At 38.1% G+C, this 288,358-nt stretch overlaps 2 protein-coding genes across 8 annotated transcripts; both read right to left on the reverse strand.

Moving 5' to 3' along the window:
- Nucleotides 1–19,362: 19,362 nt before the first annotated feature.
- Nucleotides 19,363–55,564, reverse strand: LOC308668558 (solute carrier family 2, facilitated glucose transporter member 5-like; the record flags this gene model as incomplete). The annotated part of the gene is made up of 13 exons (XM_081328563.1): nucleotides 19,363–19,611; nucleotides 20,562–20,689; nucleotides 22,497–22,572; nucleotides 23,126–23,227; nucleotides 28,204–28,314; nucleotides 29,831–30,018; nucleotides 31,799–31,931; nucleotides 32,571–32,716; nucleotides 33,970–34,094; nucleotides 34,972–35,132; nucleotides 35,521–35,619; nucleotides 41,261–41,320; nucleotides 55,340–55,564. The coding sequence occupies 13 exons, from the start codon at nucleotides 55,562–55,564 to the stop codon at nucleotides 19,363–19,365; spliced, it is 1,803 nt and encodes a 600-aa protein (XP_081184689.1).
- Nucleotides 48,612–218,399, reverse strand: BTRC (beta-transducin repeat containing E3 ubiquitin protein ligase). 7 transcript variants are annotated; one of them, XM_081328164.1, is made up of 16 exons: nucleotides 218,197–218,399; nucleotides 199,808–199,876; nucleotides 180,666–180,773; nucleotides 143,012–143,089; nucleotides 131,571–131,657; nucleotides 91,278–91,509; nucleotides 86,823–87,009; nucleotides 79,341–79,437; nucleotides 76,785–76,922; nucleotides 76,139–76,257; nucleotides 73,289–73,538; nucleotides 72,640–72,758; nucleotides 69,375–69,485; nucleotides 65,190–65,268; nucleotides 60,170–60,363; nucleotides 48,612–52,556 (listed from the first exon to the last, which is right to left on the reverse strand). In XM_081328164.1, the coding sequence occupies exons 1-15, from the start codon at nucleotides 218,242–218,244 to the stop codon at nucleotides 60,202–60,204; spliced, it is 1,884 nt and encodes a 627-aa protein (XP_081184290.1). In that variant the 5' UTR covers nucleotides 218,245–218,399; the 3' UTR covers nucleotides 48,612–52,556; nucleotides 60,170–60,201. The 7 variants fall into 7 exon arrangements, with proteins under 7 accessions (XP_081184290.1, XP_081184293.1, XP_081184292.1 ...); XM_081328167.1 differs by lacking the exon at nucleotides 180,666–180,773; XM_081328166.1 differs by lacking the exon at nucleotides 143,012–143,089.
- Nucleotides 218,400–288,358: the final 69,959 nt, after the last annotated feature.

Below are 288,358 nucleotides of genomic sequence, written 5' to 3' on the forward strand. Positions count from 1 at the left end.
GTGGATCTCAAGGGCAGCCCCATGTAGAGAGCGTTACAGTAGTCTAGGCGAGATGTCACAAGGGCATGGGTGACTGTACGTAAGGAATCCAGGTCCAGATAAGGCCGTAGTTGGCGAACTAGCCGAACCCGGGAGAAGGCCCCCTTGGTCACAGCTCCAATGTGGTCTTCCAGGGAGAGCTGCGAGTCTAGGAGGACACCCAGGTTGCGGGCCCTATCAACAGGGGGAAGTAACTTGTCCCCAATGTTAAGCAGTGGGACGTTCTGAATCTCCTGGCTTGCCGGTACGTACAGCCATTCAGTCTTGTCCGGGTTCAGTTGAAGCCTGTTTCTCCCCATCCATTCCCGGACCGCTTTCAGGCAGCGGGACATCACGTCTAGGGCATCACTGATATTGTTAGGAGTTGAGATAAAAAGCTGGGTGTCATCAGCATACTGATGGTACCCTACTCCAAAACTGCGAATGATCTCACCCAGCGGTTTCATGTAGATGTTGAACAGGAGAGGCGAGAGGACCGACCCCTGAGGGACTCCGCAAGCGAGAGGCCTCGGGGTCGACCTCTGTCCCCCTGTCAGCACCGACTGCGAGCGACCCTGGAGAAAGGAGGAGAACCAACGCAGAACCGTGCCTCCCACTCCCAGTCCCCTGAGGCGTCGCAGCAAGATACCATGGTCGATGGTATCGAAAGCCGCTGAGAGGTCTAATAAGACTAGGACAGAGGAATGGCCCCTGTCCCGGGCTCTCCAGAGATCATTCATCAGAGCGACCAATGCCGTCTCCGTGCTGTAGCCCGGCCTGAAACCCGATTGGTACGGGTCTAGATAAACCGCTTCATCCAGGATCTGAGGAAGTTGGTGCGCCACCACGCTCTCAACAACCTTCGCAAGGAAGCGAAGATTGGAGACTGGACGAAAGTTATTCAAAGAGGATGGGTCCAAGGTGGGCTTCTTGAGGAGAGGTCTCCCCACCGCCTCCTTCAAGGCGGTGGGGAAGTGACCCTCACTCAGAGAAGCAGAGATGACCGCTAGGAACCAGCCTCGTGTCGCCTCTCGAGCTGCATAGGCCAGCCAGGAAGGGCACGGGTCCAGTAAGCATGTGGAGGAGCTCAACCTTCTCATAATCCTGTCCACTTCCTTAGGAGTTACAGGATCAAATTCTTCCCAGATGACGTCGACAAGACTGTCCAAGTCTTGTTCTTCCATCTCAGCCCAGTTGGAGTCCAGACCAGTTCGGATCCGAGCGATTTTATCCAGCAGATATTGACCAAATTCCTCGGCTCGACCCTGCAAGGGTTCCTCCCTCACCTCTTGGTTTAATAGGGAGCGAGTCACCCTGAACAAGGCAGCCGGGCGATTATCTGCGGACGCGATGAGGGTGGAAAAGTAGTTGGATTTTGCCACCCTTATCGCAGCGAGATAAGACCTGGTGAGGGTTCTTAGTCGCAATCGGTCGGATTCGGATCGACTGGACCTCCAACGGCTCTCTAGGCCCCGTCTCCGACGCTTCATCTCCCGGAGCTCCTCGGTGAACCATGGGGCTCGCTGGGATCTGCGTCGGGTCAGAGGCCGCAAGGGTACAACTCGGTCCAGAGCCTCCGTGGCTGCCTTTTCCCAGGCTTCCACTAAGGCTTCCACCAAGTTGTGAGCAGGGGGTGCATGCGAGTCCCTAAGCGCTGCCTGGAACTTATCAGGGTCCATTAGGCGCCTAGGGCGGTACCATCTGACTGGCACCGTGCACCCACGGTGGGGAGTGGCAAGGGGGAAGTCTAGCCGCAGGAGGTGGTGATCGGTCCATGACAGGGGCGTAATAGTTGTGGCACCCCCACCGACATCATCGCGCCACCGTCCAGACAAGAACACCAAGTCTGGGTTGTGGCCTCTCTCATGAGTCGGCCCAGAAATTATTTGCAACAGGTCCATGGCCGTCATGGAAGCCATGAACTCCCGAGCCAGTTCGGACGATCCTCCCAGGGACGGTAGATTAAAGTCGCCCAAGACCATGAGTCTTGGGAATTCAACCACCAACCCTGAGAGGACATCGAGTAGCTCGGGTAGGGCCGCCGCTGCACGATTAGGTGGTAGGTACGCCAGCAGCAGACCCAACTGCGCCCCTGGGCCGAATCTCAGTAGGAGAGACTCACACCCGACCATCTGAGGGACGGTGGTCTCTCGCGGGCCCTAGAATCTTAAATGGCAAATAAAAGCTGACTGATTCTAATCTGATCAATCTGAGCTATTTTCCATATCACAAAGCTGGATCTGATCTAAGGTGGTTAATGAATAATTTACTTTGTATCTGACACAATGAAAATACAACACTTATTCCAAGTTCATATTTCAGTAAATTAGACATTTCTAGTATGATCTATCAAATTACCACACAATCATTATATATAGACATGACATGGATATCACCACGTCATTTGCAAATACCTAGCAAATATATTTTATTTGCTGGCTTGCCTGATGAAGCTAGTTAGTAGAAAATAATGCAGGTAGTCCTCAACGTACGACCACCATTAAGCCAAAATTTCTGTTGCTAAACAAAACAAAACATTTGTTAAGTGAGTTTTGCCTCATTTTACAAACTTTCTTGCCACAGTTAAGTGAATCACTGAAGTTGTTAAGCTAGTAACAGGATTGTTAAGTGAATCTGGCTTCCCCACTGACTTTGCTGGTCAGAAGGTCGCAAAAGGTGATCACATGACCCTGGGACACTGCAACCATCATAAATATGAGTCAGTTGCCAAATTGTCTGAATTTTGATTATGTGACCATGGGGATGCTGCAATAGTCGTAAGTGTGAAAAATGGTCATAAGTCACTTTTTTCAGTGCTGTTGTAACTTTAAATTTACAATTTACAATTTAGAATTTTTAATTTATTTTTAATTTTTAATTTTAATGTATTGCACAGATGATTTTAATTTTATTTTTATCTTAATTTCTGTACTTATTATATATTTTGTTGTTAGCCACCCTGAGTCCTTCGGGAGATAGGGCGGGATATAAATCCCATAAATAAATAAATAAATAAATAAATGGTCACTAAATAAACTGTTGTAAGTTGAGGACTACCTGTATTGTGTTTAAAAATAAGAAGTATTGTGTATTTTTGAGTGACATGCCATAGTCAGCCCAACATTTCTGCTTACCTCTGCTGGAATGATTATCTCACCAATTCTTTCTTCCAGTGTTCAAAGGAATGAACTTAGAGCCTGACCCATCTGTCCTAAAATAACCAATCAACCTCTTCACATTGGCTGTTTGTTCTTTTTTCATTAGACAGTTAAGAGTTAATATGCGATTTCATGAACCGAAAGCTAATTGTGCTTCTTATCAAAAGAGCTGTTTGTAATCTAAGCAGAATGAAAGAGGTAAGAGTAGAGGGGGGTGGGGGCAGAAGGAATCACCATTGTCCCTGCACTGCCTTGTATGGTGTGCTAACAAGCTGTTCCCCCCCCCCCCGCCGCCGCCATCAAATCCATGGAGATGGTAAGTGGGGTGGATCCCCAGACGGGGAGTGTAAATGCTTGCTCTTTGTAAATGAAGAACATAATTAACATTAAATTAAGATAATACAAATGAAGACAACCCAGAGCCTGACAGGATGAGTGTTTGGGGAGGCAGTACAGTGAAGTGATTCATATTTTTAATTTACTGTGCAAATAGACTAGCAGGGTTTTGTGTGTTTCTCTGTGTGTATGTGTGTGAAGGGCCATATAAGTGGAGTGGGGATTTTCCCCCTCACTGTTGTTTTGCTGTGCTTTAAACACACAATGACTATTAAAGGCAACTGCCCATATAATGGGGCATCTCCTACATGACGGCATTCTGAGAGGCAGCTTGGTGTAGCAATAAATTATTTTATTGTTGTCTGCCTGGCACTTAACCTTGGGACAGGAGAAAGAGAATCCTGGGTGACCTTCTTGTGCCCTAAGACATGCCTACTACAGAAGTTGCCTTCAGCCTCTATCCATTGCCTAGGATGGAGAAAAGACTCTCCATTGCAATAGGTCCAGACCTGAGGTAACTCACCAGTTGTAGTTAAGAAACAGAACTGAGAGGTCCTTAAAATGGTCTTTTCTCTAGTTTCTGGTTTATGTTGCCTGTCTAATGACAGCCAAAGAAAAATCATACTCACATGCAGAAAAATAGCAAGCAGTGTGACCTAGAAATGCTTATTTAGAAGAAACTGCGTTTGAGGCACATGTTACTGTTTAATTTTCCTTATGAAGACCTGGCTGTATTACTGATTTCATCAGAACAACAATATCCCATTCTAAGATTCCTAAAAATGTGACAGCCTTTGAAAGAGAGAGAGAGAGAGAGAGAGAGAGAGAGAGAGAGAGAGAGAGAGAGAGAGAGAGAGAGAGAGAGAGAGAGAGAGAGAGAGAGAGAGAGAGAGAGAGAGAGAGAGATCACTCTGAGTCTTAGGATCCAGTCCTTAAATGAAATCATCCATTCATTATCATTTCAATCATTTCATCATTGGGATGCTAAAAAGGAAACATTTTATTAGACAAAAAGATAATGTATTTACATGTCACAGTATAGTCTCATCAAATACCATCCCACCAGTACCAGCCCTACCTCCACTACTGCTATGAGACATAATAATGATCTTTGTTTAAATCCAGTGGTACTTGGGTTGTGTTTTTTTTAAATATGTGGTGTTTAAATGCTCTCACTTGGTGGTATAGATAGGAGTCAAATCATACACACTTGTCTCATCCAGCATTTTGCTCCCATAGTGGCCAGGAAGATGTTTATGGGAAACTAATAAGCAGGGCAGAAGTACAACCACACCTACCTGCTGGTGTTTCCTAGCAACTGGCATTGAGATGTATTATGCCTTGGATGTTAGAGTTAATAAGTAGCCATCATGAGCACCAGCCACTTCTATCATTTTGATCATGTCATCCCTGATGTTTGCAGCAGTAATATGTTGTTTACTATCTGCATTGGGTAACCAGAGAAAGAATTCTGCGTGGGTGCTAAGCTGCATGGAATTCCTCCCTACTTGATTAGGTCAGTGCCTCTTTGTGCGACGTAGTTAATACAGGTAGTCCTTGCGTAGCGACCACAATTGGGACTGGCCACTTGTCATTAAGTGGAGCAGCCACTAAGTGCAAACGTGACTGTGTTAATGATCTTGCTTCAGCTTACTTTTGCTTTACAGTTATGCAAAGGTTGTACGTTACTTTTTCATCCCTCTTATAATTGTGAATGGTTCTGAATGAGGACTTCCTGTATGCCTATAGAGTTAGACTCTATTTTGAGTGGATACTGGAAAAAGACATTCCACTTGCTGAAATCAAAGGTGGTAGGGATGGCCATCACTGTCTGAACCTCTCAGTGGGTTTTGATTATGAATATACTGTAGTCAGGGTCTTTTTTCTCATAGAACGCTCAGAACGGAGTTCCGGCACCTTTTTTGGATGGAACCTTGTAGGGTAGGCAAGGCGGGTTGTATGACATGTGTGAGTTCCGGCACCTTTTTCTTTTACAAAAAAAGCACTGACTGTAGTTATGTCAGGAGTCTTAGATGAACTATTGGAAAATGTATAGAAGTGACCCTGATCCAATCAATGTCCTCTTCCTGAAAAAACTCTGTGAATCTAATTCCTTAAGCACATGGGGAACCTCATACTGCACAAATTAATTAGTGTCCCATAAGAACCCCTTTCTCCTCTCCATAGATGAGGATTATTTGTTTAATACTTATTTTGTCAAATATTCATAAGGTCCCAGCACACAGCCTAAAAGGATTGTGTGTAACAAGTTTGCTAAAAGAGCTAGCCTCCCAGGGTCACTTTGCAGAATGAGATGGGTGGCATTTAAATTTAATATATAAATAGTTGCTGAATGAATGAGTTTTCAAAGGTTTTATGGCTATTCCAGCTATTTTATGGGTATGGCTATTCCAGCAAAAAGCTAAGATACTAGCAAACAGGCAAACATCTGAGTACCACCAATCGCCTAGCAAGGTGTCCAAAACTTGATGACCAAAAAAAAAAAGAAAAGAAAAGAAAAAAGTGATGAAATACAGGTAGTCCTCGACTTACAACAGTTCGCTTAGTGACTGTTTGAAGTTACAATGGCACTGGAAAAAGTGCCCCCTAAGCCACAGCCAAGCAAGACACCTGTCTGCCCGCCCGGCAGTGCTCTTCCTCCTGTCTGAGGTTTTCATTGTTGTGAGCATTTCTGTTGAGGATTGGCAGCAGGGGTGGGGTGGGGTTTGTTTGTTTTTTATCCCCCCCGCCCGTCTGCTGGGTGGTTGCAGCAGGTTTTGGTCACTTCACATGATCCTGGGACACTGTTACCGTCATAAATATGAATCAGTTGCCAAGCATCTGAATGTAAATCACAAGACCCTGGAGATGCTGCAACATTCTAGCTGATCGGAGCTTCTTCTGGGCTCAGAAGCGTCAGGATCAGCGCCGAGCTCTAGCTGGAGCCTGGTGCTGATCCTGGCGCTTCCGCTGAGCCCTGACAGCCCTGCAGCTCCAGCCATCTCTCGCTCAGGCTTGTGTGGTGCTGCCACCGGTTCAGCTCATTCCCCTCCCCCGCTACCACTTTTCTAGGATGGTCGTGTACCACCTGCCAGGTGCCAATGTACCACAGGTGATACCCGTACCACTGGTTGAAAAGCCCTGCCATAAGATTTTTCCATTTGTTTGTCTGTTAAACCCAAAAGAAAGACCTCTGATTTCACTTTTAAAATCCTCTGCATCAGAATACGTACTTGATCCCAATATTTACATGTCCATCATAGATGAAAAAATGTTTCCTTGGTTTGGTAACTTTTCCAACAAATATTTGAAATTCTCCTATACATTTTTGGCAATTTATTCAGTGTCAAGTAGTAATGATATATTATTTTATAAAAAATTCTCTTTAAGACCCAGAGCAGCATTTTTGAGTTGGGATTGATACATAAATGAAAACTTACATTGTATTAAATGCTTATTCACGTAACAAATTATGCTAGTCTACTTTTCTTCATAAACAGCTGACGTGAAACAAAAATCAGCTTAAGTTTCTCATATAAAAGTTCTTCCCATGCTCCAATTTACAGTTATTTGTTTATATCATATTGATTAAACAGTCAGATGTGTATTGAGGAACTAAAACAATAACTTTAAGCTAACTATTTTAATTCAAAGGCCTAAGTTATTTTTTACTACCTTTTGAAATGATGCATAAAATATTATGTTAAGTTAAAGGTAAAGGTAAAGGTTCCCCCGCACGTGCGTGCTAGTCGTTTCCGACTCTAGGGGCCGGTGCTCATCTCCGTTTCAAAGCCAAAGAGCCAGCGCTTGTCCGAGGACGTCTCCGTGGTCATGTGGCCGGCATGACTAGACGTCAAAGGCGCACGGAACGCTGTTACCTTCCCACCGTAGTGGTCCCTATTTTTCTACTTGCATTTTTTACGTGCTTTCGAACTGCTAGGTTGGCAGAAGCTGGGACGAGTAACAGGCGCTCACTCTGCTATGCGGCACTTGGGATTCGACCCGCCAAACTGCCGACCTTCTGATCGACAAGCTCAGCGTCCTAACCCACTGAGCCACCGCGTCCCTCTATGTTAAGTTACTATATTATTATATTATAATCTCAAACTTATTAACATTAACCATCCATCTCCCTCACAGAGGGGCTCAGGGTGGTGTACAATTCAATGAATACAATAATACGTATATAATTATCAGTATATATGACACTGATAATTAAAATTCTCACTTTATAGACCAATATCTAGAAGTCTTCATATTGCAGACTTCAAAAGCATTATTGAATGTTTTCAAATCATGAATGCACCATGTTTTGATTTTAAAAAGCCCTGGATCTCTCTATGAACACAAAAACCAAGCACAGTCATAGTTCTAATAAACATTCCTCAAGATAGGAATTTGACATCAGAAAGCTCTGATGGAACCTGTATTTTCTTCCTACTATCTTTCATCATTACCTTTCGGGAGAAAATTCCTCCCAATTCTCACAGGGCTTTTGATGTTACTAAATGGCCAAGCAGACAATACTAAGCTCACTCTGGTAAAAATCAGTAAATGAATAAATACAGTCAGCAAAGAGACCTAAAATGATTCTCGTTTGTTGGGAATGAGAGACACCAAGTGTAATTTAGGGTTTGATATTATGAAAGCTGTGCTGCTCTAAAGCAGCGGGATTCTCAGCGGCTCATTAATAAAGGATAAACTTGGAGTCTATTTACAAGGCACTTTTTGGGATTATTTATACTTCATTATACATACATAATGTTCTACATATTTACCGATTAGCTTAGTAGTGAAGAAAGGAATTTGGAAGGAGGGGTTGCTCCTCTGTTTTCCTATCTTTCTCTTTAGAGCAAAGGTATTCCAGGGAAGGACTCAACAAGAGGGTTTGGGTATATTTTCCCAAAGCAATGGAAGATTGAAAGTAGGCACATTGGCTTGATCCTTGAAGAACTTGTGACATTTTTAGAGTATCTGATTCTGAACCACAGAATAAGAAAGCAGTTCTATTACAGGAACACACTTTCTCCGTCTTCTCTTTCCTTTGTAGGAACCTCATCCACAGCCAAGTCATGGCAACATTTTCAAATATGCAGTCTTTATCCAAATTGCAGGGAAGAGGACTTTTTTTGGGCGGGGAGGGGGGTTGAGAGTTGCATGGGAATTTTGCTAGCGTGTCTGGTGCCACATGTTTGTGGAGTAAATATAAAACTTCCAAGTGGAAGTATCTACTGATATTTTGTGTATTATTCCCACCCACCAACTTCATTAAATTTAATTTTATCTCAGCAGCAGAGGAAACAGTTGAGGACCACACACACACACACATGCCTCAGGATGCAGGTTGCATGGGCCTTGAGCCAATTATTATTATTATTACTATTACTATTACCAGTGCTTTTTTTGTAAAAGAAAAAGGTGCCGGAACTCACACATGTCATACAACCCGTCTTGCCTACCCTACAAGGTTCCATCCAAAAAAGGTGCCGGAACTCCGTTCTGAGCATTCTATGAGAAAAAAAGCCCTGACTATTATTATTATTATTATTATTATTATTATTATTATTATTATTATTATTATTATTATTATTATTATTATTATTATTATTATTATTCTACTACTACTACTACTACTACTACTACTACTACTACTACTTTATTGTCACTTTGAATGTTTATTGTCACTTTTAATGTACCCAATTGGCATACATCAAAATGAAATTTCATTGCATACAGCTCTCAAAGGGTCACCACCTCCAATATACACTCCTTGTTCATGGCCAGCTCAAGTTTCAGATGGTCCATTTTAGTCTCTAGGGAACGAACGATGGCAAACAGGACAGATGGAAATGGAGATCCATGTGGATTAGCCCTCAAATTAGCTGGTATTCCTGCATAATTCCTGCATAATAATTTATCCTTAATGTAAGTGGAGCCAATGAAAACTTTTCTGAAATTATAGACTAATTCTTCCAAGAAGCACTTATGGAAGGATGGTTTTTTTTTATCACCTTTTAGATGTGTGAGACTTCCACTGGTCTCTGACCATTGGAACTGAAATCCATCTGAAATCTATCTTAGCTTGGGTCAATTCAGTCATACTTCGGAGCAACAGGGAGAGTCTAATAAAGATACACATGTGAACCTTATAATTTTACTTTACTAGAATTTATCTGGCTACACAGCCAATCATTCCAGGGCACAAGAATGTCTCAGATGTCACAGGTATTGTTTCATGCACTTTAAAGAGAAGGCAAAGCTCATCTAGAAGCAGACAAGATTCCCATTTAGATGGACCTTTTTAACTCAAGCATATTTTTGGAAAGGAAATATTTGAGGGAAGAAAGGAGCATGCAATCAGTCCAATTCCTGATGCCCCTTTTGAAAAGCACCAGAATCTGACAATCCTGGACAAATAGATATTCTGGCATTACTAAACCAAATCCTGCATCTTAATCTGCCCTTTACTCTACCTCTATGAACAGAACAGCATTAAATCCTGGCTCTGGGGATTCCAAGAAAATGTCCAATCCAAATCAGTAGCACACATTTTAATGGCTTAATCCTATTTTCGTCAGAAATTTGAAAGTCTAATGAGCTTAACTACATTTGTATTCTGCTGTAATGCCCCTCAGAGTATTCCTCCTTGAATTCCCAAAGGTGTTCTTGATCCTTCAGCAGCACATCAGATTTGCCAAGTTAGGATATGTGAAAGAGGAAGCTTTCCCTAATCACAAATCACCACCCAACTCAAAGAGTCTGTCCCCACAGCCAATTAAAACTGCCACCCCTGATTCTTGTATCATCAGAAAAAAATAATGGTATGAAATAAGCTGTCCTCGTTATAAATTCCTGTTCTGTTTTATTTTATCTTTTCCCTGCAGTTGCTAGTCGTCTGCCTTCCAAAGTAATAGGGAACAAAGCCTGCCATATTTCACATACTTTAAAGCTGGCTTCGGAATGTATCAAGAATGAAGAGGAATAGCCTGGCCTTTGGTGTAACCAAGAATGCCTTCAGACTCTCTCATTCTTGGGCAGGGGAGGAGGTGATGGCAGATGTGGTGGTGGTGGGAAGGTCTTTCCATCTAAGGAATGGCCCTAAAGATCATAAGACTGGAAATCTGTAGAAAGAGATGCAGATATCCAATCTGGAGGAGATGGGCAGAGATCAGTTCTTCCCCAGTTACGTGACAGTACCCTGGTGGCAGGAAGCATGCTGAGAAAGGATACCAGAAAAGAAAAATATTCATTTTGACCAGCTTTGGTAGAAGTAAGGTTAGAGTTAGGGTTAACAACAGTTATGACCATAGCATTTCATGCTGCCAAAGGTTGAAGCTCACCAGTTTTCAGTGGTGGATGCTAGATGGTTGGCAAGAAGGCAGATGGAGTGTTAGCTGTTTTGAACCTTAGCATAATGTCAAGTTGGAAAGGCCTTGATTATGACACTCATATCAACCTATCAGTTTCCCAAGGAATACATCAAACTCTTTCCTCGCTTTCCTACAATAAAAAAGAACAATACCATCTTCTAACCTTCTTACTGTGGCAAAATGGGGGGCAGTGATTGGGGCAAAAGAACTTGTGCCAGGCTGTTCTTCTGCCAGCTCAGAAAGTGGTGGATAGTGCTTTAACTCAGCCACCTGGAAGGGCTGTTAGAAATGTTACAGCAGAGGCAAGTTGTCAATTGGTAATGGGGCTGTCATTCTATGCTGGCATTATTTTGTAGTGTCTCAGGAATGGGTGGATACTACTTTAACTCAGCAGTTGGGAAGGCTAGGTTGTAAATTGTAGGATACACTGAAGCACAAATTAGATGAGCCCATTTTACTCCAGCACAAGGGGTCTTCAAACTTGGCCCTTTTATGACTTGTGGACTTCAACTCCCAGAATATCTCAGCCAGTGTGCCTGGCTGAGGAATTCTGGGAGTTGAAGTCCACAAGTCATAAAAGGGCCAGGTTTGAAGACCCCTGCTCTAGAAAGTTCTATGAAACTCAGCCTGTGTTGTTAATTTTAATTTTATGGTTAAATATAGTAAATTATGGTTTAGTTATCCATGGATAAACATGGCATGCCAACATAGCCCAAGAGCTGAATCTAAAACACTCACCATTCTAGGCAACAGGTTGTGGAAACCACACATTACTTCTTCAGTATTGCAAAGATCTCTTGTTGTTGTTGTTGTTAGTTGCGAAGTCGTGTCCGACCCATCGCGACCCTATGGACAATGTTCCTCCAGGCTTTCTTGTCCTCTACCATCTTCTGGAGTCCATTTAAGCTCACGCCTACTGCTTCAGTGACTCCATCCAGCCACCTCATTCTCTGTCGTCCCCTTCTTCTACTGCCCTCAATCTTTCCCAGCATTAGGCTCTTCTCCAGTGAGTCCTTCCTTCTCATTAGGTGGCCAACGTATTTGAGTTTTAGCTTCAGGATCTGGCCTTCTAAAAAGGAGTCAGAGTTGATCTCCTCTAGGACTGACCAGTTTGAACGCCTTGTAGTCCAAGGGACTCGCAGGAGTCTTCTCAAGCACCATAGTTCTCTTACTGCTCTGCAAAGCTCTCAAGCTGACAGCTTGAATAAAAGTGATGTGCAGTTCTGCTTGAATCAAGAGACTAGGTAAATGTAGTAAGGATCTCAGATTTATGCAACCCGGTTTTATTGTTAAGTGTCCAGTTGAGGTAACTGACCAATAGGGACATCTAGTGGTCACTCATTGCAAAATCTTCCAGTCAGCAAGAACAAGACAAGTTAGAACCACATTACACATTATTTTTTTCTGTGTGAAATGTGATATACAGTATTTTTATTTTATTACTTCAGTATCTATGAAGTCTAGATCTGGCTGAAACCAAACATAAAGCCTCAATTCATCATTTCTTTATTTAAAAGATTCTCATGTTACTTTTCAGAGTGAAATCCTTCCAATTCAGGTTATGTCAAAACCATAATAGTCATATAAAGGCAATTCCAAAACAACAGTTGCACATTTCTGTGTCATTCTTCAAGTCAACCTTGACAAGCCCATGCAGGTTTCTTGGCAACATTTTTCAGAAATGGTTTGCCATTGCCTTTTTCCTAGGGCTGAGAGAAAGTGAATGACCAAGACCACCCAGCTCAAGGCAGCATTAGAACCACGGGCTCCTGATTTCTAGCCCAGTGTCTTTAACCACTACTTCAAACCTGTTCTTTAAAACAAATCAACATAGGATGTTAAGTATTAAAATATGTTTAAAATTTAAAAACGATCAGGGTCTGAACAACAGGCAATAAAGTAGATAGGGCTAGTATACATTTTTAGAAGCGGTCCCCAGAACTGAACCGCAGCTGAGAAGGCAAGCATTTAGTATATGGCCTTAAAAGCAGGGCATCCACAACAGATTGTAAGAGTTGGGCAGGTTCTTATAGTTGCAGGTGGTCTTTCATATACCTGTTGGTGTTTTGAAGATCACTAGGATCACGTTCCAAATACAGCATTAAATTGGGGACTTTACTGTCACTCGGTGTGGCGATAGCAATAAATGTAGAACTTTTAAAATAGGATTGAACAAATTCCAGAGGGATTGTGCTAACAATGACTATAATCTTCATAACTGTTTGCTATTTTTGGCATGCTCTGAGTATTAACTGCTAGGAAATAACAATGGAAAAGGCTTCCATCATCCTACCTAAACTTTAAATACATCTAATTGGCCCCCAGACTGAGAGACCAAAATTTTGGGCTAGATGGATGCATTGGAACTCTTATATTCTCATTAGCATTATTATAAATTTGGCCTAAAACTAAATAAGCAACCAATATAACTGAATAACCTTGTCTGAATTGGATTAATGATGGCTGCTATCACTTTTTTCTCTGGGTAGTTTCCCCACTGTGATGAGAGGTTTTGTATTTCTATTTAAATAGCAATAATTTCTAAATAAGTTTCAATATATAATAACGCAGACTCCCATGTTTCTTTTTGCTCTCTTTTATTAAGACATCTTACATTTTGGATTTAAAGAAACAAAGTTATAGTCAGAAGCTAGCATGCCAAATATGTATTGCTTTCTCTGAGAATGTAGCTACATTAATGGATAAAGGAAATGCTGTGGGTATCGTATATTGAAATGTTAGAAAAGCATTTGATAAAGTAGACCATGTCCTCCTCCTTGATAAACTGCAAGGATATTGGAAGGAGAATCCCACTACTAATGGATTTGCAATTGGCTGAATAAATATAGCCAAAACATGGTCCTTAATGGATCTATGTAGAAAGTTACATCAAGGGGGTACATCAAGGCCCACTACTTCCCAACATCTTCAGAACATGAAGACATAGATAAGTAGAAATGATGCTCATAAAATTTATGAAACAAAGCTGGGGGATGGAAGGGATTGCTAATACTTCAGAAGATAAGGTTAAGGTTTAAAATGATCTTGACAGACTTGAATATTGAGCCATATCCAACAAAATGCTGTTTAATGATGAGAAATGTAAGATTCTGCACTTATATAGAAAAAAGCAGATACACTGGTACAAGATAGGAAATGCCAAGCTTGGACTACAGGTTAAACATGAGGTAGCAGTATGCTGTAGTTGCCAAAAAAAGCCAATGCAATCTTGGGCTGCATCAACACAGGTATAGTGACAAACTCTATTTTGCATTGGTTAGTCAGCACCTGGAAGGCAGTCTCCAGTTCTAATTGCCACAGGACAGGAAAAGATGCTGAGGAATTGGAAAGGGAGCAGTTGTAGGTGCTCCATCACTGGAAGTTTTCAAGAAAAGATTGGTAACCATTTGTCCATGTTGGCATAAGGATTCCTTCTGTAGGCATCGGATTAGACAAGAAAATCTCCAAGGTGTCCTCCAACCCTATGATCCTAAACAACCCTCCATGTAGTCCTCAAGTTCTGGTGGCAATTGGGACAGGGATCGCTGTTGCTTAGTGATATGGTTATACAGTGCGACATCATGTAGCACATCACTTAGCAACAGCAACCACAGAATGCATGGATGATTAAGCAGGTAGGGGTGGGTATTCCAGGTAAGAAGAGTGGGAGTGTTGCAAGGTGTGGGAAAGGGCTTAGAAAGGCCATGCCTTGGCAGGGCATAATAATTGCAGGAAGGCTGGGAGTCTACAGTTTGGCATGATATGAACATAGGAAGGTCAGAGGTGTATGGCACGGTAAAGCATGAGCGCAGAAAGGTTGGGGGGACTTACCAGAGTGAGTTGGGATCTTTCTTCCAGCTTCCCCATTGACTTTGCTTGTAGAAACCGGCAGGGCAGTTTGCTTGTGGTGATCACATGACTATGGGGGCACTGCGAGGACCAGTCACAAGTACCATTTGTTTAATGCCATCACAACTTCAGATAACCATTGAATTTGTTGATAAGCAATAACCACTGGTTAGTAAGCAGAAGCTACTTATAAATATAAAGTTAGTGGGTCCTGGAGAACTTTCCTCTGCCACAGCAAATGGGTTTGTTGAAAGAAAAATGTTCATCAGGGTCTTCATCCAAGCTGGGAATAAACAAAATGGAGACTGCTTTAGAAAGAAGATAGGAGTTTATTGACGAGCAGAGCCAGACAGAAGCGTGGCTCTGGGAAAGCTGACCACATGTTGCTGGTAGTGGTGGGTTTGTATACCTTCTTGGGCTTTTGAGGTTATTTTCTGTTCCTGTTTGAGGCTTTGTATTTCCTGTGTCATGTACTTTGACCTAAGTCTGAGTGTGCCCTTTTGGAATTGGTGGGTTAATCCTATGATGTCCCCAAAGGTCATGTCTTTTAGAGTTTGGATGGGTTATATAGATTTTAGAGGTCTTTGTCTTCCTAATCTCATAGCTTCTAGCTTCCTGGCCCCAACCTTCCTGAATGGATTATTGAATTTGCATTTCCCGAAGCTTCCCTCTGCCTAGTTTCTGCTTGGGGCTATTAAGAAAATTGGGCTTGCTTTTCTGCCTTTAAGATCTTCTCCATTATTCCTTTGGATAAATATATTCTGCCTTTTTAATATTTCCCAAAATATTTCTTTCTCTGGATTCTTCCCACAGGCTATTATAATTATCTTCAGGTTCCTAGTTCTGCAGGCATAGTGCAATTTATTACTAAAGCACCAACAAATACTAATACCTGTGTTTCCCCAAAATTAAGACGTGGTCTTATATATTTTTTTTGCCTTCAAAAGATGCACTAGGTCTTAATTTTAGAGAATATCTTACCTTAGGACCACCACAGTCAGGCCTCCCACACCCCAACACCTGTCACGCCACTGCTTGACTTCTTCTGCTGCTTGCTGCCACTTGCGGCTGGACGCCATGTAGCACATTGCCGCTCCTCCCGGCAGGATACCACATGGTGCTTGCGCCATTTCTGCTGCTCACAGCAGGACACTGCATGGCTCTTTGGGCTGTTTCCGCAGCACCATGTGGCCTCCTGCTGCAAGCAACAGAAGCGACCTGAAACGGGCGAGCAACAGAAGCAGCCTGAAGCGCTGCGCAAGTAGCGGAAGTGGCCCAAAGCATCATGCGGCATCCTGTCGGGAGGAGCGGCAATGGCGCAATGCGCCACATGGCAACCAGCCACAAGTGGCAGCAAGCAGCCACAGAAGAAGTCAAGTAGCAGTGCGACAGATGTCAGGGTGTGGGAGGCCTGGCTGTGGTGGTCCTACCAGTAAGGTAAGCGGGTGTGGGGCATGTGGGGCAGTTTCACCCCCCACCCCCACTCTAGCTTGATTTTTACAGGTGTGCCTTACCCCCAAACTAGGGTTTAATTTTGGAGCAGGGCTTATATTAGCGCCACTCCCAAAAATCAAGCTAGGCTTACTATTGGACTGGGTCTAACTTTCAGGGAAACAGGGTATGATTTTTTTGGCTTTGACATAGTATTTTGTGTGATTTTAGCCTCAATAGTTTTGAATTATTTCTTGTGGTTTAGTATGACATACTCAGCCACTGTATTGCATAGTCTTAACTTGAAATGCAAAATGTTATTCATCGAGGGATTACCTTGCAATCTAAATAACAAACTTTGCTGCAGATTTTATTAATGGGTGCTGCCTCCTGAAAAGTAAAATCAAGAAAAACATTCATCTTCAAATATGATAAAAAGATACTAAGAACTGAACCTTACAGCCTTTTTTCTACACTGCCATAATACTATAGACGTAATGAAGAAATAATAGAATGGAAATGTTGGTTGCAAATGCGCATATCTGCATGCATGCTTCAGTTGTTTAACTCAAACATATATAATCCATATAAAGACTGCATTATGCACACAATTCTGTTACTAGTATATATTTATTTATTTAAGGGCAATTACAGTATAAGTCATTCGTAGGGAGTCACAGCATCATAACGCAAGCTGCCCCAAATATATTTGTGTGCAACATCATGATGGAAATAGAAACTGGTGGGATTTACTTGTTTCATGATATCATGACATGTGTTTTGTCATTTTGATGTCCTCATGGTTAGAAATGATATCTAGCTTGCTGTGTCTGAAAGTTTTGGTCTCTATAAATTTCATATTTTCTTTAACCATCCAAATGGTTGGTAGTTTTCATTGCACCTTATGGAATCAAATTGCATGATTTTAGCTTGTGTGGCACGAAAGAGTACTGCCTGAATTTTCTTCCCAAAACCAGAACCCCAAATTCTAATGTTACAAGCAAATACTATATTTCCCTGAGAATGGATTTTTCCCAAATTATTTAATTTTAAAAGAGAAGTATAATCTTAGGTTTGTTGAGAATATGAGCATTCGTTCTCCATGTGATATTTTTTAAAATTATCTTAAATTCAATGTCATATTACTTTTGAAAATAGAATAATCTATATTTCTTCATTCTATGGATTATTTTATGCTAAGGTCAATTGCCTCTAGTCATTCGCCAAAATACAATAGTAAGGAAAATCATATCTCCCAAGATCTTAGCAGATTTTAAATGCCATGCAGCAAAATGGTCACTTACTTAATTATGGCACCTTCTACACAGCTGCTAATATCTCCTCTGAAACCATAATCAACATCTGAGTGTCCTCACTCGTCCCACTGAATATCAGGTCTGACCAATTGTGAAGCACTAAAAAGTGACTGCCATCTGATATCTCACCTCTTCTTTTTATGGGAGGGAAAGAGGGAGGAAGGAAGGGAGAAAAGAAGGAAAGGAGGAAGGCCCATCAGTCCTCTGGTCACTGCATGGGGAGAACAAAGTTGCCCCTTGTAGCAACTAGAGAGCAATCCTTATTTTAATTTTTTTTAATTTTTATTTTGTCTTTAACAACTTGTTTTGCTTATTTGTGTGTTGGCTACATACAGTATGTATAACTGTTCTCTTTTTAAAAAGTTGTTGTTATTGTTAGTTGCGAAGTCGTGTCCAACCCTTCGCGACCCCATGGACAACGTTCCTCCAGGCCTTCCTGTCCTCTACCATCTTCTGGAGTCCATTTAAACTCACGCCTACTGCTTCAGTGACTCCACCCAGCCACTTCATTCTCTGTCGTCCCTTTCTTCTCTTGCCCTCAATCTTTCCCAGCATTAGCCTCTTCTCCAGTGAGTCCTTCCATCTCATTAGGTGGTCAAAGAATTTGAGTTTCAACTTCAGGATCTGGCCTTCTAAAGAGCAGTCAGGGATGATTTCCTCTAGGACTGACCGGTTTGATCACCTTGAAGTCCAAGGGACTCGCAGGAGTCTTCTCCAGCACCATAGTTCAAAGGCCTCGATTCTTTGGTGCTCAGCCTTTCTTATGGTCCAACTTTCACAGCCATGCATTGCAACTGGGAAGACTATACCCTTGTCTATATGCACTTTTGTTGTCAGGGTGATGTCTCTGCTTTTTAGTGTGCTGTCTAGATTTGTCGTGGCTTTCCTCCCCAATTTCTTGGCTGCAGTCCCCATCTGCAGTGATCTTGGAGCCCAGGAAAATAAAATCTATCACTACATTGCCATAACGCTACCAGAGTAGTCATGATGTTGCTATTTACAATGGTACTACATGGACACCTTGCTGTAACTGATCTCTAAGTGGAGTCTCAGCTCCATTCCAAGTGCTGGTATGGGGTGCTGGTAAATAACAACTGCAAATAGTTTGGTATACCCCCCTACTTGGTAAAATGGGGTGGACAATAGGTTGTTGGGCACAGAAAGCCATCCAATCATGTTGCAATGGAATGATTATATGTTTTCCCCTATTTCTGGAGGGGAATTAAAGATGGGAATGGAATCAGGATACCTCTGAGATGCAGGTCCTGCATTGTTATCTTAAATTAATCCAAGACATCATGTTGGGATCTTAGGGGAAATTAAGTGTGTTTAAAGTTAGAAAGATTAGTATCTTTCTTGCTATCATTCTCATCTTTAGTTTTCCTCAAAATGGCAACTTGGGGCATTTTTGTACTTTGTGGAGGTTTAGATGGGAATAAGAGGTGCTTTCTACTTTCCAGTGTTCAAACAAAAGAAATCTGAAAAGTGTAACTATGCATTCTTAGGGGGCTGGACTGTCTGCCTGTCTGCCTGTTATGGGTTCCCCATCTCTGCTGTAACTTTTACAGAAAATAGGCATTCTGTCCATTGCATTTGAAACATTTTCACTGAGCAGTTCCCTGAGATTATTATGAATTCTTTTGTAAAGAAGTGTAAGTAAAAGAAATTAGAAAGTAGAATGTGCTAAAAATGAGAGACAGGTGGTAAGAGGCAACTTCTCTAGGTTGGAATGAGATGTTGTTCCATTTTTCTCCCAAAGGATCTTTTTGTATTGACTGGGGAGGGAAAACAAAGAGACAAATCATCTGTCCTTGGCCAGTGACAGAAGACAGCTCATCAAGATGGCTTCCCCCATGCAGAGAGATAGAGAAGAATTGAAGAGCTTCATGGGAGATTCGATCCTGATCCAGAGAATTCCAAGGAGCTGTTCTCCAGGGCTCCATAGCCATTTAACCTGGCCATCTTGAAAGAATTGGGCAAGTTAGAGAAGAAGGTAGGGTGAGAGGCAGTGAAGAGGTGGTTGATTTCCATAAATGTCTTGTTTTTAGTCTCAGGGATGATGAAATACACATACAGTGCAACTAGAAAGCAGATACCGCAGAAGACCAGGTAGCAGAAATCACCAGCTGACATCTGAGAAAGAAAGAAAGTTGGGTCAGATGAGACTAAAAGAAAATGGCAGTGGCATTCCCCATTGCCCATCACTTAATCCAGCCTTCCCCATTTGGTGGCCTCCAATTATGTTTAAATTACAGTTCTCACTATTCCCAATTAGTACGGCAATAACAACATCGGTTAAGAGAGGGTGAATTGGACCAATACAGAAGAAACACCATCAGTATGTTGAATTTTTTAAGTTATTTCCCTCTAACTGATCCTTTTGTGCAGGATGGGGAATTCTGGAAGTTGACGTCCACAGGTCTTAAAGTTGCCAAGGTTGGGGACCCCTGCTTTAGTGTGTTACCAATACAGTTGAGGAATCTAGGAAATTCTCTTAAATCAAGTCAAATAATTAGTCCATCTCGCTTGGTGTCAATTATAGAGATAATTACAGCTCTCTGGGAATCACGTGGACACAAGTTTTTTTCCTCAACCCTGCTTACTGGATACCCAGGAATGATGTGCCATGACCAGCTCAACTTTGTGAAAAATTCTCTTCTCTGTAGCTGAGGATGACTAACTTGTCTTGTGATTCCCAAGAGGCTCAGTGAAATTTGCAATGCCAGATTTGTAAAGATGGAGTCTTTGCTTCAGGACTAACTTGACTGGTGCTCTACTACCATTTTCAGCTTGGTTAGAATGCAGACAATCGGTCTAGATAATATATCCTGTCCTATATCAGCCCCATCCAGAATTGTCTATGATGAAGTACAGTATGCTTGATATTGCAATTTTCCAACTGGGGGTTCTATTTACTACTGGTAGTGGGGTTGGGGCATGATTCCACACCTCAATACTCTGCTCCACCTGTTGACCTACTAACAGTCCACAACTGCAGTTGTGCATGCCAATATACTGAGTGGACATAGTGTGTGAAGCATTATTGTCAGGGGAGGAAATCACAGCTCCCAGACCTATGTTACCTGCAAGAAGGGAAACACAAAGCCGACAGTGAAGTTCGAGAGCCAGTTGAGGGACCCACCCACAATATAAGCTGATGGCCGATGCGACTGCTTGAAGAGTTCAGCTGTCATCAGAAATGGGACTCCAGCTGTCAGAGAAAGACTGCAGTCAGTACTAAGTAAATTAGCCAGGTCCTACCTTACCTGGCTCTTGGGAGGAAAAGTGCTTGAATCAGGCTGAAAACCACCTGCTGACAAAACTGGGAATGAAGACAGAATTTTGGAGGGAGAGTAATATAATTGCATTGCTGCACCGCAAGTAGGATGTCAGCCTAGTTGCTAAGGCAACAGTGATATGGTTATTTTCCTCTTTGTCCCTCCTCCACAGCACTTTCACATGTTTGAGTCATCCCTTCAGTAGCTGAAATTACAAGCCTTTTCAAGGGGCATGAAGTGTCCCAAATTGTAAGTATCCCTACGATTCAGCTTAGCTCCACATTCAAACATATAATATAACGCTGATACCTCTAAGAAAAGTGTTGCCCTGGATTTTCACACCATCCTTTGACCTGGTACAAAAGAACTGCCCTCTTTTATCCAGTAGCAATTTAAACAGTACACCTGCTTTTTAGATGCACAGAGTACTGTTTCCTAAAATGGTTGCAGGTTTTTTCCCCCAAGCTTTAATAAAAAAATTCTACCCATGAAGTAGTCAGAAAAACCACTGAATGAGCATTGCTTACAGATCACCCAGAGTGGGAAGAGAGATATTTTTATTTTAAAAGTCAGATTCATCATTGTTTGTGAACAATGAGCCATTAAAATCCTAATTAAAGATGTAATTACAGTGAATAAATTCTTGGCCGACAATGAGTTATGGATTTGTTAGAGGCTCCACTAATACATCAATTGGGTAAACCAGCATCCACCTCGTCCATCATATTTAGAGTGCTCTGCATTTGCCTCTTGGTTAACAGCATGCGGAGGAATTGTCTCTGCAGCATAAAATAAAGCCGTAGCAAAACTCAGAGAGGCAACTGGTATCTTGACACTTCAAAGGCAAGATGTTATTGTCTTGAGTTCCTGAACAAAGGTGTGATAAAAATCAAATAAATAAAATGAACAAAAGAATGACGAATGAACAAATGAATGAATGGCAAGATATGTTTGCCTTGTTCTCCTGAATGAAAGTGATCTAGAGATATAATAAATAAATAAAATGAATGAATGAATGATAATGCTTATATAAATTTCTACATTTCCTGCTATGCCTGATCTGGTAGTCCAAAACTACACAATTAAGGTTGTATTATCCCAATGTTAACCAATTCTAAATGCATTTAACAAAATCCTATTTAGGACAACGAACATAAAAGAAAACTTGCCACTATTCATTCCATCTCTTCAACATACCAATTTACTGAACATTTTATTAATTCCTTTCTTATTTTTAAGTTTGGTGCTAACTGCAATTCTTCTGATCCATGGTAATATAGAATAAAAGTTTTAATAATAATAATAAGTTGGAAGGGACCTTGGAGGTCATCTAGTCCAACCCCCTGCTAAGGCAGGAAACCCTATACCATTTCAGACAAATGGCTGTCCAGTCTCTTCTTAAAAACTTCCAGTGTTGGAGCATTCACCACTTCTGGAGGCAGGTTGTTCCACTGGTTAGTTGTTCTAACTGTCAGGAAGTTTCTCCTTAGTTCTAGGTTGCTTCTCTCTTTGGTTAGTTTCCATCCATTTCTTCTTGTCCTGCTTTCAGGTGCTTTGGAGAATAGCTTGACTCCCTCTTCTTTGTGGCAGCCCCTGAGATATTGGAACACTGCTATCATGTCACCCCTCGTCCTTCTCTTCGTTAAACTACACATACTCAATTCCAGCAACCGTTCCCTATATGTTTTAGCCTCCAGTCTTTTTATTCCTCAGATACTTTTCCCTACTCCACAAACTTACCTGGCCCCATGCAGAATCCTGCAATGATTCCAATCACAAAAGCCACACTGATGTAATGCATCCAGGGCACACTTGCCTGCAAAAATGACACCTAATTGTTGGGATTTGTTAATATAAAATGGAAATAATTACTTTTCTCTTAATCACAAATCCCTAAATCTCCTACAATTCCAGTTCTGCATTCTATAAGTCCTATCTGTAGATTCCTAATTACACTAATTTTATTGCGTTTTTTTGGGGTTTTTGTTTTGGTTTGGAGTGATAGTCAATAATCTGGTGTGCTGGATCTAACTATCCTGTCCTCCTGTTCTATCTTCCTGTTTTGTAACTCAGCTTTTCATATTAATATGAAATATTAATATTAAATTAATATTTCAGAAATGGTAGGATTCTTTTGCATCTCCTCAATTGTGATCACTTTGACTTCACAATATTGTGCATTCATCCACCAGGCTAGGACTAAAGCTACTTTATTTTTCTGTTTCGGTTTTAAGATAGAAAAAAGCAGCTCTGGAAATTTTCACATGCACAAAAAGTCACTATTGTCACCTCTAAAACCACAGCCTGAAGTGACAATCAGATTTAAATTAGATGACTAGGTATAACTCTGTGCACAAAGACGTATTTACCTGAAGCACCAGGGACAGGGTGATGCCAGCACAACAGATGCCCATAAAGCAGAAGCCAACTATGAGGAGTGAACGACGTCCTACCTTTTCAATGGTGAAGCACTACAGGAGAAAAGTGGGCGAGAGAAGGATACCTGTGGTTAGGTTTTGTGTTTCTAATGTGAGTAAATACACTACAAAAGTCTAATGGCTTGCACTTTTAAATTAATTGACGTAATTTGCCCATTTTGAACTCCAGCACAGACTGAAAGAATTTTTTTTCACAGTCTGCTCTTTTCTGAATTTTGCAACAGAGCTCTCAAATTTAAATATATATATATATAGAAATACATACCGTAGATTTGGGAAATATATATCCAAAAGGAAGTTGCATGCACAGATTTATCTATTAGAGAATACTGCGTAAAAAAAAGGAAGTTTTCTTGGAAATTAAATTAAATTGCAGAATTTATTTTGGCATTTTTACATTTAATATTGAAAGGACATGATTACTGATTGCTTTGACCATAATTACATAGATACAGTACACACCAGACCAGCATACTGGGAAGACATAACAATGCTGTGCAGAGTTATTGCTAAACAGAGTACATTGAAGAACAACTATTTTGTGCCATGCAAAAGAGCTAGAATGACAGCCTCTAAAATTCTACTCCCCCCCCCTACAGTTAGGTGGATACCAAGATCTTTTAAAAGAACAATGGGACCACTGAATCTCCTGAATGAAATAGTCTAGGATCTAATATGCTTACTCCCTTAAGTCTAATGCAGTAGAATCAGGTGGGAAGGGAAGATTTAATTGCAGAAGTAGAAGTGAAAAGAACATTAAGGGAAAGTGACTATTTAATGCTAGAGTTCTTTATTTTAAGGGAAACTGAGCATAGTCCTGTGAGTATGTTGGATTCCAAAAAAAAGTATATTTTAATAAACGCAAAGCAATTATAAGTCCGATCCCATGACAGGAGAACTAATGGAAAAAGGATCTCTGGAGGGCAGAAGTTCTAAAGCAAGAGAGACTACAAACAATTCCAAAAGGAGAAATAATGGATAGCAGAAGCAGCAAATGTGACTAGTGAAAATAGTCAGGAAACAGAAAGAGGAACAGATCACAAAGGAACAGATAGCTAATCCAGAACTGCAGGTTATTGTTAACTAAGCAAAATCTCAGATTGAAATAAGGCTAGGAGAGGATTCTAACAAAAAAGGTTTCTTTAGATACATTATAAATAAATGGAAAAGGAAAGAATGAGCTACTTAATGAAAATGGCAAAATGCTAACAGGTAACAAAGAAAAGACAAAATTATCCAGTTGCTACAGAAAATAAGTTTTCCATCAGGAAATTGTTCAAAGCAGGATAAGAGAAAGGACTGAACGCTTGATTGATCAAACATCTGATTCCAAGCAATGGAGAGTTTCCTTGTGTAAGTAAGGTGTCTGACCTCCCTTGAAGAAAGCAATAGTGTAGCCCCTCCTTAAGAAGTCATCACTTGGAAAATTTCCCTAACCTTCTCATATGCTAGTCATCTCTTGCTTGGATAATGCAATGTGTTCCACATGGAGCTACCCTTGGAGTCTACTTAGATGCTACTGCTGGTCCAGAATGCAGCAACTTGAGTAGTTATGACTGCGTCTCAGTTTGTCCATGGGAAACCATTACTTTGCAAGTTGTCATGGTTACCAATTGGCTTCTAGATAGAATTCAAAGTGCTAGTTGTCATCATAAAGTTCTTCATGTATCATATCATGGATATCTATAGGACCACTCATCTCCAACTGATTTTGCTCATCTTATAGAGCTGGTAAACTGACCATGTTCCATGTTCCAACAATAAAACAGATTTGATGGGACCTCATAGATAGACCATTCCCCTCTAATCCACATGGCTCTGACCTTGATGATTTTTAGAATGCCTCAAAGACTTGGTTGTCAGGCAGGCTCTTAATTATCCTATGGATATTTTAATTTGGGAGATGTTTTCTTATATGTGGTGTTTAATGTTCTTACTTGTTTTGCTTTTAAAATGTGTTGATTAATTTACTGTATATTACCAAGGCTGTTTTGATGATGAAGGCCTTTATTATCTAGAATCTTATTTGGCATCGTGCAGAGTCCACTTGGATTTACTGTATATGGGAAATAAATTGCATAAATAAAAGGTAAACATTATGAGTGAGTTTAACCTTCCCAGTACCACATAAATTACATCCAGGATACTGAAGGAACTAGATGGTATTCTGGCCAAGTATTTATGTATTATTTGGGAGGAATGGTGAAATGCTATGTGAAAGTGGGAGAGCAAATCCTTATCTTTAAAAGATCCAGCAAACTATGCATCAGGCAGTCTGAGTTCAATATCTGGGAAGTTCATAGGTCATAAACTGATTAATCCTAAGCACCTTGAAAACAATGCATTAATTACCAGAAGTTAGTATGGATGATTAAGCGTATCTCATTATTTTGATCAGATAGTTTTCTTAATAGAATGTGGAAATCTATATTATTATAATATAATTTTATTTCAGCAAAGCATATAACAAAATACTCTCTATATGCTGATTAGCTAGTTAATGAAATATGGGCTGGATGGCATGACACATAAGTGCATACATAATTTAATTGTTTGAAACTATGACTGAACCATGCTCACCAATAGTTCATCATATTTGAGAAATGTATTGAGAGGGAGTGCCTGCAAGAATAAGTCATGGATATTTTACTCTTAAAAATGTTTTGTTGGTACAGGAAGTCCTTGATATACAACCATTCATTTAGTGAACGTTCAAAGTTACAAGATGACTTGTGACCATTTTTCACACTTATGACCATTGCAGCATCCCTATGGTAACATGATCAAAATTCGTATGCTTGGTAACTGACTCATATTTATGACGCAGAGTCCTGGGGTCATGTAATCCCCTTTTTGTGACCCTCTGACAAGCAAACTCAATGGGAAAGCCAGATTGACTTAAAAACCATGTTACTAACTTAATAACTGCAGTGATTCACTTAAAAATTGCAGCAAGAAAGGTCATAAAATAGGCAAAACTCACCTAACAACTGTCTCACTTAGCGACAGAAATTTTGGCTCAATTGTTGTTGTAAGTCGAGGACTACCTGTATTAAAATTTTAATTGAAGTGGTGCAGGGAATATTTACAAAATCTACAGATAAAGAGATACAGAAGAATATAGGAGTAAAAATCAAAACAGATTAATGTTAGAGACCTGACTTGAAAACAACAAGATAAAATTGATCAGAATCAATTATAAAGTTCTTCACATGAAAACCATCTTGGTATATATCTTGACTATTTCTAGGCACTACACCAGACATGTCAAACTCGCAACGTCACGTGACGTCGTGCGACGTATTGGAACTTTTTCCCCATTGCTGGCAATGGGGTGGGCGCGGTTTCATCATGACGCGTCCGACCCACGGGCTGGCAGTTTGACACCCATGCACTACACTATACATATAGTATAGATTGTTAATATAGAGGCATACTGGAACAAGTTCAGAGAAAGGCAATGAAGATGACCCTAGGAAGGCACCAAGTGCTTCTGACTAACTAAAGAAGCTTCTTGGATGAGAAGCGAAACATCTTCAATGAAAAACGAAGTACAGTTGCCATTTGAAAAAGCACCTTTGGGTCTCTATTATAAGTGTTGTTTTAGTATGACCATAAAGATTTAATTCCTAACTGTAGTTGTCCAAGCCTTCTGCCTAGTCTGTGCTGCCTTAGGGGAGTCTGACAGCTAAAGAGAAGTATGAAAACATTCTTTAAATACCTGTAAGATGTCATATGGAGGGTCAAGAGTTGCTCTCAACCATTCTGGAGTGCAAGACTTGGAATGACAGGTTTAGGTTACAGGGCGGTAGATTCCAAGTGAATATTAATTAGAAAATGTTCCAACAGTAAGAACAACGAAGTGAGTTGTCCTAAGTTGTGGTGGCAAAAAGTCAGAAAGAGTCTGATGGCATTTTTTTTCCCAGCAAACACATTTAAAAAAAAAAGATATAATCCTGATTTCCTTTTACTGCCTCAAGCAGAGGTGTGACAATCTTTTACCTGGGTTGCTTTAGTTTGGAATCCTGCAGTGAAATTGGAGGTGGTGGTGTGGTGTGGAGGTATTAGACTTGGTGGACTAAATAGTTCTTCCAAGTATGATCTATGAAGCTAAAAGCAGCCGGGGGTGGGGGGGGGGAAGGAGAGAGTCCTATTGGATTAGAATTGATGGAAAGGGACTGAGAGGTAGGGATCTGTAGATATATACCTGGAAGAAAAGAAAGTCTAGACAATAAGAAATGGCCTCTGGCATTATCCCACCATTGGGAAGGGATGGGGAGGGGGAGCTGATAAAGGAGATATCCTGGGATGCTGAGTCTATATTGCCATGTTGGGGGAAAAGAAGCTGCCAGAAGGAAGCCAAAGCAGAGGGGCTGCTGACAGCAGAAAAAATGCCTGTAATTTTATAACCAACCACAGTGCCTCCATTGGGGGCCATTTTTGCTGGCACTCAGGAGCAATCAGCCTGATGGAGTGATGAGCCTGCCAGAAGCAGGCATTGCTGATGGGCAGCAAAGACAGTCAGTGTATGGAAGAGCTAAGGGTTTGCGTAAGAGGGAGAGAGGTGTGGGTCAAACACAGGCAGCCCTCCTGGCGCAGCTGAAAAGTTGCCTCAGCTCGGCTGAAATCTGGAATCAAAGGACTGGCAGCTGTTAAATTAGACTCCCTTATTATAATAATATTGGGTTTTCGGTAATTTATACCTCTGCTCTAGCAAAGTAAACAAACCAAATTCCCACAACCGGCATGCTTTTATATTGGGATTCTCCTCCAAGTTTCTCAAATATTCCAACTCATATATTTCTAGAATCCCATAGCTTAATATTATTTTGTTCATCCAAGTTTGTTTCCCTAGTTCTCCAGCTTTCCCAAGCTGGCTGAGAGCCCTGGGAATTGTAATCCAAACAAATATAGAAGAGATCAGGTGTAAAGGCAGGATTAATTCAAAGATCACCTAAGCAGCATTATTTTTAGGGAGAGACATCCTACCCCTCCCTCCCCACACTTACGCCTATTAAGCCAGCAACAACCTCAATAGCACCAGTGGCCACGGTAGTGTAAGGGATATCAGGATCGGGAATGCCAGCATTCTCAAATATAGCATTTGTGTAAAACCAGATCTGTCAATGAAAAAGCAAAGACATAAGTATGTGTTGGCCTGATTAGTTTTCATAATTCTTGGGAAGTTCATTCTAGGAACAGCTCATCAGAAATAGGAAACTAATATATAAGTCCAGCCAGTTTTAACAATGCAGCTATTCAGTTTTGTTAACAGGGACTTGCACCTGCGTTTCAGGGTTTCAGGCAGGAATCATACAAATTTGTACAGCCTGGGAAATGAACATGAGACTTTTGCAAGCAAATCATATGTTGTGTTACTGTGCAATGGTTTTCTTCCCTGATATAATACTAATAACTGATTATAATCCCTAATATAATACTGATAATAAGTGGCAAAGGAGCTGAAATGGTGTAATAATTAAAAGACTGGAATATTTCCCTTTCAAAGAAATATTGCTGCAATATTGGGATCTGTTAACTGAGAGCCAAGATGGGCTAGGGAGTGCATAAAGATGTAAGCACATTGTGAAAATATGAACATGGAAAAGTGCACATATCTTCTTTCACAAATACAATGTTAGAATTCAGAGTTTTATTGAAATTACGTGGGAAAGCTTCACAAGAAAAGTATTTCTGCACTGAATATAACACGAAACTACTTAACATATCTGAGTTACAAAATTCCAGATGATCACTTATATAAGCAGCCCAGACTTGGTAGCCTTGCTATTGTGAGAAATGGAGCTGAACAACATGATCTCTTAGTCTGATACTGTTGGCCTCTTATGTTCTTATATACCATAAATAACATTTTCAATCTTTGAATACAAATCAGTGGAGCTTAATTAAAACAGTTTGTGGCTTTGGCCAACCTTACCTAGGCTTGGAAGCTAATTAGGATTGGGAGGCTGGGAAACATTCTCAAAATATCCCAACTCATTTCTACAAGGTTGCTTAAAAAGCTACATGGGTATCAAATCGCCAGGATCTGACTTTCAGAAGAAAGTCTGAAAGTCTATACTATATCTATACTTACTAAAAGCTTGGGCAGGAACATCACTCTAGCTTTGCTTTGTATTGAAGTTTTGGAAATAGAAAAATTGTTCTAGCACACAAAGTTATTGTGAGAATGACTACTAATTATTTGAAATATACAATGTAAAACGGATTAATAACTTTGAGCTGAACAAACTCTTCTCAGCGATCTCTCTGATCTCTTAATGGAGAGTGGTCTATGCTTTCCTTTCAGCGTAGAAAAGTTGGAAAATTTAGAAGGGGAGCTGAGAAAAAAGTTTAAAGAAGGAAAGAGGAGAGACAGGTCACAATCCACTTGATCCTGAAGTTACAGAAGGTAAAAGAGGATTAGCAACACCCAGGGCTTTTTTTCTCATAGAACGCTCAGAACGGAGTTCCGGCACCTTTTTTGGATGGAACCTTGTAGAGTAAGCAAGGCGGGTTGTATGACATGTGTGAGTTCCGGCACCTTTTTCTTTTACAAAAAAAGCACTGGCAACACCACATTATTGTGACTGCACTCTATTCCCAAAGATTATGACCTAGCACACTAGTTCTTACCGCATCAATTCCAGAGAGCTGCATACCCATGTTGATCACTGCTACAGACAGTACTTGCCATCGCACAGAATGATCTAAGAGTAGTTGCCGTATTGATATAGATTTCACTGAGGCAAGCGAACGCTTTTCTTCCTCTATCTCCTCAATGGTATCCTGCACATTATGTTTACCGAGGAACCAGATTAATGCTGTAGGATGAGAACAACATGTTAGTCTACCTTCCAGAGCACTGAAGGATGGGACAAGGGACAACCCATGGACAGAATGCAACCTCCAAGGTTTTCTGGACCTAAGTGACAACATCAAAATCATTTTCAAAGGGAAGAGGCGAAGATTGCAATCATCAAGGTTATATCTCTGGTTTGAATGTAATATATAATAATATGCACATTAATATAGAAGCATGCAGATTCATTTTAATATATTTAAGAAAAATATGTTGCTCATAAACTGTGAAATTCTTACAGCTTGTCAAATTGGTGACCTTCAGATACGGATTTCAATTCTTACAATTCCCAGCCAGCGAAGGAGCTGAAATCATAGGAATCCATTACATACGGGAGGCATCAGTTGGGAGGCGGGGGCCTGACAGAATTTATATCAATGAGCCCATCATTTGTGGCCTTCTCTGGAAAAAAACACAGGTGTTCTTGAACTATAGAATTGAACAGGTCAACTTGGATGACCATGGGCCAGTCACCTTCTCTCAACCCAGGAAGGAAGCAATGGCAAACTACTTCTGAAAATCCAAGAAAACTGCAGGGACCTGTCAGGTCTGTTGCATTTTCAAGTGCTGGGTGACGTATTAAAAAGATGCAAAGGGAACCTTAATTACCTGAAAGCCAAAATGGGAAAATGGAGCCAAATTATACTACATATTATTGGCTGGAATCCCTAATATGTCAGTTAAATTTAGGACCAGGAGTAGAGATTCAGTACTACAGTAGACTCAGACACAGAAGTCAGTTAGATTACTCTGAGCCACCTTTGGGCTGAGAGAATTTCACTGGATGGCTGTTGTAATAGAGAGGAAGAAATATGGGAATTTCTTGAGGAAGAAATATGGGGATTTTTTTTATCTATTTAAAAGGCTTCTATGTCACTTCGGTCATTACATCCCAAAGTGGCTCATGGAAATAATATCAATATTAGTCAGAGAAAAACAACAAAAACTTTTCTGACAAACTGAAAACCTATATGGACTTTTGCTGAAAGAAAAAAATGATATGATGATTTATGGTTGTTAAGATTAAAAGGTATGTGGATTAAATGAGAGGCTGAAGGAACTTGTAGTAATACTGAAGAGGAAGGTGGCATTGTAATTATCAAAAAGAAAGTTGGAAGTAATTATATTTCATTTTCTTTCTTTCTTTCTTTCTTTCTTTCTTTCTTTCTTTCTTTCTTTCTTTCTTTCTTTTTTTCTTTCTCTTTAGATTTATTTTTTCCTCCATATAAAATTCTTAATAAATATAAAAATAATACTAATGCAGTAACAGCAATATAAGAAAACCATAACATACCCATAATAATTACATCCACATAGAAAAATCAGTCATAATTATCCTTAACCATTGTCAATACCCCAGTGCCATAGATCATCAGAATCTAATATTTCATCTTAGGCACTTTCTATCACTCCTGTCTAAGTCACCAAATGCTCTTAGAAGAACCTGATTTTCCCAGCCTTCCTAAGTATTAGGAGTATGGGGCAGATCTTTTATCTGGTAGGAGAGAATTCCCAAGGTGGGGAAGATCCACAAAGAAGGTTCACTCATTGAAGAGAGAGTTAATGGCAGAGAAGGCAACAAAAGTAATATTCTGTTCCTGGGCCTCTCTGGAAGATGACCCTAGATACTTGTCAAGTTCTCACCTGGGTCTGGTCATGGTAAGAACAGATGAGGCCCAGTGCAATCTCTGTCCCTATTTGGCATTGCTTTGGGAAGAGGTAGCAGCATGAGTTCAGCTTACCTTCAGCAGCTCCACGGACATTATTTTTCTCAATAAGCAAGTAACGAGGGCTTTCAGGAAAACAATTCAGTAGCAAGAGCTGCAGAAAAGCAGGAATCACCACTACAGAGAGGAAAAGAGGCCAGTAGGCATCCTAGAAAGAAAGGCCCAACAGAAGTGAAGAGTAATCCACATGTTCACTTGTTTATTTATTAGCACTGGCCCCGAGCAAAGAGAGCATGTGCTGTAGATAGGTGTTCAACATTTTTGCATCTGATTAACTTTCTTTCTATAGCTTCTGCCCTTTCATCTCTCTTCATGTTTCTCATGAAGTGGATAGTATGATTAGATTACTGGAAAAGTGGGTGCATAGGTAGAAAGTAGAGAGGGCAGAACAGTATGTATTATTTCTGGCATGTGGAAAACAATGGTCTCAAGCAACTGCTCAAGGCCAGAATGAAAGACTGTATTTAACTCACAGGCACATATGCATCAGTATCACACAAGAAATAAACAGCTTGATGAGCAGAAACATTGGGAAGCAAAGGGCTTTGTGAACTACTTGCAGAAGCTCTGTATGCTTGGAGAAGCAGGCAGCATGGAGAAACAGATTGGGTTTCAAGGAAGCCGAATCCATTTACCTTATTTAAACCAGCGGGAGAACAACTGTGGGATAGAAAATGGTGCTCTTGCCATTTTTTCAGCTTAACTTTCCGAACAGCAGAGGAACTGCATTCCACTGGGTGCCCTGCCCTCACTCATTTCATCCAGAAAATGAAAGTATGGCATTTACCTCCCCCAGAAGCTCTGGAAGGCCTAGGACTTGGGCAGAGAAGACCCCCAGACAAATGAAGGTGCTTGGAACAAGGCCCAGGAATCCCCGGAGGCTCTTCGGGGCAATTTCTCCCAGGTACATGGGCACCACACTGAGACAGATGCCTGATAGAAGAGTAGAAAAAGAAGAAAGATGATGAATTTCCAACATTTTTATATTTAGCTGATAACTTACAGTATTTGATAATTGAATCCTATTCTCAAAGCCAGCTAGAGTTTCTTGTGATTGAGGTGGCATTCAAGCTGACAAATGAATAAACAAAATAAATAATTAAAAAGTCAGCTTTACAGTAAAAAGATAAAAATGTGACACCATTATAATTAGTTCATTATGGTATGACATTTCTTGGGGAAACAGCCTAATTCAGACTATTTATGAAATGAATCTGCAGTCAATTATTAGGAATAGAGTAGGGGTTTTTTGTGGCAAGAATTCAATTCCTGAATTAAGAAGGTGACATTTTTCTTTTCATTTCAAGACAAGCTCAACAGGGAACTTTATTTGCAAATGAAATAGCTAGCTTGGCCTTCTTCAATTTGCTGTCCTTCAAATTGGGCTATAGCACCCATAATTTCTAGCCTGTACCTCATATCACCTGGGAATTTTGGAACCTATACTCCAATATATCTGGAGGGCACTAAGATGGAAAAGGCTATGTAAATGCTATTTTGTAGTGGTTGCCTACTTTCTGGTTTCCAGAAGGTACACAGCCCCCAAAACAGTATGTGGGGTAAGTGAGGGAAAAGGGACTATTTTCCATCTAATTCTGAGACCTGCACATTTGTTGCATTTATGCCCATTGATTTGCCAATCATTTATTATTATGCCTATAACAATCGTCTTTATACTATTTAGGACTGCTTTCGCTGAGAATGATAATTTTGTTTACTTTCTTAACTAACTTTGCATTTGCGTAATGACATTCCTATATATTGTAACTGCTGAGAAATCTGATGCAATGCAAGTGGGCGCGGGGCAGAGATAGGCTGCATCTCTCTCTCTAAATTCTGCAGTAGTTTGTAGCTTCAATAAAAACATTCCAAACCGCAATGGGATTAAAAGATCAATGCTTCTATAATAACATTGCAAAAACCAATTCATGTACTTGACTTGCTTTAGGGAAACATGAGGGAGAAAGCATATCAATGCATATCAATGGTCTCTGAGCTTGTTTTTTTCTTGCAAACATCTCATTACCCAAACTAGGTAACATCTTCAGGATTAGCACTGATGATGTTGCCTAATTTGGGTAATGAAACATCTGCAAGAAAGCAACTAAGCTCAAAGACAACCAAGGTCCCCTCATTTCAATCCTGAGCGACAAATATTTTCCTTTATTAATGCAGCAAGATCCTACCAGAATGAATGCCTATAATGAAGCGCCCCAAAATGACCATTTCAGGGGATCCAAAGTAGCGGCTGAATCCCATTAACATGCCAGCCAGCAGAACAAGAAAGTTGCTACGGATCAAAGTGCCATTCCTGGTAACGAAAAGACAAAAAAATTTTTTTCTCTCATATTTTTCTCTTTTCCTTCTGTCTCCCCAAAATTGTCTTACCATAACCCCTTTTTCTTCTTTATCCTAAAAGAGATTGGCATTCCCCCTTCTTAATTTCCATGAGGACTATTTGATTTATCAGACGGAATGAGAAATAAACTGGCCAGCGAAACAATTCACTGTACATTCCTGAAGCTAGTTTAATGAGTCGGATACCAAAAACTTAGAGTAAAAAAAGAAGAGCTTGCTAGAGCATAAATACAGACATTTTTCTTATGACAGCATAAATGATTCAGAGAAACTTTAAATTAAATGCAGGGCATGACTGAAAGACGGGCAAAAAGGAATGTGTCAGGCTTTTCTCTGGAGGTCAAGCTGATTAACTCAATTATCTATTTAATTATTTTCATTATTTAAAATCCACCTTTAACAAAATGAAGTTCTAAGACAACCCAAGGACAATACAAATGCTCATTTATCTTGGAAGTTAATTAAACAGAAAATATATTTAAATACTTTAATGTTATATAAGTAAGTTTTCTTATCCTGGTAACTTTCTTATGTGTTATTCTACACTCTACAGCAAACATCATCCATAGGCAGGCTAATGGGGATATAATCCATGCAGAATGAAAATTGTAATCTAACACACTTGAGTGGGACCATCAGATTAGAAAAAAATTATCCTAGGTGTGGCAGTGAGCTTGCTATTATGTGTAGATTTCAGGGTACATCAAGCACTGTTGCTAGCTTGCATGTTCTATGTATAATTGAGAATCACTACCTTGTTTTTTATTTATTATTAAATTTATTGGTCACCCATCTTACCACAAGGTAACTCTTGTTGGCACAGCTCTTACCTCCCATACTGGGTGACCAGTATTCCCACAGGAAATGACCCCACCAAGCCTCCCAGGGCAAAAATGGAGACAGTCAGGGAGTACATGAGAGTGAGAGGTCCTTGAGCCAGGCCTTGCCCATAGCGTTTGTACCATGTTGCATTATAGAAGGCTTTGATGTGCTGCAAAAGGACGGAAAGGGAGATTGATAAAGAGAAGATTGTCACAATCCACATTTACCATGGTCAATTTTCACGATGCCTGGGTCAGCTGAAGGCCAGTAATGCCTGGAGGGGATGATATCAATCAAAACACTGAAGTACTGAAAAAAAAGAAGAGAGATAGCTCTCTTGTTAAGGTCAGGAAATGGAAAAGGCCTTCTGCCAGATCAGCGATGGGAAATCTAGATTGTTTCTGAACTGTAGCTTTGTCAACCCACTCAACAAAGTCAATGGTGAGAAACATTGGGAATTATAACTCAAGAACAATGTCAATCCATTGCACCCCTGCACTGTTCTGCTTGTTTAGGAGAAAAATAATTTCACTTTCCACTTTCTATTTCTGTCTTACCTCTGCTGGAGAGTTTACCACAGCCAGATTGAAGCCATACAGCATGGAGGACCCAAATGATGACAGGAGTGTAACAGCAAGAAGTGGAAAGGTGAGATGCTAGGAGAGACAAATAAGTAAAGTCAGATCAGAAAAGGAAATATATGATTTCTCAAAAGTCTAGTGACATCATTAAGAGCCATTCTAAATATGTTTCCTCAAGTCTGAGGCCTTTTACATCAGATGGCTTTAGATTTCCCAGAATTTAAATGAGTTGGATCATATTGTGCTGGTGCTGGAGATAGGAAAGACAGAAGATATTATTTGAGGAAGATCTATTCAAGCCATTAAGATGCATTAATCTGAAATGGCACCAAGCATGTATTTCCTAGGTTGGTTATTATAGAATCTTCAACCTCAATAATTAAAAAAAATGAGAATGTCCTGCCTAAATGAATGTCCTGCCTAAATTTTTATTCTTATTTCAAATGATACCGGTTCTTAAGAAAGATTCTAATTTGGAAGAATGGCAACGGGGTATCAATAAATTTGTTTGGGCAGGGAAAAGGCCACGAGTTAAACTTAAGATTATGCAGGATACTCGTGAAAGAGGTGGTCTTAAAATGCCCAATCTTAAATTATATTATGAAGCTGCTGCGTTAGCAGGGATAAGTGATTGGATTAATTTGACACAAGAGAGATTATTAAATCTTGAGGGCCATGACTTGTTATTTGGCTGGCATGCATATTTGTTGTATGATAAGAAGGTAGATAATGTGTTTAAAGTGCATATTTTAAGACAGGCATTGTTGAGAGTTTGGAAGAAGTATAGATACAAGTTAGACTGTAAGATACCATTGTGGGCAATTCCAAAACACGCAATAGAAAACATAAATGTTGGTTTCAAACATGATGTGACCACGTATAAGGAGATTTTAAGCTTGGAAAGAAGTGTATGGTGTTTAAAATCGTATAATTTCTTGCAAGATGAGAAGATTGTTCAAACCTGGTTTCAATATACTCAACTACGGGCCAGGTGGAAAGAAGATCAGAAAACTGGTTTTGCAATGACTGATGAAAATTTGATAAAGCAAATTAGAAATCAGGGTCCAGCACATATCAAACGGATATATCTTGCATTGATAGAAATTGATTCAGAAACAGAACTGGTTAAAGACTGTATGATAAAATGGGCCTAGAACATCCAAGAAGTTATTACAATGGATACGTGGGAAAAGATCTGGGTGAGGAACGTAAAATTTACACAAGCTCAAAACTTAAGAGAGAACTTTTATAAAATGTTTTATAGATGGCATTTAGATCCTAAAAAGCTTGCAAGTATGTATCCGAACTATCAGCCAAAATGCTGGAGGTGTGGTGGTGAAGATGCAACATATTTTCACATATGGTGGACTTGTAAAAAGGTCAAGGCTTTTTGGATAAAAATTTGGTGGAATATGCAGAAGATCTTCAAGCAAAAGATAAAGTTTTGTCCGCAATTCTTTTTGTTGGGTATAATTACAGATGCTACTGTTGTGGACACTAAGTTGATGTTAAATTTAGTTACAGCACCAAGACTTTTAATAGGTCAGTATTGGAAGAAGGAGGAACTGCCGACTATAGAAGAATGGACTTTAAAGGTTTCTGACCTGGCAGAAATGGCAAAGATTTCGGCTTATTTGAAAGATCATTCGCAAGAACGTTATATTATGGAGTGGAAAAAATGGATTGAATATATCCAGAAGAAATACGGGACTAAAAAGTTTCATTTAGCATTTGAATAAGTCTTCCTTTCTATTTTCTTTTTTTTTCTTCTCTCTCTATATGAAATATTAGTATTGTTTGTAGTTATCTTATATGAGCTAGAGAGTGATAGATTTAAGAATTTATTGTTGGTAGCATATGGATGTTTATGATTGTTCTTTGTTTTTATACCCTGTACTTAGCTCTGGGAAGTGGGGGGGGAGGGGGGAAAGGGGGGGGAGGGGTAGGGAGGGATAGGTAGGGGAGGGGGAGGGGGGATTGTTAAAGATAAAATGTATTTTAAAACTTTTCAATAAAAAAAATGAGAATCAACAGGGAAGGAGGGAACTGATTTCCCAATATACTTTGATTCTATACTTTGACTATGGAAAACATGGACAATAACTTACAAAATATGCCATTTTCCCTTTAACACTAGCACTGACTAGAACAGGAATAGGGAATCCGTGGCCCTCTGGAAGCTGCCCTATCTTGCTGCATTGAGTACACTAGCTGGGCTTGTTGGCAGTTATAATTCAACAATATCTGGAAAGTCACTGGATCCCTCTTTGTAGTGGCAAAACCCATGGAAGTCAACTAGAAGAAACTGTTGTTGATATGTAGGTCTTCTACTTTACACAAGGCAAAGTAAATCTGCAGGAGGGATGGATACCTCTGTAGGTTCCTTTCTCAGAAACTAGACTGAGGAAACCTTTAGACCATTCAAAGTAATTGAAGATGATGGCATAGCAATTAGATAGTACAAAATATCTCAGAGGGAACAATCCAAGGTTATTCATAGATGGAGATTGATCCACAATGGGAATTAGGGATGCCTTTAGCCAGTCTGTAAATAGAACTTTTCCATTGTAGCTAATGCTGAACATTGAATTTTGGACCTAGAGAAAATGGACACATGCTGACTAAATATTAAATATCACAGCAATAGATTGTATTGTATATTTAGAATGTGATATTGGTAAAGTATTGTTGTGATTCAGGGTCAGCCTGTGGGTTCGGCAGTTGGGTCGGACGACTCAGAGGAGGAGGGGGGTGTTCAAGAGCTTGCTGATGAGAGCCCTCAGCCAGGCCCCTCCCACCTGGTCACGACGGAGACCCAGCTGTGTGAGCCTGACAGCGTGGATGAAGATGACCCACAGCTGGCCCTGTTCAAGGACGCCCGACGCAGGAGGCAGTCAATCAGGAGTAAACAAAGGAAGGCAATGGGGCACCTCGGAAGGAGGCAGAGAGAAGCCACGCCCTGAACTGTATAAAAGGGGAATGCGTGGGAGGGCTGGTTTGCTGAAGGCAACCGCTTGAATAGTTCCTGTTTCATAGCTCCTGTTTCATGGTTGGTGTCTTGTTTTGCTCTGTTTTATGTTAATAAATTTGGCAGGCTTAATTCCAGCCTCTTGCCGTTTGTAAATGGGTTGTCCCTGCCTTTTCTGCAGGGCCGGTAGCAGGCTGGTACAGAACAAGTATCTTAGGTAGAATAAACAATTACTTTACAACTGATTTAAACTTTAAATATCTCTTTTGTTATTTTAACCAAATGGATTTTCCACCTCTGCTATCTTAATTCTGATTTTCAATCACAAATCATATTGAAAAAAAAATCCAATCATAAACATACACTATGAAGACAAAACAATATAAAAAAGGATCAATGCTTCAAATCTCAGCATACAAGAGAAAAAAGAACTATGGGATATCAACTGCATAATTGTACAATAGACAACAAGCGATTCATGTGCCACATTTTTCTGTCCTGGAACCAAATTCTTTTGGAATGGCCATTTCTTCATAAAGTAAAGTATCTCTCTTTCATGGCTGTCCCATTCGCATATGTAACAACAGTCCTTGACATATACAGCTGCATTCCAAGGAGCAGAGCCACTACTTTTAGATCTCCTCAGATATTCCAGTTATACCTGGTATACTGGATCTGCTTCAACAAAACTTTCATTTTTTCCTTTGTTTCTTTCAGGTGTGAGGCATAGCCAACAGATACATTGTACATTGCCATTGTGTAGAAACAGAAGATTTCTATAAAATGGTATGTGATAGGTTATATTACAGTTATTTTTGTGATTAGCATCCAAAAATCCTTAAGATAGATCCAAACGTGTTCAGGAAGCAAATTCTTTGCTGTCCAGTGAAATTAGTAGTATAAGCAAACCCATCATGAAACACAGTCTTGTGATGTGAGACACTGTGAATGGCTGTAAATGTGGGCTGGTTGCTGAGTGCCCAAAATTGGTCCACGTGACCAGGGGCATCGGAATTTTGGAATCAGGGAGTTCCAATGTAAGTATCTCCAGGGAGGCCTATCGTAACTTCAAACAGTTGTTAGGTGACCAGCCGTAAGTCAAGGACCACCTGTACCATGCCATGAGCAACAGTGGCATTATCTGCCTTCTCCAGTGCACTCAGAAGCCATAAAAACCTAAGCTGGTAGAAGGAACGCCTGACTAGAGAATCATCCAAGAGTAGCTCTAAATTGTTAGCCAGGCTCTGAAAAGCAAAATGCAACTCTCTATTTAAAATAGACTGTATGTTGCCCCAGGTCAACTGGTGATATTTCAATAGTGTATATTACTTAACCTTTTGGAAAGAAGGAAACGATTTATAATGAGAAGAAATGGAAGAGAATATCACAAAAGGAAGAAATCTTTAAACACATTTAACTAACACAGAACACTGGACAGAAAAAGAAGGGCCAGCTAGCTAGTATTTGTCAGGAAATATAGAGAGACAGTATGTTTTGTTACATGTGTTTTATATCACCCAACTTAACACCACTCAAATTGCTGAGAAAGGTATGCAGAAACTTTATCTAAAGCAACCTCTAGCACCTAAGATAGACTTCTTCAGTGAAAGCTGTTTTGGAAAGGAAATCTATTTTTTTTTTCTGGATGGATCCCCCACCCATATACTGGAAGGGTGAGGATATTGTAAAGTGGGGGGGGTATTAAGAAAGAGTTGATTATGCTTTTAGGTATAGGAACATGCAATTCAGTCGAAGAGAGAGAATTAGTAAAGATGCAAGAAGACAAAGGAGTAAGATGATAGAAAGGAAAATGATTTCTTGGCTTCCTTAGCCTCCTGAAGCTTTGACTTAATTTTTTTCATGCTTGCACAATATGTCAAACCACCAAATCATTACTATGTGCATCCACATCTACTCCACCACTCCAGAATTATATCAGTTTCCATTACAGGCAGCAAGTTTGTGAGCTGCACAACAGAGCAATGTGGTAACCATTGAACTTGGCCAAGAATGAATGCACAGTGACAGATAATTGGAGCTACAGCTAATCAACGTTCCAGGCTAAATGGTACCTATTAGGCTACATGACTCCCGGATTTACTTTCTTCACGGTTGCCTATTTTATCCCTCAGTATTTGTTCAGAACTCTCGGACATTCTTGAGCTATTAAAGTGTGATAGTTCTGCTAAATTTGGGTAAGAAAAGGTCTCACCATCACCCATTGGCTTATGGGAATTATTAATCAGCAATGTATACAAATTAAAAACAGAATTTCCTCCCAATGAGTGAAAGAAAATAAATAGGGGATGAATTTAAAACAAGGATGAATAACTTTCACTGAAACTCTTTTCAATCAACCATTCAGCCAACTGTATGCAATGTGATTTGAAAAATCCCAAGGTTAGGGCATTATTTCCCAAAGGCCTACTTAACAGCAATACAAATACAAATTGTTATTTCAGAAACTGACAACTGCAATTGGAGAGATCTTAAATGCTCAAATCTACCATACATTTTGGTTTAAAGTTTTTCAAGCTATATCTAGGAGAATGGAAACTTATTCCACACAATCCAGAAAACAGAGTAGCTGGGAATATAGTGATGGCATGGATTCTTAGATAGGGTGTAATTAAAATTCTACTTCACTACTTGAAAAATACCAGATCTTAAGACCGCTCCTCCTTGAAAGAAAGAAAAAAAAACTTTGGGCTTGTGGCAAATAAAAAAAGTTTTAAAAAAATCACTTACCCTTGTAATTTTTCTTGGGAATGCAGAAGGGGGGCTGTTGTCCATTTGTGAAAGATAGTTCTGATTTTATGACTTGATAATATGATATAAGCTTGGTGAAAAGAAGGGGAATTGCCTGATTGTGAGCTGCACAGTCATTTCAGTAAGTCATGAATAGAACTTCTCACGAGAAAAGGAAAGATGAAGACAGAAAAAAAATAATAGAATCTGTAAAGAAACTCCTAGCTCAAGACTGGGGCTCCCTGGCTCTGCCAAATGAGAATCAGGAAGGGAAAGTTATTTACACTGGGGCCAAATTAGTAAAGGATCCGTATAAGAAGAAAGATGTAAGAGGTGGAGGAAAAGTTCTCTTTTAGATAACTTAATAAAAAGAGAACCCAATCACATGATGGACTAAGCGAATCTTATTAGGTATTTGGAACTGCCCAGCCCAGAGCACAATTAACTATCTCTGTGCTTGAATGATAGCTGGTGCAAAGAGAAGAATGTATTGCACCAGTTTTTTTTCCAAAGACATTGCATAAACAAATATCAGACTCACATTCAAATCAACCAAGCTTGATTAAAAGCCTCAGGAATCCATGTTTAGTCTGATCTAAATAATGTTGCCAGGTTCTTTGTTACCATTTCTTGGAGTCTGAGCATGTTTCTTGACCTGTTTCATTTTTGTATGATATAGACAAACACAGTATATGTTTGTATAAATGGACACAGAAAACTACAGACCAATCAGTTGAACATCAATACCTGGGAAGATCTTAGAAAAGATAATAAAAAAACAGATCTGCGAACAACAACAACAACAACAACAACAACAACAACAACAACAACAACAACAACAACAATAATAATAATAATAATAATAATAATAATAATAATAATAATAATAATAATAATTTGGAAGGGACCTTGGAGGTCATCTAGTCCAACCCCCTGCTAAGGCAGGAAACCCTATACCATTTCAGACAAATGGCTGTCCAGTCTCTTCTTAAAAACTTCCAGTGTTGGAGCATTCACCACTTCTGGAGGCAGGTTGTTCCACTGGTTAGTTGTTCTAACTGTGAGGAAGTTTCTCCTTAGTTCTAGGTTGCTTCTCTCTTTGGTTAGTTTCCATCCATTGCTTCTTGTCCTGCTTTCAGGTGCTTTGGAGAATAGCTTGGCTATAATAAAGTTATAACTAGTAGCCAGCACGGGTTTGTTAAAAACAGATCATGCCAAACCAATCTTATTTCATTCTTTGACAAAGTGAATAAACTAATAGATCAGCGAAATACTGTGGACGTAGTAATCTTAGATTTCTGTAAGGCATTTGATAAAAGAAGACCACAACCTACTCCTTGGTAAGCTAAAAAAGGTGGAATAGACAACATCGCCACCAGATGGATCTGTAGCTGGCTGGCAAACCATACTCAACAAGTAGTCCTCAATGGCACTACATCCACATGAAGAGAAGTAAGTAGTGGGGTACCACAAGGTTCCATCTTAGGCCCAGTATTCTTCAATATCTTCATAAATGACTTAGATGAGGGAATTGAAGGGGAACTCATCAAATTTGCAGATGACATCAAACTGACAGGAGTAGCCAACACCCCAGAAGACAAACTCGGGATCCAAAAAGATCTTGACAAACTTGAACAATGGGCCCTATCCAACAAAATGAGTTTCAATGTGGAGAAAAGCAAAGTTTTACTTTTAGGCAGGAAAAATCAAAGGTACAAGTACAGATTAGGCGAAACCTGGCTCAAAAACAGTAACTATGAAAGGGACCTTGGAGTCCTAGTGGTTGATCACTTGACTATGAGCTAGCAGTGTGCAGCAGCAGCCAAAAAAACTAATATAGTCCTGGGTTATATAAACAGAGGCACAGAATCAAGATCACATGAAATATTAGTACCACTTCATAAAACCTTAGTAAGACCACACCTGGAATACTGCAGCCAATTTTGGTCACCATACTACAAAAAAGATGTTGAGACCTTGGAAAAAGTTCAGAGAAGAGCAACTAAAATGATCAAAGGCCTGGAGACTAAAACATACAAAGAACGGCTGCAGGATTTGGGTTTGGCTAGTCTAAAGAAAAGAAGAAACAAGACAACATGATAGCAGTATTTCAGTATTTGAGGAGCTGCCACAAAGACGAGCGGGTCACGTTATTCTCCAAAGCACCAGAGGGCAGGACAAGAAACGATGGTTGGAAACTGAAGAAAGAGAGAAGCAACTTAGAATTAAGGAGAAACTTCCTGACAGTGAGGACAATTAACCAGTGGAACAGCTTGCCTTCAAAAATCATAGGCGCTCCATCACTGGAGATTTTCAAGAAGAGGCTAGACAGTCACTTGTCTCAGATGGTATAGGTTCTCCTGCTTGAGCAGGGGGCTGGACTAGAAGACCTCCAAGGTCCCTTCCAGCTCTATTCTATTCTAAACAGTGGTATAGTATGTACCCAGTGGTATATACACAGAGAGCAGTATGTACAAACACGACAACATCACAACCAAATGTGAATGATGAAAATGGGGATGAAATAAATCACTTAGTTATCCCTTAATTGGGGAACTTGGATTATTCCATTTTGGACTACACCATCCCATAGCTTTCCAAAGCATCTGTAATCCCAAAGTCACTCAGAATTTTCAAATTCCTTCCTGGAGTTTTTCATCAACTGCAGTTACTGAAGATTTTCCTTAATTTGAAGCAGGAATTTTTTTCTAAAAAAACTTCCTCATAAACACTAACATAAAACTTAATAGTCTTCCCAAACCCAGGAACGAAGTCTCACTTCCAGCTATATATGATGCAGGCTTGCCACTTTGCATCCCTGACTGACTGCTTGTCTTGGCTGGAGATATCATTTGTAAGTTTAAAAAAATGTAGATACCCAGTACAGGTACCAAAAATTAGTCCACTTCTGCTTTAGATTTTTAAACATGTATTATTCAATAATATATTTTGTCAAGAAAACTGGAAGATACTGAAGAAGACTGATACAACCTTAGACCAATAAAGGCTAGGAATCATATCTTGAAATTTGTTCCCTTCCACTGTATTTATCTGAATTATACCTTGCTATCTTAAATCCTCTGACAGAGATTATCTACTTTAATACTGGGGCGGGAGTGGTGGTGGTACTAATCTCTAATGACTTAAATTGAGGCAGTTTTTCCCAACTTGGGCTGTCCAGATATGTTAGAATTTTTCACTTCCAAGAAATTATAGGCAGCAGATCTGATGCAGCTGGGAACACAGGACTAGAAATAAGGCTGCAATAAGGTATTTTGACTCCACATGTTAAAGAATCTCTTCCCTCTGGCCCTTCCTCAGAGTTGATAGGGCCCCATAGTAGCTGGCATGTGTTTGTGTTGCTCCCTCTCTCATAAATTATTCCTGGCACTTTCAAAGTTTTCAAAGCTCTTGATATACTTTCCTCCCATCCTATATTGCTTGGGAAATGCTGCCCCATAGTGTTCCTCTTGATGGCAGCGGGGCCATGGCTGCTGCTCTTGGAGGGGTGAGGAGTCCTGAAGCCCCATGACTGGATGGAAAGAGACAGTCTACAGGGGTGACCTCAGGCGCCTCCTCCTCCATGTTTATAGAAGGTTTGCATAGAATTGCTCCATTTCCCAATGGGAACACTAATGTTTTGCAAGATAATCTTGGCTGGCACTAAGAGGCTCTGCTGTGAGGTAGAGATCCATGCATTGAGGCAAGGGAGGTTTGTAGATCAGCCCTAAACATTTAACAAATACAGAATGTTTTTGCCATTCATACTCAAAGCATTTGCTAACCACATGTCTGAGGGCCTCAGATTCTGCTTCCCTTGCACATGAACCTTGCTGTTTTGCATTGGCACATTATACAACACAACTCTTGTCCTCCAATTTTATGGCATTTAAAACAGTATTTCCTCCAGGGTGTGTCATTCTGGGTTTAAGCAGCAATATCAATGGCCAGTTTCAAAGAAAATTAATTGCTGCTTTTATATGGAATAAAATCATTTAGTTTCTTCAATGCTACAGTACTTGAAAATATCCAAGCAGAAACTAATTTAGGAATCATGTGACTGTAACCAATGATTCCAGAATTAGCATTTCCATTTTGGAAGAACTGTCAAAAGTATAGAAGTAAATAGCTTTGCCTAGTTGAGAAAGATTTGGGTTGAAAATAAATAATAAAAATAAAAAATGGCATAATAGGACCCCTAAGCACCATTCATTTTGAAGTTCAAGGCAGAAGTTTCTGGATATGGAAAATTTTGGTTGGGTCAGTCACTTAGCTTCATGTAGCAGGAAGACTGACGTTTCAGCATTGAAATAATGCAGTTTCCTCCTTTCCCAGCACAGAGATTCTTCATTCTGCTCATAAAAGAATCACTTCATATGGTATTTTATAGGGAGTGGAGGGTGCGTTTGCAGAAAGTGGAAATTCTGCAAAGATAATGTATTACTTGTTGGCAATTGGCAACCCCTCCAGCTATTATAGCTGTCCAGTGTATCAAATAAAGGCAAGGAATCAGAATCTGTCCCAGAATTGCATGCAAACATTTACACACTCCTGGCTGTGTTTAACTTTGTACCACCATATCAAGATTGGTCACCTTCTGTTCCTTAAGGATTTATTGGGGTGCCCAATTTCACAGGTGATATCTAAACTTTCAAAAGTACTTCAGCATTAATGCTGAGGAATGGACTTTATAAAACAGCCTTCCCTAACTTTGGGTGGTAATCTCCAGTTTGCCAGACTTCAACTTCCTCCTATCGTTAGCCTGGCATACAATTGATAGAGTTGGAAAACTTCAGCTTGAGCAAGCCTATTGTAAATTTAAAAATAATGGCAATGGTTGGGAGAGGGAAGAAACTCATTTACCTAGTTTTGGCATTGCACAAATTTGATTTTCTTCTTTATGGCTTAATGTGAATTTAGCTACTGTAACTTGTGTCCAATTGTACCTCATTAATTGATTGATAAACCAAATTATGGTTTATTATGTGAGAATCTCTTCAGTGATTTCTGAAGACAACCATCAAGGATAATATTGCATTAGTAAAATGTTTATCGGCCCCAGTCCCTCACACGTATTCCTTTCTGATCTCAGAATGTGACAAAGAGATTGCCTCCAATTTGTAGATACCAGTTTGAAGAGATTCCTGCCTGATAATCTGCATAGCTGTGAAATATTATGTATGAGTGATCATACGACAGATTTTCTTTTATTTTGGAAGTTATTATTCCATTTTTAATCATTATACTTTTTCTACTTTCCAAACAACCACCTGACTCTGCACCACCGTTTCCTAGTGAATTAAATTATAAACTTTCGCAGTTTTTAAGGATTGTTTCTCAGCATAAATATGGCAAGAACAATCAACTTTCTGCTACTGTGAAGCTTTGTCTCCAGGACCTTTAAATAGCAATAGCAATAGCACTTACACTTATATACTGCTTCACAGTGCTTTATAGCACTCTGTAAGCGGTTTATAGAGTCAGCCCATTGCCCCCAACAATCTGGGTCGTTTTTCTGACCTCAGAAGGATGAATGGCTAATAAACCTTGAGCCTGTTAGGATCAAACTCCTGGCTGTGTTCAGTCATTGCTGGTTGCACCCACTCCCTCACATCCATCCAGTCGCATTGACCCAGCTGTGTTCACCCGGTTGTGCCCACCCATCCATACTGACCTGGCCACTTTGGGTCATTCTAGATCCTCAGGAAAATCCTAAAGAAAAATGAAATAAATGAGGTGTGACATAAAATAGAAGAAAAGGAGGGGAGACTGACAAAGACCCACAAATATGTGTGATTCAGAAGAATGATCTTACTTTCTTTTTTTGTGTGACTTTGAATCAGTCTCGACTCCTGGCGACTGGTAATATTTTTAAAAGGGTCTAAGAGAACTCACAGCAGCCAGGTCAATGTGGCTGGGTGGACGTGCGCAACCAGGTGAATGCAGATGGGTTGACAAGGCTGGGTGGGCATGGGGACTGGGTGCAGCTAACTCCATGGCGCTCACTCAGTGCGGCCAGGGACGAGTGGGTGTGGCTGAGTAGGGTGGGTGTAGCTGGGTCGCACCAGCTTTTTAAGCACAAATCATCATGCATGTTGTGATTCAGGGTCAGCCTGTGGGTTTGGCAGTTGGGTCGGACGACTCAGAGGAGGAGGAGGGGGGTGTTGAAGAGCTTGCTGAGAATAATATTGAGGCTCCACAGAGCCCTCAGCCAGGCCCCTCCCACCTGGTCACGACGCAGACCCAGCTGTGTGAGCCTGACAGCGTGGATGAAGATGACCCACAGCTGGCCTTGTTCAAGGACGCCTGACGCAGGAGGCAGTCAATCAGGAGTAAACAGAGGAAGGCAATGGGGCACCTCGGAAGGAGGCAGAGAGAAGCCACGCCCTGAACTGTATAAAAGGGGAATGCGTGGGAGGGCTGGTTTGCTGAAGGCAACCGCTTGAATAGCTCCTGTTTCATGGTTCGTGTCTTGTTCTGTTTGCTTTTGTATCCATAAATTTGGCAGGCTTAGTTCCAGCCTCTTGCCTTCTTGTAAAAGGGGTTGTCCCTGCCTTTTCTGCAGTGCCGGTAGCAGGCTGGTACAGAACAATGCATGTGTACACATACCCACATAAAAAAATTGTTTTACAAATGGGTTCCTATTAACCATTTATTTCCTCTCCCCATTAATGTCTGTAAATATCTTGCAATAGGCATTAGGATATGATTAGCTCTAAACCTCTAGCCACTGACATGTGCTGCATAACATGAGTATGTTACCTAATGTCTTTCCTTAACTTACATGGCTAAATGTTAAAAATAAAATCTGCAACTTTGGACTTAACTGTTCCTTTCCCTTATTTTAGTAGTAGGTGTTCCCCATAATACTGAATATGAGTGCTTTAACCTGCGAGAGTTCTATCATTGGGAAAAATCATTCTTGAAAATTAATCTGAATGCACATATATATGAAAATTTGAATATGTATGCAAATAGATGATGTATAAAAAGAGCAGTTAGGCCAAAGTTGAAATTCTGAAGTGGATATGACTCAGTGAAGATGGTAAGAAAGTATAATCTAAATAATTCTGGATCGTACATGTTTGTATCAATAGCATTGTTTAAATAGCTGTTTCTAGGGTATCCTCTAAACTAATAATATGATATTTCAGTGAAATATCTTGTAGGATTCATTTAGTAAATATTTTCCGTTTTGAAGAACACACTATCTCTGCTTATTCTGGACAGTGTAATAGGTTACTATAATATTAATAACACATTCAAGGGGGAAACTGTCGCAAGTCAGTGCTACAGCATTTGGATAACAGATTTTTCATTTAGGATTCCAGAAATAAAAACACTTAGAGAGTTCACAGCTTAATCTTGTCTTTATATTTTTTCTGAGTTAATTTTTTTTTAAAAACACACTTATCATGACCCCTAGCTCAAGTGAACATTAGTATATAAGCTACACATCACCAAAACATATTCACAAAAATTCCAAAGCACTCACCAGATCTAGAAACTAAAGAACAAAGAGCAGTGTTACAAATAAGACCATATATTTGCTTGCTAATCACCTGTGTATAATTCTTTGCATTTCCTGCAGTTGCAATAAACATATATTTGTCTTTGAGATGTTTATTTTCAAACAGGAACAAGTTATTAGAGACATTGCCATGATTCATTTTTACCAGATTTTGAAGTAGCATCCTATTCCTTTGTGCTATGAAAAATAAAATATGATTGACAATTACACTTTTAGAGTGAAGATATTGAAAAGGTTTACTATTATATTATGTTGTGTGGGTTAGCAGCAATTTCTTTTTCCCTTAGTCAAATTAGCCAAACCAATAGACAGGAATTGTCAGGGCTATACTTTTAAAAATATCTCAGGAGCATAAATTACCTGTTTCCTATTTATACAAATGAGATGTTTCTAGCCCTCTTTGTAGTGAATGTATACTTTAAAGCATGCAAAATAAATGTGAATGTTTTGATCAAAAAGCTTTAGTTTCTACAATCCACCTTCATGGTTTTCCAGTTTTATTTTTCTAATGCAGCTCCTCATAGCCGTAATAGTTTCACTATGCCTTGCTCAACATTTAATGTTGGACTAAATCCTGAATATATATGCAAATAAAGATTAGTCATTTGAATTTTTGATTTTTTTTTACTGTGAGCATTAAATGTTGTGCTTTTTATCCATATAAATCAATCTATGAGCCAAATCTTCAAGAAAAGATCTCTAATATTCTGTGCAGATATTTCTGCATCTAGAAATGGGACCGTAACAGACAATTTGCAGGTGTTCCAGAAAAAAGCATCAGAAAATATTACATAGCATGGAGAATTATAAGGTTTATCAAAGGACCCATTTCTGAAAGGCCACCAAATAATTGCAGTTACTTGAATGAGCACGGTCACTAAAAATAGAAGAGCTACAGTCCAATTACATTTTGTAAAACTTTGATATGTAACTTTACTGAAAAACAAAACTGCTACAAAATCTTAAAAAGGCTATGACTTTGAAGCAGTCAGAAACACCAACAGAAATTTCCCTATGGTGCTCTATAAAAGGATGAGTTGCATCTATGCTTTATTCCAGTAGGCATGATATAAATCAGGAGGAAGCCAAAATTATTTTATCAGAGATGCCGCTTCCTGAATGTGCATTCTAGGCATCCGAACCCAGTTGGAGTCAGCATGAGGGAGACAATTGTGTTTTCATTACTATCCTTGGTTCACTTTCAGCTGGATATATGGGGTCAATGTCAGAAAAATGAAGGTTAAGGATTATCTAGATATAGTGTGAAGAATAACTCTTTGGAAGGTTTTCTGTTTCAGGAAAATAATAATTTAATTATTTAGGAAGGGAAAGAAAAAATAATGTATAGCTCGCAATGTTGAAATGTATCAGACAGGCTGTTTAAGATTAAAAAAATTAATAGTCTTTAAAGATTTTCCCAAACCAAGAGGGCAGCAGGAAATTACACACAGACCACCATTTCTCTTGATGATGCTGTTACTAGATGCATTAGAATTTCACTCAGAAAGAGTAAAATCCCCAAACGTTTAATTTTGGGTAGTGTGAAATCCCACTGCTCACACAGGCCCAAAAAGATTCTTATCTTTGAGACCAGAAAAGAGGAATACACATGAAGCTTTTTCCTTAGTCTCTTATTTAATCAAAATAGATTTTGTTAACTGCATAGTGGGGTGCTTATCCCATTCTAATGTAATAAACATACATAAATTCTTAATATAATCTTTAAAATGCTCAGCTTCCCTGATGATGGAACAGTGAAAATGGCTCACTATTATTGCAAGGGATTCCTTTATTCAGCTGTGTCCCTAATTGAACATTTTTGTTTTAAATAATCAACTGCAAGTATTAGAAATACAAATTTTTAAAGTAAGAATTTTCCTTATGACTAAAATTTAGTTGTGCTCCAATTTGCTTCCACTGTGAATATACAATTCACATTTCCAAGTTAGTATTCATTCCAAAGCAAATTTCATTTTAGATATGTGAGAATTACATATTCAATCAATCCTTTAATGTTTTGAAGAGAAAGAGAAAACACAAGGTGGAATATTTAGTGCCAATGGACAACAAAACCTGGGGATTCAACAGAAAGTTTTTTTCAATTCATGCGGGGTAAAGTTGAAAGGAAAAAAGTCTTCCTTTTGCGGCCACTTTCATGGCAATGAATGATTTATCTTCATTCTATCCGAATAGTTCAATTTCAGCTTTTTCTTTAGAATGGAAACTTTGTCTATGAAAACATACTTTATACATCCAAGATTATCTGGCCAGTATTTGGTTTGTTCGGAAACAAACAGCACTAAAATATTTGGGGAAAACAGCAGGAAGGAACATACAAGCAAAGTTGCACTAGCCACATCTTACCCTACTTAAAACTCCGCCCAGGGGGCAGAGGGAAACAATCACACATGCACAAACACGGAGGGCATTCAGGAGAGAAAACATTGTTTTGAAAACCAATGTCTCAGGCTGTACTTCCTTGATGATAGGGAATCTGGATAATAGATTATATGTAGGATGAAAAAACATAGACAGAAACCAGCTGCCCAAATATTCTGTCTTCCCATCAACCTATGATCCACTGAGACTGCTACTAGGGATTGTACTGGGCCAATTACTACTCTAGCAACATAAACATTTAGTTTTCTGGAATTTCACACTTAAAAAAACTTTGCCAACTGAATTAAGCTCTTATTTTCCAATACCCCCAGTTAGTGATGGTGGCTGCCTAGTGACCCTATCATGGGATTACTTAGAAATACAGAACAAGTTTATTTTTCTCTCTAAATCGGCACAAAACCCCTTCAATTTTCTTTTCCACTATTTTCTCTTCCTACATAAACTGGGCTTCCAACTTAAAAGCTGAAATGTGGAGTCATAACATCCATTATTTTATTAGTACCTTTCCAGTTAGGTGGGAGAATACATAAATGTTGGTTCATTCACAAATGATTCAACTAGGTTTGTAGGAAGAATAAGATTTTTTTTGCAAGCATTTATTTAATATAGATATAGGAAAAATGTAGGGAGATATAGGCAACCCTGTAGTTTCTGTAGCTTTTTGTACTGTACCTTCCTTAAATATGGCATCCATTGAAAGAAGAAAACTGATGATCAATAAACCTCTCCACTTAAGCAATATTAGACTTACAAAATAAAACTTACATTTTCATTTACTAGCATCTCCCAGACTAACATTTAATACAGATAAATAAATGAAAAGCTCTTAATTGAAATGGTTTTAAACTCCCATTATGACCACCTAGTACTTTCTGGCCACCTGGGCCTTCATTTGGCATTCACCTGGCAGTTCTTTGCAGTCCAAGGCCATCTTACAGTGAAAGAGAGGGACCATTTATACAAGTCTCAAAATTTAAGAGGCCTCAGCCCGCTGTTCCTCTTTTACTTGCACATCAAAAGGGATCTCCCAGTTGAATGAATGATGGTAATGATTTTTCTGCTTAAGAGCAAAGCAAGAAATTCTGACATGTTAAATATATTTATAGGAAGTCTGCACAGGGGATTGAGGGGACTCAGTGTGAAGAGGGAAAGTGTGCACATCAGTCATTCAATAAAGATAAAAGAAATCATTGATATAGCAGCACTCAAGCAGTCAGCGGTGTTGAGAAGAACTTGTTTGAGATCAACTGCATTAGAACTTTGTTCCAAAAGCGTCTGAGAGCCTCTGTCTCTTCAGCAATATCTGTTTTGAGGATAAATCTTTTGCCCTGGGATTGGCAGATCTTTTAAGTATTGCAGCTCAGTCTGAGGAAAAGAAAGACAAGGAAATAATTGTTTGTAATTTATAATTTTGTAACTAGAACTTAATTTACATGCTTTACAAATTAAAGAGAACTACATTAAGTTTATTTGAATGAACATTTATAATTTTTTGTACATTTGTCATATTAATCATGGAACATGCAATGAATAGCTCTACAGAACTGGGAAAAAATACATTTTGGGGGGAGTGGTACTGAGTAGTTCTTTCTGCATTTATATGTAATGCCTAAAATATACTGAAACCTTTACATAACCTAAAATAAAAATCATGCATACAGCTGAACTTGCATGAAGTGAATGTACATACAGCTCTGTGAGTGTGATATAATTATGAAGTGTATACCTGAAACACAACACTTGGATTCTAATTGTCAGTGGTTTTTGAGAAGAAAAAGACTGATAAACCCACAACATAAATGAATAATTAAGAAAAGAAGTAAAACGAGACCACCAACTTGTGCTGCACTTATCCATCCTCTGTGCTGCAGTCAGAATGACAGGCTGACGCCTACACATTATTATCCTCTTCAAATAAAGGCTATATTGCAATACATAGAATTAATAGAGATTGTCAGTGAGTTGTGGTGGCACAGTGGCTAGAATGCAGTATTGTAGGCTACTTCTGCTGACTGCTGGCTGCCAACAGTTCAGAAGATCCAACTCTCACAGGCTCAAGGTTGACTCAGCCTTCCATTCTTCCAAGATCAGTAAAATGAGGGCCCAGATTGTTGGAGGCAATATGCTGACTCTGTAAACTGCTTAGAGCAGGGGTGTCAAACTGCCGGCCCGTGGGCCGGAGCATCACGGAGAAACCGCGCCCATCCCATTGCCGGCAATGGGAAAAAGTTCCGATACGTCGCGCGACGTCACATGACGTCGCGAGTTTGACATGTCTGGCTTAGAGGGCTCTAAAGCACTGTAAAGTTCTGTTGCTATTGTTATTGCTTTATATAACTGATATATTAGACTCCATTTTTCCATCTATGAAGATTTGAAAGTCATAACACTATATAAGCTATTCTTCATCACGATCTCTGTGATTCACACAGATGGGTAACAACTTTTTATCTAAAAAGCCACACTTGATTGTGAACACATTGGAGATAGCTTTCCTTTCCTGAACAAGCATTCTTGTTCAAACCAAACCATTCTCATATGTTTGCCCAGAAGGAGACCACTCTAAGGTGTATGGTTAAAGCAGCTGGTCTTGTGGTAAAAAAATATCTTATCAATGAACTAACAAAAGAAACTAATGGCTTCAATTCATCTAATTTGAGAAAGCCTTGTTGATACCAAGAAACCCTGACAAATTTGGTCCACATAGTATGGGTTAGACAAAAGAAAAAAGATCCTAAAGCATATCCAAATGACTTAGTTCCTTTTCAACTAATTGCTCTGTTCAGGGCAGAGGGAGGGAAGTACTAGACCAGGGGTAGGCAACCTCAGCTCTTTTATGACTCATGGACTTCAACTCCCAGAATTCCTGAGCCAGCATGGCTGGCTCAGGAATTCTGGGAGTTAAAGTCCATGAGTAATAAAAGAGCCGAGGTTGCCTACCCCTGTACTAGACTGACATATCAAAAAGTTTGAGAAGTAAGGAAACACCTAGCTGTAAAATGCAACAATGTATCAGAGGCAGCTCATCACAACCCACAAGACAAAGTTTAATGGTTTTGCATGTGAAAGGGATGCCAATTAGAAATCCTGTCTTAACAATAAACATAAAAGGCACAAAGCCACTGGCGTGAAGGCCTTTCCATTACACCCATCAAAATCGGAGAAAAGTTCCATACTAGAATGAAACTGGAGGGAATGAAAAATTTGAACAACCTTTAAAGAAATATCTAACAGTGGAATATGTGGAAAGTGACAGTCTTTGAAATGGGCCTCTAGAAGAAGCTACAAGGCTAGCGCTGGGAGAAGAGTGGAGGAGATAGGAAGAAATCTAGAAGGAAACAAGCAGGTTTATGCCTTAATAGCCCCAAAGTTTGAGAATCATTAACATTATAGTTCTTTGAATTTCTATGGTTTTCAAGTTTCTATACTAAATTCATAATCTAGTGCAGGGGTCTTCAAACTTGGCCCTTTTATGACTTGTGGACTTCAACTCCCAGAATTCCTCAGCCAGCATGCCTGGCTGAGGAATTCTGGGAGTTGAAGTCCACAAGTCATAAAAGGGCCAAGTTTGAAGACCCCTGATCTAGTGGTATTTGAGAACTCTGCCTCTGTGATGCTCCCAAGTGGATACTGAAGGTTCAGATGTTAAGATAGGTTACTGTGTTACCCTTTCTGCACGTGAATTAGGGTATGGTGTGCATGGTGACAATGGAATTCTACTTAGGTCCCAAGGAGGGAAAAAAGCAAACCAAGAATGAAGGAATGATATAAAGGTACAATCCATAAAGCATCTTCATCAAGACAAAGGAAAGAAAACAGTAGAATGGGATAAAACAAAGACATCTGACCCACAGAACTGAAAGTGATGAACTAGAACTGATGCTGGCCCTAGTGGAATTCTCAGTATTCTATCTGTTCTGGGCTGCAAACATTTCTATGTTTGCCTGTTCCCACAGTGAAGCAAGATGACAATCACAGTTGGTTGCAGATGCTAGTCAGGAGAGAGGAGGTGACTGACTCAATGAATCTGTTAAAATATCCTGCCCAGAAGATGAGCTGTGATGAGATACATTTTGATTCTATTGTAGTTCTAAATGAGAACCAACAACTGTGTGAGGGATTTTCTAATGTCCTATTTATTCAGGTACCATGTAACCGAATGTAACTTGTTTAATGTAATTTGCACTGTCTGGTGTCTGTGGAAAGGCTCCAAAGTCTTGCACACTGCCAGGAGCTATAGAAAGGTGATATAAGAGTTTCTGCCTTTGGGGTATCTGCATTTCCTGGATCTGAATAAAGCAATAGTGAGCTATCAAACCATTGCAGGCATTGGTAGTTAGTATATTCATTAGTGGTAAAAAAGACATGTCCATTGCTAAGTTGTCTATCTACCCTCCTATGGAGCCATGAATATTGGTTGGCATGGTAAGTATTTACAAGAAAAAAGGACATTGTTAAACTCTTCCAAGAAAAAGCAACATGGGTTGCTCAGCAGGAGAAAAACACTGCCAGTTTCATTGGTAATTGTGCATCTAAAACTATGGATGACACTATCACCCTTCATCAGCATGCCTGGCTCTACTCCACAGGTCTCATGCAGAAAGCAAGGGCATGCATTAAAGACCTGCTGTTTGACAGAGAAGGACCCTTAGTAGTAAAACTGACAATATCCTCAATTAGATTCAAAAACTGGTTTACTGTTTAGTGCACGAGCCTGGTTCTCAGGGTGTGTGTGTGTGTGTTCATTAAAGGAAGATATGCACGCTACTTCCTAAAGGCGCATTGAGAGGTTTCCACACTTTAAACTGAAATATGAATTTTACGATATATTACTATACTGAAGAGAAAAATGGTGTATCGGTTTTGATCTTTGGAGTGTGAATTATTTCCTATCAGTCCAAAAATTCCATAAGGTTTCTCATTCTTCCCCTCCTTGTAAAGGGACACTATTTTTCACCAATGGATTTAAAAAAATGCCTATTTGATTTTTTCATTGTTTTCTGAGTTTTAAAGTGAGGACACAAGCTTACTGGCTTTCCTTTGGATTAGGTATTACCCTTCACATGGTTCTCTAAATCTACAGCTGTCATAATAGCTCATTTGAGATTCTCTGGAATAAAATATTATCTTTACATTTTGTTTTGCTGTTTTTGACGCATAGTGGCACCATTGTTTACGGGTGTATGTGTTGTTCTTGACCTATTATCTGATGTTAACTTCTTGTCAACATAGAAAATTATTATTCTCTGTTGTTAAATGCTTCAGATCATCTGGCACCTTGCATATTGCATTTATTCCATACCATTGCTCAAACATATGACTCTGATTATATCATATGATATCTGTGGATAGTCTCAAAAGGAGGAGCTTTTATATATAAAATATATAGATTTATATTTATATATAAAATATCTAGCTATAAAAGCTATAGAAGGTAGACATACCAATTACTGATCTTTGGTTGTCCATACACCAAAGATCAGAAGGTAGATACAATCTTGGATAACTATAGAGTTGAAAGCCAAATATAATAGAGGTACTAATCAAAATACTCCTGAATCATGAAGATCCTTTAAGTATATGGGGTCTGGACTATAATGGCCTGAGGTCAAGCCTGACATCTTGGAACCAAGAAAGGACGTTACAACATGCCTTTACATTGCAGAATGGTTACAGAGGCATGACTGAAAGTTAAGACAGGTGGAAGTTTCCCACTTTATCTCCCTTTCTGGGACATTCTATCACAGACCTTGTGTTCTTACTATCACACATACCTTGGATGCCAGTTTATATCCAAGGTTATAGGATAAATCACTATGAACGACGCATCTTGTCTTCCTATTTTGAACCTCAGAGCTATTAAAAAGTTACTTTTTATAAATGATACTGAGGAAATTCTCTTGATATTAACTCCTGAGGGTCTCTACGGGTTACCAAGCGACTTCTCTTGGTATTAATTGAAGAACTGTATGGGCTGTTCAATGAGGCTATATAAACTGACATTAATCAACAAGATAACTGACAGCCTAGATCTATGGGTTGTTTGAATGATATGTACAGCATAGTTTCTGCTGAATCAACTGCAGTATGAGTTAAGTCTCACAGAAATGCCTTTAAGTGGAAAGAGATTTTTTCTTTTTTTAAAAAAACAAGTTTTATTAAATTTTCCAGTTTTACATCCAAATATTTAAGAAGCAGTATGGTGATTGGGTAATCAATAGTCCCAATAACAAAATCTTTTGTACATGTCTCAGGTTACATCATCAAAAATTCCCCATTTCCCTTAATTACTATATCACATTCAAGTTAGTACATTTCTAATTATAACACGATCAGTTAAAATATTCATCAATATATTTTTACTTATACATATCCATGTCCTGTTTTTAAATTTTACCTAATTTCAATTATGGTGTTCCAATTTGGCCTTTAAGGTCCATAATAATTAGATTTCGGGTAACTCAAATTTCCCTTATTTTATTACATAATAGCTGTCATATTTATAATACACAAATTGCTTACTTAAATACATTATTTTATTTCACAGATATATTCTATTTCTCATCCTAGTACCTCATCACTTACTAATAAAGTATCATTTAATGTCTCAATCCATAATTCAAAACTATATTCTAATAGCTAATTTTCATTTCCCTTGTAAATCTAAGTCCTAAATATTAAATCAATTAATATCTTTTAAAGTCTCCCTTAAGCCCATTAAGTGAAGTTTTAGGCTCTTCCATTATGAATAAAAAAAAATCCCATTTTTCAAGTCTAACTCTGGCTTTCTTTTTGTGCCAAGCAGGCTTCCATACCAGTGCCTCAAGTGGATCTCCCTTCATTCCTAAACATGTTATTTGAATCAAGGGAGATCATCCAGTTGTGAATTTTTCAAAGGAACTGGCCACTTTGTAATCATTGAATTGTTGCCCTAATAGTTCAAATCTCCATGTTTGGTTTAATATATTTGTCGTCAGTTCAATCTGGTCTTCTTCTTCTTCTGGCTTGGGTAAGAAGTCATGTCCAATGTTGTGGTTGTTGTTTGGTTGTCTAGATTCTCAATATGCTGTATTTGTTGATCTTTAGCACCCTTCATCTTAGTGATGCTTTCTTCAGTTTCTGTTGCTTTTTGAATTGTATAGTTTTTAGTTGAAATCAAGGTTTGGATATCAAAGTTCTCAGTGGATTGTACTTGTTCTTTAAAGTCCTCTGTTTTGATATTAATTTCTTCCTCTTCTGTTGCTTTTGGGATTGTAAGTTCATCAGTTGAAATCAGGGCTTCATTTTGTAAATTTAGGCTGGCACCTTTGTCTTTCAGTGTGGAATTCATTAGCTCAGTAGCTTCAAGGATTTTTTCAAGTATAAGCTCATAGTTAAGTTGTGGTAGTATTCTTCCATTTCTAAGGTATTTACAGATAGTCCTGTAGGGGAGGCTATTTTTGATAGAAGTCAGTGAATGTCCACCTCCACTATTCCTAGAAATTGTTTTCACTGCCCAGCTGTTTCAGGTTCTTATCTTTTTCAGATAGTACCAAGGAGAAATCTAGGCTGTAAGCAGGTCTCATAGTCAAAAAAGGTTCACTTGCTATACCAGGCATCGCCACAGGATGTCCCCAATAGCATGTAGTCTTTTTTCCAAACTCATGTTAGGCTTTTATCCAGTTTTTTTTAAAAAAATTCCCAGCTTAACAAATAGATAAGGTAATAGGTCTCCGTAGAAATAGGAACTTTTTGGTACTCTAAATATCCAAAAGGTGCAAGTCCAATTATTTAGTTGTTTAGTTTACTTATTCTTTTCTTTTCTTTTTGAAGCTTTAATTCCCTAGGTAGGCAAACACCACCATTCCGGGGTGGGGGGGGAAAAGAAAATTTAAAAACGCTCCCACAGGAAAGTAGTTGGGGATAAAAGAAAGGTAAGGTAAGGTCTCACCCAATTCCTCCGCATTGCTTACGTCGTGCTTGGTAGTGATTTTGCCTTTCGGCTGGTGATGGCTTAGTGATCAGCCATATTGACGGCCGATCTTTTCTTCACTGGTCCAAAGGAGCTGCTCCAGATCAAACGGAGGGGCTGCTGCCCCTCCGCGATCAATTGGAGGTCCTCCTCACGGTCGTCGCCCCTCCAGGGTGACTGTTGACCCTTTTCAGGGTCTCCCAACGGAGGAAAACCAGGCGGCGGAGAGAACACTCTCCCTGCATGTCCGCTGGCGCCGTGATCGCAAAACCGGAAGCCTGGAAAAAGATGTTTCTGCAGGCCTGCCATGAAAGTGATGGCAGAATTTCACAACATGCCTTTGCTGAAACAGATTAGGCAAACAAAGTGCTTCCCTATGGCTGATAATCTAAATTTGCAAAATACTGCACAAATGGCCATTCATATAAGATTAAAGTACATTTAAGTTGAAGTAGGCAGTTCCTTGGTTTAGAACCCCTTTTTTGTTATTGCTATAGTGGTTGAAAGAGAACGGATGGCCATAGAGGTAGATATATTAAAGATGGTCAGAAGTCCTTCCAAAATCCTGAAAATCACAGAGATCACAGTGAAGAATCACACATATGCTATATAGAGATTTTGGTGTATGGAACACAGATTACAATTCTAATAATCTGTACAACTACCTTTGTGTTACCTTAATACTCTTAGGTTCTTGATCTGAGGCATATCCCCTCCCCCTATTCCTTTATACATTCCAATTGAGAACTGTTGCTATGGAAAAAAATATTATGGCAAACAAGGGTAGTACATTATCCATTTATTAACCACCTGGTTAGATTTTTGTTAGACAGAAATTTCACTGAGAAATAGGATGGCTGATTGGAAAAAGTGATTAATAAGATGACCATAGCCATCTTTAGAGTTCAGGAATACTCTCATTTCAGGAATTAAATCCTTAAGATGCTATAAGCTACATGACTATTTATATTCCTGGCCTCCCCATTACATGGTGCCTGATGCCACTTATGAGTTCTTTTGTCTTTACCTTTGCAACTGTAATCTAGAGTATAGGGCCATTTATCTGGATATGTAAGTATATGTTCTGGATGGGGAGCGGTTCAATTCTGCTTGCGTAGCTGGATCATTCAGGAAGTCCCAGAGAAGGATAGTATCATCATGTGAGCTGCTGACAATTTGAAATTCATCAAACTGGAGTCGAAAAACTCTTCCAGAATGTTCCTAGAGAGAGGAAAGACAACCCAAAGTCAAACTTTTCTAGTTATTGGATAAGAATAAAACATATTTTGTATTTATTCTATATTTCTAAAGGAAACACATATTTGAAAAGTAGTTTCATTACTGCTAATAGATGGCCCAAAACATGGTTCATAACTTCACTACCCCTGAAGCTGTAACACTCCTCCCACCTTGCCGCTCTCTCAAGCCTGGAAGCTGAGCTACTGCTGGTTTTTGTAAAGAATCTTATGGGGAATCCTGTTATCAGGTGAGGAGGCCTGTAAAAGTAAAAGGAATGCTAGATACTAGATATAACAGCATATTGCAAACACTAAAAGTAATACCAAATGTGTACTTTGTCCCTTTGTGAGGGTGTGCTTTTCACACACATCTTACACAGCAAATATTATCAACTGTAAATGCATAAAATACAAATTAGCATGATGTGACCTTAGGCACGTGTACATTCAGTGCATACTCTTTTTTCTTGAGATTCAGGATGCATTTATACAAGCAGTTAGTTTTCATTTTCAAAAACATTCTAAACACTTTGCAGACAGCAGGACAAAAGAGCATACACAGAATGCACATCCTTTTTTAAATTCATCAAGCTATTAATCTGCTCGTCTTTCCCCTCCCAAAGTGTTAACGCTCAGCTATCTGAATATTAATATTCATTGCTTTGTTTGCGGCTTTTAGCTTGTGGAAACGTCAGAATACATTTTAAAATAGTACCGCTGGATGCCGGATGGCCTGCTAAGCACACCGTGCGGGCTCTTCTGCAGTGCTGATGCAGTCTATGGTGGATTGTGCTGCAAAAGCATGTTTGCACTTAGTGGTTTGACCTGTTTGCTGCAATTCTTGTGTGTCTTTAGCACTTTTGTTTGCCAAGCAAGGTAGTGTGCATGACTGCTCTTTTTGTTCTGTTACAATGTAAATGGGGCCCTGGTACTTCCCAGGGCGTGGCCTCTCTCCTGGGCAGCAACTCCACCAGGCAAAAAGTAGAATACCTTTTTATTTGTTTCTGGCAGCCAGCTGATAGCAGGCTGTCAAAACAGGTACATCTGCCAGACGAACTATTGGGGTAGAAATTCATATTTGTCATTTCATGCAAGGTTAGGTTTAGATGACAATTTAGATTAAGATGAAGTTTATCTTAAAACATTTTTGAAAATTACCCCATTTGTGTCAATGGGTTGACTGGAATTCGGTTTTTTTTTCATCATGTCCTATTGCCCAGAAGGATATAACTGATTTGAAAAGGTCTCTATAATCTTTTTCTTTTTAATATTAAGCAAAAACACTGATCTAGCCTAGTAAACTTTCCTTACTTTTCTTTCAATTATTATATACCAAGGACAAAAAATGAAATACGTACATTTGAACCTGAGTTCAAGGAAGGCACAAGGCAACATATGGAAAAAAATAATCAAATTGCTTTCATAACGGGAAATTTCAGAAATATTTAATATTTCCCCTTTGCCAATCTTTTTCCAAGTTAGTTTGCTGGTAGCACCAAGCATGAATTGCTACATCTTCTCTGTTCAGTGATTCTAGATGAAATTAAGAGAGCCAAGAGGCTTGTTTCTATGACTGAAATGCTCAAAATGTATCAATGTGTTTTTTTTAACGAAACACAGAACACTGAACTGGTTCGGGTTTTGTTCTTTTGAACCACAGCCACAGAAAACAATCTTACAAAATGTAAAACATATTTCCATTTTTCATATATCCATATTTAGTATGTTGAGAGAATATTGTTATTCTATTTCTGCATTTTATTATTCCTGCATGATTTCATTAGCGTTTCTGTTTTTCCAACATATACTATTGAAATCAAGTTACCATCTTTTCTTGGCTAGCAATTCATTTTCTGCTAAACATGTCAAAATATTGAAAGTATTAAGAAAGAATTTGAACCACACTATAATAACTGTGTTAACTCCTGCTGTTGCTAAAATCTTGGCCCTTTCATTGGTCTCATTCAAGAAAGCATTTGTTATATTCTTGTGCAATGTACATTTTTATATGGACTATCCACACTGCCTAAAAATTGAACAAGAAAACAAAAACAAATACTTAGTTCTTTGGACAACACAAGTTTAATTCCAGATACTGAAGATAATAGAACAATGGCTAAGATATTTTCCCAAATTCTGTAAACATCTAAAACTTAAAATGTTTCTGCCTATCCTTCCTTGGATAAAAGTAGGAGACAACTTTAATGAAGCAATGAAATCTTAGGGTTTGTTTACCTTAGCAGCTTAGCCATGAGCAGCAGGATTCACAATTCAGTCTCAGCTGAAGTGTGAACATAATCACTCAAGGGTAATGGATACTGACTCCCCTAGCACCTCATTTATGCTTAATGAATTCTACTCTGCTTCCCACACATTTAAACCTCTCCATTAGAAGACAAAACAAAGTGGTTGTTTTTTCCACTTGCCTTCATCACTTGTAGATGATGAAAATATATTTAGGCATATTGGGCAAAAGCTACTGATTTGGCCTACTCTATGAAATCTGACTTCTGATAAAGTGGTTTACTTCTATACAACAATGGATATACATTATTCTCAACAGAGGAAGAAACTTCAGAAGAAGATGGGTCAGTTGATCTCACCACGTCGTCTGTAACAAATGAGCCAAACCTAAGCACAAGACCCAGGCTAGAATAATTGAATGAATGAACCTTTATTGTCAAAGTACAACCATGTTTACACTGAGATTGGCTGAGCCTCCCTTCGTGCCCCCACCCCCAACTCACAGTGAAAAAAACCTCCATCTTATTACATCATGTGAGCTAATTGCACAACACACTGGCCTCACAAGTCAATCATGCATAAAGCTTATAAAACTATTTCCCGTTCAAAAGCCTAACAGCCCATGGATAAAAGCTGTTCTTCAGCCTGTTGGTACGGCTGGCTATACTCCTGTATCTCCTATCCGATGGTAGGAGAGTAAAGAGGTACCATCCAGGGTGTGAGTCATCCCTGAGAATTTTCCTCACTCTTCCAAGGCAGTGAGCCCTGGTGATGTCATCCAGTGGTGTCAGGGGACAGCCCACAATGTCTTGTGCTGTGCTCCCCACCCTCTGTAATGCTTTCCTATCCGCGGCTGTCAGACCAGCATACCAAACCACAATACAGTACGAGAGGACGCTCTCTATAGTAGACCGGTAAAAGAGGGTCATTAGCTGTTGTTCTACCCTGTTCTTCTGCAAGACCCTGAGAAAGTGAAGTCTCTGTTGGGCCTTTCTGGCCACCTGGGTTGTATTAACTTTCCAGGTAAGATCTTCACAGAGGTAGACTCCCAGAAATTTAAAGGAGGAAACTCTCTCCACACAGTCCCCCGATATAAAGTGGGGCAGGTTCCTCCTTTTTCCTCCAGAAGTCTAGCACCATCTCTTTCGTCTTGCCGATGTTCAGGTGCAAGTTGTTGTTGCAACACCATAGTTTTTGTACCTCCCCCCTTACAACCATCTGCCCAGGACCTGATCTAGATTATACAGACACTCATTCTAGTTGTGTGGCACTGAACTAAATTATCAAAAAGCTGAAAATAACTATTATGTTCTAAAATAGGGTATTTTATACTAGCTCAATGTAAGTGGATGGTCTTTCGAGCCAAATCAGGTTTGATAAGCACCAACTAAGTAAAAAAAAAAAGTTACAGTCTTCAGTCTAGATCTTTCTATGTGGGAGTCCCATAATACTGGAAGCAACTATTGCTTATATGATTGGCCACTCTTGCAACTTGATTGTGGAAATTCTTTCATTTACAGGCATTTCATTCTGGATTCCAAATTTCACTCTTTCAAATTTCCTCTTTTGCTTCTGGGATTTGAAAAGTAATGTTCTTTTTGCATGCCAGGTTGTGGGCAATCTCTTCTATAATTAGGCCTTAAGTTATACAACAGTGCTTTTCCTCTGCTTAATTCCTAACCTCATTCCAGAATTGGACATGTGAGAACTACAAATATATATTTTATCTTTACTGTATGGAAGTCCCAAATTATGTCATGATGCCACTCTTCCACCTTGGTATTCTGCATCTTTTCCTCTTTATGCAGTGACGAATTCTAACATTAGAGCCACTGTTATTTTATAGCTATATCAGTCTCCCTTTAATTCTTTGTCAACAATCCAAATTTATTTTATACATATATATATATATATATATATACATATATACATATATAAGGGACGTGGTGGCTCAGTGGGTTAGGACACTGAGCTTGTCGACCAGATGGTCGACAGTTTGGCAGGTCGAATCCCGAGTGCCGCGTAGCAGAGTGAGCGCCTGTTACTCGTCCCAGCTTCTGCCAACCTAGCAATTCGAAAGCACGTAAAAATGCAAGTAGAAAAATAGGGACCACTACGGTGGGAAGGTAACAGTGTTCTGTGCGCCTTTGGTGTCTAGTCATGCCGGCCACATGATCACGGAGACGTCCTCGGACAAGCGCTGACTCTTCGGCTTTGAAACGGAGATGAGCACCGGCCCCTAGAGTCGGAAACGACTAGGACGCATGTGCGGGGGAACCTTTACCTTCACACACACACACACACACACACACACACACACACACACATCTTATCTGTTAAAAATTCAAGCAAAACAGAAGCTGTCTTTTTTGTGGACAAGGCAAATTTCAATCCAAATTTTTTTGAACCCCTGTCTTTGGTCAGTCTAAGACACTAAAGGAGCTGCAGTTTAATAAACAATGGAGGCTTACATTGCCTATTAACTCCTCCTTCCTGTTATTCACCAAACCAGGTGAAATTTCATTATAGATTAATAATAGAACACAGTCAGTTGAATGTTCTTACCACAAGAGTGCGCAGGCAGAGGGTTCCAGCAGGGGCACGGGGATCAAGCGCAGCTAAGAGATCCCAGACCTTAATTTTTCTAATAAAGAAAAAAAAAACACCATACAATTTTCTTAAAAATCAAGTATAAGGAAAAATTAACTGCCCTCAACCCAACCCACTAAAGTGAAATTAATAATTAATTATCTTCCAGAGGGGGGGATATGTACCTCAGTTAAAATAATCTCCTCAAATCTATAAGACAGAAGTACATGAAGTATACATTTCTTCAGAAATTTGCCTTTCTACTCTAACTCTCCGTTCTGCCTACATGACTTAACATGTTTCCCCGAAAATAAGACCCAGTCTTTTTTTTTTTTGGCCAGGTCTTATTTTGGGGGTAGGTCTTACTTTTGGGGAAACACAGTACTATGCTATCAGAAAAAAATATTAAAGGGTGCTGAAACTTAGCCTAATGATTGAAGAATAAACAATCTGTGTAGCTGCTCCACGTAATTCCCATGTGACATTAAAAAGCCCAACTGGAAGCACCTTCAGCAACAATCAAGTCAAACATAAAAAGTTAGTGGAGGGAAACATGTTAGACTAGGACCCGCACTCAAGCTCCCTCTCAGTCCTAACGTTTTATTGTGTTGCTTCAGGCCAGTCCAACCTATCTCGCGTGATGTTTTGTGGGGAAAACTGGAGGAGAAAGTACTATGCTTGCTACCTTGAGCTCCTGGAAAAGGGCAGGGGATATAAATTTAACAAATATATAAAAAGGTGTCAGATCAAAAACTTCCCAACAGAACTGCTTCAAAAGTTCTTGGGTGCATCTAGCGGTGTGTGGGTGAGCATTATCGTGAACCAACACCATACAGGAAGTCAGCATGCCCCGATGCTTGTTATGCATGGCTCGTCTTGTGTTTTCGTAACGTTTCACAGTAGACTTCTGAATTGATGATCAAACCACGCTCCTTTGGCATCTTCACATTTGGCAGGATTTTTTATGGCACCACTTCCGGTGTGGTGTTGGTTCACCATAATGCTCACCCACACACCGCTAGATGCACCCAAGAACTTTTGAAGCAGTTCTGTTGGGATGTTTTTGATCACTCTCCCTATAGCCCAGATTTGGCATCGATCAACTACTACTAAGGAATTTCAAACCTTGTAAGATGTTATGACAAGTGCCTCAATTTGAATGGCGATTATGTCAAAAATTAATGTAATGTTGTAGTTTTCTAATGTGTATAATTAAAGTTCTGTATCTGTGAGTGTCTGTCATTGATAACCAAATGGAGGTTTATTTCCGAATTGCCCTCATATGTTATTGCATACATCTGGTATGTCAGCATTCTGGTTAGTACTGATAAAGAGTTTTACAGATTTTAAAAGTACATGTTTTCTGTGGCACTAATTGTACAATTCAAGGCAAAGAACAACATATCCAATATACGTTCTTCCTCCTCCTATTTTCCCCATAACAACCACCCTGTGAGGTCAGTTGGGTTGAGAGTGACTGGTCCAAGACCACCCAGCTGGCTTTCATGGCTTAAAATGGGAGTAAAACTTACAATCTCCTGCTTTCTAGCCTGGTGACTTAACCACTAGACCAGGGATAGGCAACCTTATGACTTTTAGACTTCAACTCCCAGAAGTCCTAGGCCAGCCAGGAATTCTGGGAGTTGAAGTCCACGAGTCATAAAAGAGCCAAGGTTGCCTACCCCTGCACTAGACCTACGTTGGCTTTCTATAGTAGTTTTCTGATTTGTTTGAATAATCATTTTGACATATAAAATTGCATGCAGTCTCTTTGACATTTTTGCCCAGGTTCTTTCAAATAACCTGTATATTATTTTGTTGTGCATGTAGCTCTGACTCTTTAACAGAGACTTCTCTTTCTCTGTTCCAATAGTAAATATGATGTTCTAGAAAGAAAAATATTTTCATCTTTCCAAACTCATCAAAAAGTATAGATGGAAACTCCAGAGGTTTTTCCTTTTGGTTTGATGGATAACCAGGAAAAACATAAGACTTTGTTTTTATACATGGTAACATCAGTGAGACTTTTGTATGTAAAGAGATGGAAAGGCCTACAGATTCCCACAATAGAAAAATGGATGGTGAAATTAATGAAATTGGCTGAGATGGCAAAATTAACTACTTTGATTAAAAAAAAGACTTTGTCTAGTTTTGATTCTACTTGGAAACAACATTTGGATTTTTTTGTTTGAAATTTAAAGTAATGCTATATTAATTTTTTAAAAGGGACGCGGTGGCTCAGTGGGTTAGGACGCTGAGCTTGTTGATCTGAAGGTCAGCAGTTTGGCGGGTCGAATCCCGAGTGCTGCGTAACAGAGTGAGCGCCTGTTACTCGTCCCAGCTTCTGCCAACCTAGCAGTTCGAAAGCACGTAAAAATGCAAGTAGAAAAGTAGGGACCACTACGGTGGGAAGGTAACAGCGTTCTGTGCGACTTTGGCGTCTAGTCATGCCGGCCACATGACCACAGAGACGTCCTCGGACAAGCGCTGGCTCTTCGGCTTTGAAACGGAGATGAGCATCGGCCCCTAGAGTCGGAAACGACTAGCACGCACGTGCGGGGGAACCTTTACCTTTATATTAATTTTGGGATTTGACAAGTAGAATGGTTTATTATTATAGAAATAGCGTATATTATTGAATTTTAGATTAAAAGGTTAATGTTTTATATTGTAAGTGTATCAAAGAAAGTTGAAAGTTATCTTTTCTTATTTTTTCCATGTTTCCTTATTCTTTGCATCTTTCCCTTCCCTATTTTTTCACTTTTAATTTTTTTCCAGTTTTCATATTTTATTTTTTATAAAATTTCACTAAAATATATAAAGGTATATGAAAACTTCATATGAATTAGGCTGCTCCACACCGATCTAAGCATAACAGCTGATCTCAGAAAAAGGAAATTGTGTAATATAAATGTAAAGCACTAGAATAGCAACAGCAATAGTGCTTTACAGCACTCTCTTAGAGGTTTGCAGTGTCAGCATATTGTCCCAACAATCAGGCTCCTCATTTTACCTCGGAAGGATGGAAGGCTGAGTCAACCTTGAGCTGATCAGGACTGAACTCCTAGCAGCAGCATAATGGGACAACTTGCCACAGACAACTTGCTGAGGCCACCTTGCCATGGCCAACTCGCTGTGGGACAATTCGCTATTGGCCAACTCACTGCAGGACAATCAACCACAAGACAATTTAACAATTAAATTTAATTATTTAAAATAAATTAAAACATATTTTAATTGTTGTCACATTTTTGTCACATTCACATTTCATTTGTCCCTCCTTTTGCAGCCATTCTTTAATTATTCTATTCCACCATTTCTTTGACATTAGTATAACTCTTGTCCTGCAGCGAGTTCTCCTGTAGCGAGTTGTCCCGGGTGAGTTGGCCGTGGCAAGTTGTCCCATGGCAAGTTATCCCATGGTGAGTTGGCCATGATGAGTTGGCCATGGTGAATTGGTCTGCACTGAGCTGTCCCATGGCAAGTTGTCCTGTGGGGAGTTGGCCCATGGTGAGTTGTCATAGACCCCCTGCCAGTGGGCAGAGTCAACATGCAATACTGCATTCTAACTATTGTGCCATTACAGCACAGTTAAGCTAAAAAACTATTATTTTGGAGGATAGCTTATAGCAGAATGACAAGTTAATCAGTCTGCCACAATGAAAAGCTGATTCGGAGTTGAGAATCTACAATGAAGTTGAATCCGGATTTCATAAACAGTTTTGAAAGCAATTGTTTAATGGGCACAAAAGATCAGTAGGAAAATAAGAAATAATAGATGCAATACAGATAAAAATGATATGAATGCAAATTAGATATTTTGAATATTCCAATAATTGTATATAAACATCACCCCATTCTTTTGTTGGTGTCACTAATATGTCAATGAGAATACTAAAAAAGTTGATAAATTACAAAGTTGTATTATTATAGCTAATGATTCTGCCAAATTTGTAACATGCTTTCTTCCCATTTTTTAATCTACTATTAAAATGAATCCAATTGTTTTCTTTTTTGCAGTATACATTGCAGGAAGATTATTTTTTGATGAACTGGTTTTTCTGAAGGTATTTTTAAATTTTTACTTTTCAGGTTTTAAGTCAGTTTAGGATAAGCAAATAAGGTATTGATTAGTTATGTATCTCATCGTTACATGCTCACCCATCATAGGCTCCACTGACTATCCTCTTGCTATCAAAACGAATGCATCTCACCAGTTCCTCATGGCCTTCCAAGACCCGCAAACAGGCCCCACACTCAATGTCCCATAACCTGTTGAAACACAAGAGAATTAATCATTATATTTTTAAAATTCTATAATTGAATTACAAATTGCAAATTGAATCTGCTTAATAAACACTTAACAGAGAACTTGAATATATCTAAATTCCTATTTTGTATCCAGAAAATATCAATGTTTAATGCAAAAGCCAACTTTTTTCATGTCCAGCAATTTCAGAAATAGCTGAGACGATTTTACAATTTGAGTTGCTATTAGGACTAAATGACTGACAATACATAACTGAATCCAGATAAATTGGCCAATAGTGGCCCATATAAACTTGAGATAACATTTTCATATTAGACAATAGTATATATTTGATGGAAACTGTGTTTGCTAGTGGAAAGAGACTGAAATGGGAGCTTCCTCTACAATTACATCTAAAATGACTATTCTTTCTTGAAACATGCTATTGTCAACTTGGGTAAACTCTTCGGCTACTATCAAATTGCATTGCATGTCATGATCATGTTTGGAGCTTCTTCACAAGTGTCTAAAACTGCATCTGTTATTTTATTAGTGAAATTGAAAGAAAGGAACATATTACCTCAATTGCAATGGCAGATACCTAATAAAATGATAATTCTTTAGATATAAACGTTCTTATGAATCTGAGTATAGTGCACTTAGAACACTTATAGTTCAGTATCCACTATAATTGTATTGTTTAATTCGCCCTGTAAACCGCCCTGAGTCCTTCGGGAATAGGGCGCTATATAAAATCAATTAAATAAATAAATAAAATAAATAAATAATACAACTAAAAGTTGACTTGTTACTTATATGAATCTGGCATAGCAAAATCTATAATTAGGTAGTGCATACCAGTTATTTAAAAGGGAATACTAAAATTAGGGGTCTGTAATTCAAGTCTATAGGACTGTTGCCCTAGGGGAGCAGGTGCTATTATACATTTTATGACCTATGAATAAAAAGACAGTTGTTATACATTTTATGAACCCGTGAGTAAATGGCTATATAACTGACTGAACTAAAAGTATCTCTTTGTGAAAAATAATTCACGTTTACTTCATTTCTACTCTCTGAAAGTCCCCTGAAATGCAACTTTGTGGGAATGTGTAAAAGCAAAAAGAGTAACTGGAAGAAACTTAGTTATGTAGAGAGATATTCAGGAGATTTTTAAGCAGATGGAGTTCAGTTTTATCAGTTGAGCCTATGGCAGAGCTATCTTTTTGCTTTAATAGTGTCTCTCCCTATAAAATAGGTTTTAATGTTGATGAAAAATGACCGAGATAATTTTTCTGACACTAGGGCCATTCTTGCCAAACATGCATATAGGGAAACAGTTATCATATCCACTTCAACTATTCTAAAGTAAATATGTAAAGATAGTTTGTGATGCTAGCCAAATTTAGTGTAGTGACATAAATTCTGGAAGACTGATTATGATTTTATTAATAGCTCATGTTTGGCCCATTACCTTGCTCTTTCTAGCTAACTCTGAACAGGAACAGTAGCATTAAGTAACAGTGTCTAGCCATTCATTCCTCACATTAGGCTCTGGTCACTGAATTCTAGAGAATTACATTTCATTCTGCTTTTGAGATTTCAGTGTCGATTCTGTTAAAAAAAACTATAGTACCTATTAAAGAAGAGTGAGGAAGTAATACAGAATACTGAAATTATACTCAAAACATTTACAACCCACTTTCAAAAGACAAGAGGGATGGGAGAAACACTCTGCAAACAAATGTTTGAATATTAAGTCTAAGAAGCATATAGGTCAACTATGTACTCAACCTGAATTCTGCTGAGATACAACTGCCAACTGCAGCAAAATTCCAGCACAAGATTTTTATTCCATGTAAGCAGAAAAATAATTGTATTCCTTTTTAAATTTATTACCATATTGACATTTATATTAGTTTATTTTACTGTATGTGGTACCTCTAGTTGCTTTTCCAAGGTCCACAATATTTAACTGTTTCTTGGTTGGGTTACTACAATTGTTTGTGTTTTCCAAATTTTAAACTTTTAGGTTCATCCTGTTTGATTCTTTTTCCTAAATCAAAATGATTGGCAAAATCTACTATTACATTTCCAAGATAATAGCATCAAACAAACCTATTTCGCAATCTCTGAGATATTAATTCCAGAGGATTACACAAATAGAAAAAGGATGAGCCTAATAATAAGAATTACCTTAACAATGCTTATAACTCAGTGAAATAGTCAGCTTTAGACTGCTAGTAGTAACTTTTTAAAATTGACCTTAAGCATCAGTTCAAAGCAAGCTTGAAATCATGTTATTCGTGGCTAACATAGAAGCTCTATGCCAACACTGGAAAGCACGTTTGTCTATGAAACATGACAAGGATTGGGACATTTCATTGATGGAAAGAAGAATACCTAAAGAGAAGAATGTTTTCCAATAATAATGGAATCATGATTTACATCACAAGAAAGACTGGGTTGGGGAAAAGCTTGCACCTGTAGAGAGGCAGCGCATTTAAAATATTAAGATGGCTTTTAAATTAGTAAATTGGATTGAATAGGAAGACACTGCAAAATTCACTTATTCACTTCCTTATTCACAATCACTTCCAAGCAGTAGATTTTGCCTTCCTATCAAAACCCATCCAATTATCATTTGATCCAACATCTCAAAACTGCAATCTTTGTAGTATGGAATAGACTGATGCTTGGATTATTTTCAGTGAAGGCAGAGCAAGTGGATTTCCTGAATCCAGGCCACCTGTTTCAAAAGGGGCTCAAGGCCAAGTGCTATGAGGGGAAAAAACCTGGTAGCTATTAACTGGATTTAAGAACTGTATTAAAACCTTTTAATGCAAATCCAACTTTTTGCATGCATAACACTAAATAATTAAATGCAATCTCATATTAATGAGTGTAGCAAATGTGCCAGAAAGTGAGAGAACACGAGTGTTCCAAACAACTTTTCATACAAATAATGTAACCTAATGCTTCAATTCTAAAATAAGGTAGGATAAATACAGAAAGAATCCATTGTGCACACACATAGAAGCTTTATGTCAAAGTAGCTTTTAGTTGGGCAAAATTGGTATTTAGATATATCACTGTTATATGCAGGCCTGTTTGCCTTGACCCATCCACCACCACCCCTTGCAAAAAAAAAGTCAGTGCTAATCCTATGCTTCATACCTAATTGTATTATCAGATGAACCACTGACAACTAATCTATCTCTATATTGTAGACATGCAATGCCTCGCTTGTGGCCATTTAAGGTACGAACGAACTCACAGGTACTTGTGTTCCATACCTATAAAAGAAGCACAAAGAAGAAAAATGATTATTTGGAAATATTATATATACAATTGGTATTTGTATGAGAAAGACTTATACTGATAATAGAACCAGAGTGATGGAGTAGTTAGTGTTGGATTGGGATTGAGTGTAGCAAGTGATGGTGCACTGGTTAGAATGCAGTACTGCAGGCTAACTCACTGCTGACTCCAGGAGTTCAATTATGAGTGCTCAAGGTCAACTCAGCCTTCCATCCTTCCAAGGTCAATAAAATTAGGACCCAGATTGATGGGGGCAATATGTTAACTCTGTAAACCGCTTACAGAGGGCTGTTAAGCACAGTGAAGTGGTATATAAGTCTGTGCTATTGCTATTAAGGAGAGTACAACAAATTATGACTTAGTTTATGGAGTGAGTTTAGGACAGTGACATATTCTTTCAAATCTTACCTATTCACTGTGTTCCTTAGTTAAAGGTAGAATATTAATGAAAGAAATACAATAAATAAATACATATTCAAAATCATACTGATTTCAAAGTTTGCACCTTTATAGTTCTATCCCCTGATGCTGACACAATGTATTTGTCATCAAAGTCTACCACATTGACGGCTGCTCTGTGTCCAACCAGAACCCTTCGTAAAGTGATGTCTGTTGGGGAGGCCATATCCCAAACAGCAATGGAACGATCTTTAGAACATGTCACCATCATCCCATTATTAAAGCGCAGGTGCAGTACCGCTTCACAATGATGGATCAGCGTGTTGAGCATCTCACCAGTATTCACATCCCACACTCTGGAGTTCATGACAAAACAGAAGGTGGAAAAAAGAAGACCATCAGTTTCTCATAGTAATTATAAGCTTCCTATCACTACGTGATGTATTACAAATGTCCTGAAAAAATGTGTTACATCTCAGCCTTTAAACTTACTTTGAGAGAAATGGTTTAAGTAGCATGTGTGAAATAAAAGAAATACAATAAAAATACATTCTTTATCTGAATAATATTGTGAAATAGGACATTCTTCTATCCATTTTAAAAACATAATCATAAGTAACAAAGGACACAGTTTGGTCAATACTATATCATGAACCTTTGACTAAGCTCACGTTTGAATCAAATTTATTTTTTTCTATTAACCATTTGGGATAGCTACAGAAGCCACCAAATTTAAAATAACCCTAAAAGGTAAAGGTAAAGGTTCCCCCGCACATGTGTGCTAGTCGTTTCCGACTCTAGGGGCCGGTGCTCATCTCCGTTTCAAAGCCAACTTTCGAACTGCTTTCGAACTGCTAGGTTGGCAGAAGCTGGGACGAGTAACAGGTGCTCACGCTCTGCTACGCGGCACTCGGGATTCGACCCGCCAAACTGCCGACCTTCTGATCGACAAGCTCAGCGTCCTAACCCACTGAGCCACCGCGTCCCTTAAAATAACCCTTCAGTACTGTTAATACCATACTGATTGAACAGGGCAAATGAAAACACTTTTTAACTAAGTGGTTTGATATATATAGTGTTTCAAAAACTCCTATCTTCAGAACAAATGGTGAGTTTCTGTGCTTGTGGGAATTATGCAGCATCTGAATACTTCTCTAGAAGTTGTTATTCTACAGCTTTTATCTTAATTTTAAAAATTATTGCAGAAAAGAATATGGGCAACATTAATAGATGAAAAGGATCTTCTGTACTTAGTGATTCCTTCCTTCCTTCCTTCCTTCCTTCCTTCCTTCCTTCCTTCCTTCCTTCCTTCCTTCCTTCCTTCCTTCCCATCAAGTTTCCAAAGTGGATAGTTTAACAATATACAGAAATTTATACAGGAGGAAGGGCAGACAATTTTCTAAATTATTGGCTATAGAAAAATTCTAAATACTTTAAGTGGACGATTAAAATTACATGTAAAAATGTATAGGTACCTAAAAATATAGCATATTTTTATAGCTTGCTAACTACTGTATATAAGCAAAAATTTATAGATTCAGTTAATATGCTGATTATATTTTCTCAAGGATAGTTATATTTATGTACACATATGGTGCATATGCATTGTTAAGACTGAAATCCAGGATTTAAGCTTCTCATTTCCCAGCTTATTTTAATAAAAGCATGTGATACCTTTTCCACCTTTATAAATACCTCCTGTCTTTTTTGTTTCAGGATGAAGTTTGACTTGAGGAACCAATACAATCATTTCAGCATAGAAACTGTACCGTACTCAGAATCGTAAGCCAAATAATCTCACAATTCAAAATTTACTTTAGACATGAACTCACTAGAAAGTTGCAAAGAACTCTTCTCTCAGCCATATCCCTCTCCCTCATCCTCTCATCATCTACAATATGGGGCTAACAGTATTGTGAAATTAAATACACATGATTCTATTTTTACAAACACATGAAGCTTCTTACGATCCACTCTCTTGCTTTGACTGAATTCAAGTATAGGTAGTTCTTGACTGGCAATGGTGACTGGGACTAGAATTGTGATCACTTGATCACAGAATACTGCAATGAGTTATAAGTACGAGTCAGTTGCCAAACACCGGTTCATGATCACATGACCATGGTACTGTGGGATGGCTGGAGCTCCAAGGACCAATTGTAACCACAATTCATTCAGCATTTTGTAACTATGATCAACTGCTGAATGAATGGTCGCAGGTCAAGGACTACCTCTAAGATTACCACAATGCATTATAAATATAAAATATAAAAGAATGACTATATATAATGCTTGGAAAGGTTAACACAACTCATTTAAGTACAACACACAGGTAAGATATTATACAAGTACCTCAAGTGTAGCACTGGAAACCAGTAAAAATGCTTGTCTTAAAGCTACAGGTGGCTCAAGATTTAGGTATCTTATAGACCACTTGCTCTTTTGCTTTTTTTGGAAATCAAAAACTATGGGGGGACAACATTTTCTTAGTGTTAGTTCTTAGAGGACACAGATGTCTTCAACCAAGCTTTATTCATGATGCACCTACTATGATCATTTTTAAGCATAAATTACAATCTTTTATGGCATACCAAAGTTTTTAGTGAACACTTAGCTGGTGGAACCAATATAATAAGTAGCTAAATGTTTGGGCTGAACTAGGGAGACTCAGGTTCAAGACCTCTGGATGACTTTGAACTACTTATTCTCTCAGCCCAATGTACCTCAGGGAATTGCTATTGTGGGGATAATTAGTACAGGTGTGATAGAAATGCAAATACCAATACTAATAATTCCTTTAATTTCTTTTATCTGATTTGTTTGTTGGCAGCAGACTATATTAATAAGTTGCTTTAAAAATGTTCACTCTAATTAATCACAACGATGTAGGCTGCCATGGTGTTTATATTAGTTAGAAAGACAGAATAAATACATTTTTAAATAAATAGCTAGCTACCTGACAGTGGAATCTGATGATCCAGTGATGATTACTCGCTCATCATACTGGAGACAAAGGACTGACCCAGTGTGTCCAGTCAGAATCCTCTTGCATTCTAGGGTATTTTTGTCCCAGATCTAGGAAAACAACAGAACACTAAGATTTTATCACAAAGTAACAGACTGTGCTGCTATATTGTCTCTTCTATTTCCTACAACACAGCATTTTCTTTACTAAGGCAAACAGAACTTCTTTAAGTAGCACACAACACACTTTGTATTCCACAGGCACTTTGGAGCAATATAAACTATCCTTAATATCTCTGTTTTTAATATGAACATCGTATTTACTCTTCTCATTAGGGAACAGAAAGACTTTAATTACTGAAGGACCAATAATATGGTTAGCCATGAATATAACACAAGAAAATGAAGCTGATATTATAGATGTATCCTCCTTATTTGAAACTGATAAAAGAAAATCAATATATTTTTAAATCAAACTCTGCTGAGATAGAGTATGGAAAAGCAGCTAGTTTTTCCTCATGCATTTCCTCTTCCAAATTAAGTTACACTTTGAGGAATAGGTCAATTCCATTATTATGCTGGCATTCTCTTGCAGAATAGATTTTGCATTCCATAATTGCACACTGGGGAACTCTCACCTTGATAGTATTGTCTCGTAGACCACTCACTATTTTCTGATCATCATACTGTAAACAATAAACACCTTTGCTAGTTTCACTCCTGCAGTGGATTCTTTGTAAGCTGTGCCTTCCACAACGCCAGTTTGATTCTATCGTCTGGGGAAGAGAGAAAAACAATTTTAAAGTGTGGAACAAATATCATAGAAATTTTACACTGCTACACTCATGGGACAGAGAAGAGGCTCTAATGCTGAGCCTATTTATCATTAGATACTCTCAAATGTTTCCCCTCCCAATCTTTAGCTTTCACAATGTATTAAATCCTTCTAAAATTTCACTGTCATTTCTAAAAATCAAAAGCACCAGCTATCAAAAATATAGTATTGTTAAAGTAGGGTATGCATGGTAAACTGACTTTTAAATACCTTTAAGATCAATGTCCTTTCTCAATACCTGTAGTCTTAAAAATGTAGAATATGAATGAAATAATAAATAGGGAATTTGACAATTCTCATATTTTCCATTTTTTATTTACAATAAGCATGGAAGAATTATTGAAGTATATATCATTTATGTAATTTTATTCACCTGGTGCACCAGTTGTGGCCCTACCTGGACCAAGACGCCCTACGTACAGTCACTCATGTGCTCGTGACCTCCCGGATAGACTACTGCAATGCTCTCTACATGGGGCTGCCCTTGGAAGACCACTTGGAGGCTTCAACTGGTGCAGAATGCGGCCGCGCGAGTTGTAATGGGGGTTTCCCGATACTCCCATGTAACACCTCTTCTCCGCGAGCTGCATTGGCTTCCGGTTGCCCTCTTGGTGAGATTCAAGGTGTTGGTGATGACCTATAGAGCCCTTAATGGCATGGGTCCGGATTATCTTCGGGAGTACCTGCTGCCAGCATCAACTTCCCATCATCCTGTGCGCTCCCACAGGGAGGGCCTCCTCAGGGTGTCGCCGGTCAGGGAGTGCCGGCTGGTGGCCCCCAGGGGGAGGGCATTCTCGGTGGGCGCGCCTGCCCTTTGGAATCAGCTGCCTGTGGAACTCCGGATGGCCTCCGACCTTCGCTCGTTTCGCCGGGACCTAAAAACCTGGCTATTCGAGCTTGCCAGCCTGGACTGAGGGTTTGGGTTTTTAGTTTTTAATTTTCGGGGCTATTTAATTTAATTCTATTTTAACTTTGTATATTGTATTGTTTTAATTGCCCTGTAAACCGCCCTGAGTCCTTCGGGAAATGGGCGGTATATAAATCCAAATAATAAATAAATAAATAAATTATAAGGTTGTTCGGGTTATATATTTCTAATTTTCACTCCAATTCTAAATTAATTTCTTAATATTAAAGTAGGAGTCTGGAACAAAGGCTCTTCTTGATCTTTGAGTTGCATGCTGGGGACCGCAGCACAAAAAACGGACAGAGCCTGGGCAAACTATTATGATTATTTTCCATTTTTAGTAATTTGACATACTGACATAACAAAAACAAAATTTGAAACATTTAAAGAGGCTTTGAGAGTTGCATCTATTCACTTAACGTTTACCCAGTTTAACTCCAAGAACGCCTGAAGAGAAGAATGGTCCAAGTTATCTTCTTGTGACCTGGCCATTTGGAATGAGACAACCCAGTGTAGCCATCTCGCTGCAGCCATCTTGCTATGGCCAACCTGCCACAGGACAATTCCATGTTGGATAACTCAGTGCAATATTATCCACCACTATTTCTTCTACATTATTTCAATTGACAAAAATGGAAATAATGCAGAAGAAACAATGGCGGATAACATTTATCACATTGATTTATCCTGTGTGGATTGTCCCGTGTTGAGTTGGCTACAGTGAGTTGTTCTAGACCTTGGCCATTAATTAATCCCACTACTAAACCACCTAGTTTTAACCTGCCTCACTCTGTCTGGACAAAACTGAACAGAATTAGATGTGACACAGGAAGAAATGTCTCTGGCCTCTATCAATGGGGATGGAAATATTCCTCTTGGTGTGACTGTGGTGCTGATATGCAAACTATTAAATACATTGTGCAAAACTCCCCATGACGTGCATTCTCTGATTCTTTAGAAGATCTGCACAAAGTAATGACAAAGACGATTGCCTGGATAGCTGAGTTGGCTATCCAGTTATGAGGCTGCTGCCATAGCCCCATACAAATTTTGTATATAATTACAAGGATTTTGTGCACATGTTTACTTCTCTCTGTCAAGTTTTTGTCATAAAATAAAAAGTTGCACCTAAAAATTTGAGAGGCCAGATTGTGTATGTCTGGACCAAAGTATCTGAACACCATGCAATGAATAGAGATACTAATTATAAATTGATCCAGCCTACAAGATATATAAATGATTCAAAAGCAAACTAATGCATGTTTATGTGAAGTAACATATGATTTTTAGGAAAATGTATAGACTACATATTCCTTTTTATCTCTATGCAAACACATATTGCATTTGGCTGGATGTAGGAAAGTCATAGAAGCATTCCAAATGAGCCTAAATTAAGGGTTAATAAACCATGCTAACCAGCTACTTCCTTCATGTGTTTCCTCTGATTCTTACCTCTATATCTTGTATAATTTTGGGATAAAGTGCTCTGTAGAATGAATTTGGTGGTATTATCCCATCAGGTGGTTTGTTTCTAAAAATATATTGTCCCCTTAAAGAAAGATATGAAATATTATTAATTTCAGTTGTATAATTTAATTTTGTACAAGTTTAATATTTCAAAGATTCCAGCTGCTTGGTAAAGAGAAAGTTTATTATAAAAAAAAGTAGAAAAGATGATTTATTTTCCCCTTTAATACTGCCTTTTGTAATGGGGCAATTGCACCAGGAAGAATAGCAGATTATGAATAAAAGAATAAAGGAACTGTTGGAAAAATACCCACAGGTATCAGTTTTGATAAGGAACACATCTCTGCTAGTTGTCATTGGACAATAGGGGAAATAATTTGCTTTAGCGTTAAAACTAGCGTTGTAGGTTCTAAATGCTTTAGGAGAAAGTTTCAAAACTTTCCTTCCAGAGAGACTCTGATTTTCTTCAAGGAAACTGATTAAACAATATGCACTATGGATGCCAGCTTCCAAAGGTTAAATTCAGTGATATGCAATGTGTGGTGTGTAGACCTTACAAAACATCTCAGCACTTTCTTTTCAGGGATGCCTCAGAACTGTATCACTGAAACTAAGGAACAAGCTCTCACACTATGGCAGCAAATGTTTATTTTAAAATAAACAAGCAGTACAAGTAATTCTTGACTTATAAGTTCATTTACATTATTGAAAAACTACACTTATGACTCGTGCCTGAAGTTATGGCCATTGTAGTACCTCTCTGGTCATGAGTTCAAAACTCAGGGAACTGGCAGCCTGCCTGCACTTAATGACCACAAAGGTTTTCTAACTTCTCAACCCACCTATTTTTCCCCATGTCTGCCCTTTGGCCATCCTGCACTCGTATCCTGTGAGTTAGCAAACAGCCTCAGAAAACCGCAGCCACCCCAGCCCAGTCCCAGCAGTTGCCCACATCACCCTGTACTCTGAGATCCCTGTGGCCCTGTGCTTCGACTCCCCAGCTCACCTTCTCCGTTTTCTTGTTCCTGCTGCCGATGAGACATGCTTGGCCTGGCTGCTTGGCCAAGGTTCAGCTGCAAAAAGAAAGGGGGGGGAGCCAAAAAGCACTCCCTGAGTAGCATTGTGCCAAAAACGCCCTTTGTAAAAAAAGCTCCTGGAGTGGGATGCACCAAAATGCCCCTCCTTTCTATATTCATAAAAATCAGCCATGGATCAGGATTAGAAAGTGATCTGGAAGCGGAGAACAGCTAGAGATGAGAAGGCCCCTCATAAGAGGACTGGAAGCCAGGTAGATTTTGGCAGGGCAAGAGTTAGTCTCTGAGACACCTCTTTTGCCCAACCTGCCACTCTGTTTTCCAGGCTACCAGTCTCATGGTGGATGAAGCAGTAGGCTGGAGATGGGCATGATGCATGGGACAGAAATGAATGGATGCTGTCATTAAACTCAGCTAATTGACGGGTGCTTTGAAGTAATCTTTTCCAGCTCAATATAAAAGAACGGAGATCAACTGAAGAATGTATGGCAGGGCAGCTACGCCCAAAGCAACATTTTGGCACGCTGAGCTCCAGGAACTTTTTACAAAGGAGTATTTTAGTGTGTTGCCACTCAAAGATTACTTTCAGCTTTTTTTTTTCCTTCTGCATCTGAAGCCTAGCCTGGCCCAGCAGTTAGGCTGAGCCAGGCATACCTTGTCAGCAACGGGAGCAAGAAAATGAAGCTGAGCTGGGATGATGCAGCACAGGGCAGCAGGGGTCTGGTAGTGCAGGACAGCAAGGCTGATCGCAGGTGGGATTAAATTGGTGTGGGTCACAGCTTACTGGAACATGGCAAACAGCTCCAGAGTCACACTTCTGAGGCTGCTTGATGAGTCACAAGGCAGAGTGCAAGTTGGCCAAAGGGCAGAGATGAGGTGAGACAGGTTGGATAGGGTGAGTTGGAGGCAGCCTCTTACCTTACCGAGGCTCGGGGCTGGGAGTGACCAGGACCACAATGGCTTTTATTGGTGTAGGTAGTCACTTAAAAACCCATAATATATATATAGCCAAAAAAAACCCAAACCTATGTCCTGTAATGTGCTGTTAGAGAGGAATAATATTTTTTCCCATTTGCAATTCACTGAGAAACACTATTCTGCAATTTTCTCTAGACTGGCTTTAAAAAATTACTTAGATTGCCTCTATTACCACAGGGACATTTAAATAAGAGATCTTAAAATGAGAGTGACATCAGGAGAGAACCTTGGTGAGCAGCATATTCTTTATAGTACAATTATTTTGAGGCCAAGCCCTATAGTAAAAATTATCAGTCAATTCACACAGTCTTACAAATACATTTTACTGGTTCTTCTAGCTATTGGTAAACAGCATGGCTTCTTCTTTGAACTGATCCGGTTTTGGAATGGATGTGTTTTAAAGAGCAATGGGATCAAATTTCTCCAATGGCACAGTTTTAAATATATTCCCATTTTAAAATTAAGAGGCTACCCAGTACTGTGCAGAAACAAAGAACTCCGCAATGGACATTTTTATGTCTGCAAAACTGAGGTGGACACAAATCTATAAGTACAATCCTGGCATCTGATGTATGACATTTAAATCTTTACTCTCCCTTTTATAACTGTCTTGTAATAATTCACAGACCAGTTTATTCCACGTATAAATCTCTTCCTTCCTATATCCTTTGAAACTGTATTAAGAAGCCTCTTTGTACATGATATGACACATGCAAGGTATCCTGTTTAAAAAATTACAGGAGTGGTAAAAATCTGGATAAAACACCCCATTGAAAACTTCTAATCTTAAATTTCCCAAAATACATTTTGTGAATTGCAAGGTCTTTACTGATGTGAAGAACATTAGTAAACAGAAATGTTGGGATTTCCTGAGAATATATTAGTAAATAAAACATTCAGCTAGGTTACAAAATGATTTATCACCAACATATTTTCTACATATCATGTTGGATATATGTTATTTTACATCTTGGGCTTTTGACAGCTTATTACTATTTTACATTTTCATGCTGGAAAGTAGAAACTACAGAAGACATGCTACTTGATCATTCCTTTGCAACTATAATGAATCAGTTTTGTTAAATCTACTAACCAACTGATAAAAAAAATTAAAAAGATAGATTAAGGAAAGAAACAGATGTGGTTTAAAAATCATATAAAAGCAACTGTGGACTGTGTAGGTGGCTTTTGAAGAGAGAGAGAAAAACAATTTACTGAGAAATTAAACAGAATGAAATAATATGTGACACAGGGGCGCTGACCCTGATCAGATTTCAAGTTGTCTGCATTTCTCTAGCAAAGAATAACATTTTTCAAACCTCCATTTGTTGTATGTGTGTAGCTCAGCAATCTAAAAATATTTGCTTTGTTATATAGTAGCAAACATACCTCTTGCCTTAATAGTTGTTTCTTCTAAGGAGAATCAAAGAGAGGAGAGTGATATAGCTTAGGTAAATATTATTAATTTACAACCCACTTTCTATGGCTAAAGAAATAATGTGTTTTTTTTAATCTCATGCTTGGCACAGAACTTTAGGAAATAAATTTATAATATTATCAGAAAACTGTTAGAACCTGTTATTGCTCAGTTTACTGCTTGATGTGTTGTCTACATATCATTAAGATCTCCACAAATGGAATCTGATTTAATTCTTAAACTAAACTACATTTCCCTATACTAAGTTTTGAAGATGCAGATAATGGTAATTGCCATGTCTGCTGTTAAAAATACTATGAAAAAAAAAGGCAATTTGGGTGTACACTTACTACTAAAGCTGGGTGCAGTTGCATTTTAGAATATTTCACAAACATTATTTTTTTTCCTAATCTATTGAACGTCAACATATTAATGGTATCGAGGCTTTTTAAATTCTTTTAATAGTTTTTGCACTTGCAAATTGTGGCAGTATTATTATTATTTAAATAAATAAAAGCTAAAATGCCTTGGCTATCACTTTGTCTTGTTTATGAAATATTTATATCCAAATATCTCCAGAAAACTGTGGAGGCCCAATGAATAGAAAATTGTATATTAAAGGGGTTATCCCAGGAGGGAAGCATCTAATAAAATGTTAATAGTAGAACATCAGACTTGGTCCTGCATGTGAAATAGATGATGAATACTATCTGAATTTTAGATGCTAATTGCTTAGTAGTGGTTATTCCAGGTTTTATGAGCAAAGATTACATTTCCAAATGAAAAGATCTGTTTAAAAAAACCCCAACTGACATCCTATTCATAACACGTCTATTTCTGAGTTCTAAAAATTTGTTTACTCGTTAATATAGTAATTGGATTCTGATTATTCTTTAGGTATGTGTCACAGACTTAACTTAAGTTATAGGATGGAAGAATATTATACCTCACTGATTTTAATATATATGCATCCCACCACTCAAATCCTTAAAAGGTGTTACATCTATTTGTTACATTGGTTTCAAATGGTATAATATGAGAACTGTAAAGTGTAATAGGCTCAGTTAAATCCTGTGGTGCATTCTTTGCCTTTCGGCCTCTAGGCTAGCAGATGAAATATATCTGGAGAAAAGTGCTAGAGAAGAAAAAAGTGCAGTTAAAAAAAAAAGATGAGCTCTCAGGTGTTTTGACAGAATGGTGCATCTCTGACATTAGACAAATCTGATAAAAAAGGTCTCCATGTCATCTATATGGCAATCCACTCTCAGGGCTGGATCCAGATTTTGATCCTTTAAGGGCAATGAAACCTTTTCCAAAAGAGGCATGCCAAATTCTACAGATTCTGGATATGAAGTGGCCATAAAGGGCCAATAAAATTTCTGTGCTAAGAGAAAAGATTTTCCCACCAAATATTTGAGTTCTGGTTCGGAGAGAAACTACTTTAATGAAGCAGCAGCAGCTGACAGAATGACCACCAGGAAACATAGGACCAATAACCAGAAAATAATGGGAACAGAGATGACTTTTCAGAGTCATCTGAAAAGAAAAGCACTAAAATTACTGCCTATATCAGATGGAAACCGTGCAGTGGGGACAGCTGAAGTTCTACCACAGCAATACTAGGCCAGTATTGTTAAGAGACAGCACAGAGGAACCTAATAATAATAATAATAATAATAATAATAATAATAATAACAACAACAACAACAACAACAATAACAACAACAACAACAACAACAACAACAGGAAGGGATCTTGGAGGTCATCTAGTCCAACCCCCTGATCAGGCAGGAAACCCTATACCATTTCAGACTCTTATTAAAAACTTCCAGTGTTGGAGCATTCACCGCTTCTGGAGGCAGGCTGTTCCACTGGTTAATTGTTCTAACTGTTCTAAGTAAGGAATTTTCTTCTTAGTTCTAGGTTGCTTCTCTCCTTGATTAGTTTCCATTCATTGCTTCTTGTCCTGCCTTCAGGTGCTTTGGAGAATAGCTTGACTCCCTCTTCTTTGTGGCAAACCCCTGAGATATTGGAGTACTACTATCAGGTCACCCTTAGTCCTTCTTTTCATTAAACTAGACATACCCAATTCCAGCAACCGTTCCTTATATGTTTTAGCCTCCAGTTCCATAATCATCTTTGTTGCTCTTCTCTGTACTCTTTCTAGAGTCTCAACGTTTTTTTTACATTGTGGTGACCAAAACTGGATGCAGTATTCCAAATGTAGCCTTACCAAGGCATTGTAAAGTGGTATTAATATTTCACGTGTTCTTGATTCTGTTAATGCAGCCTAGCACTGTGTTGGCTTTTTTGGCAGCTGCAGCACACTGTTGGCTCATATTTAAGTGATTGTCCACTAGGACTCCAAGATTCCTCCCACAGTTACTACTATTGAGCAAGGTACCACCTATACTATACCTGTACATTTGATTTTTCTTGCCTAAATGTAGAATCTTACTTTTTTCACCACTGAATTTCATTTTGTTAGATAGCGTCCAGTATTCAAATCTGTCCAGATCCTTCTGTATCTTAAGCCTATCTTCTGGAGTGCTGGCTATTCCTGCCAGCTTGGTGTCATCTGCAAATTTGATGAATTCCCCATCTATCCCCTCGTCCAAATCGTTGATGAAGATGTTGAAGAGCACTGGGCCTAGAACAGAGCCCTGGGGTACCCACTGGACACTTCCCTCCATGTTGATGCAGTTCCTTTGACAACCACACAGAGTACAGCTGGTCAGCCAGCTACGAATCCATCTGGTGATGATGCTGTCTAACCCACATTTTTCTATCTTATCAAGTAGTAGGTTGTGATCTACTTTATCAAATGCCTTACTGAAGTCCAAGTAAATTATATCTACAGCATTCCTCTGGTCCACTAATTTTGTCACTTGGTCAAAGAATGCAATAAGATTTGTCTGGCATGATCTGTTTTTGACAAACCCATGTTGGCTTTTAGTAATGACTTTGATTGCCTCTAGGTATTTGCTTGATTCATTGTTTATCTTTTCCAGAATCTTTCCAGGTATTAAGGTCAAGCTGATAAGTCTGTAGTTTCCTGGATCTATTTTTCCCCTTTTTTGAAGATGGGAACTACATCAGCTCTCTTCCAGTCCTCTGGTAGTTCCCCAGTGCTCTAGGATCTTTGCAAAATATAGTTCAGTGGTTCTGAGATCACGTCTGCCAGTTTCTTGAGAACCTTGAGGTGTAATCCATCTGGTCCTGGTGATTTGAACTTGTCTAGGCTGGACAGGTGCTCACTTACCATTTTCTTGCCTATCTTAACTTGTGTTTCTAATCTGTTTTTTATGGTACTGTTTTTGATAGGTTGGACTGGTTTTTTTTACCTTTGTGTAAAGACAGATGCAAAAACCGAGTTAAATAGTTCTGCTTTCTCCCTGTTGCTTGTCACCTTCTTGCCACTTTCCCCCACTAGTGGACCAATCATTTCCTTAACTTTTTTCTTGTTTTTTACATGTTGAAAGCAGCTCTTTTTTGTTATTTTTGACTTTGGTCACAAGCCTTAGTTCATTTTGAGCCTTAGCTTTCCTCACTTCATCTTTGCAGGCTCAGCTATTTGTTGATATTCTGCCTTAGTTATGTGCCCCTCTTTCCACTTTCTATACTTGTCCTTTTTATCTTTCAATTTATCAGAGTTCTTTATGCAGCCATGCTGTTATTTTTCTTCTTTGTTGGTATTGTGCAAGATTGGGCTTTTATTATCTCACTTTTCAAAATAAAGATAAGAAAGAAATAGCGGCCTGAAAAATATTGATGTCAGGAGTCTTAAGAAAACCTACTGCCTTCAGTGAGCAACTAAATAGTTGTACCCTGCCTCCTGATGAAGATGATGTGCCTGCTGCCAGTGGCTCCTGGAATGAATTCTAGAATCAAGAGAAAACACGTATCCTCACAAAATAGTAACAAGGAAAATAAGAAATACATATATTAAAGGATATTCTCCAATTTTCAGGTAAAATGATCAAACTATCACTGGCATCTACTTCCCCTACTGAGCAGATGTATGTTTGATACTCTCACCATCCTCTTCGCTCCGCCAAACCCCTCCACAATGAGTCTGTACGGACCATCCTCTCAATCAGTTTCTTCCACAGCATACCATCAGACGTCACCCGGTACCATTCCTTGCACACTAGTTCAACAGAACACAAAGATTTGGCATCCAAATAAGACAGAATATTCTCAGCAATGTGATCCAGGCCTCGAGCTGGAAAAAAAGTAAAAGAATTAGTGGTCACTGGGGATCACACTAGGAGATCATATGTTACAAACACATTTTCATCTTCATCCCTGCTCATTCCATTTGTTGTATTAAGAACTGGAATGTCTGGATAGAAAATAGCTTCATGTTAACTTCAAGAATGAGTAGCTTCCTCTGGGTAAGAAACAGCAAAGCATTTAAGATGATAAAGAATTCAGAAAGTCATTCCAATCTATTTCTATTGGTTTCTAGCACTAGAGGGATGTTCTACGGAAGACTTTTCTCACTTGATGCATTCTACAAAATCTTGGTATATTAGGACCATTTCTCATTTTGCTACTACAGCTTTTTTAAAATTACAACAGTTCAAATGCTACTTTGCGCTAAAATTAAAGACTTTTCATGCAATGAAGAACGTATGTTCCTAATATGGACCCCCCAAGAAGCAGTACCTGGTAAGAACAGTTATGCGACTGTAACAAGTATATGTTTGTCTGGCCGTCTGTTATTTATTTAGTTTTAAAAGAAAACACAGACAATTGAACATTGACAATTGTGATGTTCTGCAATTTTGGAGAAATTAGAATATGAGAATTTCACATATTGCTGATGTTCTACCAAAGAATATGTAAGCAGACTACAATTAATCATTAAATTACAATTAATCTAATCATGTTTGGAAGAATCAACCCATATTATTTTGGTTTTGGGCTGACATCAAGTTTTTCATACTATACATAAAATCTTTACAGATTGAGAACTCTACTATCTACAGCTACAATATACCCTATACAGCAAGGGGCTGTCTTCTCCATGTTTTCCCTATATATAATATCTGGATTGAGTTGCCTGTTACTTTTATGGACACATCCCTTCTGGGAATCCACCTCCTTACTACATTCCATCACACAAGGCCTAAATACAAGCTGAATATATACTTTATAGAATTAAAAGAACACATAGCGTTATCTCAATTGGGGGTATACTATTGTCAATAATTTTGAGGAAGTCATCTATGAGACTTGGGTCAATTCAGTTTCTTAGAGTACAGTATCTACTGAACATTCCAAATGAGATCAAATGCTTCATTTCCGCTTGTTACAAATGATCCAAAAACTGAGACTCATTGATTAGTAGCAATGGTGGAGCATGTAAATAACAAGAATATTTTGGGATACTCAAGATCATATTTGTTGTTGTTAGTTGCGAAGTCGTGTCCAACCCATCGCGACCCTATGGACAACGTTCCTCCAGGCCTTCCTGTCCTCTACCATCTTCTGGAGTCCATTTAAGCTCACGCCTACTGCTTCAGTGACTCCATCCAGCCACCTCATTCTCTGTCGTCCCCTTCTTCTATTGCCCTCAATCTTTCCCAGCATTAGGCTCTTCTCCAGTGAGTCCTTCCTTCTCATTAGGTGGCCAAAGTATTTGAGTTTTAGCTTCAGGATCTGGCCTTCTAAAGAGCAGTCAGGGTTGATCTCCTCTAGGACTGACCGGTTTGATCGCCTTGCAGTCCAAGGGACTCGCAGGAGTCTTCTCCAGCACCATAGTTCAAAGGCTTCAATTCTTTGGCGCTCAGCCTTTCTTATGGTCCAGCTTTCACTGCCATACATTGCAACTGGGAAGACCATAGCCTTGACTATGCGCACTTTTGTTGACAGGGTGATTTCTCTGCTTTTTAGTGTGCTGTCTAGATTTGCCATGGCTTTCCTCCCCAGGAGCAAGCGTCTTTTAATTTCTTGGCTACAGTCCCCATCTGCAGTGATCTTGGAGCCCAGGAAAATAAAATCTGTCAGTACCTCCATTTCTTCCCCATCTATTTGCCAGGAATTGAGAGGGCCAGATGCCATGATCTTGGTTTTCTTAATGTTTAGTTTCAACCCATGTTTTGCACTCTCCTTCTTCACTCGCAACAAGAGGCTCTTTAGTTCCTCTTCACTTTCTGCCATTAGAGTGGTATCATCTGCATATCTTAGGTTGTTGATGTTTCTTCCGGCAATCTTAATTCCAATTTTTGATTCATCTAGCCCTGCCTTTCTCATGATGTGCTCTGCATATAAGTTAAATAGGCAAGGCGACAGTATACAGCCTTGCCAGACTCCTTTCCCAATTTTGAAGCAATCAGTGGTTCCGTGTCCAGTTCTCACTGTTGCTTCTTGGCCTGCATATAGGTTTCTCAAGAGACAAATAAGATGGTCTGGTATGCCCATCTCTTTAAGGACTTGCCACAGTTTGTTATGATCCACACAATCAAAGGCTTTAGCATAGTCAATGAAGCAGAAGTAGATGTTTTTCTGGAACTCTCTAGCTTTCTCCATGATCCAGCGTATGTTAGCAATTTGATCTCTAGTTCCTCTGCCTCTTCGAAATCCTGCCTGTACTTCTGGTAGTTCTCGATCCACATACTGCTGGAGTCTAGCTTGTAGAATTTTAAGCATAACTTTACTAGCATGAGAAATGAGTGCAATGGTCATTTAAGGTCATATGCCTATACTATTTAAGATCATATGCCTATACTTAAATAGACATACATGAAAGGCTTCTAAGAATCAGATGGTTCTTAACAGGATTAAGCAGGTTATTATGTACCAAATGTTTCCTGTTCAGGACAGACAAGCAAAAAAAAATAATCTCAATAATGACCTTCTCAAGCATCTGAGTAATTTTTATTTCTTTCTACCATGTCTCTTCCAGCAAATTCATTAAGAGCAAATTGGGGAAGTGAAAAGTAACATCTAAAACAGTTACACTGAAGTATGTGAAACTGGGCTTTAAAATAGTTGAAATGAAAAATAAAATAAAATTAAGCTGAGAAATTATACTTAAGCAGTACAACAAATCTTCCAAAGAAGTTATTAGATATTAGCAGCAATCTATTGCTTCATATTCTAAAGCTTTTAATTTAATTTAAGATCAACTAATTTTTAAATCCAGAAATCTTTTATTGACTTTTTGCTAAAAGAAGAAAAAAAATGAAATGGCGATTTAGGGATTTAAGATGAGAAATAAATAAGGGGTTGAAGAAATTTCTGGAATAGTTAAGAGAGAGGAGAGATGATAGGCTTGTTAATATGTACTATTGAAAAGTACACTGGAAGTCATATTTCCTTCCTTCCTTCCTTCCTTCCTTCCTTCCTTCCTTCCTTCCTTCCTTCCTTCCCTCCCTCCCTCCCCATCCCTTTTAATTAAACATTAACTTTAGATCCAAATGAGATCTAAAGAATAATTTTGCAGTATTGTTACTCTATATAGAATCACATTATTTTAGTAAATAATACTTCAGATTTCCTCCCCTCTGTTTTACATTTTACTATTTCCAATACTAATTATTAAAACTGGATTAATCTTAATTTAATACCAGGTTTAGGTACGAGTAATTAGAACCCCAGTTTTAAAAGATCAAGCAAAATAAATGTGCTCAAATTGTGTTCGACTCTTGGGAGCTACATTCATGCAGGGTTTTTTGTTTGGCAGTCTTATACAAATTATTTGTCACTGCCTTTTTTCAGGATATTGTTTTAATTTCAATGCAACATAGTCAATGGGTTTGAAATCTGTGACTTCAGCTAAGAACTAACTCAGATCAGCGCTGCTTAGCTTTTGAGCTCAAACAAGGTTGGCTAAATGCTGAATTTGCTAAGATGCCAACCAAAATACCTCTATGTCTCTTTTAAGTAGGAAACAGTCCAGTTATTTTTTAGAATGTGACTTTTAATTATTGTTATCCTGTCTTAATCATTATCATAAGTTATCTCAAGGCGGCAAACATACCTAATACTCCTTCTTTCTAAAAGGTAAAGGTAAAGGTTCCCCCGCACATGCGTGCTAGTCGTTTTCGACTCTAGGGGCTGGTGCTCATCTCCGTTTCAAAGCCGAAGAGCCAGCGCTTGTCCGAGGACGTCTCCGTGGTCATGTGGCCGGCATGACTAGACACCAAAGGCGCACGGAACACTGTTACCTTCCCACCAGAGTGGTCCCTATTTTTCTACTTGCATTTTTACGTGCTTTCGAACTGCTAGGTTGGCAGAAGTCCTTCTTTCTATATTCCCCATAAAAACAATCTGTCAGATGAGGTGAGCTAAGAGAGAGCACTCAGCTGGCTGCTTTCATACCTAGTGCAGAACTAGAACTCACAGTCTCCTGGTTTCTAGCCTGGTGCCTAAACCACTAGACCAAACTTAATCAAAATAAGCCAAAATAATTTAAACATCTGGCAGAAAATGCACTTCCAAATAAAAACAAGCACATCTCTTTGTGTGCTCCAAATAAAATACCTGGTAATGCTGTGATGAAGTCCCTCTGCAACATAGGTTTCAAGTATGAATTTATGTGCCCATGTTGATAATGACACATCTGAGAGATAAGATGTTCCACAAATTCTACCTGGTCAGACTCTGACCACTGCTCAAAATACTTGATACAGAGCTCCCTTTCTTTTTCATAGCTTGCAGACAACTTTCTTTGTTTTGGCACAATCATGCTTGAAGTACCATTGGCAAGTTTTGTCTATGAAAGAAATAAACACACACACAAAAAATTATTTTAAAGCAGCGATATAATCTGGAATTCTTAAAAAACAATATTCTAGCATGTGACTACTCAGGTGATAGGAAATTCATCTAGGCCTTAATATGCAGTTTAAATTGCTACCAGAGTCTAACAGTGTAATCACCTTAATATACAATTGAAATGGCTACCAGATTCTTACTGTATAATTCAATGTACAAATATATTCATGTACTTTTAACAATTTTATGATAGATACTTTAAGAGAAACAGTGAACTGCTGATAAATAGAAAATACATAAAATATAAAATATATGTGTATGTGTGTGCATTGTATATGTATATATTAGTTTTCCCCCCAATCTTTATTACAGCATAAGTTACATGATGAAATATAGGTATACCCCAACAACTAAGTATTCTCTTATGGTCTTACCTGGTATCTGAGATTAAAATCAGAGGCTTTTCTTGAAGAGGTTTTCTAGCCTTTCATTGTTCAGTTCTTGTTTGTTAGTTTACTCCAGAATTTAACTGAATTGTTTAAACATTTTGAATATGAAATGGCTGTAACTGGCAAATCTATTTCCCCATTTATTTGACCATATTTCTTTCACAGACATCATGGTTTCTCCAAGCAGGCTTTTCTAGCAATAACCCCCCCCCATTATATGGTGTCATTCATTGGATCATTATGAAACAAGGGAAATGGTAGTCTATATGATCAACTGTTATTTTTCTTTCCCATGTTGCATTATTTATTTGAGTCTTGAGAGATGATGGGTAGGAGAATGCTGGAGTTATGCAAGAGTCTTAAGGAACCTGTTCTCCACTTGGGAGGTTTCAATGTTCATTATGAGAATGGCTTTAGTTCCACTCAAGTATATGACTGAATAAGATGAAACTGAGCTAAACTAAAAAAAAATATTGTGGAGACTTGGAACTTCACCTAAAGGCAATACTTACAAACTTTATAGAGCAAAGTCCACTTTTGAATTGTTTGCTTTCATTTGTAGCCCATTATGACACTGATTCTATACCATCAAATGCCCATCACCTATACAATAATCCTGTTAACATCTGCTTTCTGTTGCATCCTATAATAAGTATTCTGAAGAGGATTCTAAAGGGTAGCTGAATTACTCTGTAACAGCAAAAACAACAAGAATCTTGTGTCACCTCTCGATTAAAAATGTATTCTGGCTTGTTTTCAATGGCTGCAATCTGCTAGGATAATTACCTCTAAAGGATGGTTTCTCTGAACTTGTGAACAAGCTAAACAGTCAGCATGAGTTTGCCACTAAAAACCATGAGGTGAATCATATGCACAAGGGTATCTTCAAGATAAAAAATAGGGCATGTTTTCCATTTCAATACTTATCTTGCTCTTTGTGGATTATTTGATGTTAAATAAAACTCACAATTTACTTGCTATATATTTTACTATTCTGGTCTGAATATAGAGATTTCAAAAGAGATACGAATTCTATCACCCAGATTCTAGACAAATTATGCAGAGAAAGCCAGTGTAATTCAAAGAGAGGAAATATCTCAGTTGGTTATCAATTTCTGGCTTTGGGCTAGTAGTCATTTCAGTCTTCTGTGCTTCATGGAAGATGGAATTCCTAAAATATAACTTTTCACAATTTTTAATTATTCCTACCCATATGTGTACTAACACCAGTGTCTATTCTTCAATCTCCAAAGTAGCTGTAAAAGATAAATTCCCCTACCCATAAAACATTGTTTGTCCTTTCAAATTAGCGTTAACTCCTGGTGACTGCCTGGACAAATCCCTGCTGTTTTCTTGGCAAGATTTTTTGGAAGTGGTTTGCCATTGTCTCTTTCATAGGGCTGAAAGTAAATGACTGGCTTTGTTATTAAGTAGAGTAGGATTTATGGCTTTCGAATTTCTGGCCTGTGTCTTAACCACTATATGGCACACAAAGCATGGAATTAGTATCATACGTAGTTGTGGAAGATCTATGGAAAAAAGAAACAACTTTCTTTCCAAAAATAGTTTTCTTCTTGAAGCAGGAAAGAAAACAAATGTCATGGTTCCGACAGAGATGAATAAAGCAGAACTCCGAGGCTTGCAAATTCATCAAAGAACATGTTTATTAGTTACAATGTATCAGCATGTCAAAAGTAAAACCAAGTCTGGATACAGAAGCAACAATTCCCCAACACAAAGTTAAATGTCCCACCCACAAAAGCTATGTAAGCAACTACGTTGCCCAATATAATTATTTGGTGGGCTTTTTATGAAATGCCCAGTCTCTAGTCTTGGGAACAGCTGATGACCTTGGTTCCCACAGGACAAAATATTATTTTGACTAGTGAAGCATCTGGACAACCCCCCTCCCTCTGTTCTACGTGACAACCTCAAATGAGAAGGAAAATGGCTGCAACCATGCTCATTTGTAAAGTTGACAATAAATTGGTAACTGTCAGCAAAATAACTGTCTGGTTACTTGAGAAGTAATGTGAAGTTATCAGTGATGATTGTCTTGAAAAATTCTGCAATATATATTGGTAGGAAAAATTAACTACTGTACTGAAGTATCAGGTGTACACCAACACCTAAGCAGTATATTGTAGGTGTATACTAATGCTCCAATTAACATGAAAAACAAATTGTGAGAGGAAAGAATAGTTTAATTTTCAGACAGACCAATCCGACTATGAGGGCCTACTAAGAACAAATGCAATTAAGTGAAGGGGGTCGGGGGGGGGAATGTCACAGCAGAGGACAGAAATGGTTGCAGAGCTGCTGAACAGTGCCTTTTTTCAACATCCTGACTAATTTCATTAATATCTTTCTCCCATATAAGCTGTAAAATCAAGAATAGCAGTTCAAGAATAAAACATAGTCGGATGGGTACTTCAATATCTTCTTTCTATGCAATTACTAAGCAAATCCTGTTTTAATGTGAATAGAACAGAATAGAATTCTTTATTGGCAAAGTGTGATTGGACACACAAGGAATTTGTCTTTAGTGCATAAGCATAACATGTTAACATTAACACATTTAACATATTGCTGCCATCATGCATTTAGTACCTCAGTATCATGGCATTTATATGTATTGTAGTTGCTCAGCTCAAAAGTTTTAAACCTAGATCAGTTACATGTTCCATTTACGCTTCGAATTTTATTGCGAAGTAGACTACCAGGACTATGAGCAGCATACTGCCATGTTCTACTAGTTTTCATAAAATAAGGCATTGTATCATTGTAGTATCTCATTGGTGCCATTTGTAAATAACTAGTCTTCGATACAAGGACATTATATTGATCTCAAGGAGCATACAAGAAGTTTCTGCTGAGCTTTCTACAGCAAGAACTGGTAGTTAATGTGTTATATGTGCAATGGAACTGAAGCTAAGATAAAAAGAAAAACCTAATCAACTAATAATTTAGAAAGGGACATATTTAATAGAATAAACATTGGATAGTCACATACTATGACCAAAGGATAATTAGCTTTTCTAGTGGTAAATTTCAAAATGATTTCCTGTCCCTGCCTCTTAAACTAAAGTACCAAATATACATTCCTCAACCCTCATCTCAGATATAATAGTTGTACTGCTACAAAATCCATAGTCCATATTTTAATTGACTAATTCAAAAAAATATTCAAATGGCATTTGCCTAGTGAAAGATATGGATTAAAGCTTTGCTGGATGTGCACAAACATTGCATGAGCTTAAAAGAATCGACCAATTGGGGACAATATTTGTATTAGCCAGTGCTCAGCAAAGAGGGTTAAGGCCAAACATTTCCCTCTTATGGTTAACAGGATGTGTGGGAGATGTAATGGGAATTGCTTTAATGCAAGTTATCCATAGGCAACTTATTTAAATAAACCTATACTACATACTAAGAAACAAATTGTTAAGGAGATGAACCATTCTCATTGGATAAGCAAAAAAATAAAACAGGGCAAAACTGTAGTAACAAGGGAACAGGCCACATATCAGGCTGTGAATTTAACATAGAGAAAATAGCAAATAAAATAAAATAAAATCCTAACTATATGCAACAACAACAAAAGGCTCATAGTTAAATTAATTGAGGGAAGGTGGGGAATTTTTTCACAGCAGGGAACTTCTGCTAACCATTGCTTTGCTTGGACTGTTAAGCTGACCCTAATAATTGAAATGAGAAGCATTTTTAACATATTTTGTGGAAATGTGTAAGGGTTTTATGCTCTGTTGTTGAACCACAAGGACATGCCAATACTCAATTCTTCTGAGCCTGAGAAACCAATTGCTGTTATTACACATAAATTTCCACAAACATTTCTGACCATTGAAAAAATCTATTGAAATTATTTTAGAAAATTTATTTCCTTGTGTTTAAGATTACTTAATTAATCACATTTTGTATTCCAAGGATACCAAAGTCAAAACTTCTCAGTATTTGTCCAGTTCTATGGTAACGTGCAATAGGATGGGTTTAATAGAATTATTATTGCACTAATAGTAACTCTCTGCAAGTGGGGAAGTCCAGCTAAGAAAATCTGTACAGGTAATCCTTGACTTATGACTTATGATTTATGGATCACTCACAATCACAAGGGCCTTGGAATGGGTGCTTACATGAGAGGTGTGTTAATATATTTGAATAACAAATATAGACGTAATCTGGAATTTAGGAGGAAAGAACTAGAGAATGAAATTAGGGAAAAAGAAAAGGCCTTAATTTTGAATCCATCGGATGTGAAAATTAAAGAGGTTATTAATTTATTAAGGGGACAGTTTGATAAGTTGATGGCTGGTCAGGTGGCAACTAATCTACGGTTTGCTAGACATAACACTTTTTGTAATGCCAATAAACCAGGTATGATGGTTAGCTTATTTGTTAAGGAAGAAGCAAAGGGTTTCTAATATAGATAAAATAGAACACAAGGGTAAGGTAGTGTATCAACAGAACCTTATTAAGGAAACTTTTGTTGATTTTTATTCTAAGTTATATGCTAGAGATAAGATTAGCGAGGCAGATATTGATGTATATTTGAGGAATGCTAGTATTCCGGTTCTTACACAAGAACAAAAGGAAGAGATGAATCAATTGATAACTGAGGAAGAAATTCTTTTAGCAATTAAACAATTGAAAGTGGGTAAAGTGCCAGGGACGGATGGGTTGACTGCTGTGTATTATAAAAATTTACAGTTTGAGATGGTAAAGCCATTAAGGGAATTGTTTCAGACAATTCAAATGGGAGGAGGGGTGCCTCCGTCTTGGAAAACTGCTTTTATTTCTTTGATTCCGAAGGAAGATCAGGATGTCACTCAAGCAAGAAATTATAGACCAATATCACTTTTGAATACGGACTACAAGATATTTGCTAAGGTTTTAGCTAACAGATTAATGAGGGTACTGCAACAGGTAATTCATGGTGACCAAACTGGGTTTATAAGTGGTAGACAAATGAAAAATAACGTGAGGCATATAGTTGATTTGTTGGAATTTCTGGAAAGAAACAATCAGATCCCTGCTGCGCTGATTTTTTTGGATGCTGAAAAAGCCTTTGATCAATTGGATTGGAAATTTTTGATGAAAGTATTAGATAAAATGAATTTTGGGGATAAAGTTTTACAACCAATTAGGGCATTATATCAAAAGCAAACAGCCCGTATAATAGTAAATAATAGTTTGACTGAAGTATGTAATATTGAAAAGGGCACAAGGCAGGGGTGTCCATTGTCACCTCTATTATTTGTTTTAACATTGGAGATATTATTGATTAAAATACGGGATTCGGAAAAAATTAAGGGGATTCAAATAAGAGATCAGATTATAGATTGAGGGCGTTTGCAGACGATCTGGTTGTTATGGTGACCCAGCCAGAAAATTCTGTTGTAGAATTGATGGAGATAATAATGCAATATGGGAAAGTTTCTGGATTCAAGGTTAATATACAAAAAACTAAAATGCTGTCTAAGAATATGACAGTATTACAAAAGGCTGTTTTAGAAGGGTTAACTGGATTTGAAATTGTTAAAAGGGTTAAATATTTGGGGGTATATTTGTCACCTTCAAATGCAAAGTTATATAAAAATAATTAGGAAAAGTTATGGGGAAAAGTTCAAAAAGAATTGGATAGCTGGAAAAAATTACAGTTGTCTTTATTGGGAAGAATTGCAGCAGTGAAAATGAATGTCTTGCCGAAATTTCTATTTTTATTTCAAATGATACCTATTCTTAAAAAGGATTCAAATTTGGAGGAATGGTAAAAGGGTATTAATAAATTTGTCTGGGCAGGGAAAAGGCCACGAGTCAGATTTAAGATTATGCAGGATACGTGTGAGAGAGGTGGTCTCAAAATGCCTAACTTTAAATTATACTATGAAGCTGCTGCTTTGTCAGCGATAAGTGATTGGATTAATTTAACACAAGGGAGATTATTAAATCTTGAAGGTTATGATCTGTTATTTGGTTGGCATGCATACCTATTGTATGATAAGAAGGTGGATAATGTGTTCAAGGTGCATATTTTAAGACATGCTCTGTTGCGAGTTTGGAAAAAGTATAGACACAAGTTAAATTATAAGATACCTTTATGGGCAATACCGAAACATGCAATAGAAAATATAAATGTTGGGTTTAAACATGATGTGACTACATATAAGGAAATTTTAAGTTTGGAAAGGAATGTATGGCATTTGAAGCCGTATAATCTCTTACGAGGAGAAAAGATTGTTCAAACCTGGTTTCAGTATGGGCAATTACAGGCCAGGTGGAAAGAAGATCAGAAAATTGGTTTTTCAATGACTGATGAAAATTTGGTAAAGCAAATTAGAAATCAGGGTCAAGCGCATATCAAACGGATATATCTTGCATTGATAGAAATTGATTCAGAGACAGAACTTGTTAAAGATTGTATGATAAAGTGGGCTCAGAATTTTCAAGAAGTTATTACAATGGATACTTGGGAAAAGATTTGGGTGAGAAATGTAAAATTTACGCAGGAATGGGTGCTTTACAGTCCACAAGGCGCTTCCAGCCACTGCAAAATATCCCCCACCCCAAGTCACAAGATGGCTTTTCAGGCACTTGGCAACTTATTTGCATTTATGACCAGCTGCCAAGTCCCTGAGATCATCTGATTTCCATTTGCAATCTTCTCTGCTGGCTTCCCAAGAAAGTCAATGTAGAAATGGACAGGGAAGGTTCCAAAAAGAAGGAATGTTTATCTAGGGACCTGCAGACTTGTGAATTTTAAGTAAGAAAATTTGCTATGTAGATGGTGACTAAATATTCTGTAATTACAATCACTGTCTTCTTCCATTGAGAAGCAAGTGGAGGACAGGTTTAGGATGAGGGGATGAGAAATAAAGCTGTTTTTATTGGAGGTTCTAACATAAGCAAGGACTTCTAGGGTAAATTTCCTAATCAGGCTTGGGATTCAGAACTAATATGGGAAATGCCTGAGAGTGGGAGAACTAGAATCAGTAAGCTAAATCTGGCAGGGAAAGCATATGGAAATGTATCAAGGATAGTTTATTTCTTTTCAAGGCTGTTTGGCTCAGTTTGAATTGTGTTACATCTGTTCTTATTCTTCGTCCCTTTATTGGTTTGTTTGCTCGGTCTGTTCACAAGTTGAAGATTGCCTGCTTTGGTATGCAAACTACAACCTCCTGTAACCTGGTGCAGCTAGCCTGCATCCTTTACTCTTTGTTACTCCAGTATCGGCTTTGCTCTAAATACCACATGCTCCAAAACTACTTGGACCTTGTAACCCCCAGTTAAAAGGAGACCCTGCAGCTATTTATTTCAAAGCTTATTTTTGGGGAAGGGACACCACCCCCCTTATGCTCTATCTGGATTTCAGATGAGGAAGTGAACTCCCTGCTCAAAAACAGCTAGTGGCATTGTGACCATCTGCCCAGTTAACTGTTTTCCCAGGAGGAACAACCATACTCAGAAACCCTTGAGTTCAGGCCTAGTGGATGAGACAAAGGAAATTATGGGGGGGGGGGGGAAGAGAACTGGTTGGCTTTTTTTGGCATTTACAATAGATACAGAGCCCTCTCCTGCTACCCCATGCCTGAGGATATATTGGGAGCTCATAAATTTTGCTCTTCTATGATGCTGCTTTATATCACCAGCTATATGGCCTCAGTGGTCAGCACCGTCTATTCTAATTGATAATTGTTCTTCCAAGACTCAGGCAGGGAGGTCTTTCATAACAGCCACCACCTGATCTTTCAGTTGGAGATATCAGCAAAGGATCTGATGGGAGATAAGTGTTCTAGCACTGAATGTCCTATTTTGGGAAGCTGTCTAGAGCTACTGAATGGACACAATATAAATGTAAAAATGAAATAAAACACTATTTGACTGCCTTTTCCAACTGTTCTGCTGGCATAGTATTCAATTAGGTCTACACAAATAAAGGCACCGTGCTTTTTTTTTACCTTTTACCTAATGCAGCAACTATAGACACATATCCAAGAGCAGAAGACGACTGGGATCTGGGTGTTAAGGTGTTGTCATCTTTCTATAAGGCTCACGTAAGAGCAACAATATGGAACAAAAACCTATATAAATGCCAAATATATTATTACCAATACCAGCAAGCAGGCAGTGTCCTAACACCAGCTTTGAGACCTCACTACAGCTTTGGCATCTCTCTTTCCCCCCCCCACCCCACCCCCTGGGTTAGCAACAGGGCAGAAAGGTTTCCCACTGTCCTCTCGGTGATTTTTATAACAGCTTTGATTCCTCACTAATAAACTTGCTGATGTTTCTACAGCTGCCTCAACAGAATTTTTGTTTGGGCCCAAGTGAAAGGAATGGGGGTGGAGTATAGGGGAGAGAGGACATAATGTTTAATTATAAGAAATGATTGAAATAGGCACAGACATACCCTGGGTGCCTCTGCACTGCAGCAAGCTCTAAACTTGTTATCCTTAATAGTTTAAATTTCACTGTGCTAATCATTTCAGGACACAAGCCTTTCTTGATAATCTAATGAATTATTCCAACATCCTTCAGCAAAAAAAATATCCTCCATGACAGCACTAATTACAAGACATTTTCCCAGTGCTTATGCAAAATATGACAGAGCAGCAGCTTAGGGAATTGGAAGGAAAAAAAAACAGGGAGGGGGAGAAACCCACCCTAACACTGCCTCTAATTTCCACTGAGAAACTGACAAACACCTCTCTTGCATCTCTCCCAGCTCTCAAGTAAGATTTAACTTTCTCATTTAGTTAATTACCGAGTGAGGATCATCATTTTCCCGGATCGGAGCGGCACAGAGCCTTTATCGTGTTAACTTGTGAACTTGATCGATGGCTGCTGCTAAAACTTAATAACTTCACCCCCTGGCAAATTGTAAAATAAATATAATAGGAGAAACTCTTGACAGTAAAAACCTGCCAGAAATGAGTGCTGTGTTTATGTTTCTTTGCAGGCACCAAAAGAAGAGATTGGGAGGGAGGGAGAAAGAGAAATTAGGAGAGAGATTGGGGTGGGCAGAGAGAGAGAGAACAAAACCAAACCCAACAAAACAGGAATAAAAAAGCCAGCCAACAGCTTATTACTGGATGTATGTTACTTGTATTTAAAGAGACCAAAGGCACTAATATGCTAGGTCTATGTACCTTTCAAACTTTGTTGAGGACAACATAAAAGGCAAAAGCAAAACAAAAGCGGAGGGGGGGGGGCAGAGAGAGAGAGAGAGAGAGAGAAGGAAAGTCCACAATAGAGATACAGAGGTGGGATGGAAGGAGAGATGATAGGCAAAGTATTACATAGCCAAATGTATTTTCTTAAACTGTTTTGCTATTTTACAACAAATGGCCAACCACACTAATCAGTTTACCTGACCTAATAATATAAAAGGCTTTTTTAACATATAGATTATTGATTGTTGGATTTATTTCCTAGGCTTCCGTCAGCTGAAGGCAGTGCAGTGCTGATAGGTAATACTTCCTTCATGCAATTTCTTTAAATCCGAGATCGCCTGGCCTGGAGGGTGGGGACAGGATGAAAGTGGTGATTGTCCCCAAACCCTAACCCTTTCTACTGCTGAGCACAGAGCTGAATCTGGATTTCCTTGGTCCTAGTTCAGTAACTGCTGCATAAGACAATTTTAACAATGAAGTAAGGAAAGGGAATTCAAAACTATATGCAGGCTAAATTGAAACTTCCTAAGATGGAGCTGCAGATTGTCCGCAGCATTTTCTGGTCATTCCCTCCATTGCCTCTTAGTAGAGAGGCACTGCTGCTAAAGGCACGGATTAACACTTGGGGTGTTCGTGACATTACAGCTATTGCTTACCAGGCAGGAAGGCTTTGTCCAGTTGCAGCTCACCTGGAATGGGAAGAGATTGCCATCATAACCCAGATACTTGGGGGCAATTAAGCTGACTTTGTAATAATGCCGCTTGGGGGTGTGTGTGAAAGCCCTAATAAGCAAGCATATACATAGAATGAAGGCTATTGCTAAGCTTGTAAGCCGCCCTGAGTCTTCGGAGAAGGGCGGGATATAAATGGAATTAAAATAAAAAATAAATAAAAAAATACTTATTCACCTGGACTATTGAAATAGATTCTTACATGGGACTGTCTTTAAAGAACACTTGAAAATTGCAATGTTCAAGCTATAATCCAGCAGGCTGTTTGCTAACCTTGTACATAATACATATGCTTTCCAACTTGTACTGGCTCCTGGGAATTTTTTAGGTGGAATTTAAAGCACTGCTGCAGTTGAAGGATAGATCACTTTCTGAAGGTACAGCTGTCCCCAAACCTCGTACCATTTGCACAGATGTGAAAACCATCTTGTTCAACCATGCTTTCATGGAGTCTTGTTATTTAATTCATTGGGTTTTTGTATTTACGTTTAATTCAATGGTGACATGTCTTCATTCCATCAAGATTGGAATAAGAAATACCGGTAAATACTAGAAAGTAGACAAATTATGTTATTAAAATTAAATTAAAATTAACATGCACAATTTCATATTTAGAACATATTTCATTCCTAACTACATCCTGAGCAATACTATGTTCTTTTCTTTATGAACTTTTTATAGAAAATGATGCATCCTAAGATTATTTGATTATGTTATTTTCTGTCTTTATTAACTCAAAAGTAGTTGAAAATATATTTTCTTAAAGTGTAAGTATAAAGAATATACCCATCCAAGAAGACTTGTAATTTTTTTAACTTCTGATTTGGGAAGCTTGGCTGTTCAAGTTCAAATGTCTTTAATACATTTTGCATGCAATAAAGATACTTATCTTTTTTATTGATGAATTTGTCTTGCTAACATATAGTTGACAGACTCAAACCAGCAACACTAATTCTTCAAGCCACTCAGTCCATTTATTTTTATTTCAGAAACTGAAAGGGACCAATTTCCCTCTCTCTCTAGAAGCCCAACTTGTACAAATTCATTCCAGGGGTTTAATTGATGAAAGACCTGCTCAACCAGTGCTGAATCACACTTTCCACATAGTGAGCTCACTGAAACATTTGGAAATCCTGTGCATCTTAGCAGTAAATCACCTGAAGTGTCAAAACAACCACTGTGAAAGAATGTCAAATACTCATTATTAGTTATATCCAAATATAAATACTTAATCTTGTTGGGCAAAACAGGGAGAAGTTAATCTTGTTCTGTTCTTCAGAACAAGACTTATTTTGCACCCACACATGGCTTCCAATTATGCAGTAAGTTTTGATGAATGATGCATCTCAGTGAAATCTCGCAGTTACTTTAAACTATGCACTGTTCTAATTGGAATGAAAGGACTGAGCAATTTGAAAACTTCAGCCTTTATCTTCTGCCTTCCCATTGGTAGAAAATAAGCATCCTTTTTATTGTGTCTACCTCTATTACGTTTGATATGGGCTCCAGCTTTTGCAATGGTGTCATCTTTATAGAATATGTTTCCTAGAAGCACAGCATGAAAACCTATGCCATGTTCAAACCTATGCCATTTTTTACAGCACAATCCTATCCATAGTCTCTGATATGCTGAAACCTCAAATAAAATTTATTTGAATCAGAACAATTCTTAATTACATTCATAGAGAAAAGTATAAAAGAATAAATTAAGTTGATCTGTCTTTTTTTAAAACAACAACAACACTGCTTTAAAGTACTCAAAATTGTATCTTGAAATATATGAAAGCTAATACAATTGTTCTTTTTAATTAAACCAAGAATCAATGAGCTATTTAAAATATCTCTTGGGTTACACACAATGTTATCTGTTGCTGCCCAAAGAGGTGAAAACATTTTTTCCAGATTTTCAATCAAAGTATTACAAAAAACATTAATTACACCTTCCTTTAGCTACATGCAGCCCATGCAAAGAAAATGCCAGCTGCGATACTAAAGGCAAAATTCTCCCACATTAAGTAAACAACAAAGAGGAGCAGAGAAAAGAGATGGAAAACTTAAAGCGGTTATACTTTATGTTTCAAACAGTCTAATAAAGTTTAATTGTCTGGAATGTACTATTTCTTCCTGTGATATAAGTCTCCCATTTGGTTGTTAAATGCTGGTGGAACCACCAAAATAAAACTTCTATGCTGTTGTGAAAGAAGAACTGGGAAGATTTTGCCAACTTCAAATTCATCTTTGAAGACTGATCTGCTAGAGATAAAAGAAAAAACTGCAAAACATGCTGATTTATCTGGATGAATTTAGTGAATTGTTTTAAAAATAAGAGACAAATTATTTGCCATAATTGAGGCAAGGTGTGCACGATGCTTCCAATTTAGAAATTTATTTCACATAGTTATACCTGTTTCTATGCAAGTGGCATCCCAAATAAGAATTACATCAAGAATGTTTCATGTAAGTTTGATTCTCTAAATGGATGAAACAATGTCCATTATTGTGGAAGAAAAACTTGCTAATAAGCATTACTCATAGAGACCTTGATTTCCTTATGTTTAAATGCCTTGTAGGAATATCCTTAAAAAGAATTGCAGGGAAACAATTCAGTTCCTAAGCAGGGTTCATATAAACCACCCCTCAAACTTGCTGAATTGTGACCATAATTCATTTTAATCAAGTTCAGATAAGAGTAAATCCTCACACAACCAAGATACACTGGTGTGCAAAAGACCAAGAGTACATCCGAATTAAGCAGATTTATTGTTCATGCCTATGCACAGGAATTAGAAGCTACATAAGGGTAATTCAGTGAGTTGGACTTAGTATGTTTGTGGCTATGTAAGAATTCTAGGCTAAGCCATCTTTTGACCCAACCCCCCCCCCCCCGGCTCTGCCACTCTTCTCCTACAGTTATTATCTACTTCTGAGGATATGAGCACAGTTTATAGGGAAAAGAAGGAACTGGTATTTTATGAAACTTTATCATTCAACCATGTTTTCACTTGTTTTTAAGATTAATTCACAATTTCATTCTTTGAAAATAAACAAAAGCTGCATTTGTAAAACGATGTACCAAATGATGCTAAAATGTCAGCATTTCCCCCTAGTTTTAGATACTTTCATAGAATCAAGTAGCTTTCAAGTACAGTATTTATTGGGAGAATATCCAGAGTAGTCTTGTATTTCCTACTTTGTATTGATAAAAATATATTGAAAATATGAATTGAATGAAAATCTTTTATGATTCTAAGTTCATAATAAGCAAATAAGGAGAAGATGGAAATATCCAACTTGACATAAAAGATAGAGGGGACTTTAATTATCAAATTCCACTAATAATTTCCGACTTAAGGATCTTCAGTGTTCTGAAGTTAGTGGGGAACTGGGCAGAGAAGGCAAAACTGGCAGATAATGAAGATGATTCCCCAGAATCAATAGGGAAGCTGATAGGCAAGGTTGCAAGTGAAAGGGACACTGAGGTCCGTTCCCCCAGTGTGCCAAGTGATTTCACCTCCCCTTCATGCAGGGAGGTTGTGTTACAGCTCCTCCTTGCCCGTTTCATTGCATTGAAGTTCCCAGAAGTGTCAGAGAGGACAGTTAGGGGGCATGAACAGTCTATATTAGTTCCTCATTCTTTCGGTCAACAAAGTCCCTGACAGGATCACTGGCTCTGGCTTCTTGATTTCCCCATAAATATTCAAGAATCCACCAGATTACAAATCTTTAGGACACAAGCTTCTAATGAATCCTCTCTTTTGCAACTTCACCAGATAACAGTGGCTGTGACAGAAAGATAACTATAACTCTTTACCACACACACATATCTAGGTCACTTCCATTTCAAGCTGAGCTAAAACCTAAGTTGAGGGTATGTCCCACCCTATGTGTTAATCCACACCCAGAGTTGTCATGAAGTTCATGAAATTCCAAGCTGGCCATGGCAATGAAGCCTTAGCATTAACATCGGGCAACCGGGTGAATGGTATACCATTAGTATAGTTTGTCTGCCTTGTTGAACTAATACCAAATACAGGCTCTGTAGTTTCCCTAGTTTGGGGAGGCTTACCGGTGAGCAAGATAATATTTAAATGGACCACACTGACTCCCCCACCCCAGCAAGCTCCCTAGTTTGAGTGGATGCCACATTAAGAAACCAGGCAAGCATAGTTCAACTATCTAAGTCACAATAATAATTACCAGATACATTTCATGGAAGAAAGAGACTTTACTGTAAATTGTCTTGGCATTTAACACCAACATCAATAGCAAGGGAGGATCAAAAGCCATGCCACTATGTATCTATAAAAGAACAATCAGACGGAAGGACAGCTATCTAAATCCTTTGATTGTTTTATATCTTTATCTCCTGTAACTACTGTTATTTGTGAACAGAACATCAATCACTGAAATTGGCCAGTACGCTTTCCTCTTTCTGACTTCCCTACTCTAGAAACTTTGCATACATGCTAGCACACACCATAGAAAACAGGGTTAAAGTTCCACAAAATACATTGAAAAACTACCACTGAATCACCAAATTCAAAGGAGAATGAAATCAAGAGCAGTGACCAAGCTCTCACTTTGTCCTAGCTAGCATGTGTTTTACTAGTATGGGGTATACCTTGGCACCTCCACACTCTCACTGGGGAAGTTCTCAACTCTTTTATTGGAATATTTAGGTACAGGCTATAGTCAGTTTTTAGGGAAAGAGAAAATAATTTGCAGGACAATAAATGCAGGGCAGAAGCTGGCCTAATAGTATTTAGAAGCTCTTCCTTCTCCTGAAGGGGAAGAGGAAAAAACAAATATGATCTTGGTATGTGATCTTGTCCATTATTTTTTATCATTACCAGTATGCCTTTTCTTTAATTTAAAACCATTTTTGCAGAAAATTCTCAGTATTTTATCTCTTAGAGCATTTTATTTCTTAGAGTATTTTAGGCAGAGATAACTCAGTATTATAAAATATTTTCTTACTTCTTGTCATTTGGGCCACTGACATTTGTCATACAGAGAGCCAATACTAATAGCTCCAAGCTCCTTAACTGAAAATGACATTTTCTAAAAGGCTCTTCCTAAATATGTTATTTAAACTAAGTCAGTAATCTTCTCGACTGTTGAGCTACCTGAATTCCAAAAGCTAATGGAACTGTTTATTTTTTATTGCTGAGGCTTCATAATTCTTCCTGATAGACACGCTACATTCTGACAGCTGCTTTGAAATCAATACCAATATGAAACAACTAACAAATTCCTGGAGTTCGGAGAAGTGCCCTAGAGAGGTAGCACTTTAGCAAAGTTACCTTACTTATCACAGCAACTTCAATATTTAATCAACAGGGGATTTCCAAACTTTGTTGAGTTTTTTGAAGTTAATGATTATTTTGTCTGTCATCTAGAGAAAGATACACACACACACACACACACACACACACACACACACAGGGTTGTGTTAGGATAACTGCAATTACATTTTTCTTTCCCCCCTCCCCTTTAGAACTTGCAGCAAGAAGATGAGTGACTGAAAACAGCTAAAGTCAAGCCTCCCAGGGGCATTATATCAGAAACAATGAAAATATTCTTTCACTGTATTTAACCCTGAATTAAAAACACACCACTAGCTCTTCTTCTAACATTTCTCATAAACAAAATCTGTTGTTGTTTTTTAACTACATTTAAAAGGGCTATTTGATGGCAATTCTGAGTTTTCCTACAATTTGAGAAAGTTAATGCTAGAAGAATGCTGAATCAAACTAACCAACTGCTTTGACTTAACAAAACATTCCTTTCTTTCCAGTTTATAAGTAATATTCCCCTTCTCCCGCCTCAGTGAATATATATATATTATACAAGAAGGAAACACTCATTTCTTTAAACATTATAGAATTAATCACTTTAGGATTTCGAACCAAAATTTTCTTATAAATCAGTTACCATACACTGCCTGATCTGTCTGAATTAAGAAATCTAGATCACAGGTTACAATGCATTTAACTTACTGTGAGGTTTAATTGCGTTTTTTTCTCTACACAGCCATCAAATGTACCCCACTAATCAATATTGAAGAATATAAATCAGGACTTCAAATTGAAGTGACAGTCTTAAATTAACAGCACAGAGAAGCATTCTAGTTCAGTTATATGATTTACTTATTTTACTCAAGTTTTGCAAAATCTCAAGCTTCACACTGGCATTAATTAAACATGTTTATTACTTTCTATCAAAACATTACAAGGAAGGTATTATCAGTCAGCTCCACTAAGGAATTATAAGCTTCACTCAATTAACAACTTATTTTGGTGATGTCACTGTTAATTGAGTTATTATTCATTTTTATATGTTCTAAATTATTGTTATAGGAGAGAACTTAGTCCAAGTACACAGGCAATCAAAAGAATCTACATGAATCCTGAGGTCAGGAGAATTAACAGTAATATATTTATTAACAGAGTTTTGAAGATGCTGATTTTTTTAGCCCCAAAGTGGGCGCTTTTATTTGTTTTAGCCCGGTTCAACATTTAATATTTTAAATTGTAAATGTAGATACCATTGTTCTCCTGCAACTGACATTTGGAAGTACATTTGCCCAGTTCAGAGTTAATTATTGTTCATCAAAAACAATATTTTTATAGATTCAGAATTTTTTATAGTATTTGTAGACCACCCCAATCAGACCAAATCTAGACAGTGTATAAAGTGAACAAAGATTATGTTAAAATAATTTAAAAATAAACAATAATAATAATATATGGATGCCTCTGATCACCCTAGAGTCTGAAGGTCTCCTGAAAGAAGATGAGCAAAGGGAAGGCAGCATGTTTCACCCAAGATAGTAACCATCTTTTCCTCTCATGAGGAAGAATTCCACATGTGCTGTGTGAATTTCTTTTGTCCTAAATCGCCTTCCAAAGGTTCACTGAATGACCCTTGGTCCTAGCATTTTCAGAGAAATCTAACTGTCCAGTTTATATCACAATCATGTCTCCTTTCCTCATCTTTTTCCTGAGCTAGGTCAAACATCCTATCCTTTCCGCATATGAGAAGTATTTATGCCCTAATTTTAGTTTTTCTTCTGTATTTTTTCCAATGTACTATATCACTTTTCAAATGTGAAAACCAAAAAATAGGCCGCATTCCAAGTAAGGCAACCAGAACTGTAGACAGCATACAAGATGCAGACATACTGTACAGACATTTCAATTTGTTGAAAATTTTATTTACAATCTCATTCCCAACCATCACTAGCATGGACTTTGCCTTTTGCTCTGTTGCCACACACTGAGCTACCATCTTTAACTGAGCTCTCCAACATGACCTCTGGAATGTTTTCTTGGTTATTTATTAAAGTTCAAACCTCATTAATGTATACATGAAGTCAGTTTATTTTGTCCCAATCTGCACTACTTAGCACATATCTTCATTATTACTTTTAATAGTGGAATACAAACACCTGAAGCACTAGCAGTGGGTTTACATTGGTAGTGATTAAAATAAATTGAAGAAGCAGATGAAACAGAAAAAATGTTCCATACCTTGGTTTTGGTTTCATTTTCCCCATAGTATTAAGTTAGACCCAAGATCACTGCAGATGGGGACTGCAGCCAAGAAATTAAAAGATGCTTGCTCCTGGGGAGGAAAGCCATGGCAAATCTAGACAGCACACTAAAAAGCAGACACATCGCCCTGCCAACAAAAGTGCGTATAGTCAAGGCTATGGTCTTCCCAGTTGCAATGTATGGCTGTGAAAGTTGGACCATAAGAAAGGCTGAGCACCAAAGAATTGAGGTGTTTGAACTATGGTGCTGGAGAAGACTCCTGCGAGTCCCTTGGACTGCAAGGCAATCAAACCAGTCAGTCCTAGAGGAGATCAACCCTGACTGCTCTTTAGAAGGCCAGATCCTGAAGTTGAAATTCAAATACTTTGGCCACTTAATGAGAAGGAAGGACTCACTGGAGAAGAGCCTAATGCTGGGAAAGATTGAGGGCAATAGAAGAAGGGGACGACAGAGAATGAGGTGGCTGGATGGAGTCACTGAAGCAGTAGGCATGAGCTTAAATGGATCCAGAAGATGGTAGAGGACAGGAAGGCCTGGAGGAATGTTGTCCATGGGGTCGCGATGGGTCGGACACGATTTTGCAACTAACAACAACAAATTAAGTTAGAATTAAATCAGTCTTTAAGGTGATTACATCTATGGCAGATAGGAACATTGCTTAATTTTATAATTTTTAGAACATACAGACTTTCTAAAAATAGATCACAAACCTATATCCATTCCTTGGTATCTGGAGGATAAATATATTTCCATTTATGTAAGTCCTATTTGCTGAGACTCAGGTTCAGTAGAATAGAAGTTCTACATAAAATGACAAATTCTTATTTTATGAATATAATTTAATATTACATCATTAATTAATGTTTAACCAAAGTTATATTAACATGTACTATGATTTAAACAAAAACAAAGCTATGGCTAGACTAAACCAAATCATACAGTATCTTAAGCATAACTTAAGTTTGAATTATCCTATAATGCCAATTACCATGTGGTCTGGATCAAAGGTTCATTGGCTATATTCTAAGAATCACATGCTGTATGTCTAGCAGCTTTCAAGTTTGGAAATGAAGATCTCTATTTAGTATTCTTGGATTCTAAAACTTGCCAAGATTTCAAAGCATTACACACTTACCCTCTAAAGAAGCCGTAAAAGGACAACAATAAAAAAAGTTCTCTTTCCAGAAAAATATAGGTGTTAAAATGAAAGTTCAATGATACAGTTAAAAATCTGGCAGGCTAAAGCTCCCTTTACCATAAGGCAAACTCAATTTGGCCTGTCATAAAAAAAAATCTCATTAGTTTGTTGATCTGTGTAAAGTATCTGATATGAATTATTAACATTAGAATATCTTGTAAAATATACATTAATCTTGATGTAGTATTCATTTTAATTACATTAATTTTACCCCAGAGACTTAATGAAGTTTTTGCCATTGAGTAAATCTCCTGAAATTGCATCTATACATTTAGACATATTTAGTTCAACATACTAATGTATTTTGAAAAAAATATAAACCCAAGTACTTTATGGACTGTATATAAATTGTAAATTTTAATTTCTTACATATCGTTACATAAATATTCTTACATATTATAGATCTTAAAGAAAGCAGATCAGACTATTTCCAATTGGCTGTGCAACCAGAATATAAACCATATAACTTTTTTGTTGTTAGCTGCTTAGTCATGTCCGACCCATCGCGACCCCATGGACAATGTTCCTCCAGGCCTTCCTGTCCTCTACCATCTTCTGGAGTCCATTTAAGCTCACGCCTACTGCTTCAGTGACTCCATCCAACCACCTCATTCTCTGTCGTCCCCTTCTTCTATTGCCCTCAATCTTTCCCAGCATTAGGCTCTTCTCCAGTGAGTCCTTCCTTCTCATTAGGTGGCCAAAGTATTTGAGTTTTAGCTTCAGGATCTGGCCTTCTAAAGAGCAGTCAGGGTTGATCTCCTCTAGGACTGACCGGTTTGATCGCCTGGCAGTCCAAGGGACTCGCAGGAGTCTTCTCCAGCACCATAGTTCAAAGGCCTCAATTCTTTGGCGCTCAGCCTTTTTAATGGTCCAACTTTCACTGCCATACATTGCAACTGGGAAGACCATAGCCTTGACTATACGGACTTTTGTTGACAGGGTGATGTCTCTCCTTTTTAGTGCGCTGTCTAGATTTGCCATGGCTTTCCTCCCCAGGAGCAAGCGTCTTTTAATTTCTTGGCTACAGTCCCCATCTGCAGTGATCTTGGAGCCCAGGAAAATAAAATCTGTCACTACCTCCATTTCTTCCCCATCTATTTGCTAGGAATTGAGAGGGCCGGATGCCATGATCTTGGTTTTCTTAATGTTAAGTTTCAACCCAAGTTTTGCACTCTCCTTCTTCACCCACAACAAGAGGCTCTTTAGTTCTTCTTCACTTTCTGCCATTAGAGTGGTATCATCTGCATATCTTAGGTTGTTAACTTTACACATAATTAAACTGAGTCCCAGTTGCCATTTGGTTGACTATTGGCAATTTAAGGAGGTCTTCAATCATTTTGTTTTCATCTTCCTAAAGAAGATTCTGCACCAGTTGTTCATTTATCAAATGTAGACTGTTTACTATGTAAGATGGAAAAAAAACCTGAAATATGTAGCAAGTCCAGGCTAATATTATGGGTAAAGAAAAATAGATTTTGCTTCATTGAAAGTAATATGATTCTAGTATACTTTAACAAAAGGAAACTACATTTGTACAGCTGTCTGGATCTATGCCCCATATGGCTCTTTGAAAGAGCTGAAAGTGGAGACAATCAAGCACAATTCCAACTCCTACACTGGCTCTTAAAGTGGCTACACTCCCTGTAAAGCCCCTAAATAACAAGCATACAAGGAAGCAACATGCAAGGAAGAATTTTATTATTTAAAAATGAATCTTAAAAACTCATCCCTCATTTATTCATTAAGCGGGGATCTCAGTGAATTGTCTGGATTTCGTAACTTTCCCATATTGAAGGATCAATGGCTTTTATCAGGTAAGACTGAAATACTGATCTGTTCCCTGTCATATTTTGAAATACTCCCTTTCATCTCAGCCTCTGAGGGTCCTCTTAATACTTGTCCTGAAGCAATGGGATTGTGACTAGGTTCTTCATGAGTTCTTGACTCTTATTTGATCAGAAGGTTGAGGCTGTAGTTAGAAGGGAAGTTGTCCAGCTGTAGCCCTTTTCAGAGCAGAATGCTTATGACAATAGTACAAGCCTTCTAGGATACTCTACTTAGGGCTGCTTTGAAGAAAGCTTGCTGGCCTGTCTGTTAGTGAGGAAAAGTTGCTGTAGTAGAGTAACACTGGTTCTATGGATGCTACATTGACCTGCTGATAGGTTTCTAAGTGCAATTGAAAGTATTGGTATTGACTTATAAACACCAATATGCCACGACTCTCAGTTACTTTGTGGAATGTCTTCATCAAATAGAATTGGTCCATCATCACAGTGTTTCCAAAATGGGATATTTTGGATTCCTGACCCTCATAAGCTTAAGAACACAGTTCTAAAGGCAGCTCTCCTCAGCTGTAGCCCCAATGTCATGGAACAGCCTATTCGCTCAAAGATTATTTTAATTTTTTAAAAAAGAGGTTAAAAAGATTTTGTGTTCCCAGACATTTGAGTGATGTTTTTGTGATATCATCCTATCTGCAATCTGTTTTTGTTTACACAAGTTTTTTAAAAAATGTTTTTAATTAGAGTAATGGTTTTAATGAAGGAGAATATGGTTTTCATTTATTTTATTTTGTCTTGTTGCATGTTGTAAACCACCCAGAGTCTTTAGATGGAGACAGCATACAAATGTATGCAATGTATATATATATATACATATACATGTACACATCCATGTATTTTAGGCTCCATGTCTAATAAGCCTCAGCCTAAATGACTAATTATATAGATGTATTAATCCAAAAGAGATGAAGGATATTGGATTACATGCTTAAGTATCAAGTATTTTTTTCTGATAATTCAGCTTCGACATTTGAATGTACTTTTAGATTCAGTTTTTATTTTTGCACCATTAAAACTGTCATGCTATCTGCAAAAACTCTTCAAAAATCTTACCAGTATCTTGGCAGTATGTGCCTTTATTATAACTTAAAACTTCTATAAGCTTCTATATATAGATTATTAACTTCATCTTGTTGTAAAATTTAACATGCATTGAATGGGACCAATAATAAGGATCACATAATATCCTTATTATAATAATTTCATTAATTATTAGTCAATGTCTGAGTGCAAACTGAGTAGCGATAATAACCTAGATTGACCATAATGACTTGGGAATGTAAAAGAACACATTTTATTATCTGAATCTCACCAAGTTTTAAGGATTGTTCCTGCTGTCCGTCTCACCTTTATTAGAGCCATATTTGGCAGAAATATATAAAATAAAATGAATTAGGGTCTAGAGTTTCCTCTCAATAATGGATTTACTAGATAGCATGCTGGAGAGTATTAGTAACTAGGCTTAAATTTTAATAGTCTAATCCTTTAAAAACATAATTTATAAAACAAAATGACATATAAATGATCAAGAACAAAGGCCACTTCAACTAAGGTGCAATCAGTTCTTGGGTCTGACACAATTACTTTGCTAGAGAGAGATTTTAGAAGTCATTCTCTCTAGGAACAACTGCAAAAGTCAATCTCTCTAGTGGAAACTACAAAAGTAATTTAGGTCTCAGAATGTAATCATCACAGCTGAATTTGGCCAGAAGAACATCAGGGTTAATAACCTCACTCTTGTGATAAGCACCAAGGGATCCTTAATGACCAGTATAAATTGAACTCCTTTCTTACTCTTTATTAACATACTATGCGGCTGATTCAAACCTACAAAAGCAAGAAATTAAGAAATGAAACTGCTAAACTCACCCTACAGTGCGTATATGTTGAAGTACCAAGACTGCCGACTGTTGTAAAAGAATCTTTTAAGATGCACAGCGTCCATAATTCCATGTTGAAAATGAATGAAATTAAAATAATTTTAGAAGATATTTTTGTAAGGTGTATTTTAAATAAAGTGTCTTTTTCTTCCTATTTTTGCTTTACAAGTTTAAAAACTTGTAGAATATTTCAAGAATGGGACAATGCGTAAGCCCTATGTTCTAACCATATTTATTTACTTAGCGTATGGCACCATACATAATAGACATGCTGTGTATCTTAACTGAACAGTGGTCCTAAATTAGGTGAAAAGGAGAATAATATATAATACCACAGAAATTTTTGTTTGATGATTTGACATGGTTTCTCATGAAAATTTAGGAAATACTGCTCTCATGGATGGATCAAAATAAAAATGCTGCTAAGCTTATTTAATTATGAAAGTTGCAAAGCAGCTGTTCAGCGTCCACTTTAAAGTAGTGAGACATCTGTCTTTAAGTGACAGATTGCAGAGGAAAAAACTTTCTTATACTACACAATATAAACACACAATTTAAGTTGTTTTTAGTAGAATGTTATGTTGCTATATAGTGCAGTTTATACTAAAATTAGAGCTCAGCCATTCATAGACATTAACTTTAAGTAATACAGAGCTGTTAAGCAACCATTAAAACATTTGAATTTCTTGATTTGAAATTGCAGAATTAATAGCAGCTAGAAACTGGAGATAACATTAATTCACAAATTTCTATTGACAAAAGAAAACTTAGAGGGGAAAAAATATCAACCATGAACCCTGAATGTGGTACCTCTAGATAAAGTTTTGGTCCAACAAGCTCCATTCTTTATTTAATTTAATATTTTAAAAAAATAAATCAGGGGAATAATAACATTTGGCAAAATAAAGCATTGTTTTCAAAGCATAATCATTATTCTGGCCCACATATATTCTCAAAGCATTATTTGGAAAGAAACAAGGGGGGGGCCTGAAATTTGAAAGTGTGCCCATATGATAAATGGGTAGCCACCCTGTGAAACTGTTCATAGCATATTTTAAAATTCCAAATGTGTTCACTGTCGCCTACCAAATTGGGAATTGCTAAATTAGACTGTTAAATAGGATATTAGTTTAGCAGAAAGTTATAAAAGGCAGAAAGCTTTCTAAAAAAAACCCTTAAATCAAAATAGCAGAATCACATGAATCAAACACATCCTCTTTGGTAATCACAGAAAAATCTTTTTTAAAAAGAAATTATTTTCTTCTCAAACTCAAATTGGAGTGAGCAAGATGTTTACATGCACTGGCAACAAAATCTGCAAAGAAATTCTTATGAATGGAGAAGAAATACAAGCACACTATACTTCTCAGTCTTAATATACTTACTAACAAAAATAAATACATATATCACTTCTATTAGAAAGAATTTTTTCCAGATTTTTTTCACTGCCCCTCAAATATGATATACAGATGCAACAACTATACTAGGTTTTTCAAAGAATAATCCTCCACCCACCAGACCGGATCAAATGACAGGACTTTATTTTTAATTTGTTTTAAAAAAGCCTTTAAAAACTTGAAAAAAGAACAGGTCAGCTCTAATCCTTGAAACTGTAAATCCCTTCATCATAAAGAACTCACATGACGAACATATTATCGTAGGAATCTCAAATGCAACTTTAATACCAGTATGTCATGAGTTAATGTATTTCACCATGTATTTGTAAAACCTGACTAAGGCTTCATCCAAATAAAGTTATGTGAATATTAATCAAATATTTGTATGATTACAGTTAAGAATTTTTCTCTCACGAACTCCCAAGGTATTAAAACGTTAAAAGAAAATTATCCATAGAGAAACAGCTGAAAAAACAGCTGTCTTTATGAGGCTGGTTTCTACTAAGCAAACTTAAGAATATTTTTGCATTTTTTAAAAGTCTCTTAAAGAAACATAATTACACAAATCAAATTTAACAATTATTTCTCACGTTTTGTCCAAGTAATTAGGTAACTAATATATTTCTGAAGGATACAATCCAGTTACCTGTTTAATTTAGTATCTCCACAATTAGTATATTTAGTATCTTCTCTAATGATTCAGTTCAATGTCCACAATTAACAAAGATTCCAGTTTTAAAAAATCAGGCACTGCTTTGTATGATTGAAATTCCAGTTTAGAATAAGAATGTGGAATAGTTAGTAGAAATAAAACAAAAACAATGTATTTGAAAAAGTATGTTCTGGGAGGATGCTTAAATGACTCATCAAAGATTAATGACAGAGATAATTTCAATTAGTATTATTTCAAATTCCTGATATATTAAATATGTCTGAATTTCATTCTCTTTTTCATTTCGGTCCATTTTTTTTTTGTTTTACACTGTAACTCTTAAATGAGATTTGGGGACAGGAAGTTACTACATAAATACTGGTAGCATGGAAAGATAAAATGTACAGAAGGCTGGACCTGCCAAATGCCAATATCAAATTCTATTTACCGTATATACTTGAGTATAAGCCGAATTTTTCAGCCCACTTTTTGGGCTGAAAAACTCCACTTCGGCTTATACTCCAGTCAACAAAAAAAAAGAACTGTCCCTTCGTTCGGAACAGGCTGCTGAGAGAAGGGAGCGGCAGAGCCTTGCAGAGCTGGCGGCAGTCCAGCGTTGTTTCTCCCCCTCGTGCGTGCGTGTGTGTGTCAGACCCACGGGAATGGCTGGTAGGGAAGCGGCATTCCGGCATTCCCCCCCTTCCTGTGTGTCGAGCCCACGGGGCTTGACACACAGAGAAACGCAAATGCCGGACTGCCGCCACCTTTACTAGCCATTCCTGCGGGTCTGACACACACACACACACACACACACACACATGCCGCCGGGCTCGGCTCCTCGGCAGGAGGGGCAGCCCCCGCTGCGCCCCCTCCCCTCCCGGCCCGCAGCGCCGCGCCGCCGCCACTTCCTCCGGGCAAGTCGGGGGGGCTTGCGGGGCGAAGGCCAGGGGGCAGGCAGGGCGGGAGGGCGGCCGCGCAGCTCAGCGCCGCCCCGAAGCCACAGCCAGCCGCCGCTTCCCCCCCATCGCTCGCTCGCCCGCGCAGCCCCGAACTCGCCCCAACTCACCGCCAGCCGCCGCTCGCCCCCATTGCTCGCTCGCCCGCGCAGCCCCGAACTCGCCCCAACTCACCGCCAGCCGCCGCTTCCCCCCCATCGCTCGCTCGCCCGCGCAGCCCCGAACTCGCCCCAACTCACCGCCAGCCACCGCTCGCCCCCCATTGCTCGCTCGCCCGCGCAGCCCCGAACTCGCCCCAACTCACCGCCAGGCGCCGCTTCCGCCCCATCGCTCGCTCGCCCGCGCAGCCCCGAACTCGCCCCAACTCACCGCCAGCCGCCGCTCGCCCCCCATTGCTCGCTCGCCCGCGCAGCCCCGAACTCGCCCCAACTCACCGCCAGCCGCCGCTTGCCCCCCGCTCGCCCGCTGCCTCGCCCGCGCCGCCCCAACACCACAGCCAGCCGCCGCTCGCAGGCCTTTCCGCCTCCCTCCCCTTTGGGCAGCGCTCCGCCCAGCGCCTTCCCTCCCCCGCTCTCCGCCGCCTGGCGACGCGCACACTGGCGCAGCGGGGCTGAAAGGAAGCCGGTCCCTTCCCTTCGCTCCCCGCTTAGTGCCCGAGTCATGGCTGCTGACGGGGTGGATGAACGCTGCTGTCAGCGCCCAGTTCGGGCAATGTGACTCCGATGGCCCCGCCGTATTTCTCGGACAGCAGCCCGAGAGGTAAAAAAAACCCTCATCTCTCTCCCCAGCCTCGTCTCCCGGCACGTTGGCCCCAAACTCCCCATCGGGTTTCCCGGCGTCGCTGCCAAGTTCGAGGGGAGAAGAAGAAGAAGAGCGGGGCGCAGGGGTGGGGGTGGGGGCTGACGGAGCAGACGAGCTTGGGCGGCGGGGCAGAATTCCGCGGGTCGCTTTCGAGGCCGCGGGAGCGAACCGTCTCCAGTTCTTCCGTTTACTCCCGGCTTTAGGCAGCTCCAGGCGCGCTGGGGAGTGAATTTGGGGGCGGAAGGGGTGCATCTCTTTGCGCCCCCCAGGCCTCCCTAGCTGCTTTGTTGATGGCAAGGGAGAATTGGGGAAGGAGTGGGGGGCATCGGCTTGGAAGGGGGCGGGGACGCGGCTGCTGCGGAGAGGACTCCGCTGTCCTTGAGGCAAGGCTGAAGCTCCTGAGCCTTCTTCCCATTTGCCTGGCTCTCTGCGCTTCCCTCCTTTCCCTCCCCCCCCCACAATTTTGCTGAATCAGGGGGCTTCTCTTGAGAAACGGGCACGAGGAGGGAAACAACGCTTGACTGCCCCCCCCCCACACACACACAAAAGCGGCAAAAGCGGGGGGGGGAGAGAAATGCCTTGTTCTCTCGTCTCAGCGGAGACTTGTTTCGGGGGATCCAGCCTCTGTCACACACACACACACACAAGCGGCAAAAGCGGGGGGGGGAGAGAGAAACGCCTTGTTCTCTCGTCTCAGCGGAGACTTGTTTCGGGGGATCCAGCCTCTGTCACACACACACACACAAGCGGCAAAAGCGGGGGGGAGAGAGAAACGCCTTGTTCTCTCGTCTCAGCGGAGACTTGTTTCGGGGGATCCAGCCTCTGTCACACACACACACACACACACAAGCGGCAAAAGCGGGGGGGGGAGAGAGAAACGCCTTGTTCTCTCGTCTCAGCGGAGACTTGTTTCGGGGGATCCAGCCTCTGTCACACACACACACACACACACAAGCGGCAAAAGCGGGGGGGGAGAGAGAAACGCCTTGTTCTCTCGTCTCAGCGGAGACTTGTTTCGGGGGATCCAGCCTCTGTCACACACACACACACACACACACACACAAGCGGCAAAAGCGGGGGGGGGGAAGAGAGAAATGCCTTGTTCTCTCGTCTCAGCGGAGACTTGTTTCGAGGGATCCAGCCTCTGTCACTGGGCAGCTGACAGAAAGGGGCGGCAGAAGCTGCATCCCCCGAAAGAAGTCTTCGCCGAGAAAATGGGCGCTGAGATTTTCTCGGCGAAGACTCACCTTCTCCCATTCACCTTCAGCAGCTCCGCCAGGCCCGTCCAGTGCCCTGCTAGCAGAGCTTGACAAATGCAAAAGCTGCTTTGGTTAAACACTGGAAGGTTTAGTGATTAACCCACCCCACCCCACCCGGTCTTCTTGCTGTTTCTCCCCATCCTCACTCCTACCCACAGGGGCTCTCTGCCTCTTCTACTACTTTTTCTTTCTTTCTTTTTTGCTGAGGTGTGCCCCTCTCTCTCTCTCTCTCTCTCTCTCTCTCTCTCTCTCTCTCTCTCTCTCTCTCTCTCTCTCTCTCTCTCTCGTGTGTTATCTCGAACCAGATGGGATGGCAAAGTCAAATGCAAATGGGGATCTTGCAGATCTTGCCCTGCCATAGGGCTGGGCAGAGCCGGCAGTTAAAAATAGGATGCAGATAAAAGGAAAGGTAAGGAGGGGTTCAGGTTGAGAGGAGAGGCTGCGTAGCCTTAGTGTAACTCCTGTGTGGGCTGACTGGGTTGCCTCCGATGGGCTCGGACAGTGGAACAGAATGGAATAGAAAATATGGAATGGATTGGAACAGAACGTAGAACAGAACAGAACAGAACAGAACAGAACAGAATAGAATAGAATAGAAATATAGAAAGTGAATGGAATAGAATAGAATAGAATAGAAATATAGAAAGTTAATAGAATAGAATAGAATAGAATAGAATAGAATAGAAAATGGTAATAAGAATAGAATAGAATAGAATAGAATAGAATAGAATAGAATAGAATAGAATAGAATAGAATAGAATAGAAATATAGAAAGTGAATGGAATAGAATAGAATAGAATAGAATAGAATAGAATAGAATAGAATAGAAATATAGAAAGTGAATAGAATAGAATAGAATAGAATAGAATAGAATAGAATAGAATAGAATAGAATAGAGAATGGTAATAAGAATAGAATAGAATAGAATAGAATAGAATAGAATAGAATAGAATAGAATAGAATAGAATAGAATAGAAATATAGAAAGTGAATGGAATAGAATAGAATAGAATAGAATAGAAACATAGAAAGTGAATAGAATAGAATAGAATAGAATAGAATAGAATAGAATAGAATAGAATAGAATAGAATAGAATAGAATAGAATAGAATAGAATAGAGCTGGAAGGGACCTTGGAGGTCTTCTAGTCCAGCCCCTTGCTCAAGCAGGAGGACCTATACCAGTGGTGGTGAACCTATGGCACGCCTGCCAGAGGTGGCACTCAGAGCCCTCTCTGTTGGCACATGCGCCACCACCGCTGCCAGCAGCAGGTCCTTGTCGGTTGGTGGACTGGAAGAAAAGGGAGGGGGAAGCATTTTACATGCGTGCATGCGTGCACGGGGCCACGAGCAGGCACATGCTGCAAAGGGGGCGGGGCTAGTGCCTGCGTGATACTCACTAGCCCAGCCCCGTTCTCACGTGGTGCGGTGCCTTGTATCTGCACCCTACGGCGCGGCGGTTGGCGTTTTTGTGCCTTGCGGTACGGTGGCCCATTTTTTGCTCCCCCTTTTTTTTCGTGCCAGAGGCGGCACTCAGAGGCGCCTCCCTGTCCCCTCCCCCGAGGGCACCAGAATGCCGATGCTGCCTTGGCACTTTGTGATAAACAAGTGGGTTTTGGCTTGCGGTTTGGGCACTCGGTCTCTAAAAGTTTTGCCACCACTGACCGATACCATCTCAGACAGGTGAATGTCCAGTCTCTTCTTAAAAACCTCCAGTGATGGAGCACTCTTGATTTCTGGTGGCAAGCTGTTCCACTGGGCAGCTGAGAGAAAGGGGCGGCAGAAGCTGCATCCCCCGAAAGAAGTCTTCGCCGAGAAAATGGGCGCTGAGACGCCTCATTCTCTCGCTCAGCGGAGACTTCTTTCGCGAGATCCAGCCTCTGCCGTGCTGCACCGAGAGAACAGCAAGCCGCCCCATTCTCTCGGCGGAGCACTCCACCGCCCCATTCTCTCGGCGGCTTGCCACCCCGTTCTCTCATCTCAGCAGAGACGTCTTTCGGGGGATCCAGCCTCCAGCTGCTGCATTTCCCAGCCTCGGCTTATACTCGAGTCAATAACTTTTTCCAGTTTTGGGGGGTAAAATTGGGGGTCTCGGCTTATACTCGAGTCGGCTTATACTCAAGTATATACGGTACTCTTCTCAGGTTGTCACACAGCATATTACTCTTTTGATTTTTTTTAAAAACCCTCTGTTACTATAAACCACTGTAAAGCAAAAGGGGCACAAAAGCCAGATTAAGCAAAATAATTATATCTCCAACTAAGAAATACATAAAAACTTTTAAAATCAAAGCATATTATCCTTAAACAAATTAATGAGGTACTATTAGGAAAAGCTTTGTTTACACAAATCTAGTGGAAGCAAGCATTATTTGCATAGCTCTAAAAAAAAAGATACAAAACAAAGCTATACTGCTTCTGGGCGAGAAGCTGAGAGCAGAGTAATTTACAATGCATGTTTTTCCCTCCCCCTTTTGCAGGAAGCAAGGCTATCATTGCGCAGCTGTGCTTCAGGCGTCATCATTCCCTCTGTCTCCCATCTTGCTAATTAAAAGGTTGATCACAGAACAATGCTCTTCTCATTAATTTCAGTGTTCCGATTGGGCAAGATCCCCGATTGCTCCGCCTGATCTTTTCCATGCTGCTGAAGTTAATGTGACAGGAGTCGGAAGATAGATTACTTGCTGCCATATTGCCTTTTGCCTCCAATCAGGAGCTATCTGTGTAAACTGATTGTTCTAATTTGCTCTCATTATTTTTACAATATCAGGAGAAAATAACGCACACAGCTCACTGTCAAAGCCATGAAAATCAGTCATTAGTTAAACCTAGGCACTGAGTGGCTTTATTAGGACACTGCAGCTTATTGATGTGTAGCTTCAGCAAGCTAAAATAGCGTCTTTCCCCAAACAGAGAGTGCCTTTACTTGAAAGAAAATTATTACGTTAATTCAAGGAGCAGTAGAAAAACTGCTGCTCTGACATAGTTAATTGGCATCGCAATATGTACAGCTGACTAGGAACAATGAAAATATTTCATTTCAGCCTGCATCTAGGTGTCAATCTGTACCAAACCTGAAGGCTGTAAGCCTTTTTGTTTAAGGATTCACTCAACGGTTCTTTTAAACTGAATAATCAACAGGAAAAAAAATGCACTTGATACCTAATGAAGCAGTATCTGAGCACCAGAGAAGACATAAGAAATATTAATAATTTTTGATATTTTCTCAAAGTGCTCCCAAGCTCCAGTGTTTTCTCTGAATACCCAAAAGATTTCTGATTCAAGAAGGGAGCAACCTGGACCTTTTTTCAAAGAAGATACCATGCTATCCAATTCAAAAAGATCTTCAGAAGTTAAAGGAGAAAAATGCTCTTTTTCTCATGATATCATTTTCTATTGTACTCTAGTCTCCTCTAGCTTCTGAAAATGCTTTTGAAACCAGTTTGGTTGATGTACTTCCATAACCAACCAATATGGATGCTCAAGCAAAGCAAAAATTGTACATGCCAAGCATGCCAATTTTAGTAACCGTCTTGTCCTTATTGTAACAGACCAAACAGGACATAGCAGACAAATACTACACAAATAACTAAATTCAATTAGCTATTCAGAGGCCTGGGAAGAACAGTAGGGATGCACAATATTGAGCTAAAAAGTGAAATCTAATGAGAAAATGGAAAGTTAACAGTTCCACTGACGGATCTATGCATGGTTAAAACAACAAAAGAAAAGAATTAGGAAATTCATGTCCTTGGTCCATCTTGGCTTGTTGGCTTACTTATGAAGGACTTATTACATTTTAAATTGTTTTCAGAAGAATATAGCAAAGTGCCTTGCCAACCATTATTCCCTAATTTTAAAGAAACAAGAAAGTGCTCCATCTTTTCGCTGTTGCTTTTAAAATATTTTTTAAAGTAATTTACCTTATTTGCCGTTCTGGACAAATAAGGACTGTAGGATTCCCTAAACTGTATTGCCCTTCTCTCTGCATTAGCCTCCTTTCCGAGAACCTTAGCCAGGTTTTGCTCTTCAGAATTCTTGCATGGAAAATGGTGTGTTGTGCCACAGTCAGAGAAACGTGCTGATGGCACAAATTACAAGCCCCCAGCCGAATGCTCCAGCCCCCACCATTCGGGCAGATTTATGTGGGCTCTTGCCGACGTTATTACAAGTCAGAGTTTATTGGGAAATTGTTACATTATGCGGAGTGTCTAACAAATTGCTTATGCTGCTATAATTGGATTACAACAGCCGCTTGCTCCCACCGGTAAGATTAGGCAAGTAGGACTCCTGCCGATCTCTGAGCGTTAGCAGTAATTTTATTTGCCTTGCCTCTCTCTTTCCTAACAACATGCCTCTCTCCCTGCCAGCTGTCTGCTGAAAAGGCACAGGCTTGTTCCTTGGCCCTAACAATGCAATTACAGCCCTGCAGATCGCACTGTTTGTGCATTAACTACAGAGCCAAAACGAGGCGAATTGATCGTTTGACTTTTGGAGTGGTCACGTGATCCCTGTGTGTGTATGTGTGAGATCTGGCATGCATCAGCAGGCAATGCTGCAGTACACGCCTGATGAAGAACTGGCTCCTCATTATTACCGCTCCTGGGGACAAAGACACAAGAGCTTTTCTGTGCTGACCCAAATGAATGTAAATTAATTTTCAGTTTAGCCAAAATGGTTAGGCAAAAGCAAAAAAGAGTTTTAGTCATAAAATTCTTTTGCCTTATTAGCTAGGTCCGATATTGTTGTGTTCTCTGGCTGTTATCCAAAATGGTCACTCCTAGGTTTAATATGATTCCATTATATCCAAGAAGACAATATTCATTACATTTCTATGAAGTGTGCCATTATTCTTCCCATTTCACAGAAGAAACTTCTAACAACACACTGCTACTGTTTAGTGATTACACAGCTCAAGCGAAATTTAAATCCAGATTGTGGAATCAATGGTCTTAACACAACAAGAACATGCTACTACTAGAACATGCGTGAGAGAACCAGATTTTCATCATGTTTGTTTCTCAAATATATGCAGAAATGAACATTTACAATTCTATACTTACGCAGATTTCTTATTTGCTCATTTGCTTATTTCATCAGCAAAGGGTATGTATGTATGTATGTATGTATGTATGTATGTATGTATGTATGTATTTATTTATTTATTTATTTATTTATTTATTTATTTTTGGGACTTATATGCCGCCCTATCTCCCGAAGGACTCAGGGCGGCTGACAACAATAACATACAATAAATACAGAAGTTAAAATTAAAATTAAAATTAAAGGCCCCTGTACAATAAATTAAAATTAAAATTAATTAAAAATTAGAGTTAAAAATTAAAAACATAATTAAAATCCCTGTCAGTCCAGGTCAGCCAGGTGGAAAAGGAGTGTTTTGAGGCCGCGGCGAAAGGACTGGAGATCTGGGGCCATCCGAAGCTCAGGGGAGAGCTGGTTCCATAGGGCTGGCACTCCCACAGAGAAGGCTCTCCTAAGATTTCTAATCTCTATATCTAATCATGTAAATTGGAATATTTATCAAACTCATTATTTTGATTCCTCAATTCAGTGCAAATATTACTGACTATACAGTAACTATCAGGCCCTGAATTTAAAATGACCCTGTCTAAAAGGAGAATTGCAGAGGCACCATAATTTGTGGAAATAAAAAGATATACCATTATTTAATTCATGATGAATCCAACATACAAAAAGTAGCTTCCAAAACACAAATAAAGGCATATGGTATGCTGTTTGGGTATCACAGAGACTAAATATGCCTGTTAAAATGTAGTTTAACACTCAAAAAGAAACTCGGAACAGCTGAAATATCTTATAAATAGCTCAGACCCAGAGGAAGTGCAAACGTCTGCATTGTGAATTGTAGATCTTAATTACAGACAATGGCTGGTACAGCAAGTACTAAGGAAAAAAACCACCAGTGAAACAGTTGCACTGTTCATAGCTGGCAATAACTCTTCAGGAAAATATTTACTATCAATCAGTTATGAGAAAAGGGACTCCACGCTCATAAAACAGCACGTTGCTTCTCACACCAGCACTATTTTGATTCAGCATAATCTGAATTTAAACAGCTTGTTTCCTGTGGATATAATTTTGGAAATAAATAAAATATGTCGTCTATCAAAATCTGGAAAAAATGTGATTTGGGTAAAGGGTATAAGAATGTCAATATTTTTGCTTCAACCCATTTTCAAATAATTTTGACAAATGCTGGAGGGATGAGTGAAGAAGAAAGTGAAAAGTATTTCAGATTAGTACAGAATAATCTTGTGATGTTGACCTCATAAAAATAATTAAAAAATGTTCAATATACTAATTATGTCTCATGGTTGTAGAATATTTGAGTAAATTTGATACTTCTCCATTGGACTTATTTTCAGTTAATAAATGTTCAGTTTCACCCTAAAATATTTATTGACATTCTTTTTCAAGAGGAAAGAAACAGTTTTTTAATTCCTCTGTTCAAACCGCAAATCTGGGCAAAATAGAAATGCAACAATTCCTAGAAGGCAGCATTAGCCATGTGTTCAACCATCATTACAAAGAAAACATTAATGTGGATGAAGTGCAGTCTACTAAACTGATAGAAAAAGCAATGAGAGATAGTATTGAATATAGAAAGGTCACAATGCATAAATGGTCTTTCACTATAACTGTATTGACAGAATGCCTTTAGAGAGATTCCCAAGAGGAACAGAGATGCTCAACAAATCTCATATGCAAAATTAAGGCTCTTGATTCAAGATCATTAATGCATTTCACAAACTTAAAATTTTCAAATACTGTACACCCTATTCTAAGCTATTCTATTACATATTTTTATTTCCTAAGCCAACTAATTGCTCACTATAGAGTTTGTAGAGATTCCTATGTGCAGTTATATAGGGCGCATGTAGTCTACCAATATGTCAAAAAAAAAAAATCTAGATAGGAATATTATCATCTGATCTCCTAGCCCAGGGGTCAGCAACCTGAAACAGTGAAAGAGCCACTCAGAACCGGTTCCCTCACAAAAGGAAAAACTCGGAGCCGCAAAAAATGTGTGCACATGTGCGTACATGCGCGCATGCGCAGAACAGGGTTTGACTGAAGAGTGGAGCCAAGGCGAGATATGCACCTACCCTGCATATTTGAATTGATTGGTTGAACTTTTTTAGTCCCACCCTTTTTTGGGGGGGACTCCACATGGCAGAGGACTGGGAGCCGCAGGAGACAGCTGAAAGAGCCGCAAGTGGCTCCGGAGCCGCGGGTTGCAGACCTGTGTCCTAGCCCCTTTGACACAGCAACTAGGAGAAATACCACTGAAACAAAGCATAATTTCCCAAATCAGAACAGGACAATTGAGTAGGCGGGGAGCAATAGCTTCCATAAATTTAGTCCTAAAGAAATTCAAACCACTATGGAAATAAATTTATTTCTCTCTCAGGATTCCTGGATTTCCTGGAACTTTCCATCCTTTTTGAATATTCTGCACCTCCAAATGGGAGGGGGCAAGACATTAATATGTACTTTTAGCACCCTTATACTGCAAAGTCCTCTTTATTGCCCATATAATGTATACTTAGAAAGTACAGCTTACAAAACAAGAGAACAGCTGCTAGCCTGGCTGACTTTCAATAAGCCTCATTAAAGCAATACATTAATGTCCTTGAGCTCAAGTAAAAGTTGTGAAGATGTCTCACTAAACTTATTGGACCAATCTTAAAATTACCTATCAGTAATTGAAATACTAGAAATGAGACAACAGTTAAACAAACCTTATTAGAATATTTGTTCACATACCTGGCCACATCAGTTGTACCATGGTGACCTATGTTCCAAATATGCTGGAATTTTTTTTAGCAATTTGTAGGTACACGCCAATTATTAGAAACCAGCATAAAACCCGTCTGAAGTTGACATAGCTTTCACAAGTTATGGTAGTTTGTTTCTGAGCTCTTACAAGGCAAGTAACAATTTAGTTCTTCCTTATATAGCAGGGGTGTCAAACTGCTGGCCCACGGGCTGGATGCGTCACACGGAAGCCACAGCCACCCCAGCTCTGGCAAGGGGAAAAAAGTCACGATACGTTGCAACACGTCACGTGACATGGTGAGTTTGACACCTGTTATATAGCATTATAATATTCATACAGGTAGTCCTTGATTAATGACCACTTGTTCAGTGGCCACTTGAAGTTACAATGGTGCTAAATGAGTGGTACTTAAGACTGGTGCTCAAACTTCTGGTCATCTTAGCATCCCCATAATCACGACTGCAAACTGGACACTTGTCAACCAGTTTAACTTATGGTGGTTGCAGTATCTTGCAGTCATGTGATCCCCATTCGCAACCTTCTTTGCTGGTTTCCCCCTCATATATCCTCCTGCTTGCTGCAGCAGGCACTCCAAATCACACAATGCTTACACTGGACCTTCCTGCACCCTCAAGCCACCCCAAGCTTTCTACACTCACATTGTACTACACCAGCCCATCACCAAGATATATACCCTCACACATCTGGCAACAGCCCTAAACTACCCACCAACCTGCTTGCAAGATGTCTGGGACTTCCTGTCAGCTTCCCCAGTCACTTTGCTTGTTGGTAGCTAGCAGGAAGTTGTGAGGAGGTTTTTGCTTCAGGATCCACAATTCTTGCTTAACAACAGCAATGGGATGTAATCATATGAAGTTGTGCTTTAAAATTGAATTGTTTAGCAACAGAAATTTCAGTCCCAATTGTTCTCATTAACTACTTGTATTGCAATGCATATTTAAAGTTAATGTAATGCATTTTTGCCTAGTTTTGAATTTCTGTGCCAAAGGGCACAACCACACTGCCATGATAATTTGCTTTCTAAGTATGCAGATACAAATACAAAAATGTCTGCAGCCAAACCTACCTTTCATCACCTCTGAGCACTGAGAATAATAGTGGTGCTGCCTTCAAATACAGGACTGGTGACTGGTGGATTTCTGGAAGTCCTTTCAAAATATGCAACATACAGGGTAAGGACTGTCACTATATAGGACAGATAGGCAGAAGACTAGCAGAGTGCATCCATGAAGACCAACTAGCAGTCAAAAAACACAGTGAAAACTCAACCACAGTTTCAACTACAAAACTGAGCATCCTATGCTAAACAATATCCACAAATGCTCGGGAATTCCTGGAAGTTTGCATTAGACAAATCAACCATCAATAGACACATAGAGATAAACCACATTCATACACCAAGAGACAATTAAAAAAGCTAAGAAGGAAACAAAAAGACCAGACTACAACTTCTCTAGCAACTAACATGCAGTGAAGCAGGAATTAACACCAGACAATCAAGCAAAAACCAATAACCTAATCGTGGAACTATCAAAAAGGAAACCACATCGCCACCAACACTAGCAGGACAAGTACTGAATATAAATAGGGCACTAACTACATAGTTGCTAGCACTGATAATGTTACCTAGTTGGGTAATGAAACGTCTGCAAGCAAACAGAGAGCACCAAGGACTCCACAGTAATTATAAACTCTCTATATACTGAGAAAGCCCGCAATACTGCTGGAGAACATCCAAACGTCCAGGAAGATCTGTACCTTCAAATCCTCCATCCAATTTGCTTGCTGAACTTTTCTTTTCAAAGCTAAAGGTGGTAGGTTTCCTCATTTCCAGATTTCAAGAAAAAAAAAGGTTAGTTACTGCAGCAGAAGCACAGCCACCTCTATATCCATCAAAGCATACCTAATCTTCTGGATAGATGAGGAGGAGGAGGAGGAAGAAGAGAACAGATTGCCAAAATGAAATGTCTAGTCCTTTTGGCAGTCAGCAAAATAAGCTTTAAATCTCCAGCAGCAAGACAAGAGGGTGTAATCCCAATTGGACTATCAGTGACCTCCAAAGGCTCTTCCTCTATGCAACCTACAATGTCTGAGGGGGAAGTCTTCTGTTAATACAGAATGGATAATTCTTGATTCTTGTAGAAACAACTCTATCAACTTCAGTCTGTCTCAGCAATTGGCTGGTAATGGGGCTGTGGCTTTACTGTGAGAACATATCCTTAGTAAATAGTAAGCGGGATGTTTTTACAATATGGATTATATGGATGAGTCCATAGAAGGACAAGATAATGTTCATGGAAATAAAAGAGAATAGCTTATTCTGAACAAAGTGAGGATATAAAGGGTTTACGTTTCCATTTGAATAGGATAATACAAAAATACCCTGTCTATGTGTATATTCATATTTCCTAAACTGTGCAAATTGTTTATTTAGTATTCAAAAACATATGGTAAACACAACTGGTTTAAAAACAAAAAAAGTTTTGAGTCATATATGTTACACACACACAGTGTAATCCTTCATAAAATCTAGCAATCCAATTAATTCATACACACAAAACATGCAGCCAACTATAAAAATCTAAGTGATACAGTGCTAGAAAAGAACATATATTTAATTTGACACCAGGGTTTGCTCATTATTTTTTGTTATTATTGGCTTTTTTCTCATGGATGGTCCCAAAGATTTTAAGCAGAATGAACAGAGGTCTATAAGTACACTTTCATAGGTGCTGCAAAACAACAAAAAAAAAACACACACCCCACAATCATATTTGCTTCATGTTTCTCTACCAGCCACTTGTAAGTTCTGGTCAAGCCAGTGAGCTCTGAACAGAAAAGCCTACTGCTGAACAAACAGCATATTGCCCAGCTTTCTCATACTCCCAGGGTGAAACTCAAACCAAATTTTTAGAGGGAATTTTCAAGCAGAAGGTAATACTGTGGCAATTACAAGAAAGAAACCTCCCCCCCCCATTTGTAGAAGATGGAATCATTTCTCTAATGCTCAGATAGAGCCTCATCATGTAATTACCAACTGTAGATAAGTGAAACTATGGATAATGAAGCTGCTGGTAACAAGGACTACCTTTTCCAGTTATGTTTAAGAGATCTTGCCTAGGAGGTTTATACAGATTTAACATGCTCATTATGGAAGACATACATTACAAAAATAAATTCTATTTAATAAGGTGCTAATTTTCCTATCAAAAATTACCTTGTGGCTGGAAGAGGTGGGGAGCATCTATAAATGCTAACCTAGAGTTGTACGCACCAAATCTAGCCTAAACTTACTTCTAATGGAAACATGAAGTTCAAGCAAAGGGAAAGTGCATCCACATTCCAATCATTCACAATTCCTCAGTCCTGGTTCTTATTTTACAACAGTTATATTTGGTTACAAGGAAAGCTAAGACAAGGTACACAATTTTGTTTAGAATGCTTCTTCTGAATTGGAAATATAAAAGGACACATTACCCATTTAGCATTATATGGCAATTTTAACATCACAGAGTTCTTCTAACTTCCCCTTTTATCTTGTTAACAGAAATCTCCAAAGGGAAGGGAATACAAGTAAATCTCAGTTTTTATTATATGATGGCGGCCAGCAGAGGGGGTATGAGAGTCTGACACGCTCACCATTTAAACTTCTATACAAACTTTACTTTAGAAAATAGAGGATGTTACGGGCATTTAGATTCTAGGATTACCTGTTTAAATCAAACGTGGGTATTTTCTTTACAAGAAGGTAGGAGAAAAATAAATGAAACCAACATATAAAAAATATGACCCATGCTAAAGCGCACGAACATCTCGGATATATTTTGTTAAACTGGCCTACAAAATATTTTAAATGCACTTTGGCTTTTTACCTCTTTATTTTTCAGCTTTCTGAAATGAAGAGAGGAGTATTCTTAGAACTAATGCTAAAAAAAGTGCATCAAAGCCAAGGAATTATAGGTAGGATGCCAAAGAGCCTTGGTGGAGCAGTGGGCTAATGCCTCCTTAAGTAACACCAGCTGCCTGCAATTAGTGCAGGTTCGAGTCCCACCAGGCTCAAGGTTGACTCAGCCTTCCATCCTTCCGAGGTAGGTAAAATCAGGACCCAGATTGTTGGGGGCAATAAGCTGACTTTGTAATAATGCCGCTTGGGGTGTGTGTGAAAGCCCTAATAAGCAGGCATATACATAGAATGAAGGTTACTGCTAAGCTTGTAAGCCGCCCTGAGTCTTCGGAGAAGGGCAGGATATAAATGGAATTAAAATAAAAAAAAATGCCCACAAGGGTACACAGTCAAAGTTTTACTTACTTTGGTCACACAGCTTTCAGTCTTCATTGTAGTACCTAAGCAGACTGTGTCTTGGTTTAAGCAAAGTCTGGTACAGCTGTTATAGGCCTGTGAAGATAGGGAAAAAGTGACAAAAATAGAGATACAAAATATTAAAAGCATGTATTTCTTTAAAAATATGTATTCCTTGAAGGGCCTTACAATAAAATATTGTGAAATATTTGCAAATTTGTTTTGAGTTAAAAACTCAGGAAAATAAGCACAAAATACCTCTAAAACAGTGTCATTTAGTGATTAAGGAATTTAACTGGAACAGTGTTTAAGGTGCTAAACAAAGTTCATATCAATCCTTAAGTATAAAAGATTACAGATGATATTGGGCCACGGTCACTTAGCACTTAGACTTATATACCGCTCCACAGTGTTTTACAGCACTCTCTGAACGGCTTACAATGTCAGCACAGTAATTGCCTCCAACAATCTGGGTCATTTTACCAACTTCAGAAGGGTGGAAGCCTGAGTTAACTTTAGCCGATCAGGATCGAACTCCTGGCAACAGGCATTCTAACCACTGTGCCACCACGGCTCTTATTTTAGAAGTTATTTGATGCCAAAATATACTTCAGCTTACCCACAGTAGTCCTCAATTACGATTGGTAATTGAAACATGAGAACTCTTTGGCTAAATAGCATGGTCGTGAAGTGAGATGTCCTGTGATCACTGCAACTTAACGACAGCCATTTTGGCAGTCCCAGGCTGCCACTTTTAGTTGAATCCTGCACAGTCACAATATCTCACAGTCACATGATCGCTGTTTGTCACTTCTTGCTGGTTTCCCCTTGACTTTGTTCGTCAGATGTCAGCAGCCAAGTTTGCAAATGGTGAGAACATTATTGCAGGATGCTGCAATGTCATAATTGCGAGTCAGTTGCCAAGCACCAGAATTACGGTCATGAGAGTATGGGGAGCTGCAGTGGCTGCAATTACGACTGGTCCTAAATCCCCCTTGTTCAGCACTGTCATGACTTTGAATGGTTACTGAACAAATGGTTCCTAAATAAAGACCACCTGTATTTCTTTCATATACTTTAACCAGGACGTTGCACTGCATATGATACAGGACTGATGTTCTAACGATTGAGGTCTAAGATTATGGACAATAAGTCTGAATACAGAGCACAAAATGTGTTCTTCATACAGACTATATGGTCAGGCACAGGAGAAGGAAGGTGTGTTGGACATGTTCACGGAGTTCAATTATTTGTAAAAATAATAAAGGGGGGGATATAAATAAATAACATAAACTGAGTAGTTTATTGATGAAGCAAAAGGTATCCAATATTAAAATAAAGTTCTTAAGTCTGCTCTTATCTTTAAAAAAATAGATACGAAAAAGGCAACATCTTTTTGGAATGATACTTTGTTTGAACAACTGTTCGGACAATAGTTTCATCAGAATGGATGATAGTGATAAATTTTATAGCCCCAAATTCTCTAGATTTTCCACAGATTTTCTTTAAGTAGGGGTTTAAAGAAAGACCCAGGCCTAATTTTTGTTTGTTTAAGGCACAAATACTTTCCACTAACCTAAACACATGTACCTTCAATGTTCACTGAAAATAAAGATGGAAGAAGACATTCTCTATTTTCATTTATTTATTTATTATTGGGATTTATATGCCGCCCTATCTCCCGAAGGACTCAGGGCGGCTAACAACAATAACATACAATAATACAGAAGTTAAAATGAAAATTAAATTAATGGCCCCTGTAGAATAAATTAAAATTAAAATAAATTAAAAATTAGAGTTAAAAATTAAAAACATAATTAAAATCCCTGTCAGTCCAGGTCAGCCAGGTGGAAAAGTATTTAGATGCTTTTTTACAACTCCTCCCTCTATTATTTACTTACTTTGAAGACATCTTTTCATTTAAAAATGTTAAGCCAATTAGTTACAGAAAAAATACAATCAATTATCATGTATGTAAGCACAAACAAAATAGAGCAAATCACCTCTTACTCAAAGCAGCAAAACCCAGCAGCTACAAAGAGAATCTGTCTGCTGAACATCCAAATTAAGAAACTAAGTGCACAGTCCATTTAAAGTCATCCCACAATGGACTTAATTTCTCCCTGTTTCCTTTTAAACAATAAAAAGCATGGCTACCTAAACTATTTCTGCTCTTCCTTATTAATGATAATGGCAAACCAATCCAAAGAACCTTGCTAAGAAAATTGCAGGGACTTGTCCAGACAGTTGCCAAGAGTCAACACTTGACTGAAAAGGCAAGTATGCAAACACACATTTTAAAATAATATTTTAATTTGGGGGTTTCATTTGATTTTCCATTTTTCCTTTTTTAGCATTTATTCTCAGCAGCATAAACTCTGTTACCTGTTACCTCTGTTATCTCTGTCCCTCCTGGCTTCTTTGGGCATCTCAGGGTAGTGGTGGTCAGTTTGGGAGATTGTGGATGACAATTTAAGGGAAACCGTAACGCACCCTCTCTTAAAGAAGCCAGGTTTTGGTGTCACTGTGTTAGACAACTTCCTCCCTGTCTCTAATATTTCTTTTCAGGGAATTTTTTTTAGAGAAGATGAGAGAACTCCAATTACAAGGGATCCTAGATTATCAAGATCCTTTCCAGCATGGATTCAGATCTGTATATACTGTAGGAAACTACACTGGTGACTAATAATTTACTATATAACGCCTTTGGATTCTTCAAGCTCAGAAACTGAATTATTCAAGTATCTTTTCCCCAAACACCAAAAGAAAACATTTCTGGGCCATTAGAAACAGTGTTTGAAATACTTGCCTGATTCTGTGCCAGAGGTAGATAGCCTTGGAGTACTTCAATACAGTTTTTATACCGCATATAAATAATGCAAGCATAAACCAGTTTGTTGAAAACTATCCTTTTGGTGAAAGCTTGCTATAATTCTGAACAAGTTTTCAATTTCACACTGCTGCTAGGGTAAAACATTTTAAAGAGTTTAATTTTTACAGTGGCTTCAATGACACAGGATTATCTAACAAAGTAATGGCTAATCAATAGGAGTTTAGTTGTCAGGTGAAACATATAACACACTAAAAGGGATTGATTGTTAGACTCCTCCTTATTTACTAGGAGGTATATATTTAAAATGACACAAACTTGTTACCAAGCTACATTCCTTTAACCTTGCAAAGGCTGTTTGAGATGAGTGTTAAGCAGCCTATAGCAAAACACACACTAATGGAAAAGAATATCAAGAAAATACACAGCTGTTTCAAATCATGTCAAGAGCAGAAATACAATGAGGGTGACTAGGAGATACAAAGCTTAATCTGTTTCCAAACTGCCATCTCTGCTGGTACACACTAAAGAATAAACTCTGCACTAATTGTCAAAATTACCCATCTTGGAAGATTCACAATTTATGGGTGGTGGGTTTAAATAACTGCATCAATTCAGAGTATTTTGATACAGACTTAAACAGTAAACAAAAAAGATGGACTAAAATACAGAACATTTTATGAAGTATTTGTTTTACTAAAATTTGAGTTTCTACAGGTATTTGTAAATACAGCCAACATTTTCTTTGCGGCCATATTTCTTTCTTTTTTTTTTACACTAAAAGAATCTCTTCTCAATAAAATTACATTCAGTTTTCATTTTACCGCTTTTTGATTGACAAGCATTTTCAAGTTCTCATAAGTTACTTACAAATAGTGTACATTTCTAGATACTAATATCAATGTGACAAACAGGGATGTTCAGAGAATCAGAAGTGATTACAAGGTTTTTCTTAATGTATATGTAATGATGATATCACTATGTATCAGTCTGTCACTTTTATTGTATATAATCATAGATTATTACAAGCTAAGTGATGTGTAAAACTGTCCTTATGTTAGATTCTTCTAATACCAATGTGAAGTAAGGCTAATTGTCAAAGAAAATAGCCTTTGAATCTCTGAGAGATTTCAAGCTTCCCATTTAAACCAATCAAAACCTTTTGTAATTGTATGGTCTAAAGAAAATTTAATTTCCCAAGCAATTCATCCAAAAGATCACCATCTGTGAATAAAACCTCATTTTTGTCAGGTGTGGCAAACTAAGGTTCAGTAAGAATGTTTTCCCTCCCAATTAATAAGTACATGATTTATCAGAGAAATATAATTAAAAACTCTAAAATACAACAGCTCACCTTGTCTTGCAATTTCTAGAGACATGATTGTTAAAGAAATATTTGGGAACAGATGGTTAAAAAATATATTAGAATCTGAAGAATTCAACTGATTTGAGAAGTTATAGGTAAATCACTTCTACAGATTCATGAATATTTTCATTTCAAGTATACAGTAAGGCCTTAGGAAGCCTCCATTAATTGTTTTAATAGTTTTTGCAGAGAGACTTACAAAAGTTTTAAATAATGTTTGTAAATTTAAAAACATAAACCATGCAATTATAAATGAAAATTAAGTTGAGCTGCATTTTTATTTATTTTATTTATTTATTTATTTATTTATTTATTTATTTATTTATTTATTCGGTTTATATACCGCCCTATTCCCAAAGGACTCAGGGCAGTTTACAAGGCAAAATTTAAAAACAATCCAATATAAAATTAAAATAAAATTAAATTAAGTCTAGCCGCAAAAATTAAATCACAATTTAAAAACATTAAACCCCTCAGTCCAGACCAGATAGCTCAAAGAGCCAGGTTTTTAGGTCCCGGCGAAATGAACGAAGGTCGGGGGCAGTCCGGAGTTCCGTTGTCAGTTGATTCCATAGGGCAGGCGCGCCCACAGAGAACGCCCTCCCCCTGTGGATCGCCTGTCGGCAATCCTTGACTGGCGGTACCCTGAGGAGGCCCTCCCTGTGGGAGCGCACAGGACGATGGGAAATTGACGCTGGCAGCAGGTGCTCCCTTAGATAATCCGGGCCCATGCCATTTAGGGCTTTATAGGTCATCACCAGCACCTTGAATCTCACCCGGAGGGCAACCGGAAGCCAATGCAGCTCGCGGAGAAGAGGTGTTACATGGGAGTATCGGGAGACTACCATCACAACTCGTGCGGCTGCATTGTTGTTAGTTGCAAAGTTGTGTCTGACCCATCGTGACCCCATGGACAACGTTCCTCTAGGCCAGGGGTGTCAAACTCAATTTCATTGAGGGCCGCATCAGCATTGCGGTTGCCCTCAAGGGGCCAGGTGGGTATGGCCAGGGTGGGCGTGGCTAGAGTGTGTATGGCTTACTGGGTGGGCATGGCCAGCTCTATATTGTTCGCATCAAGGGTGCCTATGGGGGCCTGGGCAGGAGTGGGACAGATCTGAAGGTCTCTGGCAGAAGGAGGGTCTCTGGGCCAGGGCCAAGGCAGTGGGGGCCATTCCCTCACTGTTTCCAGGATGGCTTCGCGGGCCGCATGAAACCACTTCGCGGGCCGGATCTGGCCCTCAGGCCTTGTGTTTGACATGTCTGCTCTAGGCCTTATTTCAAGATGCGATTAATATTTCCAAACCTATGATTAAAACTACTTCCATAGTCCAGAACATTTATAATTCAAATTTCTAAGACATCATATCTCAACAGGAAAGCTGGCTCTAAATAAATTAATCATAAGAGAGGGAACAGAAATTCATAATGTAAAATCCCAATACAGCTCAATCCAGGTAAGCACATGCCTCAAACTGTCTCAGGACCTGAGGGAAAAGCCAGGTATTCAAGACTTGTTTAAAGGACAGCAGTGCTGGGGCTGTTCAAACCTCCAAGGGTATGCTGTTCCAGATGGTAACACTGCAATAGGGAAGCCCTACTTCTTAATTCCTCATCAGACGGCACTGCTTCAGAGATGATGCATAGAGGACAGGCCAAAAGAATGGGCGGCAGCGGGGGGGGGGGGAGAATGGCCCCTCAGATAAGCAGGCTGTATCCCATGAAGGACAATTGTAGATGAAAACCAACACATTGAATCGAGTAATTTGCAGAGGGGTTATATGTACATATCAAGTTATGCCCATCATTCATCTGTTTAAGAATGCATATGGCTGCTTTCATCATGTTTGGAGCATAATTGTTTATACTGCTGCATTTTGGATAAGCTGTAGTTTTTGAGTGGTCTTCAAGGGACCATGCACAGCTTATTTCAATAATCCACTCACAAGGTAAATAAGGCATGGATGACTGTGACAATGATCTCCCAGTCCAGTGTAAGCAGTTTTCAGGATCCTGTCCCCTTCTTCAGTCAAAGGACCAAATATTTCCCAGGTAACACACAAGGATATTCCTAAATTCAGTGTTACTCAGTTGGAGCTTGGTTAAGTTCTGAACTGTGAAAAGTAACTTGAATCTTCCTGCTGGAAATCAACCTGCGCCAGCTGCCAGCCTCCCAGATGCCACAACAACTCCCTGCTTGCTGCACTGCTTAAAATGGTGGACAAAATGTAAGAGGGGCAATCAGGGACAGACATCCTGCTTAAGGGCCCATCTCCTCAATGCTGGAAAGCCATGAGTTTGTTTGTTCCCAATACTTCTCCGTAGCTGTCCCACTTGACTTCAACCCACCACTCTCAATTAAAGAACATTCCACCATCAATTTCAAACAAACCTTTCCACCACTGGTTGGAAAAACAAGTAAAACACTATCTTCTCTGTGCCTACCATCAATATTCAACCGCCATATTAAAAAAGATAAAGGCAAAAAGAAAAAAGACAGAAACATTTGACAAGATGCAATATAAACTAGATAAATCAAAACTCTTTTCAGAAATATTTCCACAGCTCTATTTACAATACTGCAATTAGATCTTTCTTGCTGTGGAGCCTATAGAACCTAATTTTACCACTAGAGGGAAGAATTGTCTCGGTACATAGGCACAATACACAGAAATAATTATTTTAACAATTTATGTAACAAAAGTTTTCTTGACTAGATGAGCCTTCTAATTACACACAATTAAAGTAATTAATAAAAAAGAAAAAAAATCAAGACTTCCTCCACATTTTTTTTAAAGGGCAGTAATATCTATTCCCATTTTAACCTACCCCCACCCTGAAAGTTACTCAATAAAGTTCTATTGACAAACGCAAGGAGAAATAATTGCTTGTAAAATAAAATCTGAAATAACAAGAACAGTCAAACAAAAGAGAAATGTCATGGTATTTAGCCATCTGAAAACAAACTGTCCTCCAAAGAGCAGAAACTACATTCTGCTAATTTATGATTCAAGCACCTATTTTTTTAAAAAACAAATTGCTATTGTTGGCAGAATTTGCCAGATTCAAATAGCATTCTTCATGCATAGGTGGTCTATTCCCTGCCTCATATCTTGGCTATAAAAACCCGCAAAATCCACTTTTTCTTCCATTGCTGGCCTGCCTTAAGTTTTGCTCATCTTCCAATGTTCGAATTGTTCATTTTTGAGCTCAAGTCATTAAAAGGGAAGATGGCAACTAAGGCAGTTATTTTTCTTCCCATTTACAATAGGTGACATTTCTCCAGCAGTGCACAAGGTGTTGAAAACCTGGCAGCTGTTACCTCCTGGGACAGAGCTCCTTTTTTATCCTCCTCTTGACAGTTTAACTCAATGGGTCAGCACCTTTAAAGACAGCAAAGTATCACTGAAGTGGATGGCTAGAGTTGAATTACTGCACCCTCCCTAATCAATGGGAGCCCTCACTGCAGGTGAAACTCTTCGTCTATAGAGGTGCATGGGGGAGGAAAATGTAATGCCTTAAGCCAGATGGGTTTCATCTTGTGGTGTGTGATTTTTGCTTTGTCTTAAAAAAAAGAAAAGAATGGAACAAGCTAACAAGCGGACAGATACTTTGTTAGCTTCTTGGCCTCTCTCATGGCTCTGAAGCCCCAGGGTTCCAGCTACACAAGAGAAAAGAATTCAGCATACACGTAAACACTTAAAGAAATATAACTAAGGGGATGGCAGCATGCTGTTTTCAAAGAGTTGAGAGTCCTGTTCACAGCTTTATTTATCACTATGCACGTTCAGTAGGCTGTAAGTGGACACAGAAACAAAAGGTCAGAAGAATAGGCAATGCTAGACATTTTCTCCCTCAGAGAGGAAGGCAGAAAAGCAGCACATCTGACAGATATGATTAGTATTAAAGTAAAAAGTCAATACAAGTGGGCTTTATGTTTCAGGATAATATCTTCAGCAACAGCCTTGGATTCCTGTTTAATTTATAAGTTAACTCTTCAAGTACAAAAGAAAAAACCCTCAAGAGACTATTAATTGAGGGAGTGCAGGAAACAAATAGGTTATTTTACGAACACTTTTAGAAACCTTGCTGGTCATTATTAATGTTAAAGGTCAGGTTAAATAAATCATGTTGATTTTTCCCTCCCTGGAGGATATTAATTCAATTTTAGGTAACTATGAGATGTCTTTTTAGACTGTTTTGCCCAAAATTGTAAACATCCTATGGTTGGGCTCAGCAGTTTTTCTATTTTCCCCACAATATATCAGAGCCTTGTACGTCCTCCAAAACCTCTGAATATTGCAGACAGAAAACACAAGGCAAAACTACTGAAGAAACGGCTTACCAAAATATGGTGATGGAAAGGTATAGCTATTCTGGCTAGGGAATTCTAGGAGCTGAAGTCCATACATCTAAAAGTTGCTGAGATTGAGAAATGCTGGTGTAGAAGGAAGGAGAACCATTTTAGTTGACAACTCAGGAATAGCTGCTTCACTGTTATTCTGTCTGGAAGCTGTGCACTTCGATGCAAAAACTGCCATGCATACCATTTCAATGATGCTGCTATCAGCACTTCCCCCACATGGCACCTTTTGACATAATTTCCTCTCTGCAAAGAATTTCCATATCCAGACTCCCTCCACCTGCAGAGCACGTTTTGTCTGGAAAAAGATACTTCATTAATACCCTATCTGAGCAAAGGAGAACAGTTTTCCTTAAATAACCTCTGCTGTGCCATCTTTTCAAAAAGGCAGGAGAATAATCAAGTTCAGGGCAGCCCTGGACATCAGCTGCCCTGTGACCTAAGCCTGTTGACCTTTGCTATTCATCACTTTCCTTTAGAGTAGGAGGGCAGACTCTTGGGGAGTGACTTCACAACAGACAGCTACAATCCAACAACAATATGGTCCTTGCAAAAAGAAAGAGAAAACCCAGATGGTATTGCAATAAATTTACAAATCTTCATTCATGGCTCTGTTTAACACACCCCAAAGCCAAAAGGCTCAAAGGTCCCTGGAGAGATTCCCCCTCATTGGCTTCTAAAGGCTAGCTCTCTTTCAAGGCTACTAAGATTCAATTCTTTAGAGAGGTAAAGCCCTTAAAATAATAAATGCTTGACCTAATCAATCTACCATTCAGATTCAACACTAAACGATAGGTACTGAAAACTAATTATGTTTTTGGCAAGAATGTTGAATTTAAAATAGAAACACACAGGTTAAAAAGGGCACTGAAGCATTTGAGAAGCTCTTTCAAAAAGGCTACACACATGCATAAAACAGGATTCAAACCAGGAGTAGCATTCAATAATTCACACATTTATTTTTACAATGAATCAGATTAGTCCCATGTGTGACCTGCTGGTCCATCTATATCCACTGGACTTAATGGGCATTCTTTTCACACTAGCTTCAGTTTGAAGTATGAGACAGATAAATTTAGTTTAATTTTCAACAGATCAAGCTATCCATTTTCCAAACAGACCATCTGGATCAGCCTATTAAAATTAATTTATAACTTACTAGAGAAAGCATTTGTTTGTTAGCTAAACATAGTTGCCAAAAACTTTGGCCCCTTGTCATTGTTTTCTAAAACTTCACACACACACACACAAACACAAACATACACCATGCTGTATGCATGTATACAGATTTTATCCCTAATCTCCCCCCCACAAATGACCTACATTTTCTTCTACTTTTAAACTAATTATTTCTCTCCTTTATTCCTTCAAGAGAAAATGAAAGTAGTCAAAATGGTCCCTCATACACTATCTTTCAACAGTGATAATTCTTGCCAGAGCAAAGTTAATGTTCACTAGGATCCTTATGACTAACCTAATTCCTCTATTATTAATGCCTTTAGCTGCGAAGTCATGTCTGACCCATTGCGACCCCATGGACAACGTTCCTCCAGGCCTTCCTGTCCTCTACCATCTTCTGGAGTCCATTTAAGCTTACGCCTACTGCTTCAGTGACTCCATCCAGCCACCTCATTCTTGGTCGTCCCTTTCTTCTATTGCCCTCAATCTTTCCCACCATTAGGCTCTTCTCCAGTGAGTCCTTCCTTCTCATTAGATGGCCAAAGTATTTGAGTTTCAACTTCAGGATCTGGCCTTCTAAAGAGCAGTGAGGGTTGATCTCCTCTAGGACTGACTGGTTTGATTGCCTTGCAGTCCAAGGGACTCGCAGGAGTCTTCTCCAGCACCATAGTTCAAAGGCCTCAATTATTTGGCGCTCAACCTTTCTTATGGTCCAACTTTCACTGCCATACATTGCAACTGGGAAGACCATACCCTTGTCTATATGCATTTTTGTTGACAGGGTGATGTCTCTGCTTTTTAGTGTGTTGTCTAGATTTGCCATGGCTTTCCTCTCAAGGAGTGTCTTTTAATTTCTTGGGCTACAGTCCCCATCTGCAGTAATCTTGGAGCCCAGGAAAGTAAAATCTGTCACTACCTCCATTTCTTCCCCATCTATTTGCCAGGAATTGAGAGGGCCAGATGCCATGATCTTGGTTTTCTTAATGTTAAATTTCAAGTTTCCAAACATTAGTCAAATCATAATTTTACTTTCATGCAGTCCTGAAGTTTCTCAATAGTACTCTGCTGGCCGTAGGTATGTAGCCTCACGAAACACTATGTTGCTATGTATGTAGCACAGTAATTGAAGGTTAATGATATAGCATAACTATAGATAACCTGAGTGTACTGGGATCACTTAATTTTCCTTTCATTGAATTCAAACTGGGACCAGAAATATGTGACTTTTTACTCTGATGTACATTTAATATTGAACAATTGAATGCTAATTAGTTGTTTACCTGAATTTTGTTTTGAGATAATATTGCTGTTTTCTAAGAGGTTAAATAGGTTACAGAACTCTGAATGGCTACGTTAAACCTAAGATGGGAGACTGTTACCAGGTGAAACCAGCCAAGAAAATGACTACAATTTTATCTGTCCAATAGACAAGGGACTGCTTTACAGACATTACTGAACCAGGTTAAGATCACAGGGAACAACTCCCAGACTGCTCTATAAAGATTATAGGTCATTTGGATATAGATTAGCTCCTAAAAAGTCAGCTTCTGAAGAATACAGAATCTCTTCAAAATTAGCATAATGTTTCAAATTAAAAAGCTGAAACAAAATCATGTCTATTTTTATTTTATAGCTTTTCAGAGATATGTCAGAGAATCCTAGCTGTTTCAAGTAAAGAGGTGGATGGTATTTGTGAGTTTGAATCAATTTCATACCTGCCTGAGTGCATTCTTCTCAGGAATGATTTTTCTGGGAGGCTCATCATTATTACAATCTTCTCTTTCAGAGGAAGTCTATACAGAAAATAAAAATAAAAGAAGTAGTTTAAGTATCCATTAAGGTGGTTACTTACATAATTAAATAAGCACTTATAATACAGGCAGTCCTCATTTAGCAACCACAATCCCTTCTAGCGACAAAGTTGCTAAGAAAATCATGTGACTGAGAGAAAGAGATGCTGCCAAGATCACTAGTTGCTGCTGCCTCATTTAAATAAAGTTCTCCCATGCAGTGATGCCAAAATTACGCTCGTTCTGGTGTGCATTGTTGTCAATAGAAGAAATTGGGCACAAGTGCATGATGCACAGAAAATGATTTTATACTAACAGTTATTACCATCATATTTGGAAATGCTCAGGGTTGGGGTTTTAAATATGTTCTTAATTATTGTTTTAAATTTTAAATTTGGGCATTATATTTAATTGTATTTTAACTTTTATATTCTGTTTTTTATATTTATTGCCCTGTACACCGCCCTGAGTCCTTCGGGAGAAGGGCGGTATAAAAATATAATAAATAAATAAATAAATAAAATAAGTCAACTTATAAATGAGGACTACAGTATCTACCTGTGTTGCAAATCAGAAATGTTTTCCAGCTTGTTTTTTCAAATTTCTACAATGCAAAATACTTAATAATAATAATAATAATAAGTTGGAAGGGACCTTGGAGGTCATCTAGTCCAACCCCCTGCTAAGGCAGGAAACCCTATACCATTTCAGACAAATGGCTGTCCAGTCTCTTCTTAAAAACTTCCAGTGTTGGAGCATTCACCACTTCTGGAGGCAGGTTGTTCCACTGGTTAATTGTTCTAACTGTCAGGAAGTTTCTCCTTAGTTCTAGGTTGCTTCTCTCCTTGACTAGTTTCCATCCATTGCTTCTTGTCCTGCTTTCAGGTGCTTTGGAGAATAGCTTGACTCCCTCTTCTTTGTGGCAGCCCCTGAGATATTGGAACACTGCTATCATGTCACCCCTCACCCTTCTCTTCATTAAACTACACATACCCAATTCCAGCAACCGTTCCCTACTTATTCTTTTACATAACTAAACTCGTATGTCTTACTCTGTGACAGTACAGGATTTAGTACACTGAGATCTCTTTTATGAAATTTAAATGAATGCAACAAAGTGGGCATCCTATCAAACAGAGGTTGGCTTTTTATGTAGCATTTCTGGGACATACAATCCAGTTTTTTTGTTTAGCTAAATGGCATAGTACCTATCTGCCTTCTATTCCCCCCCCCCCCGAAAATAAATTATACCTGTTTTCGGGTTAAATTCTGGTTCTTTCCCTACAGGTAATATTACAGTGTCATCACCCCAAACCATGTAAACCTCAGTAGGCAAAATAACCATTTTAAAAAGTAAATCTCTTGTTTATTTTGCAACCAACAGCAGATTTCTTCAATTCTCTATGCTTGCACAGTCTCCATCAGTGTAGTCATTAAAACATGCAACTGCTCTGATCTTACTAGTATTAGGGCAGCTGGTAGAAAAGATCATAGTCAGAAGAAATAGTAAAACTGCCATTCTAGACTTGTAGATATTAACAGACTCTGTGTTTAACCACAGAGGCCTCTCAATTGCTACCACAGATAATACTGTGATTGTAACAATCATAACAAAGATGATGAAAACAGTATCAGCATTTATTATAACAATATAAATTATAATGGGCTTCAGTGTTGCTACTTGTCCATTTTTCTGCTCTTAACCCACCCTCCTCTGAGGATAGAGTACCTGGCATTATGTTGAATGTTGAAATGAGTTCCTAATTTGAAAATAGTTCTCTATTCATGGATTTTTATATAAGAATGTATATGCATGTAAAAAAATTGAACTTCAAGGTGGTTTTACTTAAATGGTCTACTTGTCAGATCAGCATAAGCTTGAACTAAGTTAGCTCCTACAATGGAAAACATGTTTTATACTTCCAAGCCAAGCCACTGTTCCATTTATTTTAGTACTAACTTATTCTGACATACCAGTTGTACCCAGTTCTTACCTACCTCTGCCACTTGATTCTGTGAAGGTGCCACAAACTAATGTTTTACTATTTAGCTTCTTCCTTCATGTCCATGATACTGGGATGACCATATGATTATTTCTAGTCACCTATTTCCTAGCAGCAAATGTTTGTTGTCTAAATGATATTAAAAAGCTATGAACAATTATAATTAACTGTATTGTGCTAATTTCTTTAATAATTTGGGAAGCCACGTTTTAATTTTTTCTGGTAGCTAAAAGTGAGATTAAAATGTTTGTAAATAACTACATACTAATTTTTGATTGCATTAAAAATAAAAATTGCTACCCAAAACACTCATTTGGATAAAACCCAATAGACAACACAGTGTCTCAGTCATGATTCTTACAGTTTTAAGGACAATTTTAAGTCAGAAGAAAGGTGACTGCTGACATCGTTCCATAAACACAGAAAATATGGGCTGGCTAGGAAGAATCAGATAGCAGGTAAGATATAAAAGATGGAAAACGTTTACACATTACATTTTAGGTTGATATTACAGTGTTAATGTAACTGGATTTTTAATTTTGGATCCTATTTTGCTTTGATTTCCTTCTAAGTTCTATTACTAAGGGGCCTGGAATTCTATTGCCTTTATGTTGCCCACCCCAACATGCTTGAAGTTTACCAATTTCATCTTGAAACTAAACAGCTAATTTGAAGCCTTTGTTTTATTCATTATCTTTATAGGTGGCAAGACTAAGAGGTTGGCTGAACAAAGACCAGACAATGACTGCCAAGTGCATATGGTGGCTCACAGCTTGCCGTCACCCCATTCTACTGCACCAACACAGCAGACTATTAAAGAGGAGCGCTGCTCATGCACTTTTGTCAGCAAGTTAAGTTACGCTTGGCAAAGGCTGAAAAACTGGAAAACATTAAGCTCTGTAATGGCAGCAAAGATGGAACTCATTGCTTAGAAACTGGAAATCTTAGTGGACAACAAGCCTTAGAACATTTCTGAAATATAATTTCTATCATAACCAATCCCAAGACAGAAAACAATTTTCAAGTGCAAGTTGTCTCTTAGCTCAGTTATGCATCCTAAAAGTAAAATAAATATGCACATCTGTGACCAACACTTTCCACTGAATTGCTTGTTGACTTTCTTATAGCAATTTAAGAGGGCAAGGGCTAGAATTTTAATTCAGCAGTTCAATTATTTTTCAGAGCAAAAATTAAGAGATTGTTACTACCTTCTACTCTGCTGCTAAGTAAAGAGATGCTTTGCAATGAAACACAAGGAAGTTCAAAAACTGTGATTCAATTATTTTTATATACCCTGTTCTGTTGCTAAAAACACTCTTCATTTCGAACATGCAATTTAGATAGAAAAGTCATTTTGTTATTGCTATTCTTAAAAAAATTAAATCAGAAATTATATTCTCTCTAATGTATGGATCATAGGATACCATGAATTATCAGACCTTCTGACTCAGTTTACCATATAACATTTGGTCTTTTGCTATTTTCCCCTACATTTAACAATTCAGAAAAAAGGCAATAATTAATGACATAGTCCCATATGAAATTGAGTAAGGAATATTCTGAATTATTCCATAATTGCTAAATGATACTCAAAAAAGTAATGGTATGGTGTGGTTGATATTATTTTTATCTGCCTTAAGGAAGGCCTGGATAAATAAATGTAATATAATCATAAGAAAAACAGAGAAGAATGATTAACTTGTCTAACCTCTCTCCCTGGAAATTTTATACTCTGATTTCAATCCTACCATAGTACAAGATTGAAGATAAGAAAGCATCAGAAAATTTAAAGTAACCTAATTTTGTGAGAGATGTGTTCTTTACTCTTAGCTCAGTAAGCAGGCAATACTTAAATTGCTACTTGCAAAGGGTTGTTGTTGTTTTTTTGTAATAGGGACCTAACAGGAACAGAGTTTTGAGAAAAGTCATTTGTTAGAGAATGTTCACCTTGTATTAATGAACACAACAAATCTACCTGGCATGCAACCACCTCAACAACCATTGTACACAGTTCTCTCATTAAATTCAGTCACACTTCTCCAAAACATCCCTACATAGTTACAGTGAAGAATCTGAATATGCTAATGAAAATTGTTGCATTAAATTCATCTGTTAGAATCAGAGGCAATAGATGGTTTAAAAGCCTTTCAGGATTATTAAAAATGTCTCTTGTCTCAAGCAATAATCTTGCCAATGGAGGTATAGAGGTTTTATTTCCTGAGGATGGGAAAAGTGGAGGCTTGCATTTGTCAGCACTATTAATAAACCATACAGATGCAGCACTTTTTGAAAAATCTATCTGTATGTGAAAGCGAGAAACCATATACTGTATACACAGAGAGAGCTTCTTTATGCTTCCAAATCCTTAATCCTGTCTGGAACTGTCAGTGGGGGTTAATGGTAGCTTTGGATAAGAGAATTCCAATCTGGTTGGCAGATGGATAGGTTGGTTATAGCTGCATAACTATGTCTTGCCTACAGGCACAATTCAGAACACTGTTAAAGCAATATAAAGTCACTGTCAAGCTGAACCATTTGGATCGGTAGCAAGGAGAAATAATAATAAAAGGAGTTCATTTCTGGGCCTTGTATATTCATGCTAGTATGTAGAAACTGATTAATTGTCATCATGTGCTGGTCGGCTGCACCTCAGATTCCTACTTCTGGAGTAGATTTTGCATGCTAATATAATCATTTCCCCTCTTGAGACATTAGCAAATAATCAAATGAAAAACTGGATCATAATTTACTGAGATTCAGGCAATTCTCTATGCAAATTTGACTTGTTATTGCTGCTGCCTCGTTAATCTGAATGCCTTTGACAAACTCCTTTGATTTATGAACTCATGACAACTCCAATGTGTATATATTTTGCTAGATTGACATTATCATTAAGAGTGGGTGGACTGAGCTCATATGAATGGCTGATTTTATTCGCTGGTGTCGGCTGCTCAACAGCTGAGCATCTCCTTTGCACAAAGCCCCCAAGCACAAGGCTCTTCCCATCTACCCATCCATTCATCATCTCGATGTTAATTGGCCCAGGCTTTAAGCAAATTTTCAACACGATTTAAAGGCATGATGACACTGATTACTGACCCTCTGCCATACGGTGTCTATTGATTAACCTGACAGAGAGAGAGGATGAGCTTGAGGGGAAGTAAGTGTATGGGGATTTCAAAAGTGTGTATGTGTATATACACACATACATACTGTGTCTGTGTGTACACACACACATACATACACCTGCATACACATACACAATGCAGATAAAATGTTTATCATTAGTCATTATCCCAGGAATAATCTTTAAAGCCTTGAAGGACTACACACACTAATTAAAATGCAGGCTGCTTTGAGAGAATAAATATCATGTCAAATATCATATTAGACTGTAGAAGCAGACAAAACTAAATGATAGAATTAACTGTGTCTAGTCATCATGAGCACTATTGGTATGCAGAAGTGAAAATCAGCAACAGCACAATCAGCTCACAGTTAATTCCTTAAGTAACTCAAGGACAATTAAAGAGATAAAATACAACATTCCAGACACTTTGATAAACTCACATTTGATCTTTCAATACAGAAGAGGGTTTGGAGGAGGGAATCTAAGTTGAATTTCACCTTCATATGGGACAGCGTAAGTAAGAACTGGAAAATTCATCTGAATTACCTTGTGACTCTGCCCACAGTTCATATTTAAGAGGAAGGGGAAATAAATACTAATTTAATAGTTGCAGAAGAGTAAAGCTACTACAGTCTTTGTAAATGATAGATTAAAACAAGAACCTTGTTACTGCAAAGGGACCTCTCAGTTTCTTATGTGAGCATTGGCAGTTTATAAATTTCAAAAAATATTGACCTGAAAAAATGATAGATGTGTGACATAATCTCTGCAATGCTTGAAATTTCCGAAGAATAAGAATATAGATAAACATCTCCAAATCATAAAACTAGTACAAGTTATAGAAAATGGTTTGAACAGTAGAGTTCTTCAGTGAGAACATGTAAACAAACTATGTAATTCATTACCATAAAGCAGGGGTGTCAAACTGCCAGCCCGCAGGCCAGATGCATCATGACGAAACCATGCCCACCCCATTGCCGGCAATGGGGAAAAAGCTCTGATACATCACACGATGTCACATGACGTTGCGAGTTTGACATGTTTGCCATAAAGCATGATAATCCCCAACTGTGAATTGTGAAATCAAGAGGAGTGGGAGAGGCAGGAGAAAATGGGGAAAATATTTTTCTCTGAAGCATTTTTTTTGCTGTAAGAACTGAATAAATTTAAGAATGTTACTAATATTTAAAAATTATAAATTAAAATGTTACAAAAAGCGTTCTTACGTTATTAATCCAGCCTTTACTACCCAAAGTAATTTCTGAAACTATATAATAGAAATGTTTTACGTAAACCTATTTACAAAGAGACTCCTTACAATACATATATATTGTATATAATCTTTTATTTATCCTATGGATATTGAATGTTAATATACTCCCTATATCTTTAAGCGGTCAGAGATAATCACAAATATTGGCTTGAAAATAGTCACTAGATCAGGGGTCCTTAACCTTAGCAACTTTAAGACTTGTGGACTTCAACTACCAGAATTCCTCAGTCAGCTTGCCCAGCTTCTGGGAGTTGAAGTCCACAAGTCTTAAAGTTGCCAAGGTTGAAGACCTCTGCACTAGATTACAGATCCTAGCTTGTCTAGAGCATTAGGAAGGTGTTTGGGGCAAGACTGAGCTTCAGCTGCACTTGTGGCATACAAACCAAATTATGCCAAATGTGTCCTTATAATCAGCAGGGAATGCTGATCTTGGTAAAGGCACATCTAAGGCTGTTAACCTAGTGCAGCATAGCTGACTCAGGAATTCTGGGAGTTGAAGTCCATGAGTCATAAAAGAGCCGAGGTTGCCTACCCCTGACCTAGTGTGTACCTTCTCTATATTACAAAAAGTATTATACAAAAGTTTAATTCCCAGTCATGACAGATAACGGAAGTCAATTATCTGTCACCTTACCAGCCGATAACCACAGCATATGAAAGATTGCACTTTGGAATTTAAGAAGAGTAAATGAATTAATCAGTGAAGAAAATGAAAGAACAAACTATATATAACAACTGTGAAATTAAGAAGAAATACAGAATTGAAGAACACACAGAGAAAACCTAACGTTTAGGTATAGTTATAAAAGACTAATTTATGATAAAATATAAATTGGAGTCATCTAATTATTACCAGTAAATATGAACATAAGAATCTATAGGCTGGTAATACAGGTAGTCCTTGTCTTACAAAAACATTTGTTTAGTGATTATTCAGAGTTAAAACTGTACTGGAAAAAGTGACTTATGACTGTTTTTCACATTTACGACTATTGCAGCATCCCTGTGATCATGTGATCAAAATTTGGACCCTTGGCAACTTGAATCTATTTATGATGGTTGCAGAGCCCCAGAATCATGTGATCACCTTTCCGACTCTCTGACAAGCAAAGTCAATAGGAAAACCAGATTCACTTAACAACCGTGTTACTAACAACTGCAGTGTTTCACTTAACAACTGTGGCAAGAAAGGACGCATTCTATTGGCAAGAAATAAAACAATTTTAAAAATCTTCCAAAAAACATTTTTTGAAACAAAACTTAATTACTAGGTTGAAGGGACCTTCAATTTAAATGATGTTATTTGCATAAGTAAATAAGAGCCAATTTCAGTGATTTTTATTTATGTAAGTAAATAAGAGTCTTAGAATATAATTTCCCACAATTAAGCAAAGAACAATTGCTTTTTTCTAATCAGGACATTTAATTATTTTTGTTAATTCAGACAACTGTACTAAAGCCGTTTCATAATATTTCTTAATAAGAGGTTAGATTACTATAAAAGCCTAAAGGTCATTAAGGCATATCAGCTTCTAAAATGAAATATCCTTTTTAAAATCCTCTTCATCTTCCATTTTTTTAAGCAGAAGGGCCTAATATTCTATTTACCAGTATTTATTTAAAATCACATGCTAGGAAAAGCAAAAGGCCCAAAAAGCTGTTGAATTTAAGTTACAACTATTGTTGGTAAAAGTGCAAATACCTAAATCCCAATTTGTAGCTTAGTTTAAACTTGGAACAGTAGTAATACAACAATGTAGCAAATCAACTGGAACTAGTTTTTCTTCATTTGATCCGCTGCAATTCTTTTGCATTGCAAATGAGTATTTTTAAAATGCTATATCCTAGCTAGCACATAGAATAATAAAAGTTAAAAATGAAACGCAATGAAATTCAAGACTTTTTCTGAGTATTGGCAAAGACATACAGGTTATTTTTCTTGTATAGCAGAAAGCAGGGTTAAGGATCTATACTTACAATGCCAAGAGACATTCAAAAACATTTTTCTAGAATTAAGAAGAGGCAATAAGATTCAAGAGACCTGAGGAAACTTACGTAAGAAAAACTTTGTATTAACATTCTGTATTCACAGGTTCATAGTCTCTCGTAGTATTTAATATGGCTTCATCTGCAGAACAGCAGGTACTCAATTAATGTGCTATCAGGTTTGCTAGTTTCACTGCACCTTTTGTGTCTTATTCACAAAGACTAGTTAACTTTCGTTATCTATTATATGACCTTAGATGTTACTATCTTTTAAAATAACTGAACCCTCATTTCCAACTCTGTTTATAAAATATATAATCTTAGTTCACAGATTATAGTAGTCCATATGATGGTTTATCTCTAATTTAATACAGTCCACATATCCATTCACTGTGATTTATAAAACAAAATGGTCAGATTTGCACATCACGCTAAGCAAAAACATGTCTTATGTCTTATTATTACATGTAGATCAGATGTCCTATTTTTGAATTCTCATGACCAGTAGTATGTACAAAACTAAATAGGTACCAGTAGGTTTGAAATAAGGGGACACGGTGGCTCAGTGGGTTAGGACGCTGAGCTTGTCGATCAGAAGGTCGGCAGTTTGGCGGGTCGAATCCCGAGTGCCGTGTAACAGAGTGAGCGCCTGTTACTCGTCCCAGCTTCTGCCAACCTAGCAGTTCGAAAGCACGTAAAAATGCAAGTAGAAAAATAGGGACCACTCCGGTGGGAAGGTAACAGCGTTCCGTGCGCCTTTGGCGTCTAGTCATGCCGGCCACATGACCACGGAGACGTCCTCGGACAAACGCTGGCTCTTCGGCTTTGAAACGGAGATGAGCACCGGCCCCTAGAGTCGGAAACGACTAGCACACATGTGCGGGGGAACCTTTACCTTTACCTTTACCTTTAGGTTTGAAATATGCATCACTGTAAAACCTGGATATAGAAACATCTAAACCTCATGATTCAAGATCAGGTGGCTATTCCAACGTGTTCCTAATCAATATTACTCCCTTGCAGAGCTCCAAGTTTCTCATGGACTGTTATTGCAAATAAATTACTTGGGGGGGGGGTCTTTCAGATTACTATATTGCAAGTTACTTTAGAATGGTTCCTGGTATCCCGCTATTTCAATTCTATTTTGTATGAAAAAGTTGAATCGCAGTGGAAGCTGAAGTCTGAAATGCTTCCTGAATAGCAAGATAGTACAACCTAAATTTGATCTATAGCTCCCATTTTTCTTTTCAATCTGAGATCCTCCAAATAGTGAGATAGACTTACAGGCATCTGAGCCATCTTCCTATTTACCGTATTTTCCGGCGTATAAGACGACTGGGCGTATAGGACGACCCCCTACATTTCCTGTTAAATTATAGGGTTTGGGCTATACTCGCCGTATAAGACTACCCCTCTTCCAACGCACACCAAATAAAAATTAAAAAACATCAGATTTGATTTTAATATGGTAATTTTAATTCAAATGCTTATGACATGCAGGTACTTAGTAGGAAAACTGCCACTTATAAACATAAGGCTGTTTGTCATCAAACATGTAAACATAAAACAGTGCAAGTGGATTAAACTTAATAATAATAATAATAATAATAATAATAATAATAATAATAATAATAATAAGAAGAAGAAGAAGAAGAAGAAGAAGAAGAAGAAGAAGAAGAAGAAGAAGAAGAAGTTGGAAGGGACCTTGGAGGTCATCTAGTCCAACCCCCTGCTAAGGCAGGAAACCCTATACCATTTCAGACAAATGGCTGTCCAGTCTCTTCTTAAAAACTTCCAGTGTTGGAGCATTCACCACTTCTGGAGGCAGGTTGTTCCACTGGTTAATTGTTCTAACTGTCAGGAAGTTTCTCCTTAGTTCTAGGTTGCTTCTCTCCTTGACTAGTTTCCATCCGTTGCTTCTTGTCCTGCTTTCAGGTGCTTTGGAGAATAGCTTGGCTCCCTCTTCTTTGTGGCAGCCCCTGAGATATTGGATCACTGCTATCGTGTCACCCCTCACCCTTCTCTTCATTAAACTACACGTACCCAATTCCAGCAACCCTTTTCCTATTTTCCTAATTCACTTTTTCACTTTTCCTAATTCACTCTAAAGCTTTCCCTGCGCAGAGCCTTAAGTAACCCCAGCTGCCTGCAATTAGTGCAGGTTCTCATCCCACCAGGCTCAAGGTTGAGTCAGCCTTCCATCATTCCGAGGTAGGTAAAATGAGGACTCAGATTGTTGGGAGCAATAAGCTGACTTTGTAATAATGCTGCTTGTGGGGAGGGGTGAAAGCTCTAATAGGCAGGCATATACATAGAATGAAGGCTATTGCTAAGCACATTGATCTGTGCTTTAAATTGTAAGCCGCCCTGAGTCTTCGGAGAAGGGTGGGATATAAATGGGATTAAAAAAAAAGACCAAATGGGAGATCCACTCCAGGTTTTCCAGCCAGCCCGCCCAGTTCCTGAGTCAAATGTGTCCTTAGAGCTAAGTTGCTGCTCTGGCTACGCATTCCCCACCTACCTTTCAAATTGCTCTTGCATTCCCCACCTGCCTACAGCTGCTCTTCAACTTTAGAAGGAAAGAAGCCCAGACCCCAGCCTGTAAAAAATCACAGACTGCAGCTTCTACTCCAATTGGTCCCGCTTTCCCTGCGCAGACTAAATGGAAGATCCGCTCCAGGTTTTCCAGCCAGCCCTGTCCCTAAAATTTCAGCACCCGGCGTATAAGACGACCCCTGACTTTTGAGAAGATTTTCATGGGTTAAAAAGTAGTCTTATACGCCGGAATCTACGGTAGTTTTTTTTTTTCCTACTAAGCAAAATTATCTTTTTCCCATGTGAAATTGACAGATTTCAAGTCATTATTAGCCATCACTGAATTAATAAAGATACTTTTGTTGCTTACTGGCATGAGTATCAGTAAGCAGAAATTTTTTTCCAGAAAGTTGGTTCTAGATAATTATATACAGTAGACAGGGAGTCCTCAACATTCATTTAGTGACTGTTCAAAGTTACAACAGTACTAAAAAGTGACTTATGATCAGTCTTCACACTTATGACCATTGCAGCATCCCCATAGGCACACAATCAAAATTTAGGCACTTGACAAGTGGCATGTATTTATGACAGTTGCACTGGAGTCATGTGATCACCATTTGTAACCTTCCCAGCTGGTTTCCGACAAGGAAAGTCAGTGGAGAAAGCCAGATTAATTTAACTACTGCCTGATTCGCTTAATAACTACAGTGATTTGCTTAACAACTGTGGCAAAAGAGGTTGTAAAATGGGGCCTGACTCATTTAACAACTGTCTTGCTTAACAAAAGAAATTTTGGACTCAATTGTGATCATAAGTCGAGGACTATCCATAGACAATGCATTCCTGTTCAACTACAAAACAGAACTCTTAATGAATTTACAAGAATATCTATTGAGACAATCATTTATATTCATCAAAAACCACGAAGGAATGTAAAATACCGAGACAAATACTTAGAATGTAAGAACTGAAAAAGTAGTATTAAGATACTATAACTAGAAAGTAAGAAAGGTCATTCATATAACTAGAGGTAGTTCACAACTTACAGTCATTCTTTTAACAACTATTCAAAGTTATGATAGCGCTGGAAAAAAAAACCCCTTACAACTGGTCCTCATACTTATAGATGTCCCAGTGGTCACCTCATGATCAAAATTCAGGCCCTTGGCAACTGGCATGTATTTATAATGGGATCATTTGACCTTCCCAGGGACTTCTGACAAGCAAAGTGGTGGTGATTGTCAGCCCTTCCAGGTAAACCAGATAAGAATCATGACTACATGAGCTAAATCTATTTTATTGTAAGGCTACATTAACATAATCTTACAAGTCTGAATATACAAAACTTCCTAGTACTGCTTTTAACTGCTTGATCCACTAGGGCAGATCCTTTCTAAGTTTCTTTCTCTGACTTTTAAGCCACGAAGGGGGGGGGGGAGGGGGGATATTCTTGCCTCTCTTGTCTGATGCTAGGCAGCATTTCTTACCCTCTTCCCTCAAGGACATTCCCACATTCCATTACATCGATTCGCTTAACAACTGTGGTAAAGAAAGGTCGTAATCAGGCACGAATCACTAAATGACAGTATTGCTTGGCAATGGAAGTTCCAGTCCTAATTTTGGTTATAAGTTGAGGACAACCTTATTGCTGCACTAAAACAACTTCTACTGTTCAAAAGAAATTGCTTTATGTAGTTAAGGGGCCATTGGTCTTAGACCTACCTATCAAAAGAACTGACCACTAATAAACTATACCTGAGTTGAACAAAGATTACCACCATAGTGCATATAGGAATACACATGGTATACTCAGTGACATATGAATGATTCTAAAAAAAAATCAGTTCAAGAAAAAAAATGGTAATATTATATTGAGTGTGGAACAAGATTGCATTTAATCAAATAATCTAGATCATAATCTTACAAATATAAACTTTGAATAACAGAAGTCTCATTTTGGAATACAAGCAAAGCAAGAGTGTGAAGAGCAAACACTGTTTCCTCATTAGCAGTCATAGGCATAAGAGTTTTTCTATGAATCCTTCAAAGAACTGCAGCAAAGAATGTAGAACATAGTAGTTCTTATTCACATACGGTTAGATTTTTAGAGTTTCTATCGGAAAGTAAACAACTTTTAGCCATGGTACATTAAAAGCCACTATTCACTCTATCTTGCTTGGACATGAGTGGCCTGCTAAATTTACAACTCTGTTTTAGTTAACTGTTTTATTTAACTTCTGAGCAGGGAGGGACCAGGAGAAAAGCAAAATGTACTTAAATGCTGGGCTTCCCCCCCCCTTAGGCTGAATGCCTTTCATCCAATAAGGCATTCAAAGCAGTGACCCAGCAAATAGATTGAAAAAGCAATCTTCCATCTGAGTGCCACATTATCCTTCCTATTCAGTATTCTCTATGAGTGATCTCAATCAAGTGGATGTGTGTGTAAGAGACAGCGCAGCCCATTGCTGGGTTAATTAAACATTTGACTTTAACACCACCCCATCATTAAGCAAATAAAAACAGATAACTCAAATCACACTTCATATACAAAATACACAACACACATCAAAAATTTAGAGAACCCCTACCCCCTTGAGAAGTTTTGTCAGGAAAATAATCAGTTTAAATCCTTGCTGGTTTATCAATTATTCCATTGATTAAAATGGGGCAATTATGCAAGAGACTAGATTGCCATATGGGATCAACATCAAAGAAAAGCCAAACAATAGTTTGGAAACATGAATAGATGAATATGAGCTATTGTAACTTACTTGAGATACACAAACGGGAAAATTTATGTTTTGCTTGTGACGTATTACATTTTTATTTTAATTGTTTTTGAATGCATATCATGGAAGCTAGGCACGTGTCTCTACATTTTCATAAAGTAACATTATATTTTATTGACAATGATTAAACAATTGAACAATGATGCACATTTTCACATAGTTCTTTATTGAACTAATGTACAAACAACTTAAAATTATGGCCACAGACATTTCTTCATCATCATCTGCATAACTTATAATTTGAGGACTAAGGCATCTTTGTAAATTTGGGAATAATTCTCTTAGTTTGGAATGATTATTTGTAGAAAAACATTGTTTGTTAAAAGTTTCTACTTCAAACTTTTAAATTCACATAAATATTGAAATAAATAGATGGCTAAAAATGTCCATGAGTTTATGGGGTAGAATAAGTATTGTTAAAGAATAAACATTATATTAATATATTGTATATCCCAAGAAATGCTTTTATATTAATTTGTCTTAGATATGTAATTATAAAGAAAACTTTTGAAGATATATAGATACCAAGGAATTTTCTGAACTGCAACTTCCATATGAAAATTGGGTGGTGGCTTTTTTTTTTAGTTTTTTTGATGTTCAATTTTATCACTTTCACTCACCTTTTTCTTTTGGAGTTGAATGCATACAAATTTACTTCAAAAGCCATTATGACACAACTGGAAAATTATTACCTGATCTTTTTTATACCAAAGACCTGGTTCTTGTTTTAATCAGAATTCAGTTGTTTTTTTCAGCATTTAAGGCTATAAGACATATTTGAAAAATTTGGAATCGGACCTTTAGGTTTGATTCCCGTTCATATAAACAAGTGACACTTTGGAATTATTCTGATTTAACGTTTACAGGTAAATGTTATTCTGTGGTTGCTGTTGAATATTTGGGCAGAAAATGGTACTACAATTCTTGTCCAGCTTATACGTAGTCCTTGACTTATCACCATTCTTTTAAAGTTAAGATAGTGCTGACAAAAGTTACTTATACTTATAACCATCACTGTGTCCATGTAGTCATGTGATCAAAATTCAGGATCTTGGCAACTATCATGTATTTACAATAGCTGCAGTGTCCCAGGGTCATGTGATTGTCATTTGCAACTATCCCAGGGGATTTTCCAGCAAACAAAGTCAAAGGGGGAAATCTGTTTCACTTAATCTACAAAAAAGTTGTCAAACTGGATGCAACTCACTTAACAACCACATTGCTTAGTCCCAATTGTGCCTATAAGTTGAGGACTAACCATATTAATGATTCCTTGAAAAATGTTTCTTTCTGCAAGAATTTGGATTGTCTAAAACTACTGAAAGACAATGTATTCAATTAAAGCACCTTCTGGTTTCTCAGTTTTGGAACTAATAAGTTCGCAGCTTCTGAAACACCAAAATTAGTTTTGGAAGTATTTTGGAAAAGTCTAAACTACAGTTTACTTCCATGGATGGCTGAAGAATATTATAAGACACAAAACCGTGACCTGTGGGTCATTGTTTCAGAGATATCTCCATACCAACACTCACACATCCTCCCAAACCCAAACTGCATCTCTGCTGCATCCTCCATGACCTGCACAATGCTTCTCTCACACACACCTGTATCCTTATGCATCTTCCCTGACCCATGCAGTGCCTCTCATGCATTCCTTTGCACTCTTGAACACCACTGATTTGCACAGCACTTCTCGCACACCGCTGTGCACCCTCCATGACCAATGCAACTTGCTCTCTCCCTTGTGCACCCAACAACTCCTCTTCACCCTCCTCACTTTCTCTCCCACCTGGCAGCAGCTGCCTATTTACCTTCCAGCTTCCCCATTGACTTTTCTTGTGGAAAGCTGGGATGTAGCACTGAAAATAATGATAATATCTCCATAGTTGACCATGGCACAACTTTGCTAAATTTCAGTCCCATATGAGTGATGGATTCCAGATGCATCCTGTAAGTTTGCCCACTTGAGATATGTTGATTCAAAACTTTTTGCCCTAGGATGTAACATTTCACTCAAATGAAGGTCAAACAATCAGACATAAGACTTTTAGTAGTATATTGATTGATAATATGCAAGAAATTTGCCATGCAGAGTTGGAATATTCTATTTTAAAACATAGATAATTTTGTATTTTGGTGAATATTCATTATTTTTTTAAAGGTAAGACCAACTCATCAAAATGTTATTTTTATAGTTTCTGGCCACCGGAAAGGATGTTTAAGAAGGCCTAGATGTTAACCTTTCTACAGAAGAGTTGTAATACAAAAAGATTTTGTGTCCTCACCTAACGTTTTGAGATCTACTGTATGGATTAACATTTGAAAAAAATGGAAAATGTAACATGTGAGTTAACAATTTGAAGCACTGTTAATAATCAGAACCACTGAACTATATCTCAGAACCACTGAACTATATCTTTCAAAGATCCTGGAGCACTGGGGAACTACCAGAGGACTGGAAAAGACTGATATAGTTCCCATCTTCAAAAAAAGGGGAAAAAATGGATCCAGGAAACTATAGACCTATCAGCCTGATCTCAATACCTGGGAAGATTCTGGAAAACATAGTCAAGCAATGAATCAGTGAACACCTAGAGGCAAACTAAGCCAACATGGGTTTGTCAAAAACAGATTATGCTAGACAAATGTTATTGCATTCTTTGACCAGGTGACAAAATTAGTGGACCAGAGGAATGCTGTGTATATAATTTACTTGGACCTTAGTTGCCACAAAGAGGGAGTCAAACTATTCTCTAAGGCAGTGTTTTTCAACCACTGTTCCGCGGCACACTAGTGTGCCGCGAGATGTTGCCTGGTGTGCCGTGGGAAAACTTCGAAAGATTTTTAAAAAAACTCTCCCCTCGCGAGGGCGGCGGCTTCTGCTTTCCCTTTCACCGCCACGCCAGTTTGGTCGCTGCTCGCCATGACCTTGTTGACTGCCGGTAGCAGGGTGGCCGCGCGCCTCTTGGGAGCCAAGGTGAAGGGTTTTTTTCCCTCCCCCCCCTCTCCGTTCAGCTCCTTCCCTTTTTCGGGGGTGGAGGGGGGGGGTGACTGTTCTTGCGAGCGCCATGACCGCTATTGCCATGACTTGGGCTTGGCTCGGGAAGGGGGAAAGAGGAGAAAAAGGGGCTGCAAGTCTTGTCACCGCAGGGCAGTCTCTCTCGTGTCCGCCTGGAAGTTCTCGGCGATTCCCTTCCCACGTCAGCTTGCAGAGCAGCCGAAGTGTGATTTGGGCAGGGTGTTTCCCCTCGCACGCAACCCCCCCTTCCCCCTTTTTGGTCGTGCCAGCCCTACGGAGGCTTGGCGCGGAGAGTTCCTCGGGTTGAGATGGGGTGTCTTCCCCATCTCCGCGCGCTCTCCAGCAGCTGCGAGCTTCGCTCTCGCTCTTTAGTCTCCTTTCTTGTCCCGCTGTCGCAAAGAGATGATTATGCGGTTGTCAGGGTGGGGTGGCTTAGGAAACGGGAGGGAGGTTGGTAGTTGGGAGATCTGGGCTTGCTAAAGAAAACAAAACACGAACGAACAAGCAAACATCGTAAGGTAACCCCTTTCTCTCCCCCCCACCCCGCTTCCTTCCAATACCGCGAAGTTTGACCACCTTGGCCTTTATGGTATTCTTTTAGGCCTTGGCGGGACGGCTCACACTTTTTTTTCCGTTCACGTGACGGAATTGGTATTTAGGGGAAAGATGCATGCTGGGTATTCGGTTCCTTTGGAAGGCATGAAACTGATACGGCTAGCTAGACCGAGCTGGTAGAAAGACAGCTTGGAAAAATATGTCTATTTCCCCTTCTCCCCCTTTCGGAGTGCCTCGTGATTTTTTTCATGAAACAAGTGTGCCTTTACCCCAAAAAGGTTGAAAAACACTGCTCTAAGGCACCCAAAGGCAGGACAAGAAGCAATGGATGGAAACTAATCAAAGAGAGAAGCAACCTAGAACTAAGGAGAAATTTCCTGACAGGGCAATTAATCAGTGGAATAACCTGCCTCCAGAAGTTGTGAATGCTCCAACACTGGAAGTTTTTAAGAAGAGATGGACAACCGTTTGTCTGAAATGGTATAGGGTTTCCTGCCTGAGCAAGGGGTTGGACTAGAAGACCTCCAAGGTCCCTCCCAACTCTCTTAATATTATTAAGCTATGTGCCTATCTTGCATGGATTCCAGTTAACAGTAAAAATATGAGCTGTAACGAAGCCATCTCAAAGAATACACTAGCTTATATTGGCTTTGCTATAAGATAAAATATTTCAATCTTCATGAATCAACACAACCATTTTTTCTTGACTTCCCATATCCACATATATGCTTGCCAACTCATTTTCATAAAATTTGGGGAAACCTACCTAAGAGAATAGGTAGGCTGAGGGCTACAATGATTGGGGGACCACACATGGTTGTTATAGAAATGGCTAGTATTTATTAAACATGTCAAAGTAAAAAGTTGAGGCTGTAATTTTACTTTGTATTCTACTTTACTGAAAAAAATTAGATGGCAATGCTTTTTTTTTCTTTTCCTTTATCCTATACTACTACTTCTCCTTTCTTTCCCTTCCCCATTACTCTACTATCTTTATTTTCATTTCTTTTTTATATTATGATTGTGCGTGTGTGAATGCACTCTTATTACACATCTCTTATGCACTAGTTTATTACTGCATTATTTCTTCTCCCGTTCTCCTATTTCTTCTTCTTTACATTAACATTGCCAGAAATTTTACAGTCACTTTAAATTCAGCTAAGCAACCCTTGAATAACATAGGTCACATACATTTCAGGCATATCTGCTTTCACCATCCCTGTTTCCCATAGAAACCTCACTTGGGATGGAGTTTTCATTATGACAAGTCTAGTTTAAAAATTAATGTTAATGTTAATAAAAGAAAACTCATAGAAATAAAAGCAGCTTTTGCTAAGGTAGATTCAACTAGTCTCTTAAGCTGTCATATGTATAAAAATCTGATAATTAGCTTAGTTAACTAAAAAAAAGCAGTGAAGATAGTATCGCAGTACATAACAAAGTATCTGTAAGATCTACATGTATGTTATCATATTAAATAAAGAATCAAGTTGACAATAAAGAACCAAGTAATTGACTCAGATGGAACTGCTATAAATTAGTTGGAAGTCTAAAGGAGAAAAAAAAATCATAAAGAAAACAGAAAGAAAAAAGGTACATTACTGTACATAAGTTACACATATAAGCTCCAAAAGGACTACATGCAAAACCAATTGTACTTTAAAGGTTTTTTATTTTCCCCCCCTTCAGATCTCCCATCTTTCACAAGCCATCTTAAAAACAAAACAAAAAGCCTTATATTAACATGCTGTATTTTACCCTCACCACTAGAAATACTAAGGGTACGATTTGTAATTGTATTCTTTTAAGAGGTTTGTTCTCTGCAGCTGTTTTCTGCTTGCGGTGTATTTTGTGTAATCAGCACATCATCATAAATACATTGGCTGTTCCCCTGAGGGGAGCTGTCAGTGTTTAATTTACAGAACAACCTGGCCAATGTGAATTCTAACGTTACATCACTAAAGCAAAGACTAACCATACACAAGGAAAATGGGAGGGGAAAAAAGAGGTTTCTATGAATTTTTATGTCAAGAACTAGTCCCAGGACAATTTAGGTTCAGAAATAGATTGTTTTAAAAAGCTTTTTGCACAGTATATAAAATGGATTCTTTACTGCCTATAACTTAACACTCCCCTGCAGGCATTAAGGCAAGTTGGCCTTGCTACAAAAAAGACTTCCGTTTCCAATCAGCAGGAGGCAGTAAGGCTCCCTTAAGAGAATAATGCTTTCCAAAAATTAATGAATGATGTTACAACTAAATCTAATCTCTTTGGTTAAATGATGAAGCACTAAGTTACTCCAAGTTTTTGATTCATGTGTTGTCCATCAATTTCTGATATTAAGATGCATTCTCTAAGAGTGAACCTTGTAAATATCCCTTTATCTTCTTTTCAATTGCTTTATGTAACAGCATACTAAATTTCCATTTTAGCCTAATGATCAACAAGGGTTTGACTATCTCCTTTTCTAAAAAGCACAGGACAATCCCAGTCTGGAAAATGTAACTATTAATACACTTCTGAATCACTACAAATACCTAGACATCCTTCAAGTTGACAACAGTGAACACACCAAAATCAAGAAGGAGGTTAGAAGTGAATACATCATGGGTGAAGTCCAAATTCAATGGAGGAAATACCACTAAGGCAATTAACACCTGGGCATTACACAGCTGGAATAGTGGAATGGACTCAAGCAGAACTAAAAATAGCTGGGTAGGAAGACCACGGAAAAAAATGATAGTGAATCATGCCCTTCATCCATGCAGTGATGTTGACAGACTCTACTTACCAATGAAAATAGATGGGTGCAGAATGTTGCAAGTGCATTGGAAGAATATCTGAAGGACACTGAAGAACATGCACAGAAGCTAAAACATCATGAAGGCTTAGAAAGACCAAAGGAAGAATAGAAAAGAGACTTGGCAAGGCAAAGTGTTTATAACCAATGGAAAAAAATAGCAAGCAAAGCAGGTAACAACCAGATCTGGTAATGACTAAGAGTGGGAAAGTTGAAGAAAGAGACAGAGGGGCTAATTCTGGCTGTGCATGACCAAGCCTTAAGAACAAATGCACACAGAGCCAGAATTGAGAAGACAGCAACAGACAGCAAGTGTCACCTATGCAAAGAACTGAAGAAACAGTGGATCAATTGGTTAGCTGCTGCAAGAAGATCCCATAGACTGACTACAAACAACGGCATGACAGTGCAACAATGGTGCACTGGAAGATCTGCAAGAAATATTCTTTGCCTGCAAGCAAACTGGTAGGACCATAAAATAGAGAAAGTAATAGGAAACAAAGAAACTAAAGTGCTCTGGGCATTTAGACTTCAAACAGGCACCTGTCACATAACAGCCCAGACTTAATGACTGTTGATAAGAAAGACAAAAAGGTCTGGATAGTGGACTTGGCACCTGGAGAAAGCAGAAGAGAAGAGAAAGAACTGGAGAAGAAAACAAAAAATACAAAGACTTGCAAATAGAAATAGAACTGTGGCAAAAGAAAGCAAAGGTAGTACCAACAGTGATAGGCACCTTGGGTGCAATCCCAAAACAACTGGAGCACCACTTGAACACCATCAGCATTGACAAATTCACCATCATCAGTCAATTGCAAAAGGCCACTTTATTGGGAACAGCTTGCATCCTGCAACAATACCTCTAACATCATCAAACATCCACATCTGCCTATCTCTGGTTCTTGGGAAGGACACAATAGGTGGATAAAAATGCCAAATCTAGTTTGAACATCTGGCTGACTCTGCAACGAACCATATACAGTTAAGCAATATTTGGAAAAGATAATTTATTGCAGGGCTTTTCAAACTTTTCACCCATTGTACCACTTTTAGGATATGGCAACATCCAAGTACCACCAGTTACCTAGCAAGGTGTCAAAAACTTGATGACAAAAAAAAAAAGGAAAAAAGTGATGAAGTACAGGTAGTCCTCGATTTACAAGTGTTTGCTTAGAGACTGTTTGAAGTTACAATGGCACTGAAAGAAGTGCCCCCCAAGCTACAGCCAACCAAGACACCTGCCTGCCCGCCCGGTGGCGCTCTTCCTCCTGTCCAAGGTTTTTATTGTTGTGAGCATTTCTGTTGAAGATTGGCAGCGGGGATGGGGTGGGGGGCTGTTTGGTTTTTATTCCACCCATCTGTTGGGTGGTTGCAGCAGGTTTTGGTCACTTCACATGAAGTGGGACACTGTGACTGTCATAAACATGAATCAGTTGCCAAGCATCTGAATGTAAATCACAAGACCCTGGAGATGCTGCAATATTCCAGCTGATCGGCATTTCTTCTGGACTCAGCAGAAGCACCAGGATCAGCGCCGAGCTCCAGCTGCAGCCTGGCACTGATCCTGGTGCTTCCGCTGAGCCCTAACAGCCCTGCAGCTCCAGCCATCTCTCGCTCAGGCTTGTGAGGTGCTGCCACCGGTTCAGCTCATTCCCCTCCCCCGCTACCACTTTTCTAGGATGGTCGCGTACCACCTGCCAGGTGCCAATGTACCACAGGTGGTACCTGTACCACTGGTTGAAAAGCCATGATTTATTGGAAATAAATTAGAAAAGAAAACTGCATTTCTCTTAATAGTTCCACTATTCTCCCCACACCTAGATCCACAAATGAAATCTTTTAAGAACCTCAGTAGTTAATTTTTCCTTAAAATACCATCCTACAAAATCTCTCAGTATTTCTCTTACAAGTGAAATATGGCAGCTATTATCTAAACATTTTCAGATATGTATATTTAGAAGTAGATTTTGCCAACTTAAATATTTTCACCCAAATTAATAAAGATGGGGTCAAGTCTCATTTGGGTGATAAAGATATGTCAGCCGTGCACCTCCTTGAAAGGGAGGTACACTGTTAATATGTGCTTTAGAATAATTCATAACTATCCATCGTTCTACTTCATTTTGAGGTAAAGTAAGAGGTATTAATTAATGGCAATAAATGAAATACTATCTCTCCATCTACATCTAATCTTGCAAATCATCCTTCTTTCTACCATATCCATGCACTGATTCACATATTGCTTTTTGTTCTTTAAACTCTCACCTCTCAACATAATCCAGCCACAACATTGTCTGCCTTCACCTTCCTCTCAACTCATCCATTCTTCCTTCATACATTTGTTTTAAGGTTCTTTTTTTATTCATTTTTTTCTATATGACCAAGTAACTCAGTGCACATTTTTTATAATAGTTACCTTTTCATTCAATTAATTCTGTACCTATTAATTCTTTATATTATATGGTTTTATTTTACACAAAGATTTCTTACATAATCCAGTCCCAGTACAATTTTTTGTGTGTTTTCCAAACATATCCTTTTACTTCCATGTATCAAAGAAGCATGTGTCTATATGCTAAATTCTTTTTATTTCTGTCAACATACGGTACTAGTAATAGATCAAATACTGTTCATCACTTTTCTAAAGTGCTTACACATCTATAAATCCACAATTCTTTCCCCTGTAATTAGTAGTCTACAAAATTACATACATTCCTTTACTTGTTCTAGTTTTTGACATTTATGTATTAACTTGGAATCACTCAATTTTCCCTGTCAAATACAATTATCCTGATTTGATACACTTACGTAATGTTTCTCACTGCTACTCCATATTCACAAGAAAACATTCCATAATATAGGTCGTCCTCAACGTATGACCACAATTGAGCACAAAATTTCTGTTATTAAGTGAGATATTTGTTAAGTGAGTTTTGCCCCATTTTACAACTTTTCTTGCCACAGTTGTTAAGTGAATCCTTGGAGTTAAGTTAATAACATGGCTGTTAAGACTTTGCTTGTCAGAAGGGTGCAAAAAGTGATCACATGACCCTGGGACACTGCAGCTGTCATAAACATATGTCAGTTGCCAAGCGTCTGAATTTGATCATGTGATCATGGGGATGCTGCAACTTTTGTTAAGTGTGAAAAATGGTCATAAGTCATTTTTTTCAGTGCTCTTGTAACTTTGAATGGTCATTAAATGAACTGTAGTAAAGTCGAGGACTACCTGTACAAGCCAAATCCTTTTACCTATTCTTTATATACTATATAGAAATGTGCAATAGACTTTCTCACATTCTATCATTTCTCAATAGCTTCGTGAAAAGCAAAAATATGGCATGCACCCACTGCCATATTTTTACCCAGCATAAAATTGCTCTGATCTTCTCCAGTATTGCTTGTTGTCACCTCCCAATCATACCTTCAATCAGTATTCTGCCAATCAGTATTCTGCCAATATTCTTCTAATTAAAACATACACATTTTCATATGCATTAACTCTATAACCAAACCACATTTTTTATTCCAATTTTGCCATCTATGCCTGCAGACTTAGCATTTTACAGTAACCACACCATATTCATGAATTCCTTTCCATATATTTTTAAACTGGATACTACAGGTATCTAATTTGCTTCAATTCCACTCTTCAACACGTATCAGTCTTATACAAATCTCCAAAATATTCCTTCCAGCGTGACCTCATCTCAGTTTCATCCCAAACCACTGTATCAGTTTTATTCTCAATTTCATTCTTTTTTGCTGGAAGCTCCTCATTTACCCACTTCATCCCTTCCAAAATGATTGCTACTATTATTAAAATTAGTCCACATTTTCTCTACTTTTAATCTTAACAGTTCCATCCCCCCTTGGACTACAAGAAAGCTCTTGTACATTATCATCCTATATACATTATGATTATATGCAATGAGTCACTTAATGACAACTAGAATTGCCATTGCTTAAGTGTCACTGTCATGTGACATGACACTTTATGACATTGTGATGGAATTTCTGGTCTCAATTGCTGTCATAAACTGAGCACTGCCCGTATACATATTTGGAAACATCCCAGGGGCTACAAAGTTGGGAACCAGACTTGGATTAATTTCAAGATCAGTGTCTCATATTTCTGCTTAAGAATTTTCAAAGCCTAATACGGTCTCCAGCTTTTCTCCCCCAACTAGTCGATAAGATGTTCTCTAAGAACCCACAGGATCAGACTTCCTGGGGGAAAAAGTTAACTTTAGGAAAATAGTACCAAACTCTAGCTTCCTGGGAGATAAAAACCCATCTCTAAATATAAAATAGCATTCTTTTTTAATATATTTTATTATTTTTTTAACATAATCACCTTAATATTTGGTAAACAGCCTGTTGTCTGGGTTTATATTTAAAAACAACCAATAACAATTAATTTCTACAATTCCCTAATCCACATAGTAGCTTTTCTTGATTTTCTCTTCTTCCAGTAATATTCTCTTTTATCAACCTTGAATTAGTACATTTCTTAGTATTTTGATAGATAACAATTCAATATAAACATTTCTCTAGTATTTCTACAAGTAACAACCCCATCAATGTAAAGCTTCTTTTCTAATTGATCATCTTAATTACTTTGTCATAAATGCTGTTTTCAAAGTTCTTTAATTTGTTTTCCCTGCAATGTTCAACACATTCTTACCAGTTAAGATTTTCTCAGTTAATTACACTTAAGTATTTAAATCTTTTTCCTCATACAAGCCATCCCAACAATTTTACATTTCTCATATTTTAAAACAAAAACAAGAGAAGAAAAAAAGAAGGAAATAGTATACATGAGAAACATGTCCCTCTTAAGCTAAAATACATTTATATCCAGAATTTTTCTATTCTTTTTAACCATATTCAAATGTTTACTCTTTAAATATTCCATCTAATTTTTTAAATCTATTCAAAACATTCTTATCAATTGAAATTTTCTCAAAATCAATTACACTTAAATATCTAAAATATTTCCCTCATATAAACCATCCCAACATTTTTATATTTCTCATATCATAAAAAAATACTGTTACTTGAGAGGTAATTTGCCAATTCTTGTATACAATTGTATATTTTCATCCATCAGTAGATGTCAGGACCAGTTCATTTTTCATTTTTCAAAACAGCAATTACTTTCTTCTGTTTTCATCAATAATCTTTTGAAAAGAAAATCTTAACTAATTCCACCAATTTCAAACATATCCAGATTTAAGTCTTATATTCATTTAATTTCAATGTATTTCTATCCCCCATAAAAGTTTAATTTGCTGCTTCCGTCTGTGGAAGGGTGGAGCAAGTGTCCCGCTCCTTCTCACTTTTGGAGGATTTTTGCTTCTTGGTTTTTTTTCTTCCAGGAAATCAATTATCAAGTAGAAGAGAGAGAATTGGTATTCTTACCCAGTTCTAAACATGTTGTTTACGATCAAGCTTAAATTAATGCTTTTTGGCTTTGGCTTCTTGTAGCTTGGGCTAGACTCTGGAATGAAGCCAGCCTTTCTTCTGCTGGTTTTTGGAGGGCTTTCCCCAGACAACCGGATTGACCGCCATCTCTCCACAGTCGAAGGGCACCCCTCCTTCTTTGTCACCTCTCCAGGGCAAGTTTAGGCCCACTGAGGGTCTAAAAAATTGGCCATAGGGTGTGGAGCCCCACGATCCCTCAGGTGCTGCGGCACCGCACAAAACCAGAAGCTTCATAAAATAGCATTCTTAATACATCTAGATTTTTCCACAACATTCTCACAGCTTTTATTATTTCATTTTCATCATTTTTCTTTGGATACTAATATTTATATATGAATTTCAATTTCACTTGTCAGCACTTTATTTTGAAGCCCACACAAATCTTTGTGGTGTTCCTTCCAACATTGCATTTAGTGTCATTAAAAATCATTTCACTACTTTTCATTCCATTTACTTTGATGGAACTTCCCTATATAATCATCTTCACCATTTCTAAAATGTTGTTTATTTCCTTCAAAATTGCTCTGCATTTTTTTCTGTGTGTTCTTGATTTTAACCATTGTTTCCTTTCTTTGACTATATTTCTTTGTAATTACTTCTCCAAATGAGATTTAAATATTTCTCTCATCCTCATTTTTTGCCTATCATTCTCTTATAAGCAGTTTTTCTTCATCCACAGTCACTTTCTCTTCATTATTTTACCAAATATTAAATTTCACACTTTCTATTAACTCCATGCACTACTGCAGCATGATTCTTTTTTCTGTTTCAAGCAGCTTCCACATCTTTTCTTACATCGCATTCATTCTGATTCATTTTGTTGGGAGATGAATCTTTTATTTACTTATTTTATACAGGACTTATTCCTTTCTTCTTCCTGGAGTCAATCAATTTTCTCCCTCCTTTTACTCGTTTTTTTCTTCTTCATTTTCTCCCAAGATCTCATTATAATACTATGTCACCTGCAGAACATCTCATCACTCTTGCACCGTTCAGTAATTATTTTAATCTTTAATAATAAACAATCAAATTAGCAGATCATACAATCTATTCTTTTCCTTTGCCTTATCTATGCACGAACAATTTATGTGTGACCACATTCAAAGCAAACACTTCTCTTTCTAAGCAGGTATTGACTGAACGATCACTCTTCTCATTCATTCTTGTCTTAAATAATAATCTTTTCACTTTGGGGTAATTTTGTTTGGTCTTTTTCCTACCCATCCATTCAACATTATGGATTTTTTTTTCCTGGATCACATTAATTCAGGATGTAGATCATATTTACAGTTATCTTCAGAATATGTTTCTAGATAGCCAGATATGATTGAAGTGGGGCTCTAGGGGCCAGATGGGTTTATTGTTATACCAAGCTCCCTGCTGTACAGGAACATCCTTAAATGAGCTGCTAAACTCTATCAGGGGTTGGTGGTGGAGACCATTAATTTTGGGATATTTCAACTGACCCTTGTTTGGCAGTTCATTAAGAGTTCCTATCCATCTGAAACTGTTCTCAACCACAGAAAGCCTAATTCACATAGGTGGTCATATAATGGATCTGTTTTATGTTTTAGGGCAGCTGCAATGTGATTTGAAGGTGGAAAACATAATCATCCTCTGACTGACTTCTCTATGTACTTACAGACATATGTTTAAAACCTGTAACACAACTGTTCTACTACTTTATGTTCTCTGAGCTTGTTTGTTTGCTTGCAGATGTTCATTACTCGACTAGTTAACATCATCAGTGATGTTATGTAGTCCGGTAATGAAACAAGGATTCCACAGCAAAAACCCAAACTACATATATTCTCTTCTATTGGTATGACTTTAGCCTCAAATACTTTTCTATCTACCTGATAATATTTAGCCCCTTTTTGCACAGAAGAATCTTAAGCTGACAGCTAAATTTCTTTTAATGTTCTTTTTTTAAAGAATAGGTTTCAGCTTTCCAGGAGCTTGTAGCCTGAATTAACAATTCCAAATATTTGAAGTTTGAGCCTATTGATGTAGAGCAGACCTGGGCATTTTACAGCTGCTGGGCCACATTCAGCCCGTTGGCTATCCCTGTCCGGCCCATGTGAGATCAGTGGCAAATTACAAATCAAATGTAAATAAGTATGCCAAAGGGGACAGAACAAGCTGAATCGGGTCCAGCTCTGTGTAGTTACTGTGCATTCTTTCAGTCGGCTAGTGGCTGTAGGAAGGTGAGGAGAGAAAGCACTTTTCTGCACCTGTGCAGTGCTCGTCCCTCACCTGGAGCAGCCGAATGAAGTCATTGCGTGAGGGGACCTGAGCTCAGCCACCTACTGCAGCCTTTCAGGCAAGTGTGTGGAGTGCAACTGGGAGCTAGCAAGCGAGAATGCAGTGGCGGTGACAGAAGAGTGGCAGAAGAATATTAAACGGAATTAAGTTCAGCCTATTGGTTCTGCCTTCCAGAACAGTCCCCATTTCTGATGTGGTCTCTTGAGAAAATTAAGTGCCCTGATGTAGAGGTAAAACAACAAATGAGCTAAAATACACCCTTCTTTAATACTAGTATCTGGAGTTAGCAGCTATATTTTAAGAAATAAGCAAAAGCAACTTTTGTTTTTCAGGCAATGGTCAACCTTTATTTTTTTAAGATTTAATAAGCATCTTCTATGTGGCACATATTAGAACAACTTCCTCCTTTGAAATATAAATAAACTGTGAATATTTAAATTTTTTATACCTGATAAAATATAGCCTATTACTATATTTTTGTGAATCTGTACTCTAAGTAGTCACTACAATATCCTTTATTTTACTTAAATAAAGAATATATTATCCCTTTAGAAGTCATACAGTACCAAGAATTGCCATTAGGTAGCAGCAAAGGATACTCTATTTCCTTATTCCTCTCCATTTTCTTACTTTCTCACATAGCTCTGTATTTGCTAATTTTAAAACATGCATACTGACACCCATACAAAAATGGCCCTAATTCAGTTAGTGCAATCTGCAATTTAAAAAAAAAATCAATTACTGCATTGTGGAGATTTCCAATACCACTAAGCTGATGTTCACAAGTCTCAGAAATGTGGGGTTAACTTTAAGAGTATCTGTACGCCATCCAGTTGTTACTACATATGTCATTTGTCATAATACCAATACGTAACTTTCTGTATTATAACAAAGAAAGGACAAAAATCTATACTTGGTAGACATGTATGTGTGTGTATGTCTCCAATGCATACATGCACATATTTCAAATCAGCCTATAAAGGAGTAAATGGCACAAAGTCACTCAGATGACATTGCACATATAACAGGACTAAACCTCAAGGACTCCCAGTTTCCAGCCTGGAACCCACCCACCTCCACCCCCACCCCCAGAGTTCAGAGACTATGCCATTCAAAAATTATGAAATACTCTTAATATATTGGTAAGTAACTAACTTGGGGAGTCTGCATAGTATAAGCTTTTTTCCCCTTTGTATTATTCTGTATACAACACATGCACTTCAGCTACATATTTCCTCAAATAATACGCTCACTCATTCTGCTACATAGCAAAATGCAGAGTCAGCTTCAATGGATAGCTGATATACTGGAAAACTAAGCTTTATCCACAACAAATGCATTTAAATATGAATATCAAATGCTTGTTTATTTTCAGTACTATCCTTCACTATGTTTAGGTTTTTTGGGAGCTGATAATGAGAAGAAAACAGAGGCCTTAAAGAAATTAAATGTATGTAATTTTTAAGACCAGTATTTAAAACTGAATTCTCAGAAGTGTGATGGTTCAATATTTCATAGCCAATTCAAGAAATGTGCAATGCCACTGCAACTTTAAATCTTGATAAATCCCCTATGTCAGGCTCTCCTTCTCATTGAAATGCCAGAGGGAGCAGCAATCAGAGAGGAGATGTTCAATGTGATAGAGGTCAGGACACTGGTGGATCAACGTACAAGGAACACGACCTTGTTTATTTTTTTCTCCAGTATTATTGTTTACAGGGTGCTTTGTTCATGTACCTTGTGGTTCTTAGCTAAAAGATGAAATTACAGCCTAGGATGGTGCACTCAGGCACACATCCAATTTGTGTTTCCATCTCAGAAAACAAAAAGCTTTGGAGGCCCTCAGGCTGCCATTCAAACTTGGAGAGGCTGACATTTTTAACAGCATGACCCAGAGACTGGCAGAGGGAATGATCGAATGCATTTCTAACTTGTCAATCAAAGATCTCACCTCTGCTGTCTTGTAAACAGTTGGGAACCATCTAAGTACATTCATAAATGGGGACAAGTACATTCAGTTGGGGGGCTGAAGTCATGGCCATAGATTGCTAGCAGTTGAAATCAGAGCCTAGTGTAATAATCTCAGCATAAATAACTTGTAGATTTTTAACAGTGCTGCTACAGCAAATCAGAGTGGACAAAGGTACATTGACATCACGCAACTAAAACCCATCTTTTTACTACACTGATGGATATTCTGTTCAAGGAATACTTCCAATTATATGCAGGAAACATCCTGTATTAATAAAAAATGTTACTTTTTTATCAAAGGTGTCACTTTTATTGCAGATGCTAAACTAGCTACATGCCAGAACACAACTTATTTCATTAGTAACAGTAAATTTTTTGTTGTAAATATATGAACAAGAAAAGAAAGGGACAGAATTATTGTTTGAATGCTTATTGCAAGTTCAGTGGAGAAGAAAAAAATTAGGTGCTCTCCAGGAGAATAAATAGTAAACAATGTGCTAAAAATACTACTATCCAATAAAGCATTATAGGCAATGATGTAAATAACTTTACAATTGGGAGGAATTAAGCAGCCCTAGATGCTGCAACTTCTACAACAACAGAAGAAGAATCTACTGATACTCTCTATGCACTTAGCATGTATTAAAAGAAAAACTTAATCCATGAGAGTAACTATGCTGAATTGTGGAAAAAAAATCTTATTTTTAAGAGAGCAAGACAAACATGGTTATGACTAAGTAAAAATACTTTTTAATTCATCTCTTAAAACATGTTTCAATCCACAACCACATTCAAAATAAGCCAAAGAACAAAACTCTATCTCAGGAATTTCTAGCAAATATAATTCGTTCTTTCCCTGATAAGTAAAACTGCTAAAAACTGGCAATTTGAGGCTATCAAATCAAAAAGGAATTTTGCAAATTTTACTTCTATGTTTCTGAAATGCTCAGGGATTGTTATTTGCTTGGAGGTATCACTTTTCCATCTGGTTCAAAATCCTAAAAACATGTTTGAGCAACGGATGAACTGCAAAAGGGTTCAAAAGACAGGTATAAGCCCTTAGCATCTATGAATTAAGATAAAGTTTTCTCATCCAGGTGTGCAAAAAATAAGACTTTGAACTGATATAATTTCTGTCAACCTGCCATCATTTATGACTTAACTCTAGTATTATTTTAATGTTGTAAGCCACCCAGAGTCATCTCGCCGCGAGATGGGCAGTAAATAAATTTAATAAATAATAATGATAATGATGACAATAATAACAATAACAAGTATTTGCACTAATACATAAATGGCAACCTCAATTTATTCCAAAATTTAAGGAGGATATCTTACTTACTCCAGGAACCAAATTACAAATCTTCTGTTTAACCCTAGCCCTTGCATGGCCAGAATCTGTTACCTTCTTTAGATTCTTCATTAATATTTTGTAACTATCCTTGAATCCAGCACTCAGTATAATTAAAAAATTAAGAGGGTACTGGGCTTCTATTACAGTAACTGGTAAACTTTCTAATTCAAGAAAATTGGGATATCTCTATCACGTTTGTTGCATACACATAACATATGGAGCAAGCAACATTATGCAGAGCAACAAAAAAATAACAAATAATAAGACAAAGAAGTTATAGTTATATTATATATACTTATAGACTTGGACTATTCATTGATAATTATAATGAAATATGGTGACCCTTCACTAAAATATTTGCATAAACGTTTTGTATACAATGTTTGACTATGTGTTTGAAATGCCCACATATATGTTTCATTTTCTTTTTGCTCTTTCCCCTCATTTCTTTTAACTAATTTAAGACAGGCATACTTACATACATACTTATTTTGTATGAAACACTGTTGTGAAATAAAGAATCTTTTTCTAAATCACATCATTTCCCCCAAAATTCACCCATGGTTCTTTAATTAATATCACTAAATACAGCATAACATATAATTGCCACAAGTCTATAGATTACAGCAGGGGTCTTCAAACTTGGCCCTTGTATGACTTGTGGACTTCAACTCCCAGAATTTCTCAGCCAGACTGGCTGAGGAATTCTGGGAGTTGAAGTCCACAAGTCATAAAAGGGCCAAGTTTGAAGACCCCTGGATTACAGTTTTCACACATACCTACAACACAGATGATAGCAATCTATACTCACTAGCAAATATTTCATTTTCTCATTGAGAATTAAACCTACCCTTGTAAAGGATAAGGTACTGTATATAATCAGAGGGCAAACCCTTCCAGCACTAATAATGTTTACCTAGTTGAGGTAATGAAATGTCTGAAAGCAAACAACCAAGCTTATAGAACACCAAGGTCTTCACAGTTCAGCCATGAGCTACATATATTCTCTTCAATTAATCCTTCTTTTTGTAGTTTTTCTTTAACCTTAAGCTTCTCAAGTGCTCTTGAGCTTATATTTTTATCTCTTCTAGTACAATGAATATCTAACTTACAAAGGTCAATTATGGAAATTAAATACATCCAAATTATTTAATTACTTAAAAATCCTTTATAAAAATGAAGTACCAACTTACAAATAATTAATGCTGTCACAAATTGCGAATCAACTTTCTACAACTAGAATTAAGAATCAAATACCACCTTAGACTTATTCAATCTATACAAATCAAGGCAGAAATATATGAAGATAATTAAATTCTAGCCTGTATTTCTCTATAGTGAAAAAAAGATAAAATGTCCCTATTTCTTTAATTATTTTTTATTGATATTAATTTTATGTAATAGAAAAAATATACAAATTTAAGAAAAAAAGTGCAAAGAAAAATGGTGAATTTATTTATTTATTTAATTTACAAAATTTATAAACTGCCCAACTTATTTCAAGGTAACTAAATAGGTAAAGAAAAGAAACAGAAAAGAAAACTAAAGAAGTGGCTGCTGATCATCTTTACAACAGTTACAAATCAATTTATCATCTATCCTCCCACTTTAAAATTGCATCATGATTCTTCCTATATTTTATCCTTTCCAATCATCAATTCCATAAATCATCAGTTCATTTTTTTCATTTTCAGCAAAAAAAACCACAAAGAGTTTTCAGTCATTAATAAATGTACTTTTCTTTTTCCTAATTAACAAGTCAATTTTACCATTTCTGCAAATTTTATGTTAAGCTGCCATTCTTCCATTGCACTGTTTCCCCCAAAATAAGCCCTAGCATAATTTTTTAGTGTGCACCTAATACAAGTCCTAATGTAAGGCAAGGCAGGTGGCCGGGGTGGAGCTGCCCCACGTGCCCCGCACCCACGCACCTCCCCCAACAGACAGGCCACCCATGCCCTGTTACTTGTCTCGCCTCATGGCAGTGGCACCAGCAGCAACAGCCCCATCCAGCAGGAGCCCACAGGTGATGGGACAGGAGACCACTGGGGCTGCCGCCACAAAGTGAGGGGGGCTCTAAGGTGCACAGGTAGAGGGCGTGTGCGGCAGTTCCATCCCCCCACCTGCCTGGCTCACCTCACCCAGTGGTGGTGGTACTAGCGCACTGCATGGCCTCCTGCCCCATTGCGACTGTGAGCAACAAGATGGTGGGACAGAGTGGGTTAGCGGCTGCACTGCATGACCGGCCTGTTGGTGGCAGTGCTCCCACTCACCTGTGCTGCACAGCTTCGCAACCCCTGAGTGCGCTGGCTAAGGGGCTAGCGGGTTGCAGCTGCTGCCAGACACCTTCAGCCCTGACACGGTCACCACCCTCCTACCTGGAAAAATAAGACATTCCGAAAATAAGCCCTAATGGGTCTTTTGGACCAAAAATAAATATAAGATCCGGTGTTATTTTTGGAGAAACGGTAGGTAGTTCCAAATCTTTACGCACATAATAATCTTGCTACAGTTACCAAATATAACATCAATTTTCCATGAGACATAGTAATGTCCCTATTTCCAAAAGTTGTGCTAGATAACCAAGTAAATGAGCAGACAACTTAAAGAATATCAGTGCTGAATACTAGCTGAACCTGAGGAGCTCTCATGGAGTGATCTAAGATGTGTCAGCATTATTTTCACATCACTCAAGGCAAGAAGCCAGATTTAAAATTAAATCAAATCATATGTTCTTGGCCACAATCTATGGACTTACCCAACTAACTGTCACAATGATTCATGAACATCAGGAACATGATGAAGCAGCTGTTCCATGAGGTTTCCCCAGGTACTGATGGCACAGATTTCTGTTACCACAAATTTATTTAATCTTCTGATACATCATATCTCATATATTTCTCTTGGAAGCCAACGTATAATCATTCAGATTTTCTCGCTTTCATTTCTATCTGCTTATAACTATCCTAAAATAGTAATTTCATTGCATAACCTTTTATTTAATTCAGTGGTTTTTAAAACCAAAAACTAGGATTGAGGAAAGAAATCAGAATGTCATTTTTGCTTTATTAATTAAAAACTAAGGAGGAGTGAAACTGCCCCAAATCAATTAAAGTCTATGGGAAGATTCAGCCTATCTTGTGGAAAACTGCCTACTTTTTAAACATACATTACTTAATCTTGTTTTGTAATAAATGTAAAAAATAACTTCAGTTACTTCTGAGTTTTTCAATTTTGGGTCTCTTGGATGGACAGATTCTTATAACAAACATAATTCCCCCAAGATGAATCTCTTTCATATACATACCTGAATACATATATCTTTTAACATAATGAGAAAATAGAAGGAAGTGACCTATTAATTGATATATAACTTATATCGATATTTCCTATCGATCCTCAACTTACAACCATTCATTTCGTGACCATTTGAAAGTTACAATGGCACTGAAGAAAGAAATTTACAACCGGTCCTTGCACTGGCCACTTCATAAGATCTGCATGGTCATGTGATCAAAATTCAGGAGTTTGGCAACCAGCATATATTTACAATAGTTGCAGAACTCGGGGGTCACATGATCACCATTTGCAACCTTCTAGTCAGCTTTCAACAAGCAAGCTGAGGACTACCTGTATTGCACAGCTCCAGCAAAACACAAATACAGGTATTCCCAGACTTACTATTGTTCATTCAGTGATGAAATTACAAACACACTGAGAAATGTGACTTACAACTGGTACCTTAAGTTTCAGCCATTACAGCAACCCCATGGCCACCTGATCAAAATTTGGGTGCTTGGCAGCTCTGTACTTACAACCACAGAGGCGCTGTAACTCCACCCACCTATTCCCCACCACCACCACCAATCTATGTCCTTTTTATGAGTTATGCCCAACTGGCTGCTAGGCTGGGCTTTGGCTGTGAAAAAGAAATACTAAAGACAGCCCTTCAACACCCCTTTTTGCCACATTCCTGGGCAGAGCTGGAGCTGGCTTTGCGTTAAGGAAAAAAAATGATAGGCAGTCCCTCAGCCACAGAGTCTTAAAATACAATCTTCCACTCCTTATTCAATTGGGAGTTTTATTCCTGCCAACCACGCAATTTGCATGGAAACTATTGAATAGATTCCTAGAGGTGATCTCTTGATTCCAGAGGAAACCTGCTTGGTGGTTTTAATCCTCAGGGAGTCAAGCCAAAGCCAAGAAAGTTTCAGCAGTTGCTCTCTGTCGCTCTTTTCTTGGCTGCTGGTCAGAGGCAACCATGGGATTCTTCCCTTCTTGCAGGAAAGTGCTCAGGTGCTACGCATTGGGAGCTTTGCTAGAAAGTGGCATTTCCTTGCAAAGCACATAGTTGCCAGGGCATTTGGCATTTCCCACAGGATCACTGCTTTACACACCACTGTGGAGGCTTCCCAGGCATTTGGCCCTTTATGGCAGGAGTGTGGCTGCTTTGTGCTGCACCCTAGAGCTTCATAGGCGTTTGGCTCTTCCCAGGGCATGGCATGTTTCGTTGTGCTGCTGGGCTAGGCTGGGGCTGAGGCTTTTAGAGTTGGCTGTGGCTTCCTTCCCCAGCCTCCCTCTGCTCTCACCACATTACAGCACCCTAACTTGCATGAAGCCTGCCAAGGCCTTCCTCTACCCCTGAGACATTCCTATGTTCCTTATATGGGACTCCATCCTCTTAATGATCCAGCAAAGGGAATTGCTGGGATTGTGATTGGTGAGTGAAGCTGTCAGGTAACTTCTCATTTAACAACTGCTAGTCCCAATGGTGATCATAAGTCGAGGAATACCCAAAAGATCAAGTTGGAAATTACAGTGTTTGTCTGCTCATTACAATATCACTTAATAAAGTCTTGATAATTTGAATACTATAATTTGCCCTGAAAGGTATTGTGTCTGCCATTTTGAATACATTTCACCTGAGTATCATATGACTCTTATTTGCAGGGTCTCTTGAATTTCACATAACAAAAAGATAAAAACCATGATCATGGAAATGCCATGATAGAAATACGCTTAAGTCCCAACACTGCTTGCACTTTAGTAAGCATTGATAAGGTTGGGATTTATGTCTGCTGATCTTTTGATGAATAGCAAATGTCTTATGACATTTATATACACTGATTGGACATTATGTGTTCAATGTATACTTCTGAAATCAAGAAAATATAAATCTCCTACATCTTTATAGTATTGTATTTTATGTTGTTGTTATGATTGTTAAGGTTGTGTTAGTATTGTTTTTATGATTTATACTCTAGATTCAAAGATAGAATAAGATAAATTAAAGTGCTGTACTTTCATTTTTGCATTTTGTTTATAATAAATTTGTTTAGGGATTAAAGGACAAGTTCAGAACCATGTACATCTCAATAGATTTTTATGGACTAAGAAATACTTATCATATCTGGCCTCCACATGATCACATGATGACAGCAAATATCAGATAACTCTTTGCGATAATTTAGTGCATATATATGCTTATATATATGCTTATATGCTTATACTCCATATATATTGCCATTTTAATGACAATAAAAGAAAATGCAATCTAGTATATCAGTATCTTTAGAAACATTAGGTTGGGGAAGAGTGCTTTAACCTAGCTGATAATGATTATGCGAAAACGCCATATAAATAAACAGTAGGATAAATTGAAATATTCCACATCTAGAAGCTGCAAACCAAGATTTTAAAAGTTAATGTGATGTCTGCTTTTCTATTTAGTCAAAGAATTATTGCCAGATGGAAATAAAGTTTTTAATGTATATAAGAATTACATAGAAATAAAGTATAAGGCAAACTAGTGCCTTAGGTTTCTTTAAACCTCTCATTAGGAACGTTTTAATTTCAATCTCAGGCAAGGCAAAAGCCAACCTCCAGAAACATTTCCTTGATTCTGTGTGCAGTAAGGGTGAAAATGGAATAGTGGAATAGAAAGAAGGGGGAGAAGTAAAATATTCCAGAACGTGGAATGACAATTAACCTTATCCTGTCTACCTTCCTTCATTATCAGTATGCCACTAGGAAAGCAAGAATAACAAGCCAAAAATCAGATAGCTTGAACGTAAAGTACCAATTCTTACCATATTTATGTTCTAACTTAAACATCAAATGGCTTCCTGTCCTCCTCAGAAAAGGAAAACCAGGCCAATTTTTCTAAGCACAACTATACCTAATTTGCAAGGGTCAGTATCTTCTGAGATGTTGGAAAAAAATATTTCCATCTGAGCCATCAATCTTTCTGTATTAGTGGCTAACTCTGGATCTGTGCACCATGAATAGCTGGAGTGACATGCTGTAAAAAGGTCTAGCCATAGTAATCATCACAATGAGGAAAGAAGTTATGAAAACAAGCGGGAGCACAAACCTCAGACACCCAGAGAGAGACAGAGTGAGAAAGTACCTGGAAAGTTGTGAGTGTGCCAGTCCCTGGGTTATACAGGCATCGCAGTGAGGGCATGCTGTCCGCCAGGCTGGAGCAGCCCAGCCAAAGAGACCGGGGCATAGAGCACTGCAGAGAAAGGACAACTATGAGATGGGACTGTTATGAGACAGGATGGTACAGAATATAGGAATTTCTATCTCTGTACAGGTAGTCATCGACATATGACCACAATTGGAACTGGAATTTCTGTCGTAAATTGTTGCGGTCATAAGTCAGTCAGACCTCATTTTTAATGGTGGCCATTAAGTAAATCACTGTGGTAGTTAAGAAATCCAGTTTCCCCAATGGGTGCTTTTTGCTGGAAATTGACAAAAAAGGTAGCAAATCACAACCCAGTGACTGCAGGAGACTGCAACTGGTCATGAATGGGAGCCAGCTGCCATGGTGGGTGGGGCGGGGGTTGCAATGATCATAAGCATGAGTACAGGTCATAAGTCACTTTTTCCATGGCTGATCTAATTTTGAACCATCAAAGTTAAACAATCAGTCATAAGTGAGGACTACCTGCAATTTTAAGTTCTTAGCAAAATTACAAGTTAGTGTTAAGAAGCTGGAATAGCTTCCCCACACCTACACATTAGTGACCTGTATGTTCCCCTCAGAGGAAAGCAGAAGGGAGGGCAAGGTAGGAAATACCACACTTCTTGCACACACAAATAAAGCTAATTAACTTTCTCATTAACATTTCATACTATTTTGTTTGCAAATGTATTCTAATTCAAAAGAGTCAATTCAATGCTTTTAGTGGATCTGAATTACTTGTTCTTTTAACCCATTAACCAACTAATTAAAGCAAATATTATAAAACCTAACGTAAGTATAATCAAGCTAATTCACTGACTGATTTTTCCTTCATAGAAATTCACCTGACCCTTTCCCTGTGCATCTTAATCATGGCTAGTTTTAGTCATGGCAATACCTTAACTACTGTTAATATTTATCGTCTATTTCAGACATGTCAAATATAAGGGCCGTGGGCCGGATGTGGCCTGATATGTGGTTCCATCCAGCCCGGGGACCTGCTCTGGAAAGAGTGATGGACTGGCCCACCACACCTTGGCCCGGCCCAGCCACAGCCGACCGGGTGCTGATCTACAACCTGGTTGCGTCCATCAAAGCCAGAACCCTGAGTATGGGGGAAGGAAAGAGAGAAGGTGAAGGAAGGAACGGAGGGAGGGAGGAAGGGAGGGTGGGAAGGAGGGAGGGAGGGAAGAAGGAACAGAGGAAGGAACAGGGAAAAAGGAACGGAGGGTGAGAGGAAGGAAGGAACGGAGGAAGGAAGGGAGAGTGGGAGGAGAGAGAGAAAAAGGGAGGGAGGAAAGAAGGAACAGGGAGGAAGGAATGGAGGGTGGGAGGGAGGAAGGAAGGAAGGAACAGGAAGGAAGGAAGAGAGGAAGGAACAGAGGGAAGAAGGAATGGAGGGTGGGAGGAAGGAAAGAACAGGAAGAGAGGGTGGGAGGGACCATGTCCCAGTGTGCACCCCAGTCCCATCCTCCTCCACCAGAGACCCTCAGATCTGCCCCAGTCCTGCCCAGGCACCCCTGAAGTGAGTGATGTTGAGCTGGCCACGCCCACCCAGTAGGCCACACCCACCCCAGCCATACCCATCCCGGCCACACCCACCTGGCCCCCGAGGGCAACCACAGTGCTGATGTGGCCTTCAATGAAATTGAGTTTGACACCCCTGATCTATTTCTATCCAAGAGTTGAAACAATTAGCAGTAAATAAAACACCTGTATCAATATGCTGGAAATTGAGACCAGAAACAGAAAGGTAACATTTATATTTTGTATAAATACTTTGCCTTTTCCCCAAAAAAGTTTTCTCTTCCATTCATAACGGTATACTTAGGTTAAATTAGTTACTAGTATAAAAGCACCTGATAAACTTTAGGGTGAACCTATCCATAACATTACACTAACCTAGGACATTTCCATCTCTATGATACTCCTGTACACACCTAAATTGTTACAAAAATTGTATAGCACAGCATGTGGTAATTTGCTTATCTTTTGCTTTGAACTTTACCTGTTCTATGCACAGTTGCCATGAATTATAAAATATGTTTATGTGAACATGTGAATGCAGACAAATGTAGTTTATTCAGCAAACTAGATGTACTACAAAATTTAAACTTAGTTTCAGTCCCCTCCTATTCATCTTGGAAGCCAGAGTAGTACTGGGACCTGAACAAAGAACTATAGAAAATGTAGAAAGTGGTCTCTACATGGGGCTGCCCTTGAGGACCACCTGGAGGCTCCAACTGGTACAGAATGCAGCCGCGAGAGTTGTGTTGGGAGTCTCCCGATACTCCCATGTTACACCTCTGCTCCGTGAGCTGCATTGGTTGCCAGTTGTCTTCCGGGTGAGATTCAAGGTACTAGTAATGGTGTTTAAAGCCCTACATGGCAGGGGTCCGGAGTACTTTAGGGAACACCTGCTGCCGGCATCAACCTCCCTTCGCCCTGTGCGTTCCCACAGAGAGGGCCTCCTCAGGGTGCCACCGATCAGAGAATGTCGATTGGTGGCCCCCAGGGGGAGATCCTTCTCTGTGGGCGCCCCGGAGCTATGGAATCAGTTACCGGTTGAGCTCCGGATGGCGCCCGATCTTCGCTCCTTTCGCCGCGATCTAAAAACATTCTTATTCGAACAAGCCGGCCTGGCCTGATGGGGGATTGGTGGGGTTTTTTACTGTTGTTTTATTGGGGTTTTAATATTGTATTGACTGTTTTTAGTGGGCATGTATTTAATCCTTTTTTAATTTTTGTAATTCTGTATTTTTATTCTTGCCCTGTTCACCGCCCTGAGTCCTTCGGGAGAAGGGCGGTATAGAAATATTATTAAATAAATAAATAAATAAAAATAAGTAAAGGCAAAGTGGTCCCAGTAGTGATATAGAAGCACTCGGAGCTGTGATTCCTAAGCTTGAGGAGTGGCTCCAACAGATCCCAGGAAGAACATCAGAGCTCTCGGACCAGAAGAGTGCAGTGTTAGGAACAGCTAAGATGTAGCATTGATCCCTCCAACTCCCCGGCCTCCGACAGAGGATCTGAGATTGAGGAAGACACATACCACCCATACGGATGAAAAGGGAATTTTAAAAAATACATCGTTATAATAATATGCAACATTAAAAAGTAGAAATATTAGGCATGATCACCATTATATATAAAAATGGAATAAAAATAATATAATAATTAAACAAAAAGGAAAAAAGGATGAATTAGAGACTTTGAAGAAATATATAACAGCTTTACTATTTAACCTGCATTAAATAGCAAAAGTTATTTGCCCTAATAAATTTTGTATTAATTTAGCTACGTAAGTTTACAGAAGGAATCAAATGAAGGTCAGTGTGAGCTTCATGAATAAACCAGTTTCAGGCAAATCTGGCTTGGTGTTTTGTGCAAATTTAACTAAAAATCCTATTTGCTCTGCCTCTGGAATACCGGTAAGTAGTTTCTAGCATGCAATTATCTTGGATGAGGAATGGAAAAAGAAGTCTGACTAAAATATGATCACTCTCTGAAATGTAGGAGAGCTATGTTAATATGATACCCCAAAAATCAGAAGTCTGGTAGCACTTTTTTCAATCAACCATTTTTATTTTTTTTAAAAAGGTTTTATCATTCTATTCATCTGATGAAATGAAGTGCAAATTATGAAAGCTTATACTAAATTTGTTAGTGAAATAAAAATATTATCAGCCTCTTTATTTTGGGGTCTTTGGCAAGTAGCATTGAAAGGTCACAGGATCTATCAAGTCCCATTTCCATGATTATACCCATCTTCCTTTAGATATTTTTTCAGTTGTGTCTGAAATTGCCACTCCCACCCTAAAGGTTGTCTCGCCCTGTCTTCCTTGATATTTGTCCTATGGCCCTTGATATCTCTGACTTCATTTCAGCATCTTTTGTGGAACAACATATTTTTATAACAGTTCCACGTTAAAAAAAACTTTTTCAAATTTTCAAAAACAAAAATTATTAGTTTTTTTAATCCCACTCATCATCTTACTTTCAGTAAATGATCTGTGTTCCAATTTTAATGCAAACATGGAAAATATGTCTATTGAGTTTATAATCATAAAATTGCTGTCAGAAAAAATATTTTCATTACTACTCCAGTCTCATTTTCCTTCACTTCTCTGCCACTTTAGTACTAGTTTAGTCTCCTGTATGATCTCCTATGCTCTAGAGCAGGGGTGTCAAACTGCAGGCCCACGGGCAGAAAAGCCGCTCCCATCCCATTGCTGGCAATGGGAAAAAGTTCCGATACGTCGCGCGATGTCATGTGACGTTGCGAGTTTGACATGTCTGGCTCTACAGTCTAAACTCAATATTCAGTAGATTTCATGTCTGTGACAGCTCCATCCAGTCTACTGGATCCTCCCAAATAGACCAACTGTTTACCAAAACATTGATATAAAGCCGTCTTGATCCCAGCCATTTATTCTGAGAGTAGAGCTGAACAGAACCTTTTTTTCATTTTTTTAAAAAAAATTCAATCCATAGTTTTATCTCATCACCACCAGAATTCCCCTAGAGCAGGGGTGTCAAACTGCTGGCCCGCGGGCTGGACGCATCATCCGGAAGCCATGCCCACCCCATTGCCGGCAATGGCAAAACCGTCCCGATACGTTGTGCGACATCATGTGACGTCGCAAGTTTGACATGTCTGCCCTAGAGATTGATCTCTATGTGCCTTAGAATGGACATAAATTCCAATGACTGCTGCAAGCTTTCTCTTCTATTTCTTTCTCTCTGAGTTCTAAGGGCTTATACAGCATGTATACAGCATGTGACATGAAGTGTTAATACCATTTTATAATGCCTTGGTAAGGCCACACTTAGAATACTGCATCCACAATGTAAAAAAGATGTTGAGACTCTAGAAAGAATACAAAGAAGAACAACAAAGATGATTAGGGGACTGGCGGCTAAAACATATAAAGAATGGTTGCTGGAATTGGGTATGTGTAGTTTAATGAAGAGAAGGGCGAGGAGTGACATGATAGCAGTGTTCCAATATCTCAGGGGCCGCCACAAAGAAGAGGGAGTCAGGCTATTCTCCAAAGCACCTGAAAGCAGGACAAGAAGCAATGGATGGAAACTAATCAGAGAAGCAACCTAGAACTAAGGAGAAATTTCCTGACAGAACAATTAACCAGTGGAACAACCTGCCTCCAGAAGTTGTGAATGCTCCAACGCTAGAGGTTTTTAAGAAGAGATTGGACAACCATTTGTCTGAAATGGTATAGGGTTTCCTGCCTAAGCAGGGAGTTGGACTAGAAGACCTCCAAGGTCCCTTCCAACTCTGTTATTCTAATTCTAATTCTATTAGATATCCTAAAATAGAATTTCCTGCCTGCAGATCTTTTTTCTACTTCATTAATTTGTTAGTGCAGGGAAATATAATAATCAAAAAGTAAACAAAAATATTTGAGATAAACCCGAGGAAAAAAGTGCCTTGCGTGCTAGTTGACACCATGGATTACTTACTAATCTAGATTGCCTCCCCCCTTTCTCCACTTTGAAATAAAATAGAAATAAATTGGTTATCACAATATTTTCATTAGAGTACAAAATGACACTAAGATACTAATAAAGGAGAATATTTGTAGCTCAGGGACAGCCATTTGTCTGAAATGGTATAGGGTTGTTGTTGTTGTATCACTTTTTACCTTAGAACTTTTTCCATCTATTGAATCTACTTCTCCAAATGTGTTCTGATATTTGACTTAAGTGCTCCTTGGTGCTCTGTCTACTCAATTCCAAACATCTCACATTTCTTTCCAATATCTCTACACTTCATTCTTTCTTGCTACTTATGTCCTCCAAACAGTTCAACGGGCACAAATCTCTGGTTTTCTCCTTGATTCTTCTGTTCCCTTTGTCCTTGCTGAATCAGTCAGAAAATGATGTTTCTTCCTCTATAACATTCTCTCTACTATTCCTTTTAGTTCATTCTGCAATTTTTTAAAAAAAAAAAGATTGGTCCATGCCCTGCACATTTCACTCTCTAATCTTCCTTTGCATTCATTCACCCTTCTCCAGCATTCTGCTTTCAAAATCACATACATATACTGTCCACATAATGTCCTCCTTTAATTCTAAATACTGGTATTTTATTCACTTCCAAATCCTACACCAATTTCTTTAATCAGTATTTGCATCAGTATTTGTCCTGTGTCTGGCCTCTTTACTGTTAAATCTCCTTCAGCTGCCTGAACATTTCTTATTCATACCAGAGTGCCCTTTCTCCTGTTAGTTATCTAAACAATTACCTCTCAGTCTAATCCCCACTTTAGTTCTTCCACATTTATCCTAAAAACCTATGTTCTCTAACAGTTTCTTTCTATATCCTTATTTCCTCTTTAAGTGGTATTGGCTGGGAAGATAATAATTAAACTAATGAAGTGGCCTTTAGATTACCAAAGTTCATGCTGTAATACATTTTTCATCAATAGCCTACTATAGCTAGCTCTGAATTGGTGCAAATGTAATGTAAACTGTGGGTAATCTAGATTCCTTTGAACATCCATCTATCACATTTGCCTGTAACATGCTCCCAGAAACCAGTCTAGGGAATCTAACAAATAATTTTGACATCATAAATAAAAGCCTAAGAAACACTAAAGTGCCTTAAAACTTCCGAATACAATTTATATAGATTTTGTAGTATATATCATGTACGAAAAAGAACAAACTACATAAAATTCAGATATATTTATAAAATAAATACTTAGAATAGAAGGCCTGAATGTAGAAATACATTTTTAAACTCTTCTTCAAACAAGAAGAATTAAAATAAGCCAGGGATGAAGTAATCCACATTTCTAAGGGGAATTAGAAAAGGAGAAAAACCCCAAGAAAAGCCTTGCTCTAACTCAGGGGTAGGCAACCTTGGCTCTTTTATGACTTGTGGACTTCAACTCCAAGAATTCCTGAACCAGCATGTCTGGCTCAGGAATTCTGGGAGTTGAAGTCCACGAGTCATAAAAGAGCCAAGGTTGCCTACCCCTGCTCTGACTGATTCCAAGCAGGCCTCCACCTGCAAAAAACAAACAAACTCACAAAACTATCAGAGCTTTAGGTTCACAACTTAGAAGGGAAGAGGTTCCTTCAAGTAAGCAGGGTCTAAGCTACTTAGGAATTTCAATTGTAATAAAAGCACTTAAAATGTAATGTGGAATTCTGCTTTCTAATCTGCAATATCTGTTTCTGAAATGCTGTCATCGTAAGTGTGAACCCCTTATTCTGAATGGGTGTTTTATGCCAGAAATTGGCAAAAATTCTAGAAACTGGAAAACAATGTCCCAAATTATGGTCACATGACCATAGGACGTTGCAATTGGTCATAAAGACAAGCCAGTGGCTAAGCAGGTAAAATGTGGTCACATGACCATGGGTAGGTGTGGCATCATATTTTATGATGACCAGAAGGGCATTACATTACACTCATTTTGGGCTCTTCATCAGTGACCAGTCATAAGTCAAGATTTACCTGAGGCACCAAAGAAATCCAACCAGGAGTCTTTCAGAGTGCTCGAGAGCATCTGAGAACATTATGCCGTTGGTGTATTTTCCTAAGCAAGAAGTCTACTCATACTCCCATTTTACTATATTCGGATCCTTGTCTCTTTTAAAATATTTGCATTATGGGATAAGCTGTCAGATGATTTTAATAAATCAGTAATAATCTTTTAGATTTTTCTATTTGTTATGTGCCAGATGTCTCAAAATATCATTTAGAGATCTTCAATATATAGACCTTCACATAGGTTCCCAATTTTTCCAACCAAGCATATGGCTGTGGGGATGATAAAAGCTGTAGCATCAGCTCATTTGAAAGATAATTAAACACATTTATGGTTCCAATTCTAAATACACTTCTTAATGTGTATCTAGGATTGGAACCATAAATGTGTTTTATTCTAGAGAATTTACCATACTGAATAAAACAACTAACTTCAGAGTAAGTAAGGAACATGGAAAAAAACTGCTGATTAGAGACAATCACAAGAAACAATACAATAAGTGTAAATGTTAACTAAGTTTGCTATTTAAATTCAATATAACAAAGAAACAAAAGCAGTGGTTAAATCACTTTATCTAAGAAACCTGAGGAAAATATACCTAAAATATAAATTAATGGACTGTTTTGCAAGAAACTGAGTTTATCTTTCTGAACTCCTATTCCCATCTTTATTTTTTTGAGGGGAAAAAGCATTTAGCTCAAAAATTTTCACTTTGTTGCTAAATGTTGGAGGTATGATCTCAGATTTCTTTGGGGAATAGCTAAAAAAATTCATATATCTGATCATTAGAGCTCCTAAGACTGGAAAACTAGATAGATAGATAAAGATAAGAAAAAAAGAAAGAAAGAGGGAAGGAGGGAGGGAAAATATATGTCTTTACTTTCCATTCAACTTGGTTAATATAAATAAAATGAAGCTAGCTTTAAAATATAAAATAAGATTTTATTGCATTTGTAAACATTTTCATTTAATAATCAAAATCAATTTACATCATACAACAAGTCTGAACTATAATAAAATTACAACATAACAATACAAAATCCTCTACAGTAGAAACAAAAGCATGAAAAGGAGCCAAATTTCTTAGCAAATATATAGTGTGATTGGACACCATGTTTAATATATCTCCCAAAGCAATTAATTTTAAGCTCCTCACTCAGACTACTGCCTCCAGGCACTGCCTATGATCACCACTATAATCAACTCTGTACTCCAACAAAAACATATGCTTCAAGCCATTTAGGGCCTTAAAAGTCAACACCAATACCCTGAAAACTGGCAGTCAATGAAGATCACTAAAGGTAGATACAATCGTAAATAATTTCAAGGATTGGGATGAAAAAGGTGAGTCTGCTTAACTCATTTTCCAAAGGCAGAGAGAAGACACAACATCTAACAAAAAGAATTTCGTAGTCTTCATTGTTCTAACTTTTAAATGTTCAGATTATGCTTTTCTCAAAGGAAATATCTAGTGTTATATATGACAAACAAAACTAGAGGATCCTTTGGTAGTGAAACTAGAAATCAAGTGCAAAATATATGAATGCACAAAGAGGAAAAAATCTTTGTGGAAGAAAAATCCAATACATTCTGAATTAAACTAAATAACAAGCACCCGTTACATTGCCAAATAGGAAATCCACCAGAATTAGGAAGACACACCTTTTACTTTGTCCTTATAGCTTATTATAACCAACAAGATTATAATAACTGTCCCAAACTCTTTCTATTCTCCATAAAATTTATATAATCCAATGGGGTTTCCTCTCTTTTTTAAACTTTTACCTCTTGTTATGTTTAAAAACATGGGGCATATTTTAACAGAAAATAATATGAAATATTGTATTTTAATTTGAAAATGAAAAGGGAAGAAATCTGGAAATTATTAAAGGGCTCAAATAAACCCTGCTTAATAGTCATAGGAAAAATAGATGGTCCTACCTAGTGTTCATACAAAGAATTCCTTTTTATTCTATACTGGTCTCTGTGGTAACAACAGGGTATCTGTATTGTTGTTATAACTGCTTTTGCCTTTATAGAAGAACAAAGGTTAATTGCTTTTCTGGAGGTCACACAGCAAGCCAACACTGGAGTCAAAAATTGGACCCAAACTTCCTTATTCCAAGGCATTATTTAACTATTTCTTTGCAGTTATTTGTTGTACATACAGCATGCTTTAGAATCCATCCAGGATTTTGAATCCAATAGGATTGACAAATCCCTTAATCCCTGCATGGAAAAGAAAGTAGCATAAAGATAAATTTAGCAGTGGGGTTTTGAATCCTGTCTTGGTAAACTACCAGTTGTATGATAGATTCCATAAACTCATACACAGGTAGACAACAGTTACTTTGTTGCAAGGACACCATCCCATACACACTTAAATGACAATAAGGAATTTCACAGAAAAGCCATAGCCCTGGCCAAAACGTTTGGAGAAAAATCTCTCTTTTCATAAATAGTGGAACTATGCAGGGCTTCCAAGTGTAAAAACAATGCAGTTCTGAATAACACAGATTACATATTTTCTCCACAGAACTGTTCTTAATACATTCCATAACTAGTGAAATTTAGGAACAATCTTTAAATATAGTGCATTATCTAACTAATCCAATCTAGAAATCATTGGCATACATTTTAGTGGATATATCTTTAACCCCCAGAATCAATTGTCAAGGCAAGTGCTGTTTTTAAAAGGCACTCCTTCCCCATTTGAATTCAGCTCCAATTATTTCCTATCATTTCATTTAAAGCAACTTTCAAGCACTTGTTAAGGGCATCCTCTGCCTCACTAGAATTCCAATGGAAGATAAAATAAAACTGTGCATCAATCAGCTACATAAAACCACGAATTCTTCCAATGTTTCACAAAGATGTTAAGCAGCACAAGTGATAACAATTTGCAAAAATTCTCTTATCATCAAATTCTAGAATGAGTAAAACCAAAGTAATTGGGCCTGTGAGACACAATCCTGGTAGAAAAGTTAGAAGGATATTAGAATTGGAGAATCTACTGGGTCACAGTACTTTTATTCATTGGCTATATACAGAAACTATCCATTATGTAAACTTACACTAATTCAGAGACCAAATTACAATAAATATATACAAATCTCCACTAAGCTGTGGTCTGTTGTGGAATTTTTGGAAAATATTCAATAACTTTTTTGCAAACTGTGGGCACAACTCCTAATAAGTAGGTAAGTGAATGTGAAAATAGCACAAATAAAACTTGTCAGAACGAATTCAATGAAGACTGTACAAAATTCTGTAATTAATATATGACTCCTTAGATTTTAAATTATTAGGGGGGGAGTAAAAGACATGTATGATTTCAAGGAATTCTGTAAATAATCTGGTCTTTAAACTAATATACATGAATACAAAATTATCAATTATGATCAAATTATATTTAAGAGCCACAAACAGTTTTTCTGAAATTTATCATTTTAAACTGCCAAATTGATCACAAAGCTCTGGATCGTGTTACTTTTAATAGGTTTTAAAATATATTAGATCAAGAAAATGTGTGAAAAAATTACATATTCAAGAAGGGTTAACATAAATAACTAAGATATTTTACATCTTAAACAGTATCGATTAAATAATTCATAAGCAAAAACAAGAAGAGGCTCCCACAAAAGAAGCTTGAGGGTGGGGGTGGGGTGGGGACACAACAAATGTGAGACAAAGGGAACAGTTACTACTCTTAAAGCCTCATGGACAATTGTTATTGTTCTCAGCGTTTGGTGTGTGTGTTTTTTTTAACAAAACAAACACACAAAGTTTAGCCTGAAATGATAGGAAGTTCAAGTAGACTTTTTTTTCCTAGTACTGTGTTAAACTAATTATCCCTGTGGAAGTATTTTCCAGGCATGCGCATATGCACCCAAAAGATTTCAGAAGGGCCTCGAAGCAGACGGGTTTAAGCCTGCAAATAGCTGCTTTGAGAAACACTTCATTGAATAATTTGCACAGGCCCAAGAATCAGGTTTCTTTCTACCTTCTAACAGGGTTGGGGCCTTTCTCAAGCATGCTTCATGTGAAATTGTCCCCATTACTTATGAAATATATCTTTAAAGAAAAGAGGAGAAAAAATAGTTATAAACTTTTATGGAAATATTCACCACAAAATATATTGTGGTTTTTTACCTAGTTCTTCAGCTGACTCACTACAACTGCATTTATTAATCCCTCTGATAATACTTGTTTAACTGATAGCATAAAGTTGTAGTTATTTTTACAGTCAGTGAGCACTCACAATATCTAATTAAGAAACACAACTAAACTCTAGCCCTACCAGATTGTCTCAGCCAAATTACAATCCCTTAGTTCGGCAATTGCTAAATCATAGTATATCATCTACTGGATAAAACATTGCAAAGAGATATAAAAAGCAATCTCTATTACACATTCTAAAAAAACCTACATAATTTTTACTCTAGTTACTATATATATGGGCATGTCTGTCTAAACAGGTATTTTAAAAATGTAACATACCACCACACTCAAAGTTGTGCAAGGAATATGCAACAAACACACCCATCATTTAATGGAATACATTTACTCAAAACTGCCAATTTTATTGTCTTTAATAAGTGATTGAAAAAATTCTCCAAATGCAAGATGTGGATTTGGTGACCTGTGGAAAGTATGCACAGGTAGCTCATTTAGCTACCAGAACTAGGATTGGCAGCTCAGTTATTAAATGAAGCTGTCACTAAGTGAAACTGCAATTGTGCTTATGGTCTTACTTCAGCTTTTCTTTGCTTTACAGACCTGCAAAAGTCATAAATGTGAGGAATGGTCATACTTCTTCATTGCAGTCGTAACTATGAACAATCATCAAATATGGCAGTCACAAAACTAGGACTACCTCTCTTTTTTCTTGAAAAAAGTGTAGTGATGTTTACATTGAAAAACCTATCACCAAGGAGTTTATAGGCAACATTAAGCAGGCACTACAGGAAAGGAAACTGCTTTAGCTAGATACTAAGAGTAAGAACCAGTATTTGGGGATTGAAGGCTAATAGTATAAAAAATCTTTTCAAACACTAAGTGTGAAAGAGAATGATACAATCTTAGCTGAAGGGGGCAAATGACAGAAAAATGGAGGAAACAAAGGAAACAGAGGATACAATTGATCTGCTAGCTGGAGGGATAACATGCACAGACCACTGAATTATGTCATGTTGGAAAAGTTGGGCAGCAAAGATTGCAGATGTGTGGAAAAGGAGAGTATCTTCCACAGAACCATGGTGATCTGAGAAGCCACAACTGAAAGAGAAGCTGGAAGCCCAAATTCGCTCTCTTTGCATCTCAGACTGTGATCCAAAGAAGAGGACTGAGAAAGACTGAGCACACTTATGCATACAAAGACAGAAGGAGATATAAATGGGAGGGAAGATTGTTAGTTGTAGCAGGAGGATTTGAAAGAAGAGAAATGGATGTATAGAATGAATGTTTGGAAAAATTAAGAGAAATCCTGAAGGAGATCATGAAAGTGGTAGAGAGAAGGTAGGCCACTGTGGTTACAGGATCAAAAGACAAGAGCAGAAGGAAGACTGAAATACAGGATTATCTGGGAAGAGCTGAAATAAAAAGAACAGTAAACCTGGGAGTTTTAAAAGGAAAAGGAAAATAATTAAGGGAGATTGTAGGATAAAGGAAGAATAGGATGGGAATAATTGAGGAAGTGTCATAAAGTCAGAAGGTAATAATGTGGGGGATTAATACAGACTGAGAACTACAGCAATGAAAATGGCAGAAGAGGGCAAGGGCAGAAGAATGCTGTGGAGGGCAGAGGATGAAAGAGCCATCCAACTATGATCCTGGATGAAAATAGAGTGAGTAGGCAGGAACTGGAAAGGGGAGTAGAACTTGTCCTTTGAGTGATCTGATAGTGACTGAGAAGATTGGTGTGGCAGACAGAGATGAAGACAGATTACCCTTCCTCCCCAGAGTGACAGCAGGAGCAGGCAATAGATGAAAGCAAATGCTCAGCATTTATCTGGGTAAAGAGTGGAATAAATGAAGATGTTTTGAACGGGAAGAAGGAATAAATGATGAAAAGGATGTGCAATGGTGTACAAGTGAACAGATTGCTGGGGGCAATTAAGCTGACTTTGTAATAATGCCGCTTGGGGGGTGGTGTATGAAAGCCCTAATAAGCAGGCATATACATAGAATGAAGGCTACTGCTAAGCTTGTAAGCCGCCCTGAGTCTTCGGAGAAGGGCGGGATATAAATGGAATTAAAATTTAAAAAAAATACTTAAAGTTATTGGAAATTATATGACACTTCCCAGGGAAGCAATGGCAGACTAAGATGGCTTCACTTTTAGTGGCGCTGACAATCATGGTGGAAAGTGGAGCAGAAACTGGCTCCCTAAGTTTATCCCCAGATAAAGGAGAGGACCTGGGATTGCTCAAAGTACTTCTTACAGATGCTCCCAGTGATAAGTGGTCTTCAGAAGATTTTAGAGCTCTGGGAGTCAGGAGAGACAGCTTTGCCCAAGCCACAGTTCAGAGCCTTTCAAAAGGACACTGAGTTAGCCCAATTCCCTTCTTCATCACTTTTATTGGAAACTGCAAATGTAAGCCTGCTTTTTTGGACATTAAGAATCTCCAGAAGGACAAGTTTTATTACGATGGGTGATTTTCTTCCAACCCACAGGAAAAGAAGATTTATATAAGTTTAAAACCTAAAGAAAAATGTTAGTTAGAAATAAGCAGTAAAAGGGTGGCTAGAATTCGTCGATTCTAGAAAATTTTTAAATGGACTATGGGGCCAGATTGACTAGAAAAAAGGTTTTGGAAAAGTTACAAGAATTACTTCCTGTAGTTTGTTTAAAAATATATTAAGTATATATGAAGATTTGAATTTAAGTGTAAGAAATCTCTTCCTGGGAAAATGTTTTAGATGAGAGCAAAACATGATGAGAATTTGAAGGCTAGTTACTAGAGACAGCCATAAAGACTTAAAAGATTGTATTAAAGGCGAATTCTTACTTCCCCAGAATGAAGAAAATATATTAATTCTGGAAGAATTTAAGGATATTGGGCAACAATGTACCCAAAATAATGCCCTTTAGATCATGGCTATCCAACCGTTTGGCTTGCCTGCTCTGCACTAAATGAAGAGGAATGGTCTTGGGCCATATATAAAATATATAATATAGTTAATATATGTAAATATCACTAAAATCACTATAATTTAAAAAGTTTATAAACTTACAGGGCCACATTACTAGCTGTCCAGGACTGCATGTGGCCCATGGGCCTAAGGTTGGTCACACTCGCTTTAGACTTTTCTAAAAGTCCATTAAAAGTGGAAGAGAGACCAGAGCTATTGTTGATATAACTGAGAATCAGGCTGTTTGGGATATGGATTTAAAATTGACATGATATAAGAATGATATTGACAAATATGTTATACAGGACCTACAAATGAAACCTACTGAGGTTTTAATAGTTAAAAGGTAAACAAATAATAAACCAGAAGAGTGACTTGGATATGTGGATTTTGATTTTAACTGGACAGTTGTTTTTTTACTTTGGGTTTACAAAAGACATGCACTATATTATTTCCTGAGAAAAAGAAAAGAGAGGAGCTATCAGCTTTTCCAACATTACCTAAAAGAAATAATTAAGACTTTTAAAACTAAAACGAAGATTTACAAAGTTGGCTTGGTTGATCAAGGTTAAACTATATATGATCCTCTTTTTTAAAAACAGCTTTTAATGGTTTTTCTTGACTAGGACTGAATGATGAAACTTTAAAGATTTGTTTATAGACAAATATAGGAAGAGAGTTTTAATTATTTTAATTACTTTAATTTTTTTAAATTATTTTAATTATTTTAAAATTGAGAGAAGATGAAGTAAAGAAATTAATTTGTGGGACATCATTTGCAGGGATTAAAGATTAATAATTTTAATTTATTGATTCTAGTAGTTTTTAATGGATTTTTTATCTGAATAATTTACAGATTTGTTTAAAGATACAAGATGAGATATGGTAGATTTATTTTCTTTGTATTTTTGGAGAAAATGACAAGATATTGTGTAAAGTACACCCATGTCTAGGCAAGAGGGGTGATATAAATTTAGTAAATAATATAAAGGAATGAAATACATATATTTTCCTCTCTGGAATCTCTTAATGGACTTTTGCTGCTTAAAACTGAAAGATGAGGTTTTATTATTTGCCAACAGATAAAACAGGAGATAAGGGATTAAGACATTGACTGAAATATTAGAAAAGATGTTGATTCAGTGAAAATATTTCTACTTGTCTTTATGAAGGGGGAAGATATTTCTTTCTATATTTCTTTTGTTTTGCTTTGTTTCCTTTTTTATATACTTTTCCCCTCCCCCTCTTTTCTTCCTTTTTGCCCTTTTTTTCTTTTTTATATTTTCTGCCCATCCAACTATTGTCACATTTGCTGTTTGGTAGTCCATGTCCATTCAGACATTTAAAATGAATAGTTGCATTTCATTGCCTGCTATCATGTCTGAATGAAACCTATCATTTCATAACTCAATAATCATATTTTTAAATGATTGGGCAAAGGAAAAATCAAGCATCTTTTAAACTATTAAAGAGCATAACAATTTTTCCCAATGGACACTTAGCGTTAAAAAAATATATCAGCATGCTGAGGATGGAATGTTACTGGTCAATGGACAAGGCATTCATTGGAAGGAAAAAGTCAAGATCAAAATCTTAAAAAGAAGCATGGACATCTATTTCTCTCCAAAGCTTATGCTCATAAAACAAAAGGACAAAATTTGTTCACCGGTCACAACTACTCTTCATTTTAGTATACCACTTTCTGTAAAAGCCTACCAAGAGTAGTAATAGTAATATGACTGACCCCTCACAGCTTCTGCTCAATAGGTATTCTGAATTTAGGTTGCTAAAATTATTCAAATCTATTCAATTATTTTTAAATAAAATGGTCAGCTTTATTACTATTTCACTGCATGAGCAGCCTCGCAGAAATCCATTTTGTTTCATTTTTATTTATAATATAAATTAGTCTTAAGATCACTTTTACTAAGCTACTTATATTTAATGTATAAATCAGACACTAGATCAATAGAAAGTAATGCAAAGGGAAAACACTACTGCCAGTGAAAGAAATAATTTGGAAAACAGTTTGCACATAAACCAAGATTTTGCTAAAGGCTTGGTCAAGCTAAGGGATTTGCTACAATGTTACTTTTTAATAACATTTTTTTCTAATATTTTCTTCATATCATAATTCAATTCTGCTAATTATATTCTCCCCCATAGCAATTTTAAAAAACAAAGCCAATTCAAAGAAGGGGACAAAGAACAGGTATATAAGAAAAAGCAACATATTTATTTTAGAAACACAAGTAGTCATTGCTGAAAAATACCTGAAAAAGGAGGGAAACTATCCACACTGCAAATAATTTCAACTTTATTTACTTAATTTATTTTGGATCAATATGAGGATGTAGAATCCTTGGCATATTGCTTTCTCTCCAGCTAAAAAATAACTCCCCAGAAATACTGCATTTTATAGATGGTAAAGGTGCATGAGTTACTGCCTTTACTCACTCAGTGGGTAAAGACTTTGAAAAGAAATAGGAAAAATAGCACATTCTGCTGTAAACCATGCATTAAAGATTCTATTAAGCATTACTGGAGTATCACCATTATTGGAGTATAATGGTGAAGGGGTAAACTCAAGTGACACCTACTCTTACAAAAACGTAGCTTAGGCAAGTAATACGATCATAAAGTCAGGAAATATAAAGACTTCGACTATGATTTAACCTGATTTAATTTAAACAGGCAAATTCATATTCCATGTTTTAAACATTTTTCTGATCTTACTGATTTACGCAAAAATAGTCTTGAAAAGAAATAACATGACTAAATTATTACATGATTAACTCTTAGCTATTCTATCCGCGTTATAGAATAAAAACATCTTGACTAAAAAAATTGTTTCTTCTGTACTATAACATATAAGTTAATGATTAGGTGCACTATGGCTCAGTAGGTGGCAGCACCGTTTGAGAAAGTTAAACAGAATCAAGCCTAGTTAATTCTTGACTAGGAGTTAGTTAGGGAATGCTAGACTGGGATGCTGAGAAAATGTTCCAGAGAAACATAGTGGTAAACTACTTCCTGTACTGTTACAAAGAAAATAGCAGGGACGTATCCATGTACACAAGAGGAAATAAGCTCAATTTGAGGGTTTGTCTCTCTTTTAAGGTAATGTTTGTCTCTCTATTAAGGTAACACTTCATTTAAATGTCTATGGAGATTCTCAGTCATCCAGGTCATAGTTATCCCAAAGGTGCTTTTTCACAAGGTAACTGGACTTTCTTGAGAAGTCAAGAAACTACAGTTGCCTCATGAAAAAGCACCTTTGGGACACTTTATTTAAATTTTATTATTACTAGATTCTATTTTTGAAAGAGAAAACCTCACATTCCCTTGGCAATTCTTTGTAACATTCCATCAGATTTTACACATTCAATAATTGGATCTTCAGTCTGATTCTAGACCCACATATAAAAAATTTTAAAAAATCACTGAAACATTCAAATTCCATCCTTTCTTTTAAAAGTATGTTTAATTTTATTTTATATCCTGCTTAATTCAATGCAGGGGTGTCAAACTGCCAGCCCACGGGCCAGATGCATCATGCTGAAACTGTGCCCACCCCATTGGCGGCAAAGGAAAAAAAGTTGTGATACGTCGCGACACGTCACGTGATGTTGCGAGTTTGACACCCCTGATTTAATGGATTTTTCAATGTAGTTCGCTTTATCAGAACTCCAACGAGACATTTATTTCAGCACAATGGTCATTACTTTTTCAATACCATGACATAATTCCTACTTTCAACAAAGGTGTAACTTTTCATCTCTACTGCATTTTCCCACAAAAATTACTACCACAAGCATGCATGTGTCACACACGCAAAGTTTAAAACAGGATTCTTTGGGGAGAATTGTTATACTAGATTTGTTTTAAGATGCTGACAGCAATTGCTAGAGCCAGAGTGCCGAAACATCTAAAGCTTGGCCTTTAATAATCACCAAAGTAATATAGCACTAGACTACGTCTGAGCAGGGAGTCCCAATAGTGTCAGATTGTGTCAAACTGCAGGATTGTTATGGGATATGAGCAAATGTCCACACTTGTTTTACCCAATCAAATCTGAATTAGGCTCTAGATGTAAGTCTCCTGTGTATTAACCCATTGCCCTCCCTGTTATTACCACCACTATAGATCTTCACACTTGAAGGTTAATTTTAATTTGGCAATTTAAGTTGTTGTTTCCCATCTTTCTAGGTATTGTTCCACTCTCCCTTCTGATGATCCTTGTTTGAACTTTTACTCATGAGAAGTGGAAATGTACACAGCATGCAGACACAAAATGCACATGAATATAGAAATGGCACTGTTATTTGATTAGAGTTGAATTCTGTATATACTTTACTAATGAAACAAGCACATGTTTCTAGTGCAAACTCTAACCACAAATAAGAAACAGTAATACAGTCCAACCTGCTTTAGCCATGCTTGGTATCCAGAAGATGTAAGTTGGAATCCATCTTTAGGCATGTGTATTCGTGGCTAGGAAAGAATAGACATAAGAGATCTTCTTTTATATTGGGACCTGGCTATCCTAACTTTTGTTCCAGGTGATAATAAACACCAAACATATATTCCGATATAATTTTCAAGTAAAGTATAAGTGCAAAATACTGTACAGTAATAGAACTATAGTTGCAGGGGGGGGGACTTAAAATTCTATAAAGACTGCATTCCAATAAAATTTATCAGTATAGTAGATCTCAGGTACTAAAATCTTTTTAAAAATATAGTAAGGGACATACAACCCTCCACCTCAACATACTCTGCATTTAATTTGAATTGGAGTGAACATTTTGATTCAGGTTATGTCCCCAATGAAACCGCTTCATGCTTTTTGCAACTCTTTAAGTCATTTTCTACACAGTACAAATGTAACTTGGTACAGGTTATAAAAACTGACATTCACATTGCTCTAAAATATGAAAATATAGTACTTGCAAACTTCAACAATGCATTAGTGATGTTTGGATGTATGATATACATGGTAATAGAATAAAAGATAGCAATAGCACTTAAACATATATATTGCTTCACAGTGTTTTACAGCACTATCTGAGCAGTTTATAATGTTAGCACATTTCCCCCAACAATCTGGATCCTTATTTTACCAACCTCAGAAGGATGGAAGGCTGAATCAACCTTGAGCACCGTCAGGATCAAACTCCTGGCAGTGGGCAGAGTTAACCTGCAATATTGCATTCTAACCACTGTGCCACCACTAAGATAATAGAAGAAGCTAATACACAGACATCTGGCATGGGGCAGGTAGGGAAGAATTAAATGCATTGTGACATAATGACTCAATGTCTTCTGTATTTGCATCTGATGGGCTGTGATAAATTGAGATATATGTTTCATCATTTTTTTTATCACAATTGGTAACTGATACTTGAATAAATAACATATATATATAACAAGGAAGTTATTTTGTAGAAAGCCATAACCTTAATAAAATAACAATAAATTAATTGAAAAAGCCAACAATCTTCTCTATATTATTAGGAAAAGCAAAAAACAATTCTTAGGGCAATCTTTCCCTATTGCATTTATGTTTTATCCTATCTTCTGGCAGGAACCATAGGTCTATTCTGAATCTTCAGAAAGACTCTCATTTAGAGACTTTTTAAAGGACTTTTCACTGTCAGTACAGAATTACTGTATATTACATCCAACTATCCCAGTGCTTGATGAGAAAGCCGGGTCTTTAGTGCTTTTCAGAAGGTTACGAGGGTAGAAGTCTGCTGAACTTCAGGGAGAATTATGTTCCATGTGGCATGGGATGCCATGAAAAAGAGGTGCTTCCTAGCTGCCTTAGGGTGGCAATGTTTAAGGGACGGGACTAAGCGCAGGGCTACTCTAACTAATCTGTTCTTAGGGAAAGGTGGTTCTGCAGATAAGCTAACTCTGGGCCATATAGAATTTTAAAAGTAATAACAAGCAATTTAAAAAGTAATAACAAGCATCTTGAACTGGAAGCCCACACAGCTTATGCAATAGAGGTATTAATGGGCACACATTACTGCGTTCAGCACTGCATTCTGGACAAGTTGTAGCTTCTGGATGGTCTTCAAGGGCAGACCGCCATGTAGAGCACATTGATGTTGAACTGCCATGGTTTGTCACTCAAAATTCATTTTGAATCACTCATTTGATTCAACCTGCCAGTTTGATTTTAAAAAGCTCATCAGGTTCAGTACTGAGATCTGAACCAAATCAGGTTGATTCAATTCACATTTCCCAGATATTGTGGAAAAATTGCTCTTATACATGTACAGAAATTGTCTGAATATCATAAGTGTGCCCGCATATATCTGTACATGTGTCTAAAATAATTAATCAACATAAATAGGACAATGTCAGGAGAGATTGTATCATGATTCTACCCTTAAGAAAAGCAGCAGAAAATGGACCAATAGCATTAATTTCATTTTAAAAGGAGATGAGCCTGAACAGAGTTTTTTCCAATTGTCAAGATTGCAATTTCTTGCCTATGTTAAGAACTCAACATTCCCATGTAATTATAGTAAAAGTAATATTGCTAACTGATGATGTTTTAAAATCCCACGGTATCTTGACAACAATTCCTCAAAGTTTCTTAACCATGTTAACATAATTGTTTTGTGCAGAAATTGAAACAAAACCTTTCTGTACACATTTTACAAGCATGATTCCATTTATCAACAACACAATTCAGCGCATTATCCAGATGAACTACCTTCAGCATTTCAGTTTTACACTAAAACTCAAATGTTGTTCTGAATATTTTACTTGACTTCTAAGGTTGCCTTCTCAATGTTCTCCCTCCCAGTGTTCTGAAGCCATTATCTCACTTTGATTTCATGCTGGTCATCATTTTCCTGCAATCTTTAACGGATTTTTTTTGTTTTATAGCCTTCCTTTCCTCCTTCTTCCACTGTTAAGTTAATGGATCTGAGTAGTCTCTAGTGAGGTTTGAAAAGGCTGTTTTCTCAGAATGAGTCAATATTTTAAATTCTATGGAATGCATTTTTTTCTCCTAAAAAATGCAGTTTTTAAAAGACAGACATTAAATTACAGGCCTCAGTTCCTATTTTCTAAGCCTAATACAACCCCTGAAGGCTTACAATATTTGAATCACAGCTGGAGCCATGGTTACCATACAGTTTAAATATCAGCTTCTTTACTGTGCAATTTGTTTTAAAAATCAGATCAGAGGTTGTGTCATAAACAAGTGCTAATTATGTAGCAAGAAAGAATAAGCCTTTTTGTGCAAGAAGGGTTCTTAAATATCTGCCTCTCCTCCATATATAAAAAAGAGAAATAAAGCAAGCTGAGAAAATTATGGGGCCAAACACTAGCATCACACATAAAGCAAAACAAAAAACAAAAAAACCATGGCTGACATTAACCTTCCAGTGTTATTCCTTTGATATGAGAGTCAGGGGGCTACTGATTATGAAAAATTTCCTGCTTCAGGTGAACAATGTCAAACGAACGTGGCAATATGAATTTGATCACATAATTCTGTAAGGAAGTCTAGTCCCATCCTGCAATCTTGCTTCAAGGCTCTCCATTCGAAAGCTATTGAATTCAGAACTGCAGCTTCCTTTTGGTACCATAGAACTACTGCTGGGATGGAAGAACATTTATTATTTTTATGTGGTCCTTTGCACAGACATATTTGTTAACAACAAGAGCACAGTAATTTATTATTATCCGTTATTTGTTAAATTCATTTATGCTTAGCTAAATGCTTAGCTAAGAATAAATGAATTTTTAATACAGTTTTTACAATCACTTGTCACCGCTTCAGCATTGCCATTTAGTGAACAGGACTGATGTTTTTTCTCTGCAGGGGGTGATATTTTAATGATGCAATGCTGTACTTCCTAGAAGACAGACAAGCCTCATGAGGCAGATTATAGGTCTAAAGAAACTCCAATTCCATTAAAAGCAGACAGCACCAGACCATTTTTAAAATTAATTTTGTTTAATGATAAAAAGTATTATAACAGGTGGGTAGCCAATTGTAAAATTAACCAAAACATAGTTAAAGGAACAGAAGAATGCTAGGAAAGCAAGGGATGTTTCTATTATCAGTGTATTTAAGACTCGGTAGAAATATAGACACTATTCTATGCCCCATCTTTCCTATTAAAGGAAAGCATCCATGTTCTTTTTAAAGCTGCCCAATAGCCAATTGACACTTCAGTTGAGAGGTAATTTTGCTCAGTGATTTGTTCAATTACTGATATACTCCTATAAAATGTTTGAATATTTCCAAATGGAATGTAATTATTTCTGGCATGAAATAAGAAATAATATCTTCTACTAACTTATGCAGTGCATGTCCTTCCTCTTTGGAGTGTATCAAGGATTCTGCACGTTCCATCTCATATTCCATTTGCTGGTGTATTTAATTATATGGTTGTGACTACCAATGATAAAAACTAGACCTGCCAAAAGATGAGAATTGGGTAGTATTGTTTGCATTTATTCAAGCGGAAAATCTAAATGGCTGCCTCAGGTTCCCCAAAACTATTTATTTAGTAATGTCTTATACTTATTTGATAAATCCGTGAAAAGCTATGGATCTTAACTACACCAATCAGAAACAATCATTTTAGGATAGGCTACACTGTTCAAAAGTTAAAGGTTAAGCTAAAACGAATATTCTGTTCTGCGGCATACACAAATTATCATGTCCAAAATCTGAAATTTTTAAGAAAATCCATAAGGAAATCTCTGAACGAATTATATTTGACAAATGCCAAGTGCTTGACTCAATCCCCACAACGTAGACTTTACCAGTTATGAATGAAGGCAAATGTACATGTCCTAGGACACGGGTCGGCAACCCGCGGCTACGGAGCCGCATGCGGCTCTTTGAGCCGTCTCCTGCGGCTCCCAGCCGCCCGGTGCACGCACACCTCTTTGAACGGGCAGTGGTGCGCGCGCACCTCTCCAAATGGAGAGTGGCACCGCCTGTTTGGAGAGGTGCGCGCGCACCTCTCCGAACGGGTGGAGGTGCGCGCGCACCTCTCCAAACCTTTGGAGAGGTGCGCGCGCACCTCCGCCCCAACAGGCAGTGGCGCTGCTCGTTGGGAAAGCTGCCGCGGCCCGTTTGCACAGCTGCCGCCTTCAGAGGAAGGCGGCAGCCTGCAAACGGGCCGCGGCAGCTTTCCCAACAAGCGGCGCCACTGCCCGTTCTGAGGTGCGCTCGCACCTCTCCGAATGAGCGGAGGTGCGCGCGCACCTCTCCAAACCTTTGGAGAGGTGCGCGCGCACCTCTGCGCGAACGGGCAGCGGCGCCGCTCTTTGGGAAAGCTGCCGCGGCACGTTTGCAGGCCGCCAAAGGCGGCAACTCTGCAAACGGGCCGCGGCAGCTTTCCCAACAAGCGGCACCACTGCCCGTTCCGAGAGGTGCGCGCGCACCTCTCGGAACGGGCAGTGGCGCCGCTTGTTGGGAAAGCTGCCGCGGCCCGTTTGCAGAGCTGCCGCCTTCCTCCGAAGGTGGTAGCTCTGCAAACGGGCCGTCGCCGTCACACAACCGATTCCATCATACATTAAAAAAATGGCAACCGCGCGCGTCCACGCATGTGCAAGAAAAAACGTTTTGCGCATGCGCGTGCGTGGACGCACGCAGCTCCCACTTTTTTTTGTGTGTGATGGAACCAGGTCCCAGAGGCTCTTTTCCTTTTTCAGGTTGCCGACCCCTGTCCTAGGATAATGTTTCAAGATCCAATTTGTGTCAGTCTCTCACATTCTGATGAGAGAGAAGTTCCCTGAAGATGGGTTCCAGCATGAGTCCAAAAGGTTAGAAGACTAAACCTCTGCTCCAGTTGACCAACCCAGATTGGATCCTTTCCAGTTGTGCCTGGATTAGCTGTAGTTACAATAGCCTTTTAAAAAAATATCCCGCCTAGAGAAAATATGTTTTGCAAAGGTATTTAGACAATGATTGGTTGCACAAGAAACAGAAGAAAGTACTTTCAATTAAGGTGGAAAACCTGCTGCATAAACAACATTACAATGCTTTAAGAAATATATGAATATTCACTCTGGGTTCATTAAAACAAAAATAACACAACTCCATAGTTGGGCAATAGTTGCTCGCAAGTAACAAACATTCCACAACTTCTCTGAGCTCTCACTACTCTTCAGCAGGCTAAAGATTCAAAACCCAAGGAAGAAAAAGATGTGTCACAACCATGAGGTTTGCTCTTTAGATTTATCTTGGAGAGGTGACATGGTATACAATTATTGGGAAGCAATATTTTGGTGCCTACGATTGAGAGGAGGGAGAGGAAGAGGGGAAAAAGAGAGAAAATGGATTTTATACCTCAGTATGTGTTTCAAATTACATAGCATTTACCAGCAAAATAGCAAGCATAATCCCCTCCCTTCCCATTTCTGAAAACTGAACAGTTCATTGTAATTCAGATTGGTCTCTTATGGGATGTATAGAGAGATTTCTGACTAGGATCAGACCTTTACTTTTCTTCTCCCAACCTTTCCTTTTTGTATCAGCTAGCGCCTGATGAAGAGTTACAAAGTCAAACGTTTCAACACTCTTATTTACATTTTGCTTACCTCTAATAAAAGTACAAAATCCACCTCTTTTATAATTCTAATGCAATTAACTTTGCAGTAACCTGTAACAAAAATCCTCCCTTCGTCTATTTATCTATCTATCCATACATACATACATATATAAAACAAAACAATGATATAAACTAAACCCCAAAATAACTTGGAATAAAAATAGAAGCATTCTCTCACAGTCATAAAGAGACACAGGTAATCTTCCATCGTTTGCAAATAAAACAAAACATAAACAATTATTCTGGGATCACTGATCATTCTCCCATCCCACACAACGAAGAACATAAAGTCTGCTCAAAGCATCTATGTGATGATTTTCAAGAGGTACAGAGTCCAGACTTCTTCCAAGTTCTTCATTCACACACACACAAAAAAACTCTACAGATAGTCCTCGATTTACAACCACAATTGTAAATTTATGTTGTTAAGCAAGGCAGTTGTTAAGTGAGATTTGCTCCATTTTACAACCTTTTTCCAAAGTTGTTAAGCAAATCACTGAAGTTATTAAGTGAATCATGAGGTTATTAAGCAAATCTGACTTTCCCCTTTGACTTTGCTTGTCAGAAGCTAGCTGCGAAGGTTACAAATGGTGATCACATAACCTCAGGATAGCGCAACTGTCATAAATACATGCTAACTGTCAAGTGCCCAAATTTTCATCATGTGACTGTGGGGATGCTGCAACAGTCATTAGTGTGAAAACCAATCATGTCACTTTTTCAGTGCTGTTGTAACTCTGAATGATCACCAAACAAATGATTGTAAGTCATGGACTACCTGTATTCTTTCATTTTCCCTCAGTCTAATTTTGTGCTGTCTCTCTATTACCTCTGCCTTCCCATCACTCGTACCTAGTCAAAAGGTCAGCATCCAGTATTGTTTTGATTTGCTCCTTAACAAGAACTATAATTTAGCACTAACTACTCATGAGAAATTATAGTGCTGCTGGCTGGTGAATAATTTGCCAAGGAAGACCCGCTTAGCCATATAAAATAAATATCTACCTGCATATACTAGCACTAATCAGGGCGTGAAATTAAGCTTTTCATTCAGTACAAACTAAATGCTGCAAGGCGGCAATTTAATGGAAACAAATATTAAGGTCAACCCATTCTTCCTATTGCCTATAGTATAGATGCTAAAAAGGGCATGGAGCACTAATTCCACTTTTCTCAATCCAAGAAGCTAAATAGTTCAATGATGTGTTAGCAAATTCACCATTTGCTTTTTACTAATTGCATATATTTAATGAAGCAAATGAAACAAAAACCTCCAAAACATTGTTAACTTGATCCCTGTATTTCCTTTGTACTGTAGCTCAAATAGAATAAAATCCATTCGCAAACCTTAAAAGGAAGATACAAAACATTTATTTAAATTTTATATAAATGCTGAAAGAATGAGGAACCAATAAATGATTTGTAGAGCTTCAATGCACTGGAAAACATCCTTTCAGTTATGATGAAAGGAGCCAATTCTTGTACACAGCTGAAAAAGGTCCCTCCAAAACAGAATTCCCCAAATGTGCAAGAAAACAATATATCTACCTGGACATAAACAAACATGGATCTGTTTACACTAAGTTTCCAGCAAGTGTTACTGGAAATAACCAAGTAATATATAACATTTTCCCATTCTCAAAGCACTGTAATAAAATTGTAATGTTTACTTTAGCACCACTGTCATCACATATATTTACAACCTATTCTTTCCTAAAGTTTGCAGGAATAACCAAGAAGAAAACAAGTATGGTACTCCCATTAGAACTACAACTGCGGCTTTTTACTATTTTTACTTGTAATCTGAATAAAATATTTCAAAATATTTTTAATTGAGCAAACAAATGTTAATAGAACATACAGATGGTTAAGATGTATGCATATGGACTATTAAGACAATTTTGATCATTTATTAAGGCATGTTTGAGCAGATTAGGATTTTCTTGCAGCTTAAACTTGGCTCTTCGATCTGTTCGATCTGTTTGGTCCAGACTGTGGGGTTGTTAATTTAACTGGGTTTTAGATTTACTCTTGGGGCTTGAATTTAATTTGTTTTGTTTTTAATTTTTTGTATTCATGGTTTTAACTGCCCTGTAAACCGCCCTGAGTCCTACGGAAATAGGGCAGTATACAAATCCAATAAAATAAATAAATAAAATAAAATAAACCAGTCTGGTACTTTTAGCACTCACATGGACTATACACTGTCAAAAACAAAGACAACAAATATCACTCATTCCTTTTCTCCAAAGCCCACTGTAACTTTCTATTCTAAGTAATGGAAAAGAAGAAATTCCACTCATATACATACAGCACACAAAACAAATAGAAAGGCTAGATGTAATTATTCTATTTTCTCAGCTTTGATGAGTAAAAAACTAGAAAGCATTTTTAAAAACAGTGGTATTTAACAACTGTAGACTTATCTATATATGTAGTCTCAACAGCTTTTAGACTCACTCAAGATGTCAAATAATCAACCTAGCTATAAATGCGCAACCACCACTATCAGATGTGGTTTAATAGCAGAACACTAAACCTGCACTACTCACAGAAATGGGTTAATTGTAACTTGCTTTGACCAGGGAATGCAATCTTAAAATAAGGACCATAGCACAGTACTCTCAAGACTGACAACACAAGAAAGACTCAATCTAAATTTATCCTCTTCCAAAACTCAGATACCACATCTAGACAATCAGTGTGATACCTTCAGTATCTAATTAACAAAACAAAATGACGTTAGACTGCTAGATTCTTCAAGAAAGAGTTTCCACTTTCTAAAGGAAGTGAGAAAAAATAATTTAGGATGCTCCATAGGTTCATTAGCAAAACTGTCTCTAATAAAAAATATCAAAACGGAAAGTGATGAAGTCTGGTGAAATGGTAAAGGAGATAACCTCAGAAAGGTGCTAGTGAGGTTTTTTAATGTCTAGAAATTTTAAAAAAATGTTGTTAATTTGATTATTTACAAACCTTCAATTCCAAATAAAAAAAAATGTGAAACCAAGAAGTATATGTCTTCCAATGAAATTACCCACAATTGTCTTTTTTAAAAAGGCATTCAAATATGATAAAACTAAGACAAAAGAAACCTAATAATGAATTGCAAAGGTATTTTTAATTAGACATCTAAACAAATGTAGTTTAGCTGTGTGCACTGCTAATTACATGAAACCTGAAGTAGCTGCTGGCCCATTCAAGAAAACAGATGTTGAGTCAACCGAACTTTGATATCTTTCTTAAATACCTTTGAAAACAAGGATCAGAAAATATGAACTCTTATAAAAAAGGCTTTATTGTATTTTTTATAGCATATTACATACCTTGTAAGAATCAGTTTGTTTGCATGAATGTCAGTTTTATTTCCTGTCCTTCCCTTTTTCCTGGCTATTTACAAGCTTTGTAAGAAATGGTTCTTTAATTAAGTCTAAGCATAGTTTTATATAAATGGATTCCTGGAATTAAAAACATTCAGACTTAAGAAATGATTGTTACAGAGACTGTAAGAGGCCATAAAAAAGAATGCCACTTTAAACAAAGATTTCTCATTTTAATTAAAAAGATAATCATCACAACATTCCTACATTTAGCAAAACCATTTGAAGCTACTTTGGAAGAAAAAGAAATTCATTTTTGATGCAGTCACACATAGAGAACTATAGGACTTTATTTACTCAAAATTCCAGCTATTCCACTGTGCTTTTAAGAATCATGCATGAAATTTGAAAATTTACTCAAATGTACTGGACATTAATCTTATCCATACTATCCTTATAAATTTGGGTGCAACCTGTGTCAAAACAAGTTTAAGGAATTGTTCTAAGCTTTATGGATTTCTTAAATACTTCATATTAAAATATTGATTAGATTTACAATGTACATACTGAGCACACTTGTTCAGAAATAATAAGCATCCATCTTTAAAAAATACAATTAAGAAAATAGTATGCCTATAATCCTTACGTAATGAAAGTTGCATCCACTATAATTATTACAGCTGTATAATCCTTCAAAAATGTGCTCAAAGATGTTCAGGAACAGATAAGAAGCATCTCTATTTGAATAATGAAAAATAATGGGAACTTTTTTTTCCAGGTTTGCAGAACTCTTTCAGATGTTCCTGGCTTTCTCTGTATGCATGTATATGAAAAATGCAAGCTAGGAAACATAAAATGAATGTTTAGATTGATGTAAAAACCCCATTCCTATCACTTTTTCAACATTGTTAAAAGGAGGAATTTGGATAAAGACCAAATGTGTAGGGAGGGTATTACACATAATAATGGAACCAACACCACACCGGAAGTGGTGCCATCGAAAATCCCGCCAAATGTGAAAATGCCAAAGGAGTACTGCTAGTGAAGTTCAGGGAGTGTGTTTCGATCATCAATTCAGAAGTCTACTGTGAAACATTACCAAAACTCAGACGAGCCATCCATAACAAGCATCGGGGCATGCCGACATCCGGTGTGGTGTTGGTTCACGAAAGTGCTCACCCGCACACTGCTAGATGCACCCAAGAACGTTTGAAGCAGTTCCTTTAGGATGTTTTTGATCACTCCCTCTATAGCCCTGATTTGGTGCTGAGCGACTACTACTAAGGAATTTCAAAACTTGTAAGACGTTATGACAAGCGCCTCAATTTGAATGGCGATTATGTCGAAAAGTAATGTAATGCTGTAGTTTTCTAATGTGTTAAATAAAAGTTCTGTATCTGCGAGTGTCTGTCATTGATAACCAAATGGAGGTTTATTTCGGAATAACCCTGGTAGAATAGTGAGCTACATTTACCCCTTTTATTTTCTGAGACTGCCTCCATAAAATGTGAAGCCTAGAAACAGACTATGCTTGAAACCCCATATTAACTTCCTATGATTGGTAAAGATGATGGAACTTGATGATTAACTCAACCTCTTTGAAAAAAGACTATATAGTACTTTTAGTGCTGACTAGAAGCCCTTTATAAACTTTTTGCATACAGCAGAAAAAATGATTTACAATTTATGATTTGATATTAAGACAGGATTATAGAAAGAAGAAAGGTATGCTGGAATAATAGAGATGGAAACTTTTTTATTTTTTCACTTGCTTATATTTTCCTCTACTTTTTTGTTGTACTTTTAGCTTTCACTTTCATTTTTTTCTTACATCAGTTTGCATTTAATTTTATATAAACCCCCCCCCCACACACACACACATTCTATATTACCTTCCAATTGTTTAATTATTAAAAGAATTTTAAACCATTCTGGGTGTATCAATTTACTAAATATACCTCCATACCAATTGCAAGGACTAATCTAAAGAAATGCTAACGTCTACAGAATAGGAGTATGCTTGAGGTAAAACTGAACTTTGATTACACTTAGGGCACACTGACCAAAATGTGCCCAAACTAAAAGGTATAATCTTATAGCCAGTAGAAATGCTGTCTATGATATAGATACAAGGAACCATATCCACACTTTATTTCTCCTTTTCAATACACAGTAATGTTGCTCATCATGAAAGGGAAAAATGTGATCAGTATATTATATAGTAAACATGTATGGCCACAACCAGCAAAGGGAGTGGTTAGAATTAAAACAGCCATGTTCTGCATGCTTTCTGTTTTTGAGATAACAAAAACAAAGTGCAAAAAACAAAAATTGACAACAGAGTTAGATTTACTATCTCTTAATCAGGCAGAAAAATAAGTAACAAAAAAAGTCAGTGAAAAGCAACTTTAATAAATTTTAACCTCAATTCAAAAGAGAACCCTCCAAATTTCCAACCCTGGTCTGCAGTATAAAAGCTTCCTATGGATATACAAACATACATATTTTTTAAAGTTCTATGGTAAAAAAAGAGAAATCTGAACTAGAAACGATAGGAAAAAAATGAGAAATATCTATGTAATTGATAGTAAAGGTCATTTCTGAAGCCAATTGCATATAATAAGCCGAGTGATCATTCTTTTGCTTGTTGAACAGTTTATCCACCAAAAATAGGCATGAAAGATTCATAAACCAATTCCTGCCAACGGAAAGATAAAAACCCTGCCGGAGAAGCGCCTTACCTATCATCAGCACTAAAGACATTTTCGAGACAAGCCATATACTGTAATTGCAGCTGTCTAAAAATCTAACAAATAATATATAACTTACAGTAATATGAATGAAATACAAGTTTTCAATAATGATGTCCTTGAGGGTATTAGTATTCAAGGAAGTAACATCATAAACTAATCCATGAAGGTCACCTAAAATATTTGTTTCCAAATAAGTTGTGTAATTGGGAAGGTCCTCAAAATCTTTGAAGAGCAATGATAAGGAGCAGTATTAATGCTCAGGATTGATGCCAAACAACAACAAATAATTAATAATAATAATAATAATAATAATAATAATAATAATAATAATAATAATAACAACAGCAGCTGGAAGGTACTTTGCAAAATACATCAAGAAACTGCAGCTTCCTGCAATAACTCCAGCAAAGCTACAAAAAACTGCGCTACTCGGAACATCTTACATTTTAAAGAGATGATAATAATAATAATAATAATAATAATAATAATAATAATAATAATAATAATAATAATAGTAGTAGTAGTAGTAGTAGTAGTAGTAGTAGTAGTAATAAAAAAGCTGGAAATCCTATACCATTTCAGACAGATGGCTGTCCAATCTCTTCTTAAAAACTTCCAGTGTTGGAGCATTCACAGCTTCTGGAGACAGGTTGTTCCACTGGTTAATTATTCTGTCAGAAAGTTTCTCCTTAGTTCTAGGTTGCTTCTCTCTTTGGTTAGTTTTCATCCATTGCTTCTTGTCCTGCCTTCAGGTACTTTAGAGAACAGCTTGACTCCCTCTTCTTTGTGGCAACCCCTGAGATATTGGAATATCATGTCACCCTTAGTCCTTCTTTTCATTAAACTAGACCAGGGGTAAGCAACCTTGGCTCTTTTATGACCCGTGGACTTCAACTCCCAGAATTCCTGAGCCAGCATGGCTCAGCATGGAAACCTCTCTTTCCCCTCAGCATGGCTGGCTCAAGAATTCTGGGAGTTGAAGTCCACGAGTCATAAAAGAGCCAAGGTTGCCTACCCCTGAACTAGACATACCCAATTTCAGCAACCATTCCTTATATGTTTTAGCCTCCAGTTTCCTAATCGTCTTTGTTGCTCTTCTCTGTACTCTTTCTAGAGTCTCAACATCTTTTTTACATCATTGTGACCAAAATTGGATGCAGTATTCCAAGTATGGCCTTACCAAGGCATTGTAAAGTGATATTAACACTTCACGTGATCTTGATTCTATCCCTCTGTTAATGCACCTAGCACTGTGTTGGCTTTTTTGGCAGCTGCAGCACACTGCTGGCTCATATTTAAGTGACTGTCCACTAGGACTCCAAGATCCCTCTCACAGCTGCTAATATTGAGCAAGGTACCACCTATACTATACCTGTACGTTTGGTTTTTTCTTGTCTAAATGTAGAAGTTAATGAACGGGCTCCTTGAAAATAATTCAGTATGAAGGAGATGGGATAACGACTTTGTCCAGGGCAACATCTTTTCTCAAAGGTTACCAAAAATTCCAAAACCCACTTCATGTTAAGTTACAGAAAATACAAACTATCTACAATATTTTCTTTACATTTGCATTGGCTCTGAAAATCTTTTCAAGTCATTTCATAGCTTTTATTGCCCTATGCTAAACAATATAGATTTTATTGTAGAAAAGCTGGAACTGCCCAGGCTGCATCCTCAGAATATCCTTTACTTACAATCTATTATTATTTAGTATTTTATGTTTAATTATACCCTAATTAAAACAGGTATATATAGAATATGTATACTTAATAGTAACTATTCAAGAAACTATTTGCTTACAAATAGCCCAAACTGAAAGGATTTAATATTGTATTATTGTTAATGCACTATTTTTATTATTGCTTGTGGCGCTCATATATTATATACAATCTGCAAGATCAAGGAACCAGAAAAAAACAGGGTAGCTCTCTTGACCAACAATCCATATGCTTACATAACATACCTGGAATCAAAAGAAAAGTACTTAATTTATCACTGCAAAGTAATAGGAATTCTCTACTGAAAAACATTTTGATGCAACTCAAATCAATCCTCAAAACAAATACCTGACAAAAAAAGCCAGCAGTTATGTTTCTTTTGAAGACATAACAGCAAGGATGGTTGGCTATCTTTTATCTAAGTCTGTTCAAGAATAGTTTTGTACCTTTTTTGTACCTTTCTTACTTTCTCCTTCCCAATTCTGAATGAAAGTTTTCTTCATGAATGGAATATTCATCACATCTGTCCTCTTCTCAGAGGAAGATATTATGAGTTTGCAGTTGAGAGAGAAGTTGATCTATACACAAGATATGCATTCACACACATGCAAAAAAAAATCAACTACCAGTTTCTAGAATGCAAGGGAACCTCTGTGAAAATGCCCAGAAGCAGCATAGAGAATGAGGGATAGGAGGAAAACTCGAGTCCCTACTGGCTGACTGAAGATGCTTGTGGGTTTACTGCTGTCTCCATCTGCTCTTTTCCACATTCCTGATTATAGTATCCCAAGCAATATGGGGAAATATTGGGGGGGGGGGAACGGGGACAAGCACTGTATAATTAGGCAAAGTAGTCAAAGTGATTTGCTGTCCCTCCAGAGGAAAACATTTCTTCCCCAATAATCACAAATACCAGTAACCTGGAAAGGGAGGAATATAGTGTTGGTCAGAAGATCCCCACTCACCAGCCTGTGTTCATAGCCATCCAACAGGGGCAAAATTATTCCATCAAAGTAAGGAACAATTCACACCCCCATTTAAACAAGAGCATCAGAATACAGTACAAGAGGTGGAAAAGACAAAGGTCATGCTTGCAGCTACTACTTGGAAAGTTTTTCAAAGGAAAAACTAAATCTGAGAATGTTCTTTCAGCTCATATTTGCTAATCTTGCCTTTCAGTTAAGCAATTTGTTGATTGCTTTCCTGGAGGCTGAATGACTAGTACTTTTACTAATAATGAATAACAGAATCAGAAAACAAGAAATACCCTAAATCTTTAAATCCAATGCCATAAATTGCTGAAGACTTGTCAGGAAAAGTTCCCAAGCAAAACCATAATGGTAATCCAGGGTTTAACAGAGATTGATTTAACCTGGTGCTCTTCCAAGGACTAAAAGAGGAAAGGGTAGAGTAGCTGCTTGTTAAATGATTTTAACTGTTTGGTAATTTAACTTTTGATTAGTATTGTGCTGATCAAGTATAGCCAATACAGATAATGATACTAATTATGGAATCTGCAATCTTCCAAAAGATTCTAGCTTTACTTTAAATTACAAAAAATTATTTGGAGGTCCTTCTTTCTACAGAAAAAGCCATTTTTCAATGTGCTTTATGAAGATAAACACAGACAAGTATTTTTAAAAATACACCAAATCTATAAGGTAAATGGTATTCCAAAAAAGAAAGTAGATCAGGAATGTTTCTTATGAAAGGCAGAAGTATGTAATATCTTTTCCCTCAATAGTATATTTGTCCAGATGATATATAAAATAGCCACAGGTGTGAGAAAACATAAATCATATATTCATATTAACACAAATATATCACAATAAAGGCAGTATATCCTAGACTACCAAACTCATATGATGCCCTTTCAATATATGATCACATGAAGTATTAATACCACTTTACAATGCCTTGGTAAAGCCACACTTGGAATACTGTATCCAGTTTTGGTCACCACGATGCAAAAAAGATGTTGAAACTCTAGAAAGAGTACAGAGAAGAGCAACAAAGATGATTAGGGAACTGGAGGCTAAAACATATAGGGAACGGTTGCTGGAATTGGGTATGTCTAATTTAATGAAAAGAAGGCCTAAGGGTGACATGATAGTAGTATTCCAATATCTCAGGGGTTACCACAAAGAAGAGGGAGTCAAGCTGTTCTCTAAAGCACCTGAAGGCAGGACAAGAAGCAATGGATGAAAACTAACCAAAGAGAGAAGCAACCTAGAACTAAGAATAAATTTCCTGACAGAACAATTAATCAGTGGAACAATCCGCCTCCAGAAGCTATGAATGCTCCAACACTGGAAGTTTTTAAGAAGAGATTGGACAGACATTTGTCCAAAATGGTATAGGGTTTCCTGCCTGAGCAGGGGGTTGGACTAGATGACCTCCAAGGTCCCTTCCAACTTTATTATTTACAGATTATACTCAAACATGAGTAACAAAATGCAATTTGGTTAGAATCTATTATTTGCTTCTTCAAAGGTATTATTAACTGGACTAGGCAGCAGAATACAGAATACATATACCCTAGCAATCACACCCCACAGCTACAAAATAGCTTAACATACTGTAAATTCATTCAGCTACTACACTTTTTGAAATTGAGGCTTATCTCTCCCCCTCTTTTCAATATGAGAACATACACGTTCTTCCAATGTCTGCAGGGATCAGCTTTCTGACTGTACACACTGCCCACCATAATTCCACTGCCTTACAGTTTGTTTCTACCAAATTTTGAGAGAGATCAGCTTTAAATTGTACAATATGAAAACTAGGAAACATGCAACACCTGCAAACTTTATAGGAAAAATACATGTCACTAGCTATGTTGATAAGCTCCCAAGAAATTTTAAAAATGTCTATTGCTTTGCCATACAAATATACATAACTGCTTTGATGGGGCAGACAGGTCATTGAATTTACAATCAATCTTTACATTTTTATCTTTTCCCCATTAATGAACACTATTGGGGGGGTCAATAAATTCAGGGAGTCTTATATTTCAGGCAGATGGACTACTGATAAGCATTTTGGTTTGGGTGGGTTACCTTTCTCTGAACTCAGCAATTGGCTGTACCAGTGGAGATACTGGATATAGTGGTTATTGGATAAATTTATTTGTATCCCTTTACTATTTTTACAAATTACTCAAGGCAGTGAACATATCCAACACACCTTCCTTCTCCTATTTTTTGCACAACAACTTTGTGAGCTGAGTCGGATTGTAAGAGAGTGAGTGGTCCAAAGGAGAAGCCTGGGAAATGCAGACTTCTTGGCATATCAATGAAAGCAGGATAGGGCAACAGGGAAGAAAGGTGGATCAGATATAGTCTATATTGCTTTAGAGACAATTTCTATTCAGAGATGATTCTATTTACAACACATGACAAGACTGGAGGTGGATCATATGGTTTCAGGGGAATGCGAGTGGAAATGTCGTAGTTTCTGCATAAACTCACCAATTTGTGTGTACCTAGAGAGAAGAATATCCTCATAGCTTTTGCTGTCAGATGATACCAAGATGAAATAAGGAAAGGCAACAAAGAATGCTCATCATAGAACATATACATCAGAGTAGAGATTATATTCCTTGGTTTCATTTAGCAACCCCATATCTAGCCTTAAAAAAACCTCTTACAAATAGAATCTTTTTCCAATGCAATACAACTAAACCAAAATTCTATCATTCAATATTTATAACAGAACTCAGTATTTTACTGATTTTAAAAAAACCTCCATATCATGATCTACTTTGTAAATTGCAAACCGCTTTGACCCCCAAAGAGTACCTAAATTCTTCTATACTTTAGTTAGGCTTGCTAACCACCTTTTTAAAAAGACATATTTGTACCAGCTTCTTACCCCGTGTTGTTCAGGTGCTAATCTACGTCAAGCCCCTCAAAAAATAACAAGCATTTTCATTTTTCCTAAATCCCATCACATCTTCCAACGTGTACTCCCAGCCTCGCAATGTTCTGATCCAAAACTTGGCCTTCTGGGCTTCCTTCATTATAAAACCCAGGCCTTCGGTCCAGATTTCTATAAAATCCATTAAAAAAAACTAAACAGAAACAAAGCCCAAATCAGGGAACTTCTTTCCATATCAAACCCGCTACAACCGAGGATTATCAATGGAAAAGGGGGGAAAAAACCCGAAGGGGAAACCTATGACTTGCTTTCTTTCTTTTATTTTCTCACTACGCCGTAAGAATTTCAATATGTCTCCCCCCCCCCCGGGAGTACCTAAACGCATTTAAAAGATAACTGTTGCCCTTATGAGAAGTTAACCTATATAAATCTCTCCTTCTCCATAATAAATCCCCATCCTTCTCGGTTTCCTACTACCATTACCAGCAACAACCATCGCCAATCCCCTTCTCCTTTCAATACCCTTCCCACTCTTTTCCTTCTTACCATGAATTTCAGAGCTTTCTCTTGTACCACTGCCTCGGCGGGGTCCATAGCCTCGCCAATTCGCCTCTGGTACGCCTGCCGTTCCTCCGCCAGTTCCGGGCCTCTGCCGGCCTTGGGCCTACGCCGCCCCTCCCCCAAGTCTCTCTCTTTCTCACTTAGTGCAAGGCCGTAGCCAGCGCTGTTAAGAGAGAAGGCTCCGTTGTTCTCCGGCTCATGTAAACGGGAAATGTAGTCCCCGGGAGCTCCTGAGAAGCAGCCAAGAGTATCCAAAACACTACACTTCCCAAGAATCCCTGCGTGAGAGAAAATGCTGCACTAATCACCTCTTATGGAGCACAAAAGTGGGGGCTCGTAGAAGTGGCTGTGCTATCGGCTGAGTACAGTAGCTGAATTAGGTAAAGGAGGAGGAGAAGATTTCACGTTTAATCTTCCTATCCCGAGAGAGAAAAGCTGTTGAAAACTGAAGTTTTTTTAACGAGCCTCTGTGAATTCGTTTTTTAGGACAATACTGTTGGGCTTTTCTATATATATATATATATAATTACATATATACATCACTATATATTATGTAATTGTATCATTGAACAGAATGGGATTGCAGTAACTAAACCCTGACCAAAGAATGCATTTGGCTCAGCACCTCTTGTGATCAGCCATTGTGATCTATAAATTCATGCTATGTTACTATATTGTGTGGCTCCAGCTGTGTTTATTCAGTAAGCATTAGCTTAAATATACCGTGGCTTAGTGAGGGAATTAACATTTTTAATTAGCTGTTCAATAAAAAGGGACTCCACTATAGTACTGTGTTTGTGTTGTTAGGATTGTTTTTAACCCTAACCCACCGTCAAATAATTGCTGAGGCTCAAATAACTCAAGTGGACCAAAAGCCCAACTTATTGAACAGCCCCTCAAGACCAGCACAGAGGGACTCACTTTGATCTTCTCTCTACATGCAAAAAAAAAGTGTTGCAATGGCAATCTTTGTCATGACTTTTGTTTCCAATTGTAACCATTTTAGTCTCCTACCCAAAATAACTGCTGTGTACTGGTGGTACTCATTTTACTCATTCACCTGTTTTCTTTGGAGAGTCATGAGGGGTCTTAAGTTATAGGAAAGCAGATTCCAGCTGAATGTTGGGAAAAAGTTTTTAACAGGAAGATCTAATTTCCCAAATCAACAGCAGAATTACCAATGTGATGGAATACACTCAATTTGAAATGCTTTAATTTGGATTTTAAAGCAGGATTGTAGATCAGGTTTGTTGACCAAAGTGTCCCTTACACCTCAGTGATTCTTTTATCCTATTAATTAGTCCTGTACTGTCAGTCAGACAAAAGCCACAGCTGTTCCTTGGAGAAGTAGGGATAAAATAAGCAAGTTGTGATATCAAACAATCTGGTTTCTCATCCACTCCCTGGCTAAAATCAAAGTGCTGATGGTGTCCTTTAAGGTTCTGGATGGTTAAAGATTTTAGCAGAATGTCTCTTATCACTAATCAGCTGTATAAATCTAATCTGGTGTTAGTTTATGATTCAGCATGTTATGAAAATAACTATACACCATCCGTCTCCATATGAAGTCTCCCAAAACATTTCTCCTGCTTATGTCTGTTTCTACATTAGCTATTCATTAAGTTTAGAAATATTAGTAACTCACTAAAAACTTGGGAAACACATATTCTACCAAGAATCTATACTAGGATTGCAAACTAAGGTCCTTTCAGAAAAAAATAACAGTTGGAAGAGACCTTGGAGGTCTTCTAGTCCAACCTCCTGCTCAAGCAGGAAACCTTACACCATTTCAGACAAATGATTGTCTAATTTCTTCTTAAAATCTCCATTGTTGGAACATCACAACTTCTGGAGGCAAGCTGTTCCACTGATTAATTTTCTCACTGTCAGGAAATTTCTCCTTAGTTCCACATTGGTTCTCTCCTTGATTAGTTTCCATCAATTGCTTTTTGGTTCTGTCTTCGGACGCTTTGGAAAATAGTTTGATCCACTCTTCTTTGTGACAGCCCCTTAGATATTGGAACACTGCTATTGTCACTTCTAGTCCTTTTCATTAAACTATACCCAATTCCTGCAACCATTTGACATGTTTTAGCCTACAGCCCCCTAATCATCTTTGTTGTTCTTCTTTGCACTTTTTCTAAGTCTCAATACCTTTTATATATCATGGTGATCAAAACTGGGTACAATATTCCAAATTGGTCTTACCAAGGCATTGTGGTACTAACGCTTTATGTGATCTTGATTTTATCCCTCTCTTGATGCAGCCTAGGACCAAGTTAGCTTTTTTGGCAGCTGCAACTCACCACTGGCTCATATTTAAGTGATTGTCACTAGGACTCCAAGATCCTTCTTATAGTTACTACTATTGAGCCAGATATCACCTATTTTATACCTGTGCCTTTGAACTTTACTTTTTCCATGATTGAAATTCATTTTGTTAGATAAGGCCAAATGTTCAAGTCTCTTGAGATCCTTCTGTATCTTAAACCTTCTTTCAAAATACTCTTCAGTATCTCCAAGTTAGAATATTTTGCTTTATTCTATAATTGTAAGTGAAATTCCTGTGTTCTTTAATTGTAACCTTTAGTTCCCTCTACTGTCCAATTTTTAAAATCTTATCTTACTATTTTTTTTCATAAATTCAAAACAAAAACATTTTTCCAAGGGAAAGATCCTTTATAATTAATTCCAAAATCTTATTTTAAATTGATCTGCACTCTTACTCTATAACTTTTTAAAATCAAAGTTTTAATCACTCATTTTGCTGCTTATTAAAAAAATACTTTCTTAAACTTTTTTTTACTAAGAATTGAAGGAAGCACACATTTTGCTGTCGGACTTGTCAATCCAAAAGTTTCTAATAGCCGAAAAGGAGTTTAACCAGCAATTTCTGGAAATGGTAAAAAAGTATGTGAATTTTTTTGTCCTTTCAGAGGTGCTAACCACAGTTTGAGCAAGATGGCCATTCTCTTGTCTCTCAGAGCTCTAAACCCACTGGAGACCACTTTCTTGCAGCGTCTTCATAAGGAGCAAATGTCTGGAGTACTTTTGGGCAGTCTCAAGTCCTCCTTTTATCCAGATTGGTTTCAAAGAGCTGATCTACTTGCTTTCCTTTCCACTATGGTCGTTGGCTCCACTTTTCACAGAGCTGCCTTCAGTCTTCCAAAGTAATATTGTAAAAGTCACCATAATTCTCTTGGTTAAAACAATCTCACAGCAAATGATTTAGTGTAATTGAAGAAACCTTCTTCCAGTTATAAAATTTTATAGAAGAAAGCTGATATTACCATCAATACCCACTATAAGTTACAAAGAACAGATATGTAATGAAGAAGACAAAGAGATTAACTGAACAATGTGTGAATAAGTTATTTTATTTAGAAAGTTATTTTATTTATTTGGTATAGTGCAATGGTTAAGATGCTGGATTGGCAGCAGAATATGCAGCTTCAAATCCAGCATCAGAAGCTAGTTGAATTAGTTTAGTTTACTTTTTCTCAATTCAACCTATCTCTCAGAGTTGTAAGGAAAAATGGAAGGTGGAAGCACTGTGTATATTGCTTTGAACTTCTAAAGGATAGGTGAGATATACATCTAACAAAATTATTAAAAGAACAATGAAGAAATATTTTATGGCAGAAATATAGTAGCAGGAGGGAAAAATATTTACTGTGTGCTTTTCTTATCATACAGTTTTCTTAAGAATTTCAGGCCCAAGATAGGAACACCTGCTATTTCCCCGAGGAGTTGAATATCTGCTATACAATCTAAAAGCAGCTGTAACTGTCCGTCCAAGATAAATTAAGGTGTTCTAGTACTGGAATGATCATATAAACATCTGTAACAGCACAAAGGATCCTTGGATTAATCAGGAGAGACATCTGCATGACTGACAAATAGAAAAATCAGAGTTGTTGAAGCAATTATGAAAGGTCTGTGCTTACTTTTTTATTGTATATGTGTTTTTTAGTTTAACTTAGAAAACTATCCACACATAGGGATCTGGTAATTGTAGACATCAGCTCCTATTTTTATTTTGGGTGAATTCAAGAGAATAACATTTTATGCAGGTTAGGCAGCTATTTGTTCTTCTTGTCAGAAAATTCAGTTTAAATGACTAAAAGAAAGTTAAAAGACATATTTTAAACTAATTTATGATGCTGCAAGTAATTTTAAAATGATAAATGTGGAACTCTTCCCTCCTCAGTTCATTTCTCAAGGAATCCCATTGTATTACAGGATGTTCTTGTTTCAGATGGAAGAGTACCTGAATGTTTGGCTTTACAATCACACAAACATTTTTTCACACAAACATTACTAAACCACACAACCACACAACCCCTACAGCAATTCAAAATCAAAATGTTATTTAAGGATGCTTCCTCATAATGTAATATTCTGCTCATATCTATATCTAAGGTCAACTAGAAGATTGTATCGTGTTATTTTTATCATTTCTTGACACAGATATGTGATTTTTGGGGGGTTGCCAGCAACCATGGTAATGACACATAAGGATCTGGAACTGCCCAGGTTTTGTTGGCTACTTTTGTCTGCTATGTGTATACTGCCTCTATTCTAGTCACTTGTAACATCCCTCCATGGCTTTTTTGGCTTCAACCAAAGGACTGAACAAGTATCAGCCATCTGTTTATTCTTTTCACAATAGCTACCAATAAAATTAAACAATTAGATTCCTTTTCCTTGTTTTTAATAAAAGAGAATAACTATGAAAGAGCAATTTGAAAATGGAGGTGATGATTTAGAGAAAAATAATTCATTATTTCCTCAAACCATTTTTTAAATATAATTTATTAAGAGTTTTAAAAACAAGAGCAAAAATTAACACAATCTAAAATAGTAGGGGGGGAAAGGAAGAAATAAAAGTGAAAGCTAAAATGCAAAAAGAAAAAAAGAGAAGAACAGCAGAAAAGAAAGAAAAATGATATAAAGAAGTGACAGAAACCCTAGTCTCTTTCCAATCAACTGATTGGAAAGCTTTTATGGACTTTTAAATGTACAACATTTAAAAAATGACCTTAGGATTCTTTGATGATTAGATAGAATAGATTATATAAAGAAAAGAGTCATGATGTAACTTTAGAGAAAGAGGTAAATATACAATAGTATTTACAGTTGCTATAAAGAAGATCAAAAGCCATTTCAATCCTGGCTTTACTACTCACTGTGCTTTTCCTGCCACTTTTTTCCCCACCACTGGCTAATCTTGTAAAGATATCTTTTAAAAAAACTGACAGTGGTGGGCTGCTATTGTTGTTTGCCAAAGTCAACTAATTCTAGCTATGTTATTACCATAAAAGAAATAGAATCCAAAAAAGGACTCCATAACAGAATGTAACCATTGAAACATGTGGATGTGTCCTTAGAATCTTCAAAACTCTAAAAATTATTGACATATGGGGAGTGATCATATAAACTATATAATTAATTAAATTCCAATTTTATTTACTCAGTAACTTACTTTCCCAGTCTTTTAAAATTGGAACAACAGAATGATGCAGACAACAAATATAATTTTAAGTTGGTTTTTTCCCCAGTCTCACCTAGTTCTTTGTCATAGTGCCACCTACCTTTTGAAATACCAGAACCAGCATGCCTGAGTGACAGATGAGGAAGAGGAACACATATGATAGACATACTACTGACTGAGAGGGGAGATGGAGAGAATGTGAGAAGGCAAGTGTGACAAAGCAACAGGAGACCAATGGGGAGAGAGAGCAGAGTGGAAAAGCATAAGAGCAAGAGAGAGTAAAAAAGACTGAATGGGTCTTTCAGGTAGACAAATGAGATGGGATGCAGAACTTGAGCCACAAGCTGAATGAGAGCTTCTTGGTAAAGCAGGATGGGCCGAAGGGCCCTACTCATCTCCAAATCAAGTTTTGACAGAGTGCTAAATCTATACATCTCCTGTCTGTCAAAAGTGCACTAGCTCTACCCACATTAGCAAGAGTGATGGCTGCTTGTTTTTCCTATATGGCAGGTGGGAATGGGAATGCTGGTTGGGGAGGAAACAAGGCTAGGAAAAGAAGCACAGCCACCAGTTGTTAAGATGGAAGCATTTCATGTAGCTCCAAGGAGGACACCCTTGCTTTCTACCATTCTGGGATTCTGAGGGTATGGATGACCGCCTGCCTGCTTTGGAGAGAGAAAACCATTTAAAGACTAAAATAAATTACTACATAAAGGAAAAGAGAAGACAGAGAGAAAACACATAGTGGATGGAAAATAATATATCAGTAAATAAACAGATACATTTCAATTCTCATACAATTTAAAATTCATGTTTTATCATATTGATTATATAAGTAATTGAATATATAAAACAAAACTCATGATATCATTCTCAAAAATAAATATAAATCACAAAATTCTAAAGATTAATATTTACACTGATGTCATCACTATTTATCATTACCTACATAAAGGCACATCTTATAAAAGAAAAAATAAATACTGAAACATAAATACATTAAAATTTGCATAAAAATGAGAGAAAGGTAACCAGATCTCATTCGGTGTGTCCACTATTTTAAAGTCTTTACTTATTCACATAGATCCCCTGCAAATAAACTTGTCCAACAAGACCACTTTCCTTCAGGAACCTATGATAAGCTTCCATACGTAACAATTATTTGTTTTTATATTTGTTCTTATTTATTTATGTCAATATATATACTATTTATTTTATAGATGCTTGCTTAGAAACCTCTGAACATTTGGGAACAGCAATAGATTTGTTTACTTTAAATCAGGAGAGTCAAACTCAATTTATGTATATAATTTATACCTTGGGGAGCACCTGCAGCCGGCGTCAACTTCCCTCCGCCCAGTACGCTCCCACAGAGAGGGCCTCCTCAGGGTGCCACCGGTCAAAGAATGCCGACTGGTGGCCCCCAGGGGGAGGGCGTTCTCTGTGGGTGTACCGGATTTATGGAACCATCTTCCGGTCGAGCTCCGGATGGCGCCCGATCTCCGCTCCTTCCGGCGCGATCTTAAAACCCATCTCTTTAAACAAGCTGGCCTGGCCTGATGGGACGGGGTGGGATTTTTATAAATGAACTTCTATTTTTAATCTGTATTAATTTATTATGGGCATTGTTTAATCACGTTTTAATAATTTTTAATTTTTGTATCTAGTTTTTATGTATTGCCCTGTTCACCGCCCTGAGTCCTCCGGGAGAAGGGCGGTATATAAATTAAATTAATAAATAATAAATAATAAATAAATTTCATTGAGGGCCACATCAGCATTGCAGTTGCCCTCAGGAGGCCGGGTGGGTATGGCCTGGGTGGGCGTGGCCTACTGGGTGGGCATGGCTAGAGTGTGTATGGCCTACTGGATGGGCTTGGGCAGCTCTACATCGTTCGTATCAAGGGTGCCTATGGGGGCCTGGGCAGGAGTGGAACAGATCTGAGGGTCTCTGGCAGAAGGAGGGTCTCTGGGCCAGGGCCAAGGCAGTGGGGGCCGTTCCCTCACTGTTTCCAGGATGGCTTCACGGGCCACATGAAACCACTTCGCGGGCCGGATCCGGGCCCCGGGCCTTGTGTTTGACATGTCTGCTTTAAATGTAGTTAATTTTATCGACTCCATTTTTCAGTTACCTTTACAGCTTGTATCATTTTAATGCTGAAACAAAAGATGACCATTGCAGTAGTAATATCATCCATGTAATGCCATTGTCTTGATTATTTCTGCATTAAGATGTTACCTCAGATTCTTTATCAGAAATGCTCATCCCTTGGACATATTCAACACAAATAGAAAGTTGTTGTAATTAATTCAACAAGAACAATTGCCAGTTGAAGTTAGGTTAAATCTTTAGGGTCAGTATATACCTCTTTGGCTAAACAGTTTATCATGCATATTTCTCCATCTCATTTTGCCTTCTGGCTTTATATTTTCAGTCAGAATGACACATTTAGGAAGCTGCAATATTACCCTTCGACACATTTGGGAATTTTTATCATTTTCATTCCTTTAAGCTTTTACTACCTGAGATACGCTATTTTAAATTATAATAAGGATGATTTAAAATGAGAATTTCAGGTCTACTGTCTGCATGCATTCAGATTTGATGCAATCTTTTCTTGAATTACTTCTCTGCAGACTGAAATGAGAAGGAAGGTGAGGAATAGGAAGTAGTAAAAGAATTTCTTGCAATACCTACTATGAGAAGGCATCATTAAATTATTGAGGGCAGCATTAATCTAATCAGTTAAATATCAAATGATTTCAGAATTATGAAGGTAAATTAGTTTATTGTATAGATGACTCTACACATCACTTATAATCTTAGGGAGGGAGGGAGGGAGGGAGGGAGGGAGGGAGGAAGGAAGGAAGGAAGGAAGGAAGGAGAAAGAATGGATGATTTCTTGGAAGTTTTGAAACTGTTAGAGTCTCAAAGCTGAAAGAGGTCCTAATGTCATGAATACATAATAAAGACTGAGATAATGAAAGGACTAAAATTCTCCTTGAAATCTAGACCTGCTTGTGTGACTCACCTGCTGTGCCTTCTGCTGGTATATATAAAACAATCCCCATTCACCAAAAGTTCGGTGCTTCTTCTTCAGGAATACCACTCATTCTCAAACTTACTACATCCACATATATGCCCACATGGCACATAAGATCATAGCATCTACATTACAGTGTTGCTGAATAAATTACCAAGATGTCATAAATGAAGCATTCTGTACACTAAAATATTTGATAAAATGTGAATATTCTATTATTGTAATCAATCTAGTATCCCTCCAATATGAAACAACTCTTCAAACTAACTCCACAATCAGACAGGAAATATTCTGGTTGAATGTCTGGCACCATTTTTATTGCCTAATTCTTAAAACAAGTAAAATATATCCTTAGGATTTTCATGGTATTTCCAAATTAGTAATTTGAGTCATTTGCAATGGCTACTCTTCTTTGCACATTTCTTTAAAAGTGTTTTTACTGTGGCAGAAGATGGGAACAAACTCTCTAAACTCATGGAGATTTTCACTCTTAATGTAAAAATGCATCATATTTTAATCTTGTGCAATGTGTATATGTTTTTGTGCATGGTGGGGGGGAACATGTCTGTCCTCACTACCATAAAATTACTTCCCAACTCAACACTAAAGAATGCTTTATAGGTAAGTATTAAGTTGTCCTCTTCTATGGTATATTAATAATAATGAACAGCAACACATAGGATTATTTATTTGAAACTGGAGTAGCTTGTGTACATAATACATGGTAGCCTTACTTGTCAAGGAAAAAAAACTAAAGCTAGCCTTCCAGCATAGATTAATACATGATATAGGAACATTAAATAAATAAATCTAATACATTTTATATTTAGAAGAACTGGGACAGATGAAGTAGACTGCCGTGACAGAAAAAGTTAAATTGACTTTAGTTAAAAGGGGATCAAAGAGGGGAAAAAAGCTAGCACAATTCAACAGCTAAAAACAATCCCAACAAGTCTCTTAGAGCCAGAAGAGGCATTTTAAAACCTCATGAATATTTAGCTTGTCCTCACATAAAATATATGACTTTGGATAAGGATCAAGTAAAGGAGGAGCATGATTTTTTTCTGATTTATGGACCCAGTGACGGATTATTCATAGCAGAGCAGCTGTGTGGAAAGATTCATCCACTGCAAAATGTGATTGTACATCAGGCAGTCTGAGAGAATGGAGCTATGACTAATGGCTACTTTACATATAAATGAGAAGGTTTGTCCTAGGTACACAGAGAGAGAGGGAGGGAGGGAGAGGGAGGGAGATACCTTACTGAAGAGGCCTAGTGGCCTCTTTGATCTGTGTAGTAACTGGGACTACAGAAAAAAAATTACCTAGCTAGTTTTATTCCAGTCCAAAACATGTGCTTGGAAACTAACTGGAAAGTCAATCACTCTTGCTGTTCAACCATGAATTCATGATCTTTCTACAGATTCAGTAAAATGGGGTAAAGAACTGGCAAATCTCTTTATCTATTTTTCATTAGAGCAGCCTTGGAGAGGAGCCAAGCCACATGAAATCTCACCCTCAAATTTAGTGGTCCATTCAAATACTAGCTTCAAAAAAATCGTTTGGTGTCTGATAGAAACAGAAATGTGATGGGGTATAACATTTTTCAGGTCCAAAGTATAAATATGGTTATATTTTGCTTCACAGGCTGAAACTCTATACTTACTAATTTGATAATAAGTACTTATGCACAATAGATTTATATCTGAGCAAAGATCATTATTATCATTTTAACGCATAAGTTGGAATGAATCCAAATCTGATGTTTATATTAATTAGCTTTTTAAAGAAGAAGTCTTAGTTAAATGTCAAGACTGTACTAGATTTAATAAATTTCCTGACTTAAAAGCAGAGATTTTTAATACTGCTGGGAACTGATAACAAAGTAAAGATACTATCCACTTGTTTGTTGTTTGTGAGCTTTCTAAGTGCATCTAGCTACCATTATATGATTCAAATTCTGGGATAAACAAGCCCTTGGTATGATCCAGCAAAATTCTTGCTATGTCTTGGTTGGCCTTTTCTATGTTATAGCTTCCACTTGAAACCGTATGTTGGACAAGATTCTTTCCATTAAACTAAAGTAGAATGGAACTGCCTTCAAGAAGCTTCAACAAGCACTAGAAGTAAGCAAGAAAAAAACTGGTTAAGAGCCAGTAACATTGTGAGAAACATTTCCTTTGATCAGAAATCTTGATTGGCAAGAAGGTAAATAGTGATAAGTAAGATCATGTTAATATTGATGACCACCTGATTTATAGTGGAAAGTTCCTTATTCTTGTGCAGCCACAGAAGGCCATCTATCATACCTGTCTCAATCAGGCCTCCAGACATAGAGAAGGGCTTCTCCATTAGATTACTGGGCATTGGTAGGCTATATGGAAGGAAGCAGTCCTTACCTAAGATATCCTGGGCATTAAAAGTTAGTGAATCTAAGTTAAAATGTTCTTGTTGTATTATAAATGTAATTAATACAGTAGTACTCATTTGCAACAAAGAGATGAAAAATTTTCAGAGATGAAAAATTCACCCCAATGACTAATTTGTTCTTCAAGTTCTTTGGGGGATAAGATCCTATAGAATAAAGTTTAAAGACTGATAATAGAATTCAAAGGGTTTAAGGAATTGATAGGTTATTTATGAACATTCTGTTTTTTTTATAAATGGCTTATAGAATGTCCTGATTAAAGCAGTATAAAGAAGGGTTACTGAAAAAGTCCAGTGTTCATCAGTTCAGAAAAGAACCCAAAAGTCTAGGAAAAGTTGAAAGACAAGATGGCCTCATTGAAACCATAAACCATGAAAGTAAGTTGGGAAATGACAACTTGAGTTATTTATCCAGTTAATGTCTGCTAAATGTGACAATAGTAAATAGCTGGCTTCAAGAAGTAGAAAATGTTAGAAGAGGCTCTGAAAAATTATAACACTTTTGATAACTTAATTTGCTTGTTTATATTCTGGTCACCAAACCTCTAACCAGAAGAACTTCAGCAGTTATCCCAAGCAGAACGGACAATAAACATGAACTATCAATAAGCTAAGGCTTCATTGTTGGTAATGGCTGAGACATTTAAGATTAATCTTCCAATAAGAGATCATTATGTCTTTATGTAAATTTTCATGTCTTTCAAGTCATGACCATGTTTATCTTCTGAATAATTCTAGAATACCTAGGGGTGGGAAATCATAATTGGTATATAAGTTGCATTTAGGGATTTTAATTGATAAAATGCATTGATAAAATATAATCTTATAAAAATTAATGTATACATTGCAAATAAACAATGATTTAATTAAAATATTTTGTTTTATGTTTTAAATAATTATTTGTATCAATTCCACATTGAAAGCCTAGTACCATAATATTGGTGCTATTCTAAGGTAAATATTTTATTAGGGTTTTATGATGAAAGGTAATTGAAATGAATTAATAAAACAGTCAGAGGAAAGATTTGTAGCCAGGTTTTTCATTATTTGGTGATAGTTTCATAGAGAATTTAAGAAACACTAATAATTTTTCCATGTTTCATTGTAAAGTTTATATAAGTACACTTAGTTTTCACATTTCATGATATAACAATGGTCTAATAAGTTCAACATTAATCACCAACACATTAGATTATATGCCTAAAGAAATTAATAATCACTTTTAGGGCAGAATTATTAATGTTATATTATGAAATAATTGCTGTTTCCAAAGATTCTTTAAAGAAAACCCATGTAAATAGATTGAAATAATCCACTTTATATGTAATTGAAGCATATAGCACATCCTCGAATTGTTTTATCTAAATAGACATCTGGAACACCAGCTTATGTTCAGCAAAAGATCTTCAAATCGCAACACCATCTTGAAATTCAACAACACTGAATTTCTGTTTATTTCCTGATCAGAATCATGGCTGTTTTATTTGGATGAAATATCAGATAATCAAACAGCCTGGGGAAGAAAGTAGAATTCTTGAATTACCATACAAGCCTTAAAAAAACTGGAAATATTAGAGATATCTTTCAAGGCCATCAGGTAGTTTAGGTTGATACCGTGATCAATGGTACTGCTGTATGTTCCAGATGAACCAACAAGGATATAACCTCAACCCATCTAGTTCCAACCACGTTCTGTTCCTCACACTCTCTGAGTATGAAATTGTTGGTTCACAACAATTTAAGGTGCTGGTACTTACCTTTAAAGCCCTACATGGCTTAGGCCCGGGATATCTGCAGGACCGTCTGCTGCCGGGGACAACTTCCCATCGCCCAGTGCGCTGACACAGAGAGCGCCTCCTCAGGGTGCCGTTGGCCAGACAATGTCGGCTGGTAACCCCCAGGGGGAGGGCCTTCTCTGTGGGAGCGCCAGCCCTTTGGAATCAACTCCCCCTTGAGCTTCGGATGGCCCCGGACCTCCGGTCCGTTCGCTGCGACCTCAAGACGTTCTTTTTCCATCAGGCTGACCTGGATTGATGATGGGTTTTTAAAAGTCTTAATTTTAACTGTATAATTAATATTTGGGGCTGTTATTTATTTTTTTTTAACTTTTGTACTGTTGGTTTTTATTGTTGTTAGCCGCCCTGAGTCCTCTGGGAGATAGGGCGGCATATAAGTCCCAAAATAAATAAATAAATAAATAAATAAATAAATAAATAAATAAATAAATAAATAAATAAATAAATAAATAAAAAACTCAGTGAATGTACAATGAATAGATAAATATTTGTTACTATCAACATTATATGGTATAATAACATAGCCATAACCTGATGGCTTAGATTGATTTCTTTGTCTGTTAAAATGTTACCTGTTTCATTGTCCCCCCAAAATCAGTTAACATTCTTTAAAAAAACAGAAGTGAAATATGGTCAGGAGCAATTGTGTCAACTACAAGCTCATTTTCCCTTTTAGAGTCTGATCAGGTTTTAACAATTATCCAGATGGAGCAGTAGGAAATTTCCATAAATCAGATAGGATACAATTTAGGTTTATTTTTCAAATTTATATGGTTACCCAACTCACAAAAAGTGACTCTGGAGAGCATACAACAATTGATTAAAACAATAAACAAATAAAAACAGTCATTATTAAAAATGCAAAAAAAATCCTTTGTGGGGAATGGAAAGAAGACAAATTGCAAATATTGTATTTGCAAAGTTATATAGAAATAAAATGCTGGAACTGAGCTCAGGAGCTAGAAAAGTGAGTTTTGCTGATAAATTCTTCCAAGAAAGACTAAAACCGGTAAGGCAGGACCGATGGTTCCCAAGTGAAAGAGAAAAATTAATAAGCCTTTATCAGCAAGAGATTAATGAAGTATTCTTAATCTGGAAAGACAAGCCTAGAATTTAAACATGGAGTTCAAACTTTTTGTACTGTAATGGACAAATCAACTGAAATGCTGTAAGCTTTTACTTTTGCCAGCAATAAAACATCTAACCAAGTCACGTTTGAGAATCTTCATCATGTCAAGCCATGTGTTGAATATGGAGTTAAGTGTCAGGAGAACTGATATTTACTGCCAATCCCTGCTGTGAAATCTCCCATGAAATACAGTAACAGAGGTGCCAATAATGTGGTGATTTGAAAAAAAATCTGTAGGAGACAGGAAGACTTGTTTCTGCTAAAAATGAAAACTTCCAACAGATTGTTTCCTGTAGGTCATTTAGTCTTCCTGCTCTACGTGGAATGCATATTGTGTTCTTCTGGTGTAATAAATGAAAGCTAAAAAGCAAACTAAATAAGTGTACCAAAAATCTATTTTTAAAACTTAAAATGTCCATTTGCCTGTAATATAAAGCAATGGAAGAAAGTTGACATTAAAATGTCTTCCATGATTAGAGGAAAGCATCATGGGTTAATTCAAAATATTATTATCTAAGCTTAAGGTACTTAAGAAATTTCTTAATCACAAAACTGTCATCATGCAGGAATATGCTCAGGCAAAAATGCTGCTTCGATTCATTACAGGTTGTACAAGATGTGTCATCAAAAAGCAGTGAGGAGAAGATAGGCTAGATTGCTGAAACAGGACATAGATGATAATTCATAAGATAGAAATATGGTATAAAGACTACTGGGTGGAATCTTAATAACAGAGCTAAGGTCATCCAATGAAAATCAGAATTTCCCCTTGAGTCAGGAAGACATTGCTCCAAAAGCTTAGTTGATAACAGACTTCATGTTTGGTCTATATTTTATTTATTTCACTAATTCTTTCCCACTCCAGTATAAAGGAGCATATTATATTTCAAGGTCCAAAGGCTAGTAACACACATTATGTCAAATACATAGTTTCTTTCTAAAAAAGGATGAATAACTTGACTGCCAAAAATATATATATAAAACTTTACTTGACTCCCATTTTACTGAACTTTGTATGTATTGTATTTTATATGGTTTTATGCTTTTATCTGTTCAAAACTCAGAGTCATTCTGAGAGTCAGATAGGTGGTATCTAAAATAAACAAACAAACAAATAAATAAATAAATAAATAAAATCTGACACTTATGAGAGAACAAAGCAAATCCATTTCCAAATATGTTTCAAAACAACAAAATGAAATGTAGCAGGCCTTTGTTTTTGTTGTTTTCTAGATGTTACCTCTCAGTGCATTCAAGGGTTTTGGCAATTTAAGAAAATAGTTCACATTGTCTTTTATAAATGATGTGCAGTATAAGGGAAAGGGAACAGCATGGAAAGAATAAAATAAATTCAGGTATGTACTCTTGTACAAACAGCTTTAAAGATTATTTCTTTTTTGTTGTTGTTGAAGGAATTATTACATCAGAAGCTTCTGATCTATTTTATTTTTTATATTGTAATGGACATGTATTTTGTACTATCTAAAGGCCTTGGGCAAATTGCAATGCTCATTTTAAAAGTGAGCAGAAAAGAAATTCACACATAAATGGCTGCTTTGATATGGCTTCTGCAGTTTAGTATCTATCTTTGAAACTCAATTCCCAATCTGAAATATGGGGAAATTGGTGATTTAGAGCTTCCCTGCACCACTTTGTGCATAAGAAATGCTCATTTCTTTCTCATTTGAGGTAAAATATTCAGATAGTGTCCTAGGGAATAATTCTTCATTTCCCTTAAATTCACATATTTGATTTCATTTTTTGAATTTAATTTTTTAATATATGGCAACATTAAGTAATACACTAATCTTTTACACATTTACTAGGGAGTTGAATTCGGTAATCATTTGCTATAGGTAACCCCATAAATAATTGCAATTAGCTTTTTTTCTTGCCCTTTTTTAAGGTATATAGCTGGGTTACCCTTCCTGGAGCAACTGTGCAAAGTTTGAATTTTTATTCTGATTATTTAGAAATTTCCATGTGTTGTATTTTTTATTTTATTGTGGAAAGCACAAAAATAGTCAAGTGGTCTAATCTGATTATGTATGTAAAAAGGGCAGACATTTAAATACCAGTAATTTGATAAGTCCAGAGATAACTATTTTTGTTTTGCCTAGTAGTAAGTTGTGGTACTAATTATGGCAAAGACAGTTATACATTTTTTGCATTTTTTTTTCCTCATAGCAAGAATGCTATAAACCTTTTTGCAAAAATGGTTCCTGAAAATTTCGGGAAGAGAAATGAAAAGAATATTCAGGAGGTTGCTGTACACTAGTTAGTTTTTCCTTTTATGTGAGGAAAAACTATTAAATGCAGGAAAAGACAATGTACTATTATCAGTAAAAGAGTCCTTTCAAACCTTGGCTATTAAAGAATCAGATGAAATATTTGCGCAAAAGGATAGATTTTTGTGGGTATATTTTTTGGGCAGGGTGAGAAAAGCTGTGCCTGCAGAAATATGAAAGGTACTCTTGTCCATTGCTTCTAAGTCTTTCACTTGAAGTGACTGCAATCTGCTTGTACCATAACTCAGAAAGATCTTTTGTATTGACATTAATATAGTAAAGATGAACGAAATAAATCACTGAAAAACACTTTGCTACTATAAAAATGTTTATAACACTTTAAGTACGCAGTCAAGATTCTGAAGCAACCAGACGACTCAAAATTGTTTCTAGAAAAAGCCTGGAAATTCCCCTCCCCCCCTTTTTTATTCATATGTTTTTATCAATAGGCTTACTAGATTTAATAGTTTGGGGAATGAGATATGGTAATAACTCAAACATACTAGAAATATAAAGTGTCTCCATCTCTTTGGAGGGTCTGTTTGTTTTATTGTTTGTTTTTGGTTTTTCAACCTCCCAGGGAGGGAATGGGGTTGTGGGCTTTTAGTGGAACTTAGCAGGACCCTCTTCTACCCCCTTTCAGCTCACTCATGCTATTTCAATTAAGCACTGCAGAATTTAATCTCTTGCTCTTAATAAAGTTTATTGTTGTCTTGCCAACTCGCCTCCGGACACCAAAATGCTATTACTCCTAACGCAACGGGAAGGGCTATTTTACTGCTGCAAAGTTTCTAACTGAAGAGTCAGGCAAGAGAAACTCCCATCCCACAGCAGGCTGCAAGCCATTTGGATCCGGGGAAATTAAAGGCAAGGAAATGTGCAGGAGGCTGCAGGAGTGAGCCAGAGGGCAGAAGGGTACTGCAAAGGCTGACACATCCACATGCACAGATCATGATGCAAATGCACAACCCACGCATGGCCAATGAACAGATATTTTCTTCAACCATCACACCATGTCCCAATACGCAACTGCAGAAGTGAACTTGTTAAATTCACCTAAATGCAAAGTGATACGCCTCTTTCTCCTCGAAGGGCTTCTGTCTTTTCAGACATTCTAGCATTTTCTGTTCTCCAGTGTGACTTTTTTCCACATGGAAAGAGATAAATTTAATATTCATTTCTAAATTTATTTCAGAGCTGTAGGAATTGTATCTTTATTCCAAAGGGATTTCTGTGGGACTCCAACACTGCAGTCTTTTTCTTTCTCGTGGAATAAGATAATTTCTCCTCCCTGATTTAAGATGAAGGCTTCACCCCTCAAGGAATGCAGAGAAATCCTTTTTTTTTTTACTCAGTGGTAATCTTTCATTTCACAGCCCATGTGCCAATAGAGCAAGACTCTAGGAACCCCAGTATCTGCGGGAATAGGAAAGCCCCAGAAAATAGCAAGGCTGCTTTAAGAAATGAAGGCAGTCCTTCATATATTAATAATACAGACTGTATTTATCAAGGAGCATAGGTGGGCATGAAATGTTGCAAGTATATCGGACAGTTGAAGTCAAGTACCAAGGACATTGGAAGAATACTGTATCTGAAGAACAGTGAAAAAGATGCACCGAAGCTAGCACACCGTGAAGGCTTATTGAATACTGGAGAAACCAAACTGGCCTAAAAGATCAAATGAAGAATAGAAAACAGCAATGTCAAGCAAAATATTACACGGCTAGTATATAAACAAATGAGCAGGCAACAAAGCAGATAACAAAACCTGGAAATGGCTTACAGCAAGAAAGTTGAAAAAAAGTCATAGAGGGGCTAATTCTGGATGTATAAGACCAAGCCTTAAGAATAAATGCATGCAAAGGCATAATTGAGGTGATGGCAACAGACAGCAAATGTTGTCTCTGCAAAGAAGTTGAAAAAACAGTGGAACACCTAGTTAGCTGCTGCAAAAGGTTCATTCAGTCTGACTATAAAACAACAGCATGACAAAGTAGCAACAATGATGCACTGGAATATACCATTTACCTGCAGGCAAGAACTGGCAGGGTCACAAAATAAGCAAAGTAATAAAAAGAAGCTACAGTACAAGATCACCATCAGTCAACTGCAAAAGGTAACTTTACTTGAAACAGCTTATATCCTATAATCATACCTTTAACATAATCAAACATCAACATCTGCCTACCTCAGGTCCTTGGGAAGGACTCAATATGTGCACAAAAATGCCAAATTCAGTCAAACATCTGGCTGACTGTGCCACCAACCATAATAATAAATTACCATATAATTATTCTAGTTGCCCTACAACCTGATATTTCTCCTTAGAATAAAGATGTATTCTCTTGGTCATTTTCTTACTACACTTTGTTGTGTTTTTCTAGCCAAGTAACAAGCATATCATCACAAAGCTGTAATACAGTTGCAAAGTTATATACAATGAGTTAGGCTATGCTCCCACAAATAAAGCAAAGAAAAAAATCGAATAGCCAACATTGTCATCTGCTCACAATTTATTTATGTCTGTCTGTCTGTCTACCTATCTATCTATCGACCTATCTACAGTATATTGTTGTTGTTGTTAGTTGCAAAGTCATGTCCGACCCATTGCGACCCCATAGAAAACATTCCTCCAGGCCTTCCTGTCCTCTACCATCTTCTGGAGTCCATTTAAGCTCACGCCTACTGCTTCAGTGACTCCATCCAGCCACCTCATTCTCTGTCGTCCCCTTCTTCTATTGCCCTCAATCTTTCCCAGCTTCTATCTTTTATCTAATCTCAGGACTTTTTAAAAGGTGCCAGCTGATAAGTAGTTACCTATTTCAACTCTCATATTTGCAGTGTTGAGGGAAATTACTATTCTCTTCCTTTTTAGTTTGTTTTGCATTGAAGCTTACACTCATGTATGCATACACACAAAGTATCAGTTTATTCATATTCTCATAAATTCTGTAATTTGTCTCAGAGAAACAAATATATATCCAGTTCAAAGAACTCGTCTAGTTTGCTTACACTAATACAGTTTTAAGAGAAGCACATGTTGCAATTATTTAGATCTTTTCAGACATTATACAAAGGAATCCAGAACCATGACAAATAATTTTTTGAATTGTTTCCTCTATGAAAGTTGCATCTGTCATATCCTAGTGACTGTAGGAACTACAGTATCCTAGCCTCATATTGTGTAAAGGAAAGCAACCTACCCATGTTCACCAGTCTACACAGACATGGACAACATCCACTCGGGTGGGCTGTTTGCACACCTCTCTTTAGCCCTGGCAGTCAACTTCCATATCAGCTCAACCTCCATTCTTTGTCATCTATAAATTCCAGAGATTCTTCTCTCCCCTCCCTTTGCCTCCCCTTCTCTCCCTTCCCCTCCCCTCTCCAGGCCCCTGCTCAGCAAAGAAGGCCTCGCTTCTTCCACTCTCCTCTGCCTGACAGATGCCTCAGAGCCTGGGGCCGCAGTTAAGGTGACAAGATGCAGCCATTCTTTATGAACATTTCATTCCCGCTCGCTACACGACGTAAATTAGATTGGTGTGTTACATTCGGGTGAAAAGCAAGCGATGTCACTGCTGCGCCGGCCCATTGGATGGAGAGGCTAATCCTGCCGTGAATTTCATTATAGCTTTTATACCCTCAGAATTAGCCGGGCGGCAGTGAGCCTGATTGCCTTTCACTAGGGGTTGCTGGGGAGCTGAGCGGATTCCACTTCTGATGGGGAATGCTGCCGAGTGACCCCCAGCTCCCAACCACTTTGATGACTGTGCCTTTCCTTGAGAGAGAGGGAGGGAGGGGGGTTTATATCTATCCCTCCCTGGCTGCACCATAATGGAAGTGGAAATGGAGCCCCTCTGTGAGAAATGGTCAGAGCCTAGTCAGGGGTAATTGCTCCCTGTGGGGGTGCAATATGTCAGTGGCTCCTCTACCACCTCACACTTGCAGTCTTTAACTCTAGAAATTCTTTCTTTTCTTTGATTGTTGTTTCTCATTTACACCTTAAGCGCAGCATGGTAATTTTGTTCAGAATGCTGTGGTTGGGAGGAGAGGCTTTGAAACATTATATTAACCATGCCAGCTAGTAACCACCATCTTTCTGAGAAGCAAAACATCTTCAAATGAAAAAGCAAGAAAGTCCAGTTGCCTTTTGAAAAAGCACCTTTCCGACACCTATTTGCTTCAGATTTTCATCACTTATATATATCTTGCAATTGTTCACTTCATTTTCCATGCTACATGTAACATTATTGGTATATTAAATTTTAAATCTAAACTTTTAATCCATCATGCAGTATAATATTTGCTGAAGATCATTTGATTTACAATCTATATAGACAAGTACATGCACGTTCATACTCCTGATCAGCATGCTTCTAAATGTTACGGAATACTGAATAACAGAGTTGGAATGGTCCTTGGAGGTCTTCTACTCCAACCCCTGTTCAATCAGGAGACCCTATGCCTTTCTGGACAAACGGCTGTCCAGTCTCTTCTTAAAAACCTCCAGTGATGGAGCATCTACAACTTCTGGAGGCAAGCCATTCCAGTAGTTAATTGTCAGGAAATTTCTCTTTAGTTCTAAGTAGAATCTCTTCTTGATACGTTTTTATCCATTACTTTTTGTCATACCCTCAGGTGCTTTGGAAAATAGATTGACCCACCTCCTCTCTGTGACAGCTCTTCAAATATTGGAACATTGCTATCATGTCACTCCTAGCCCTTCTCTTCATTAGACTAGACATACATAGTTCCTGCAACTGTTCCTAGTACGCTTTAGCATCCGGGGCCCTAATCATTGTTGTTGCTCTTCTCTGCACTCTTTCTAGAGTCACAGCATCTTTTTTATATCATGGTGTCCAAAACTGGACACAGTATTCCAAGTATGGTCTTACCAGTGCAGTATAAAATGGTACTAATACAGTATTTCACATGATATTGATACTATCCCTGTGTTGATGCAGCCTAAGAGTAAATTGGCTGTTTTGGTAGCTCCAGGACACTGCTGGTTCATATTTTAGTGGTTGTCCACTAGGACTGTTAGATCCCTCTTACTTTTACTGCTGTTGAGCTATGTACCACCTATTCTATACCTGTGCATATGTTTTACTTGCCCAAGTATAAAACCAGGGCTTTTTTTTCCTCATAGAATGCTCAGAACGGCATTCCAGCACCTTTTTTTTTTTGCAAAAAAAGCTCCCTTTATTGGCTTTCGAAAGCCTATTGGAGGGGTAAATCTTGGCTCTTTTTTATGACTCGTGGACTTCAACTCCCAGAAATCCTGAGCCAGCCACGCTGAGGGGAAAGAGAGAGGTTTCCAAGCTGAGCCATGCTGGCTCAGGAATTCTGGGAGTTGAAGTCCTTGAGTCATAAAAGAGCCAAGGTTGCCTACCCTGCACTAGAGGAGGACATTAAAATTACGGTATTAAAAAGGACATTAAAATAATTCTAAAACTAAACTTTTAGAATCTAAAACAGCTAATTCAAAAAAGCCAACAGGAAAGAACCTCATATTTTTCATCTGCTTCTGTCTTTTGGAAGGTAAAATTAGATAACAAAATAATCTATTTCTTATGCTAACATCTCTGCAATGAAATCTATAAAGGTAACAGGAAAGAAATGAGAAACATTTTTCTCAATGTAATATGTCTAATTTAGCTGATGCTAGAAAAAAAATAGTATCTTTTGTAAATACTCTTGAAAACTATTTTGAATCTATAACCATCTATTACAACTAAACCACTTTAAATTAAACAATTCTCAAAAATGAAATATTCTTAATTTGGACTTTACTTTTACTGTTTGGACTGTTGTGTGTTTTGAAAAATAGATTATTTAGAATCTAGTTATTCAATCTTTAAATAATTAACCTAGTATATACATAACCATATATGATGTTTTCCATGGTGAGCTTAACATCAATAACAACATTTATTAAAAAGGCTAAAATAATTTCTGGTGGTATTATTTGTACATTAAAATTTTGTTTAGTCACAATCTTTCATTTTTCACATTCTGGACAAGCAGTGGTCATGTATCCTAGCAAAAGATGTTACATATGTGCATAAGCATAGTCAGTACCATATGCTTTTTTAAAAATATCAAACATGCAAAGAAACAAAAATAAGTCCAAAATATGTATTACATCCAGAAATGCCAACTTTGCAACCAATATTTCTCATCCATAACTATGGCACCCTAAGGATACCTGCATACATGCAAATGTTTCTCTGGGATCAGTAATGCAGCAGGGATTGCTTTTTCCTTCCAGTAACAGATTGCTGGGAAATACCAAACATGGCATTGAGAATTCCAATGTTTGTTACAAATTTTTCTGCATGTGGTTGGAAAGAGGCCTAGAAATGCCAGCACAAATACATCACACTTGCTGAACGTGCACACTCGTTCACACACTCACTTACTGCTCCGATGCTTCCAAATGCCATTTGCTCATTCACTCACTCTTCCAAATGCTTCCAAACACCACTTGCTTGCTCACTCACTTACTGCATTTAGAAGCAACAGGACAGTAAGTGAACGAGTGCCGGTGCCGGAGGCCATCAGCTGTTTGGCGCCAGAGACCACTGCCATGAGGAACACAGCTCTGGGTTGGGGTTCAGAGCAGCTCCGGGTGGGGGCTCAGCATGGGCCACGGCGTGGCAACTGTGGGGAGGGGAATCCCCACGGCGGCTGTGGGGAGGGGAATCCCCATGGCATCTGGCTCCGAGCCGCAGGGGCGGGGGTGCAAAGGACGGGCGGCGACGCCGTAGCAAGACACCGGCATCGCTCCCAGTGACAGCACCTCTGAGTTCCAGCACCTTTTTTTTAGAAAAAAAGCACTGCCTAAACCTCATTGATAGAGAAACCGAGGAACTGTGTAATGAACATAAAGAAGTTGTTAAGGATGAATGTGACAATGATGCAGAAGAAAACAAACTGGATGTCAGAACAAACCATGGAAATTGTCAAGAAGAAAAGAAAAGTCAAAGCCAAGAAAGACACAAATCTCAAGAAGACAAGAAACAGTATTACAACAGCATCTGTGCAGACATTGAAAATAGAAGTAGAAATGTAAAAACAAGTTTTCCAAAAGATCTTAGAACTCAAAGTGAGGTTCTAATCTCAAATTGGAATGCCAAAGATGGTGTTTTAAACACCAATTTAAAAAAAAATAAAGGAAGATGGAAGTATATTGAAATACTATACTCTAGCAGCCAGAATCTAAGACGCTTTAGGAAATATTCCAAATTATAAGAATCTCTAGTATTAAAATATGAGGTTAAATCAGTAATTCAGTTCGTAACAAGTGCATTCAAACACTGCACATAACTGAACAGAATGATGTGATTTGAGCCCGTTCTGTGTCAGCTCTAATCTTTGGCATCTCTATTTAAAAGGAAAACAAATTTGGAATTAATGTAAAACTTTTTTGACGAAGATCTTGGAGAACTATGGCTGCTGCCAGTGAAAAATAGAGACAGGAGTGGTTTAGAGTAACAAATATTCTGAAGTGATATACAAGAAGACAACTGTCTTTAAAAGCAAGTTACAATAAGACATACTGAAAGCAACAGCAATCATATGAAGTATGTGAATGTTACAGAGCTTGACTTCACAAAATTGGTAAACTTTACATTTCCTTATCTTTATCCTACCTTTTTGGGCTAGTAAACTACATATATCTAGAGTAGCAAAGAGTACTTATAAAATCTAGAGAGAAGAGAAAAGGTGGTTGATTCCTTGTCCTCCTTTTCAGATTCAGTATACTTATTTAATTTTAAATAAATTTCCATTTAATTTATATAATCTACTCCTGAAAAAAAACAACCATGACAAGAGTTTTAAGAAGTATAATGGTTAATTAGATCCAGATAATCTTGGATAAAATAATTTCCCAATTATATTTCTGCCAGGGTTTAATCCTAGTTACCACGATTTGTTGCAGAGAGAAATGAGAGGAGTGAGCCTACTTGATTCTTTTGTAGTCTTAGTGACATTTAATTCCACTGACTATTGCATTCTTCAGGATTAAGTTAGTGCTGATTAAAAAGTTTTAAAGTGGTTCTATTAATACTTGGGTATGATGAAATGAGTCAACAAAGGGGAATGTGATGTGATGCACTACAGTAACACAGCAGGTACTCAGGAAAGACGAAGCACATTCCAAGAAGTCGGGCAAGACAAAAAAACACAGTCCAGAGTTGGATCATGGGAAGAAGCTTAGGATAGCCACTCCCTAGAATCTTCCAGGGTATATCTGTTGGTTTGGGGTAACATGGGTTTAGCCTGGCAAGATTCTGTCTATATAGTGTAAGCAAATAAAGAACTGAACTTTGGCGGAATTAATTTGCATAGTTCTTGGGCTAGGCCTGACATTAGATGACCATCACTAAAGGGTCATTCTCGGAGATTCTGCTTCACTTCATGGCTGTGAAGTTCCACAAGGCTGTGTTTCTTTCCTCATGCTGTTTAATATCTACATGAATGAAATAATTCAAGTCTAGTTTATACCTGGGCTCAGCAGTAAATCACAGGTCTGCAGAAATTTAACCCTTAATTTAGTTATTTTTGAAACACTTGCAGACACAAGTCAGTAAGATAAGAAATTAATTGCAGAGATGAATCTAGCCTCTAATTCAAAAGTTTATTATCTTCTGCAGAGTGAAGATTTCACACACACACATAGACAGACAGACAGACAGACACACACACACACACACACACACACACACACACACACAGACAAATGTGAGTGAAAGCCAGTATGGTGTAATAGTTAATGTGCTGGTATAGGAATGGGGACAACTAGGTTTTCATCTTCCCCTAGACATGGACAGTCGCTGAGTGACTTTGGGCCATTCATTTTCTCTCAGCCCTAGCATGGGAATTTATAAAAGGTCTATTGTATCTACCTGCCTGTGTTATAAATTATGTTTCATTGAAGAGGTCTTAGTTCTGCAGTGGATTGATTTGGCATAACAATAAAAATAAAAGACAATCTGAAATAGAATCACAGCTCAACACTATCTGAATATGCAGCCAAACTAGTGCAGTGAAGTTTGGATTGGACAAAGGTACCACCTCCATCAGCAGGGGGGAAAAATAGTGAAAACTGAAAGAATCAAGATGTCCTATGGAAACAACATCAAGAATAACAACAAACCCTCTAACAGACAAAGTAGATGAAGCACCTTTCATTAGTTGAGGCAGATGCACTTATTTACAGCCCCACTTGGACAGATGTAGTCTTGCAAAAGAGATCTATATCCTGATCATTTCATATTTAGTTTACTCTAATGCATTAGATGTACAGCTGATGTTGAAGGAAGTTATCAGCAGAATGCTCAGCAAGAGTGCCGATTGGAATTGGACAATATAACATACCAGGGTGTTTTTTAATGATCTTCCATGGTTCCCAGTTCATTTCCAGTTCCAAATCAAGAAGTGTTTTATAGGTTGGCACCACACTATCTGAAAGGATACCTCTTCACTTACATTTCCACCTATACCACAAAATCACCTTCAGATCATTTTTTGTGCCAGACCAATACATTTTTAATCTTCCATACCTTTTACTAATAAATCTGATGTGATTTCTAACCCTCTCTATTTTTTCATTGTTAGTGCTTTGATGTTTTATTATTTTATTGTATGTAGATTATAGTGTTTTAATGAAAATATACTTCTTGTATATTATTGTTAAAATTCCTGAGTTTAATTCTTAATGAATTTCAGTTTTTTAAATAAAAGTTGGAATATGAATACTTTAAATAACTGAGTTTCATTGTTTGCAATTATGACCCTTTGGTGATGTAATTGTTGCCATTTAAACAGTCCCCCAAGTTATATTCCTTGAGGTAGACTGCTCCACTTGTCTAACAGTAGGGACATCATGGACAACTTTCTCTCCTCTAAATTATTTCACAGAGAAGCGTGAGGTACCCATTAGGGCAGTGCAAACTGAGTCAGTTTTACCTTGGTCAGGTGTTTCACAAACCTGAAAATGACACAGATTAAAATAAGAGGACCACATTGTTGTTTGAAATGGGAATCTGAATGCAGATTTGAAGGTGTGCTTTCTTCTGAACACCGTCTGATGCTTTTCAGCTATGTGGAAGATTTTACCAAAGAGTGAATGGGAGAAAGAGAATAAACCAAGCCAGCTTCCCTTTCTAAAAGAAAAACCCCCAAAGAAGCATCAAACAATCACTTAAGAAGTTGAAGAGAAAGAAAAGCTTCACAGCTGGATTTCTCTATTTTGTCCTGCTAGTCTTCTGTCATCTCTAAACTGGCTCCAGGTGAGCTGTACAGTGCTGACAGATGACACCCCTCTCTTCATCTGGGGCAAATAATGCCAGAAGAACTGTTAAGTTGCTATTAGCATGCAAATAATGTGAGGGAACGGAAAACAGAGAAAGTGAGAGAATGAGAGATAATGTGTGTGTGTGTGTGTGTGTGTGTGTGTGTGTGAGAGAGAGAGAGTTAGAGAGTTGTTTTATTCATGGCTGGTGATATTACAGACTGAGTGAAAATCACATTATCGTAATGGGAAAGTTAGAGTTGCTGAGACGATGCCCTGAAGCCTGCACACTGATTGGGGTGTGATTGCTATCTGTATTTATATGTAGAAAGCAAAGTTCACTCTCAGTTCAAGATGGTGGCGCCTGCATCTTTCATTCCATGTTATTCTTCAACAGGAAAAAGCTGGAAGAGAGGGAGGAAGCAAATATGAACCTAATCAGATGGGGGAGGGGGAGATTTCCAAATTACACAGGTTTCCTCACCACCCTGGTTCATACCTAGGTAAATCTTTTTTTTAAAAAAAAAAAACAGCTGCCAACCAGTTGCAAGAGAATGGCAGTACAGATTAATTGTAAAGAACCTAATAGAAAACACATGTTGGAGGAGAAAATAGCAAAAGTGCACTTGCAGAAAACCTTGTGAAGTATTTGCAACAAATCTGCAGCAAATGCAATTCAGAGGGATCACAATGTAGGTTGGCCACCCTTGACTTAGTCTCTATTAGCAGGGCCATTACTAACCTCTCCTGAGGGGCATTATTAGAAATGAATATCCACTAGAGATTTTAAAGGTTTCTCTTGCTCTCCTCTGAAGATCATCAACTGATCTAAAACTGAGGAAACACAAGGCCACAGAGAGACAATATATTCTGCCTTCCAAGAAGAATATCATGGCAAAGAAAGGACCTCTATGCCCATCCTTAGGCCAGAATGAAGCAGCTGTGCAAAGCTGCATCTCCTGCATATCTCTCTGCTGGAAATTGCTAGCTTATCACAGACTAGATACCTAAAGTCAGAGCTTTTTTCCTCACAGAACGCTCAGAACGGAGTTCCGGCACCTTTTTTGGATGGAACCTTGTAGGGTAGGCAAAGCAGGTTGTATGACATGTGTGAGTTCCGGCACCTTTTTCTTTTACAAAAAAAGCACTGCCTAAAGTGATGCACATAATGACTTATGTCATAGTCTTAGTCGTCTCTGCGAGCGTCATGGGCGCTCATGACTCCACTTGCGCAAGCGCACACAGCCCCACTCGTTGAACAATGGTGGTTTGTCCATGCACATGCATTCACACCCCTACAAAACCATCCCTTCTTTCCCCCCTCTCTCCCTCTCTGGGCTGCCAACCCCGAAAGGTTGGGGAACTCTGTCCTAGGAAGCTAAAGTTGTTGGAAACATGAAGGCATGGAGAACATCAACCTGGTCCATAGAGAAATTATAGACAAGGAAACTATAGAAGAAATTCTCTTTTTGCCTTGAAGAACATTTTGTTCAAGTGGCTTTAAAATTCTCAGGCTGCTGAACTGAAAAGAGATCCTGACTCTGTCCATGAGCCAAGAGAATCAGAGACTGCTTGAATGAATGCAGAAATAATTTTATTATAATAACATGGCCTTAGAACTACTTTGCAAATCATTTGATTAAAAAGGGAGCACATAACAACAACAACAACAACAACAACAACAACAACAACAACAACAACAACAATGGATTTGAGACCTACCCTGCCACATTTCCATCAATATGTGGACTTTGCAACCAGAGAGGAAAATACACTGGATCTTGCTTATTCCAACATCAGGAACGCTTTCAAAGCTATCCCCCGCCCTCACTTGGGCTCCTCCGACCATCTCTCACTGCTGCTTATTCCAGCATATAAACCTTTATTAGTCAGAGTGAAACCTACAGTAAAGCAGATGAGGGTTTGGACAGATGGAGCTATAGAAGCATTACAAGATTGCTTTGAGTGCACGGATTGGGGCATGTTTAAGGAAGCAGCTACTGATAACCAACATACAAATGTTGAGGAGTATACCACCACAGTGTCTGCATATATCCAGAAGTGCATAGATGATGTCTGTGTCCTGAAAAGCATTGTTGTGAGGACAAATGATAAACCGTGGATGACTTATGAGGTCCGCAAGATGCTGAAAGCACGGAACGTGGCTTTTAAATCTGGCGACATGCTGGCACTTAGAACAGCCAGACCAAATCTGAAAAGTGCCATAAAAGATGCAAAGCAAGCCCATTGCCAGAAAATTCGGAACTTTTTTCAAGACCGTACAAACACCAGGAGAATGCGGAAAGGAATCCAGACCATTATGGATTACAACGTGAATCCACCGAGATGCAAGGACGACACAGATTTCCTAAACAAACTGAATGCATTTTTTGGTAGATTTGAGACATCTGTGCCCCATCCTGATGAGCAAGTGCTAAGCTTTGATGTCACCTCTGTCCGGAAAACACTGAGGAAAGTTAACATTTGGAAAGCAGCAGGCCCAGATAACATCCCTGGACGTGTCCTTAGAGATTGTGCAGATGAGCTGGCTTGTGTTCTCACAGATATTTTCAATCTCTCATTGCAGCAGGTAGTGGTCCCATCGTGTTTTAAGATGGCCATCATCTTGCCAGTGCCAAAAAAGTCCACAATTACAGGCCTCAATGATTACCATGCGGTTGCACTGACATCCACCATTATGAAATGCTTTGAGAAGCTGATAAAGGACTTTACTGTATCTAGCCTTCCACCAGCATTTGACCGCTTCATTTTGCCTACCGACCAAATCGCTCTACGGAGGATGCTATCTCTTCTGTTCTCCATCTGAACTTGAAACACTTAAAGGAAAGAAATACTCATGTGCATTTATTGTTTGTTGACTTCAGTTCAGCATTTAACACAATCATTCCCCAGCATCTAGTAGACAAACTGGGCCTTTTAGGCTTAAACACCACTTTGTGCAACTGGATTCTGGATTTTCTTACTAACAGGCCCCAATATGTGCGAGCTGGAACAAATACCTCTAATATCATTTCCTTGAGCACAGGTTCTCCTCATGTTCTGTACCAGCCTGCTACCGGCCCGGCAGATAAGGCAGGGACAACCCCTTTTACAAGAAGGCAAGAGGCTGGAACTAAGCCTGCCAAATTTATTAACATAAAAACATAAACAGAGCAAAGAGAGCAAAGAGAGCAAACACGAACCATGAAACAGGAGCTATTCAAACGGTTGCCTTCAGCAAACCAGCCCTCCCACGCATTCCCCTTTTATACAGTTCAGGGCGTGGCTTCTCTCTGCCTCCTTCCGAGGTGCCCCATTGCCTTCCTCTGTTTACTCCTGATTGACTGCCTCCTGCATCGGGCGTCCTTGAACAGGGCCAGCTGTGGGTCATCTTCATCCACGCTGTCAGGCTCACACAGCTGGGTCTGCGTCGTGACCAGGTGGGAGGGGCCTGGCTGAGGGCTCTCATCAGCAAGCTCTCCAACCCCCTCAGCAACCTCTCCAACACCCCCCTCCTCCTCCTCTGAATCATCCGACCCAAATGCCGAACCCATAGGCTGACCCTGAATCACACCACCTCAGGGCTGCGTCCTAAGTCCACTGCTGTTTACCCTGTTGACCCATGACAGTTGTGCTAGGTTTGCCACCAACCATATTGTAAAGTTCACAGATGATACAATAGTAGTGGGCCTTATTCATGATGACAATGTGGAAGCTTATCACAAGGAGGTTGAGGAGTTGGTGAACTGATGTAAAGAAAACAGCCTAGTTTTAAATACTGGTAAAACCAAAGAAATCATTGTCAATTTCAGAAAAGGCATAGCCACACTTCTCTGTGCATTAATGATTCACCTGTGGAGATGGTTACCAGCATCAAATTCCTGGATGTGCAGCTAACAAGTACGCTGGCTTGGTCACTCAACAGTGAGAAACTGGTGAAGTGGACACAGCAGCCCGTAGTATCCATAGCAGAACATCCAGATTCAAACATAGTTTCATTCCATACAGCATTAATCTTGTGAACTCTCAGGCTTCCTCCTTCCTTTATATATTCAAGTTGGACAGTATTTAATATCTTACTGTTATTTATATGTAGGGGTGTGGGTCTATACATATGTTGCATGTAGTATGTTTTGGGGGGGTGTCATGTATATGTGTCTTACTTTGAGAGCCAGGGTGTGGTCTAGGAATAGATAGAATGTGAATAAGAGACAAAGACAGTCAGGTTGGCAATATAGGATTCACATCTGAGAAAGTCAGCAGTGTAGGACCTTTCTTCACTTGTACCTAACCAGGGAACAAACATCTTATGTAACAACTTTTTTTGTCATCATCCCATGAATTTGCCTTCAGACTCTTCCAGATAGCTGCATTAATCTGCTATTCACCAATGATTCAGCTGGCAGAAACATGTCCAGGCATAAATTATGGTTCCCCGACACTGATCATTCTTCTGCAATAGAAACAGGGCTAGGAATGAGATGAACCAAGGAACGGAGAAAGGGTGGATATTTATGCTGTGATAAAGAAGACATGGGAAGGACCTTTGTCACCTATGATGCTGGAGGTAAGTGTAGTAACTACAGCAACAATAGAAGCAGAATAGAATTGCAAATGTCACGATGGCATAATTTTATGCTGTACCAAAGATGGTTGGATAGTATTTCAACTCATTAGTCATTAGTTGAAGACCACCATTCTTACAATGATGGAGTGTAGAGGATAGAAAAGAATATACTGTAGGAAATCAAAAGCAACTGAGATAATCCGCTCCTCACCAGGTAACTTTCAGGTGTGTTGTAACTGCCTGAAACATTATTTGAAATCCTTTTCCACTTTGTTAGTAAAGACAGAGAGGGGGACATTTACCTGAGTCTTTTAGAAAGCAAATGTTTTAAATTATACTACTTTTTCTTCTGGTGAATTGGAGGCCCCTGGTTCTTTCTGTGCATTTCTATTTCTATCCTCTGATCAGGAACCACTTAGCACAATGCAAGTGTAAATCCATGAGGTTAGTATATCTTTGTGTCCTTCAGGCATAAGGGGATTTAGAAGCAATTTTTTCTTTGTCCAACAGGCATAACTTCTAAAGCTAACAAACTTTAGATGTTTCCCTGAGGACCTTCCATCCTGCCCATGGCTAATCACTGGGTAGTTAGCATTTCCCTCTAGAAAAGGAATCTTCACTGTTTATTGGTTGTGAACTACATGGTACTAAATAAAAGCAACTTCTTTTGACATACAACTCCAGCTCCTGCTTTCACTTGAGATTGACCCCTCTGCAAAAGGGTGATTTAGCTTTGCTTAAGTCTCTATCAGACATGTCAAACACAAGGCCCGGGCGCCGGATCCGGCCCGCGAAGTGGTTTCATGCGGCCCGCGAAACCATCCTGGAAACAGTGAGGGAACGGCCCCCACTGCCTTGGCCCTGGCTCAGAGACCCTCCTTCTGCCAGAGACCCTCAGATCTGTCCCACTCCTGCCCAGGCCCCCATAGGCACCCTTGATGCGTATGATGTAGAGCTGGCCACGCCCACCCAGTAGGCCATATGCACTCTAGCCACGCCCACCCAGTACGCCACGCCCACCCTGGCCATACCCACCCGGCCCCCTGAGGGCAACCGCAATGCTGATGCGGCCCTCAATGAAATTGAGTTTGACACCCCTGCTCTAGATAGAGGGGAAACACAATGATTTGCCAGTTACCCAGGAACCTCTTATTTCAGTAAGGACAGAATTAGTAATAGCTGATTCCCTCAAATGGGGACCAACTGTTTATACCCGTTCCATCTTCCTCCTACATCATAAGATCCAATTGTACATCCTTCAACTCTCTGATACTTGGCTTGAAACTTAGCTTGAAAAATTCTTCTTCCCTCTCCCCATTTTGATTTTGAATTGTAATATCTGGATTGGGGAAAACGTGCTGAAATATACTGTCCCAGTTTGCATCTCCTGAAGAAAAATGCAGGTTGTAGCAGCCAGGGGAGCTCTTTTCTGGATGTTACTCATATTGCATTCTGTTCTACTATTGACAATGAACCTATTTGCCCAAAGATAAATTTGCCGTGCTTGACTCTGAATCTTGCAATCAATTCATTTTTGCATCTGATAAATTTGCAACAAAGCAAGCCAGAAGGGCAGTGGGTGATATACAGAGGCAACAATCGGAAATCTGCATGACTGAACACATGGAAATGTATGGAAATTAGACATGGCTAAATACTTCCGCTCTTCCCCCCACCCCTTCCCCTGCAGGGTGGTAATTCTAGCTGGGTACAGATGGGGATAAATGTTAATAATGATTAACTCCATCAGTGCTAGAATGTGTTCACTTATATTAACTTATTGAGATTTCCCCATGAAATAGGAGGTGGTGGAGGTATGGTTGTTACATTTTTATGACATTTTATCAATGTTGTTTTTGATGTCCTTTTGTGGTTTTATTAAGTGTAAGTTGTCCAGAGTCTCAGATGAAGTAAGTGAATGTAAAAACATAAGTCTATATCCTTATCATGTGGGGTTTTATGATCAGCTTAAATTTAGATTTTATTTTGATATGCAGCATGGAGGAGAATAAAGAGAATTATAGCTGAATATTTACTTCCAATGTTGAACAGTTAAAAAATGCAAAAATCCATATTAGGACAAAGGTTGAAAAAAAATGTCCTAAAATAATATATTCACTATGCTAATTCAAGTGTCACAAAATATGCAAGTTTTTAGGATCTCTAAAGTTTCCATTACAACAAATGCTACCCTTTCCTTCCCCCCTCCCCCCCCAAAAAAAATGGAGAGAGAAAGGTTTAGGGGTAGAGTAAGAGCCTTACCTGAAGTTACTGGAAGTCATGAAATCTCTATGGATTGCAATCTGAATAATGTCAAGAAATATAGTAGACAATAATTTTTAAATTAGATCTTTGGTCTAAGACTGATTAAACTCAGAAGTAGTACTGGGAACATTGAGGTGAAGAAGGAAATATCTATCAGTCCTGCATTTTTAAAAAAATATAAAATCTAAAACATAACTAAGTCCAGTCCTCATCTTAGGTAAACCAGCAGGTTTCTTTGTAAGTAGAAATGATGACGCAGAAAATTTTAAAAAATGTTTTTAAAATGTTGATGAGGGTGAATGTTATTGCAAGCCTGAAGCAAGCAAAGAGCTAAGTCATTTTTTTATTGATCCTGAGATCTGAGATACAGGTAGCACTCTTGAACGACCATTTATTCAGCAATCGTTTAGAGTTATGATGTCACTGAACAATGATGCATTGATGTAGTTGTGGCTGTCATAGCATCCCCACAATCACTTGATCACAATTTGAGCGAATGGAAACTGGCTTGCAATTATGACATTGCAGTGTCTCATGGTCATGTGATTGCTTCACTGCCGGTTTCTGACAAGCAAACGCAATGGGGAAGCCAGCAGGAGGTTGTGAATAGAAATCATGTGACCACAGGATGCTTCGACTTGCATGGGATTCACCAAACAGCAACTACTATAAGCATTTCTGAAAATTCTGCTTTTGATTCAGTTGTCTGTCTGATTATACTTTGAGAGATTTCTAGACAATGATACTATCTCCAGAACTCTGATCTAGAATCAAGCCAAGGGGAAGAATTAGATTTTGACTGATTGGTGATATATAAAATGCAGCCTCTGAGCAGAAAGGTCTATAACACCCAGGGGGAGGGCCTTCTCTGTGGGCGCTCCGGCTTTATGGAACCAACTGCCGGTTGAGCTCCGGACGGCACCGGACCTTCGCTCCTTCCGGCGCGGTCTGAAGACCCATTTATTTGAACAAGCCGGCCTGGCCTGATGGGGGAATGTTAGGGTTTTTAATGGGTTTTATACTGTTACTGTTTTATCTGGGCAATTATTTAATTCTCTTTTAATTTTTGTATTTTCTATTTATATATGCCCTGTTCACCGCCCTGAGTCCTTCGGGAGAAGGGTGGTATATAAATTTAATAAATGAAATGAAACAAAAAATGATTCAAGGTAGAAAAAAGCTTTAAAAATGATGCTTGAATCTTATGAAGAAAACATCTTAAAAAGAAAGATAGACAGCAAGTCAAGATGAGCTAATTCATATCTAAGGCTATTAATGCAAGACAATCTAAAGTATTTAAATTTTCCTTATAGAGCACGATGAGCAGCCTTAGTGGTCATTATGGAAACATGTTTTCTAAACTGTTCACTCAATTGATATTGAAACAACATCTTTTATTGAAATCTCACTCTGATTTTTGACCAAGCCAAGTTGTGATAAAACTCCATAGGAGAACCACTCTAGGAAATAACTTAAAGCTCTCCAGGCAAGCAACATTGTTGGAATTAGTGAGGGAAAATAAAATTTTCCCTGATTTACCTTCTAAAATGGTCACCAACCATAAAGAATTTTTATGAAAAAATTTTTTAAAAGAAGGAAAACATGCCAAGTTCTTTTAGGATTGCATTTTAATATGTTTCTATAGATGATCCGTAGTTTTTTTTATTAACAATGAAATTATGTTTTTAATAAGTATTAATAAACCCTGGATGCTTTTAAAACTTTTATACAGTGCTATAACATATGCTTCATGGAAGAAAAGAAGAAGAAAAATCTTTTTGTAGGAACCTGTAGAGAAAGGTTAATTTTATACATATTTGTGAAAAACTACACTATTAAGCTATTAAAGTCTGCAAAGCTGAAACTTGATCAATTGTACACTTCTGATTCAAACTATCTATAAATTTGGAGGGTGGAATGCAGAAAGAAAAATGTTGGCTTTTCAATGGTAACAACATAATAAACGGTAATATGTGCAATTAAAGATTCCATCTGTATTATATTTAATGACCTAGGTGCAATTCATTATCAGTTTTTGGATTACTGATGAAATAAGGAGATTGAACATTTGAAAAAATAGAGTAAGTCTTCTAAAAATTTCTCAAATTAATTTGAAATATTTGTTTACAGCTTTAGCACTGAGGGAAAATAAACTAGATACAATTGATTCTATGAACTCTGGGGAAGCTCCTGGGCCAGGAGGGTTTCCTGAAGCATGGTATTTAAAAATAAAAATAAAAAATAGTGATAGACAGCAAAATTAGCACTTTGAAATTGAGCTGCACATAATTTCATCATGATTATTTTGTAACCTCTTAAAGACCCCACAGACTGTTAAGATTATCTCTCACTATCATTGTTATGTAGATATAAAATGTTGGCAATAGCTTTGGCATGTAGGATAGAGAATGCACAACCAACCATAATATATCCTGCACAATCCGAAAGCTTTCATGAAAACTTCTGATAATATTAGATTACTTGTGAATATTTTATCAGTTCAGTTTGAGAACCTTAAAGATGGTGTATTGATTCCACTACATGCAACAAAAAGCTTTGATATGGTACAGACTACATATTTGGAATGCAGTATGTTACACAAAAAAAAGGGACGCGGTGGCTCAGTGGGTTAGGACGCTGAGCTTGTCGATCAGAAGGTCGGCAGTTTGGCGGGTCGAATCCCGAGTGCTGCATAACAGAGTGCGTGCCTGTTGCTTGTCCCAGCTTCTGCCAACCTAGCAGTTTGAAAGCACATAAAAATGCAAGTAGAAAAATAGGGACCACTACGGTGGGAAGGTAACAGCGTTCCGTGCGCCTTTGGCATCTAGTCATGCCAGCCACATGACCACGGAGACGTCCTCAGACAAGCGCTGGCTCTTCGGCTTTGAAATGGACATGAGCACCGGCCCCTAGAGTTGGAAACGACTAGCACGCATGTGCGGGGGAACCTTTACCTTTACCTTATGTTACAAAAAGAAATTCCTTTGGTATTTATGTGCTTAAAATTTATTACTTTAGCACTTCTATGTGTTATTTCAAGTAGGAATTTTTCCTCATCAATTAAGAGGTTACTGTAGAATTTATCTTTTATCTTTCTTCATCTTCATCTTTCTTTCTGGAACCTTTGGTATGTCTTATTTGGGCAATCTAGCAATATACAAATAACTGGAAATTAATTATATACAGTTGATAATTTGGGCCTTATTAATGGTTGAATGAACTTTCTTTACCAAATGTGGAAGTTGCAGAAAATATCTTAGATGTTCTGAACATAAATCAGAATAATCTAATATGGCCAATTGATAAGAACATTTCTACAAAAATCTATCAAAAATGGAGTTTGTTTATTGCTTAGATTCTTTTAGAAATCTGAGGATCATTCTAAAAAAATGTATGTTCCTAGAAGTGAATATTTAAAATTAAAATACAGAATAATAATGATATTCATAGGTGGATGGAAAAAATAGCCATCAGTTTATGGTGGAATAAATATTGTGAAAATTAATATATCATCACAGTTGATATACATTGGAGGATGGATGTCTATGTTAATTCCATTAAGATACAGTAATTTAGATGATTACAATTTAATGGAATGGTCAGGCTCCAAGGTTCTCTTCCTCTAAACCAGAGGTCTTCAAACTCGGCCCTTTTATGACTCATGGACTTCAACTCCCAGAATTTCTCAGCCAGGCATGCTGGCTGAGGAATTCTGGGAGTTGAAGTCCATGAGTCATAAAAGGGCCGAGTTTGAAGACCCCTGATCTAAACTGTGACTCCCATATGGATATGGGGGGTCTTTAATTTCCCATACTTTCTGTTGTACTATTGGGCATACATATTAACTGTGGGGTTGTTTTGGAATGAAAATGAGACTAAACATCCACCACTATGGGCATATCAAGAGAATTATTTTTGGCGCTTTTGAAATAATGGCAGGCACTTGGTTCTAATTATACTTTGAATTTAGTTGTATTCCTAACATTAAAGGCAGCTTCCTATGTTTGGATGTTATAGGGAAAGAAATTATAATTTGATTCTTGTTTTCACCAAAAATTGACCTTTGGAATAATTCTTATCTAAAAATGTTTGATAAACCTGGTTAGTGGAAATTGTAAGCTGAAAATGAAATTAAAAGCCTTTTTTTCAATTTATCTTTATGACTTTGAGAAGTTACAAAAATAATATATCCCAAACTGCTGAAAAGCATTATTTCAGTTAAAATATTTGTTATGATACTGATTTAGATTTGATGCACTCATAGCCTCAGAAACTCCTATAATTTTGAACATATTAGACAAAGGTTTTTCAAAAACAAAACCAACCACTCAATTCTATTTATGTCATGTTTTTATAAAGATTTTGACAATTTACAAGAGATTTAGAATAAATAATTGGATGCTCCAATTCAGTGGTTCCAGATTTTTAAAATGTTGAATATGTTTCTTATGATCTTAAGATGAAGTTAATTCATTTGGGGGTAGTCTATTGGATTCCTCAGTAAATATTTAAATGTTTATCAACCTTTCTATGCTGGTGATACAATAAATTTTAAGCTATATTAGCATACATGATTTGGTCATGCCCTCTGGTGGTTTCCTATTAGATAGATATTCTCAATATGGTCAGTAAGATTTTAGTAATGAAGATCAGATTTAAAGTAATTGTTGTATAGTTGAATCAAGCATCATAACACTGAAATATATCTATCTCTGAAGAATGTTGAACCTATCATGCTTGGATTGTTTCAAAAAAGATGTTATGTGTTCTTGGGAGGGTTTTGATTCATATCACTGTAAGTAACCTCCATCCAAGAATGTCATTTGCATACTGAGTGTTCAGTCAAAACATGGAAAAAAATGGGCTAAATGCATTTATCCAGGCTTTCAAAAATTTCTAAGGAACTAATACTATAGGAATACAGTGTCTATAAGTTTTGTTTGCATATGTGATGCTGTACACAGGTTCTACATGCGGTACCATCTGAGTAGAGTAGTAAGCAGTCCAAATACCATAGAACCACACAGTTCTAAATATTTCAAACTAAGTGCTATGCTGATGCAATATGACACAGTGCAGACTGATGGCAAATTCTTTTCCCTACTTGTCTTATCAATCAAATTAAAGTAAAATCTGAAAGAGTTTAAATGGAGTTTTAGAGCCACTGTGCTTTATGACCATTATCTCATCCATCTTCACTCCTAATGTTCCTTTGAGTATTATTTGGTTCTACTTGGTTAGTTTCTAGACCAGCGTGACTGGTTACCAACTACCTTACTTAAAATAACAACAGTCAAAATTGTCCACAGGCAATTTTAAGCCTGTAAGTGTGAAGAAATGCACACATACAAATGAAATTTCAGCCATATCCTTATTAAAAGATTAACTTAAAATGATATTTTAAAAATAATATTTGCACTACTGCTGTATTAAAATCTCTCAGTATTCCATTTATGATTTGACATTATTTGTGAAAATATTAATTTAATTTCATTTCATTTCCTTTCAGTAGCTGTCAATAATGTCATTGTGAGGCCAATTCTGGTTGGCAGTGCAGCCTTGAGATGCTTTATTATATACAGAGTAGAAATAATAAGAAAAAAATATGCTGAATGAACAAACACTGAAGAAATTGGGTAAAGAATAGAACTGGGAAAAATGACATATTTGCATTATCAATGGGAAGATTTTCACAGTACTAAAATGGTAACATCATTCCAAATGCCATTCATATTAATTTCATGGTGGGTAATTCATATGTAAACATTTAACATACAGCAAGATTCTACACTGGAAGCCTATGTATTTAACAGAAATAAATCCCACTTAATTGAATGCTTCTAGGTTTTTTTTAAAAAAAGTAAGGGATTGTAGTCTTAATTAATTTTTATTATCAACATTTGAATTCAGAATTCAGAGATAAAGAATTGTACATTGGATATAGGGGGGGGGGAAATCCAACAAGCTATTACACTTGCATTTTTCCCAAAGGTATTTGGTTATTGAGCATCACAACCCACATATGCCTAGAGCTTAGTCTTTGCAACTCTTCAGCTTATTTAAAACAGACAACAATCAGAATGAGAAGGACATTATTGATTTAAAAGATTATTGCACATTGGCTCCTTGGAGGAATGAAATCAGCCTGCAGACCAGTAGATGGAAAAATAATTTTTAAATCCAAAATTAAGTGTGAAAAGGCACATAATTTTCAACTTGGTCTGAATGTCACATTTACCCCATATCCTTAAAAAAAAGTCATTTCTATCAATTTGGGAATTTTCATATCACCACTATTTCTATTCCTGCAATCACTCAAAAACACTTGGAAAATGATCCATGATCTTCTTTGAAACCTGCTGTTCAATGAATGTTGAAAACAGAGATTAAAAAATAACTAGCTTGGCCTAAGACGCGTTGCTGAATATCCTACCTTTTTTTTCTTAAAAAAAAACTCCTTGTATTCTCTCCCTCTCTTCCCAATGTCTATACTTCATGACTTGTTACATGCAAAAAAATTCCCACCAGTGAGGAAAAGTTGAAAGTTCAGAAACTGGAAAGTTGGTAAGAAATGGGAAGGTGAACCAGCCATATCTTTGTTGCAGTTTTAAAAAACAGGAAATAAATAAATAAAACTGAGTCAGAAATAAATTTCACTGATTTTTTAATTTAATTTATATCTCACCTTTCAACCAGGAGCTCATAGCATTCCCCTCCTTCAATGTTTTCCCACAGAAACAATTCTGTGATGTAGTTTGGGCTGAGAGTGAGCGATTGGCCCAAGTGACCTATTGAAAGCCTATGCCTATGGATGCACTTGAACCTAGGGTTCTGATCCCAGTCTAGGACCGTAACCATTACATCATATTGGCTTATATTTTGAACACAGACATCACTGTAGAATCATAGAAATCCAAAATTGTTTTTAAAGTAATACAGAGTCCTTGTGTTATAAAAATAGTTCTCTTCCTATTTTACTCATTCATCATTAGAATCATATCTCCTCTAAGTTTATGACGGCTTGGTTGTCATGAACAAACCACACACAGAAGTTTGGGCCTCACTTCAGGATGACATAGGCAACAGGACCTTCACAACAGATCAAAGTTTGATAGAATTAATAGAGAAATGTTCAGGTAACCAAGTCTTGACTTCTCAAAACAAACTTGCATCAGACTAAGTGACAAAGGCAGCCAAGGTGGCATTTCTTTAAGAATTGATGTTTAATGATTTTACATTGCTAATCTAATAAAAATCCTTGTGGCTGTACTTTGACTAAGTTTCAGTCACTGAACTGCTTTCAGGACAACTGTAGGTACACTATAACAGTCAAGCTGAGAAGGATTCCGGCACATAAATTAATTAGGTACACTAGCCTTATCTATGGTATTAATGAAAGAGCAGGCACTGGGTCATTTATAGTAGAGTAAGCACTCAAACAGTAATATAGAATCAAAGGATATTCTTGCATTTTGAACCTGTCCCTGGAAGCCCTCACAGATCTCCTTTTAAGTATGTGAGTTGCTTTATTGATTCTTATGGAAAAGAGAAATAGAACTGGGAATCAATGTCACATTGTTCATATTAATATATTCATGCAGGGCAGCAATTTTTCTATTTTGATAGGCTTAGCTGGGCCCTAGGGGTGTCCTCAAAGAAAGGCATACTGCCTTCTGCAGGAAAGCTCAAATAGTGAAAAATAGGTATCTTATCCAAATAATCTCTTGTACAAGCAAAGGGAGGCTACAGTATTTGCAGAAAGAAGCTTAAAGCTTTATGTCTATTTAAACAGTGAACAGTTTTTTGTGGAAGAACTTGTATGTTCTAAATCAGGGGTGTCAAACTGCCGGCCTGCGGGCTGGATGCGTCACACCAAAACCGTGCCCACCCCATTGCCAGCAATGGGGAAAAAAGTCATCATACGTCGTGACACGTCACGTGATGTCACAAATTTGACACCCGTGTTCTAAATGCTTGAGGCTCTCCCTTCCTAGACAGCTTTTTATCCTGTACATCTTAAAAGAAAGCTGTTCCCAGTATAGTTCATTATTTTGTTCAGCAATATAAAATGAGGCATTAATATGGAATTCCTCCTGTATATTTTTTTCATAAACTCTCATATTGCTACTCTTCTGAGACCTGAAGGAGAAGTCAGCAAGCCTATCTAAAAGCCCTGGATGTTCATGTAAACCTGAGGCCAATGAATTTTTCACAAAGGGTTCCAATGCCACTCTTAGATTAGGGCAGACATGTCAAACACAAGGCCCGGGGGCTGGATCCGGCCCGCAAAGTGGTTTCATGTGGCCCGCAAAGCCATCCTGGAAACAGTGAGGGAACGGCCCCCACTGCCTTGGCCCTGGCCCAGAGACCCTCCTTCTGCCAGAGACCCTCAGATCTGTCCCACTCCTGCCCAGGCCCCCATAGGCACCCTTGATGCGAACGATGTAGAGCTGGCCACGCCCACCCAGTAGGCCATACGCACTCTAGCCACGCCCACCCAGTAGGCCACGCCCACCCAGGCCACGCCCACCCGGTCCCCTGAGGGCAACAGCAATGCTGATGCGGCCCTCAATGAAATTGAGTTTGACACCCCTGGATTAGGGCAATATACTTAGGTATATTGCCATTGACAATGTTGGGCACACTTTTGTTTCAGCTGTGGTACATAAAAAAATTGCAATTTTAATATGCACAACTAGTGTTCCACAGAGGTTTTTTTTAGGACATTTGATCATTGTTGGGAACTTGCATTCACCAGGGACATAGTACCATGACACTTTATCAGCCCTTTTCCTAATCTAATGTGATGCAGTCTGGGGGGAAACCATTAGCAAGTATGAAGGGAAGATGAAATATTGGGCACTTTTTTCACATCACAATTACAATGGGAGAGAGGAATTCTTGTATTTTCAACATTGCAAAATCCACTGCAATGAGAACACTTGCACATTGATATGAAACTTTCATAAGGATTTAGGAATGAAAGTAATGGCAGCATTTAATGCCCCAAGGTACAGACCTTCCTCTGCCTTTTACAGTGGTCTACCAACGTCTGCCATTTAACTTCATTCTCTGTTTCCATGGTGTAAACCAGACTCAGCAGCTTCTTACACCTGCTGCTACCTGCTTCGCTGACTCTGCTAAAGCCCACAGATGTGCCTGTGTGATTAAATGCAAGAAATGGAAGATTAGTGAAGAAATGCCACTGAGGGGGTCCTTACAGTAGTGGAGCAAGCAATACAGCTGGAATAAGATTTCCCTGTGCTCTCCTCACTGTTGTACATGAACACTGGGGGATTCAGGGATGGAAACAACCAGAGAGGAGACAGATTAAAACAAGGTGTTAATCAACTTGCTATAGAAAAATAAAGTGAAGGCTTTATGATTTGTTCAGCAAAGAATGAAATGGAGTATCTATACTAAGGATATCTGTACTGTAGGGAAAAAATGAAATTAATAATTCAAGAAGCTGTGATTGGTACCTAGAGGCTTGAGGATCTAGATGGGGTTAAACAAGCTGAATAAATCCCATCAGGTCAGAGTTGCTAGTCATTAGGACTAGCAGCTTAGTAAAATCAGTCCTGATCATTATTCTTGACAGGGTTGTGCTTCCCTTAAAGGACTTAGTTCATGACTTGCAGATTCTCCTGGGCTTTTTACACTCATATCAGAAGCACTGGATCACCACTGCCCATGGACACCCAGTTGAGGGATCCTTTCATGTCCCCAGTAGGAGCTAGAGCAGGGGTCCCCAATCCCCAGTCCATGGACTGGTATCGGCTGTGGCATGCCAGCAGCTGGTCCACACAAACAAGTAAAGCCCCATCTGTGGGATGCAGGCAGCACACAAAACCACGCACTCTCCAGTCCATGGAAAAACCTTTCTCTACGGAACCAGTCCCTGGTGCCCAAAAGGCTGGAGACCTGTGAGCTAGAGTGAAGGACGAGAGCTCACCCTGCCACACAGCATCACTCGGGTCCCAAATGCTAATCTCCAACCCACCATCCAGACCACAAGAGCCTCCTTCTCCGAAACTGAAGAAAGGGAAACAATTACTGGGGTGTCTTCTGTCACCTATTCCTAGTGCACCAATTGTGGCCCAACTGGAACCAAGATGCCCTGAAAAAGTATCCATGCTCTGATCATAGCTTGATCAAACTACTGTACTCACCTATATATTGGGCTGCCTTTGAAGATGGTTCTAGCATCTGATGAAACAACATTTGCTGGCTAAAATAAAAACATGTGAAGTCACTGCACTGATTGCTAGTTAACTTATAGGCCCAGCTCAGAGTGCTGGTTATTATATAATACAACTTTGGGATGCATCAGGCAAACCTGATCCTACTGTGTTTTCCCCCAAAATAAGACCTGGTCTTATTTTTATTTTATTTTATTTTTTGCCTCCAAAAGAGGCACCAGGTCTTATTTTTTTTGGGGGGGGGGGAAATGTTTTTTCCACTCACCTCATGGCGGTGACACTGACAGCCCCGCCCAGCTGACCCACTTCTTCTGAGGCCGAAAGAACAACTTCATTCTGCAGCTGAGAATGGACCTTGGCCTGCATTTCACAGTCAGAGGCCTTTCTGGAAAGCATCTGCAGCTGAGAACCGAGCTATGAATTCAATCCATAGCTCAGTTGTCAGCTACACAGGCCTTCCGGAAAGGCTTCTGACTGTGAAATGCAGGCTGAGGTTCATTCTCAGCTGCAGAATTGTTTAGGATTTCTTTAAAAAGGACTTTTGTAATCTAATAATTGTATTTAGTATTTATACAATGCTTTAAAGTACTCAAAGAAACATTTCATCTTTTCTTTCTATGGTCATTACCACAGCCCTTTATGATTTCTTGTTATAAATCAGGGATAGACAACATGCTGCCATTATCAGCCAGTGCTGGTCAGCCTCAATGTCATTATAGCATTTGTCCATTGAATGCATTTGTCAGTTGTGTCATTTTTCACCTAATATTCAGGGACTAAGTAATCTGAGATCTATAATTTCCATCTTAAAACAGATTGACTTTCATGATTATAATATCTGGCCTAACTTGGGGAAATCTTCATTCTTCCTCATCACCTGCTTTTTCTGGAAACCTGGAAACCTTGCACAAAGCTTTTACTTACATTTTTTGCTTAAGACCAACAGGCAACTCTGTGACAGAGACAAAATTAAAGCTGGAGATTTCCAATCACTGCACATTATGCCAGTGACTAGCTGATGCCCCTGAGCTTGAAATGTCTTATTATTTTCTGTGACAGATCCAATGACTGTTAAAAATAAAGTAAATTATTAATCATATTCTTTACTAGGAAAAAAATCATACAGATAGCAAGTTACAAATAACATATGCAAGAAAGAGACAATGGTATGAAAACAAAAGAGGCAAGGTACAAGCCAAGAAGAAAACTGTTGTATGTTAAAAGACTGATAACTGATGTCCTCAGCAGCAGCTGTAACAAAGGATCAATAAATAACAGAAATAAGCATATAGATTAGAATTTCCAAATGAGTAGCAGAATAATTCCTGTTAGTATGTGGATTTAAAATGTCCAAATCCAAATAATACTCCTCTTTTCATTGCTTAAACTCATAAACAAAGGTCATCTTGATATATTTGTTGTATATTTTGCCAGCTGAGATTTATTTCTCTTTCCTGTATTCCATGTCAGCACCCCACTATTACCTTCCTAAGGTGCTGACCAAGGCCAAGACAATATTATTGGGGAAGAAGAGAGAAATTTCACTTAATCAGCAATAAGATGGAAGGACTTAGTTATAAGGTCAATAGGTGCAATGTTGAAAGACCTGAAAGACAAGGTAAGGGACAGATCACCATGGAGAAAATCTATTTATGTAGTTGTCAGGAGTCAAAAGTGACTTGATGGCTCATAATCAATCAATCAATCAATCCAATCAGTCAGTCAGTCAGTCAGTCAGTCAATCCATTGCCCAAGGACATGGTCTTGGCTACTCTTTTAGAAGCAAAGTAGTGCTAAGACCAAAAAAGTAATATGAAAGTGTGCTACCATTGCTTTTTCTCTTGTTCTGAATTCTAAGTCAAGGCCAACAGCCTTGTAAAATTCTCACCATCCATGTACTAACCTGGTTAGTACAATTCTCTATTAACCTTGCCTATTCACCAAAGCCATGGCAAATCTAGACAGCACACTAAAAAGCAGAGACATCACCCTGTCAACAAAAGTGCGTATAGTCAAGGCTATGGTCTTCCCAGTTGCAATGTATGGCAGTGAAAGTTGGACCATAAGAAAGGCTGAGCGCCAAAGAATTGAGGCCTTTGAACTATGGTGCTGGAGAAGACTCCTGCGAGTCCCTTGGACCGCAAGGCGATCAAACCGGTCAGTCCTAGAGGAGATCAATCCTGACTGCTCTTTAGAAGGCCAGATCCTGAAGCTAAAACTCAAATACTTTGGCCACCTAATGAGAAGGAAGGACTCACTGGAGAAGAGCCTAATGCTGGGAAAGATCGAGGGCAATAGAAGAAGGGGACGACAGAGAATGAGGTGGCTGGATGGAGTCACTGAAGCAGTAGGTGTGAGCTTAAATGGACTCCAGAAGATGGTAGAAGACAGGAAGGCCTGGAGGAATGTTGTCCATAGGGTCGCGATGGGTCGGACACGACTTCGCAGCTAACAACAACAACAACAACAAATTCACCAGAACACGAGCCTGACTTAAATAAGTTTACCTTTAATCTTTCCCTCATCATAACAGAATGCATGTTTCAAAATAAGATCTTATAATAATCTCTGAGTATTTATCTCTGGCTGCACTCTAAGTTCTACATAGAAAGTAAGTTAGGCTTTCAATAAATAGCTATCTATCTATCTATCACCTAACCATTAAGAACCGGTAGTAAGACATATGGTTCTTTTTCTCTGCATAATCTTTATAATATTCCTCTAGCTTCAGGTGCCCTCTTGCATACACCTTTTAGCATGAGAAGTTATCTGCCTCCTCCTTTTTTCTGTGTCCTGCATCTTCCCACATATCATAAATCTTAATTGCATCTGTGATTTTTTCCCCCTGCAGCATTAATTAATCATATTTAGGCTTCTTACCAGCTGTTGCTGCAAACTAGCCTCCTCCCAGCCCAAGGCAGGTGCCTATTACTGTGCAGAAGCTCAATCAGTATGAGGAGGGGTTGTTCTCCCCCTTCCGCTGCCATACAGAGATACTAATTCATCTGCCTTGCTTGTCAAGACCTTGCCTTCTCTGTCTTCAGATATCTTCCACAGTTACTCTCCTCCATTTGCTCAGAATTTCAGTTCACGTGATCTAACTGAAGAACCAGTCATTCAAACAATACATTATGATAAGAATGAATGTTTAGAAAAATAAAAGCAGTGTTAAAAATTGCACAGAACTGATCAAATGAACAAAGTAATGACAAATAGAAAGTTTTCACATATCGAGAGAGGCTAATTTAACACAGGATAATTCTGGAAGGAAAGATCCTAGTGCTATTGGGCAAAACGCATTGTACAGCTCTTCTCTCTGTTCCTCTTCAGTGATTTTTTTTTCCTTTGGAAAGAAATACTATAAAAGAAGCCATGAGAAAAAACAAAAATGGTGCAAATAAATGATGCCACCCACCTCCCTTGCAAAAAGTTGCGAATAATGAACACCAGCAATTGCATAACAAATGTTCCATTTGGGAGTTTGGTTGATAAAACAAAACATTTTTAAACCAAAACATTGGAAATGTTTATGCTCAATAGATTAGCCAACCCAAATAACTTTACTGGAATAATTATAATGAAGAGTAATATAATACCTTGCTCATGTGGTAATAAACATGCTTAATCTTTAAGTTGCATACAAGCTGGGGTGGGGGGTAGGGGGTAGATATTGAAGCATATTAACTCTGCTTTTCCCCTGGCAAAAGGAATTTACATATCTTCTTCATGAAGCAAGAAAACAAGTTATTTCAATGAGATATAGGAAACATAGTACAGACATAACTATTTAAAACAACCAGATTAATCTATTCAGTCAAGAAAATATTCACAGTTCTATTATTTTTTCTCTTGTCATACATGTAACTGAAATGCTAGTACACTTAAAATAAATTCTGAATGTAATTTGCTGAGGCCATATTGCAAATTCTAAAGTCCACAGAATCTTTTGTCTACTCCCTCTGTTTTCTTTCTCTTTTATCCTTCTCTTGCCCCTTCATCTCCCTCTCCTGCTCCAGTTAGATTTTTACAGAGCTATCATATTTGTCCATAAACCATTAAAAAACCCTCTTGAACGGTTTCTACTAAAAATGTTAGAACGAAAACAGCTTTGTGTATGCCAGTGGTTTAGGAATTGTTCCTGATAATAATCTGATGTCAGTCTTCTCCTCTCCCACTGAACATTTGGCAAATTTGTACCTACCTTTTCTAACCCTCAAATGCTGTATGGGTGAGGGAAATCTAAAAGCATTTGCTACATTAAAAGTATAATGAAGAAAAGTGAGAGGGTTGCAACAAGGAGACAAAAATCAGTCACATCCTGTCTTCCCTGACACAAGGCTTTGAAAAGAAAATCAATATTAGGCAACTGGGACAAAGTATACAAATAAACATTTATTTAGTCACAAAACATGTATTCCAGTATATAAAATTACTTATTGCTGTTAGATGTCTTCATATATACATTTTTAATGAACTGTCTAAGGATTGCTGGATTTGAAGTTTATTTAGCTAAGGGAGCTTTGAGCCTTACTCAATTTACTCTTTCTTACTGAGGTTAAAGGAAATTACTATCAAAGGGCAAACCAAAAGCCTAGATTTTTTAATGTTCAGGGTGAAGATGATTAATTATTACAAATTACATGTGGGGCTAGCATTGTCTACTACCGATTCACCCTCTGTCCTACTTTATGATAGGGACGTGCATTTCCTTTTCTTCTCCAATATTAACAGTTTAGTATGACTGACATCCTCCTAATCATCCAAGAAGCCGGAAATAGTTCAGATTTTACTTAGCAAGCAATTACATTGCCAGGGTAACAGAACATCAGCCATCTCAAGTGGGATTCCTTGCACATTGAATTGGAATGCCACAGGCTAAAGATATATGCCTTCTATAGATCTGTTTCAATCATCTTTATGTTCCTGGTAACTGCAATTCACTTGCTAGATGTACTTAATTGTGTGCTCATCACTACACTACTTTATAAAAATGGCTAGTTAGAATATAAGATGTGAACACCATTGTTTCAGAATTCCATATCTTTGCTACTCCATATAGTTCCATGGGAAAACCAGCATATTGGCAGAAGTATTTATACTATGCCTGAAACCAGTAATGCCACCTGCTGTTCATGTTATCACTTTACTTAAACCTGCTGATTATGACCTAGGAATCTGTTCCAGTACCGCTCTACCTCTCTGTCTCTCCTTGCCTGTCTCTTTTTCTCTCTCATTGTTCACATTGTACCATATGTTCTCTTTCCCTCATGAATATTGTTCTATTGTTGTATCTATTCCACTGAGTTACTACCATGCATCCTATTCTTGGGCTGGATTAGCGACTGAAATGAGGGTTGGAATGAAGCTTTCTAAACTATCCAATCCTTTAGCAGTGTATACAAATTCCTCACACATATTCTGTTACACTATTTCCATTTCCATTCTTAAGGAGTTTCATTCTGGAACAGGTATAATATCCTGAAATCCATCCAATTTACACCCCCACAGAGCTCACAGCACAATCCTTTCTATTTTTGACTTCTAATACATTAAAAGATGTTGGAGGCTTGTTGTCACATACTTTGCTGACTGACTGTACCAATAAACAGCATTTAAATCTCTGTATTCATAAATTCTCCTCTTCAGTGTTGCAGGCTGAAGCATACTATTGCCTAAGTATTCCTAAAATGAAAATCTGGTTTGAACCATGATTAGTGAAGAAGATTTTTAACAATAGCAGAAAGGAGATTTATTGGAGGAAATACATTATAGGTAATCCTTGATTTATGATCACAATTGAGCCCAAAATGTCTGTTGTTAAGTGAAACAATTGTTAAGTGAGTTTTGTCTCATTTTAAGTTAAGTTTAAGTTTAAGTTTATTGAATTTATATACCGCCCTTTTCTCGTAGGACTCAGGGTGGTTTACAAAGTATTTAAAAACGTCAATACAATACAAAAGTTAAAAACAGTTAAAATAATTAAATTTGATCCCTGAAAAATATAAAACCCCAATTAAAAACTCTCAGCCTGGGCCGGAAAGCTCAAAGAGCCAGGTCTTCAGGTCCCGGTGGAATGACCGAAGGTCGGGGGCAGTCCTAAGCTCCACGGGCAGCTGGTTCCAGAGGGCAGGCGCACCCACTGAGAAGGCCCACCCCCTGGGTGACCTTTCTTGTTACAGATGTTAAGTGAATCCCTGTTGTTATGTCAGTAACATAGTTGTTAAGTGAATCTGGCTTCCCCATTGACTCGGCTTGTCAGAAGGTCGCAAAAGGGACATTGTGACCGTCATAAACATGAACCTAGCATATTGCTCACTACTTCTTAAGGAGGAAAGTCAAACATCGTGTGTGGAAAGAAGGGCAGACTATCATATCCTAGGCAAAAAGAGACACAGAGTAAATCCTTAACTTTTTATCTGTACCCTATTGACTGCTTCTGGTCAGTAGATGCCAAAGAGCCCACCTGACTGGCTTTGCACGTCCAACATTTAGCCTGCTGAATCACTCTATAATGTTCATTCAAGCACCCCTTGCTGTGAGATCTCCCAATATTTGGAAAATGTATAAATACTCTTTACATATGAAGAAATTAGATAGTTAAAAATCAGCTATCATCCTCTGAACAAATGAGAGTTTCAGAGTTAAGTGCTTTAAGTTTAAAAAAAAAGAAAAACAACAGATAATACCTGTTATAATGAATAGTTCTATGATTAATTTTCTGATAACGTATCTTTAAGGTAAAGTGAAACCCAATCCTATATTTCAAATATAAAATAATTCCAGACAAAACTTTTCACATACTTTGGTCCTTCATAAAATCTCTCTTTTGTGACCTCCCTGTGTTTTCCTCTTTTTTTTATTCTATGAGAAAGTATTTTGAGGGGAAAAAAGGAATCCCTTCACAAAGCATTTTGATTAGTAGCTCTTGAAGCCTGCCATCTGGACACACTGTTCAAGATTGAAGAATATGGAAAAAGGTAAAATAGGCAGGCAGTGTAGACCTGTGCTTCTTTAACATTCTTCAGCAACAACTTTCTTTTCAGAAATAGGATTTTACCACACTGAAACCTGAAGCTCTTTGATTCCCATGCATGAATCAGCTAGAAATAAAGTTGGCTTAAGAAATCCTCCACTGGATTTTATATTCTCTGCTTTAGTACAGACATGGTCTGATGTGTCTTGAGTATGCTTATCATAGTCCCTATTTGATAGATTCCTTGCTTCTTTACTCTTCCTTCTGGGTTAGAAAAGCAAGGATCCATCACCTTCTTTGCTATGGGGACATCTTTAACGACATGTAATTTCTATTGATGGACTTTTTGTATGAGACCCTCTGCAATGACTCCTTATATTTGACACCTTCCCCCTTGGTGCATCCCCCTAGTGCAATGCTAAAAAAGGAAGGAGGGAATCAAGGAGATACAGTTTTATCTGTCAGTTGGATGAAATAGAAAGAGAAAGAAAGAAAGAAAGAAAGAAAGAAAGAAAGAAAGAAAGAAAGAAAGAAAGAAAGAAAGAAAGAAAGAAAGAAAGAAACTTTCATTTTATCAGGGAATTTGCAAAAACAAAATGAAAACAAAGCTCGGCCTTTCATTTTTCCACTAGTGATCTTGTTAACCAAGCAGATCCAGTGGTTGGAGACTGTCCAGAGGAAGGCAAGCATCCTAGAACCCAGAACAAAATGGCCATGAAATCAGCAATCGATGATGGAAGAAAGGTCACTTATGCCACAGTGCCCAGTAGCAATTAGAACAGAGCCTTTTGCCTACAATGAAAGGAAGTGCAGCAACCAAACACACAACAGCATCTGTGCCAGCAGAACTGGGAAAACATTACTTTTGACATGTAGCAGAAAAGACAGATGAGATTGCTTTCTAGGTACACTGGGAGTGGATAGGTTATGTGTTCCTGTCTTTAAGGAATGGTTAGTGCCCATAATTGCACTGGAGCCAGCAAACGTACAGATCACACCATAGTAAACCTCCTTATGGATCATTTCGAATATTAAAAGTTCATTATGTATGTTACTGAAGAGCTTAATTTAACCAAGATGTTTGAAATATAACTAATATATCTTTGTTCTAGAACAATTCCCTTAATTCCAGAATTCCTGTCCAGCATGGACATTGCTGAGAATTTTAAAATCCATGTACTGCATTTGGAAATGCATCCCTGTATGGGTAAATTGTTCTAAAATTGCCATTCTGTTGGGACGGAGGAGGCAGGTTAAGCAGTGGCTTAAGTTCAGTCAAGGCAAGAATCTTTTCATGAATACTTGTTGACCTAATAACTGAATTCTTAAGAACAGTGTTTTCTTGTATAAAAAACACATCTTTGATACTTCTATGGCAGTTCCTAATGGAGACAGACCTTCTCCTCCTCATCCCTGTCTCTCCAAATCTCCTTTTATTTTTCTAAAACCAATCTTCACTGTCATAACCTTTTTCCTTAAAAAAGGAAGCCAAATTTCTTGAGGAGATCAGGTTAGGAGATTCATTTACCTCAAGAGCTGCCACGGCAACATTCTAAGGTGTTAATTAACAACTTACATGTTATGAAGGCGGCAAGAATTTGGTTTGCTCAAAATTGGAAAGTAGCTGAGACTCTTAGCGGGGATGCGCTAATAAGGAAAATTTTGGATTGCGCAGAACTGGACAAGATGACAAAAGAACTAAAAGATCAGGATGAAACAGAATATTACATAGTATGGAATAAATTTTACAAATGGAGGGGGAAAAGAAGGAAGTCGATAGAATGGATATAAGTAGAAAAAGGTTAACTGGAAATGTATAGTTGTATATAAGTATGTAATATTTACTCTCTTATGTACCACATGCAAAGTTACCAATATGGAACGATCAGACAAAGATGTATGTCAAAGATGATACACTCACTACGTTCAATGGTTTTAATTTTTGTACTTAATAAAATGGGTAAAAAAAATTGTAAAAAACAACAACTGTGGGCTGGATCCAAACATAGGCTATTTCTTAACTAATGATTTACAGCATCCTACAGTGTCTCTCAGCACTGTTGTGGCACTATAAAGCCCATCTTCATTAGTGATTTATCACATCAGTGATGGCTGAATGAAGCTAAGATTGTATAAATCATTGGCATGGCTTCATTCATACTTAGAATAAAAGGTAAAGGTAAACTTTCCCCTGCACATGCGTGCTAGCCAGCGCTTGTCCGAGGACGTCTCCGTGGTCATGTGGCCGGCATGACTAGACACCAAAGGCGCACGGAACAATGTTACCTTCCCACCGTAGTGGTCCCTATTTTTCTACTTGCATTTTTACATGCTTTCGAACTGCTAGGTTGGCAGAAGCTGGGACGAGTAACAGGCACTCACTCTGTTACGCGGCACTCGGGATTCGACCCGCCAAACTGCCGACCATCTGGTTGACAAGCTCAGTGTCCTAACCCACTGAGCCACCGCGTCCCTTATACTTAGAATAGAGCCTTTGAAATCCCATGGATTTTTACACTATACCTCAAGGAGTCAAATGTAGATATTTACAAAACCTGCAAATAGAGAAGAGCTGGTTTCCTTCCTCTTCTTTATTACCCATGATAGTGCAATAGAAAAACCTACAAGGACATTGTCAATATATGTGCAAATACAGCAATTCACATTTTTGGGGATCCTTCACTGCACAGGATTTCCAGTACCTGAGCCATTGAAACTGCATTCAAGTGAACTCAGTTATAATTTAGCAGTAAAAAAGACATTGGAATGGCTTTTCAGAGCTCCCTTCCTCACGGATTTGTAGAACACCTGCATCAGCCTAAATCTGAATCTGACACAATAATTTCTCTTTACTACATAAAACATATAATAATCTATTCAATTGTAATCCTGAAATGCTTTATCTAAATCAAGATATAGACTCAGATTATTTATGTCAGCACTGAAACTCTTTGCAAAAGATTGGTCCAATTAAACTGGAGTAATTTAGTAAAATTAGTACTTGAAATTTGTAATTAGTATGTTAAATAATTACACTGATTTATAAATACTAGAAAGGTTGATTGATTTTTCCATCCTGACATAAAACTACATAACAAATTATTCTGTTTCATATTATGTACAAAAGGATATTTTATATGGATACCAATTATTTGCAAAATCAAGAGCTCATGAAAGTATTCCTCAAAATAAGATCTAAATATGCTGAAGTAGTAAATCAGGATGTCAATATCAAAACAGCTATCATTTTTGAGTGAATAGGACAACCAAATCAGCAGTGTTTTAAAAACAAGTTTTTACCTTATTGTTTGGTTGAAAATAATTTATAGATATGATCTGTTCCTTATATACATCTAAAAATTATTTGAGAGCATCCTATTGTAGAAAATTCTGCAAAATAATTAAGGCAAAAATTATATTTGCTATGCTGATTTTTTTCACCTTTGTTGGATGCAAAATATTCTCTGGAAAGTTTTAATGCAAATTCCTGCACTGAGCAACCAATTAGATTTGATGGCCTAAAATGCCATTTTCAGCTGTATTTGGTAATCTTTGTGCATGCTTCAGTTTAAAATTTAGTGCAATTCCTAAACCACTTGGGTCCTATGCTGTTCCTAGGTGTTTCCAAAACCAACTTCAGAAATTCCGGGCTGGATTACAGAGGATTAGTAACAGATCCAGGTTGGTATTCTGTCTACATTACAACCACCAGAAGTCATTATTGGTCATTCCCTTGGTATTTGCTCTTTTCCTCCATGCAAAAAAGGTAACACTTATGGCTGATGCCTTTGGAAGCAACACACACATACACACTTTTTTTTCCTTATAGACACATCATAATTCTGCACGAAGTTTACTACTGCAATATACAAGTTTAATAAATTACTATTATTACAACATTCAAAACAATAGGAAAAGGGTGTTCTTTTTTATTGAAAAGTTTTAAAACACATTTTTAATAACATAACCTCCCTCCCTCCCTCCCCCTCCCCTCCCCCTCCTAACCCTCCCCCCCCGACTTCCCAGAGCTGAATACAGGGTATTAACTTTACAAACTTAAGCTAAAATATGCTACCTAACTAAAAAAACATATTAAATTCTATTGCGCTTTAACTCCCCTTAAACATAACTAAATTACTAACCAATAATAAATAACTGATAATACATCATATAAAACTAATATATATTCAAATACTAAATTAAACTTTTTAGTCCCATATTTATTCTGAATATATTCGATCCATCTTCTCCATTCCACAATATATCTCTGTTGCGATTGTTCTTTCAGATATGCTGAAATCTTTGCCATTTCCGCCAGGTTTGAAACTTTCAAAGTCCACTCTTCTATAGTAGGCAGTTCCTCCTTCTTCCAATATTGCCCTACTAAAAGTCTTGCTGCCGTAATTAAATTCAACATCAATTTAGTATCTATGACAGTACAATCTGCAATAATACCCAACAGAAATAACTGTGGAGAAAACCTTATCTTTTTCTTAAATATGTTTTGCATATTCCACCAAACTTTAATCCAAAAAGCTTTAACGGAAAAGGGTGTTCTTATGTCTTTTGTGGGTCCACTGAAATTTTGTAGCAAGGAGGAATTACAAACTCAACTTCATAAAAAACCAAGTAATGGGGAGGGGAAGGGCAGGACAAGGGAAGGAGAAGGAAAGGGAATTGAATGGAAGAGAAATTTTGCAATACTGCAGGCAGAAGGTAGGAAAGCAAAAGGAGCTTGCTTCATCCAGGCTGGACAGAAATCAAAACTGGGGATGAATGAGACATGAGCATTTAAGGTTACTAGAAAAGATGATAAAGAGAAAAAAACCCCACCAACTGCCAACCAACCAGCAGAGAATCCCAGAAGTCCAGGGTGATATGGCTGCCCGTAGCAACAACAGATTCTGGAAGGGAAAAGGTGTGCAAGCACTGCAGCCAGTCAGAGCTGGGCCAGTACTAAAGCGCAACAAAATGCTGGAGACCATCTGCTCTAAAGGGATTAACATGGCTCAAGTCAGAAAACCTCAGTTTTTAATTCCTGCTGGAAAATAGAAGCGTGTGATGCATTTGTAATGGCGGATGACAATCATCCTGCATAGAAAGCAGTGAGTGGCCCATACAGCCATTGGCAAGCAAAAGGTGAGGATCTGTTTTTAATTTCCTAAAAAATATAAATCAGTACTTAGTGTTGGTCCGAATTACTTTGTGAGGGGGCAGATTCTCTCAGTAACTGAACGTTTTTGGAAACTATGCTAGTCTTTGAAAAATTGAAGTGGTGTTTTAATGACAAGGAAAGCAAAAACAATAGAGCAATCAAATGCTTAGGACAATAAATGCTTTGGGGAAGAGGCAACCTGTATCTCTGAGGAAGAGATGGGATTTGGGAAAGTGAAGTAACCTTAAATATGGGACATAGGAACCTTTCAAATTCTCTTTCCCTTCTCACTTCAAAATGCTTTACACTTTAGCTCAATCTTCCCCCATAGCCATAACTGCTGGCTGAGGTAAATGGGGTTGTCTAAAACATCTGGGCAGGATGGAGGGCACTGATTTGGACAGGGTCTGCTTTATCACATTCTGCCTTCATATTTTCATGTTCTTCCCTGCATCAGTAAGAACAGATATTTGCTTTTCAAAGAATGATATCAAAACATTCTTGGGTCTTTATGGCACACATCTATGCTATGACGGACGATTTATTCCATGTTTCACGGTGCAGTTGCACAAACATCTATTTCCAAATGTCCCTGCCAATAGTATCTGAGGCCAGGAGATGTACAGGCAGATGGGCGGTGGAATGAATGATGACCTTCCATCTTTATACCACTGTGGGCAAAAACAACGGGAGATGATAGGCAGCTTCATGGGAAGAAGAGGAGGGTACTGCAAAGGGCAGGGACATCCAAAAGGTAGAAGATGATAGACGCTGTGTCATCTCAAACTTTTCCTCTTAGCCTCTTGCTGAACCCAATTACCTTAACTGAAAGGAATGTGTTGTAGTATGACAGAGTTTTCACTTTGATTAAAGACCTCCAGCCTCTTTTGCAGGTTGCACATTTCATAATTCACTCTGGAGATGGCTGGATTTTATAACCAATGAATGGCTAAGCTCTTTCTCCTCTCATTCCCTCCCTCTTGCTCTTTCTCTCTCCTTCTCTTTCCCCTCCTGCATCTACTTTCTAGTCGAGACCAAACTGGGTTTAACTAGGCCTGAATAATTTAAGAGAGTTATTATGCTCCTGTGTTTTTCCCTTACTGTCAACTGTAAAATCCATACAGTAGCTTCGGGAAATGGGGGTAATTTGAATTGATAATAGGAAGCACTGGAAAAAGCCATCTATTGCTGTGCAATGGTGGAGCAGATGCGTGCTAAATCTTGTATAATGAAAGAATATGCCGATGTCAATTATGTAAGAAAACGACTTTACAGTGGTTTGAGGCAATGGGTTAGCATTCTGCCTGATATTATCACATAAAGCAACACCCATCAAAAGCTCTCATAAATATGGAACGGCAAGTAAGATTACATTATAAATTTGAATGTTATGAATGTGTATGAGAAAGACAGATAGAGGCAGAAAAAGAAGTCCACTTCACTACTGAATAGTAAAGAAGGGCTGTATTTTAGAGTTTACATTAGAAGCATTAAGAAGCGTGCAGTGAAGACAACAAAACCAATCCTGTAATCTTGCAAGAGAACCAAAATGTAGCCGTTGCTATTTTCATATTTCCCTTATAAGCAGTCAGGAGTTCTGCTTTGTGGTTCACGGGCAAAGGAAGATAAAGGTTAAGTTACCGGTAAGGTGTGTTTGCCATTCTCTAGTCCCCTGCTCAGTTTTCTGCATCTAACTCTGCTGCTGCTTCCTTTTTCTCCTTTTAAAAGTCTCTAATGTCTTTATTCATCATATTTGCAAAGTTACAATCATCGTTTCTTTGTGGAGAAGCAGAGGAGGCCAAGCATTTATTCAGTGGTCTGCAACTTTTTTTTGACAGTGAGTTGCAACTAGTCTATCAGTGTCATATTTCAAAGATAGTTGAGTCCCTACAGCCTAGACAGAGAAGTAGATGGGACCAAGATAGGAATAAACATTGATTTACTATAATAGATGTTTAAACATAATGTTAATTTTAACTGAATGCAATTAATATTACTTCCCATGTGTTTCACAATTTTCCCTAATTCCTGGTGCTAATCTTAAGACAGCTGTACTTATGGCTTTTAGGAGGCTTATCAGTCCTGCGTCAACCAGAATCTGTTCTCCTAACCCATATTAAAATATAGAAATGAAAGTAAGTCTGAGCCTGACTGATGGAGTGTGTGTGTGTGTGTGTGTGTGTGTGTGTGTGTGTGTAATAGTTAGAAACACTACAATGTTTGTGGGACAAAGCTATTTTAGGTTTGTGACCCAGAATCTTTGAGGAAAGAGAATGTTAATACTTTGGAGATCTAAACCTCATACAGCCTCTGTATAAGCAGCTGTATTTGGAGCATCTCATACTGCAAAACAAGGATTTAGCATTTGTTCTGAGTGCTTGATTAAAATTAAGAGACTTACAGAAAAATATAGAAGTCTTGCTGAAGAAGGATATGGCTTCTGCAGCTAAGGTTTTTTAAAGTATTTTGTGGTAGTTCAAAAGCAGCCCTAGATCTGTCCAACGTTCTAAAGGTGGTTTGAGAGCTGAACAACTTATTTCCAGATCTGCACCAATCTATTTCAGTTCAGATCTATGCTATTTTTCCTCTTTACAATACCATAGCCATAGAACCTGTGGATGAACCATTTCCACATTGGCAGGAACTCAGCCCACATTATGGCTCCCTGGACGGGTCCATGACAATTCACCATGGCCAACTTGCCATGGTTAACTTGCCACGGCCAACTCACCATGGGACCACTTGCTGCAGAACAAGATTTACACTAATATCAAAGAATGGTGGAATAAAATCATTAAAGAAAGGATACAAAAGGAGGGACAAAATGAAATGTGAATTACAAAAATTAAAATATTTTTTATTTTAAATAAATTGAATTGTTAAATTGTTCCATGGCAAATTGTCCCTCAGTGAGTTGGCCATGGCAAGTTGTTACGTGGTGAGTTGGCTGTGGTGAATTGGCTGTGGCAGTGTTGAGCTGGCCGTGATATGTTGTCATGCAGTGAGTTGGCTGTGGTGAGTTGGCCGTAGCAATGGTGAGTTGGCCAGGGTGAGTTGTCCCATTCCACCCTGGATTTAAGACAAAGTTTGCTCCTTACCTGTCTAACTTGTCTTACTTCTGTCAGATTTCTGTGTCCTGTTCCTGCTGTCTATAGTTGTTTTGAATCTCCTCTGCAGCCAAAATAACAATATACCATATCGATCTAAAATATAGTAGCTTTCCGTATATTATTGTTTATTGTTCACAGCTTGTAAGAAATATTCAAATGTATGAAGATTGGGGTCTCAATCAACTGATCACTCAGGATGATGATGATCAAATAACCAAACAAATGCACATAATACAGGCTTCAGTTATTGTTTCGCAATTATTGCCTCAGGATATTTCCTACCCGTTTTAATGTTTTAAGGTCTACAGAAGTGAAGAAACCGTAGATTGTTGATTCATATTTTGTGAAGGATTTGGGAGTGAAAACAATGGGTATGGAACTATTCCAAGACAAGCAATCTCAGAATAAGAAAAGCCGCCATTTTACAGTTAAATAACTAGCTGAAAAACAGGAAGCAAAGATGTGACATGGGCCTGAAACTTGAAGGTATCGTTTGGACCTTATAACTAAATGGTGTCATTCTTCCTGTCACTTGAAATACAAGGGGAAACTGAAGAATGTTTGTAAATGTTACCTGGTTAAAAGAAAAGAAAAATTCATCTTTTTCTCCATTAGTGAACTTTAAAAAAAGGTCCTGAAGAAGGAAGGAAGGAAGGAAGGAAGGAAGGAAGGAAGGAAGGAAGGAAGGAAGGAAGGAAGATTTAGCATTCACAGAGATTTAGTGGTCAATCATAAGGGGACACAGTCCAGAAATCCAGGACAAAATAGCTAGTGACCAGAAAGAACAGGAGCCTTTGTCACGGTGTAACTGAAGTGAAGGATTTGCCTAAATAGAAATGGAGTATAGCTTGTAAACCAAACCCAAGTTAGTTTTAAGTTAGCTAAAAGGCAGTGGGATACAAATCTGAGCCAAAACAAAGTTTACAGACTGATATAGTAGGAGACTTCATTTGGTTTATATATTAAAGCCAGTTCTCATCATTTCATGCCATTCTTTCCATAGCTTTATTTTTGTACTATTATTGCAAAATAGAAATTAGAAATTAATTTTATGGGTAAAATTGCAAATTTGGTTCTGAAACTGAATTTTATTTCTGTCCTGGGATTGTTCCAATATATTTGCTTACTTTAGCCATTTAGTTTCCTCTCATCCCAATTGAGAAAAGTTAAGCGAAGCACTTGAGAACATTGTCTGAAACACTAAATCTTTATACTGGATGGAGTCAACATTTATTGAGTGGACATAAAAGTATGCAATCTGTCAGAATATGCAGAATCCTCAAGGAAGCACTTGTAATTATAGAACTTCTTTGTAACATATATACAATTAAGTTCATTTCACCATTGTACAGTGGTGGAGGCATAATTGATAATATCAGATGAAGATGGGAATACTCATAGATTAACCCAGTTTTGAATCTTACTGAGTGACCTGTCATCACCTCTCAGTTAATACCAGAGTTGAGGATAACACACATAGTCTGCTTCCCTGGACTTCATATATGAAAAGAAAAAGAAAAAAAGAAAGCATTTTTTACATGATTAGTGACATGGTTATGAACTCATCATTTAAACTTGTGAGATCCTCATCTATTTGTTTTTCCATATCCAGTAAGAATTTCTCATTCAGGTTGTTCTCCACATTTAAGTCAGGTACGTTTTGTCACAAATCTTGATGCCCATCCCTCTGCTAAATAGTCTGAATTTCGTATCCTCCAAACATTCTCCATGGAAAGCTGAAATCCCAACTAGGGCCATTTGCTTTTCCAAGACCCAGTACCATTCTGATTTGCAAGGCTGACAAACTGAAGAGTAACTTTTAATCCTTGACTGTGACAAATGCAGTAAAGGGAGGTATTTAATGGTAAAATACAAGAGAGATAGATTTTACCAACCTGTAGTAAAGAAAATGTTACAAGAGTCTGTCAGAACATGATTTGTGCCAGTCATTCAAAGAAAAGGAAGACAGTTCTGGCTCCCTCTGGTCCTCTCCAAGCAGATATCCTTCTCTTTCTTCTGATAAAACAAAGATGTTGGCTCTTAAATCTAGCTATCTTAGATGGAAAATGACAGCTTATCTACTAGGCTAACATATGACCTCATGCAGCAGTTATCGCCAGAAGCACAAGGCTGGATAATTTAATATTCTAATAGAATTCAAATAGCCCTTAAACTAACAGGGATAACAACTCTATTAGCTGCTATGCTAAGAGTGGAAAATGAAGAGACATTGGAAATATCCTAAGATTCATCAAACTCTGACTTTGATCAAGACAGCCCCGTCACCAATTCTTTCTCCTGGTATCTATTATTTCTTGACACAGATAAAGTAGTGAATAAGAAAAAGAACATATGTTGTAAAAGAAAGAGACAATATGTTGAATACTAAGAACTAAATATAGCTGTGGTTTACAGTTGGCATCAAAATTTCTTTTTAAAGCAAAAATCCAGTTATCTCCTATTTGCTTTGGCTTCAGTTTCCAATAGTCATGCAGTCTGTGGTAGTCTTACACATCCAATGGTGCCAAATTGGAAGCTACTGCAGTAAACTTGCCTGAAGAGTTTGTTTCCTCTATTAGATGGACATCTGGAACAGGTTCTCTGATGCAAATTGTACTTTATTGTAGACTGCTAGTGCAAGACAGAGATAGCATTCTGATTTTGGCTGGGAGATCTGAGTTCAAATCCCTTTGAACTTTGAGCAAAGCAGAGATTGCTTATACAATCCTGTGCGACTGATAGATAAGACTGAATAAGCCCAATATAGGGCTGAACTTTCTCTTAAGCTAAAGTCTGAATTCAAGCCAAAACGGTTGTGGCAATTAAAAGACAAAATGATGTATCACACCACATTCAAAATAAGAATTGAGATGCAGCTGGGAATTGCTAAAGTTGCTGTTTTCTGGAAAAAATGTCCAGGAAAGCATCAAGGTAATTCTTTGGGAGAGAAATGTCATCCTTTTGTCATTAAGTCATTCTCTCTCTCTCTCTCTCTTTACTCTTGTTATCTTTGCAGAAAAAACACCTTTGTGCTCATTATCCTCTGCTACACCTGTTTTTGTACAAAAATAAAAAATTAGTTATATAGAAGCCTGGTCAGATAAAAGTATAAATAATGCAAAATATAATAAGTGAATGCAAATTCACTAATACAGACAATATATTTTAAACAATGGATATGGATTGCTGAATTTGGATTTGGGTAAGAGGGGAGACTGCAGGGTGTAATAAAGGAGGATGAAATGGATGAAAATGATATTGTTAAAAGCCTTTTGCATCTGAGTTGCCAAAACAGGTCATTGCCTAGATAGGGCTATAAAGATTGTGCTATAAAGACTCTTGCATGAGAAATAAAATTGTTAATAATGTCAGCTTCAGCATCATCACTGCTGAGCATCTATATTAACCCTATTATGGAGATGAATGGGGCAGCTTATGCTCAGACATATTGCAACACACTCTTTGAGGACACACATATTCTAGGTCAAGCCCATTAAACTAAATCACCGCTTTTAGCTGTGGCCTGCAAGGTGCAAATGATGGAGAATCTATTCCCATGCTATGCCAGCAGTTAATCAGAGACAGAAAGAAAGGTGGGCAAGTCATTTATCTGACAATATTCTGTTTGAAACTTAAAAAAAAACAATACTTGAACTACCATAAAACATCATAGGAATGTAATCAGATTTAACATATGTTCCTTATTCCAGTGAATTCACATCTTACTGTATTTCATTCTATTGAATACTGTAACATCAATTACTTCATCCTTGATTTTACGACTCTTCAACAAGTTATTTTTGCCCTTTCTTTAAGATACTCAATCAGCTTGCTTAATTATTTATTTAGTCTTTCATATAATTTCTATATTGCTTTTTTGAACCTTCTGCAGATGGTCGTCCAGTCCTGTTTTTAAAATGAAAGAACAGTAATTTATAGAAGGATCACTTCTTCTACGTTTCATGAAGACCAGTATTGTTTCTAGATGGCTTCTTTAAAGATATTTTCTGGGTCAATGGATTCTTGGTTACCACAGTTCCAATAATTTAATTATGGGATATGTTAAGTCGTGGGCTCTTGGGTGCAGGAATGACGACACGAGGCTGAGTACAGGATAACTCATACTTTATTCTTGCTGGAACTGTACTGAAACTTGGGCTGCAACCAGCCACAATATATAGTCTAGCCCAGGGGTGTCAAATTCAATTTCATTGAGGGCCGCATCAGCATTGCTGTTTCCCTCAGGGGGCCAGGTGGGTGTGGCCAGGGTGGGCGGGGCCTACTGGGTGGGCGTGGCTGGAGTGCGTGTGGCCTACTGGGTGGACATGGCCAGCTCTACATCATTTGTGTCAAGGGTAACTATGGGGGTCTGGGCAGGAGTGGGACAGATCTGAGGGTCTCTGGCAGAAGGAGATGGGACTGGGGCAAGTGCCAAGGCATGGTCCACTGGAGGAGCCTCACTGTTCCTCTCAGGCCATGCAGGGGAGGGGGGCTGGACGGTGGTCCGGAGGTCAAATGCCCAGCCAAGCCCTCAAGCACCCGTGGCACTAAGCCCAGCCCCATTTCCCCAAGGGGGTGCCCAGCTGCACTTTCCTCCTCAAGGCTGCTGCTGCTGTGCTTGCTCTCCTTAGCCAGGTTCCCCATGATGGGTACGAGGTCCCTCTCCATGTAAGGAGACATGGCTTTGTATCCAAAGCTTCCTTAGCAATAGGATGGGAGACCCCCCAGGATAGGCCAGGAGGAGGGGGCAAGGGGATGGTGAAAGGAAAGCAGGGAAGGACTAAGGCAGAACTTCTCTCAGACCCTCCCTCTCCTTCCTTCCTTCATTCCTCCCTCTCCTTCCTTCCTTCCTTCCTTCCTTCCTTCATTCCTTCGAGTGGTGGGGAAATATTTGAGATGAGGGAGGAAGAAAAACAGGCAAGAAACGCAGCTGGGGAAGTGTCATCCTTTGTGAGGAATGAAGAAATGCACCATTGCCTGGAAATGGCCAGCACATGGCCCGCGCGTACTTCAAATATCCAGCTTGGTGGGCTCTGGGGGAGGGGATGCCATGAGCAGCATGAGTCAATGTTGCCTGCACAATGCTGCCCAGCCCCCAGCCTCCCCGGTTTTGGCAGGCAGCGGGGTGCTTTCCTCACAGTGCTGAGAGGCTGAGCCGGGTGGCATGAATCTGAAGAGAAGCGCAATGCTGCCCAGCCCCTAGCCTGCCCGAAGTAGGCAGGGCCATGTGCTGGCCACTTCCAGGCAATGGTGCATTTCTTAATTCCTCACAAAGGGTGATACCTCCCCAGCGTGCGCCCAGGGGGTGGGGCCAATGCAGCAGGGGCTGGTCCCTTGCTGTTTCCAGATGGCCTTGTGGAGCTAAGACTGAATGCATTTCAGCATAGATGGCCACCACGAAATTGTACATTGGCTCCCAGCTGGCCTGGGCCAGGGCCAAGGCAGTGGGGGCCGTTCCCTCACTGTTTCCAGGATGGGTTCGCAGGCCACATGAAACCACTTCGCGGGCCAGATCCGGCCCCCAGGCCGTGTGTTTGACATGTCTGGTCTAGCCCCTAGGCGGCAGCCAATAGGTTTGAACCCAATCTTGCCGCCTGGGGCTAGCCAATTGCAGGACCGGAGACAGCCAGTCTGGGTTGCTAGAGAGCCATTGGCTGCTCCAGCAACGCACGTGGTGTATCACCACAAGCCCAGTACATAACAGGATGCTTATTTGTTTCTGAATTCCTGATATGATTATGGATGGCATCATTATGAATCACATCACATTTCTAATTCAAATAAAAAATTAGAGTTTTCCTTTTAATAGTAGTAGCAATATTAAGAACAGATCTTCACAAAATAAAGCAGAATCCCCTGTGATGCTCTCTATGTGTTTTTAACTTAAGTTTCCATTGACAAACCTACAAGACATCAGCTTGGGGAAGCTTGAGTTGGAGACAGAGATTTTTTTTTCATATTAGCCCTTAGTTTGGGAAAGTCCTTTTTAAAAAATTTATATTTTATCTTCAGGAAACATGGCAATTTATACGTAGATCAAAACTTTGTTACTAAAAAAAAATCCTCCTCTCTTCCTCAATAAGAGTATTTGATACATGGGATCACTGATATTTGGCACATGTAACAAACAGCTACAATTATTAATAAAACATTTGACTCCAGAATCAATATAATTATAATTATTCTTTTGAGTGTGTGTATTTTTCAAATAGATGAAGATTAAGAGAATGAATGAATCAGGCCTTATGCAAGACAAAGAGCAAAGCCAAAATAGAATCCCGGTGTTCATTTCGAAAAGCTCCACTGCTATTAATTGGACACCACAGGCCTATTCTTTACTCTTTGATGGGCATCTATTGCTCTGATTGCCATTTGTTTTAATGAAAGTCTAGAATTCTGGCTGAAGGTTAGAAAGTTGCAGCCCTAAACAGACAGATTCCTGTGTTTGTGCACAGCACCCATAAATAAAGGAAACACCACTGGATGTGATCATTGTCGTGCCCCAGGGAGGAAACAGCTATTAGAGCACTTACCGACATAGTGGTGTGTTACCTTGATAAGCCTGCTGGAGCTAGCAGTGGCTACAAGAACCAGAAAATTGCTGATTACTTCCTTCCCGCTGGGGCTGTTTGGAATTATCTGCCAATGCATCCTTGCAGCGTAGAATGTGCTGCTGCTGCTCTGCATGGGAAAAAGGGAGGTGTGAAAAGGAGGTAAATATCGCATCCTTTCTGTGCTTCTTTCTCTGATGAATCGCAGAAAAAGGTCTTTCCTTGCTGTTCAGACTTGGGTAAAGCTTCCTCCTATAGGGCACTACAGTCCATCAACTTTGAAGATCAGCTTCATGTTCACTCTCACCTAAGGGCAAGATGAAGTTGAATCCAACTGACAACATTTCCTGATTATTAAAAAGGAAAAGAGAAAATAAGCACATGGCTGACAACAAGCTGTTCTTAGCAAGTCCCAATCCAGCAATAGTATCATTTCCTGTCCCCATGTAAAGGATATATAAAACAGAACTCATTATCTTCGTAGCTTTCAAGAATACGTGATTTTTGCAATCAATTTCTTTGGCATCAGAATACCTAATGATAAGGGAAGAAAGACACCAATATGCTCAGTACGTACTAGGGATCCCACTTGGCCCAATAGGTGACCTTGATAGATGGCGTTTGTTTTTGCAGATATTTCTGGTCTTAAGATCAAAGCTCAGCCCTCCCCTCACTTGCACATTACCTTAGCTCAGTCACTGTGCTGCACTGCTCCCCCTCTATACACACACACACACACACACACACACACACACCATGAGTTCTACAGGTGTTTATTCAACCCCCACCCACCCCAACAGGTTCTAGGAAATTACGCTTGTTGCACAGGTCCAGATTCCAAGCTCAGTACAGCAAGAGTCACTGGGTAACCAAGTCCAATGAGCACACACAAAGTCCAGGAAAGCAAGCCAGGAGTCAAAGAGGCCAGGATGCACAGCACAAGTACACAAGGCACAAAACTAAGCATGTTGCTCCAGCAACACTCAAGTCCTCAGGGCGGGGTTAAATAGGCAATGCGGTGCAACCCTTCATGAGAGGTGAGGTTGCCTCCTCATGAGTAGTCTAGCTGACCAGCATTGTGCCTGTCTACTCTCTGCTCTATGTGCCCTTGGATCAGGAGGAGGTGTGGGCTCCACCTCCTCCTCATTGCTACCGGGTGGATCTGGACCTCACCTGGAGCCTGCTGGATCACTTGCTGCAGCTGCTGAGGCTGCTCCATCAGACTAGAATTCTCTGAGCACCAACCCTGACCAATACTTTCCTCCTGACTCCTGACTCCATGCTTTCCTCTGCAGACTCAAACTCACCCTCCTCCTCTGAACTCGCATCCGGAGAGGAGTCTGGGGGCAGATCTAAGACAGCCATATTGTGACAATATGAATCATATGACATTGTCTCCATTATTGAAACACCTTTAAATTGTTAGTAGGTAAAATAATTTTAAAGAAATAGTTTTACCATTAACCTAGCATTTGCAGTTTCAAAATATGCAAACGTGTTATTCTGGAGACACATTCAGCTGACCTGTTGTGGGCATGACTAGTGTTGGCAAATATGGGTGTATCCTTTCTCCTCTGGTCAATAATCATTTTCTCCCAGCTTTTGCATTCCCTATTAGAATTTTGTTTTCAGCTCCTTTCACATATATCACCTGGGATTTTCTAGAAGTCTCTACCCCCAAATTAACCAGTTTTTAAACCAGAAATCAATCAAAATTGTTTTGGTGCTGTCAGATATACGTTTTCTTCAATAAATGTCAGTGTACATTTCCCTAAGCCTGTCCCAAATAACTGGCTGTATTCTGGTATGTGGGTAAGAAAAGGCGACATCTGAAAATGTGAACCAGCATTCCTCAGATGGCCACTTTCCAACTCTGCAGGACCACAACTCCCAACATTCCAATTCATTATGACATTTGTTCTAGAGGCTTTAGCCTCCAGATTGGTTGATTCCTTTTTTCAATGTGCATGTTTTCCAATAGTGATTGTCTCTGAATAGGCCCTCAGGTACAAAACATATGCTATATGGAGAGGAGAGAAAAGAAAGAAGAGATAGACATCATTGGTACTAGTGTATCTTGATCCTCTTCTTTCATAGTCACAGATGGCAGAGTGGAAGGGCTGAACAGAATGTGCCAGAAAAGTTAGTTGTAACTTTCTTTCTTTCTTTTCTTTTTTTGCCTGCCTTAATGGGCAGCTTCTTTGGGGATACCTGGAAAGCAAAGAACGTAGATAAGTCATGACTGCAACACCTTTGGAATTCAGCTGCAATAGAACAGATGGCTGGAAATAGAAGCAGAGGACTGGTCTCCTTCAGTATATAGGAAATGTACAGAGCATATTTACTGGTAAGGCTTGCAAGAGGCCAAAACAAGGGAAAACATAAAAAAGAAGTAATTATATCCATGTCTCCCTTCTCCCTTCAACCAATGAAACCAACTGTCATCTTAAAATGGCTTAACCCCTTTAGTCATAGGTCTCAAGACAGGGTTTGAGACTTAATTCAAGACTAAGGTTTTGATAGCTTTAGATATTTGGATATTATATAGAGTGGGCCTTGCTTAGATATCATTCCTAGGAAAGAATGATTGACTAGGATAGGAACACAGTTCCCTGGGATTCTCTAAGGCCTCACTTTGGACTTTCAGATGGATGTCGATCTCTATTGAACTTTCTCTGGTTCAAGAAGGCTCAATCTTTGACATTTTGAGGGATTTTGCTAATGCGGTTGTTTTTCAAAACTAAACATGCAGCAAAGAAAGCTCTGCTTGCTCTGAAACAATGCCCAGTTGGAGGCACCTTTGCTAAGATTATACCAATACAAACAATAGCTACTTGCATTTTCCTATAGGCAAAGTTTAGCAAAAAAATACCATCATACGAGCTTGAATTGGTTTAGAAAATGCAGCGGTGGCCAAAGGATCAAAAACCATTTATATTCCAATACTAAAAAAGAGACAGTACTCAAAATTTTACATTCAGATTTCAGGAAATGGAGATGTCTACTACTTTGGTATGACAGATCCACACAAAAAATTGAGGCACAGAGGCATTATACTGACGACTAACTATGTTTTCCAAACCATGGTTTGGAGAGCAGGGATGGGCTAATCAGGTTTTGCAGTGGCTGCAGCCCAGCTAAGCCCAGCTTAATTCCATTGTCAGTTCACCATAATCCAGATTAGAATTTCTGCAACTGATGTAAGAGATGTCTGAGAGCATCAAAGGACACAAGTGACTAAGGCTGCAATACAGAATTATCCTCAAGTCAATTAAAGATCTAGGGGCTGCATTCATTTTACATATTAAGCTTAGTTAGTTTTAACCTTGAATTTTGTTTTCCTTTTTATTATTTGCATTTAATTTAATTGGGTGGCTTAGCAAGATTTGGCATCCCAGCACTTTTGGTTGGGTGATGGTTCACTGCATTGCACAAAATTGGTTAACGTAGGTAACCAAGTTAAGTATTTCTTCAGCCCAATAATAAAGTCCAACAGATGCTTCTACCTCCTTGCTTAACCATATGTGCTTGCTCACCATCCATTACCTTTGAGCAGTGGAACGTGGAAGGCTGATCAGGAAAGGAGCCTTGCCTTATCTTCCCATTCAATGGTTTTGTTTTGCATCTAGGTAGAAGGGCAGTCATTCACTGATGGAAATGAGAGCTACATTCATGGCCTTGAAGCCAAGCACATCATCCAAATTGTAGCAGGAAAGTGTCCAAATCTTTCAGACCAATGAACACATTTGAAATAGTTTCTGTAATGGATATAGCCAATCACAAAACATCCATATAACAAACAGTAAATAAAGCACAAGAGTGCAGACGCCCACTTCTTTATTTTATAAAAAGGTCTCTGTGGTTTGCATGGCCTCATTAGAAATGTAAATTATGCTTGAGACCAGTGCTTTGCTTTGTGGCATGATAGCTTCCCATTTGATACTCAGGAAAGCGTGATGAGCATGAAGGAACATCGTGTAGCTGTTGGCGTGTTACTAGACTCAGCAAGTAGCAGATGCTGATGCCAATGACAAAAACTCTGGCCCCATCCAATCTGTAGATTGACAAAGACATCTCATCCCAATGAGAATTCACATTAAGTAGAACAATTTAGAGCAATATCAAGCAAGAAAATGCAAAATTAAGTCTGCAATCCTAAGTACTTCCCAGAAAGCAGATTTCACTGAATAAATACTCCTCAGTAAATACTCACTAAATACTTGTCAGGTTGGAATGTAATTAGGAATTCTTAATTTAGTGTTCAACACAGGAGGAATGACTCCATACGTAAGATTAGTTATGAAATCTCTACCTATTCATTTCCTAAAAAAAAAAACACTGTGAGGTCTAGAAGACCCTTATAATATTATAGAGATGTTAGATTTTGTCACAAGCCTTTGGTTTGCCATTCCAAACTCAGTATTTAGTTAAGCTTGTTTCTTAGACAGAAACCAGTGCAAATCTGATTCCTTCCAGAAAATGGTAGCAATGGCATATGAACACCTCCCAATGAATCTGCATTCTGCCCCATAGTGTGATGCTTGTGGCCACCGTGTGGCAAGGTGGTGAACACACAGTATCACAACAGTTTTTTTATTGAACTGAATTACATGTTTAATAATGCCAAGTAAGCCTGCAGCATCTTGATATAGGATTTTACAGTTTAAATCAAAAAAGAAAAGGAAAACAGACACAAAGGCAAGAAACACTTTTAATGAAACCCCAACTTCAATTTTAAGCACCTAATATACTGTTTAGAGACTAACGAAGCACTAAGCATTTCAGACAAAATATAAAAACAAAACAAAAAATCCAGCAAACTGTAATGTCAGCTACGTAATAGTTC

The sequence above is a fragment of the Vipera berus genome (genome assembly GCF_964194415.1).
Source record: "Vipera berus genome assembly, chromosome: 5".
In the NCBI taxonomy this organism is placed as follows: domain Eukaryota; kingdom Metazoa; phylum Chordata; class Lepidosauria; order Squamata; family Viperidae; genus Vipera; species Vipera berus.

Excerpts from the sequence above, each read along its gene's own strand:
- BTRC (XM_081328164.1), bottom strand. The coding sequence starts at position 218,244 with ATGGACCCCGCCGAGGCAGTGGTACAAGAGAAAGCTCTGAAATTCATG. Across the intron at positions 143,090-180,665 it reads GCACACTCACAACTTTCCAG|ACTTCCTCTGAAAGAGAAGA; the intron begins GTACTTTCTCAC and ends TTTTCTGTATAG. Across the intron at positions 69,486-72,639 it reads TCATCTGATAATACAATTAG|GTTATGGGACATTGAGTGTG; the intron begins GTATGAAGCATA and ends GTGTTTCAACAG.